A 288358-nucleotide genomic window follows, 5' to 3' on the forward strand; every position below is an offset into this window, starting at 1 on the left:
CTGTTAGTAGTATCGTCATGGGCAAGACTTGGTTCCATAATGTCTCCTGGGCTCAGCTGTGGTTTCTTCAAGGTAATGCTAGTCATGAAGATTAAAACAAGATAGGAGGGGGGTGAGGGGAGAAGAATTATGCATTTTTTAAATCACCAATGGCCAATTTCACTTAGTAAGACAATGATATCAATTTGAAGGAGAAAATACATTAGGAATTTGGTGTACAACGTGTTTAGGCACTATTTCTCATTTCTTCTATTTTTTAAAAACCTGATTTGCACTGTTCCGTGAATCCCCATACTCTTTTCTGAAATGAATCTTCCACCTGGACTAGTGTGTTTCTTTGTCCTAACACATGTTACTTAAATAGAATCCATCAATAAACTTGAATAATAACTAAAACAGGGAATTGGACACTTGCGTTATGCAAAAATGAGTCATTATCTGGCTATGGTTGACAATGTGGGGGCTGCTTATAGTGTAGAATTTAGTCCAGCACAATAGAAGAATGCCTTAAATTAATTAGTGCTCTCAGAAATGTAACAAAGGTAAGGATCAAAAAGCTTTTCTTCCAGTGAATGGCAGGAACACGTTTCTATCTGTTTATCGTGGAATCACTTGCTTAAAGAGAACCAGCTTAGAAATCACTACCTTTTACAGAGAGCATGTTAGCCTATGGTTAGAAAAAAAAAGGGAGGGATATTACTACACCCAAAGATGAGGAATATTTTTATGTGGCTGATCCCACCACAAAAGGTAAAACAAATGACCTAAAACTCCAAATAAAATGCATTTTCCTTCTGTCTAGTACAAAGAGAACCCTCAAAGTGTTAGCCTGACTTTTAACATCCAATTCAGAGTCAATATTGTTTCTGACATCTCATTCATTTCTACCTAACTGCACTGTCAGGCTAGGAACACTCCTTTCCTAAAAGATGCTGCACTTGGCGGAGGAGGCAGCCCTGCTGCAGAAGACCGAGAGCCTGGAGCTCTTACTAGTGACCCACGTCACGTGGCCTGCCTTCTAAGCCTGCTGCTGTATGTCCTTGAACGAGCCTTTCATCTCCTTTAGATCCCACTACCCTCACCCAGAAAATGAGGAGCTAAACCAAGTCACCCCTAAGGAGACTTCCAGCTCTCATGAGTCAGGATGAGATGCTGTCTCCCTTGTCTGAATGCCTGTGACATTGGTGATCTGCATTTAACACACTGATAACTGTTATTTATCAATGGTCTGATTGCCACTTGTTTTCAGCTATGTAGGCTCCACCTCCCTTCCTGGAGTTACTCCATTCATTTAATTACCTTCAACAACTCCTGACTAAGCAGCTGATGTGCACCAGATGTGGTTGTAGGTGCTGGGTGGACAGCACAAAGTGCCTGCTCATCTAGATTTTACAGTCTTCTTGGGGTGGCAGGTTGGGGGAGAGAGAGACAGCAAACAGGTGGAAAAGACAATATATCATGCTGTGACGGTTGTGGTAGGTGCTACGAACTAAAATATAACAGGGCAAAGGGACGGACGGGGAGTGACCATAACTGGGGACTCGAGTGCAGTGGTGCAATCACAGTTCACAGCAGCCTCGACCTCCTGGGCTCAGGCCATCCTGTAGTCCCAGCTACCGAGTAGCTGGGACTACAGGCTTGCACCACCAAGCTCGACTACATTTAAAAAATTTTTTTTTTGTAGAGATGAGGTCTTGCTTTGTTGCTCCGGCTGGTCTCGAATTCCGGGCTCAAGCAATCTTCCTGCCTCAGCCTCCCAAAGTGCTGGGATTTCAGATATAAGCCACTGTACCTGGCCCGTTTTTCTATTTTTATTTATTTATTTATTTAGAGATGGAGTCTCATGCTGTCACCCAGGCTAGAGTGCAGTGGCACAATCTCAGCTCACTGCACCCTCCGCATCCCAGGGTCAAGTGATTCTCCTGCCTCAGCCTCCCGAGTAGCTGGGACTACAGGTGCCCACTACCCTGCCCGGCGAATTTTTGTATTTTTAGTAGAGATAGGGTTTCAACATGTTGGCCAAGCTGGTCTCAAACTCCTGACCTCAAGTGATTCACCTCCTTCAGCCTCCCAAACTGCTGGGATTACAGGTATGACCCACCATACCCAGCCCCATTTTTCTATTTTTTAAATTGAAGTGTAACTGACCTACCATATGATGCACAGTTAAGTGTTCAGTTGACAAGCTGTGACAATTTTACAGACCTGTGGTAGTTTTAAAACATGTCTGAAAATTCTATGACACTGTTCCCATCTTTCCCACTATTCTCATCCCATTCCTTGATTTTATTTTATTTTTATTTTTTTGAGATGGGGTCTTGCTGTGTCACCCAGGCTGGAGTGCAGTGGCACAATCTTGGCTCACTGCATCCTCTGTCGCCCAGGTTCAAGCAATTCTCCTGCCTCAGTCTCCAGAGTAGCTGGGATTACAGGCGCACACCACCATGCCTGGCTAATTTTTTTGTATTTTTAGTAGAGATGGTGTTTCACCATATTGGTCAGGCTGGTCTTGAACTCCTGACCTCAGGTGATCTGCCCGCCTCGGCCTCCCATAGTGCTGGGATTAAGGCATGAGTCACCATACCTGGCCCCATCCCTTGATTTTAGACTGGCCTTGGTGACTTGACATCAATGCATACAATGTACGTTATATGATTTCTGAGACTGGGTTAGACAAGCAAGACAGCTTCCACTTGGCACATGCTTGCCTGTGCTTCCTCTCTCTCTCTCTCTCCATCCACCCACCCCACCCCCTGCCCACACCACCACCAACCTCATGCTTATCCTCAGAACCCACTCAATTGCACTGTGAGGGAGCCAAGTGGCCCCGGACAGGCCATGTGTAAGTAGGTGTTCTGGCCACAGCTGAGGTCAGCTGACAGCCGACACCAACCACCAAATATGGGAATAAATGAGCCTTTGGATAATCGCAGCTCGTAGCCTTCAAGTTTTCCAGCTAAGGACCCAGACATCACAGAACACTCTGTCCGCACTGTGCCCTGTCCAAGTTCCTATACTGCCGAAATCCCAAGAGGTAAAAAATAATGGTTTTCTTCAACTAAGTTTGGGAGAAATTTGTTACGCAGCAATAGACAACAGAAAAAAATCCGTGTAATTGCCACCCAAAATAAAATGTAGAACATTTTCATTACCCCAGAAAGTTCCCTCAGGCCCCTTCCAGGCAATTTCTCCTCCACCCAGAGACACCACATTCTTCTCCTACTAGCATTAATTAGTTTTGCTTATTCTAGAGAGGAAAGGCCCTTTGGATGAAATGCTCTTTGATTAGACGCCTGTGGGAAGTAAGGAAGTGATTATGCCTGCCAAGGTCCATGGAATTCAGGCAGAGGAAACAGCCACTGCCAGGGCCTCCAGACAGGAATGTGAATGGCGAGGTTGGGAAATAGTGGAGACTAACGTGGACTGCATGGAGGAAGCAGGAGAGAGGGGCCAGGAGAAGGGGCAAGAGTCAGATTAAGTTGTCTAATTAGCCAGGAGAGGAGAAGCTGTTGATGAGCTCTAAGATTTATGTTTTATTTTTGTAGGTTTTTTTTTTTCTTGAGATAGGGTCTTGCTCTGTCGCCCAGGCTGCAGTGGAGTAGTGTGATCAGAGTTCACTGCAGTCTCAAACTCCTGGGCTCAAGTGATCCTCCTGCCTCAGTCTCCAGAGTAGCTGGCATAATAGGTGTACACCACCATGCCTGGCTAATTAAAAAAAAACCTGTAGAAATGGGATCTCACTATGTTGCCTAGGCTGGTCTCAAACTTCCAGGCTCAAATGGTCATCCTGCCTTGGTCTACCCACGTGCTGGGATTAGATTACAGGCATGAGCCACCACACCTGGCCAGGGATTTATCATTTTAAAAGGAGGTGTCTAAAAGTTATGTGGGGTAATGGTAGAAGCAGAGAGACCTGTGTGGTGGACTAATGATGACCACAAATTCTTTGCCTCTTTCCATTGAAAGCTGGATACTATTTCTCACTACTTAACTTTGGACAGATTCTGTGACTGCTTTGACTAAAGGAATGTACAGAAGTGGTTCCCTAGTCTGTGATTTAAGAAATATGCAGTTTCCCTTTCAGTGCCTGGAATGCTCCCACTTAGAACCTAGCCACCATGCTGTGAGGAAGCCCAAGCAGTTATGTGGAAAGGTTACACCCAGGTGGAGAAGAATCAAGGTCCCTGGCCAACAGCTATAGCTGAGCTTCCACTGGATAGTCATCCTCAAATCCCAGCCATGAGAGTGAGGCCATACTCATCCTTCCAGCCATCCTAGTACCCCAAATGACATCACGTCAAGCTGTGTAACTACCTGATCAACCCACAGAATCATGGGAAATAATAAATGAAGTGCTGTTGCTTTGAGCCACTGAATTTCAAGTTGTTACACAGAAATAGCAAACTGAGACAACCTGTGAGGAGACTTTTAGTCTGGATGGGAGATAATGGTGGCTTGGACTAGGTAAGTAGGGGTGGAGGCAGTGAGGAAAAAGATGACAGGATTTGTAACTGTGGAGTACAAAAAAAAAAAGAAAAAGGGATGAAACCAACAATTTAGGCCTTGATACTTGGAGGAAGGAAGTTGTCATTTACTAAGACATGAAGAATGACAGAGGGACAGGCTTGGGGGAGAAATCAGGGATTCAAAATGGGACTTGTTAAATTTGATATTTAAATTAAACTTCCAACTGGAGATGCTGAGTAGGTAGGTGGGTCTGTGAATCTGAAATCCATAGGAGGAATCTGGGCTGGACACTTAAATTTGGAAGTCAGCAGCATATAGGTGGATTTAAAGCCACAAATATGGACGCAATTACTTTGGTTTCACGTTAAAAAGGAAGAGAAGAGTTCTGGAGACTGAGCCCCAAGGTACTCCAGTATTGTGAACGCTAAAGGATAAGGAGAGGCAGGGCACGGTGGCTCACGCCTGTCATCCCAGCACTTTGGGAGGCTGAGGTGGGTGGGTCACGAGGTCAAGAGATCCAGACCATCCTGGCTAACATGGTGAAACCCCATCTCTACTAAAAATATAAAAATTAGCTGCACGTGGTGGCGCCGCCTGTAGTCCCAGCTACTTGGGAGGCTGAGGCAGGAGAATCACTTGAACCCGGGAGGCGGAGGTTGCAGTGAGCCGAGATCCCGCCACTGCACTCTAGCCTGGTGACAGAGCGAGACTCCGTCTCAGAAAAATAATGATTATTGTTATGTTTATTATTATTACAGATGAGAAAATGGAAACACAGCAGGGTCGAGTATCATACCCAAGGTCACTCAGCTGATAAATGTCAGAGCTAGTGTGGGAACCAGAAGGACTTAATTTTTATGCTCGTATGCTTTCATTCTTTTGTGATCAGTTTTCCTTCCTAGATTTTAAAAAGATCTTTTTCTTGATAGTGTAAACTTTCATTATTAGGTACCTAGGTATAGATGTTATTTTAAATTCAGATTCATTTTGATCAGTACATGGCTCACTCTTTGAGTCTGGAGTCTTAGGTCGGGAGTTCGAGACTAGCCTGACCAACATGGAGAAATCCTGTCTCTACTAAAAATGCGAAATGAGCCGGGCATGGTGGCCCATGCCTATTAATCCCAGCTGCTCAGGAGGCTGAGGCAGGAGAATTGCTTGAATCTGGGAGGCAGAGGTTGCAGTGAGCCGAGATCGCGCCATTGCACTCCAGCCTGGGCAACAAGAGCGAAACTCTATCTCAAAAAAAAAAAAAAAGGATAAGGAGAGATCTCAGAGGAGATAAAGAAGGATAGCCTGTGAGATGGGAGGGAAATCAAGAGCTTGTCCTGGAGGCCAAGAGAAGAACATGTTTCAAGAAGAGAGTAGGCTGGATGTGGTAGCTCATGTCTGTAATCCCAGGACTTTTGGAGGTCAAGGCAGGAGGATCACCTGAGGTCAGGAATTCAAGACCAGCATGGGCAATATAGGGAGACCCAGTTTCTATTAAAAAAATTTAAAAATAGGCCGGGCACGGTGGCTCACGCCTGTAATCCCAGCACTTTGGGAGGCCAAGGCAGGCGGATCACCTGAGGTCAGGAGTTCAAGACCAGCCTGGCCAACGTGGTGAAACCCTGTCTCTACTAAAAATACAAAAAAAAAAAAAAAAAAAATTAGCTGGGCACTGTGGCACATGCCTGTAATCCCAGCTACTTGGGATGCTGAGGCAGGAGAATCGCTTGAAATCAGGAAACAGGTTGTGGTGAGCCGAGATTGTGCCACTGCTCTCCAGCTCAGGGGCAACAGAACAAGACTCTATCTAAATAAATAAATAAATATTAAAAAATAAAAATTAGCCAGGCTTCACAAAACAGGGATGCCTTCTCTCACCACTCCTATTCAACATAATGTTGGAAGTTCTGGCCAGGGCAATCAGGCAGGAGAAATAAATAAAGGGTATTCAATTAGGGAAAGAGGAAGTCAAATTGTCCCTATTTGCAGATGACATGATTGTATATTTAGAAAACCCCATCGTCTCAGCCCAAAATCTCCTTAAGCTGATAAGCAACTTCAGCACAGTCTCAGGATACAAAATCAATGTGCAAAAATCACAAGCATTCCTATACAGACAAACAGAGAGCCAAATCACGAGTGAACTCCCATTCACAATTGCTTCAAAGAGAAATACCTGGGAATCCAACTTACAAGGGATGTGAAGGACCTCTTCAAGGAGAACTACAAACCACTGCTCAATGAAATAAAAGAGGACACAAACAAATGGAAAAACATTCTATGCTCATGGATAGGAAGAATCAATATCGTGAAAATGGCTATACTGCCCAAGGTAATTTTTAGATTCAGTGCCATCCCCATCAAGATACCAATGACTTTCTTCACAGAATTGGAAAAAACTACTTTAAAGTTCATATGGAACCAAAAAAGGGCTCGCATTGCCAAGACAATCCTAAGCCAAAAGAACAAAGCTGCAGGCATCACGCTGCCTGACTTCAAACTATACTACAAGGCTACAGTAACCAAAACAGCATGGTACTGGTACCAAAACAGAGATCTAGACCAATGGAACAGAACAGAGCCCTCAGAAATAATACCACACATCTACCACCATCTGATCTTTGACAAACCTGACAAAAACAACAAATGGAGAAAGGATTCCCTATTTAATAAATGGTGCTGGGAAAACTGGCTAGCCATATGTAGAAAGCTGAAACTGGATCCCTTCCTTACACCTTATACAAACATCAATTCAAGATGGATTAAAGACTTAAATGTTAGACCGAAAACCATAAAAACCCTAGAAGAAAACCTAGGCAATACCATTCAGGCCATAGGCATGCGCAAGGACTTCATGTCTAAAACACCAAAAGTAATGGCAACAAAAGCCAAAATTGACAAATGGGATCTAATTAAACTAAAGAGCTTCTGCACATCAAAAGAAACTACCATCAGAGTGAACAGGCAACCTACAGAATGGGAGAAAATTTTTGCAATCTACCCATTTGACAAAGGGCTAATTTGCAGAATCTACAAAGAACTTAAACAAATTTACAAGAAAAAATTTAAAAACCCCATCAAAAAGTGGGCAAAGGATATGAACAGATACTTCTCAAAAGAAGACATTTATGTAGCCAACAGACACATGAGAAAATGCTCATCATCACTGTCCATCAGAGAAGTGCAAATCAAAACCACAATGAGATACCATCTCCCACCAGTTAGAATGGTGATCATTAAAAAGTCAGGAAACAACAGGTGCTGGAGAGGATGTGGAGAAATAGGAACACTTTTACACTGTTGTTGGGACTGTAAACCAGTTCAACCATTGTGGAAGAGAGTGTGGTGATTCCTCAAGGATCTAGAACTAGAAATACCATTTGACCCAGCCATCCCATTACTGGGTATATACCCAGAGGATTATAAATCATGCTGCTATAAAGACACATGCACACGTATGTTTATTGTGGCACTATTCACAATAGCAAAGACTTGGAACCAACCCAAATGTCCATCAGTGATAGACTGGATTAAGAAAATGTGGCACATATATACCATGGAATACTATGCAGCCATAAAAAAGGATGAGTTCATGTCCTTTGTAGGGACATGGATGAAGCTGGAAACCATCATTCTCAGCAAACTATCACAAGGACAGAAAACCAACCACCATAAGTTCTCACTCACAGGTAGGAATTGAACAATGAGAACACTTGGACACAGGAAGGGGAACATCACACACAGGGGCCTGTTGTGGGGTGGGGGGAGGGGGGAGGGATAGCATTAGGAGATATACCTAATGTAAATGATGAGTTAATGAGTTAATGGGTGCAGCACACCAACATGGCACATGTATACATATGTAACAAACCTGCACATTGTGCACATGTACCCTAGAACTTAAAGTATAATTAAAAAAAAAAATTAGCCAGGCTTGGTGGTGTGTACCTGTAATCCTAGCTACTCAGGGAGGCTGAGGTGGGAGGATCACTTGAGCCCAGGAGTTCCAAGGCTGCAGTGAGCTTTGATTGCACCCACTGTGCTCCAGCCTGGGCAACAGAATAAAACTCCATCTCAAAAAAAAAAAAAAAAAAAAAAAAAGGAGGAATGGTTAGGTCAACATGGTGTGTTAATATGGAAATACTCTAGCAGTTTTTAAAGACCAAAGTAGATCTACAGATAGTAATATTTTGTAATTTGTAGCACTTTTGTAACAAACCATGAAACTTTAAATTCCTAAATGTAAGCATATGTTTGTAAATGCACACCAAAACATCTCTAAGGATACTTAGCTATTTATCATTTCAATATTATAGAACAAGAATCTGCTCATCTAATATGTGAACACTTAAAGTGAAATTTGGTAGAGAAACTAGAAGAAAATGAAGCCCAATCTTTATAGCGCCTGCTTGGAAAGGTAAGACTTTTGTGTTCATTTTTCCCTGTGTTTTTATTTTTCCACTGAGTACATTTTCAGAAGGATTATCTGTATGGGAAAAAGACAGTGGTGAAATAACAATGGGTCAAGAAACAAGACCACCAAAAAAAAAAAAAAAGTTGTGCTCATTAAAGGAGGTGAAATTGCGCAGTGAGAGTTCCTGAGCATGTTTTAGACTCTTCTCCTCATTAAGTATAAATCTTTCCCAGAGAGTTTGTATATGGCAGCAGGGGTGGAAAAGGGTCTAGGGGGCCTCTGAAATCATTGTTCTTTGTGGACCCAAAATTGGAACAGTGGCCTAATATGGCCAGGTGGTAGGAACATCTCCGTGGGACCAGTTGTCTTGATCCAGAGAGAAAACAGGTTCCACAGACAACAAACTGTGTAGCTAGGACCAGCCTTGCTTCAGTGCAAAGCTGTTGGCCACAGGGAGGACTGATCAACACCACCTCATTGTGGGTGGATGGAGTTGCACCTCCGCCCACTGCCAGGCTGCTAAGGTTTCCCTTCCTTCTCCCTCTGCTTCTACTCCTGCCTGTCTGCTCGACAGGCAGGGTTGCTATGCAAGCCAGTGAACTGCCTGCCCCTGCACAGGGATGACATGCTCTGTCCCTCTCTGTTCCCTTCTTGTAATGCTCATCTTCTGAGATAAGGAGAAGTAAAGCCATATCCTCCCTTGAGCGAGGGCTGCCCACTTTTTCACTAGCACTAGTTTGAGGTCCAGGCCTCCACATTCCCATCTCTAGTTTCCTCATCCTCTGGATTCTAATGGTCCTGGTTACACATTAATTGACCAATGGCCTTGGACCCTGGTAGCGCTCAAAGGTGAGAGTGCAAGACTATGGGGTGTGTCTGGACAGTGTAAATGGAAAGTGAGATCTAAGCATTAACACCCATTTCTTAAGACCTGGTTTCCAATCCAAGCCAAAGATCCTGGATGGGACCAAAAGAAAGAAATCCTGAATTAAAAAAGAGCTTGCACTCAACGCTAGAAAGATTCAAGGTGGAAGGAGCACAAACAGTGCTCCTTTGCCTCCCTAGGGGGAGGCAAAGAAATTGCTTTGCCATCTGAATAAAATAGTTTGCATACTGATTTTATTTGGGAGTGAGGAGATACTGACAGTGACCTCTGAGCACAAAAGAGGGTTAGTGGTGTCCCACATCAGGAAAAAAGAAAACCTGTGCTTTGAAAAACTTGTTTATTTTGAAATAATTTCAGACTCCCAGAAAAATTGCAAGAATGGTGCACAGAATGCCCATACACTCTTTATTCAGTCTGATGACGTGTAAACACTTTGCCACATTTGTTTTGTCATTCTCTCTCTCACACACACACATACACATATTTTCTGAACCATTTGAGTAAAGTTAGTGCTATAGTTTGGATGTTTTTCTCTCCAAACTTCATGTTAAAATTTGATCCCCAGTGTTGGAGGTGGGACTAAACAGGAGGTGTTTGGGTCATGCACGAGGGAGAATCCCTCATGAATAGATTAACGTCCTGGGAGCGGGGTGAGTGAGTTCTCATTGTTAGTTTCCACAAGCACTGGTTGCTAAAAAGAGCTGGTCTCTCCCCTTCTCACTCTCTCTTGCTTCTTTCCTACCAGGTGATCTTTACACAGCCAGCTCCCCTTTGCCTTCTGCCATGAGCGGAAGCAGCTTGAGATCCTCCCAGAAGGTGAGCAGATGCTGATGCCATGCTTCTTCTACAGCCGGCAGAACACAGTCAAATAAACCCTTTTTCTTTGTAAGTGACCCAGCCTTGGTCAGGTGCAGTAGCTCACACCTGTAATCCTAGCACTTTGGTAGGCTGAGGTGGGTGATTGCTTGAGCTCAGGAGTTTGAGACCAGCCTGGGCAACATGGTAAGACTCTGTCGCTACTATAAATACAAAAAAAAAAAAATTAGCCCGGTGTGGTGGCACACACCTGTAGTCCCAGCTACTCGGGAGACTGAGGTGGGAGGATCACTTGAGCCCAGGAGGCAGAGGTTGCAGTGAGCTGAAATTGCAACATCCTGGGTGACAGAGTGAGACCCCATCTCAAAAAAATTACCTGGCCTCAAATATTCCTTTATAGCAACTCTAAACTCCTGACCTCAAGTGATCCACCTGCCTTGGCCTCCTAAAGAGCTGGAATTACAGGCTTGAGGCACTGCACCCGGCCAGAAGGGAAAGCTCTTCATAGGAGAATGCCAACTAATAATGTATAACTGCTATATACAAATATATGCGCATATATACATATTCATAATATACTGAAATAACACACATATACATATTCATAATATACAGATTCAGAATATATTAAAATATGAATTTAGTATATTCATAATATACTAAAATATGTTATGCTATGTAGTATAATACTATACACACATATAATATACTAAAAATGTATATATTTACCATTTATTATAGAATACATTATACTATGTAGTATAATGCAGTATGTTAATGTATACTACTATACACAAATAATATACACAATATACTAATAATGTATATGTATGTATACTCTATATATACTTGTTATTAGTTGCCATATATATATACACACACACACACACACGAAGAGTGTATGTGTGTATAATAACCAGGGACAGATGGATTCTTCTTTTATTTATGGGTTATAGCCCTTTGCTGTCATTGTTCATGTTTTTTTGTTTGGTTTTTTTTTTTAAATAGAGACAGGGTCTCCTTCTGCCATCCAGGCTGGAGTGCAGTGGCGCAGTCATAGCTCATTGCAGTCTCCAACTCCTGAGCTCAAGAGATCTTCCCACCTCAGCCTCCTGAGTAGCTGGGACTATAGGCATGCACCACCATGCCCAGCTAATTAAAAAACTTTTTCTTTTGTAGAGATGGGGTCTATGTTGCCCAGGCTGATCTCAAACTCCTGGTCTTAAGGGATCCTCCCACCTCAGCTTCTCAAAGTACTGGGATTATAGGCATGACCCACTGAGCCCGGCCTTATCTTGGCTTCTGTTAATGTTCATATTGTCTCAAATGTGGTCAGTGGAAGCCCCTTCAAATTAGCTCCTGCATCCTTTTGATGTTTCCAACCTTTTTAGAGTTTGCCCTTTTCTTATGGCACAATAAGATGTTCCAGGCTCATCTTGAACTTTCCCTGTGCCAGCTCTGGAATCAGCCATTTCTCCAAGTTGCCCTAGAAGTCTACATGTTCAGAAATGAAATTAGTCCCTGTCTAAAGCTCTCAAAAGTGTGCTGGCTGCTCTGGTGGGATACCCACTAAGCTCCCCACTAACATACCGTATCAAATTAAATTTTATCTCATTTAATTTTATTTTATCTTAATTATTTGTAATATGACACATTGTAAAATGATTGTTTTTTAAAAGAGAAACTTTTTTCTTTTTTTGAGGTGGAGTCTCGCTCTGTCACCTAGGCTAGAGTGCAATGGCGCAATCTTGGCTCACTGCAACCTGCGTCTCCTGTGTTCAAGCGATTCTCCTGCCTCAGCCTCAAGAGTAGCTGGGATTACAGGCATCTACCACCATGTCCAGCTAATTTTTTGTTTTTTGTACTTTTAGTAGAGAAGGTGTTTCACCATATTGGTCAGGCTGGTCACGAACTCCCAACCTCAGGTGATCCACCTGCCTCGGCCTCCCAAAGTGCTAGGATTACAGGTGTGAGCCACCATGCCCGGCCTAGAAGGTAAACTTTTGATTTACTCTATATGTTTAAACATCTTATGAAAGTTAGAATAAAATTTAGTTTCCTACTTTTTGTTTTTGTGCAAAATTAGTAATTGCAGCCATGTTATGGGGTGACTAAGCTTTTGTGAACTGATCTAAACATTCCATTAGCCATCAGGTAGAACCCTGATTGCATGAGATGAGTTCTGAGCATGAAACAACCAATTTATAAATGGACTTTGGGAGATGGGATATTTACAAGATGGGTTCACAGGTAGTTAAACTAGACAGTGAAATTTAAATTCTCCTTCATTCCTAAAATTCTTTTTTTTTTTTTTTGAAACATAGTCTTGCTCTGTTTTGCAGTGGTGTGATATTGGCTCACTGCAATCTCTGCCTCCCACGTTCAAGTGATTCTCCTGCCTCACCTTCCCAAGCAGCTGGAATTACAGGCATGCACCACCACTCTTGGCTAGTTTTGTATTTTTAGTAGAGATGGGTTTTCACCATTTTGGCCAGGCTGGTCCTGACCTCAAGTGATCTGCCTGCCTTGGCTTCTCAAAGTGCTGGGATTATAGGTGTGAGCCACCACGCCCAGCCATAAAATTCTTTTTTTTTTTTTTTTTTTGAGACGGAGTCTCGCTCTGTCATCCAGGCTGGAGTGCAGTGGCGTCATCTCGGCTCACTGCAAGCTCTGCCTCCCAGGTTTACTTACATCATTCTCCTGCCTCAGTCTCCCTAGTAGCGGGGACTACAGGCGCCCGCCACCACATCCGGGTAATTTTTTTGTATTTTTAGTAGAGACAGGGTTTCACCGTGTTAGCCAGGATGGTCTCAATCTCCTGACCTCATGATCTGCCCGCCTCGGCCTCCCAAAGTGCTGGGATTACAGGCGTGAGCCACTGCGCCTAGCCTATAAAATTCTTTTGCTCCCATTCATCTATGATTTACCTTTGACCAGAAACCAATTCAAAGCTCAACTCCTGCGGTTGGTGGCAAGTGTTATTTTAGCCCACAACTCAGCACTTGTATTCCTTTCCACGTTCCACCAGGAGTCAATTCAGAAAATACCTGTGAAATGAACTCTGGAGAGAAAAGAGTCCCATGGTTTGGGATCATAGTTTGCTCACAGTGTGAGGATGTGCTCAGAAAACAAGAAGACAGAGGGTAATTACTCAATGCCACAGAGATCTAAGGCAGTGGTTGTCAAAGTGTGGTCCCTGGTCCAGCATTAGTATTTCCTGGGAAGTTGTAGGAAATATTCATATTCTCAGGCCCCAAACCTGACTTCTGGATTGGGATCTCTGGGGTGGGTCCCAGGGATCCAGGTTTTAATATGCTCTCCAGGAGATCCCAATGTCACTCAAGTTTGGGAATTGCTGCTCAAAAAGGTGTGGCAGAGTCAGGGCTGCACCCTCTAACAAGCCGGCCGGCGTCCCAGCAAGCAGCCAGCCAGGGATCTGGAAAGGGAAGCATCTTCTACCATGGGGACGGGGACTGTTCCTGCTTCAGGTCTTGGCCACTCCCAGGTTTGCCCAGAACCAAGTGTTCTGGTGACCCAGGATCTGCAGGAGAAATCACCAAGAAGAGGTTATGTGCACAGAAAATTCACACTGGATGGGGCGAGCCAAGAAGCGTGACTATCTGCTCTCTCCAGTGGTTCCCCATGCTACACCTGATTCCGTTTTCAGAGCCATCTTCTTGGGATATTGATTCTTCGCCTGATTATGTCTCATCTGACAGGCGAGGAGGCAGGGAATTCAAAGCAAGCAACTATGCAAAGCCCCGCAGAACATCCTTAAGGGGAGAGGGTCAGGGGCTCAGGGATAATGGGTGGGGGCAAAGAGGGAGGAGCTTCTCCTGGACCCCCACCCCACAGTGGGAATGTGGCCACCTCAGAACTTATGTTTATAACCACTAAGATGGTCATGATCCCAAACTGCAGCTATAATAATATTTGACATCTATTTTGAAATCTCAGAACAAAGCTTTGGCTGCCCTAGAAAAGGGACTGGCTGTGTTCAGCAGACGGAGGCAGAGTTAGCGTGGAGGGGTTAGGAGTGGTCACAGACAAGCCTTGTGATCAAGCTATGCAAATAGGCACCCATGTGCTATTCTGGACTCAGGGCCAACGTCATTTCCCATTTTCTGAAAAGAGAGCCTTGAAGTGACTTTCACGTTAGCTCTTTAGGAAATTAAAGCCTGGAGCTGTGACGAATGCCTTTCTGACCAGGGCAGCACGGGCAGCGTAAAGATCTACGCGCTTCTTATTTAATGATGAGCTCAGGCCAAGATCAGCCTTCAAGGGGAAACCACTGCGTCTCCTTTCTGCTCACTCCAGAGCAGGGCTTGAGAGTCCTACTGGGCTGAGAGGCTCTTCAACGATCTCAAGTTTACCCAGCAGAGATGATATTGACCTTCCGTTTTTAATCAATGGTTCGTCCCCCGAGGCCATACAGAAGATGGAGACTGCAATCTGTCCTTTCGCCTTCTTTTCTCTAAGTCCTTTCCCAATTCTGACAATGCCGTTTCCTTGGGAAAAAATAGGTAAACATTTACATCAGAATCCCAAGGTCCTAGTTATAGCCAGTGGGGTCCCACAGCCTTCTGTTTTCTTATGGTTTCCTGGGGGAGAGCATGGAGGAGGGGAGCCATCTAAACCAAGGGTCATAGTTCCTTTCCCTCCTTAGAGGACTGGCAGAATGGGGACTCACAACATAAAAGGATTGAGATCACCAGTCAACCTTTGCATATCTTTGTGAACAGTTTAACGTTTATTACAGTAAAATAATGACTTCCACACCATGTAAAGGCAGTATAAACTCACCAGTAACCTTCAGCATCCTCCCCTGCGATGTCAATAAGAAGCTTGTAAATTTACTTAGCTTGGGAGCAGATAATGCACAAACCAAGGAGAATTAGTGTGTGTATGCCCGGTTCTTCAGGCAAACAAAAAATTGATTTCAATGCCATGACTAGTGTTTCTAGACTCATGTATCCTGGACTCCTCTGGGTTTCTGGAAATGTCCTACTGCCTCTTCCACCAACAGAGGCAGGAAAGCCTTGTGTTGAGTTACTATCCCTCTCTCCTGATACTGCACTGCAAAAACTGTTTTACCTTCCTCTTCCCTTCTCCCACTCCAGGTCTCACTCCTTCTAAGCAACACCCTGCAGAGTGATGCATCTCTACCCAGAAAAGGTCCACTGAAGGAACCAGATGTTTCCATAGGAGAAAGGCACAACATGGAATTACTTTACAGAGAAATACATGAGCCATCAAGAAATAAAGTGAGAATGTGGATGAGGCCCATGAAGAAGCCAATATTCCAAACAGTGAGCATACCAGGTGTGCATGTGTGACCAGAAATGAAAACGGTTTCTGTGAAAGCACATTTTAAAATAGACAAGAACAGTTACAATAGTGTTTGCCACAAGTAAATGACTTTTACTGAAACTTATAACCTGAGAAATAGGTAGAACAGGTGGTGTTCCCAGTTCAGAAAGGAGCAAAGAGTTGCCCAGGTAATAATCACACCATGAGACAAGGTCTGGCTCTGTCACCCCGGCTGGAGTGCAGTGGCACTATCACAGCCACTGCAGCCTCAACCTCCTGGGCCCATGCAATCCTCCCACTTCAGCCTCATGAGTAGCTGGGATTACAGGCACATGACACCATGCCTGGCTAATTTTTGTATTTGTAGTAGAGATGGGGTTTCACCATGTTGGCCACACTGGTCTGAAACTCCTGGGCTCAAGCAGTCCTCCCACTTCTGCCTGCTAAAGTGCTGAAATTACAGGTATGAGTCACTACTCCCAGCTGACTTCTAGTGAGGATCTTTTTTCTTTAGTGAAATAAATGGTTTTCGGGAATTCTTCACATTCATGAAAGCCAAATGCAATGAGGAAGCCTTAAGTAGCTCCTTGAGTTAAAAAAAATATGCTAGAATAGAAGATGTTTGTACAAACTGGGAAATGTGAATGGAGTGTATATTGGATGGCATTCTTGAATTAGTGTCAATGGTCTTCATGCGATGATAGTGTTGTGACTAGGGAGGGGCCATCCTTGTTCTTTGGAGATGCTGGCTGGGGGACTTAGGCCGTAAGGAAAGAAGTGACCACAGAGGAAAGGAGAGTGAAGGCATCAGGGGACCTGGCTGGTCTGCTCAGGACTCCACTCAGCCAGATGGAAAGCACAGTTCTGAATATCTATTGTTGTGTAATAGACCAGCCCAGAACATGGAGCACGAAAAACAACAATTGCTTCTTTGCTCCGAGCCTGCACTTCGGGCAGGTGCTCCTCTCTGGTCCTGTGGCATCACCTCTGGTGCTCCAGTGCTGGGGGCTGAAAGGAGTCACTTACTGTTGCCTGGGTTCCTGGGTTCTCTCCACGTGTCCTCTCTATGTGGTGAGCTTGTGCTTCCTCACAGCATGGTGGTCTCGGAGTAGTTGGACTTCTTACGTGACAGCTGGCTTCCCCTAAAGTGCAAAAATAGAAGCTGCTAGAACTTCACAGGGCTTAGGCCTAGAACCAGCACTATGTCACTTCTGCCACAGTCACAGAGCCGAGCCAGCTTCAAAGGAATTAGATATAAGGAGAGGCTTATGGGGTTGGGGGTCACTAAACAGTTTACCACACATAGGGATGAGGAGCTATGGTTAGTGGAAATTTACCGTAGGCCACCATCCACAGGAACAGGGTACTTGATAAGACCGTGTCTCAAAATTATTTGCTCATTGGCCATATCAAGGCACCTCAGTTGAATGCAGTGATCAAACCGTTCAACGAAAAATGGGGAAAACAAGAGTTTCCTTATTACAGGACTACTCCAAGAACTTAAGAAGCTCACACACATTGGGGGTATAATAAAGAAAGGACTTCCTATTCAATAAATAATGCTGGGATAACAGGCTGGCCATATGCAGAAGACTGAAACTGGATTCCTTCCTTACACCATAAACAAAAATCAACTCAAGATGGATTAAAGAGTTAAATGTAAAACCTAAATCTATAAACACTCTGGAAGATATCCTAGAAAATATCACTGTGAACACAGGCCCCGGCAAAAATTTCCTGATGAAAACGCCAAAAGCAATTGCAACAAAAACAAAAATTGACAACTGGGACTTAATTAAACTAAAGAGCATCTGCACAACAAAAAGAACTATCAACAGAGTAAACAGACAGCCTACAGAATGGGAGACAGTATTTGCAAACTATGCATCCAACAAAAGCCTATTATCCAGCATCTATAGGGAACTTATTAACAAACAGAAAACAAAGAACCCCATCAAAAACTGGGCAAAGGACATGAACACGTTTCAAAAGAAGATGTACATGCAGACAACAAGCATATGAAAAATGCTCTACACCACTAATCATTAGAGAAATTCAAATCAAAACCACAATGTGATACCATCTCACACCAGTCAAAATGACGATTATTAGAAAGTCAAAAAATGGAGAGGTTGTGGAGAAAAGGGAACAGTTAGACACTGCTGGTGGAAATGTCAATTAGTTCAGCCATGTGGAAAGCAGTGTGGCAATTTCTCAAAGAACTTAGAACCGCCATTCGACCCAGCAATCCCATTATTGGATATATACCCAAAGGAATATAAAGCATTCTACCATAAAGACACATGAACACGTATGTTCATCGCAGCACTATTGACAATAGCAAAGAATGAGATCATGTCCTTTGAAGCAATGTGGATGGAGCTGGAAGCCATTATGCCAAAAAAACAAATGCAGGAACAGAAAACCAAATACTGCATGTTCTCACTTATAAGTGGGAGCTAAATGTTGAGTACACATGGTAACAAAGAAGGGAACAGCAGATACTAGGGCCTACTTGATGGTGGAGGGTGGGAGGAGGGAGAGGATTGAAAAACTACCTGTTGGGTACTATGCTTATTACCTTGGTGACAAAATAATCTGTACACCAAACCCCTAGGACATGCAATTTACCTATATACAAGCCTGCCCATGTATTTTAATTCTAAAATAAAATATCTTAATTCTAAAATAAAAGTTAAAAAAATAAAGCATTTGCCAAACCTATCTGACTGCAGTGCACACTTTTTAAAAAAGACTGTCATTTGAGACATTAGGATTATAAAGACTCCAGTTTGGATTCTTATCCTCCAAGACATGGAGGATGAGTTTCTCATTAGATCATAGTCTTGGGTTTTCTACTGTCTGTCCTCAGTTTCACCACGTTCCTGTTCACTGATTCTCATGATGTATGTTGATAGTCTCTCTTCTCTCTCATCCTCCCAAGGGGATTTGCTGAGGTTCAATGTTATTACGGGGTGAGAATGTGAACCTCAGGAGCCTAATATGAGCTCCCTTGGTATGAGAAAATTCTCACTGCTCACAGGTAAAAATAATATCCTGGTCACACACTTCCCTTGGCACACCCATGCCCAGAATGACTGAATCCCCAATTGTGCGTGCGCTGAACTCTTACTGGACCTCCGAGACTCAGCCCAAAGCTTACTTCCTTATCTAAGCCTGACAGGAACCACTCACAGGCAATCTATCCAATCCAAATGCATTTCTATGGAATAGTAAATAACAACGCTGTCAGCTAATAATTGTTGGGTACTTACTATGTATATGACACTGTGCCGAGTACTGGGATTTGAATGTAGATTAGTCCAACTCCTGAACCAGACTGTTTAACCATTGCACGGTCTGGCCTCTCCTGAGCTGTTCCCCTGTCAGTATTTAGCACATAGCGTTGTGTGACAAAGACTGCCAGTTTTCCACCAAAATTCACACTGCTCTTCTTCCTGAGAATATGGCTGCCCAAGTGGTGAATGTTTCCTGACCTATCCCATGGCTAGGTGTGGCCAAGTAGCCAAGCATTCACCAATGGAACTGGAGAAATTCCCACGGCCCTCCTTAAAAGGACATCTCTTTCCTAGGACTTCCACTCTCTCCCTTCTCCAGTACCTGGAACTCGCTTGGCCATGCAGACTGGGATGGTCCCCTGGGGTTGGTGGAGGGATGAAATGGAATGAAATGGAAGGGCTTCAGAATGTGCGGAGCAGAAGCACCTGCCAAACTGGAAGCTGTTAATGAATGAGAGCAAAATGAACTTCCCTGTTCTCTGAGCCACTATATTTCGGGGCCTGTTTGTCACAGCAGCTGAGACACTGCCCTAAACAATTCACCTTGAGATGATCTGGTTTTTCCCTACAAGGCAATGAAGTCCTTGAAGTCAGGGATCATGCCAAACTCATTTCTCCATGTATCCAGCCTGGCATAGTGCCTGGGGCACAGCAAGCGTTCCCCAGTGATGCTCCTGTTGAATGTGTGAATAAATAAAGTGCTACTTCTTATATTGCTGCAAAAATGCCAATGAGAAACGTGTGTGCATTGAGACTAGATGCAGGTATATCTGAACAGAAAGAAAGACTGGTCCTCGGTGAGAATTGGGACCAGGAGGCAAGACTGACAGCATTCCCAGGGGACTGGAGGGAGAGATGCATCCGATTTCGGTTGATTTCATACAGTGGCAGTGAGTGTGCTCGTAAATGCCAGGAAGGCTTGGCCAGTGGCACCCTGTGAACACCATTTCATGAGCTCCTGTGGTGATTAAACCACAGGGTGCTCCAGAGAGGCTTTCTAGCTTTTTTCCCTGGCACATCCCCTCGCTTGAGTAATGCCAGGCTTTAAATTTGGGAAGGCAGAAGATGGCAGTTGGGCTGTCTGTCAGTGTCATCATCTGTCACCATCTTCGGGCTGCCGGTGGGACAGCTGGGGAAGAGCAGGATCAAGTTGACTGGCAGAAGGTTTTACATCTAATGAGTTTGTGTGCAGTAATAGTATAATAAATAAGGCTCTGGAGGAACTCGGCTATCACTCGCATTCCAAAAGTGAGATATGGCCTCCCCAGAAGCTCACGGAACCATCTGTCACCAAATATTAGTCTGTGTCAGTGGCTGGACTGGCCTGAGGACATGGAAGATGTCAGTGGAAGGAGGCAATTGACAACACCATGTCATTCAAAAAGATTTAAAGGGAGCTGCCTTAAGGAGCTGGAGATTTCCAGGTGATTTTTGAAATACACATATGAAACCACCACCAAAAGCAGTCAGACTTGAAATCTCGGCTGCTGAATGCTAAAGAGTCTTTCCTTAGGAGGAGCTCAGTTTCTGTCACTTAGGGTAAGTTCTTGAGTCATATCATCCTTATCTGCTTGGATTTGGGGCTGGAATTAATGCAATCTTCTTTAATGTGTTTTTGCCGGTGTGATCCATCAAGATCTGATTGTCGTTGAAGAAGTCCTCCGATGACACAGCCATTAGTGACAGGAATATCGAGAGTGGACAAAAGCTTGAGTATTGGATAAAAGCTGTCAGGATTGGTAGCTGTTTGGTTTCCTTGTTTTTTTTTGCTGAGGAAAAGGAGGAGGAGGCTTACAAGCTGTTACAAATAAAGAACTGGGGCCTGAATAAATCTTGTGTTGGTAACACAAGTACATGCTGAACTATAAAACCACATGGTAATGAGGAAAGTCAGGGGGACAGAGGGGCATGGTGACCCTTTAAAAAGGAGGCAAAATTAGGAAAACAATTCCTTGTGCTCACTTGAGCAGCACATATAACACATTTAGAAAAGCAATTCATTGAAATGAAAAGTTCAAGGATAGCCAAGTCCCAGTGGTAGCAAATGGAGGAGATTTTATGGGCCTTATCTGTGTAAGGTAAGGTAAACCCACTGAGATTTGCCTTGGTGCGTTTATGCCTGCAGAAAGTGTGCTTTCCCATGTTAATTGAAGACCCTGGATTGGCCTCTGCTGGGGAGTTGAAGGGATGGGTCCCTAAGGACAGGATTCAGTGAGGTCGATTTTAGTGCTTCAAACTCACAGAGTTTACCCCTCATTCTCTGTCAAGAACAATCCTTCTCAAGTGTATTCCAGGACTAGTACTGTAGATTTCTGTGGTGGATATGGTAGAATGGTACTCCACATCCATTTCAGCCCCTTCTGGTATGTCTAGCTATACTGCAGAGCATGGAAAGCAAATCACTACATTTCCTAGACTCCCTTGCAGCTAGGGTTCTGGTGTGCTCTAGGTAGGTCCTACTAATCAGATGTGCTTGTAAGAGATTTGGAGAGTGGGAAGCAGGCAGAGCCGTGCCGCTGCTCCTGGGGATGCAAGCTTGCTTGTGGCAGTGTCAGTGGAGGACCCAGGGCATTGAATCAGAGCGCACAACATCCGTTTTGCCCTGGACAGCTGTGACAGTGATGCTCAATGGCTCACCTCAGGTCACCCTGGCACAGGAAGCCCAGTAGTGTGGGCGGGACTGTGGCTTTGGTTGTAGCCCTCACACACCAGAGCTTCGGACCTGAACCCTCCACTTACCCATGTGCATCTCAAGCCTGACTTGAGACTCCGTATTCAGTCTCTCCTTTCACTGGGGCCCACATGGAGTCATCCTTGTGCTCAGCTTGGTCCCCTCCCCAGGTTGCCTCCCATCAACCCGGTGCCAAGCCATTCTCCCAGAACCAGCCCAGTGAGGCCTCACCTCAGCACCCCCTCCAGGCCAATCTTGCCATCTCTCACACGCTTCAGCAACTTTATCCTGTCATGTCACCTGGTGCATTTGGTCACTTGTGTATGTTTACATGTGCATGTATCTTGTCTCTCCAAAGACCCTGGGGGAGCCTGCCCCAGCCTTGTTCCGAAGCTCCTGGCACGGAGCTAGGTTGCTGACAAAGGCTCAGCTTGCTCTTACTTGGATTCATGTTGGACCTGAAGCCCTGGGGCATCAACACTGGGATCTGATCAGGAAAACCAGCTGGTGTTTCCTCCGGGCATGAGTGGTCTGGTGAAAGATGAGGTGGGAGCTCCGGCCAAAGGCCTTCCCACACTGAGCACTGGCTGCAGCGATGGGGTTTCTCCCCACCATGTGTCCCCTGGGGCACCAGGCGGTCGGTCAGAGCTGCAGGTGAAAGCCTTGCTGCATTCAGAGCACTCATAGGGCCTCTTGCCTGTGTGGCTCCTCTGGTGCATCAGGAGGCAAGAGCTGTCTGTGGCTGAGGTCTTGCTGCACTCAGGGCACATGGATGGCTTCACGCTGTGTGCACACCTGGTGCACAGTGAGGCTGGAACCCTGACTGAAGGCCTTGCTGCATGTGCTGCAGATGAAGGGCTCCTCCCCCGTGTGCACCCCCTGGTGCCACCTTCGGCACGTGCATAGAGATTCCTGCTGCGGAGGCCAGGCTGGGGCTGTGGCCAACAACTTCCCCGAGCTCCAGACGGTTCTTGCCTCTCTCCTGGGAGACATTTCTTTTCTTTTGCTGGGGCCTGCCTGATGTCTTTTCTTTTCTCCCCATTTGCTCCCCTGCAGGCTATTCCAACAGCTCTGCTCCTCTGTTCCCTGCTTCTGGGGCTTCCCCAAATGCACAGGCCTCTGGAATCTCACCCTGGAGTCTTCCAGAGAATTCTTCTTTCCGATTTGTTTATTCCAGAATCGAATCCTCCTTTTCAACTCCAGTCTCAATATCCAGCCTGGCTGAGGCCTCTCTACTCAGCCTTGGCAGAACGTCCCCAACAGTAGCCCTCAGGGCAGGGAACAGATGGGTCCCAGGCAGCAGGTGGCCTCAGAGGGCTGAAGTCAGAGGAAGCCCAGGCCCTGCTCTCATTGTGGCTTTCTCATCCAGAGCTCATGCTGCTGTCACCAGACCAGTTCTGAGACTTTCTGCTGTGGCACACCAAGTTCCTGTGGGAAATGCCCACCCTGCTTCGGTGGGGGAGCTGACCCCTTTAAGTCAACTTCATAGAGGCACAATTTACACATCATAAAATGCTCCATGTTAAGTGTACAGTTTTGATAAATGCATACACCCATGTGATCACCACCACAATTAAGAACAGTGGTGAGGCCCGGGGCTCCTCCTTCAGGCTCACAGGGCTCTCCCCATTTGTATGCACCTCGTTCACATCTGACCCCAAGTGACTGGAGAGAGGAAACCCTGATGTGTTCTATGGGATCAGCGAGTGTCACCTGAGCAAGCCTGGCAGAGCCTGAACCCCATATCCTTAGCGTCTGTTCACTGCTCTGTCCAAAAAATCTTTAAGCCATTTTATGGCCTATTGTTGTAGAGAATCTCCAAATACAGCTCCGTGATAGTTTCTGTTGTATACACATGCAACTCTACCTATTAAGAGGTGAGGTCTCATATGTCTCCCCTTGCTGGTCCCAGTCACTTGCTTGACCTGCAGAATGCAGCGGAAGTGACTTTCAAGGCCCGATCATAAGAAGCATTGCAGCTCTGGTTGGGCCTCTTGGAATTCTCGCTCTTGGAAGACTGAGCTACCACAAGGAAAGTCTTGCTGCCTTGAAGCCACCATGCTTCGAGGAAGTCCAAGATGGCCATAAGGGAAGCCAACCACACTCAGGAGATAACTTGCCAAGCAAGAACGGAGCAACGGGAATGAGTGGGTGGCATTTCTGTAATGGCCTTGTGCATTCCTCCCCACTAAACCTAATATCCATGCCAAATGAATCTATTTTATACACTGGCTGGGGATATGGAGAAGACACATTACAAATACTTGCTTGTTAGGCTCATCTTTTTTTTTTTTTTCAGCTCTTAAAGGTAGCGCGGACCCAAAGAGTGAGCAGCAGCAAGATTTATTGTGAAGGGCGAAAGAACAAAGCTTCCACAGCATGGAAGGGGACCCAAGCGGGTTGCCCTAAGCTCCTCTTTTTAAGAGCCTATGCTGACTGTTCTTAATTGTGGTGGTGATCGCATGGGTGTATGCATTTATCAAAATTGTACACTTAACATGGAGCATTTTATTACATGTAAATTGTGCCTCTTTGAAGTTGCCTTCAAGTTGTCAGCTATCTCTCTGGAGGCCAAGTCATGCCACAGGTCTTGAAGGTGGTGGGGTGTGTGGTGACGTCTACAGATGTCTTTGATACCTGGCTTCATGGAACCCAAATATTGTAAATTATCAGAGATCTTTAGGGAAAAAACATCTCTTGAGCTACAAGTGTCTAATGTATTAGGTTGGAGCAAAAGTAATTGTGGTTTTTGCCATTTTTATTGCAAAAAACCACAATTACTTTTACACTAACCTAATAAGATTATATACTGTACTCCTTGTGTAATTCATTCAATGAATTCTTTGGGAATGAAGTCAATGTATAAGTAAACTTTCTCCCTTAAAAACTAGGGGAAAACTTCACAATGCAGACCCGGCAGAGCTTGGATTTAGAATGGATGACAACTCCTATTTGCCCTATCTTGCTAAATTCAGAGCACTGAATTTAGGTAACAGGCTCTCCTAAAACAAATGATAAATGGGGAGGTTTTGTCTATTCCAGCCTTAGTCCCCTGCTTTGTCTGGTTCCTTTTCTTCCTCTAAGGTTGATGCTTCCTTCACTTCAGATATCCAAGAAACCCTAGTCTCTTCTTGGGACCCTGTCTTAGATTGAAGTTGAGAAAGATATAAAGTTCACTATTATATTTATGCCTTCTTCTCCTTCTTCTTCTTCTCCTCCTTCTCTTCTCCTCCTTCTCCTCCTCCTTCTCCTCCTTCTCTTCTCCTCCTTCTCCTCCTTCCTCCTCTTCCTCTTCCTTCCCCTCCCCCCTCCTCCCTCCTCCTCCTCCTCCTTCTTCTTCCTCTTCCTTTTCTTCTTCCTCTTCTTTTTTATTTTTATTTGAGACGGAGTCTTGCTCTGTTGTGAAGACTGGAGTGCCGTGGTTGCAGCCTTAACCTCCCGGGTCCAAGTGATCCTCCTACCTCAGCCTCCCTAGTAGCTGGGACCACGACATCGAGCTAATTTATTTTTGTAGAGGCAGAGTCTCACTATTTTGCCCAGGCTGGTCTCAAACTCCGGGGCTCAAGTGAACCTCCCACCGCAGACTCCCAAAGTGTTGGGATTACAGGCGTGAGCCATCGTGCCTAGCCTATTTATACTTCTTGATTCATTGTTTATATTTTAGCTTGTGTTTCAGTCCAGGAATTTGGCAGCTATTGTTAAGTTTGCCAACTCAACCCACATTCCTATTTCAATCCCTATAGGATTTGCCTGCCTATGTCATAGAGGTGAGAGTATGTAATATGATCTTTTCTAGACTCCTATGCAGCTATGATGCAAACATGTGACCTCGAACCTCCCAATCATATGCACCCCTGTAAGACCTGGATGTAGAAGCAAACTACAGGACGATCCCTCTGTAGAAGAACTGGGCCTTCCAGCAAGCACAGCGGCAGAGGAGTCAGGTCTTCCCAAGCAGTCAAGGCCGAGTTTGTGACATCACAGTTGGCAGGCAGTGGAGGCAGCAGCGTTTTCACTAGAATGGGAACTAGGCATTTTTTTTCTGGTTTCATTGTAGTGACTATATGAACATACAGCCTAGTTGGCTAGTTCTCCTGGAGATTCTGGTGTTGTCAAATATTTTTCAATAAATCCCTTTCTGCCTAATCTAAGCTAGAGTGGACACTGTTGTCTGCAAGTAAGGACTCTGACCCTTGTAAGTGATGACGGTGACCAGGCAATTGTATTCTAAGTGTTATCTCTTATCATGAACCAAGAACCTTTTTATTCAGTGAAAGAAATTTCAGGCAACTGTGACAAAGGAGTAGAAAAATATAGGGGGTCAGTCTAACAATTTTCTGCAATAACAATAGGCTAGGGCTGGGCATGGTGGCTCATGCCTGTAATCCCAGCACTTTGGGAGACTGAGGCAGGTGGATCACTTGAGGTCAGAAGACCAGCCTGGTGAAAACTCGTCTCTACTAAAAATACAAAAATTAGCTGGGTGTGGTGGCACACACCTGTAATCCCAGCTACTTGGGAGGCTGAGCCAGGAGAATCGCTTGAACCCGGGAGGCAGAGGTTGTAGTGAGCTGAGATGGTGCCACTGCACTCCAGCCTGGGTAACAGTAAGACTCTGTCTCAAAAAAAAAAAAAAAAGAAAGAAAAACAAAAAACAACAACAAAAAAAGAGTCTAGGTCTACTAGATATAATTTGACTATTTGGGGTGAAAAGTGAAGAATCAATGGGGACTGTACGTGGTCTTCTTTCACTAAAGAGGTAGTGAACCCTCTCCTTCTTTTCCTATGAAGGATGATAGAATTTTAAAAAATCTTCAGAGCAAATGCATACTGATGCACTGTCTCCTTTTTGCTTCAGTTTTTGACATTATCCCAAACTTCTACTTGCTGAAGTGAAATTATAACTGTTTATTCCTACCTAAATTTCAACTATTCTAATTCATTTGATGCCATATTTGGATTCAAAATAATTTCTTATTTAAATGTATTTTAAGTCTTACATTCTTATGTGTTCAACATTCTTTCATTTATATAAATATTTAAAAATTATTTCAGTCCATTTGACAATAGTTCATTAAATCATCCTCTCATTATAACCATTATTTAATTGAATCTAAAATGCTATTAATGGCCAGGCATGGTGGTTCACGCCTGTAATCCCAGCACTTTGGGAGGCTCAGGTGGACAGATCACTTGAGGTCAGGAGTTCAAGACTGGCCGGGCCAACATGGTGAAACCCCATCTCTACTAAAAATACAAAAATTAGCCAGGCGTGGTAGCACGTGCCTGTAGTCCCAGCTACTAGGGAGGCTGAGGCAGGAGACTTGCTTGAATCTGGGAGGTGGAGGTTGCAGCGAGCTGAGATCACGCCACTGCACTCCAGCCTGGGCGACAGAGCGAGACTCCATCTCAAAAAATAATAAAATAAAATAAAATAAGATAAAATAAAATAAAATAAAATAAAATAAAATAAAATAAAATAAAATAAAATAAAATAAAATGCTATTAATTGTAAGGTTTAATGTTATTTTATGTACCACTAAGAAGGAAAAAAAAAACCTTCCACTTAACCTGTGATATAATGCTTCCTTTTCTCTTAGAATATTTGTTTTATATTTGTTGAAAACACTCTTTTAGGCTTAAACATAGATTTAAAAAATCATTCTACAAAAATCCAAACATCTTGATTTAAAAAACGGGCAAAAGACTTGAATAAACATTTCTCCAAAGAGGATATACAAATGACCAATAAGCACATGAAAAAATATTCAACATCATTAACCATTAAGGAAATGTAAATCAAAACCACAATGAAATATCACCTCATGCCCATTAAGATAATAATATGGTTTGGCTGTGTCCCCACCCAAATCTCACCTGGAATTATAATAATCCCCAGGTGTCAAGGGTGCGACCAGGTGGAGATAACAGAATCATGGGGGCAGTTTCTTCCATACTGTTCTGGTGGTAGTGAATAAGTCTCATGAGATTCGATGGTTTTATAAATGGGAGTTTCCCTGCACAAGCTCTCTTGCCTGCTGCCATGTAAGACATGACTTTGTTCCCCATTCTCCTTCTGCCATTATTGTGAGGCCTCCTCAGCCATGTGGAACTGTGAGTCCATTAAACCTCTTTCCTTTATTAATTACCCACTCTCTGGTATGTCTTTATTAGCAATGTGAGAACAGACTAATACAGATGGATACTATTGTTTTTAAAAAAAGAAAAAAGTGTTGGTGAAGATATGGAGAAATTGGGATCTGTGCACTGTTGGGAGGAATGTAAAATGGCACAGCCATGATGAAAAACAGTCTGACAGTTTCTCAAAAATTAAAAATAGATAGGATTCATATGATCCTGCAATTCCACTTCTGGGTATATACCCAAAAGAATTGAAACCAGGGTCTCAAAGAGGTATTTGTACACCCATATTCATAGCAGCATTATTCACAAGAGCCAAAAGGCAGAAGCAAACCCAGGTGTTTATTCATGGGTAAATGGATAAGCAAAATGTGGTACATACATTCAAGTATTTTTCAGCCTTACAAAGGAAAGAAATTCTGACACATGCTACAGTGTAGATGAACCTTGAGAACATGATGCTCAGTGAAATAAGACAGGCATAGAGGAACAGGTATTGTATGATTCCACCTAACTGAGGTACCTAAAGTAGGCAAATTCATAGAGACACAAAGTCAGGGGACCGGGTGCAGTGGCTCACACCTGTAATATCAGCACTTTGGGAGGCCGAGGCGGGCAGATCACACTGAGGTCAGGAGTCCGAGACCAGCCTGGCCAACATGGTGAAACCCCGTCTTTACTAAAAATATTTTTTAAAAATTGACCAGGTATGGTGGTGGGTGCCTGTAATCCCAGCTACTAGGGAGGCTGAGGCAGGAGAATTGCTTGAACTCAGGAGATGAAGGTTGCAGTGAGCTGACACAGTGTCATTGCACTCCAGCCTGGGCAATAGAGTGAGACTCTGTCTCAAAGGAAAAAAAAAAGGAAAGTTAGAATGTGGTTGCCAGGGACTGGAAGAAGAGGGGAATGGGCAGTTATTGTTTAATGGTTACAGAGGTTTAGTTTTACAAGATGAGAAAGATCTGGAGCTGGATGGTGTTGATGGTTACACAACAGTGTGACTATACTTAATGCCACTGAACTGTACGCTTGGTAATGGTTAAGATGGTCCATTTTATGTGTATTTTACCATAATTTTAAAAAATTAAGAAAAAATTTTTCACTCTTATGCATGTATATAAAAGAAAATACAGGCCAACCAAATGAGTTAATGCTTTTCCAAACTTCACGTGTCAAACTTGCCTCTTCCAAATCACTTTTTGATTCTGAGTGGCAGGTGTCACTTTCCCCATGTGATGTCATCCACGGTGCCATGAAGCACACTGGTGATGCAGCATGTCAGAGTTCTCCACTATTGTCCCCAGGACTTCTATCGAAGCAGCTGACACCCATTCTGCAATGACAACAATGCCACGACTGTTGTGTGGCCAACGAGATGCATTCCAATTTCAGAATTGTTAAAATGTGAAAAAAAAGTGTGCCAGAAGCAATAAAATATGGTGATTTCTGTTCTTGACTTTTATTAGCTGGTGGACTTGATGAGCCTAAAATGAGACTGTCAGAATACAAATGCTCTCTCAACATGGAAATCTCATCCCCTGTTTAAAATTCTTCAATGGCTTCCAAATATTGGCCAACAGAATAAAGTTCAAATTCCTTAGCATCAATATAGCACTCTTCGTGACCTGTTTTTTTTTTTAATTATGAACTATTTTAAACACACAAAAAGTCAGAGAAATACATAACAAATAACATGTAGCCACCACCCATGTTTGACAAATATTTGATAAATGTTGATGCTTTGCCATATTTGCCTGGACCATATAGTTTTTTTTTGCTATGTAAACACAAGGAACATTTACAACACTAGGTTTCAAAAAGTCAGGGTAAGTGATAAGTAAACATATTAAAACTGTTTCAAAAAATATACATTGGAAAAAAGCCTAAAATAAACCACAATTACAGGGTGAATAATATATATACCATTTTACATTTTTATAGCAAGCAATCATTGGAAAATTGTTTAAAAATTAGTGGTTATCAATGATATAACTGAATATCTATGTCTTATGTCTTTCTACGCACAAGTACATGAAGTTGAGAGAGCATTTGGGTTTTTGTTGTTGTTGTTGTTGTCTTTGAGACAGGGTCTCATTCTACTGCCCAGGCCAGAATGTAGTGGCGCGATGTCGCCTCACTGCAACCTCTGCTTCCCAGACTCAAACGATCCTCCCACCTCAGTCGCTGGAGTAGCTGGGACTACAGGCCTGTGCCACCATGCCTGGCTAGTTTTTGTATTTTTTTTTTTTTTTGTAGAGACTGGGTTTTGGCATGTTTGCCAGGCTGCTCTTGAACTCCTGGGCTCAAGGGATCTGCCTGAGTCAGCTTCCCAAAGTGCTGAGATTACAGGTGTGAGCCACTGTGCCCGACCGAGTTGCTTAAAAAAATAAGCCACTACTGATGCATTGAAGTTCTCTATGTACCACCCACCCTAATCTTTTTTCTTCCCCAGAGCTAATAACTTTCTTGAAGCGCTCACAAATCCCTTCCATCCATGTTTTTATACTTTTATTCTATATAAGTCCTTTCCTCTCTATCTTTAAGTGACTCATTAAATTACTTTGTTTTTAATTGTACACATTATTTTTGTTTTTCTCTTTTCACTTTTACATATGTTTCATTAGCTGTATAAATCCTCTAGCAATGTGTTTCTTACCATTTTCCTGTCCGTGGGCCCAAATGCTTCCAACTTTTTCCTATTTCAAACAATCCACAATTAAATTTTGGACATGTCTTTGTGTACAATGGCCAGAATTCTCTATAGCAGCTTCAGCCAATAGAAATATAATAAAACCACAAATGCAAATCACATATGTAATTTTAAATTTTCCAGTAGCTACATTAGAAAATGCAAAAAGAGGCCGAGTGTGGTGGCTCACGTCTGTAATCCCAGTACTTTGGGAGGCCGAGACGGGCGCATCACCTGAAGTCGGGAGTTCAAGACCAGCCTGACCAACATGGAGAAACCCCGTCTCTACTAAAAATACAAAATTAGCTGGTGTGGTGGTGCATGTCTGTAATCCCAGCTACTCGGGAGGCTGAGGCAGGAGAATCGTTTGAACCCAGGAGGCGTAGGTTGCAGTGAGCCGAGATGGCGCCATTGCACTCCAGCCTGAGCAACAAGAATGAAACTCTGTCTCAAAAAATAATAATAATAAAATAAATAAATAAATAAATAAATAAATAAATAAATAAAAGCCAAAAGAAACTGGTAAAAAAAGAAACTGTTGAAATTAATTTTGATGCTATATTATTTAACCCAATATATCTAATATATCCATTTCAAGATATGAACAATATAAAAATTAATAAAATAGTTTACATTATTTCTTGCAGACCAAGTCTTCAAATCCAGTGTGTGTCTCATAATTTGGACTGGCCATGTTTCAAGTGCTCAAGTTATATGTGGCTGGTGATGACTGTGCTGGGTAGCCTGGCTCTAGAGTATACATTTAGAAATGGAGTTGCTGCGTCAGGACATGCCAGTCTATAACTTCACTTGATGTTACAAACGGGCTCTTTACATTATGTCAAAGTCCCTCTTCCCTGAAGTCCTTCCCAATTGTCAGTGTGATCTGCCTCTCACTCTCTGCCAGTCTGTTGGGTAGGGAATGGCACCTTATCCTATGTCACTTTCACAGTTTATGCTAGTGAGTTCAAGAACCTTTTACATTTACTGATCATCTGGATTTCATTTTCTATTAGCTTCTCATTCCGATCCTTTGTGTTTTTCTACTGAGTTATATTTTTCTCAATATGTATTTCTTTCTTTTTTTTTTTTAGACAGAGTCTTGCTCTGTCGCCCAGGCTGGAGTGCAGTGGTGTGATCTCGGCTCACTGCAAGCTCCGCCTCCCGGGTTCACGCCATTCTCCTGCCTCAGCCTCCCGAGTAGCTGGGACTACAGGCGCCCACCACCATGCCCGGCTACTTTTTTGTATTTTTAGTAGAGACGGGGTTTCACCATGTTAGCCAGGATGGTCTCAATCTCCTTACCTTGTGATCTGCCTGCCTCGGCATCCCAAAGTGCTGCGATTACAGGCGTGAGCCACCACCCGGCCCTCAATATGTGTTTCTTTATGTATTCCAGATACAGGTCTTTGATGGATATATATCCTAGAAATGTCACTTTCCAGCCAATGATTTGTCTTTTTTTGTTGGTATTTTTGTTGTTTAAAAACTTTCTTTCTTTCTCTCTTTTTTTTTCTTCTTTCTTTTTCTTTCTCTTCTTTTCTTTTTTCCCCTCCCTCCCTCCCTCCCTCCCTCCCTTCCTTCCTTCCTTCCTCCCTCCCTCCCTCCCTCCCTCCTTCCTTCCTCTTTTCTTCATTCTCTCTTTTTTTTTTTTTGGTCACCCAGGATGGTAGACAGTGATCTCACCTCACTGCAGCCTTGACCTCCCAGGCTCAATCGATCCTCCTGCCTCAGACTCCCTAGTAGCTGGGACTACAGGAACACACCACCATGCCCGACTAGTTTTTCTATTTTTGGTAGAGATGGGGTTCGTCATGTTGCCTAGGCTGGTGTCAAACTCCTGGGCTCAAGCCATCTACCTGCCTCAGCCTCCCAAAGTGCTGGGATTATATGCATAAGCCACTGTGCTCAGCCACAGAAGTTTTAAATTTTCATGTTGTGATATTTATCAATATTTTTATGAGTTTTTGCTTCTTCTGTCTTGGCTAAGAAATTCTTCCTTGCTTCAAAGTCATAAAGATACTTATTTTTTTCTTTAAAAGTTTTAAAGTTTTCTTTTTCTTATTTAGTTGTTTATTCCAGCACACATTTCTTTCGTGTTAGGGATGAAGTCGAAATTTAATTTTCTGTTTTGCCATGTGGCTTGCCAGTTGGTCCAGCCCTGATTGAGAAGGTGGTGATCACCTCACTGACTTCTAATACTACGTTGGTCCCACACTCAGTTCTCATGCCTGGGAATATTTCTAGAGCCTGTATTCTGCTCCATGTTTCTATCCCTGAGCCAACACCACATGGTCTAATTCCTGCTCTTTATAATAAATCTTAATTTCTGCTATAGCAAGGCTCCTTCTCTTTATTCTTCAAAATTGCCTTCAACATTTTGGCCTTTTAAATTCCTTCTGAGTTTTATGACCAGCTTGTTAAGTACCTGGAAGACCTGTTGGGATTTTGACTGAAATCGCATTGGCTTTCGGATCAATTAGGAGGTAACTATGATTTTTTTTTTTTTTTTTTTGAGATGGATTCTTGCTCTGTCGCCCAGGCTGGAGTGCAGTGGCGCAATCTCGGCTCACTGCAAGCTCCGTCTCCCAGGTTCAAGCGATTCTCCTGCCTCAGCCTCCCGAGTAGCTGGGATTACTTACAGGCAACTATCATTACAAAACCACCCTAACACTCCCTTATATCTACCCATCTTGCCGACCTCTCACTGGTCCTAAGGCTTAGCGCTCAAAGTCTCTTGGTTTTCTTTAACAACCATATCATCTGTGAATAATGAATACTCTGTCTCCGCCCTTCCAATCTGCACTTACTCCTTTCTCAGTTACTTCCACCTACCTTCATGGACTCAGCCCTCCCCTTGCTGCACATGTTCCCTATGCTGCTACATGCGACAACTAATCATGTTTAATTTACACATACTCTTTTGTGCCACTGAGCCTTGCAGGTGCCATTTCTCTGCCTATGTCCCCTTATGCCTCCAGGTTCACCCCGTCTTGTATAAATGAGAAATTACTATTCACTCCTCTCAGCTTTGGGGACATATACAGATGGTCCCTGACTTACAATGGTTTGATTTAAAAATTTTGACCTCATGATGGGTTTACTTAATGCCTTTCAACTTAACACTATTTTTGACTTATGACAAGGTTGTCAGGATGCATCCCATTGTAAGTCGGGGGTATCTTTCCCACCATCATGTACATAACGCACCATGCTTCAGGCTTTTTCTCCTTTCTTGGAGTGTGAGTATCCCGAGGTCAGTGACTGTGCTACATCCATTTCTGCATTCTAAGTGACTAGCATAACAAGGCCCCACACACAAGGAGTGTCAGAAAAGGGCTGAGGATTTATAATACTTTGGGTATATATCCAGTAATGAGATTGCTGGGTCAAATGGTATTTCTAGTTCTAGATCCTTGAGGAATTGCCACACTGTCTGCTATAAAGACACATGCACACGTTATGTTTATTGTGACATGATTCACAATAGCAAAGACTTGGAACCAACCCAAATGTCCATCAATGATAGACTGGATAAAGAAAATGTGACACATATACACCATGGAATACTATGCAGCCATAAAAAATGAGTTCATGTCGTTTGCAGGGACATGGATGAGGCTGGAAACCATCATTCTCAGCGAACTAACACAGGAACAGAAAACCAAACACCGCATGTTCTCATTCATAAGTGGGAGTTGAACAATGGGAACACATGGACACAGGGAGGGGAACATCACACAACGGGGCCTGTTGGTGGGTGGGGGACTGGGGAGGGAGAGCATTAGGAGAAATACCTAATGTAGATGACAGGTTGATGGGTGCAGCAAACCACCATGGCACGTGTATATCTATGTAACAAAACTGCACATTCTGCACACGTACCCCAGAATCTAAAGTATAATTAAAAAACAAAACAAAACAAAACAAAAATCTCCTTTACTTGGGGCGGGGGGGAATGACTGCAGAATGACCAGATAATAAAGCTGTATCTGAACTTCAGTCGGGAGTTGGTGGGGAGTGGCTACCCCAGATCTAGAGCTGAGTCCTTAACTCTGTGAGTTCTGGTGCTTGTTGTCACCATTCACAGGATCCACATGTTAATCAAACTCACAAAAATTTGATTTATAAATGGGAAGATCGGGTTATTAACTTATGCTGTGATAGTGATAGTGCTTTCACCTGGAAACAGGACTAGCCATGGGCCCCATGTGTGACCTCCCCATGAAGCCTGATCCTCTGGAAACCCCAAAATACATCAGAGGAGGTATTTGGTGAGGGTAACAGAGCAACTTGCCCCTCCTTCCACTTGGCCATGCCCTCCTAGCCCTTGTTCTATTTTTTTTTTTTAAGCTTATTTTTGAAGGTCAATTTACTTTTTCCCTAAAATGTATTTTAAACGGGAACTTTATATCACTGCTATCCATTTTATTTTATTTATTTTTATTTTGTCAGGGCCTCATTCTGTTGCTTAGGCTGGAGTGCAGTGGCACGATCACGGCTCACTGCAGCCTCGACCTCCCTGGACTCAGTGATCCTTCCACCTCAGCCTCCTGTGTAGCTGGAATTACAGGCATGAGCCACTGTGCCTGGCCACTTCTATACATTTTAAACCAGTGCCATTTGAGATAAATAGAAAGTAACTAAAAAGAAAAAAAAGGTTAAATTTTAGCTGGAAAATTTTGCTTGCTACTAGTGTGGGCCCCTAGGCCTACTCTATTGCTACAAAGTAAGAAAATGGTTAGCAAAGTTCTAAAGACCAGCACCAAACCTAGGCTTTCTTCTGCACTATCATCAGTGCAGCATGTGATCTCTAGGTAAAAGATGTTAAGATGTAGGACTCTGTATACCCCATCAGCATTGCTGACAAATAGCAAGTTAGTGCCCAGGTTGAAGGCCTGTTTTGTTTTCTTAGTGGGTATCAATCTTTTAAGCCTGGTAAGATTTAGATTAAAAATAGAAACGTTTAAGAGAATGAAAAAAACATATGTGCATAGAAAAAGTGTGAAAGGGTATCACCCAAGTGTCAATAACATTTATTGGTGGAGGTTAGTTTATGTGGAATAATTTTGGATTTGTTGCAAATATAATGCAGAGTTCTTATATACCCCTAGCCCAGTTTCAGTTGCCCTTAATATTATCATCTTACATTGCTGTGACACATTTGTCAAAACTAAGAAGCCAACAAGGTACATTAATATTAAACTCCAGACTTTACTCACATTTCACCAGATTTTCCATGAATGTCCTTTTTTTGGTTCGAGGATCCCACCAGGGCCCCACAATGCATTTTAGTTGTCATGTCTCTTTCTCCTCTGGTCTGTGAAAGTTTCTTAGTCTTTCCTTGCTTTTCATGACACTGTCTGTTTTGAGGAGTAATGGTTGGGTATTTTGTCAAATGTCCCAAGGTTATCTGATACTTTTCATGATTAGGCTGTGGTTAAGATTTTTCAGAAAGAACACTGTAGAGGAGAAGTGCCCGTCTCCTGGCAGCATGGCAGGGTTCCAGATATCCACACGAGTCCTGACTCCTGGGTGTTAACCTTCATCACGTAAGATGGTGTCAGGCAGGTTTCTCCACTGTACCATTACTATTTCCCCCTTTCCATCTCTATTCTGTGGAAGTGAGTCACTAAGTCCAGCCCACATTAGAAATGGGGGGAGGAGGGAGAATTCAGTTTTACCTCTTGGGTCAGATGGTTGGAGGAACCCAGTTCATTTGCTATTTTCCAGTGGAGATACATACAAATACCCAGAGAAATGCTCCAGATGCTGTGCCTGCTTTCCAGAGACCACAGAGGGCTTCCCCGCAGGCTGTGGTTTCTGGAGGTTTTCCTGTCAACAGGCTCCCATTTATTGGCTACCAGAGCTCAGTTCTAAATATGTCCCCCAATCCCTGCCCCAAGGTGTGCAACTTGTTCCTCACCTTCTCCAACTGTAATTGTTACAACTTCATTTAGAAATAGTCTAACCACAGATACTTGAGGTTCTCAACTGGAAAAAGGAAAAAAGATGTTCTTTATTCAGAATCAAATTTTCTTTAAAAAAATCTCAAAGGTGTAATGTTTATCCAGTGAGCATTTAGGAAACCTTGCAAGTCTCACCACTCCAAAATTAAATTACACGTGGCCTAATCAGGATATATATAAATGGCTAGGCGTGGTGGCTCATGCCTGTAATCCCAGCATTTTGGGACGCAGAGGCGGGCAGATCACTTGAGGTCAGGAGTTCGAGAATAGCTTGGCCAACATGGTGAAACCCTCTCTACTAAAAATACATAAATTAGTCAGGTACGGTGGCGCATGCCTGTGATCCCAGCTACTCGGGAGGCTGAGGTGGGAGAATCGCTTGGGAGGTGGAGGTTGCAGTGAGCTGAGACCCTGCCACTGCACTCCAGCCTGGGCCACTGAGTGAGACTCTGTCTCACAAAAAAAAAAAAAAAAAAAAAAGAGTATACGTAAATGGTACGTAAATGGAAGAATAGTATATTGGTCAGGATAGGCCAGAATTTTCCTGTGGTAACAACCTGCCAATTTCAGTGGTGCAAACATGATTAGCAGGGGAGGTCTGCTCTTCCTAGTTACTGAGGCAGCCAGGCTGATAGAGGCTCCACGTGTCCCATGCTGCCATGGCTGCTGACACAGGAAACAGGACACAGAGAATCACACATAGCACTAAAGCTTCTAATCAAAAGTGGCATTGGTTACTTGTGTTCACATTGCATTGGCCAAAGGAAGCCACATTTTTCCATTTAACATCAATCCTTGCCAGGCACGCTTCTCTTTCCTTGTCTTCTTAGTGTCTACTGACAAGTTAGTATCTATATTGCTCTTCACTTCGCTGCCATATTTATGTATCACTTTTGACCAAGTTTTCTAAAATGAGTTTTGATGAATAATGTCCTTTTTGACTCTAAAATTCAAAGACCATGTGATCGCTAAAAGCTTTTCCAGTCCTAAAATAGCATGATTCTAAATCTTTCCATCGTATGCTTTGAGCCATAATGTACCCCCTTTATTTATGTGGAGAATTACCATTAGAGTCAACTCCCATTATTTAATAATTGTGGATAGGGAAGAAAGAATATAGAAAAATAATGCTGTAGTATAAAGCTTAAAAGTTTTAAAAACCAAAGAATGAAATATTTTCTTATTAAAACAAACAACTAAGCCAGAACAACATAATGAAGAAAAACAAAAAACAAAACAAAACAAACAACAAAAAAAAACCAAACAGCCAACATTCCTTGCCTCCCATCAAATGGATAAAAACATGGATTTCAGAGTTGGATTTATTTCCTCATAGTAGATACTTGTCTTTCTAGAACAGTGATTCCCACAGGGGTGCCTGCTAAAAATGCAGATTCCTAGTCTCTACATCAGCTCTGAGTTGGTTTCTGTGCTGAGCAAGCAAAGTGTCTGGGATATAATAGGGTGCTCAATAAATAGCAGCTATTTTATTATTAGCAAATTAATAATTACCCAAGTTATACCTTTTTAAGAAGAAAGAAAAAGGAAACCCATGGCAGGATTTTCCTTAGTTGCCAAGGGCAGTATCAAGACACCTGCTGTAGAAACTCAGGTGTGAAGGCTCAGATGGGGATGGTGATGATGGCAGGGAAGAGATAGGAAAGGCCTTGGTAATTTGAGTGAAAAGGAATAAAGGAGTGAATCAAAGACAACTCCCAAGTTCTTGAGCAGGGTAAGTGACAAGCAGGAGGTGATTGAAAAACAAAATACACACAATGCTTTAAAAATCATTTCAGTTTCAGAGATTCTGAGGGCTCAAAGGAAGCCAGAGTAGTCACATGACCCACCATGAGCCCCAGGCTCCTGAGTTGCACAATTAACTTCTGACGTTGACTAAAGCAACCATTTAAAAGTGAGAAAATGTTGCACCAAGAGTTGCCTGTAGTCACTGGAGTCACTAGACCCCAAGATGTATGAATTACCAATTTCCTTTTTCTAAACTGTATTGACATGCAATTTACGTAGCATATAATTCACCTATTTAAAGTGTACAATTCAACGGTTTTCAGTGTATCCACAGAATTATACAATCATCAGCACAGTGAATTTTATGACATTTTCATTATCCCTGCCAAAATCCCTCATATCAGCAGTCACTCCTCTCCCGACCCCAGGCCTAGACAACCATTCATCTGTCTATGGATTTTCCTATCCTAGACACTGCATGGAAATGAATCTGACATTATGTGGTCTTTGTGAGTGACTTCTTTCACTTAATGTTTTCAAGGTTCACCCATGCTGTAGCATGGATTAGTACTCCACGCCTTTTTATTGAGGAATGATAGTCTATTCTATGGATATTCTATTTATCCATTTATAAGTGATGGACATTTGGGTTGTTTACACTCTTTGGCTCTTATGAATAATTCTTCTATAAACATTCTTGTACAAGTTTTTGTGTAGATATGTCTTCATTTCTCTTGGAGTAGAATCATTAGGTCATAATCCCTCTATGTTTAACCTTTTCAGGAACTACTAGAGTGTTTATCAAAGTTGATGCACCATTTTACATCCCTGCCAGCGATTTCTTCATCTCCTCACCACTTCTGTTACCTGACTTTTTGATTCCAGTCATGCTAGAGGGCATGAAGGGGTACCTCACTGTGGTTTTGATTTGCATTTCCTTGAAGACCAATGATGCCATGCATCTTATTGGCCATTTGTATATCTTCTTTGGAGAAATATCTATTCAGATCCTTTGACCATTTTAAAAACTGGGTTTTTTTTATTGAGTCATAAGAGTTATTTATGTATTTCTGGATACAAGTCCATTTTTAGATGTATAATTTGCAAATATTTTCTCATTCTATAGATTGTCTTTTCACTTTTTTTTTGAAATGGAGTCTCACTCTGTCACCCAGGCTGGAGCGCAGTGGTGCTCTCTTGGCTCACTGCAACCTCCGCCTCCTGGGTTCAAGTGATTCTCCTGCCTCAGCCTCCTGAGTTGCTGGGACTACAGGTGTGTGCCACCATGCCTGGCTTTTTGTATTTTTAGTACAGATGGGGTTTCACCATGTTGGCCAAGCTGGTCTCGAACTCCTGACCTCAAATGATCCACCCACCTTGACCACCCAAAGTGCTGGGATTACAGGCATGAGCCACTGCACCTGGCCTTAACTTTCCTGGTGGTATCTTTTGCAACCACATCTAAGGCTTTGCGGTCGTATCTAAGAAACTGTTGCCTAATCCAAGGTTAGAGAAATTTACATCTATGTTTACTTCTTTTTTTTTTTTTGGAGACCAAGTCTTGTTCTTGTTGCCCACGCTGGAGTGCAATGGTGCGATCTTGACTCACTACAACCTCCATCTCCCAGGTTTACCCAGGTTGGAGTGCAATGGTGCAATCTTAACTCACTACAACCTCCGTCTCCCAGGCTCAACTGATTCTCCTGCCTCAGCCTCTCAAGTAGCTGGAATTACAGGTGCCTGCCACCATGCCTGGCTAATTTTTGTATTTTTAGTAGAGACAGGGTTTCACCATGTTGGCCAGGCTGGTCTCGAACTCCTGACCTCAGGCAATCTGCCTGCCTCAGCCTCCCAAAGTGCTGGGATTACAGGCATGAGCCACCGTGCCTGGCCACCTATGTTAACTTCTAACAGTTTTATAGTTTTAGTTCTTACATTTAGGTTCTTGATCCATTTTGGTTAATTTTTGTATATACTGTGAGGTAGGGATCCAAGATCATTCTTTTGCCATGTGGCTATCCATTTGTCCCAGCATCATTTGTTGAAAAGGCTATTCTTCACCCCATTGAGTAGCAGAAATTGTCACCCTCGTCAAAAATTAATTGACCTAAATGTGACAGCGTTTTTGTATTCTCAATTCTAGATACATATGAATCAACATAGTCAATATTCCATTGATTTCTGTTTATCTAGTACCACAGTATCTCAATTACTGTAGCTTTTCAGTAAGTTTTGAAATAAGGAAATGTGAGAAATCCAACTCTTTTTTTTTTTTTTGAGAAGGAGTCTTGCTCTGTCACCCAGGATGGAGTGCTGTGGTGTGATCTCGGCTCATTGCAACCTCTGCCTCCCGGGTTCAGGCAATTCTCCTGCCTCAGGCTCCCGAGCAGCTGGGATTACAGGTGCATGCCACCATGCCTCACTAATTTTTGTATTTTTAGTAGAGATGGGGTTTCACGACGTTGGCCAGGCTGGTCTTGAACTCCTGACCTCAAGTGATCCACCCGCCTCGGCCTCCCAAGTGTATTTCTTTTTCAAGATTGTTTTGGCTATTCTGGGTCTCTTGAATTTCCATATGAATTTAAGATCAGCTGGCTAATTCCTAACATAGAAACCGCCTTGAATTTTGATGGGCATTGCATTCATCACTTTGCTTCATGATGACACTTAAAAATGAATATGCAAGTTCACATTTCTGTCATAAAATTTCACTTGAATAGCAATGTAGTCCTAAGTTTTCCTATAAAACAATGAGAAAACTTAAAAGAACATATTTATTTTGGACATCACATATGAACACAGGGTTTCAGTTTGTTTAAAGACTATTTGCAACAGACGTCATAGCATGTTAGTCATAAAAATCATCAGAATCATCGGTGTTATGGTTTCTAGGGCGTAAAGCAGCCTCAATTTCTGAGTTACTGTCGTCAGACTCATCCCAGAGGGCTGGAAAATAAAACCAGATAGTCATTTAACATTTTTGCACTCTGGTTAAGAGCTTACAAAACAGCACAACACGGAAGGACTGGTTAAGCGGAGTGTCGGTCTGCAAAATGCCTAACAGGGACACCACATGATGTACCTGACCAGACACACCCAAATGTGCATGTCATACTGCACAAATTACACATTTCAAAGTGTGTCCTCTGCACTGTTATGGAAAACAATTTGCAGAATACTTCCTTTTCCCTTCTGTTGTGCCCAATTCTTTATTATAGGATAGGAATTTAAGGTCAGGGTTACATGGAAGCAGGGTTCCCTGGGGTGTTGTATCAGCCTGATGCCGACCCACCTCAGCTGCCCCTCCACTTTCATCTCCCACTCTTCTTTATGAGAGCAGAGAGGAGATGGGAAAGACGTGGCAGAGGAATAAGCAGAGATGTTTACCCTGACACAGGACTTTGGTCCACATCGTTTACTTGAGAGGTGATCCCAGGAACCATGGGGACAGTGACACAAGGAAGACAGGAAGCCAATGAAGGGTATGATGACGAGTGGGTGCCTGGCAGTGAGTGGACAGGGAAGGCTCAGCCTGCTGGGGCCCCCTGAGAGACTGCAGAACTCTCACCAGATTGTCCCAGTAAAGAGCAAGGGAGCGGGGTTACTGATCCACCAACTTGCCTCTGTTGGTTGAGGGTGGCTCTCAACCCAGGGCATCAACTCCCTGGTACTTTGGGCTGCCTTGTGAGGGCTGAGCACGCTCCCGCAGCCAGAGAAAGCCCTCAGGCAGAGAGACACAGCTGCTTGGTGCAGGAAGCTGTAGGTCCGTCTGTGAACTGGAGCTGAGGTACCCTGCAGGTGGTCTGGTAAGATGTGGTGAAGCGGACCACGTCTACTACATCAACAATCCCTTAACTCTGCTGACATCTGCATGGCACCACATGTCAGCTCTGTGCGGACTTCTCATACGCGACCCCATCTCATCCTCACACCAGCCTGGCAAGGTAAGTATTAATGTATCCATTTCACTGAGCAAACAAACGGACGCTGAAGGGGATTAAGAAATTGGCCACAATCACAATGCCAGTGAGTGGCCAAGCTGGGAGTCCCACCCAAGTCATCTGACTCAAGCCCATACTCTCCATCACAACCCACTGGGTACTTCTCTCCCCCACAGTAGGTAGCTGTCCTTCTAGAAGAGTGATTCACACTGTGGTGCTTGCTTAAAAGGCAGATTCCTAGGCCTAGGTTCTACAGCAGCTCTGAATTAGTTTCCACGCTGGGTTAGCAAAGTGGGACATACTGGGGCTAAATAAATAGCAGATTTTTTGTTATTGTCAGTAAAACTATTAATCAAATTATACCTTTAATTTAAGGTATAAGGGGTTTAAGGAGACAGGAGCTGAGAGAGCCCAAGCTGGGCAGGGGATACGCCACAGTGTTCTGGTAGGAGGGCTAGATTTTTCCTGTGAGCTGGGTGTTGAAGGATGAATAGGAACTCACTGGGCTGAGGAGAAGGAAACGGAACTCCCTACAGAAGGAACAACATGGGCAAAGGTACAGAGGCACAGGTGTGCTACAGCTGAAAAAAGCTGACTGTGGCTTGACCCAAAGAGGCGACCTTGAGAGGAATAAGCTGGAGAGCAGGGCTGGGGCCTCCCAGGAATGGAGAAAGCTCAGACTCTACCCTGCAGGCACGGGGAGGCCCTGGCCGTCCTTCCACAGGAAGGTCGGGGGAAGCCAGGGTTTGGAGGCTGGTGGCCAGGTGGAGGACGGTCAGGAGCTGGGAGGAACTGGGTATGAGGAAACCAGTTAGTTACTCCAAGAGCCTGTCCGGTCATGAGCGATGGGTGCTTCTGAGGATGAGGAGAGAGGCAAGAAACATTTCATTGGTAAAATACACAGTGCTGATAATTAATTAGACATGGAGGCCAGGATCCCCTGCAAATTCATACTTTCAAATTACAATGCTCTGCCCCTGTGGTCCATGGCACCTGTGTGGTCCTGTCTGTGAAGAACTGAGCCTCCAGAAGCCCTCAGTTCCACCCTGTGAGCATGCCCGCTTCAGGACTCACATGAGGGTGTTAACAACAAATGCATGTCACAGAATTTTTTGGTTAAAACATAAAAAGAAAATCTGGTGTCCGATTATCTCTCTTACCATTAGATTTTAAATTGATCACGGGTTTCTTTTTGTTTTCATGCCTGCAAAATAAAGAAACAGTCTAAGTTCTGAAAAAGAAAAGACAACGAGGCTGATATTTTCATAATGAACGCATTAGAGAAGAAGCACTTTGATTCACTGGAGGCCAGAACTTTACACTTACTTCCCAGAGTTTAAAAGTAAAGGGAAAATATTGGGATGCAGCGTGGCCTTGTTGGGAGGGTCGCTACTCAACAGCATCGCTCCCGTCCTGCGTGTGTCCCCTCGGCAGGTCTGCATGGCCCACCCCGCCCTACTGAGCTGTGCCTGTGTGGGGCCATGTGTTCTTGGGGGAGGACGATCGCATGGGCCCCTGAGGCAGAGGACCGGTTTCCCTCAACAGTCTTCTGGAAGACAGTGATGGTGAAACTTCAGTGCTTTCAGGCAAGCTAAAAATGAAACACTTGCAGTAGGGAATTCAAGATGTTGGTAAGGAAGTTAAAATACTTAGTGAAACCAGTGGCAGCAATACTAACAGCTTAAGAAAAGAGTTCAAAACAAACACCTGGTAGGGGCCCTGCAAGTGTCATATAAATGCTAGTGTCCGTGGCATCCAGGACTGTCTCGACTGAGGCCAATATGGCAAGAAAACTGGCCCAGGGGATGTGATTTCTCTGTGTGCCTTGTCAGGACCTTTGCAATTTTAATGAATTTAAAAGTTTCCCCAGGGGCGTCACTCGAATGTTTTATGATGCTGAGATTCTTTCAGAATTGCCTGAATGGTCACAGGAGATGTTGGGAGAGAAACCATTCTTGGTGCGTGGCTCGACACTTTGCCCTACCCCATGCACCACCACCGCCCTTCTCACGGCCAGGGCCTTGCTCTTCTGGACACAGGAAACCCTGCAAATATATCTTTTCCTTCCCTTTGGGCCAAGTCTGGTTGACTTTTGGCTTAAAAATCTACGTTTTGCTATAATTTACTTTTTTTTTTTTTTTTCAGAAAAACATGCTCCACTAAGGTATGGTTTTCTAGGCTATCTTTCAGTGTTCCCTGTAAATTTAGTGCCTGTTTCTTTAATTGCCATGACAGAGTCGTGCTCACACCCATTTCTCCATGAAGCATGGAAGACTCCTACGAGCATCTGGAAAGGCCAGCAGCTGACTGACAGTCCTGGAGCTGCCAGGATTGTGGGGACCTGCCAGTGAGGTGAGCCTGCAAGAACCCATTTTACAGAAAGTGACACACACATCACACACACACTAAATGCAATTGCAGGGATGTCTATTATTTCCCCACCTCCCCCTACCTGAGGACACTGGGCTAGGTGCTGCAGGGGAGGGTGGATTTTAAAAATGCTAGGAGGGGTGGAAAGAGGCTAATTTGCCAGCCACGGTCCACACAAGAAGAGCCACAGGGGGAGCAGGAGAGATCTTTGCCAGCTGGGAGGATGGAGAGCACTGTGGCAGGTGATCGCGGGAGCTGCAGGACCACAGAGGAAGCCAGGCACCTCCAAAGGCAGAGGCCTTCACAGGCCAGGACTGAGGAACAAGGTGTGGCGGGGTGGGGCAGCAGGGAGCCCCGACACAGGAGAAAGGACACAGTGGCAGGTGAGCTCAGCTCCTCCCGTCTCAGCAAATGGCACCCCCGACCCACTAGTCTCCCCAAGCCCCTCTCCAGTCTCCACTCCTCTTTCCTTCACACCCAGTCTGGCCCTCGGTCCTGCCAATTCCACCCCTCCACCCCCACCCACAATACTTCCTGCAGTCCTCACCAGTTCCCTGGGCACTGCCAGCACACTGGTCAACAAAACTATCAGTTCTTGCTTCTGTCTCTGCAACAACCTCCTAACTGGTGACACACACTCATCTTGTCCCCTACTATCCATTTTCCACTAGGCAATGATAGTGAGCTTTCTGAAGTGCAAATCTGGTCACTCCACTTCCTCGCTTAAAATTCTTCAATGCCTTTCCATTGATTTCTGCACAAAGACCTAAATACCAAGCAGTGCCTCCAAGGTGGATCCCCCAGGAGTGTTGTGCTGTCCTGCTGGAGCCTTCCCACTTCTGACTCCCTATCTTTACCACTGAGTCCTCGTCAAGTTGCTGTTTCACATCCACTTGTGCAGCCAACTGATGTGCCACTCCTCCCCCTCTGAACTGCAAGATCCATGCGGGTAGTGACCACACCTGTTTCAGCTCACCTGGGTAACTCGGTGCACAGCACTTAACAGGTGCTTAATGAGTACGTTCACTTGGAATGAACAAGTGAACTTCACTAAGCTTAGGGCCCTGCTTAAAGGCATTTGATCAATATTCAATTATACAATACTTGATTTACATATTTCTATTAAATACTGCACTTCAGAATCAAGTTCAAGTTTCTTTGGCTTCCCTGCTGGCAAAGAAAAAAAAAAAAAACCAGAAAAGCTGAAGGGGAAAAAAAAAAAAGAAAGTCATGCACAAGGCTGTAAACACAGACACATGAGAACATCTATGCAAGTGTGTGTTAGTCGTCACTTAACTCATCAAAAGCAATCAGCCAGGAACGCTGAGTCCCACCACGGAGGTGACCCATGAGCATTTCAGGGACCTCACTTCTGCATATGGCACTCTAGGAAAAAATGATTTCCTGAAGCCATGTCTCTATGAGGCCACTTGAACTTGTTTTTTCTGTTTGTCCTGTGGTTACGCAGTGTGGCTTTGAGAACATTTAAGCCACAGGGAGCCAGTAAACATCCCAGTGAAATGTGAATTAATTGTGTAATGGTTCTTAATTGTCTGTGTGATTGGTTTTCTCACAGGAAACAGGTTTCAGAGCTAAACGTGCGTGGTGCGTGGTCCACCCACTGGGAAGGGCAGGGCGTGCTTTCCAGGGTTTTCTTCTCCACTCGCATACCTAAGGGGCAATTATTTTTCCTTTTGGGAAAATTTCTGAAAGTCAATGTAACCCTGCAATTCATAGTTGATTTTTTATTATACAGAATTCTTAGGGCCAACATTTTTTTCTCTAGGTCATACCTAATATGTAAAGCTAAGGCAAGGCTGATGGAGAAGCCTGAGAACTTTCTATGGTGTGCTGGATAGAGCCAACTACTTTGGCTACTAGAGTAGATGAAAGAAAAACAAAACTGCGTTTCAGAAAGTAAAAGAAATCAAAGAGTTAAGGTTGTAGACCATGGGACATGGTCACCATGTGGTCTTATGTGCTCAGAATTTAACTGTGTAATCTTTGCTGAGAGTGTAGAAGTAATGTTTCTATCTTGTAAGGCAGACGTTGGCAAAGGTTTTCTGTAAAGAACCAGAGAGTAAATAGCTCAGGCTTTGTGGGCCATATGGTCTGCCGCAACTATTCAACTGTGTTTGTAGCACAAAAACAGCCATGGACAATTTGTAAAGTAAAAGATGTGGCTGTATTCCAATTAAACTTCATGTATAGACACTGAAATTTGAATTTCATATAACTTTCAGGTGTCATGAAACATTATCCTTTTAATTTTCTTCCAACCATTTAAAAATGTGAAAACCACTCTTAGCTTGCAGGCTGTATGGACCCAGGCAGTGGCCTGGGCATGGCCCAAGGGCCACTACTGTTGTAAAGAAGTGCCTCACATGAGGCCCATGCTGCAAGCCAGAGAGCCTGCCTTTCCCCTGCACCGTGGCTCAGGGGTGACTCTTGGAACCCCAGAGGGCAGACTTGGTATTTTTTCTGGAGGTCCTACTTCAAAATAAGCCATTTTCAGGCAAGACACTGCAGATGATTAACTGAGTAAATTAAAATATAACCATGTTCCGCTGGTCTCATTTGAATGGGACAATCGGCTGGGTGTGGTGGCGTAAGCCCAGCACTTTGGGAGGCTGAGGCGGGTGATCACCTGAGGTCAGGAGTTCGAGATCAGCCTGGCCAACATGGTGAAACTCTGTCTCTACTAATAATACAAAAATTAGCCAGGCATGGTGGTACGTGCCTGTAATCCCAGGTACTCGGGAGGCTGAGGCATAAGAATCGCTTGAACCTGGGAGGCGGAGGTTACAGTGAGCTGAGATTGCACCATTGCAGTCCAGCCTGGGTGACAGAGCAAGACACTGTCTCAAAAAAAAAAAAGTTAATTAATTACTTTTAATTAATTAAAAAATAATGGGACAATTATCTCTGCAGAATTTCCCAGTAGCTTTGGTAATTTTTTCTCCCAGCTGTACCAGGAATGTCCCATTCCCATTAGGGAGATGCTCACTTGTTACCATTCTGCTGTACTGACTTCATCACATCTCTCCCCTCTGCCTAGTCATTAAGCCATCTTATTTTGGATGCATTTTGGTAACTGCTTATAAATGCCCCTGCTATTGATAAATCAGATTAGGACAATGCTAATCAAAGTCACTTTTGTTCTCAAGCTTGTTAAACTTAAAAAGTTAGGGCCAGCCAGGACTTCAACAGAATAGGTTTTATCTGAGAGCAGCCCTGGCACACAACGAACGCTCTGCACATGGAGTCAGGATGACACAGTGCGCTATGGAAAACAGTAACAATTACGTGTCAGCTGCTCATTTTATATGAACAAAAGGCTAACGTAGTTAGAATTGGTCTACACAGTCAACATCAATATAAAGTTAGATAGTAAGGATTACTGACAATAGGTTTTGCCTTGTGGAGCCAAGAAGTAAAGACAAAAATGAGACACAGAATACCCAAGGCCAAGAAACCCACTATTCAATTAGAACACAGCATTCACAGATTATCAATCCAGAGCCTTCACTGTACAGTGGTTGAGCCCAGAGAGGTTGAGAGATGTGTCCTAAGACACACAGAGCGAGCCAGCAGTAGAGCAGAAGTGGAACAAAATGCTCCTCCTGGGACACTCCTGCAAATGCACACGTTGTAGACACCCATCCCACAGGGCCTCCTGAGAAGCAGTAAAACAGTAGGGCAGGGAGAACCCTGCCACAGCATGTGCCTGGCTATATGAGCTGCTTTCAGAAGCTGAGACAGAATCAGCTCTGGGGCCAGACAGACTCTGCTCACTGCGTGATCCTGGGCAAGTTCTCTCCCTCTCCAAGCACCAGTTTTCTTGTCTGTAGAATGGGGACAGTAATGCCTTCCTGGAAGTGTTCTGATAAATTTACAGACAATCCTGTGTGAGAGCCTGCAGACAGTAGACTTCAGTAAGCAGTGCCACTGCACTGTCAGCACATTTGGATCAACAAAAGCATGTGCTCAGTTTGCTGATGTGCAGCCGTAGGTTCTAAGTGGAGATGATGAGTACTTAGGCACAGGGGCCAAGGAATGGGTGGTTTGGGGACAGACAGAGAGAAGGCAGGCCTGAGATGCGTGAAGTTTCTTCTTCGAGGGACCTGATGCGGGGGGGCCCTTGAAATGGGAAGAGACAGGGAAACTGCCTCAGCCAGGCCTTCCAAGAGCAGGGGCAGAGCAAGGCATCGGACTCTGTGCTGGGGCTGCAGCAGCAAACAAGACAGACTCGCTCAATGCCCTTGAGGTGCTCATGCTCCGGTAAGGAGACTGACACCAGAATAAACATCATGAAATTGGCTGAAAAGGCAACAGTGGGGTTGGCTGAGAATTGATGACAGTGGAATTGGGGGATGACGTTCCAGGCCTCCAGCATGTGCCAAGAGCTCTCATCAAGGTCAGGGCCCGAAGCCAGACACCTTTCCATCAGCAGACGAGACAGCAGCCAGGAAATAACCCCAGTGAGGCTCTCTCCAAGTGTGTTCACCCAGGTCCTGCTTCCTGAAACTGGGGATGCATGAGCAGAGGGCATATTCACAGTCATCACCAGTCTCCCTTTGAAAATGTATGTGTCCGCACACACACACATTCACACACACACACTCTCACACACTCACACCCTCTCTCACACACACACTCTCTCTCTCTCACACACACTTATGCAGATAACTGTATGAAATGCATGATTCCCTGCAGCTCAAGTACATGATGCCATACAGAAGTGAGGGAACTTGTACAAAACTGACTTTTATAAAAAAAAAACAAAAAAACTGGAGTGAACGGTGGAGCTATACATCCATGCTTACTCACTCAGGAAGTGCAATGACTATCCAGCACTGGCGATTAAGAAACCTGCTGCTGGGCACGGTGGCTCGCCTATAATCCCAGCACTTTGGGAGGCCGAAGAGAGTGGATCATCTGAGCTCAGGAGTTCAAGACCAGCCTGGGCAACAAGGCGAAATGTCGTCTCTACCAAAAACACAAAAAATTAGCCGGGCATGGTGGCATGTGCCTGTGGTCTCAGCTACTTGGGAGGCTGAGGTGGGAGGGTTGCTTGAGCCTGGGAGGCAAAGGTTGCAGTGAGCGGAGATCGTGTCACTGTACTCCAGCCTGGGTGATAGAGCGAGACCCCTGTCTCTAAATAAATAAATAAATGAAACGAAGCCTGCCCCACTGTGGGAGGGAGGGTACTGGGAAATGGCTTCTATCCCTGACTACAGATGATAACAGAAATAGCTAGGGGGACCACAGGAGGGGCAGGCTGTGCAGCCAGGTCTCTGCTTAGGAAACGTTCAGAAGGTTAAGCCTTGAAAAATCTAGAAGGCCTTAACCAGGTAAAAGAGTGGGGCAGGAGCATTCCAATAAAATCCAGGGACGTAAAATAGTGGGTCATATGTGGGCATGACATGCGGTCTGGTTTTTAACTGTTCTTGAGCAGGGAGACAAGGGGAGCTGGCTGGGAAGGCTGTGCAGTGTGTAGACTACCCGTGCTTGACAGGGGTGCAGGCAACAAGGGTCTCCTGAGAGATTTGTGGCAGCAGAGGTTGGTGTCAGATACTCATTCCTGGCCCAGGGCGGGAGCGGGGGGTGGAACTTGGAGAAAAGAACAGAGGGAAAGCCTAATGTTAGTAACACATTGACTCAATTTCATGGTCAATATCTATTTTTTTTTTTTCTTTTTGAGACAGAGTTTTGCTCTGTCACCCAGGCTGGAGTATAGTGGCACAATCTCGATGCACTGCAACCTCTGCCTCCTGGGTTCAAACGATTCTCCTGCCTCAGCCTCCCGAGTGGCTGGGATTATAGGCGCCTGCCACCATGTCTGGCTAATTTTTGTATTTTAATAGGTTTTGCCATGTTGGCCATGCTGGTCTCGAACTTCTGACCTCAGGCGGTCCACCCGCCTTGGCCTCCCAAAGTGCTGGGATTACAGGTGTGAGCCATTGCACCCAGCCATCATTTTTTTTTTTTTTTTTGAAACAGAGTCTTGCTCCATTGCCCATATGAGTGCAGTGGTGCAATTTCGGCTCACTGCAAGTTCTGCCTCCCAGGTTCATGCGATTCTCCTGCCTCAGCCTCCCAAGTAGCTGGGATTACAGGTGCACACCACCACACCAGGCTAATTTTTTTTTGTATTTTTAGTAAAGATAGGGATTCACCATGTTGGCCAGGCTGGTCTCGAACTCCTGACCTCAAGTGATCTGCCTGCCTCGGCCTCCCAAAGTGCTGGGATTACAGGTGTGAGCCACTGCGCCTGGCCTGTCATATCATTTTTTTTTTAAAAAAAGAAAAAATAGCCATGGCCCATTAACAAATATACCCGAATTGTTGTGACTTTGAGGCCTCACCAATTGAGTGTGGCAATGAGACTCAGAGGGTCCTGCCAGGAGCACTGTCTATGATGTCCAGGATAAGGAGGAATGGCTCCCAGCAGGAAGTGTCCTTCCAGTTCTGGAGTCTTATTAGAAGGCTGGGCCGGGCGCGGTGGCTCACGCTTGTAATCCCAGCACTTTGGGAGGCCGAGGCGGGCGGATCACGAGGTCAGGAGATCGAGACCACGGTGAAACCCCGTCTCTACTAAAAATACAAAAAAAAAAATTAGCCGGGCGTAGTGGCGGGCGCCTGTAGTCCCAGCTACTCGGAGAGGCTGAGGCAGGAGAATGGCGTGAACCCGGGAGGCGGAGCTTGCAGTGAGCCGAGATGGCGCCACTGCACTCCAGCCTGGGCGACAGAGCAAGACTCCGTCTCAAAAAAAAAAAAAAAAAAAAAAAAAGAAGGCTGAAAATAGCTAATTTATTAGAAGACATGGTCTTTAGACTCCAAATTCTAAAATTTGTAATAATTTTTTACTGCTAGTGGAAATCAGTATTACAATTTCTAAAGGAGCAATTTCAGCTGGAACGTTCCTCAAAACAGACATATGTTTCTGAAAAACAGAAGGCAAAAAATAATCCAGAAAGAAAAAAATCCCAATGACTATGCCAACAAATCTCTGTAAACATGAATTTTAGGTTTTAAAGGCCTACCAGTAATTTAACAAAGTCTGAGCGCCCCCTGATGGTTAATCAGGGGTCCTACAGAAGATGCCACTTTCAGCTGCCTGAGGTCAACTTGTTAACTTTTTCTCTTCAAATAATCAAGCGATTGTTCTTATTTGCTTTGTGCAGAAAAAACAACGTATTAGGCTTGTGATAAGAAACGTGACATATTTAGGAAGCTGCTAATTCAGTGCAATTTAAGAACGGAGATGTGCCAAACCCAAGACAGAGAAGAGTGCTTTTATATAAGAACCTAAAGGACTTTCAGGAAAAACTCATTTTTGTTTCACTGGACTATTGGTTCCTTATAATCTTTATGTTATCCTGGGGGAAATGGCACAGTGACCAGGCAAAGACAGAAAATGACACCGCCCCCATCAGAGCATCAGCTGCAGGCTGGCGCCCTCCACTGGCCGCTCTGGTGGCTGCAAGGCTGGCACAGAATGCCACCCATGGTGGCCCTGCCAGGGTACAGTGGCTGGGTGACTTCTGCTACCTTTCCCCCAGGCAATTATGTTGCAAGCGCCCACCCTTTCCTTTTGGTAAAACATTATCTGGTCCAACCAGTAAGCTGAAGTTACAAGGCAGGAACCAGTAAGCTAAGGGCAGGCTGTTAAAATACACTCTCCATTGAACAAATGGATCTGGGAGAGTGAAAACCGCTTGCTGGGGAAGGTAAAGCAAGACAATGTTTGCAGAGAAGAGGAAGCTCTGGCATGCACCCCTGAACAAAAGGGAACAAGTGGTCTTTACTTGGAGAACGGCTTCCTATTAGGACTCACTCCTTCGTACATTATGCCTTTCATCCCCACTCAACCACAAAATGATTTTGCTGAAGCAAATACAATGGTAGAAAAAGATTTACACTGAAAGAATCTTTAATAATAAACTGTTGCCAATCTGCCTACTTGCCCGTGATTTATAATACAATAAACATCGGATTCTATTACGGCTCATGCACTGAAGCTGCTGCTCTGAAAAACGGAATATGAAAGCACCCGAACCCCACCACCATCACAATGAAATGAGCATGTATAAATGTGCTAAGAGTATCTCTTTGCATCTTTTATAGCTTGTGTGTATTAATCTGTAACGCTTATTAAGAAAGTCATTGCTATGCAAAGCAGCACCCAATCCCTTTCTCTGGCTTTTCAACAGGAGTGCACTGTTTAGCCAATAGGACGGACCCTCTGGCCCTAATTCTGCATTCATCACAGGCAACATTTGCACAATGTATCTCTCAAAGGCGGCTGAAAAGAAGGCCTTAATACTCATGTAAACAACTGCAAACCAATTACTTAATGAATCAGGCCCACACATAATGAGGTGCAGACAAAGAGCTATAAATGCATTTTTGCGCCCAAGCCGCTGCTTTAAAGTAAAATCCCTCAGCTGTAGTTTGGGCTTAACTAGCACATCATAATTATTGTCTCTAGGACATCAGAGGAAGCCATTTTTTTTTTTTAAGGTCCAGGGGGGTTTTTTTTTTTTTTTTTGAGGTTGCTCATCAGCTCACTGACAAAATAGAGCAAAGAAGAATTTTAAAAGTGCTACAGCAGCACTGCACTGTTATGTTTATTCTCAAGTACCGGGTTTCGAGACCACTTGTAAAAGCAATAAAGCACAAGGAGTGACTGCAGTAAGTGGGATCCTTAAATGTAAGCCTCTAAGAAATTTCAGTGAATCCAGCACAAACGGCAAAACTGGAGCTCTCCAAAGCCCAGGGTGGCGTATGAACACCACCAAGCCCAGCACAAGAACCAAACCGTGACAAACAGCACACCAAACCCACGCACTCTGGGCCCAGACCTTTTCATCACTGGATTATCATCAAGTGCCTAGAACCAAGAGTTCCTTCAAGGCCTTTTTGTGGTTTTTTTTTTTGTTTTCTTAAAGGGGATGATGAGATTATTTGTAATTTATTAGGAAATTAATTTCATACAGAAACAATACTAATAACAAAAGGCCCCTGCCTCAATTTGAAGGAGGAAAATGTTTGATTTTAGTTTAGTAAAATATAGACAAGTTGTGAAATTATTAGACTGAGAAATGTTCTGCAAAATCCAATTGCTTTCTCAATGTCTTTAAAAATTTCCCAAAGAACCTATGTAAAGACTGTTTAGGAAGAACTGGGTTTTTAAGTGCCTCTATATATTATTAAGCCAAATGGTAACATTCGGCCCTGAAAACTATCTGTAGAATTTATTGTTCTTTTAAAATTTCTTTTAGGAGACCTAGAACTTGAATTTATAATATAATCATAATGACATAATACTTTAACACTCTTCCTGTCCCGTTTACCTCCCACTTCCTTCAAAAATATGGATGAAAACTCAGGCATTAAAAATAATAACTTCTGAAAATTAAATGAGTTATTTCCCTAAAACTGAACTTGTCAAGTTTCTAAAACCCATAATTTTAGAAATTCAATCTCATTTTAATATACTCCAGGTTCTAAAAACATTGTATTGTTTATAAAATATGAATAAAAATAGGATTTTTTTCATTTAAAAAATTCAACATTTCTGGCTCAAATCATTTTCTCTTATGGAACATTATATGTTATACTAGAAATGTAAAGTTCCTGTTCTAAAATTTCATCAGAGACAAGCAGTTAATTCAAATGGAATATAATCATCTGAAGGACACCTTTCTACTGAGCAACGCTGTTCCAAAAGGAAAGTTGCTATGCCATTTTAAACAATATTTAGCTCAAAGCAAGAGTAGGGTATTTCATCAGATGATGGCTTATATTCCCGTCTATAAATTCTAAGTGACCTGAAGCTACTGTAATTAGTATTTTATGTTAATGACAAATTCAGCACACAACTCTCTTATCACTGCTCAAAAAACTTACAAGAAGCGAGTGCTACAGTTTGACAAATGTGAAAAGATAAATTTTGTTCTTTATGGAAAATAAGCAAGAAAGTATTAGAAAAGGAAAGAATAATCTAGCCTAAACACTTGGTTAAAAAAAAAAGAGGAAAATAAAAATGAATATCCAGCAATTACTAGTTTATATATTAGCCATCACAAAAAGAAGAAACATGCCACTTTATTTCTTTTAAGGCCTGATGTTTTCTCTCTGCCCTTTTTCTGACAACCTCCATTGTGTGGTCTCTAAGCAGTCCTACTGCGAGCAGCTGTAGACGCTAATTTGTGGTTCACTGAGGTGTCAATTGAGTCTTAAACCAAGGAAACAACAGCTGCAAAACAATACTTGGCTCTGGTGCAAATATTTTCAAAGGTAGACTAAAGTTTCAACTGTTATTTTAGATAAACAAAAACCCAAACCATAACCCTCCAAGTCATACAACAAAATAATATGCAGCCAGAGTTTAATTCATTGCGTTGTGACATTTCTCATCTTGTTGCTGCTATTCAGAAAGGCTTTCACAACTTTACCTTGACAAAGGACTTCCTTCACTAGATGAAAAACTAGCTTCCGAAGCAATTTTGTTAGCTGTCTTTGTCTCGAATGCACCGCTGCCATTATTCAAACCTGTGATAAGCGTAAACATGGAGAGTGAGGGTTAGCTGTCATGCAGCCATGGGACAAAATGAATAAAGTGGCCTCACAGTAAGTTTGGTGAAACAAACGCCAACAGAGGAAGATGCTGTTCAAGCCACAGAAGGCAAGGGAGCTTCTGAGGCAGAGAATGAAATGCTGGTAGAATACTGAAAGGGAGTGGGGCGCTTTCCTGTGATACCGAAACAGAAGCCACAAAAGTGAAAACTGAAATCATCCAAAGAGTTCAATTTTAAATGACTAAGATGCACAGAGTAGGCATATGGATCTCTACTGTGTCACAAAGCACTGGATAATTCCCATTGTTACAACACACGGGCAGCAAACCAGGGCTCAGAAATAATTAAGACTCGTGGATAACAGTTACCCTATCCACTCTTAAGCCCCTCTGTAAAATCCTCTATTTTCCATCCCACAGAGGAGAAAGAATCTCCACTGAAAATCATCAAGGCCACTCTTTACCAGCCTCTAAAGGTTGAGGAGGAGTATGCACACTCCACCTCTTTCTTTGGAGCCAGAGACTTGGACATTCCCACAATGCCCCCAGTTTGCAGGGCAACCCCTGATCATTGCCTCCTGGGAGTTCTCAGCCTCGGATGTTTTCTGCTACAGGTCTGCTTCTTAACTGGCAGTCAAAATCACAGATACAGCATGCATGGCATCTTTGCAAAAAGCATGTGCTGAGTTTCTAACCTGTAACCTGCCTGCTTGCACGTACACTCTGCAGCAAAGTGATTATTTTAAAAATGTGTCCACATTCAGCCCAAAAAGGGTGTCCACATGCTTACCAGGAAGAGGTCTTTTCAGACATGAAAACTAAGGCTCAAGGTTTATTTAAGTGGCTTTCCTTCAGGTCCAAAGACTCAGAAGTAAGTGAAACATGCACTGCTTCTTCATTAGTTAGATGTGGGGTGGGCTCCTTGAGCACAGAGTGCACCACCACCTCCCATCCCTGCTACTTCTAACAACACTGTGAAGCTGCCCTACACCCTCCCGGCCCACTTTCTGCTTTTCTTTGGGGCTCAGATAAGTCCTTAGGATCGAATGAGAGTAAGGGTAAAAGACAAAACACAGCCAAAGGATCTGACTACAATGACAGTGACAGCAAACATAGGCAGGAGCACTTCCATGATTCTACTGCCAGAAAATTTGGAATCTTGCAAAACACGTAGTGTAATTTTGAGTATGGAGCAAGAGAAATGAATTTAGGGGTGCTTGACTATACAACCTAGAGTGTCATTTCACTTATGAATAAATTAATAAAAATGCATTAAGTATAAGGTTATTAATAGTACCATAATCCATAATTTCTGATACACATCGAAGGGACTACAACTTATATGTCAAATTTACTCATCTTTTTGTTTGTTTGTTTTTTGAGACAAGGTCTGGCCCTGTCACCCAGGCTGGAGTGCAGTGGCGTGATCTCAGCTCACTGCAACCTCTGCCTCCCGGGTTCAAGCCATTCTCCTGCCTCAGCCTCCTGAGTAGCTGAGGCGCCTGTCACCATGTCTGGCTAATTTTTGTATTTTTAGTAGAGATGGGGTTTCACCATGCTGGCCAGGCTGGTCTTAAACTCCTGACCTCAGGTGATCCGCCTCCCTTGGCCTCCCAAAGCGCTGGGATTACAGGTGTGAGCCACAGTGCCCGGCCAAATTTACTCATCTTTTGCACCTGTCCAATTAACTACTGAAAATAACACTTACCAGAAACAGATGTGTGGAGTCACTTTCCAAAGTATGTGTGTCAGCTATCCAGCTGAAAGGCTCTGAGCAAGGTGTTACTCTCCTGGGGCCTCATTTGTAAAATGGGAGTGTTGAATACATTCTTTCTAATATCCCTCTGGATTCAAATTCCATGACTCAAATGTGAAGAAGGTCATGGAAAGCAAACAGTTAAGAGTTTGCAACTGATGACAACCTCCATCAGGACAGAGGCCCTGTTTTATAACTCAATAAACTACAACGTCTTATGTTTGCCGAGTTCAAATCACCACTAACACCACAACGGCCAGCTCTCCCAGGGGGCTTTTCACTATCAGGCACTGTGCTGGGCACTTAATGTGCATTGGTCACCAAATCCTCAATACCACCAAAATAACTGCATTTTGCCGCAACTGACTTTAACCACTAATTATTATCTAGGAAACAGCTCTCCAAACACAGCTAAGTCTGATGTACTGTAAGTATGTCCCTCGAAAATATCTGTCTGAAAAAGACATTTTTTGTTTTCCTTTTTAGATAGCGTCTTGCTCTGTTGCCCAGTGCAGTGGTGTGATCATAGCTTGCTGCAGCCTCAAACTTCTGGGCTCAAGTGATCCTCCCACCTTAGCCTCTTAAGTAGCTGGTAGTATAGGAAGATGCTAACATGTGTGGCTAATTTTTAAATTTTTTGTAAAAACAGTGTCTTGCTATATTGCCCAGTCTGGTCTCGCACTCCTGGCCTCAAGCAGCTCTCTCACCTTGGCCTCCCAAATGCTGGGATTACAGGCATGAGCCACTGTGCCTGGCTGAAGAAGACATCCTTGAGACAACTGGGAAATCTGAATATGGACTGGGAATTACATGCTATTTAGAAATCACTGTTCATTCTGCTAGATGAAATTATGGCATGGTGGCTAAGAAAGTCATTAATGTGGATTTCCTTCTGTATTAATCCATTTACTCTCACAAAGGAAACTGAGGTAACTTATACTCTAAAAACTGGTGCAATGAAAGGAAAACCACTGAAAATAATAGATGTACAATAACAAAGTATAAAAAAACAAAATTACAATTAAAACAAAATCTTAGATTGAAGGAACTATAATTAAGCTTAAAATTTAGCTTTCCTCACTGGGCATGGTGGCTCACACCTGTAATCCCAGCACTTTGGGAGACCAAGGCAGGCGGATCGCTTGAGTCCAGGAGTTCGAGACCAGCCTGAGCAACATGGCAAAACCCTATCTCTACAAAAAAATACAAAAATTAGCCGAGTGTGGTGGTGCACACCTGTAGTCCCAGCTGCTTGGGAGGCTGAGGTGGGAAGATTGCTTGAGATTGGTAGGTTGAGGCTTCAGTAAGCCATCATGCCATTGCACTCCAGCCTGGGAGACAGAGCAAGACCCTGTCTCGAAATTAAAATAAAATAAAATAAAATAAAATAAAATAAAATAAAATAAAACAAAACAATACAATGCAATACAATAAATACAATAAAATAAATACAATACAATAAATAAAATTTAGCATTCCTGGGATTTATAATCCTTTCAGTAAAAGAACTCAAAATCCCCCAACATTCTGGTGAGGGAATGCAGCCCAGTACAACACTGCCCATTGAATGACTAAGACACTAGTAGCCGTGGGGAAGAGAAGGAATTTGGGTGTGTCTTCTCAGGGTCAGTGGTGACAAGCCACTATCATGACATGCTTGGCAGAATCCAGGGCCTGGGAGGGCCATTGCCATGCTGGCCAGCACATGTCTAGGACCAACAAAAGGGCTTTTCCACACGTCCGTTTGCTAAGGATAAAAAAGTACTAGCTCATTCTTTCCTGGTGACAGCTCATTACAGAGCAAACTCCAGAAACCTTCATAAAGAATAACCACCCTTCCCCGAACACAGCCCTGCCTGCCACTTTGGGCCCCTGGACACTGCCATCTGTTCTTACTTACCTGACAAGTGTGACATAGAAGCATCTGCCTTTTGAAACCTGTTTTCAGTTTGATTTGTATTATCCTGAAGGGTGGCCTTCTTCAGCAACTGGTAGGCTTCTGTTTCTATTGATTAAAGAAAAACACAGAAATACTACATTTTTTACTGCCCAGAAAGAAGCTTTTTAAATTCTTCCTATGAGATTTAACACTTCTCAAATGCATGCAAATTATTATTTTTTGAACTGTCACTTTTTAGACATTCTGAAAACAAACAAAAAACAATTCAGTTGAACCCAGGTTTCAAGACTCAGACAAGTTGTATGAGTTTATTTGAGGCAGCCAAATTGTAGTCATTGTTTCGAGTGGGTCTGTGGATAGGTTCCCCATCACAGCAAAACAATTTCACTTCCCTCTGGGCCTTGTAGAGGCAGCTGCGGGAATGAACCGGAAGAGAAAGCAAGTCTTCCTAGGTGGTCAGGTCACGCAGAAACTCTCTTTCTCTGGCTCTTGGGCTCTCACACTCGAGTGCAGGGGCTCTGGGACAGGGCTGGGGGAATGGGGAGAGGGTCAGGAAGGGTGGTGACAGCTGGATGAGTCCCACAGCTGAGGAAATCTAACCAAGTCTTGCCATGGGGAAGGAGCGAGAATGGGTTTGTAGAGAGCAAAGCCAGGCGTCCACAGAGATCAGTGGCAGCCTGCACCTGCTCATGTTCATAGGATGCTCTTGGCCATGCAGGGCTTCTAATGGCATCTGCTATAAGTGAAATTGGGGAAGACTGTTGGGAAAAACAGTAAACAAAAATACGTAAAGAAACTGAGTGACACAACCTTCCCCATTACTCTAAGTTTCAAGGGCACCCAGATGAAATGCAGGATGAAGAATCAGAGTTTCAGCACAGACATGACAAAACAGCATCCATGTCTACATCTTCAACGTAACACAAAAGGAGTCCCACTGTCAATGCTAGGGGCTGGCAACAGGTTGGATTCCTGCTTTTGCTGGCTTCATTTAAGAACTTAACCATGAGACCCTATTACTGGATTAAAACTACCATCACACTGAAGAATAAAAATACAACTTACCTTGCCCTACTGAAAATCAGTCAAGATAAAAATGAATACTTAAAATGAACATTATACTTTGGAATATTAAATAGTATATAATTAAAATATATACAGATCAGGGATTCTTTGAAGATAATAAATTCTAAGGCAACACTTTTTAAACATTGCTGGAGTGTGAAATCAGTTTAGGTTGCTGAAACTAGTATTTTGAAAAATGTAATAAAGAAAACATCAGACACAGTGCATACAGAGGGGAAAGTAGTTTTGTGTAACGTGTGTATGTGTGGGGGGCGCTGGGACGAAAGTGTTTCCTGATGAGGCTGGTCGCATTGTCCTAGGATGGCTCCAACAGGATGGTGTTGTGATGCCCTCCGGCTAATCCTAACATCCGTGTTACTTCAAATATACTGTAAGGTAACTGTGAAAGAGGGATAATATTAATAAAATCAAAGACAGAGTGTCCGAATTCTAAAGGTAAGGAGTCAGTGTAAGAGGTAAAAATGCCGTTTTGTTTTGTTTTTATTTTATAAAAATCAACCAAAAAGTTTTTCAGCTCTCAAGATACAAGTCCAGATCTTAATGACCACATGTTATTTCTGCATTCAATTAAACTTATTTCATCAAGGAAGATAGCAAAGATGGAAATTTGAAAAAAAGGAGCAGCTTCTTGATAAACAAAGCCTCCTGGCCACTGGAAGCTGGAGCTGCGTGCTGCAAATTCATTTCTCCATTGTCTGAAGGTAAATCACTTGACTCCAGTGAGACGGCTCTCCTGCTTCTCAGAAACCAGGAAAACGTGTCACTGGCAATCAGAAGGGGATTTCTGTGAGAAATATCAAGCTAGTAGTCCTGAGGTAATTTCAGATTTGGGGGGCGATTAAGCATTCTGCCCAAACGAAGAAGGGCTGACAGTATTACTGGTTTGAGGTTAGCAAGGGAGGAAATTACCAATGTGAAGTGAAATCACTTCTAGCAACAAGGGACCATTTTGATACTCTGGAAAAGATGAGCCCTTTCTATGCTCCACACTTTCCATTCTGGTCCCCCTCCCTTCCTTCCTGAAGAGTGTGGGCTCAGGAGCTTTTGGCTAACCACCCATCCTGAGATGGCTCACTCTCCTGCCCCACTCAACCAGAGCCCACCACTTCCCAATCACCTCACTGGTGTTTCATCCTTAAGCCTCTGTGGCCCTTCTCCAAATAGAGTCACCAAAGCCCACCTGGGCAGTTTTTATTTGGGATGCAGCTGCCCTGACCTGAGTCATAAAGGGCTGGCAAGATCAGGCTGAGGACTGCTGTGCACATCTCTCATCCCCAATCCCAGTGCGCATTCCCTCCAATGGTCTAAAGGCAAAGTGGAGTTTAAAAGGTACAAAGATGAAGTGCATTCACCTAGAGGAATGACACTCACTGAGGCAGGACCACAGACGTCAAAGCAGCGGGAGAGGGCAGAGCGCCTAGCACTGCTGCCGCCCAACTGTGGATCAGATGCATGGGAGATGGAGTCGCTCTCCCTATGCATCACCCCCCTATTTAGTCAGAATTGTTGCACAAAACTATTTATGAAAGACTGAGAGATGATCTACATAGGAAAAACAAAATTAATAAGGGTTGGCTAAAACAAATTAGAAGTGATTAAAGAATACATAGTCTGCATAGAACAAGGTTGGAGAAGGGAAGTTCAGGTATTGCAAACAGACTGGACAGGGTGGGCATTGTGGATGCAGATGCCTCTGGGGCCAAGCAAGTACTTCCAATAAGTGACTATGGCCAGGCAGGAGCAGCAGGAAGGGCCTGCCCTGTAGCCGGCAAGGAGGCACATGACTTGTCTATAGAGCACAGCTGCTCCTTGGCTCCAGCCAATTGCTGCCTGGTGGGAAAGTGGGCCTGGTCTTGCCAGACTTCTGCCTTTTCTTTCTTCTTTTCAAAAATAAAACACAGCACAGACAAAACAGAACATATTTGTGGCCTCGAAACTAGATGGTAGTGAGCAACTTTTTGTGTTCACTGAAAGTGGTACAAGAACACTGAGGCAAAAACTGCAGCCAAAGAATACAAGCTAGATGTTAGGAAAAGCTTTCTTGTTGAAAGGGTTGTTGGAACATGTTATCCAGGGAGGACGCATCAGCTGTATGAAGATTTTTAAGGGGCTGTCTGTATCAATCAGACCAGGGTTCAGACTGGAGGCAGAGTGTACTTTTTCTCGGAGTTCTCAAACAAATCAGACATCCTCATGAAACAGCCCAGAAGACTTGGCCAGGATGCTAGTTTCATGAAGCAAGAGTGTAAAGTTACAGACATGAGGTGTGTGGCAATTCAGGCCCAGGATTTTTTTAGAAGGAAGAAAGACAGTGATGAACCAAGCAGTTAAAAGCTCCACTTTGTTGCTGCTCTGCAAATTCATAGTTATTAAATTAATGAACAAATAGAAGGAGCAAAAGTAATGACTCTAAAAGTTCAAGTTAGTCTGTTACAAACAAGGTAGGGACAAAGTCGATATATGTCCAAGGGGAAAAGAATTTAGTTTTCTCAGCTGCAAGTAAACTGTAAGTCTGAAAATTTGAGGATTGGGTGGTTGCTTTAAAGGTTTCACTTTCTAGCCTGACTTAGAAATCCAGGGAAACACTTCCTCCCATTAGTAAAGTTAAACTCTCAGAAAATACTGAGTAGTGAAAATGTTTAGATAAAACAAACATTTCTAAAGAATACAATCATTTTCGGTTGGAATGTTCTGATACACACAGAAACAAACACACACACATGCTCAAGGTTTCAATTCTGAATCTTTTGTTCAAGCACTGATTATATACTCAAATCTGTGTCAAGATTTAGTTTAAAAAGTAGAAAATACTGTAGTTTAAAATGTAAGGCAAGGCAAGGGGGGCCATCCCATGCAGTCTACAGCACCAGAAGGTGAAAATCTATCCTTGTCTATTAACTCCTGACTGATGACATGAGATGAATGTATTTTCCCTTACTTTGTTACATAGGCTGCCTGAACCCAATCATCTATCTTTCTGCAAAGTGCTGAAGGATTGCTGAGACTGTTTTTTTTTTCTTTTTGATATGCGTTTCGTGTATAGAAAATAGAAACAGCTACAGAAAGAAAGTGAAAACATGCTGAATAAAGAGGTGGGAGAGAGATGACGTTGAGGAGAGGAGAAAGAAAAAGCCTCGACTTCTTATCTTTTTTCTCTTTTATATGCAAATGTACACCTGCTAAAATACTTCTAAATCTACAAATAAAAAGAAAATATCTGACGAACAAGTGCTTTTAACACCCCATTACAAGAGCCAGACAAACACGTGGTTCACCAGTCTCTAAGGGGTGTCTTGGAGGCAGGGAATCTGCCCATTGCTTTTGCAGAAATCCTTAATGAAAAAAAGAAGAGTTGGGCTCAGAAAAAAAACAACAAAGGGAGATGCAAACAATACTATCACTATGGCTAAAAAACCGACCTTGAACCGACAGAGAACTGGGCATGTTTGAGTAAGGAAGGATAATTGCTATTTCTATATGAAGTTAAAATGAAATCTGAAAAATATTCTGTCCATTGAGTTTCTCAGCATTGTTACTTTTCACATATTTCTACACCTAAGTGTTTTTTCAAATTGTACTAGGTGTGTTGCTGACACTGCAAACTTGGTCATTTTTGCAAAATAAAATAAAAATTGTGAGATATATATATTTTTTTTTTTTTTTTTTGAGACGGAGTCTCGCTCTGTCGCCCAGGCTGGAATGCAGTGGTGCAATCTCGGCTCACTGCAAGCTCCGCCTCCCAGGTTCACGTCATTCTCCTGCCTCAGCCCCTCTGAGTAGCTGGGACTACAGGCGCCCGCCACCACACCCGGCTAATTTTTTGTATTTTTTTAGTAGAGACGGGGTTTCATCGTGGTCTCGATCTCCTGACATCGTGATCCGCCCGCCTCGGCCTCCCAAAGTGCTGGGATTACAAGCGTGAGCCACCGCGCCCGGCCGAGATGTATTTTTTAAGTTACTTCAAAAGATAAATATTATCACTGAGAATCCAGAAATCATTTGCCTAGTAATCTGCTTAAATAAAAATAAGGGCCGGGCGGGGTGACTCACGCCTGTAATCCCAGCACTTACGGAGGCTGAGGCGGGAGGATCACCTGAGGTCCGGAGTTCGAGACCAGCCTGACCAAAATGGAGAAACTCTGTACTTACACCACTGCGTGGTGGCGCATGCCTGTAGTCCCAGCTACTTGGGAGGCTGAGGCAGGAGAATCGCTTGAACCTGGGAGGCGGAGGTTCAGTGAGCCGAGATCATGCCGTTGCACTCCAGCCTGGGCAACAAGAATAAAACTCTGTCTCAAAAAAATAAATAAAAAATAAGGAAATAGGGCCGGGGGCAGTGGCTCATGCCTGTAATCCCAACACTCTGGGAGGCTAAGGTGGGTGGATCACTTGAGGTCAGGAGTTTAAGACCAGCCTGACCAACATGGTGAAACCCCGTCTCTACTATAAACACAAAAATACAAAAATTAGCTGGGCATGGTGGCGGGCGCCTGTAATCCTAGCTACTCAGGCGGCTGAGGCACGAGAATCACTTGAACCTGGGAAGTGGAGATTGCAGTGAGCTGAGATCACATCACTGCACTCCAGCCTGGGTGAGAGAGCAAGACTCCGTCTCTGAAAAAAAAAAAAGAGAGAGAGAGAGAGAGAGAAAACAGGATACGGCTGCTTTTGCAATTCTGAAAATACAAAAAAATCATCAAATATATTTAGGAATTTTTTTTTTTTAAAGGCAGGAAGATACACAAGTTTGGGCCCGTAACCAGAATCACTTTTCATATCCATACTTTCTGCAATAAACTCCACTCCACCTGTAGACCTGGGCCTGCAAAGTCCATTGTCAAGGTCGCTCTCTGCACTCTCAGGAAGATGGCTGATGCATGAGAAGAGACCCGCCTAATTCACATGAGTTGTCTGGGGCTGCTTCAGAAAATAGAGATTTATATCATAGTCTTCATTTCTATGGGGCAACTCAACAATTAAACCTGAAAACAAATTCCAGGCTTGAAACTGACCTTTAACCAACATTCCCAAAACGAGCTGAAACACTTTTGCTTGCCATTTAACACTGTTCAGTCGTGAGAGGTGAATTTTCAACTTTCAACCTCATGAAACCTTTAACTTTTCAAAGCTTGAGTAATCTTAATCAGAAAGCTGTATTTTATTGATTTAAGTAGCTTTTTAAAAAACAGTATATTTTAGCCATTTGTACTCTTATTTAATGAGAGAAATTAGAAATGGCAATATTATCTTTACCATTATTTATAGTAGGTTCAGGAATAATTACTTTAGAAGATTAACTGGATGCTAAAAATGTAAAATATGAAGAAGTCCTTCCTCATTCCCTGTAGTTGGTTGAATAATGTTGTTCCCCTCAACCCGACAAACTCATGTCCTCCCATAACCTCAGAACGTTACCTTATTTGGAAATAGGTTCTTTACAGATATATTAGTTAAGGTTCCCTAGATGAAATCATTCTGCATTTACAGTGGGCCCTAAATCCAATTTCTGATGTTCTTCCAAGAAGAAGAGCAGACACAGAGACACAGAAGAGAAAGCCAAGTGAAGACAGAGGCAGAGACGGGGCTTATACTCCCACAAGCCAGGAGCCACCAGCTAGCGCCTTCACAGGCAAGGGCCCTGCTGATGCCTGGATTTCAGACTTCTAGCTCTCAGAACTGTGAGAGAATGCATTTCTGTTGTTTTACGTTTGTGATACTTTGTTACAACAGCCCTAGGAAAATAATACACTCCAACCCCTCATTTTATTCATTTAAAGCCCGATTTCGTCTCTCTCTCAGTCTCCTGTGTAAAATGAGGGTGCTTCAAAACAGGGCCTATAAGGGCTCTTTTGAACTAAGACCCCGGCTCCACAGTTCTCGAACCTAAGAAGTTACCTGGATGTGTTATAAAGTACTTATGCCTGGGTGCCACTCCCAGAGCTTCAGAAATAATTGCACAAGGGTTTGGCTGGGGCATGGGTATGTTCTAAAACTCTACATGGGATTCTACCATGAACCGCTGGGGAGAATTTCTCTCGGCATTTATGAGTTCATCTCTTTGAACGTAGAAGCATCCAGTCCAGAAGACCCTTCAGAAAGGTACCTTTTATCCTTTAATGACCATGTTAAATAAACAGCACTGCCCTGCAATATAATGAGGACTGTTTTGCTACCGCAAGTAGCAGGCAGCAGGCTCCATGGGTGAAGCCCCAGCAGGCTGACCCCTGGCACAGAGACAGGGCCACGTGGACTTTCAATGGACAATCCAGCAACATACAGTGGTTCCCCTGGTTTTGCACAAGCTGGGGGTTTCCTGTTCCAGGCACAACAGGTAACATGTCTTGACTGATTCTTGTCAGGAAAATGCTTCTGGGACAGGACAGGTGAAGCACATTCTCGGTAAAGCCTCAGTACTAGTGGTGTTATGCCACTGTGCTTTGGGAACTCAAAGTCATCACTACAGTCTTTCCTCCCAGGATAAATCCAGTCACCAGTGACAACCTAGCCACTGTATCTTTCCAGCCCTTTTCTGAATTGATGTAAAACTCAAGCAATCATGTTTTGGGAAGCACTGCTTAGAACTCCAAGTGGCACCCTCCAAATCTATACTAACCTCCTGGAAAGACTCTAATTGGATATCTTAGTATTACCTTGCATATTTCAGCTTGCCAAAGAATATCCACGAGGAATGGCACAGTCAGGCAACCACTTTCAACACAGCTTGACCAAGAGAATTGGTGTCAAAAGAATGAGAGGCTGAATGGACATTCTTAGAGGCTTAATCCTCTTGAGATAAAAGCTGAGAGCCCTTTTCACATGGAGCTTAAGGAGCCTAGTTTTGCCAGGATGGGCACGTGGGGTGGGAAAAGTATTGGTGGAGTGCATGACTGAGAGAGATAGTATTCTGTCCTGAATCATCAAGCATTTAAGAAAATTCCTTAACATCCCCATTTTTATTCATTTGACAAATTAAGTGCCCACTCTGTGCCAGATACTGTGCTAGGTGCTGTATTTTTATGACACTTAGCATAGCTGCATCATCTGCTAAAGCTAAAACTCACTTAATGCTGAAAGGTAAATTTAGTGTGAATACAAATAAAATTGTCAATGTGGGAAATTTTCACTTTGCGGATATAAGTAGTTCAAAAGGCAGACTTTCTCTCCCAATCTAGATAAGCATCACTTTCCTCATGGCCTGAGTGTTTGAGGCACACTGACCTATATATTAGGTCAGGAAGTGTTTCAGGGAAACCGACCTCCCAGCAGCCCAGCTGGGCTCAGGTTTGCCCCACTTTATAAAAGGCCTACCTCTTGGGATGAGCTGCATTTGAAAATCCTTGCATGCTGCCCACCTCTCCAGGCCTAACCCAAGAGAAAGGAAAGGAAAGCTTTGTTTATCATTGCTCTCAGAAGCAGCCTTGCAAGGCCCATCTTCTGTTATGATGTATACTGATGTTTAATTGATCCGGACATCCTGATGCAGTTGTCTTTTTGGTAAAATAAAAAAGGCAGGGTAGGCCGGGCATGGCGGCTCACGCCTGTAATCCCAGCACTTTGGGAGGCCAAGGTGGGTGGGTATCTTTAGGCCAGGATTCGAGTACAGCCTGGCAAACGGGGCAAAATCGTCTCTATTAAGAACACAAAATTAGCCAGACTTGGTAGAACATGCCTGTAATCCCAGCTACTCAGGAGGCTGTGGCACGAGAATTGCTTGAACTCGGGAAGCAGAGGTTGCACTGAGCCGAGATCGTGCCACCGCACTCCAGCCTGGGTGACGGAGTGAGACTCTGTCTCAAAAATAAATAAATAAATAATAAAAAAACAAAACAAATAAAAGAGGCAGGGCAGTGAAATGGAAGGAGTTCAAGGGCCCAAATCCTAAAGTCTGAGTTCAATTCAAGATGTAACACACCAGCTACATGGTCTTGAGCAGGACACCTTTCTAAGTTTCTGTTTGACCACTTGTAGGGTGAGTACTAATGTTTACCCTATAGGACTGTTGTAAAAGTTAGAGATGAGAGAGGCTTAGTGAGGGCAGGGATACCATCTTTTGTGGTTCCTGGTATCCCAGGATTCAGCCCACGTAAAAATATTAATTTTATTAACTAATATAATTAAGGATTTTATATATAATCTATAATTATATATGATATATAATAATCTATAATTATATATGATATATAATAATCTATAATTATATATGATATATAATATATAACTAATATATATTGTATCAATACATCTAATTATATACTTATTATATACAGAAAACCATACATTTATAGATATAAAAATTCATCTTTGATTTCCACCTGGATTCTTTTTTTTTTTTTTTTGAGACAGAGTCTCGCTCTGTCGTCCAGGCTGGAGTGCAGTGGCGGGATCTCGGCTCACTGCAAGCTCCGCCTCCCGGGTTCACGCCATTCTCCTGCCTCAGCCTCTCCAAGTAGCTGGGGCTACAGGCGCCCGCCACCACGCCCGGCTAATTTTTTTTGTATTTTTAGTAGAGACGGGGTTTCACCGTGGTCTCTATCTCCTGACCTCGTGATCCGCCTGCCTCGGCCTCCCAAAGTGCTGGGATTACAAGCGTGAGCCACTGCGCCCAGCTCCACCTGGATTCTTTAGTGAACAACTATACTAATAAAAGGGGTAGATTATATTCACAACAACAGATCATACAGGCTATGGAATACTGACTCTGGGTTTGTGGGTGGGGCATCAGTGTGTGCCCAGGAGGGTTTCTATGTAAACCTAAACACAGAAAACTCACATGCTCCATAGTAATGATTAGCAAAGCAGATGCCTTCAAAGTGATAGCAGACTCTTTAAGGAGGAGCCCCAGCCAAGAAGACCTCCGTTTTGGGGTGATAAGCAAATGAGAAAGGGAAATGAAGAGATGAGAATGCTGGCACGCTGGATTCCATTAGCATAGAGGAAGAAGCACAGTCCCTTGGCATTAGAAGGAATGTCAGGGGTCACAGAAGAAATAATTCCTTCCACGATGCCTCTTTTAGAGAGCCACAGGGCCAGGCAAGGTGGCTCATGCCTATAATCCCAGAACTCTGGGAGGCCAAAGTGGGCAGACTGCTTGAGCTCGGGAGTTGGAGACCAGCCTGGGCAACATGGTGAAACCCCATCTCTATAACAAATTCAAAAATTAGCCAAGCATGGTGGTGCATGCCTGTAGTCCCAGCTACTTGGGAGGCTGAGGAAGGAAGATCACTTGGGCCCAGGAGATAGAGGCTGCAATAAGCTGTGATCACAACAATGCACTCCCGCCTGGGTGACAGAGCAAGACCCTGACCCTGTTTCAAAAGAAAAAAAAAAAGTCATGGTTCCTGCCATGGTTCAAGCACTCACACCTGGAAGATACTGAATTTGGTTTTGCTGAAATGAAGAGCTAGAAAGTTGTTTTGTTACTGAGCTACACTCTATAATTAAGCTCGATAAATATTCTACCTGGTATATGGCAGCTCCTCAACTATTTAAAGAGCTACTGTGCCCTTCTCAGGTTAAACATCCCCAGGATCCCCTCATTCTGATAAAGGTATGACTTCACAGCTTCCCACCCCCAACCTCCTGTGACTTCCCAGATTTCACCTCAGCCATGTCTTCTCTTATACTTCTTCTGAAATGGCTGAAAAGCAAATAAAGACACACAGAAGGATCCCACATTGAAGAAGAGCACTTCTGGATGCCTAAAGTTACTATTGTAACCTTCCTGTCAATTCAAGGAACAGCTGTAACAAGCAGCTGTCAGTCATAACATCTGGGTGTAGTTACAGTAAGGTAGCCCAAAATCTCATTATAAAGCAATCTCATGCACAAGGGAGCTTCCCATAAAATGAAACCACAGAAAAATGCTGAAGATAATTTTAGCGTATTGAGGAAACTTGTGCCCCCATTGGACTCACTGCTTTCAAAAGTGTTCCACATATATGTGTGTATGTTTCACAAAGCATGTTCCACAGAACATTAATTCTGTTGGCTGTTAACAGGAAGAATTACATTTTCAAATACATGATAAGTTATCTGAAACTCTAGGTTCAAAGCAATTCCTTTGCTGAAAGTCTTCTCCAAGTCTTCACTATGCTTCTATGCATTATGCATACTGCAGAGAGAGAGAAGGATCACACAGGGCTGTGCAACAAAATATATATTAATTGATGTCTTTTCTGGGTGGAGCATTGCAAATAACACATTTTGGAAAATGCTGCATTAGCTCATCAATACTTGTGGGGCAGCACACACATCAGGAGAGGTCTGCCGCCTGGTGATCAGGTACCCTGCAACATCTACCACTGTGAGCAAGTAAGGGTTACTAAGGGCACATAGGCACCCCGAGACAGAGATGTCTGGGCCTTGACCAATGAGATCTTCAGGAGTACTTCAGCAGCTTTTTCGGATTTTTCTCTGCGGATTTCCTCAAGGGACTAAGTGGAAATTGGAAAAGTATCATCAAACTCTTCTTGAGATTCCTTTTTGGTAAGGTAACTATCCTTCTGGATTTGAATCTCAATTGGGTTCTCAAGTGGCAATGTCTTGCAGAAACTAACGTAGCAGTACTATCGGGAAGCACTGTCTTCCAGGTACTGCAGCAGTATTGTGCTTGTGTGGGTCTTGGTCCCAAGTGGCTACCACAACTTAAGAAAGGTATGCAGGTCCACAAGAACAGACTGAAACTGTCCACTCTTCCGGGGGTTCATCTCACAATGGCACTTTCTGTGATGCTGCATCCCCATTCTCTCTACTTCTGTTCTTCTTTGAGTTTGCTTTGTGAGGCTCCTCATAGCTGGTTTGGAAATGCTGGGGATTGTGGGGGCCAGCACAGAAGACCAAGAACACTAATAATGTTCACATGAATATTATTATACATCACAGATAAAATTGAGTGCCTAGTATCTGCTTGGCACTTTCACAAATGATTTCATTTAAACTTTAAGACAATCCTATTGGGCAGTATGTCTGCTTTCCCAATACAGAGGCTCAGAGAGGGTAGAGAAACAGAGCAAGGAGTAAAAGAGCTGACATTGATGGCTGGTTCCAAAGCCCCAGCCCAACTGCTACATTTCCTCAAAATTCAGGGGACAGCCTCTGGAATATTTCTTTTCTTTGGAATATTCTAGAAGGAATGTAGCCCAAACACAACCAGCATGCACCCAAACAGGACACCCCAACAGAACTATTATAAAGAGGCAGACAGACTCTATCTTAAACTAAACTACATATTTGCTTTACTCTACCAAAAGTGAAATCTCCAAATAGTTATGCCAAAGTCACAAACACTTAATAAAGGGATGATGGTCAAGAACTTAGAGATCAAAGTAGCTGCAATGATGGACAAAGCAACAGTTTTAGTAGTGCCAAGGTGCGTGAGGCCCTCAAACATGAATTTCATGGGAGGTCCCTGGGTGGGGAGAGTACACTGGCAAGGACAGAACAGTAACACCTTAACGATGTATATGGCTTTGCTAAGTTTTAAAAAAATTTCCAAAGTTTTTTTTTTTAATGTCTAATATTTTGGCACAAAATAGGCACAAGGCATTTTTTTTTAACTGCCAACTATAGATGGATCAATGTCAGGTTGTTGGAATTACAATTTCTTTTAAAATCTTAATGGCAAATAGCCCAGGTTGCTTCTAGTCATATTGCACTTCTGCATAAGGAGGGATTTGAAATCCTGGTACTTAATTATCCATTTTCTTATAAAGAAAGTATATGAGAAAATACATTTGCATTAACTTTGGGGAGAGTCAACTACTCCCAGCAAGGGATGATTGTAAAGAATACTGAAAAGAGAAGAAAGAATGAACAAGGTCATTTCCTGGTTTCTCCTCAATAATCCTTTATAATTTTAACTGAAATAAATTCAGAGGCCATTAGATACTTCTGCATCCAAAAGTAAATGCAAGAGAAAAGTATCCAAATGACTTCATGGTTATCTGTAGTTTGGGATCATCTACATTTCTATTAATAAAAATAACAGAGAGCCATACCAGAGTTTGCAGAAAATGCAGAGTAAAAACACAATAAACATATCATTGGGGAAAATGTTTAAAATAAAAAAACTCTGCATTTTAGAGTGAAATATTATCTGAATGCATAATATATACAATAATTGCTCTACCATAAACTCCTTTTTCAAAACCAGAGTTCATCACAGAAACATGAGTTTAAAAAATTAATCATGCCAGGAATTGCATTGCCATAAAAGTAAGCCATTCTTTTCTGCTTATAAACAACAAAACTACCACATATGCAGATGCATGCCTCAGTACCTTGGTGCAATGGTATATTTACTTGTATAAATATTTAAAGTCAGACCTTTGAATTTATAATGAAGTAGTACACCACTTTACAAAATAAGGTACTAGTTAATTCAGATGTATGACAAATAGAACTCTGTACAGAATACTAATTGCTGCTGTTCCTATTCTAAAAAGAAAAAAATAATGATATCGTTTAGATTCCACCTAAACAAGCCTAATACATGTGCAGAAATCTTAATAGGTCTTGATGAAGCCTGACTGGTACAATTTTTAAATTATCAGACAGGCTTTGTAACTGAGGCAAATGCAAGCTTCCTATCTGGTATTTTTTTATTATCTGCTTATTTTAACATACATATTCAATTACTACAGGAAAGAAAAGAGTAAAATCAGAAACATCTATAGTTTGCTATGTAATGACTGGGTATTCCCCAAGGAGATGGACCTTTCCACAGAGACGCAGGTGCTGAAAGGGTACATGATGGAGGATGTTACAGGTGTAAATATATAACATGGTGATGAAGAATTCAATAGACACAGTGATTTTCCACCTTAGTTTATGTTAACATAAGTATATACATTCTGCTCTTGGGATTAATCTCCTGCTCCAGCATGCAGTAGCTCAATACACATGCTCTTAGTGGGGTCCACAAACCACTGACCCAAAATGTTCTGATTATATAATAATGCTAAATCTTGTGTCCGAAACTCTTAGGCAACCATAGCTTTACCTGTGATTGGGATATCTGCAGCCATGTTTTCTTTCTTGCTCTTGTCTCCACAGCCACTTGAAACTTCTAAAAATTGAATGCATAATAAAAAAAAGTATTTCAAAGTTAAGGAATAGATCCTTTGGGTGTTTGTCATTCATATTCCCTTTTTTTTTTTTTTTTTGGTTAATGTACTTCTTGTCTGAAACAATACTGTTCCTAAAAGGAAACCTATTCTAAAATTAAGGTATCTCATAAATAAAAATTTAAAAATAAAATTAAATTAAAATACCACTATGTTGCTTTCATGCAAAATAATTGGGCCTGACATCTATCAAATTTGGGTGGGACATAAAATAAGTGAGTCTCACATCCTGCACATGTACATCAACTCAAGCAATTCCTGAGGAATTCATAGCTGTCTTGGAAAACCATTAAAGCAGTTAAATGGCATGTCTTAGCAGTAACGCTAAAATAATCACAGTTTCTGGGTGCTCAAAATTGGTTATTAAATTTGGGGGGCATAAATTCATTGATTCTTAATCAACTGTTTAGACACTGGTAAGGTTCTATTATAATTAAAAGGAATGTTTACAATTATGAGTAGATTCTATTAAGTGATATCAAAAACTTCACAGTACTTTATGGAATCATCTTCATCTTTGTGGGATCAAAATTATCTACTGCCAAGTGATTAGTTTTGTTAAGACTTCGTAACTTCTTCAGACTTATTTTATTAGAAATAAATTCACTAGAACTACAGACTTACAGTTAGATTTCCCATTCCTGTTAGACTAAAGGAGAACATATATATTTATTGGAAGGTGGTATAAAACAAATACTATATTATGCATATTAAAATCAAAGGCATTCACTAGTCAGTGATATTCTATAGGTATACCTCGAGAAAGATGATGATGACCCTGAATGCCTTTTTGCTGTGGACACACACTTTAACAACAGTTACCTTGTTCCCTTGTAGGAACACTGTTGAGCCATACAGCAGGTTTGGCTTCCTTTATTCCACTATTGTCATTCAGAATAGATGGCAAGCTGCAAGATGATTCACTTCTGTGAATAGCTGACCTATGGCCACACTCTTCTGTAAGGGCTTTTCTCAATAATGCTGTTGCCTACAGTGTTTCAAAAAAAGCACAAAGAAATAAAAACAAACTGTAGCCACATTCCTCTTGGTCTCAAAGACATAGCCTTCAAATATAATTTTAAGTTAAGCTTTACTTAGGATTTAATTTGTTTCCTACATTTAAATGAAATTAAAATGTCAAGATAAAATAACACCTGGTTATTTTCTACTATAATCTAATTCTTTACAAGTTACCCTCACAATAATACACTTTTTGAGGGCTGAATCTTACGTAATGCAGAAATGTTCTTCTGCTTGTTAAGTATGTATATGAAACGTGACCACCTCTGTTAATCTGGGCAGGTTTATCCTCCCTTCGATATATACAAAAGGCAGAGCCTCAGAGCTTTCTGAAGGAAAAATTTATTCTTTCATTACATGAATCCTATTTTCTAGGCATGTCAGACAGAATTACTTTGAACTGAGATAAAGATCTGGAAAGATGTGACCTTGCCATATCCCCATCCTCCTAAAAATGACCCATGAACTTCCCCTAAACAGGAAGATTGCAGAAAAATTTGTGGCTGAAGAGGATGCACTAAGAAGAAAGATAACTGCCCTTATTCTAAATCCCAATCTTCAATCAAGTACTAAGATGGTCTGCACTTTGCCTGTAAGTCGTCTGGGGATCTGGGGAAACTCACCCACCACACTATCTTTTTTCAAAGGCATTGTCTTACTTACATGCCTCGTGTGTCCTGAGCAAGGAGGAGGACACAGGTTTTTATCAGAGCCAACCTTAGAGGTGGAGAAAAAGGGGCAATTCACACGACCTGGGTTAGTAGCCATGTCTCTTGATTTTCAGGTCAGTACTTTCCCCTAAGAAATACAAATATGCTGGTAATAAGAGTTAAACTTTTAGTAGATAACCACTGGTCACATTATCCCACTGCCAGAGTGTATGTTTCTCTCATTTCCTACTGACAGGTGGCGATTTCCTTAGGTAGCTGGAGAGGAAACCTCGGTGGTGGTGGTGACCCACAGGTAGCTGACAATGACAGTAAATACTGGGTAGTATCCAACCCAATTGTGGGAAATGCACATGAGAGTTTAAAATTAATATGAAGAGCAGAAGTGGACAAATGTTCATAGGTCATCATTAGCCAAGAGTGAAGGGTTAACAATCCAGTGAACAAGGTGGAAAAAATAACCTTCCTTGTGATTAACATGAAACAAGGTGAAGACACTCCGACAGGGAGAGTCATTAAAGCAGAGCATGGAAGGTCCGGGCGGAAGGCCCAGATGGAAGATCTGGACGGAAGGTCTGGTCTTGCATGTTTGGCATTTCAGACACTTCAAGGCAACTGCCTTTAGTCCTGACGTCCCTGCAGAGTTCTTGCCTTCTTCCCTCCCTAGTACTGGCTGACCTCCTGGACCCATGGTCTACCCGAGGAGCTGGAGTAGCTGATTAGGGGGATTTAAGGAGTTCTAGTCCCCTTGGCCAAAGAACTTGGTGTCAAGTTAGCCTTGGAGCCAGGACCTTTCTGTGGTGCAGTTCTAGTGACCACGGGCTTTTCCTCTATTTCTAGAAACTAGTCCCTGGATTTCACTCCACTGTGATAACACTGTTGGGATGACTTGCTCAGTATTCCCATTTCTGCAGTCTAGGGGAAGGCATAGGGTCCTGCCCTTGAAGGCCAGGCCAAGGCTGGTTCCCATCACTGCCCCCATCCCAACTGCCTACACAGACCACTGCACTGCACCTGCTTCTGGAATCTACTACAAACACCTTTCTAATGAGTCCTTGTATGCTTGACAAGAATACTGCCATTGCCAACAGTTCTGCGCTGAGCTCTCTTTTCCACGGTGAGGTAAATAATGTGGTGGGCATACTGCACTGCTAGTTTAATTTACTTTGTACCCAGATGCTCCTTGAGTTTATGAAGGAGTTACATCCAATAAACCCACAAGTTGAAAAAACTGTTAAGTCAGAAATGTATTTAACACACCTAACCTACTGAACATCATAGTTTAGCTTTGCCTACCTTAAACTGCTCAGAACACTTACTAATGTAAGCCTACAGATGGGTAAAATCATTTAACACAAAGCCTATTTTATAATAAAATGTTGATTTTCACATGTAATTTATTGGATACTGTACTATTTGCAGTATGGTTTCCACTGAATGCCTAACACTTTCACACCACTGTAAAACCAAAAAATCGTAAGTTGAACCATTGGAAGTCAGGGACTATCTGTATTTTATCCCATTTATCTTCACTACTCAATACTTATCTCCAGGATTTGTTACTTTTTTGATATAAATGTTTATAAAAGAACTTATCTTTTAAGATAATTCCACAGATAATTTCTCAAAGATGATAAGCAGGGATGAAGACAAAAGTTAGCCTCAGACAAGGATAGACAATAGGTCATAGATTTCTAGTCAAAAACAACTTCTTTTTGAGACAGAGTCTCACTCTCTTGCCCAGGCTGGAGTGCAGTGGCGGGATCTTGGCTCACTGCAACCTCCACCTCCCAGGTTCAAGTGATTCTCATGCCTCAGCCTCCCAAGTAGCTGGGATTACAGGTGTGTGTCACCACCTCGGCCTAATTTTTGTATTTTTAGTAGAGACGGGTTTCACCATGTTGGCCAGGCTGGTCTTGAACTCCTGTCCTCAGGTGATCTGCGTTCCTTGGCCTCCCAAAGTGCTGGGATTATAGGCGTGAGCCACCGTGCCTGGCAAAAACAACTTCTGCAGTCAGGAAAACATCTGTAATACATTCTCAAGATGTACTGTTTGCAGATGTTCCAGAAAAGTGTATTTCTAAGGAAACCTCCAATCTGAAGAAGTTTGCAGTCTGAGACTGATGACACTAACACAGAGAGAAGCTCAGAGAACAGTTAACAGGTTGCTTTATTACATCCCATGCTGGGACTAAATGGGTTCTGCAAATTGGAACTAATTCTCTGAAAAAAAAATGTCATTAGACAACAATTTTACCACAGGCTTTCTGACAGTGCTTATGAATGAACTATGCATGGGTTTCAACTTACCTGTTATTAATAAAGGCTCTCTTTTTGGAGCCCAGAAGAGAAAACTAGAGATTGTTCCATTGGTCTCAGATGTCTGAAGGCTAAGTCAGTACCAATAAACCACCCCCTCACTTTTCAGCCTTCCCAGGAGCCAGGAGAAAGGGCTTGGAAATTAAACACCAGGGCACAAACTATTTGTGGAACGACTGATGTTGACACCTCCATATTTCAGACATTATGGCAGATAAATCGTTCTATAAATTACACCTACAGTACTATTCCTTTAATTATTAGCCCAGTTCTACTAGAATTTTCCTCCATGTTCAGTTTAAATATTAATCTTGCTCTATCTAGAACCCCAAGAATCATCTAGGCTGACTCTTAAATTATATCCAAAAACTTACGGTTGTGATATTCAAATATATAAACAGACAGATGTAAGATATTAATAGAAAAGACATTGTATCCAAAACACCATTAAGAAAATTAAAAAACAAAAATTAAACTGCTAAAAAGATTGCAACAAAATGTCCAAATTTATATTTAAAAAGTTTTTGCAAGTCAATAAGAAAAAATATTACTAACCTAATAGAAAAATGAGCAAAGAACATGAGCTGGCAGATTATGAAAAAAGAAATACAAATAGCTAATAAATAGGTAGAGAAAAGTTTGACCTCAATTGTAATAAAAAGGTTAAATGAAACAAAAAAAAATTGGATGTCATTTTCATCTCTCAAATTGGTGCCCCTAATAAAAAAAGTTGATAGTATCTAGTTTCATAAAGAACTCAGAGAAATGTTATTTTCATCCATTACTGGTAACTCTGATGACCCTTCCAGAGTGAGATCTGGCCATGCATAGCAAAAGCCTGAAAGATATACCCACCTTTTGACCTAGTAATTCTACATCTAGGAATTCATTCTAAGAAAATATTATAGATATTTGTAAAATCTGAATTGCACAGATATTCTTTGGAACTTTTTTACTGGAGGAAAAATTAGAAACAAATGTTGAACAACAGTAAATGACTGAAGTGACAGTGGACAGGGGACCTCTGTAAAGCCATTTGAAATGATGTAAATAGAACATGTAATGGTATGAAAGAGTTCACTTTGCAGCAAATGGGGGTAAAAAAAAACAAGGTTATGTATTTATGTATACAAATAATGCAACTTATGTTTTTCAATATATTAATTATTATTATTATTATTATTATTATTAAAGACAGAGTCTTGCTCTGTCACCCAGGCTGGAGTGCAGTGGCACGATCTCAGCTCACTGCACCCTCTGCCTCCCAGGTTCAAGCAATTCTTGTGCCTAAGCCTCCCAAGTAGCTGGGATTACAGGTGTGTGCCATTACACCTGGCTAGTTTTTCTATTTTTAGTAAAGACGGGGTTTTACCACATTGGCCAGACTGGTCTTGAACTACTGACCTCAGGTGATCCACCAACCTCGGCCTTCCATATCAATATATTAAATATTTTAAAAACATACACCATAATGTTAACACGGTTATATATAAATAGTAGAACAGTAAGATAATGGCCAGTTTTCTTTTTGTTTATCTTACTATTTCAAGATTTTTAATGCTTGTTTTTAAAAGAAAATATATGCTAGCTCTAAAGAAATCCAATTTCTGCTATCAGTGGTGCCAATACAAAGAGAAAATGAATGTAAATGCATCTGATAAAATTAAATTCCCTTCTATATGCAAACCAGTGCTACTAATACAGACACAGAAAAGCAAGATAATTAAAAATAATGGATGTGGACAGCAGATGATATTTTCCCTTAATATGCAGATTTAATTGACTCTTCCTCAAGGTTCAAGAATACTCCTCTTGGACACTGGAAGTAATTTCTTGGTGTTTAAAGAGAAATGCAAGCATCAACACTTAAGTTCTACGTTAAAGGGAATGAAGGGATTTTACCTGTGTAGCAATTTTTTTTTAAATGGGAAGATATTCATATGACCCAGCAAATGAGCATTCAGGAGATAAGAACAAGAAAACAGTCCAGCATTTGGGGAAAGCATCTTCCTGGTGAATAAAACTGGTCTGTGTGTATGGTGGGGGCAGGACCCGATCTACTCTATGAGTATCACCAGCAAATTGCTCTGCTGTGACAAAAGTTCTCCAGGGCAGAAACAGATATCACTTGGGAGAAAAGTAATATTAAGGCATCTTGTATTTTAATGAAGCACCCAACTCATTTTTTTTTCCACAAAAAGTCATTACAAATTTTTCCGATTTAAAAGCAGGCAGCTCAATTATGTAATTGCCTAATAGGTTATGTGGGCACTGCAGACCTTATCTGGTCTCCAGGGAATGTAATCTGAGTTTCTGTGGCTTTGATGATGTATTTACTCAAGAGAAGGGATTGACTCGGGCTGACAGCACAGGGACCCACAGGTAAACATCATTTACATGCGGCTTTTTAATTAGCCATTTACCCAAGAGATCAAAGTAAATATTTCTGAGCTTCATTAGACTCTTAACCAAGCAGTTTCTAGTAGAGCTTTTCTAAATTTTGAAAATCACTTACTTTTAAGATTTTATCTAAAGAGAAAGATTTAACCCGTAGTATTTACTAAATGTGTAAACGGTTTCAATACACAGAAACAACTGAAAGACACTTTATTTTACTAATCGGAAAAGGATGACATGTAAACCAAAACAGTTCTAGGACTCACAAAAGCATTTTGTCCTTCAGTTCACAAGGCTTGCCCTGCCTGCATCATTTTGGTAATATTGTTCTTTGGGGCTGTGCATTTCTTCAGTCACAACCTAACTGGATGAGAAATTACCTGTTTACTTCCTTTTTTTTTTTTTTTTGAGATGGAGTCTCGCTCTGTCACCCAGGCTGGAGTGCAGTGGCACAATCTCGGCTCACTGCAAGCTCCGCCTCCCGGGTTCAGGCCATTCTCCTGCCTCAGCCTCCCAAGTAGCTGGGACTACAGGCATCCGCCACCACACCTGGCTAATTTTTTGTATTTTTAGTAGAGATGGGGTTTCACCATGTTAGCCAAGATAGTCTCGATCTCCTGACCTTGTGATCTGCCCGCCTCGGCCTCCCAAAGTGCTGGGATTACAGGCGTGAGCCACCGCGTCTGGCCTACTTCCATTTTTAAGGATAGATTTTGCCATTAATCTATTGGTAATTTTTACGATTATCACTAAAATGAGATCAGAATGATTTAAAAAGGAACAAAGATCTATTAGGGGAAGCAGAATGTAATTTGATTCACTAGATACTAGTTGGATAGCACCCCCTCCCATTATTGGAAAAATTGAGTAGATTGGTTGTTTGGGACTTGGACCATGTTTTCTAATATAAACAATATCATTAAAAAAATATTAGATAGCAAAGGACAGTCGATCAACACTTATTTCACCCTTAAAATGCCTGAGATGTGATGTACTTGCAGTGAACAAGCATGGGAAATAATGTTGTTACAAGACAGTGCTAACTCAAAGGGACAATAAAACCCAAACAGTATCTTTCTCAAGATCTATGTTCATCGGCTGGGTGTGGTGGCTCACATCTGCAATCCCAGCACTTTGGGAGGCTGATGGGGGGGCGGATCACCCGAGGTCAGGAGTTCGAGACCAGCCTGGCCAACACGGTGAAACTCTGTCTCTACTAAAAATACAAAAAAATCAGCCGGGCATGGTGGCACAGGCCTGTAGTCCCAGCTACTTGGGAGGCTGAGGCAGGAGAATCACTTGAACCCAGGAGGCAGTGAGCCTCGGTTGCAGTGAGCCGAGATTGCACCACTGCACTCCAGCCTGGGCAACAGAACGAGACTCCATCTCGAAAAAACAAACAAACAAACAAACAAAAAAGATCTATGTTCATCAGCAAAGAAGGAATGGATCTAGGTTATCTTTGAAAAGGGGCATGAAATCTGTGAGAGGCATACAGGGGGCTGTATCTATGTTTGTAATAATTTATTTCTTCCCCCTAAAGGAAAGGGGGAGGGAAGGAAGTTTGAGGAGAAGAGGGAGAAGACAGAAAGAGCAGAAGAGAGAGAAGGTGGGTGAAGTGGGGGGAGGAAAGAAGGAGGGGGAAGGGAGGTGGGTACGGAGATGGGAGAAAGAAGGAAGATGAGGAGGAGGGGGTCTGAAACAAATACGGTGCAATGGTAACAACACATGTGAATTTGGGTTGTGGGCATGGGATCAGTGGGTCCGTCCTATCACTGAATATATGTACGTTTGAAATGCTATAAAAAAAAAAAAGTCCTGCTACTCTCTTAATTAGAGCGGCAAGGAAAGAGGGGTCTGAGGAGGACTAAAGGTGCTCTGGAAGGCTGGAGGGGCAATGCCAGAGGCTCTGGATGGCACAGCCACTTGGGCGTGTGACTTCAAGACAGAGGCAAGGCTTGACTCCAGAAGGTGCAGATATATAATCCTTGCACTATGAGCATGATAATAATAATTTTAAAAACACCTTAAAAAGAATCAAAGCCAGAAAATCCTATATTATATATAAAGATGAAAAAACATGCTTTGAAACAAGACACATTCCCAAGATGTTCAACCTAGGAGAAGAAAGGCTGTTTCCCTGAATGTGGCTTTTCTAGGGAATGAGGAAGGAATATGCCAATGGACGTGCTCTAAACTTGGGCTTCTGGTTCCTCCCCTCGTGATTTCCTTGGGAACTTGCTCCATCCGTTTCCATGTTCTGTTTAGCATTTTCGAATTCTCTCTTGGCACCAGCTCCCAAATCAGGCCCCTCCTTCCTCTTGCCTGAACCACTGCAGGGCTCCTTCCTTCAATGTCTCAGTCCCAAACCAAACATGAAATTCCCTAAGGCACTGCAGAAATCCTATCACAGCTCTGTTCAAAAAGCTCCAGTGGCTTTTCAAAAGCTACGAAACTAAACACATTCTCCCTGGCCTGGCGTCGGATGCTGCACACCATGGCCAGCAACTACTTCTTGTGCTCCTTCTCACCATCCCCAGACTTGAGCCCATGCTTCAGCCCCAGGATGGCTCTGTTGCCTGAATATGTGTTGGGTTTCCCAGTGTGCTCTTTGGCTCATAGCAGCCATTTCTTGTCGCCTCTGCCCCCTCCCCCAACTCGTACCATCAAAAGTCTGTCTTTTAAAGATCACCTCTCATGCCCCTGTACTCCCTCCATCATGTCCTCTGCCTTCCTTGCTTCTCCAGGAGTCTTGGCTTGACTCTGTTTCCTGAAAGCCCACATTTTTGACATTTTCTTATTACATGCATCCTATGATGTCACACCCCAGAAGGAGAGGGTCACATTTTATTTGTCTCTTTCCCTCCAACGGATCTGGGCTGATATCTGTGTACAGTAATGGATCGACAGGCATTTGCTGAATTGACATGAATGACTATAAAGTATTTCTAAAGTACGTAGTGGAGACAGAAAACCATGTTATAAGATGCTTCGAAATTTCTTGGAAAACGAATTCCTACATAAAACATTATGCAAAAGGCCTGAGGTCAGAAAGTTAAAAACCAACCAACCACAAAACCTCACTTACTACTTTTCTTATCGTTATTTTTTTCAAATACATAACATTTTCTCAAATGAATAATTTGCACATCTTAATAATTTTTTTTTTGAGATGGTGTCTCGCTCTGTCGCCAGGCTGGGGTGCAGTGGCGTGATCTCGGCTCACTGCAACCTCTGCATCCTGGGTTCAAGCAATTCTCCTGCCTCAGCCTCCCAAGTTGCTAGGACTACAGGCACACACCACCACATCCAGCTAATTTTTGTACTTTTAGTAGAGGCGGGGTTTCATCATGTTGGCCAGAATGGTCTCAATCTCTTGACCTCGTGATCTGCCCGCCTCAGCATCCCAAAGTGCTGGGATTACAGGCGTGAGCCACGGCGCCTCGCCAAAACTTTTTTTTTTTTTTTTTAATAAAAATTACTAACCTTGCCCTGTGGTCCACATTTGTGATTGGGAAAACTTCAGACAGTTTAGCTACCTACCTCTTCTTTGACAGAATTATCATGTTCTTTCAAGGTGGCAACATGCTGACCCATCTGTGCCCTCGGTACACCTGAGTCTGGTGCTTGTCCAGGTCTATGAAACAGAAACAGGACACTCACTGTAGATTTGTAATATTATAAGATTCCCACATTTTTAAAGGCCTCAATTACGTTAATAGAAGATGGTTTATCCAGAAGTCTGGAACTCAACATCTTCTGGTCTAAGGGAGTTTTGAGTCCAAGTATCCTTTTTTTTAAACTTTTAAAAACTGTGGTTATTTCATTGCTAAATGAGTATCCTCAACTTTCGCTGCACACAGAACAACCTGGGGAGCTATGCACAATCTGGATGCCTGGGGCCACCTCTACAGAGTCCAGGAAAAATGGTCTGGGGTGTGGCTTGGCCAGTGGGCTTTTAAAAAATTTTACTTTAAAATTTTAATCTATTTATTTATTTAGAGACTGGGTCATGAGACTGGCTTTCGTCATGTTGCCCAGGCTGGTCGTAAACTCCTGGGCTCAAATAATCCACCTGCCTCGGCCTCCTGAAGTGCTGAGATTATAGGCGTGAGCCACCATGCCTGGTCTGGTCAGTGGGATTTTTAAGGCTCACAGAGTGATTCTAAAGCACAACAATGGTTTTGAATCACTGCATAGATGGTCAGTCTCCCACATGTAGTGAAGAGAAAAAGATCGCATTTTCATCTCAACAGCAGATGTTTTGTTGTTGTTGTTTTGTTATACTCTTACCATGGTCTACTTACAGTTTTTTAAAAATTAAGATATTAGGAAAGAGTTAAAAAATAAGCCTATACTGCTGCTCAGGCTGTGGTATTTATATATTAAAAGGAACCAAAGTTCATTAAAGAAATGCCCTATTCAGGTCTGGGGCAGGAAACGCACAAGATGAACCTGAAACATCTTGTTGTACCAGAAAGTAAGGAAGATCTCAAAGTTGTATCAGAAGAACTGAAGGGCGGGAGGGGATATCTTGAGGAAGCTCCCACTGTCAAAGATGGGACAATTTAAGCACCAAAAGGATACTGACTGCAATGGACTGAAACACAGGGAATACATGAAAATCCTTGAGTTCATCTAAAAATAAATAAATAAATAAAATTTAAAAAATAAAAATAAAAACCGTTGGATTCAGCCTTAAAAGGAAGGAAATCCTGTCACATACTACGACACAGATGAATCTTAAGGGCATTGTGCTAAGTGAAATAAGCCAGTCAGAAAAGGACAAATACTGTATGATCCCACTTAAATGAGGTACCTAGAACAGTCAAATTCATAAAGACAGAAGTTGAATGGTGGGTGCTGGGGCCTGGGGGGAAGGGAAAATGGGGAGTTGTTTAATGGGTATAGATTTTCCATTTTGTGAGATGAAAATGTTCCAGAGATCTGTCGTACAACAAAGTAAAGATATTTAACACTACTGAACTGTACAGTTCAAAATGGTTAAGATGGCTAATTTTATGTTTTTTTTTAATCCACAGTAAGGACAAAATAAAAATAAATTTTAAAACCTTTGGAGGCTGGTACGGCAACAATTCATTATTCTGCAAATTGGTAAATAAAGAAATAGAATAAAGCATTTATCCTGCTTTTGTGGTCAAAAAATACATTTCAGAGTCACCAAGTAGCTGATAAGGAAAAGTTCTTCCAATAAATGCAGAAGAAATGATCAAATTAGAAAAGTCACCATTTTGTAAGTCCAAATTAATGAATGTATCTAGGAAATGGTCGTAATTTTGTGAAAATTACGTAATAGTAAACTTCTGTCCTGGAGTCATCAGCCTTTCGACATTTGAACCCACAGATCGGTCTTAGTATCACGAACCATGGCGTAACGAAACATCATGTGCTGCCCGGTTTTAAGTACCAGCACCACCCATGACATTTTCTTGCTAAAATAACTGGCCAGGAACTTAATCACATATTTGGATCTAACCACCAGTTTACAGGTAATAAAGAATAAAGAGGAACTGGTTAAACATACCAACCAAATACAGCATGTAAATTCTCCACGATAAGTGACCCAATTCCTCCAACGAATCAATAGTATAAAAAAAGGACGGAGGGAATGTCACAAAATTAAAAGAGGTTTCAGAGACATAGCCAATTGTAATATGTGGACCTTATTTGAACTCTGATTCAAACGAAACAAATGTAGAAAAACATTTTTTCAGATAAGCAAGGCAAACTGACAAGGACTAGGTATTAGATAAACTGAAGAATTTTGTTGATAATGTTAAATGATGGTATTTTAAATCCTTATAAGTATTGAGGTATAAGTATTTGTGAGTGAAATGATATGTTGTCTGTTTTAAACTACTCAAGAAAAAAAGGGTTAGGGAGAGAGATAAAACAAGACTGATGAAATGTGAGCAGCTGGTGGATCTGAGTAGTGGGTATATGAGACTTCGAATGTTTAAAAATGTCAAGGTAGAAAGTTAAATGTATATTAGTGTCTGCAACTTACTTAGAAACGTATAAAAATAAAGGACTGATGGAAGGATGGATAAACAAATATGAGAGTGCAATAAAATGTCAGGAGTACAATCTGGGTGGTGTGTATATGCATGTCCACCGTATGATTCCTTTTACTTTTCTGTATGTTTGAAAATTTTCATAATAAAATCTCTGGAAAAGAAAGTAAGTCTAGGTACAGTTCAGAACCTTCCTTAATAAATCTTAATTGTTATTACTTGTGCCTGACCTAACCCTATTTTTTTCCAGGACTTGAATAAAGTGAGATGAGTCATTGGAATCCTTTGATTCTAAGGCTTCTGACTAGTTTGATAGAAAGACCTTTCAGCAACTTGCTTTCTTGGTTACCACCGTACCGCAATGATGTCATTAAACTACCCAATTCCTTTGTTTTGACCTTTGCATCTATATTTGGTTTCTTAACAGACTGCCCTGCTGGGAAAATGCACTGACCAGTCATCAGCAAATTCTAGCCCATTCAGCAGGTATATTTCTTATAAGTAAGTAAGTCAACTATGCTTTTGGCTTGAAAGCAAGTTTAATTAGGATGAATTAAATTAGTTAAATAGCTAAGTGAGTCAAATTGTCAAAGAACAGTCCCTCTGGTGGCTAATACACATGATTTTCTGCAGAAGCAAAATGAAGGCAAGACTCTTGTTACTAATACACCACCCAATTGCATCTACCCTTTGGGTCCTAGCATGAAAAACTAGCTAAGGTTTCCTATAATTATTATACTTATTTCCCACAAAAGGACAAAATTGATTAATTGACCTGCACAAGTCAAATGGAAAATGAGCTGTTGAAGGAGGTATAGCACCTAGGGTTTGTGACTTCTGAACAACTAAGGCAACTCTTAAAGCACAAAAGAAAGCTGACTTGCAGATTTCTTTTGGGATAGATCAGGCAAGAAGGGCAAGAGCCATGGCTTCCTTAAATGGAGCTTCGCCCATAGCTCTACAAAAACATACCACATCAGAAAATGTGCAAAGTGGTACAAAGGATTTAAAGGAGATTTTTCTGTTTTGTCTACTTTACATTGGAAAATTTATAATACTGATGACACATAAAAAAACAAAGTTTAATGTCAGGTAATTCTTTAATTAAAAATGTAATAAAGGAATATAGTTTAAATTGTCTATAATTAATTTCATGTCCTTGAAAGGGCTTCCAATCAGAAAAGTGAAATTTAAACAAATGTATCCGTATTTCCTAACTTTAAATGCAGAATAATAAATACCCTGAATTTAATTCTGAACGCAGGCAGACTAAAATAGAGATTTTTATATACTATAATCCAAACAACACAAAGCTGACTCAATTTTTCAGTATAAGCATGAGAACACAATTTGGAAATGTATCTGAAAGTAGCCACTAATATAGAGAATTAGTTGCACCTGGAAAAAAATAAATAGATAGTCTCATTATGTTTCTCATAAAATACTTATTAATCCTTTTTATATTAAAATGTTTTCCAGAAGACAATAATGAGCAATTTTTAAATCAATTTCTCTAAATAATATGAATCATATTTTTATAATTCATAATTGTCAAAAACAATAGCTTGGTCTTCCACATGATAATAGTAAACTTTGCATATGACCTTTTTTTTTTTTTTTGAGGCAGCATCTTGCTGTGTCACCCTCCTGAGTAGCTGAGACTATAGGTGTGCACCACCACACTTTGCTCATTTTTTTGTATTTTTTGTAGAGATGGGGTTTCGCCATGTTGCCCAGGCTGGTCTCGAACTCCTGAGCTCAAGCAATCCACCTGCCTCAGCCTCCCAAAGTGCTGTTATTACAGGCGTTAGCCACCTGGCCCATATGAAGGTCTTAATCCTTGATATAACATAAATCAATAATGATGACAAGAGTGGTTTGTTCTTTTTTTCTCTTAAGACGCTTCATTTTGTGAGCAGGAATTCAGAAATCTTCACATTATCTTCTAGAGCAGGGGTCCCAATGCCTGGGCCACGGACTGGTACTGATATGTGGTCTGCTAGGAACTGGGCCACAAAGCAGGAGGTGAGTGGCAGGAGGGCGGAGCATTAGCTCCACCTGAGCTCCGCCTCCTGTCAGATCAGGGGGAGCATTAGATTCTTATAGGAGCACGAACCCTATTGTGAACTGTGCATGCAAGGCAGCTAGGTTGCATGTTCCTTATGAGAATCTAATGCCTGATGATCTGTCACTGTCTCCCATCACTCCCAAACGGGACCGTCTAGTTGCAGGAAAACAAGCTCAAGGCTCCCACTAATTTTCCATTATGGTGAATTGTATAATTATTTTATTATATATTAAAATGTAATAATAATAGAAATAAAGTACACAATAAACATAACGTACTTGAATCATCCTGAAACCACGCCCCTGCCCACACCTCCCTAACCCCGGTCCGTGGAAAAACTGTCTTAAATGAAACCGGTCCCTGGTGCCAAAAAGGTTGGGGACTGCTGCTCTAGAGTATGCTATGGGGGCAGGTGTCTCATTTTACAGATCAAGATTAAAGAGACAGATGTGAGCTGCTGCTACACCAAACACTCTTTTAAGGATTTTGTAACCAGTCAAAGCCTTTCCTGCCTGGATTAGAATTCTATGACACCAGGCCAGTGTGATGGCTCATGCCTGTAATCCCAGCACTTTGAGAGGCAGAGGTGGGCGGATCACTTGAGGCCAGGAGTTCAAGACTAGCCTGGCCAACATGGTAAAACCCCATCTTCTGCCAAAAATACAAAAAATTAGCAGGGTGCGGCAGTGCACACCTGTAATCCCAGCTACTCAGGAGGGTGAGGCACAAGAATCTCTTGAGCTCAGGAGGCAGAGGTTGCAGTGAGCCAAGATCACTCCACGGCACTCCAGCCTGGGCAACAGAGCAAGATTCTGTTTTAAAAAGAAGAAAAAAGAATTATATGACATAAGAGTTATTAACCATTAAAGAACAAGAATAAATCATTCTCTCCAAACCAGTGTTTCTGCAATGGTTGATCAAACTGGCCAGGTGATAATTACAAAGCAGACAGGTCTATTTCACTTAGACTTGGAGTTCCCAGCAGGGACTTCTGGGTGCTAAGGGGCACAAGAGGAAGCTAGAGCAAGGAGGGCAGCGGGGCAGCCTGGTGACTAAAATCCATCAGGAAGAATCTGTGTTTAAAGACCTGACTGCTGTCTCTCAAAGGTCACAAACACTTGGCACTTTTTTCAAGGCTAGAGAGTGAACCAGCGATAATCAGTGTGTGTTAAACAGCATCCCCAGTCACTGCAATTCTAACTGTAGCAGAACATAATGCTGACAGCAGAAAACATTCTTGACTTCTTTATCTGGCTCTAAAAAATGATTGTGGTAAAGAAACAGTTTTGAAGACTCCAGATATTAATTTTAAAATTTGTGGTGGTCATAAAGAAGGATCATTTCTTATGGAAGACTGATTTACACATAACTGTAGATCAATAGTCATGTAAAACACAACCTTTCATAATGGAAATCAATGTTCTATTATGAATGCTGAGAAACTCTAACAATCGTTAGTCTAGTGGGTGCAGACATCATGGCTTATCACCCATAATCACAGTTTGGCAGCCTAGGTTAAGAGAGTCACAAAATGAATCATTTAGTTTAACAACTCAGTTTGCACAGATAATTATAAATGCATATATCCTTTCCATGCTACACACCACAACTGTGGTTTATGCCAAATAGTATATAAACAGATACAAAAGGCAGTGAGAAAGAAACGTGAGATTAGTTAAAGAGCCTTCTAACACACAATCACCAAATGACCTAGAGAGCGCAGAAGGACTCCTCCCAACCCAGCTTCTTCCACCACGTTGTAAAGGATTATTTTAAGACCGTGGTTTTTATTCTGCATGATAAAAACTGAAAGAGGGTTTTCTGGCATTGCCCTTTACTGCCTTAGGTTGAAAAGCTACTGACCAGGAAGGTCATTTCCAGCACTTCCCATAGCTTCAAGATTACTAGTACAGACGCAGAAGGTAATGTAAAACAAAGCCACTTAATCCGGTGAAGTTTTCTTGTGACAAGGTCCCTTTAAAGACTATTATCCTGATTTCCATCCACCCTTTGATAGAATCCAATGTGTACTAGATTTAAGCTGAATCCTCTAAATATCCTCCCTATTTATATCTTTAACATAAAACAGCCTAGGTGGCACATGACAGGCGAGGAAGACGGCACTATGTAGTAGGCTATGCAGACCCAAAGCCACTCACTCACTCGGCCAGCCAAACAAGGTCCCTTCAGAGGGGCTTTCACAGACATGCATCTACTGACCACTCCTGAGTAACAATCTATTCTCTGCTAGTAAACAGTGCAGATGTATTTTAATAAGAGGACTGCGGCCGGGCGCGGTGGCTCACGCCTATAATTCCAGCACTTTGGGAGGCCGAGGTGGGCGGATCATGAGGTCAGGAGATTGAGATCATCCTGGCTAACACGGTGAAACCCCGTCTCTACTAAAAATACAAAAAATTAGCCGGGCTGGTGGCGGGTGCCTGTAGTCCCAGCTACTCGAGAGGCTGAGGCAGGAGAATGGCCTGAACCCAGGAGGCGGAGCTCGCAGTGAGCTGCGATCACGCCACTGCACTGCAGCCTGGGCAACAGAGCAAGACTCTATCTCAAAAAATAAAAAATAAATAAGAGGATTGCAATTTTGTGATCTTTTTGATTTTGGAGCATTTGGGAACAAGAATGGCCATCCCACCATGACAGCAATGTCAAGCCAGTAAGACTTGACTTGTTTTTCATAGCTGCCACCCCCAGGTAGGAGTCCTGGGAGCTGGTGAAGGACAGCTGCTCTGTGAGCTTCAAGGTCTTCTTTCAGAATGTCACTGTGATCACAGAGCCTATAAAATAAAAAAGGTGCTGCAGGAGATGCTTATTTAAGCACAGATCGCCAGCTTCTAGAATCTATGGTGGTTCCTCATGGTTTACTGAAACATATCTGTAATATAATCTGGACATTAAAATGCAGCAACTATACTGTCTCTCAACAAAGATAAAAAATGGGGCAGTTTGAAAAACTTGTTTGCGTGTATGCGGCAATTTTAAATCCATCAGAGGAAGTAACTTTTAACCCTTTGTTGACTTTAATGATGTTCAAATCCACAGCTGGGCAATCTCATTCCACATTCCACCTGAATGATAGGTATGCTAGATAATCTTAACAGCAGAAAAGGCTAATTTTATATTGTCAATCATAACAAAGTTAGATCCCCACAACTCGTATGAAATTTACTTAAATTGTCACTGCTAAGAAATTGAAAACTTCTGGCTGAAGTATAGGTTACATCCTCTATTTCTGAATGTAGAAAAATGACTATCAGTTTTCCATTCAGATCCTACTGCAGTCAAATTTTCTTTATTCTTAATCAGAATAGGAAGGTATGGAAAGAGGGATTTATCTTTTATTATCTATATCCACTCTATTGAGTAAGTGACAAGAGTCTAAAAATCTGGTCACTGTTTTAGGTTAGGTCTATCACTGTATCACAGTAGCCTTCAAACAGATTAGTTACTGTCTTTAAAAAAATGTCTATTTTGAGGGATGCATGACTCTAAAAAGCTATAGGAGAAGATATCAAAAACAAAACAGTGTTTCTACTTCAAAGGAGCTGTTCACGTTTGTAGCTGGGAATATTCAACACATACCCCAAAAAGAAAATGAAGATTAGTTACAAAGCAACTTATAAAGCAATATGTTAATTTGCAAAGTACTAATTTGTAAATAGCACTACAGTTGGTGAAGTTACTGGACCTAGTTGATGGCTATGTGCCTGATGTGATAAGGATGAAGGAGACGTGGTCCATCTATTGGAGGGTGAGTGACAACTGCAGACTCAGGCTTACCCCTACTCTGAAGTGTACCTTTATGCTGGGAAGGAATAATAACAGGCACACAGGATTCAAGTGCTATTCCTGACTCTTATCTGCACTGTTGGTGCTCCAGCTCCTTGCCAATTCCCAGGCTTCTGTCTAAACTCTAAGCCTGGATTCTTAGTTCTTATAGGTCAGACCCTGAGTTGGGTCCTTCACTCCTGGGTTCTGCTGCCCCAAAGCTTCCAGACTTCAGGCCTATCTGACTTACAGTACCTATGAATACCTCTTATTGCCTAGGCAAAATCTGGATCCTAAGTCTTCCTGGAAGCCTTTATCTTGTCATCACTCAATTTCCAGAATAACACCTGCCCTTAAGAGGTCCCACCAATGGTGAGCCAATTTCAGGGTAGTAAAAGAGAGCCTGTAATCAACGGTGAGAGGTATAGGGCAGGCCATCAGACAATCAGGAATTATGAAGCAGTAAAGACACAGAGAGATCACTGGAGTCTCAGGGGCTTCACTAAGGAGGAAGAACTTGAGCCAGGCAGGTTTCAGGGAGAAGGGGAGATGACATTTGAAACTAAGGAGAGACACAGGCAAAGGTGATGGGAAATGACAGGGTAAGAGTGGTGTGGGGACCAGCAAAGGAGACAAGTTTGGCTGGGTAGGGGTTGCTGTTGGTCATAGTAGGATAGCAATGGAAAATTAAATTCAATATGAAACTCTGGAAAGAATACAGCAATAAGCTTGTGGATTTCTGAGCCATTGCTGGTTTCTCAAAAGCAGTGTTTTTCAGAGGGTTAGCCTGGCAGCCTCGCAAGGCTGGAGTTGGTGACGAGACCTGAGGCCCAGAGACCAGTCAGGAGACTGACCTTGTGCTGTAGGTGGCAGAGGAAGAGCAGGTAAGTAGGTGAGGCAAGGGAGGAAGAAATAGTCCTTCACTGCTCACCTGGGGAGCACTCAGATGACTACAGGGAAGGTAACTGAGACCATGCTGGCTGTTGGTGGGGTGGGGCTGTGGAGAGCTGGGGCCAGTGCCTCCATCAAAAGTTCCCCCTGAGGAGTGTGTGTCCCAGTGAACCTAGATCTTCTCAGCTTTTAAGAGAAGCTGGAAGTTTATAATTGCAAGTTTTGTTTTTATTTAACAGCTCCCAATTTTTAAAATGTGGTGACTAATTCAAAAGGTTGCCTACCCACTGACAGGACAAAGAGAACCTATCTGCAGCCCAAGGTAGGCCTGCAGGCCACCAGCTTATGATCTCCAAGCTTAGATTCCCTTTAGTCCCACTTCCCAAAGGATGCAAACCTGGAGCAAGGACCATGGCTTAATGTTTTTGGATATCCTCTAAAAGGTTAGTACTGTGCAGTACTGGAAACTGGCTGGACACTCCATGGTGCTGGTGGATGCTGCAGTGGGAGCAGGTTCCCTCCATGGGAAGGTGTATTTTATCTTTGCCATCCTTAGGAATGGTGACAACAGAAGGCAGACTGACTTTTAGTGGTCTCATTATTGTTTTTAAATTCTTCCATAGAATGCACCTACTTATTACCTGCATCTGCACTCCTCCAACATCCCCTCACTACCACCACGGCATGCATGCCAGTGCTCAGTAATGCTTGGTTGTCCTGCCAGGACAAATGCCAGATAACCTTTGTTCTTTGCCGATCTTATCAATCTAAGTGTCAGGCTTACTTAGACTAGCTCATCTCACGACCCTCTAGAAGCTTCCCTGACTACCTTACTCATAGGGATCTTTCTTATCCCTGAATTCTTTAGCACAAAAGAGACACCATCTTACCTTCTTACCTTGTGCTATTCCATAGTTAAGTCACCTCTGCCGAGTCTTCTCAACAAGAGCAAAAGCCTGGTGAGAATAGCAACTGCACTTCTGCATTTTTTACTTTTATTTCTCATAGCATTCAGCACAATGCTGAGCATACAACTTAATAATACTACATGTCGAACGACAAGCTGAAACTTAAACCCAGATAAAAGAAATTCATATGACACACTTATCTTTATAGTATTTTTTTTTTTTATAAAAATGAAATGGGGTCTTGGTTTATTGCCCTGGCTGGTCTCAAACTCCTGAGCTCAAGCAATCCTCCCACCTCGACCTCCCAAAGTTCTGGGATTACAGACATGAGCCACCACACCTGGCTGACAGTATTTTTATAATGGTTGTTGTTACACCAGTCCAGGGTTTCCCCCTTGGTATTGGGGGATCAATCAGCTGGCCACAAGCACTATGCACAGAGCTTATGATCTACTCTAACTTGGAACTTTCTCTGACTAAAAGATGAGCTGGTTTATGCTGAGGATTTCTAACAGTGCTCTTCCCAGATAGCAGACTTTAGTTTATAAAATATTCATCAGTTCTTTTGCTGAAAAGAACTCAACTAAAGAATTCAAACGCTGTATGGAATTAAATATTAAAGACTATGTGTTATAAAAACACGTAACTATTTTAGAACTCAAGACCTCAATTCCTTTTTCTATGTGCATTCCTGCCAAAATCATTCCAGCTAGAAGGGCACTGGCCTGAGGAACCTGTGTCCAGTCTCCGGCACCAACATGCTAGCCCTACCATCACCTTGTTCTCTGTGAGTTCTGGCAGGTGGAGGAACCTGCTGAATGACAAGTAACTTGTGGACACAAATGGCACTTTAAAGATGCATAGCTTATCTTATCCAACAACAGTTAAAGCATATAATAAATGTAAAAAATTTGGCCAAATTAAAAATAATTGTTTTCTAGCTTCATTTTCAGTCACACAGGATTTAGGAGACAGCTCCACTCCAGGCTATTGGGAACACTGAAATTAAGGTACAGGGATTTTTAAAGTGAGTAAGAGAGAAAAAGTGCTGTGCTCAGAATTGCAAACTGAGAATTACTTCTTGGCAAAAATGACCCTGTATGAGGGCTACAGAAAATAAACTTTTCCTTAACCCTACCAGATAACTTTTACATATTCCTGCCAGTGTTATCTTTTTGGTGAGTTAAATTTTTGTGTTTCAGTTATGGCACAATAGGCTTGATTTGCAGATTTTATTTTCTCCAAGGAATAGCAATCTCAAAATGGTGTGATCTCTGATCATAAATAGTAACAAGTTTGCCAACATTGGGGCTCAGAAGCTGATATCCAAAATACAGCATTTTGAAATGCTGGGCTGAAGCTGAGATGCAAGGTCTCTCTGACCTTCCCTCCCCCGCCCCCCTCCTGTCTCTCAAAGCACAGGATGCAATTGTTCTCTGAAGTTCCCTTATCTGCCTAAGTCTGGACCTGCTGGAAGAAGAAAACAATCACCTATGGTCCCTTCTCTGAATTTTTATTAACTCAACTTACACTTCAGAAAGAAGAACTAAGACTGTCAACACGCCTGGACAGATTTCCTCACAAACCACTGTCTCCTTTGCAGGCCACACAGACTTTGTCCCAGGCCACTGTATGTTCTTCAAGTCCATTCGTTTTCCCCTAAAAATCATTTACTATGCCCCAAATTGCCAGCTTTCCCCATCTCCCCTCCCCTATGAAGAAGGGTAAAAAAGTATCCATACCCCAATGGGTTATTGGGTAATCATTCTCCTGCAATTTCCCTGTGCTGTGCATATCAAAACAAATTTTCCAAGTCTTTTCTCCTATTAATCTGCCTTTTGTCAGTTCATTTTTCAGGGAAACTTACACTTACGTAATTTACATACTACTTTTTAGAAGTTTTATAAAATGTTGTCACTATATTTTTAGCGAGACTGAAAGTCACAGAGCACTGTAGTTGATCACATCCAGAATAAAATTTTAGGGAAGGAAATTGTTATTTCAAAAGAAGCAAGCCAGGCACAGTGGCTCCAGCCTGCAGTCCCAGCTATTCAGAAGGGTGAGGTAGGAGGATCGCTAGAGCCCAGGAGTTGGAGTCTAGCCTGGGCAACATAGTATAACCCAGTCGCTAATAATCAAACAAAATAACACCCTCCCCCGCAAAAAAAAAAATCCTGAAATGAACAACAAAATGGTATCATTTGGAGAGGTGGTCCCTAAGTGATGAACATGTAATTCAGGAATACCCTGTATTCAGAAAGGTGGGGAAGAGGCAAGGCAGCCAACCTTTGTTTCAAATTCCAATCGTTTTCCAGTGACGTAGAAAAACTGGCTAGGAAACTCAACTTCTGTCTTTTCATGGGGTTGGCCCTACCTTCCGTCCTGATCCTGCTCCTTGCAGCCCTGGTTTCCCTTCTTCCAATCCCAGTGCACCCCTCCCTGCCAGCAGAAGGTGGGGTTGGACAGTTCCCAACAAAGAGGGTTTGTGAGTAGAATAAACTAAAACATTCTCGATAAGGGAGCTCCGGGCTGCTTTACTGCCTTCTCTCACTAAACTCCTTTTGCTGTTATACTGGTAGCAGTCTGGGGCTGCTTTTTTTCTTTCTTTCTTTCTTTTAAACAACCCCCACCTCCTCTCCAAAAAACAAAACAAACTTGTTGGTTAACCTCATATACTAAAAATTCTTCTCAGGTACAAATCAACTAAGGTAAGTTCCTTTCTGGATGCTTCCCCCCTCTGTTCTCTTTTAGCATGTGTACAAAGACACATCAAAGCAAAATGAACAGGCTTCCTTATTTCAGTTATTTTAATTTTTAAACCATGATGATTTCTTTAGCCTCTGTGAGGATCAATGAGCATCCAGTCACTGCCTCAATATTTTCCAAAGTTAAAAAACTAAAAATAATTTACTTGTGGTTGCTTTCTTGGAATACCAAAGCCTTTGCTGTGGCTCACCTCCCCAGGAATGGCTGGCCTGGCTTTCCCCATAGGCTCAAAACAACCTTTCCTGGGGAGTTCCCCAAAAGCCCTTCCACCCAGTGCATTCAATTTCTTTAATGTTTCTTAAAAGGGCAATATTTATTTATAAGCAGTTGTGTCTACTTTCCTTCTGCCTGGCATGTCTATTACATGGAAAACTTGCAGGCTGCAAAGTCTGTTTAAATTATATTTACCATCCTGACTACTTGCAGCAACCAAGACAATTCTTTTTACTCCACGTGCAGTAATCACTAAATTCAGTGGCTAACACCATGCGTGAGATGGATACCTAGTAACTATTTGTTGAATAAATGAACAAATGCTTTACGAGGGAAAAATGGTGGAACTGGTGATAAGGTGGTCATTAAAATGTCCCAAGCTTTGTTTTCATTCCAACCAAGCATTCCAAACTCCCTCAATTTTCATCCATTTAATGTAGTTTAATACCCTCTCTTCCTGCCATGCTCCTGACCTGTTAGTTTCCCTCCCTGTCCACCTCCCTCCTCCTCCATCTTACAATTAGAACTCACTCAGGCCTAGGCTGAGCATCTGAAACTGATGTGTAGTTCCAGCTTTACATTATGAAAAGACAATTTCATCTATTGTCTATTGACAGGGCAATTCTAAACATAAAAAGGCTTTGATCTTTAAAAACATATGGTCTGGATAGAAAAAGATTACTTTTAAAACTATCATGTTCTGGTTTTTGTTTTTGAGTATAATTCCCAAGGAAATTTGTTGCTTACAAATAACAACATTTAAAATCCTCCTAAGACCCATGAAAATTTTTACTTGAAACAGATGTAGAAGAATGCATCCAAGTACCAAATACTCAAGGACCACAACTGCTATAAAATATAACTAATGAACCAAAGCAGACTATTGTCTGTCAATTGGAACCTGAGAGGCTAATTCAATATTTGTGGCATACCAGTTATCCCGAAGCAATTTAGCACCCTCATCAATAAGAGAAATCTCTAGTGATTCTCCCATCCACAGGTACATAAATTCAACTGGGAACCAGAGAGGTCTGTAGAAGCTCTACCCCCATAACGATGCAAATTAAGATTTAAACAGTGTAACAACTGGCTAGCGCTAATCCTTTTACAGAGGTGTAAATGGCTATTGAGAACTGAATTCCGGGCTGCTAGCTTTTGTTAAGCAGCATTACAGGCAAATTTCACCCAGGAGCAATGCCCAGCCGTCAACTCTGAGGACTACTGATAAAATAGTTTAATAAAGCCAGTGCAATTTGCTTGTTTTGATATCACATTTCTTGGCCATAAATCTAAGCATGTAACTAGAAACCACATCAAGAATTAGTGTCCTGGGAAAATAAACTGGAAGCAACTATCTCAAGCCTGACACCGATGGCTGGAACAGCTGTATGTGAGGCCACAGTGAAGCTTGCATACAGGGTTTTGTTTGCCACACAAAACAGTTGTAGAAAGGACAAACACATACATAGTTAAACAGTATTTTTCTTTTAAAAGGCTGTCTTACAAAACCTGTGTTTTGGTGGCTACCTCAATCTCCATTGTGCAGCCCCCTGGGTGGTCCCTTCCAGAGGGCCACTTGAAGGGAGCACAATGCCAAAAAGGAGGGAAGGAGAGGACAGCAACACAAAGGCCAGCACAGCGAGGCGACCATGGCAGGCTGTGGACCAGGGGTCAGCAAACAACGCTCCTTCTCTTTACCCAAGAAACAAGGGCTCCTTCTCTTTACCTGGAAACAGTGTGATGAAGCTGACAGCTTGAATTATGGGCTACATTTGGTAGGGCACCATCCATCTGTACTAAGGTCCTCTTCATTGTAGCACAGGCTGCACAAGCAAAACCCTTGCCTTTTCCCCACTTTGGCCTCTGAACAGACCTCATCATTCTGTTTCATTTTAATTTTCAGAACGAACCCTCTCTCATATGACTTTTTAAAAAAGTTTCTTAATGAAGAGCTGGAAGGCTTGGGAGAATTTTTAATAGGTATTTCCGCCCACCCTTAAAGAGAGAACCCATCACGCATTTTTTCCTCCACCCTTAAACCGCCTGAACCCATCACCCATTTTTAATAGCCAAGAATCATTTGTAATGGTGGCAGACATCCTTTATGAAATGAATAGCACTCTCTCTTTGATAATTCTATGGATCCCAAACTTAACCCTTTATCAGAACAGGGGTTCAGTTTTTTTTCAGGTTGAAAAAAATCCTCCTGACTGGGCAGGTAAAGACTGGGAAAATTTACTCTTGCTTCCCTGGGTTTCTTCCAAATCAGCACCCATAGAAGGGTGTAGTCATTAGGGTGCTGGCTGAGTTCTCCAACTGAGATGCATAAACAGCATGCAGGATGGTGGCTCATGCCTGTCATCCCAGCACTTTGGGAAGCCAATGTGGGAGGACTGCTTGAACCCAGGAGTTTGAGACCAGCCTGGGCAACATAGCAAGACTCCGTCTCTTAAAATAAAATACAAAACAGGCTGGGCGTGGTGGCTCACGCCTGTAATCCCAGCACTTTAGGAGGCCGAGGCAGGTGGATCACAAGGTCAGGAGATCGAGACCATCCTGGCTGACACAGTGAAACCCTGTCTCTACCAAAAATACAAAAAAAAAAAAAAAAAATTAGCTGGGTGTGGTGGTGGGAGCCTGTAGTCCTAGCTACTTGGGAGGCTGAGGCAGGAGAATGGTGTGAACCCGGGAGGCAGAGCCTGCAGTGAGCTGAGATCGTGCCACTGCACTCCAGCCTGGGTGACAGGGCGAGACTCCATCTCAAAAATAAATAAATAAATAAAATAAAATACAAAACAGATCTCCAGGGCTTATTATGGAGCCAGCTACCTAAAGTGACTGCTTTAAATATCTACTAAAAAAAAAAAAAAAAAAAGAATGTGGAGGGTGTAGGGTCAGAAGGAGTGATCCCTTTCCTCCTCATCATAAGGGTCACAGTCAACACAACAAACAGGTTAACAAAAGAAAACACAACAAATTTTATTTGATCATTGTTTTCTGTGACATGGCAGCCTTCAGATTGAAGACCTAAGGATATTGGGAAAACTTTCCATTTTTATGCTGAAGTTCAGTGAAGAACAGACAACCATGTAGAACTGTGCTTGGCCAAGAAGGTATGTATGATGGAATGCTAACAGACTGAGTGGGGAAACTCTGCCAGGCCTGTCTGTTCATTCTTCTTGGCGTCTCTGTGCAGTGTTCCTTCCTCCCTGGTATGGGGCAGGACCCTTTCTGAAATGGGGAATCTTACGACTCACAATCAAACAGGGTAGGTTAAAGAATTTCTTTATGGCCAACTCTGCCACAGAAATACAGGAGGGAAATTCGAGTAATATTTTTAGGTTTTATGGCTGGCTTTGGGGAAAATAGGTTCAGGTTTTTATGATTCACTTTGAGGAAAAGGAATTCTAGTTTCTATAGCTTACCTCTGAGAAAATGAGGCTGAGGTACAGGAGAGTGGGAGAAGATCAGAGAGAAACTTACTTCTGGGGCCTTCCCTTTGGGGTGTCATTTTCTGAGGCCCAATGAGGGTAAATGTCTTATTATCATACAACTTTATGCCTTCCCCAAATTTAATACGATTAGGCTCTGTATTTTCAAAAAGTTTTAAAATACTACAAACATATCAAAAAGAATTTACTAGACACTATAATCAGTTCTATCATTAAACTCTAGAGGGTAAATGATGATGATGAAAAGGTATCTGGTATTGTCACGGTAGAATTATCTTTGTGAGGATTAAAGGCTGATGCAGAACCATAAAACAAAACATCAGACTTTGCTGTGTTGTTCCATGTCTGTCTGTCTATCTGTTTCTATCCATATATACACATGTGTGTTTAACAGAGGAGACAAGGAGGCTCAGACTGGGCTGGTGAGGGTTACACTAGGTGAGCGGATTCAGGGAGAGGGGAAACCAGAGGGCATGATGTGATGGTGGATAGGCTTACTGAATTTTGGCTCAATGTTGAGACCCTGAAATAAGCTGCCGTGTCACTTCTCTAGGACAAGTGAGTCTCCACAGAAGCAAATTTAGTCTGATGAATGGGAATGGGTCTAGTACAGCATTATCCTCCACTGAGGGGGCACTCAGATGAGTAGGGCAGGTCCCATCCTGGGTTCTGACTCTGCTCGGGGTCTACTTCCATGATAACAGTGAAATGCCTGGCTTATGAATATCATGCCTCCTGCTCTCTGAGCATGGTAGATATCATATACAGGATGGCTGAAAGGATTGGGCTAGTTTGCTGTTGAACCCTTAGAGGATCAATATAGGTTGAGTATCCTTTATCTGAAATGGTTGGGAATTTGGATTTTGAATTTTTTCAGATTTTGAATTGTGTTTTTTTAAATTTTTATTTTTTGATTTTGGAATATGAGTATCCCAAATCTGAAATGATCCAATAAACATTCATCATGTTGGCACTCAAAAAGTTTCAGATTTTGGAGCATTTCGGACTTCGTATTTGGGGATGTGGGATGCTCAACCTGCCATGTATTAAACTGAAGATGCTGAATCAATTTATTATTCAAGTGATTGTTTGTCTAAGAAGCTGCTAAGAGGAAGCCAAAGACAAAAAGAAGAAATAAGAAACATGAAAGTGGACAAGAACAAGTATTATGAATGGACAAATGGATTAAGTGTGGAAGAAGGGAAGGCGGGATGTAAGCAAGAAAACAACAAAAGCTAACTGGCCCTCCTAGGACAGTCTGTTAGATTTGTGTTTGTTTTCTTTACTGTAGTGATTCTCAGATATATTTTAGTAGAATTATTCTACATTTGAGTAAAGTGATCTTTTCTAAGTTCTTAGGAAAATTAATCTTTGTAATTTTGAGAACCTTCCCAAAATTGGTTTACTAAAGCTGGCATCTGCTATCTAGTTTTCCTACTAGAAGATAATAAAATGAATGAGAGTACCGAATGAAAAATAATGGAAAGTATGGAAGTAGCTGGGAACCAGATGCAATGACCTTTTTTGTCAGTGTCAGAGTTTAGGGGATGCCAGACAAGCATGTCCCAATTCTGGGTAAGTGGACTTTTCGAAACAGAAGAAACGGATTCCAAGTGTACTCATGATTACAGATGCCAGTGATGCTCCTAAAACAACCATGCCCAGTCCAGTCCATCACATAGACATCATATGTCCATGTGATGTGTGACACAGCTGATCAGTAACGATCATCAGTCTCATGACCAGAAATTCTTTTAGGGATTTGGTTATACTGGAAATTAGTGCTTTTCAATGTTTAAGGTGGCAGAACACCTGAAATTCACAAAAATTTTTGCTATGAAGTATTGATATATTCCATTTATCACACAAATTAGAACATTTTTTACTAGTAAACAATAAATATTTGTACACAATATAAAAATCAAACCATTAACACATATGTCCATGATTTAAGAATCTGTCGAGATCAGCAACTTCCATATTTTCCATTATTTTTCATTTGGTACTCTTTCATTTTATTATCTTCTAGTAGGCAAACTATATAGCAGGTGCTAAAGTTTCAGTAAACCAATTTTGAGACGGTTCTCAAAATTCAAAGATTAATTTTCCTATGAACTTAGAAAAGACCACTTTACTCAAATGTAGAATAATTCCAGCAGGGCATGGTGGCACACGTCTGTAGTTCCAATTACTCGGGAGGCTGAGGCAGGAGAATTGCTTGAACCCGGGAGGCAGAGGTCACAGTGAGCCGAGATTGTGCCACTGCATTCCAGCCTGGGTGATAGAGTGAGAATCCGTCTCAAAAAAAAAAAAAAAAAAAAAGGTAGAATAATTTTACTAAAATATATCTGAGAATCACTACAGTAAAGAAAACAAATTTGAAACTAGTACTGTTTTCAGATTTAAAAACACATCTCCAGTCCATCAAAATGACAAGCAAATCAAAATGAATTTACACTGACAAAGGAAAACCGTCAGAAAAAAAGTGAGAAAAATAGTTGAAAGCCCTAAAAGATAGGGGACTCAGAACTATTCCTCACGTCTCTCTTGTAGGTTAAGGTAATATTCTAAAGCTTCCAACCCAAACTCAAAATAGATGCAGTATAAAAGTATAAAAAGCACGTGCACGTGCATACACACACATAAACACACAATTATTTTTTTCCTTTCCTTGAGACAGGGTCTTGCTCTGTTGCCGAGGCTGGAATGCAGTGATGCAATCATAGATCACTGTATTTCCCAACTCCTGGGCTCAAGCAAGCCTCCCACCTCAATTTCCTGAGTAGCTAGGATTACAGGTGTGTACCATCATGCCTGACTAATTTATTTTTATTTTTATTTTTATAGAGCCAAGGTCTTGCTATGTTGCTCAGGCTGGTCTCAATCTCCTGGCCTCAAGCAATCCTCCCACCTCGGCCTCCCAAAGTGCTGGGATAACAGGCATGCCACGACACGAGGCCCCAGGAAACATTAAAGTCTTATTTCCTGCTTAACTTTCAAGTTTTAGGGTGTCTCATTCACCTGGCCTATCTACAGACACTTTTCCCTCACTGAAGGGAAGCTTTCCTACTCAGTTATCAAGCTTGAAGGTTCTTTGTCAAATCCCACCTTAAAACAAACTTGGTTTTTCTAAAAGTCTGTAATTAGAAGTTCAACTGCCATTCTTCAAAGGTGAGAACTATAAGTTAAAGAGAATTAAAGGGAAAGTATGCCACAAAGAACTAACGAATGAAGAATGAAATGGGCAACAACAGGTAGAAATGAAGTCAGGGGACCGGGCGTGGTGGCTCACGCCTGTAATCCCAGCCCTTTGGGAGGCCGAGCAGGTGGATCGCCTGAGGTCACGAGTTCAAGACCAGCCTGGCTAACACAGTGAAACCCCGTCTCTACTAAAAATACAGAAAATTAGCTGGGCACGGTGGTGGGAACCTGTAATCCCAGCTCTGCTTGGGAGGCTGAGGCAGGAGAATCACTTGTACCCAGGAGGCAGAGGTTGCAGTGATCTGAGATCGCACCATTGCACTCCAGCCTGGGCAACAAGAGCGAGACTCTGACTCAAAAAAAAAAAAAAAATGAAGTCAGGGATGCAGAGAAGGAAAGTGTTGGGTCTGCCACCTGGCAACCATTAACCGAACCCAGTTTCACTCTGATGAACCACTACTCCCCTATCCTAACCCATACACCTTGAGTAAGCATGAGATCCAGGTAAAAGCCAATGGACTCTGCCCTTGCTTCAGTGATTGTGTAGGGGATGGGCATATGATGTGGTCAGAGCCAATGACAGCCTCTGATTCAGCATGCCAGGGAAAAGTTCTCCAGCTGCAAGGCCTAAGAACTGAGCTGATCCGGAGGGAGTGGATCAGAGGGAAAACAGAGAAGTCAGAGCCCAGTGGTACCATCGGAGGCTTGGGTAAAGCCAGCCTGAAGACTGCCTACCACTGGGCTGCATTGACATATGCAGTGAATGAGTCCTACTGCATAAAAAGAGAAAATACACTTTAAAAAGAGATAAAAAGGACAAAAAAAAATCCTGTAATTTACTGTTTCTGTATCAGTTTTATTTTTATTGTAAGCATGCTAATTCTTTGATCATAAAATGTAAAATATTTTGCATGGCCTGAAAAATATTTAGCATATATGTAAAAAGAAATGGTCATTAAAAGCATTCCCATTATGGGAAGATTTCCAAGGCCATCCGTGAAAGCCATGAAGCTAGCCACGCAGCCAAAGGCGCCCTTGCCTCTAAACAGCAAGCACCACAGAGCTGTTGGAATTCAAGAGTTTTTTTTTTTAACTGCTCTACTGAGATATGACTCACATATCATAAAATTCACTAACTTAAAATGTACACTTCAATGGTTTTTATTAGTATACTCAGAGTTGTACAACCATCACACAATCGAATTTTAGAACATTTCTGAAAGACGGTTTTAATTTTTTTTCTGATTATGAAAGCAACACCTATTCATCACAGACAACTTGCCTGTGGCATTCCCATTTTAACCCACCAGTCACAGGACAAACACCTTGCTGGGGTAGAGTTCTGTCTCCAGATTCAGTCCCTTTGGCTGTTTTCTGCATCTACTAACCTTTCTTTGGACCAAATTTAGCAATCATGCAGTTGCCTACTCAGTGCCCATCTCCCTTCTTCCTTTTTGTGGGACCCCAATTTTGTTTAGTAATCAACCTCTCCCTTGTATAACTCATGCGGCAATAACCCCTTGCCTCATTCCAGAGTAGACTGTGATTAATCTAACCCAGGGGTGACCAAATCCAGCCACAGCCTGCTGTTGTATAGCTCTTGAGCACATATTTTTTTTTTTTTTTTTTGAGATGGAGTCTCGCTCTGTCGCCCAGGCTGGAGTGCAGTGGCGCAATCTTGGCTCACTGCAACCTCTGCCTCCTGGGTTCAAGTGATTCTCATGCCTCAGCCTCCCAAGTAGCTGAGATTACAGGTGCACACCAACACGCCCAGCTAATTATTGGTATTTTTAGTAGAGACAGGGTTTCGCCATGTTGCCTAGGTTGGTCTTGAACTCCTGAGCTCAGGCAATCCGCCCACCTCAGCTTCCCAAAGTGCTAGGATTACAGGGGTGAGCCACTACACCTGGCCTATTTGGTCATTCACAGAAAAGGCTTCCTTAGTCTAGGACAATTATAATAACCATTGCCAGTGATTAGCTTAGGAATGGGTCTGTGAACAAATTTTAGTCAACGAGATGCAAGGGGAAGTCTATTGAATACTTTCCTTGCTTCTAACAGAGACCCAAGAAGAGAGAGTCTCTTTCTGTGTTTGGAAGCTATATAAGGCTGTGGTGTCTAGATGGGGTCCTTGGTATTTATCCACCTTCTGACTCCTCACTGTGTCCTCAGATGGTGGGGGAGAGACAGAGCTCTCTTGTGTCTCTTCTTACAAGCGCATTTAATTCTATCATGACAGCCCTACCTTCCTGACCTCATCTAACCCAAATTACCTCCCAAAGGTCCCTTCTCCAAATATCACACTGAGGGTTACGGCTTTAACATATGAATTTTAGAGGGACACAAACATTCAGTCCATAATAGCACTGCTGCTGCCACTTTGCTCCTGGCTGTAGGAAGAGGTCAACACTGAGGATGTCAGAGCAGGGAAATGGAAAGGATCCAGGTCTTTGACAACAAAAGTGAAGGGCAGTACCAACCAACTCCATGGCCTGCTCTACCTCTGGACTTCCAGAAATGAGACAGAATAAATGCATTTCTTGTTTAAGCATCTGTGTTTCAGACAGTGTTCCTGTTATTGGCAACCAACAGCATCCTGATATATCAAGATAATAGCTGAATGTTCAACAATGCCAGAAAACTAAGTTTTAAAAAAGAACTCAGAAGCCAGGTGCGGTGGCTCACATCTGTAGTCCCAGCACTTTGGGAGGCCAAGGAGGGTGGCTCACTTGAGGTCAGAAGTTCAAGACCAGCCTGGGCAACATAGTAAAACCACGTCTCTACTAAAAATACAAAAATTAGCCAGGCGTGGTGGCGCATGCCTGTGATTGCAGCTACAAGGGAAGCTGAGGCATGAGAAACGCTTGAACCTGGGAAGTGGAGGTTGCAGTGAGCCAAGATCATGCCACTGCACTTAGGTATGGATGACAGAGTGAGACCCTATCTAAAAAAAAAAAAAACAAAAAACTCTGATAGATGGCTTTTCAGTAATTCAAATTTGTGTTTCATTGAAAAGAATTTAAGGAGATATTTTAAAATGACAAATGTGCATCCTGCCCCTAACATGTCTCCTCTTTGTCCTTTTAAAAAATCTGAGTTAACAATAGAACCCTTGCCTTTGGTGTGGCTGGGCCAGCATGAGGCAAGACCAGGTGGCTGCTCTTGTGTGGGGACTGGAGAGATGAGGAAAAGACACTTTGCAGACCCTGACTGCATCCCCTGGGCCTACAGTGGTGCTATTTGCTGGCATGTGAGCCACTCCTTCAGTTGGAGAAACAATAGTTCCCAGATACGGGCCATGCTTGCTTATCTCCAGGCCTCTGTTCACGCTGCAGCCGTCAAAATCTGGAATGATCTCCTTCAACTAGCCAAACCAGTTATCATGGCTATTCTGGTTATCTACTGCTGTATAATAAAATACTACCCAAATGTAGTGGTATAAACCAACAACCAACAACTTTTTATAATGCTCATGGCTTCTGTGGTTCAGTAATCTGGACATGGGTAGGGCACAGTGCAGGTGGCTTGTCTCTGCTCCATGATGTCTGGGGCCTCAGCTTGAACATCTGAGGGTGACTTGGAATAAAGGGACTGGAATTATTTGGTGATTCCTAAACTCACATCTGGAGCTTGGGCTGGAATTACTGGGCTCAGCTGGGACTACTGACTGGAGTACCTATACCTGGCCTGTCACTGAGGCTTGAATGCTATTGGGCTCATTTTCTTGGAAACCTGCCTATGTTCTGCTTTCTCCTGCCTTATTTGGGTCTTGAACAACCAGGGCTTGACTCTCAGAGTCTCCTCTCTAACTTCTGAAACCATGGGTAAGCCTGTTCCACCAGAACAAACTACTCTTAGATCTCAAATCTGTATTGAAAGAAGTTTAGTTTTGCTATACGCGTAGTAGGATTTGGCTTGACTGTTGGTTCCCTTCCCAACAGAGGCTGAAGTCGACTCCATGCTCTCAGTAGCCTTCCTGACTTTTCTTCCCCTTGCACCCCTCTCTTCTTTCCTCGCCCCACCCCCTACCACTTATTTGGCTCCAGGAGAGTGGAGGTAGGGCACCTTAACACTTACTTGGGAGACTGCCCCAAAATGTTGTAATTTACTTAAATATAAAATGGTGAAAACAATTCTAGGAAAAGAGTTGTCACCATCATCATCTTTTTAAAAAACTGCCTGAATTTCCTTATTAAAAAAAAAAAAAGAGAGCAAAGAGCAAACCAAAAACTCACAGATTTTTGAGTTTGAAAATGAGGTGAAATACATAGCAATATAATACTGGTGGAAGACTTCAGTATTCCATTTTCAATAATAAATAGAACAACCAGACAAAATCAACAAAGAAACAACAAACTTGAACAACAGTACTGGCCAAATGGACCTAACAAACATATACAGAACACTCCACCCAAAAGCAATAGCATTCTTCTCAAGTGCTGACAAAACATTCTCTAGAACAGATCATGTGTTAGGTTACAAAACAAGTCTTACAAATTTAAAAAGACTGAATCATACAAAGTGTTTTCTCTGACGAAATGGAATGAAATGAGAAACCAATAGCAGAAGCAAAATTGTAAAATTCACAAACGTGGAAATTAAACAACACACTAACAACCAATGGATCACAAAATAAATCAAAAGGGAAATTAGAAAACATCTAAGACAAATGAAAACAAAAATACAACATACTGAAACTTACAAGATGCAGCAAAAGCAGTACTAATAGAAGTTTATAGCAATAAAAACTTACATTTAAAAAGAAGAAAAGCTTAAATCAACAACCTAACTTCACACCTTAAGTAGAAAAACAGAACAAACCAAGCACAAAGTTAGTAGACAGAAGGAAATAATAATGATTAGAGAAAAATGAAAAAGAGAATACAAAAAATAGGAAAAAAAATCAATAAAACTAAGAGATTTTTGAAAAAATAAGCAAAATTGACAAACCGTTAGCTAAACTACTTAAGAAAAAAAAGAGGAAACCCAAATACATAAAATCAGAAATGAAAAGAGGAAACACTGCAACTGATATCACACAGATTAAAAAAGATCACAAGAAATTATTATAAACAATTATAAACCAACAAACTGGATAACCTGGAAGAAATAAATAAATTCCTAAAAACATACACATACCAAGACTAAATAATAAAGAAATAGTCTGAACAGACCTAAAACTAGTAAGGAGACTGAATCAGTAATCAAAAACCTCCCATCAAAAAAAAAAAAAAACGCCAGGACCAGACAGCTTCACTGGTGAATTCTACCAGACATTTAAAGAATTAATGCCAATACTTCTCAAACTCTTCCAAAAAAACTGAAAAAAAAGGGAATACTTCCAAACTTATTTTATTAGGCCCGCATTACCTTGATGCCAAAGCCAGGCAAAGATACCACAAAAAAGAAAACTACAGACCAATATGCCTAATGAATATAGACACAAATATTGTCAACAAAATACTAACAAACCAAATTCAACAGTGCATTAAAAGAATCATAAATCATGACCAAGTGAGATGTTTATCCCTGGGATGCAAGAATGAATCAACATATAAAAATCAATGTGATACACCACAGTAACAGAATGAAAGATAAAACTCACATGACCATCTTAATAGACACAGAATAAATGTTTGACAAAATTCAACACCCTTTCCCAATAAAAAAACTCTCAATAAACTACACATAGAATGAAATTACCTCAACTTAATAAAGGTCACATATAAAAAGTTCACAGCTAATATCATACTCAATGGTGAAAGCTGAAAGCTTTTCCTTTGACATCACAAACAAGACAAGGATGCCCACTCTTGCCACTTCTGTGTAATACAGTACTGAAAGCCCTAGCCAGAATAATTAGGCAAGGAAAAGAAATAAAAGCTATTCAAATCCAAGTAAAATTGCCCCTGTTGCAGATGACGTGATATATAGAAAACTCTAAAGATCACATACACACACAGATGCATACTGTTAGAATTAACACATGAATTCAGTAAAGTTGTAGGATACAAAATCAACATACAAAAATCAGTTGTGTTTCTATACACTAACAACAAACTGTCTGAATATGAAATTAGAAAAATATTCCCATTTACAATCGCACCAATAAGAATAAAATACTTAGAAATAAACTTAATTAAGGTAAAAGACTTCCATGCAAAAAACTACAAAACATTGATGACAGAAATTAAAGAAGATACAAGCAAATGGAAAGAATTCTATGTTCATGGATTAGAAGATTTAATATTGTTAAAGTGTCCATACTACCAAAGCAATCTCCAGATTCTATGAAATCGCTATCAAAATTTCAATGCCATTTTTTTTCAGAAATAAACAAGACTAAAATTCATGTGGAATCACAAAAGACCCCGAACAGCTAAGACAATCTTGAGAAAGAAGAAAAAGCTGAGGGCATCACACGTCCTGATTTCAAAATATATTACAAAGCTACCATAATCAAAACAGTATGGTATTGGCATAAAGACAGACATATAGACCAATGGAACATTCAGAATAGAGAGCCCATAAATCAATCCATGCATATGCAGTCAACTGATCTTTGACAAGGGTGTCAAGAATATATGATGAGGAAAGGACAGTCTTTTAAACATATGGTATTGGGAGAAACTGGAAATCCATATGCAAAAGAATGAAACTGGACTCTTATACCACACAGAAAAATCAACTCAAAATGAATTAAGAATTTAAATATAAGACCTGAAGCTTTAAAACTGGAAGAAAACATAGTGAAAAAGCTTCATAACATTGGCCTTGGCAAAGATTTCATGGATACGACACCAAAAGCACAGGCAACAAAAGCAAAAATAGACAAGTGGGACTACATCAAACTAAAAAGTTTCTGCACAGCAAAGGAAGCAACTAACAGAGCAAAAAGGCAATCTACTGAATGAGAGAAAATATTTGCAAAACACATATAAGGGGTTAATTTCCAAAACACGTAAGGAACTCCAACAGTTCAATAGCAAAAAAACTAATAACCTGATTAAAATATGGGCTAAAGACCTGAATAAACATTTCTCCAATGTCTCCATAAAACATATAAATGGCTAACAGGTATATGAAGAGATGCTCATCACTAATCATCAGGGAAATGCAAATCAAAACCACAGAAAAATATCAGTTCATACGACTATTCACAAAAAGAACAAAATATAACAAGCACTGGCAAAGATGCAGAGAAACTGGAACTCTAGCACCCTGTTGGTGGGAGTGTAAAATAGAAAACAGTACAGAGATTCCTCAAAAAATTAAAACTAGAACTACCATTTGATTCAACAATCTCACTTTTGGGTATTTATCCAAAATAATTGAAATAAGGCTCTCAAAGAAGTATTAGCACTCCAGTGTTCATCACAGCACTATTCACAATAGCGAAGATCTAGAAACCACCAAAATGTTCATCAATGGATGAATGGACAAAGAAAATACATGTACAATGAGATATTATTCTGCCTTAAAAAGGAAGGAAATTTTGACGCATCATAACATGGATGAATTCTGAAGACAACATGCTAAGTGAAATAAGCTAGACATCATTTCTCTACCAAGTCCAATCTACTGATAAGCCCATCAAAGGCATTCTTTATTTCTGTTAGAGTTTCTTTAATTCTAGCATTACTTTTTTATTCTTTATTATAATTTCCATCTTTCTGTTTACATTACCTATCCTTTCTTGCACATTGTCCTCTTTTTCCTTTACAGCCCAAGAGTCCTAGCATATTAATCAGTTATTTTAAATTCCTAGTCCAAAAAATCCAACATCTGCCATATCTGAGTCTGGCTCTGATGCTTGCTCTGTCTATTCAAACTGTATTTTTTTTTTTTTTTTTGCCTTTTTTGTGCCGTGTAATGTTTTTTGTTGAAAGCTAGGCATGATGTACTAGGTAAATACTCCTTTAGGGTGAATAGGTACACAGGCCTTCAAGCTGAGGTTTTATGTTCATCTGGTTAGAAGTTAAGCTGTGTTTATTGTCTGTTGTAGCTGCAAATGTAGGTATCAGAGGCTAAACTTTCCTTGGGTGCCCTTGTTTTTGTCTCCTTCCCCTGTCTTCAGCTTTCCTGATTGATTGATTGATTGACTAATTTGAGAGAGTCTCACTCTGTCACTGAGAATAGGGTGCAGTGGAGCAATCTTGGCTCACTGCAACCTCTGCCTCCCGGGTTCGAGCAATTCTTGTGCCTCAGCCTCTCAAGTAGCTGGAATTACAGGCACCCGCCACCACACCCAGCTAATTTTTGTATTTTTAGTACAGACAGGGTTTTGCGCTGTTGGCCAGGCTGGTCTTGAACTCCTGACCTCAGGTGATCCACTTGTCTTGGCCTCCCAAAGTGCTGAGATTATAGGCGTGAGCCACCATGCCCAGCCTGGAGTGCAGTGGTGCCATCTCGGCTCACAGCAACCTCCACCTCCTGGGTTTAAGGGATTCTCCCACCTCAGCCTCCTGAGTAGCTGGGAGTACAGGCGTGTGCCACCACGACTGGCTAATTTTTGTATTTTTTGGTAGAGACCAGCTTTCACCATATTGGCCAGGCTGGTCTCAAACTCCTGACCACAAGTGATACGCCTGCCTCGGCCTCCCAAAGTGTTGGGGATTACAGGCATGAGCGAGCCACCATGCCTGGCCTCCTAGAGACTTAACTAAGGTCTAAGACATGTGGTTCATTCAGTTGTATAATCGTTTCCTGCTACTATACAGGATCCCTATTGATGTGGTGGCAAGGTATGGGGGAGGGGAAGCCTTTTATGGTCCTTGGATTAGGTTTCAGTCTTCTAGTGACCTGTGCAGTGACCTGGGCTGTGACCTTCACAAGTGCTTCTCAGTTCCTATCTAACTCCTGCCTTTGCTTCATGTCACTCATGTTCTTCTGCCTGAGGCTAAAAGCCTATATGGTGAGATGGCTGGCAAAGGATGGAGACCTGGGTTCATTCCTGTTGGCCAATGGAGACTTCTTTTAATATCTCCTATACACCAAGTGACAATGGCTGTGACTATGATTATTGCCTACTTTGCTGAGGATCGGGTCTCAGGACTATTCCCTTCTTAGTAGGTTTGGATTTTTACAAATTTAAACCAAAATAAGGATAATGAAAGTCTTAGATTTTTCAGAAACTAGGTGTGCTAACAGGAAAAGCACAGGCAAGATAAGAATGAAGTGACAGGTAGAAAACAAAGGGAATACCCTAACGGCCACATCTACTGGCACTGGGTTATTTTTCCAGAAGTATAATGCATAGCCTTACTTTGGGAACAAAGGACAGAATCTGTGTGGTGGCAAGAAAAGGCTCAGGGGCCACCGGTGTTGAGGTGCCAAAGGTCGTGTTCAAGAGAAATAGGCAACTGTGCTGATGAAAACAGACAGCTGAGAACAGACATCTGAAGGCATCATTACATCTGAAGGAATGCTGAATTTCTAAGTATGCTTCCAGCTCCTTATAAAATGAATTCTGGGTAAATTCTAAATGAACATAGTTCAAACCTATTATTCCAGGCACATGACTTTCAGCAACAAATTTTTCTCAGATGCAATAACTTCTTTCCTACATTTAACTTTGAAGAGGAGCTAAATTAAAATCACTGGATCGGATTCAATCTGTGTGATCACATTTTTATGACCTTGAGAAACCAAGGCTTTCATTTGACTTAGTTTAAAAGGCAGCATTACCTTCTGTTTTCAGTCACACTCCAGGAGGAGAGAGAACAAAGCAACTTTGCAAGTACTTTCTTCAAGCCTGAATAAAGGCACATAGCACTTCATTGGCCTATTTGAGGCTGGAAAGCACAAAAATCAATATGGATGGAGCAAGAGGTCAAATTGCCACTACTTAGTTTTCTTTTCTTTTTTCTAATTAAAGAATCTAATTTGCTTTTTGAGCTTCCTATTTAACCTTATAAAATATTATCTTTGATGATACTCCAACTATCTAGGTAGTAAAGATTCACTGGGAGACAGCATAGGGTATCAGTTAACTCTGGTCACAGAGGTCCAGTTTGGAGCACACACAGCTGTTTTATGACTTTCGATGTTACACAACTCCCTGTGCCTCAGTTTTCTCATCTGTAAAATGATGATGATAATAGAATTAAATGATTATAAATAAAGGTGTTAAAACAGTGCCTGGCATGGAGTCAGTACTATTGAAGGGCATATCACCATTTTGGTTGTGATTTGGGTGGTAGAAAACAGAAATTAAGAGCATGCATTCTGGCATCAGACTGTTAGTTTAGACCCTAGCTGCATCTCTGTGACCTGGGCAGGTTATTTAAGCTTTCTAAACCTCATGTGAAACATTCCACTTGGCACCTGCAGCACAACACCCTCCTGGTTCTCCTCGTTCTTCCCTGCAGCATCTTCTGAGACTCCTTTGCTGGTTCCTTCTGATTTTCCCGACCCTGAATGTGGAGTCATGCCCTGGGCCACTTTCCTATTTATATTCACTCTCTAGTGTTCTTCTTAGGCCCATGGCTTTAAAATGTATGTATACCCTGATGATTTACAAATGTATTTATCTAGCCCTGACCTCTCTCTGAATTCCAAGTTCATGAAATCCATCTGCCTACTCAGTATCTCCCTGTGAATGTCAAAAAGGCATCTCAAATCCAACATACCCAAAACTTCCGTCTTGATTTTCTTTCCCTCAAGTCTGTGCCTCCTACATGTTCCTTATCTCAATAAATAACTCACTCTGTCCCCAAACCCTGGAGTCATCCTTCTACTCCCTTTTGCTTATAACCCACACCCAATCCATAAAGAATCCAGCTGGTTCTTCGTTTTTTTTGTTGTTGTTTTTTTTTTTTAAGACGGGGTCTCCCTCTGTTGCCCAGGCTGGAGTCTAGTGGCATGATCTCGGCTCACTGCAACCTCCACTTCCCGGGTTCAAGCAATTCTCCTGGAAGAAGAACATCACACACCAGGGCCTGTTGTGAGGTGGGGGAGGGGGGAGGGATAGCATTTGGAGATATACCTAATGTTAAATGACGAGTTACTGGGTGAAGCACATCAACATAGCACATGTATACATACGTAACTAACCTGCACGTTGTGCACATGTACCCTAAAACTTAAAGTATAATAAAAAAAAAAACTACTTTTTAATGATACTTTAAAGGTGGATACATATCATTATGCATTGATATCTAAAACAAAGCAGGCCAGGTGCAGTGGCTCACGTCTGTAATCCCAGCACTCTGAAGGCAGGCAAATCTCCTGAGGTTAGGAGTTCGAGAACAGCCTGGCCAACATGGTAAAACCCCATCTCTATTAAAAATACAAAATTAGTTGGATGTGCTGGCACACGCCTGTAATCCCAGCTACTTGGGAGACTGAAGCATGAGAATAGTTTGCACCCAGGAGGTGGAGGTTGCAGTGAGCTGAGATCGTGCCATTGCACTCTAGCCTGGGCGACAAGAGCGAAACTCCATCTCAAAAAAAAAAAAAAAAAAAAAAAGTGAAACAAACAAAAAACCCACTAGCATGAGAAACTGCTTGTTGGTTAATGCAGATAGGCACACCCACTTTTAGAGTTCCTAGCAGTCTATAATGTTCCACTACTGCTTACCTGAGTGTGAAAATGCACTTGCTCAGATGGTGAGGGTACAAGGGGAGGGGAAACACAGGTTACCTTGGCTGCTGAATCACTCACTCAGCTACTTTGTTACCATGTGTTCCCACAAGGAACCCTGAACATGTCCAATTCAGCCTGTTCCCAGTCATTATGGGTAGACACTTCTATCCATGCAATCCTTGCTTCCAATTCTTCAACTGAGTTGTATTAATTTTCTTATTGCTGTATCACAAATTGTCACAAATGTATTATTCCATGAGACAGGAGTCTGGATCTGGGTTAGTGGGGTCATCTGCTCAAGCTCTCACCAGGCTGAAATTAACGTGTCTGCTGGAGATGCAATCTCATCTAAGGCTCAGGGACTTCTTCCATGCTCACTGGTTATTGGCAGAATCAATTTCCTTGTGGCTGCAGGACTGAGGCCCTCAGCCCCTAGAGGCTGCATGCCATTTCCTGTCATGTGGTCTTTCCCACAAGATGACAGTTTGCTTCTTCACGCAAACAGGAGAGTATCTTAGCTGCTTTAAATATCTCTGGCTTCAGGCTGGGCGCAGTGGCTCACACCTCTAATCCCAGCACTTTGGGAGGACAAGGTGGGCAAATCACTTGAGGTCAGCAGTTCAAGACCAGCCTGGCCAACATAGTGAAACCGGGTCTCTACTAAAAATACAAAAATTGGCCAGGTGTGGTGGCTCGTGCCTGTAATCCCAACACTTTGGGAGGCTGAGGCGGGCAGATCACCTGAGGTAGGGAGTACAAGACCAGCCTGACCAACATGGAGAAACCAAGTCTCTCCAAAAAGAAAAAATACAAAATGCAAAAATTAGCCAGGCATGGCGGCACATGCCTGTAATCTCAGCTACTCAGGAGGCTGAAGCAGGAGAATCGCTTGAACCCAGGAGGCGGAGGTTGCAGTGAGCCGAGGTTGCGCCCCTGCACTCCAGCCTGGGCAACGAGAACAAAACTCCATCTCAAAACAAAAACAAAAACAAAATTAGCCAGGCCTGATGGCGGGCACCTGTAATCCCAGCTATTTGTAAGGCTGAGGCAGAATAGCTTGAACTCAGGAGGCAAAGGTTGTGGTGAGCTGAGGTTGTGCCACTGGCTTCAGTAAGGGCCAGTCTCCTTTAAAGTCTCATCTGATTAGGTCAGGTCCACCTTGGATAATTTTCATTTGACTAGCTGAAGGGCAACTGATTTGGGACCTTCATTATATCTGCAAAATCCTTCATCTTTGTCACATGACAGCTTCATCACAGGAGTAAAATCCATCAGACTCCCAATCCTGCCCACTCTCAAGGCAAGGGGATTACCCAGGGCACAGACAACAGGGAGTGGGAATCTCAGGGCCGTCTACACTTCTGCCTATCACACAGATGATTAATCCTAATGAACTAATGCTGTCAGGTTAATCCTCCTAAAATCAAGCCTCATCACACTGTCCTTCTCCTAAAATAACCTTCAACAGCTCTGCAAAGCACAGAGTGAACTCTAAATTCATTAACCTGATATTCCAGGCCTTTCTCAACCTTACCCTAGGTGACATTTTGAACCTTAACTCCAAAAGGCTCTCCTCACCCATGGGGTCCTTTGCTCTGCCCCTCCCATGTCCTCTGTGTTCTCTGCTCCGCATTCCTTCTTGCATTTTCCTCCAGACCCTATTTGCTCTTTCCCTCCTCTTTCTCCTTCAAAGCCTATACAGACTTCAAGATGTTGCACAGATTCTACATTCTGGATCATATGCTCCTATGTGTCCTCCTTTGTCCCATTTATGCATCTTTGCTAATTAAATTCATTCAAGTGATTTTTCTCCAGGCCCCCAACAGACCCTAAAGTCAACTGAAATATTGAACTGTTGGAGTTATAGGGTTAGCTCTATAAATACGATGCTATGCTATGGTCTCAGACCAATAATTAATCCTCAGAGCAAAGGAGAAGAGCTCCAGTTAAACAATAAATTAAGAAAATGTGGGGCCTCAAATGCAGTGGTGATGTCAGCAAGTTAACTAGCATCATTTAAACCCACCTTCTATTCCTGGAGAATATTTTTACCCAGAAAATCCGTAGGCTCAAATTTGATAATGCAGACACAGAAGCAACCACTGCTGACTGACATTTTCATTCTGGGGGCATTTTATTAAGAGAAATACTCAAAATTCCCCACATGCCCATATTTTCCAATAAATACTGGAAAACTATATGCCAAAACTCCAAAGAGCTTGACTTCATGCCTCCAAGATCAATAAAAAAAAAAAAAAGTCATTCAAATGGAGACAGAATGAACATCCTTGACTCTTAGAGAAATGTTTAGTAGGAATTCCATACACATACTCAATTTTTTTCACCTCAGAAAAAGACTGAGTCCTGGGTAAGTATATTAGTCCCCTTGTTAGCCTGCCAAAGTACTAACTTGTCCACCATGCCATAAAAATAAGCCCACAAACACAAAACTAGAGATAGATATCATTCCATCTCCAGTAATAAAGTTTCTGATGATGTAATATGTATTACCTGTGCCTCTTTGATGAGGGAAGTATTATTACTAGAAAAATCCATTTGGCTTTCCTCTCCAATAAATCAAATTTCCCAATGACAGGAACCATGTCGGTTCTTCCATCCATAGTGCAAGAACTTTGTACTTGGATATGCTCTTAATAAATATTTCCTGAACATCAGTTTGGATACAATCTATAAATTAAAGCCTATTAATAAACTTTTCACCATAAGTAGAAAATGAATGGTAAGAGGCAATATATTAAAAGGTACAACGGTGTTCTAAAGAGAACATATGCCCTCATATACAAAAATGCCCACTTGGATTTCACTGCTGCCAGCTTTGTGGAAATGAAAGGGTGACCACCATTACGGTGTAACAGAAAATTCTGGGGGTGGGGAAGTGGTGTGACATTCAGGCAGACAGGCTGTGGGGTGTTCTGCCCCAGCAGATCTAGTAGACCTATGTGACACCACTCTGACCTGGCCTTCGTTTCCTCATTTGTAAAAGGTGAGATCTACCTTAGGTTGTTTACTTAGGTTCCCTCTACCCCTAAAAGAGATTTGATGTTATTAATGTCATTTTTCAGCACAAAATCAGTTTTCAACAGTTAACAAGTTTTCTACATAGTAGATACACAAGAACTTTCTACAAAGTTTTCTTCTAGCATCTCCAACCAGTAGGACAAAAACATAATACAAATTTTTATCAGTCGGATAATATAAGTTCTCAAAATGTATAACGCTGATGTTCCCATTTAACATTAGAGATGTTCCAATGTTTCCTATTTAGATTCAAAAAAGGAAATCTGGCTTATGTCTACAATTAGAAGAACTTATTAACTCATATTTAAACAGATGACAAAAATGATACTATGGCAAGGAATATAAGGATTAAGCAAATTAATTAGACATAAAGTTCTCAGACTCAAACGCTGCATTCCTAGTAAGTTTAACTGTCACCTTCTGTGGTACCAAAACTTCAAAACAGATTTATTTTCTGAAAGGCTGGAGAGTAGGGGGTTGGGGAATGACTTATAAGTTAACCAGGGATTATGTGTATATAATTATAAGCAGCAATCACCATGATTCAATGATATTCAAACTTTTAAAGTTTTTTTTGTTAAAGAAAGAAGGAAGGGAGGAAGGAAAGAAAGAAGAAAGAAGGACAGAAAGAAAATTAGGTCTCGCCTAAAAGATTACTTACGAGACTTAAGGAATTTACACATTCATGGCTGAGTGCTCAATAATACATTCCCAGTGGAATGGTCTCTAGAAATGTCTACAATTAAAAACAGAACAGTAGAAAAAAAATTGAATGGCTTACTCTCTTGTTGGTGCGTTAGTGGAGGATTCCTTTTCTGAATCAGGAGAGCTTAGGGTTTGCAAAATACAATTTTTTTCAGTGAATAGGGAAACTCTTTCTTGCTCAGCATGGATTAATTTTAAGGCCTCTATTCCATCTTCTCCCTCCATCTTGCCACCTGGATTTGGCTGTGGTTCTGGGCTCTCTAAAATCAGATCATCTTCACTTATTGAAATGGTGAGGTCACTGCTGGTGCTCCAACTTTCCTCCTCCTTCTCTTCCTGCATTTTTCTGAAGGGCTTTTGTGACTTTGGGTCCCCGTGAGCAAGATGATCTGCAGGTGGGGACATGAATTGATTACCAATCACTGACTTCAGGGGGAAGCAAGTTAACACACAGCAGAATTACTCATAAGTTAAAAACATGGAGAAGCAACCCACACACAATTCATTACGGAACTTAAAAGCTTAAACATATTTTCAAATGTTTTAAAAAATCACAGTGGGTTTAAAAATCGGCAAATTCATTTGCATGTACATATTTAAGAGTTCATTAGAATGGAATTTGTTGGCAAAGATACTATTTTATGACAGAGAGATAATTAGAGAGTATATTTTGTCCTTACATAAGATCACTACCACCCAGAAAAATCAGCAACCAAACTCAGCCTCTCATCCCACCTGAAACACCTTCCCAAGGAGAATGCTTCTCTTGAGACCACTTATTTTCAGATTCACAGTATTCTGAAACTGATATCGGAGAGACTGGCGGGCTGGCTCTTTTTTCCTCAACTTCAATATGTTCCTGTGTCAGTATTTCTCCCTCTGATCCCTCTGATCTGCTGGAACTGTCACACTTTACATCAGTGGTTCTGTTCTCTGGACTTAATCTTTCCTGTAACGGGGAATTGAGTTCAGCAGACTTTTTGCCTTCAGATAAATTACTCTTGCCATGACGTGTGTTACTTCCTATCTCCAAGCAATGAGTTTGTTCCTCCTCAGACAATACACTGGCTGTGACTGGCGTTTTCTCACCAATCTGAAGAGATGCCTTTCCATCTATGTTGTCAGACTTATTTAAGCACTGTGTGTCATTACTAGTTTGTACTACACAGCTGTCTGTCACATTACTGCTCTGGGCTGTCTGTCGGTGTGAATGTGGGTCAGGAATTGAAAAGTTCTTTGTGGGTTGGGGAGATTTGTGCTCTGTACTGAAATCTCCCATGCTTGAGACGGCTGACATTTGGCGGCCCATAAAGATTGTTGCTGGTTGATACAATCCTCTTGACATGGCTGTTCCTGAGTTAATTCCCTCCTGTACTGCAACCTGCAACACCAAAAGAGATGTGAGTTAAACATACTGTGTATAAACAATTAGGTGGGTTTTTTTTTTTTTTCCAGAAATGAAAGGAGGTCAAACAAAGCATGATTATTGAAATCAGCACCTACCATGTTTTATTAAACTCATGGCTTCCTACATAATGAATGAGCAAAAAGCAGTAAAGTCCATAGGATTTAATTTTAATAACAATGATAGTTCCCAAAACAAATATAGTAAAGAAAGTAAGCCGGGTGTGGTGGCTCACGCCTGTAAACCCAGCACTTTGGGAGGCCAAGGTGGGCAGATCACCTGAGGTAAGGAGTTTGAGACCAGCCTGGCTGACATGGTGAAACCCCATCTCTGCTAAAAATACAAAAATTAGCTGGACACGGTGGCGGGTGCCTGTGATCCTAGCTATTCAGGAAGCTGAGGCAGGAGAATCACTTGAACCCGGGCAGCAGAGGTTGCACTGAGCCAAGATCGTGCCACTGCACTCCAGCCTGGAGACTCCATCTCAAAAAAAAGAGTATAGAATATATGTTTTTGAAGAAAGAAATACATGCTTTGAAAAGACATCATCAGGAAAGTGAAAATATAACCCACACAATGGGAGAAAATATTGTAATTTATGTATCTGATAAGGGTCTAGTACCCAAAATACATAAATAAGTCATATAACTATATAATAAAAAGACAAACAGCCCTTAAAAGTGGGAAAAGGATTTGGATAGACATTTCTCCAAAGAAGATATATGAATGGCCAATAAACACATAAAACGATGCTGATTATCATTATTCATTAGGGAAACATAATTCAAAAGCACAATAAGATATCACTTTACCCACTACGATGGCTGTCTTGGTCTGTTCAGGCTGCTATAACAATACCATAAACTAAACAGTGCATAAAGAACAGAAATTTGTTTCTGATAGTTCTGGAGGCTGGGAAGTCCAAGATCAAGGCAGGCGCCAGCAGACTCTGGGTCTGGTAAGGAACTGCTTTCTCTCAGACAGCATCTTTCTGCTGTGTGCTCGCAGGGTGGAAGGGGCAGGCAAATTTCCACAGGCCTCTTTTATAAAGAAACTAATCCCACCCATGAAGGCTCTGCCCCCTTGATTTAATCACTTCCCAAAGTCCTCACCCTCAAAAACCATCACCTTGGGGATTAGAATTTCAACAAATGAATTTTGTGGGGAACACAAATATTCAGCCCATATCAATGGCTATACTAAGAATGATAGGTGTTTTCATTTAGGATCTTTTTTTTTTTTTTTTTTTTTGAGACAGAGTCTCGCTCTATCGCCCAGGCCGGAGTGCAGTGGTGCAATCTCGGCTCACTGCAAGCTCCGCTTCCTGGGTTCACGCCATTCTCCTGCCTCAGCCTCTCCGAGTAGCTGGGACTACAGGCGCCCGCCACCACACCCGGCTAACTTTTTGTATTTTTAGTAGAGATGGGGTTTCACTGTGGTCTCGATCTCCTGACCTCGTGATCCGCCTGCCTCGGCCTCCCAAAGTGCTGGGATTACAAGCATGAGCCACCGCGCCCGGCCTTAATTTAGGATCTTTAAGATGGAGAGTACCCCTCCAATAATTAGAAGAAATATGAGATGGAAATAAAGACATTATCACTTACAGGTTCTGGGGAGTACACGGCACACCTGGAGGCCACACAAACGTCAGGGAGTGCAGGCAGAGAGAGAGAGAGAAAAGGGACCCGTGTCCTCACATGGTAGAAGCAGGGGTTGAGGGGAAGGACACATGAGCCAACGTCTTTACTGAGTCCCAGGTGTTATCCAAACAGGTTTCCCACAGGCAGCCTGGGGAGTTTTAACTGGTGAGTTTAAAGCAAGCAGGCATGAGTTCTGGGAGGTTACCCAGTGACTGAGAGGTAGTCACTGTGGCATATGGTCCACGGGGGATGCGAAGGTCAGAAGGGCCTGTCAAACAGGCTGCATCCAGCTGTCCCATAGGTAAGTGGTCACCAGAGAGCAGCTGTGTAAGGCAGGTTATCTGGACTGACCACACTGAGGAACTGGAGAGGAGGGTGGAACTGCCAACTGTGTCAGGGGTGACTGAGTCCTGCTTCTGGTATGAGAAGGTTCAACTTAGATTTAAAATGGATGCTGAGGCAACACGAAATTTTAAGAATTCACTACAACAGGCAATGACAAGTGTTGTCCAGGATGTGGAGGAATTAGAATCATACACTGCTGATGGGAATATAAAACAGTGAACCCACTTTAGAAGAGTTTGGCAGCTCCTGAAAAAGTTAAACAGAGTTACCATCTGATCAGCAATTCCATATCTAGGCAGAGGTATGGAGAGTATAAACATATGACTACACAAAATCTTGTACAAGGATGTGCACAGCAACATTATTTATGATAGCCAAAAGTGGAGATAACTCCAATGGCCAACATTAGATGACTAGATAAAATGTAATACATTCATACAAGAGAATAATTTTCAGCCATGAAAAGAAATGAATTACTGATACCTGTTACATCATGGATGAACTTCGAAAATATCATGCTAAATGAGAAGCCAGTCACCAAAGACCATATACTGTAAGATTTCATTTATAGAAAATGTTCAGAATAGGCAAATTCTTAGAGACAGGAAGTAGTTAACTGTTTGCCCCAGGCTGGGGACTGAAGGGCTGGGGTGGGTCATGGGGAGTAGAAGGAATCAGGGGAGGTAAAGAGTGATTCCTAACAGGTATGGGGTTTCCTTTTCAGGAATGAAAGTATGCTCACATTGATTGTGATTATGGCTGCGAAACTCTGAATATAATAAAAACTATAAAGCTGTCAAAAAAAAGAAAATGAACAAACGAATAAAAAATCCTTAGAAAAGAAATTAAGTTATGCAGCTAATCTGAGATTAGGAAGAGTTCCCGGCCCTGAGGCTGAGGTGGGAGGATTGCTTGAGCCCAGGAACTTGAGACCAGCCTTGGCAACATAGTGAGACTCCATCTTTACAAAATAAAAAATAAAAAAATTTTTTTTAATTAAAAAATATTTGGGCACCTGTAATCCTAGCTACTCAGGGGGCTGAGGCAGGAGAATCGCTTAAACCCAGGAGGCAGAGGTTGCAGTGAGCCAAGATCTTGCCACTGCACTCCAGCCTGGGTGACAAGAGCAAAACTCCATAAAAAATAATAATAATAATAATAAATATATATATATATATATGTATTTTATTAGCTGGGCATGGTGGCACACACCTGTGGTCCCAGCTACTTGGAGACTGAGGCAGAAGAATTGCTTGGGCCCAGGAAGTCAACGCTGCAGTGAGCTATGATCGCACCACTGCACTCCAGCCTGGGCTACGGAGTGAGGCCCTGTCTCAAAAAAAAATTAGGAAAAGTACATCTCTCCCATCTCTCCCCATAGAGGGAGGAGAAGCAGGAAGATCCAGCAGGATAGAAAAGTATAGAGGAAAAAGGAAGTTCTACCTCCATGATCCTTTAGTCCTCTAGCTGTACTCCCCAAAGAAAGCAACTCTAAGTTTCTTGCAGAAAGGACCTGGATACACTAGTAGGTATGTGCATAAAGGGTGACATACTTTGCATTATATAATTATAGTTTTTATTATATTCAATTTTAACAGCTGCATATTATCCTATTCTATAGATGTACCATAATTCATGTAAACAGTCTGCTATTGAAGGGCATTGGTTTGTTTCCCACCATCTTCCACTCCAAATCATGCTGCAGTGATTATCCCTGAGTGTATGTCTCTCTGCACACAGGCGAGTGTATCAGTAGGATACTTTTCTAGAACTGAAATTGCTGGGTCAAGCCTGCCTTATAGAATACTGTCATTTCACCATCCAAAGAGGCCATTATGTCATTTTAAAGAATTTTCCATTATACCATATGGTTTAAATAGCAAAATGATATTAATCAACATTCTGACTCACCAATATGAATAGTATTCGTAATATACTGTGTCTTCTATTCCTTTTGTAATAAAAAAGCTGATATATATTATACTGATATAATAACAAAGACAAATTTTAAAACAGGAAAAATTATCTATTACCACTACTATAATCTAACAACTACTTTCATTTTTCCTGTTATAAAAAAACTAGTTGTGTAAATAGATGGCTCTGAGGGATGGGCTACTATGGAGACTTTAGCAGGGCTAAAAGGGCTGAGGCCTCAGAGTGGCTGTGCAATAGCAGTCACTTGGTGGAGACATGAAGCAAATCAGTGATCAGACTTAGAAGTCTGAGAAGCCTTTAATTTTTCAAGACGAGTTTATGAAGTGTTAATGCACCAACACCAGAGCAATGACTAACCCAGTACAGGCAGGACACGGCAGGCCTAAGCACCTTCCTCTTTTGATCTGCTAAAGGCCAAGCCAAAGCACAAAAGAAGGCACATTTCAGATATGAGAAAGACACCTGAGGAGGGCCAAAGGAAGTGCCCCTGAGTTACCGCTCTCAACTAGTAATCCTCAAATGTCTCCAACCCCCTAAGAGAGGCAAAACTGAACAACAAATCCAGAGCCAAGAACTGGAGAGAAACAACAATCAGATTGGTAATCTGCACAGTCAGGAAAAGTAGCAGGGAAGCATGATGTAGTTACAGTAAATGCTTCAGAACTATAGAAAGTGAAAATAAGGACCCAATTCAAGAGACAACACTATTAGCAGAGGTTTATTTCCCAAAAAGAGGAGCATTTACCACTCTCTGTGACAGCAAGTAGTTATTAACTGTTTTGCAATTTTGCCAAGCATTGCCAGACTTCTTGGAATACTGAACTCTGGGTCCTCAACAAACTCTCTTAATATACTAATTAATAAGTACATGGCATGTTAGTGGCCTGTAACAACTTAGCAGTTATAAAAAAGTGGCCCTTAATTATGTGTAAAAATAAAAGTCTGTGGACGATGCATCATTCATCCAAGGGCCCAAAAAAGGCAACGTGTACTTGAGGATCTGCTTCAACTCAAAAGGAAGGTTGTCTTCCCGCGCTATTTCTAGTTGTTGCCAGTATTATTTATAGAGAGCAGTAACTTTTTATTTTGACATAATTTAAACAATTTTTTTTATTTATAGAGATGTGGTCTATGTTGCCCAGGGTGGACTCGAACTCCTGGACTCAAGTGACCCTCCTGCCTCAGCCTCCCAAGTAGCTGGGACTGCAGGTGTGCATCAGCATGCGTGGCTTTATTTTGATATAATTTTACACTTACAGAAACATTGCAAAAATAATACAAAACATTCCCCTAACAGTGTTTAGCCAGATTTACCAAATGTTTACATTTTATCCCATTTATCATTTTCTCTCCCTCTACATATATGTGTTTGTCTCTGTATGTGTATACTTAAATATATGCATATGATTTTTTTCCGAACCATTTGAGGGTAAGTTGGGACACCCTGCCTATCTACCACTAAGCACTTCAGTGAGCATTTCCAAAAGCACAGGGACATGCTCGTTCTTGAGCAAAGTTCATGATCAGAATCAGAAAATTTAACATTGATATAATCTTGTTTTCTATTCCACAACCCATAATCCAATTTTGTCAATTGGACCAATAATAAGCCAGTAACAAAGTCATTTATTATTATTACCACCAAGTATTATATACTATACATAATTGTTTCTGCTATACTTTTATACAACTGGCAGCACAGTAGGTTTGTTGACACCAGCATCACCACAAACATGTCAGGAATGCATTACACTACAATGTTAAGTCATTAGGCAATAGGAATTTTTTCAGCTCCATTATAACCCTATGTCTAAGACTGATAACAATGTAATACCATTCTATAAACATTATATTGAATTTTTAAAAATTAAAATTATAACAATCCTGGATTGGGTCCTGGAACAACAAAAAAAGAAGACATTAATGGAAAAACTGGCAATATCTGAATCAAGTCTAGAGTTTAGTTAACAGTAATGTATCCGTGTTGGTTTCCTAGATTTGCCAAGTGTGGTATGGTAATGTAAGATGGTAACAATGGTGGAAACTAGGTGAGGGATCCAAGGGGACACTTTGTACTATCTCTGCAACTTTTCTGCAAATCTAAAATTATTGTAAAATAAAGATGATTTTTAAAAATTATAACCCCCCAGTACTGAGGAAGGTTAGGTGAAATAGAAGCTGTCACACCGTTGGTGGCTGAATAAATGGGCAGAATCCTCATAGGAAAGAATCTGGCATCAAAAGTCCTAATCATGCTTGTTACTTTGATTCAGTAATTCTATATGGAAATCCATCATAATAAGGAAATAAAGCTAATAGAAAAAAACAGCTATGTGGACAAACAAGTTCACTTAGAGCATTATTTCAAATCATAAAAAGTTGGAAGCAACTTATACGACTATAAAATAGGGAAAGGTCATGAAGTCATAAAAATGAGGCAAATAAAGGCTATGTCATAACAAAAATACTTAGATATGGTAAATTTAAAAAATTACATACTCAGTATGCTTATACCTATATAAAATAAATCTAAACACAGGAAAAAGATATTTACCAAAATGCGTTTATATAGAATTATGTCAAGAATATTAACATTGCTATTCTCTTTTCTTTTTTCTGGCTTAATAAATTCAACTTGATTTAAACTTTTGAAAACCATTTTACTGAGATATAATTCACATACCATAAAACTCATCCTTTTAAAAGCATACAATTCAGTGGATTTTTAGTATATTCGCAGAGTTGTGCAACCATCACCACCATCAATTTTGGAACATTTTTTCATCACTCCAACAAGAAACCCCATACCTTTTAGCGTAACTCCCCATCCTCCCCAGTCAGTCCCCAGCCCTAGGCAGCCACTAATCTACTTTCTGTTTGTAAAAATCCGCTTATTCTGCACATTTTATTAATATGTAAGTGGAATCGTATAATATGTTGTCTTTTTTAATTGGTTTCTTTCACTTAGCACAATGTTTTCAAGGTTTATCCATTTTGTGGCATTTATCAGTATTTTATTCCTTTTCATGGTTGAATAATATTCTGTTTTAAGGATACACTGTAGTTTGTTTATCCATTCATCAGATGAGAACATGTAAATTGTGTCCACTTTTTGGCTACTATGAATAATGCTGCTATAAACTTTTGTCCACTTTTTGTGTCCAATCTTCTACACAGCAAGCTGCTATGCTTGAATGCTATGCTATGAATGAAACTGTTGCCTCGAATGGTAACTCTATGTTTAACTTTTTCAGGAACTGCCAAACTGTTTTCCAAAGTGTTTGCACCATTTTACACTCCCACCAGCAATTATATAAACTTTTATAACAAAAAATGAGAAACTTGCAAAAATTAACTGCTGCTCACTATAAGGCAATGCTGCATTTGAACTAGCTCCACACTTGCAAAGTAAAATACTGGCTCCAGTGAAATGCACGCTGAGTTTCTGTAGGCTGGCAGGTTTCCCATTTGCTGAGATCAGGCTCTAGGACAGGTGTCTCTTTTCTTTTTTAAAAGTCTGTCATTTTATTAGCTTAGCAACAGGAAACAGAGTACTCTTTAATCTTAAATTCTGAACATTATTATGTGTCTTCTCAAAGCAGTTTCTGAGCCAGGGAAGCTGAAAAGAGAATGCCATGTTTCACATTATTGTTGACACAGGAATAATATTAGGAATTCAAAAGTTTTTGAGAGACAGATGTTATTGCCAAAAGCAGCAGCATGTATCAGTATTTAAGGATCTGACATAATGACCAACTTTTCCACACCTTCCTATTACTTCCTGTAGTTGAGTGCTAGAGATAAATCTATAATCCAAGATTTTAGTTCAGTTCTTCTTCTCTTCTTGTCACAGTTATTCATCTGCAGTCTCAAAAAATGTTGGGAGTTGTGGGAAGCAATAGCAAAGCACATGAACATGACTGAAAATATTTACTAGTGAACTGAAGATAACTTTTAAAAATCAGGAATTCATCTTTACTGGGGGAAAGAAGAGGAGTGAACATAAGAAGAGATCAACAAGTTTAGAATTGTAATGATGTCTTAATCATTATGAACTACAGTATTTAAAGGTAGACCTTAACCACTAATATACTTTGAAAAAAAAGTTATACTTCATGTTTTGCAAAATGCTAAGGAAATTTTTATTTTTTCTTCTTATTATTATCTTCACAGACAAGGGAATGAGAAGCAGCAAGTTAAATGCAGAATGGAAATGAAGCCGTTAGACCAAATTTTCACCTTTTCACATGGTACAATTATTGTTTTTAATTTCTATGTAAGCAAGTTCTTAAGTCACATTGAGAAGATGTTTAAAAATCCATTAACAATAATTTACATGCAACAATCCTGAAGTTATATTTTATTATAAAATTATTGTACATATTTTACATGATACACATATCACACACTGAACTGTGTCCAATTCATATGTTGAAGTCCCAATCCCCAATGTGGCTTAAAGGATAGGGCCTTAAAGGAGGTAATGAAGGTTAAATTAGGTCATAATGGTGGGACCTGAATCCAATAGAATTGGTGTCCTTATAAGAGGAAGAGATACCAATGATCTCTCAGTTCACGCACATAGAAAAAAGAGCACATGAGGACACAGTGAGAAGGCCCCTTCTATGACTCAAGGAAAAAGGCCTCATCAGAAAGCGACCCTGTTGGCACCTTGATCTTGGACTTCCAGCCTCCAGAACTTCAAAAAATACATTTCTGTTGTTTAAGCCACCCAGTTAGTGGTATTTTGTTATGGCAGCCCTAGCAAACTAATACAGTATGCCATTGTGATTTTTAAGTCTTCTTCTTACATGTTGCCACCATGATAAATGTAGTCATCACCAAAATCTCACAACTTAGGCCACCAAGAGATATCTCTGGCCATGAAATTCAACAGTTATTGGAACTATCTAAATTTTAAGATGTATCTGTTAAATTAGGCTTTAATGGTGTATTCTGTAAATTATCTTGCACAAAATCAATCTTTATGAGTTGTCACCATCAAGTGGTATTACCTCCTATTTCTTCAATTCATAGATAGTCTCCCTACCCCCACACCAACCTCTTCACTATCTTAAATAAGTGGCAAGAATCCAGGATCAAAGTAAGGCTACCCTAGTGGAGAACAACAATGGCAATGATGGTGGTGATGGTGGCATCAAGAGCAGGGAACATTTATCAAGCATGTACGAGGTGAAAAGCAGGAGCTAAGAGATTTATATTATGAAAACAACCATTATTATTAGCCCTACTCTTATGAGACTTAGCCAGGTTGAGCAACTTGTCCATGTTCACAGAGCCAGGATTCAAACCCAGATGCCAGGACTCCAATGCAAACCTCTTATGCTACAATATTCAAAACTGAGTCAGTCAAACTCAAATTGCATTACTGAACCACAGCTTTTAAAAACAAACATAAAAATCCCTAATAATGAATCTGAAGCCTGTGCCTAATTTCTAACTTCAAATAACTCAAAATCTGATCTCACCTGAATAGAACTTGTATACGATAAATAAAACCTAGTCTATGTGGGGTAAATGGAAGAGTAAGAGAAAAGCAGGTATGAGCTTCAAGAGAAATTTGGCATTCCAACACAGTGACAGCAGGTAACTTACACAAAATAAACAGAACACCCCCAAACCACTGTTTCACATCCGTAGGCCTAAGCAACTGTCTTGGTCAAAGTAATACAAAGTTAAGTTATGGTTTTCAAGTAACACTTCCTAAGAGGCTTAACAAATACCTAAAAATGACAAGGTAACAGCCCTTTCTTTTTATAATACAATTCAATATCCCCTGTATATGCTCCACCATCCCCAAGTAGGGTAACTCAGGATAAAACTCTCTTAGAGATCCCCATTCACAAAAGAAATAAGCAGAACTACATCAGAGGGATAGAAAGGCACCTCCAATTTCTATAATTCTGAGGGATTTGAGTAAGGACGTAAGCAACTCACACTCCCCCACAATTAAAAGAACAGTCTCAACCACAAGCAGGCTCCTTCTTCCTAAAATGAACTAACCACCTGCTCATCCCTTCTTCATAGGTTTCATTTTTAAAATTGTATAAAAATTATTAAATTATAGAAATGAGACATAAGGCAAAGGGATGTAAAGAACAAGTTACTTATTTTCCCCAGCTCATTGCCTCCCTCTCCCCTCCACGAGGTAACTGAAGCAAACCAGTTAGGATGCCTATTCACACCTTCCTTCAAACCCATGACAACTAATTCCTTGCTGGTAAGGTTTGGCCACTTGTACAAAGTGAGGGCGTGTTGTAAGCAACTCTCCGCAACCTGCTTTTCTCTCTTAATAATATTCCTTGGACACTGCCCAGATCATGAGGAATGCACTGGATTCTGGGCGCCATATGCAGAGTACTTGATCATGAGGGTGCTCTCCCTCCCTAGCACAGCCTCTCCTCTGCAGCCGCTCATTCAGGCTGCTTCTGTGTTTTTGCTACTACAAATAATGTTGCAACACACGGACTATATTTTTGCCGTTTTGAACAAAAGATTTTCTTTCTAGGGCACAGATTACCAAAAGTGGGACTGCTGGCACAAAGCATATGTGTGTATTCATCGTGACTGTTACTACCAGATTCTTTTCCAAGAAAGTTCTAGGCACTAACTTTTTTTTTTAAGACTGCATGAAGTATATCTTTTTCTAATAATACAGTATTTCATGGACTATAAGTATATGAATTTGGAAAGTCTTCTAAAGAACAAGAACTCAATACTCGTTCTCCTGGGGAGCTTCTATAAACCCTTTTCTACTATCAAAAGGAAAAAAGAAACAGTGTTTCCCCACAAAATTTATCTTCTTCTTGTTAAATTGACTATATTTCTTTTCCCCTTCTCATCCACTTTTTTTCTCTTCCCCCTCATTCCACCACACGATAGGCACCTGTATCTGTGAATACAATTTTCTCACTTGTTAGAGCCTCTGCCACATAATACACTTGCCACGGAGTCCTGCCACAGAGAAGAGCAAAGGAAGACAGCTGGCTAGCCAAATGTCCCCACAAAAGGTAAGTTTTAAAAATACTGTTTTTCTTTCCCTCTTGACTATGAGAGAGTAGCTAATCCCTTAAAAAAAAGGCCCTCTCCCACCATTTTCCTAAGTAAATCCTTTCTTCCAGTAACTGAAAAGCAGACTGATATATTTATTAAGACTCCAGACCAGTATGCCACTTACTAGCTGTGTGACTAAGAAATTAAGTTACTTAATTTATTTGAGTTCCCATTTCCTAATCTGTAAAATGGGTATTAAAATAGTTCTTATTTTGTAAGGTTGCTGTAACCAACGTATATTTCTATACACCTATATTATATAAAGTCCTTAGAATAGTGCCTGAAAGACCTATGGGGGAGCTGTCCATCAGAGCCACACTCCCCACCAGCTCCTTGGAAGGCACCCCCAAAAGCAGGAGTGGAGAGTCCAAATGTCATCTGCCCTCAAACACCACATGAAATGGGGAGTACCCTTCACTCAGAGAGCAGCCCACCCCTCTTCCTCCTTTCAGGTCAGCAGGTTACCATCATTCACCAGGTGCAGGGTGCTGTGGGGTGGTGTGGCAGGCAAGAAGGGGCCGGGCCCTGCCATGTGGAAGCTTACTGTCGAGTGAGCTGGGAGAGAAGAGCATGTTCTACCCTCCCCTGAAAAAAGGTCTGCAGATCTGCAGATGTAGTTTTAGGGCCAGGACTTGAAATACAAGTTGTGTAATTCGGGTTAATTTCTAATTGTTTTCTGAATACAAACACATATAAGTAAGAAATCAGTGAATATAAAAAGGTCCAGCTGAACACAGAGAGGCTACTTTTTGACTTGTCATGGCTCTGTCTAAATCAAGTACAGCCATAACTTTGAGAATGGCAGAACTGAGGGCCACATTCCCCGTGAAGGCAACTGCTCAGAGCCCCCGTCTAGGGAGATTTTTGTGTTGTTTATAGTTGAGCAGTGATTCAAGGAGGCTGCTGGTGAAGGCGGCACTGTGGGCTAATAAGGATAAGAAATCGGGCTTATACAGAGAATCTAAGGAATAACTTCTACTTCCTCCACCCACTGTTATTTCCCTTAGCAGGTGTGAGAGGGCGGGCCCATATCCCTGGGCCCTCACCATTCCAGTACCTGCCCAGTGTCCTCCTGTAAGCACCTGTGCCTCTTGGCCCGAGTGTTTCTCTCAGCTGCTGTGCAGCACCAGAAGAGGAGCCAGGCGTGGCACTCTGGCAGTGACAGACCTGGAGGGCAAACACCTCCCTTTCCTACTCCTTGAATGGGATATCCCTGAGGCATGCCCTACACAGTCATCCAAGATTCCCCAATGGGACCGAGAACCAGGTGCTATGAGTGATAACCCACTCAATCACACATTCTTACAGCCCACTTTCCCTTCCCCATGCCATCTTCCTCCCTTTTCTATCTGTGCTTCCTGGGACCACCTCCCAAATAAACTACTTACACTCAAATCCTTGTGTTAGGGTCCTTCCCAGGGGATTCCAACCTAAGTCACTTGCTCTTTCAATAGAGACACTTCAGTATAGTTTTAGGATTCCTTTCCCCCTTGCTGCAATATTTATTTCAATCAAGTTTCCCCCATACAAGGTATCTGGTCCCTTTACTCCTTAGAGATAAGCCAGGCCCTACAGTGGCTGCCTTGGTCTTATGAATGGTGCTCAGATCCTGGGAACACATCTAGAATGGAAGAATCCTTTCCATCATCTCATACTGGGGTGTTGTCTTCCCTGTCCTGTGCCTCTCCTGCAGTGGCACTGCTCCTGGGAGCACCTCGGACACATGCTCAGATCCGTGGCTAAAGCCACTGCAGAGCTTATCCCTGCATACCAGGCACACAGCCGCCTCCTGTGGCCGTGCAGGCTTTCTCCCTTCAAGTTCTTCTTCAGTCGAGCTGTAAGGCATTTCTTCTGCCCAACAAAGCCAACAGAAATGGATGCTTCTTTTATTGCAAACATGGGCAGTTTAGGGGGCGGGTCCTCAGCCTGCCATGGCTCACCTGATTCAGCTCAAATACTACAGCACCAAGGAAGACCATTTCCTCCCTCAAGTCTAGGTAAAAATGTAGTATTTAAAGTTGTTTTTATTTCACCAGGAATTTCTCCAACTTTTGAAGAGCTACCCAAACTGTCTTTTACCCATACTACCTTAGAGGGCATTGTTGCAAGGTGGTTAACAGCATGGATGCTAAGGTCCAATGGTCTGGGTTTGAATACTGGCTCTGCCTGGTTGTGTAGTTTTCGGCAAGTTAACTAAATTTTCTGAGCCTTACTATAAAATGGGGGCAACAATATCCTCTACCTCCAGGGTTGTTGAGAAGATTAAATGAGTTGATACACATAAAGTGTTAATACAGCACCTGGCAAAGTAAAGTGCAGTGATTATTGCCCATTGTTACTACCAGTATTAAAAGTGGGAATAACACCTTTATAACCATTCTCCCACCTGATCCTTGCAGGGAGGGTTACCACAGCGGAAGTGACGCTCCTCAACAAGCCTTCAGTTCTGTGATGAAATTCCCTGGTCCTCCACACCTATCCATCCCTGACAGAGTGTAATCTGTTTGCTTCTACTTCTAGTAGAATATATTTCACAGCATAATAGTTCAAAGAAACCTTACAACACCTATCCCTAAATGTATACTCTCATTCAAAAACGCCATCTCAATCTTTCTTGAGGACATACATTTTTATGTGTTTTTATGTATATTCTCTAGTCACTGTTCTTCAACCAGAAGAATATGTCTGGAAACAAAGTTTGCCCCCAAAATAAAAAATAACAATATATATATAATAGAGGTGAAGAATTACTATAGTAAAATTTGTGAGGATTTGAGTGGGGCTTGAAATGTGCCTTTTTGGTAAGACACATTTTTTGTAAGCTGACTAAGTAAATTAATAGTGGAAACAAGCATGGCAGATGAACAGACTAACTATTAATCCTTCTAAGCGAATATATGATTCTAAAGAGCAACCACTGGATGCAAGCAAACAATAGATGTCCTACACCAAAACTGAGCCAGAGTTTTATATTTAAAAAATGGACACACACCACTTGATGACTTTTCTTGGCATCCAAGTTACTGCCTGTGGTTGAAAGCTGTACAGCCACTTAAAAAAATACCTTTTTATAATTCAGAATGATCACCAATTTGATAGATCCTCTCCTCTTTATTAGTGTTTTCCACCTCAATGGCCATCCCCAATACAGGCCCTCCATTCTGTTAATTCCTCCTGTCTGAATGGAGCCTGATTTCCTCAGTTCCACATACTCCTCCCCAGGCTCATCCTGCACAGCACTGCCAGCCTCATCTTCCTGCAGCTGCACACATGGGATGTAACTGCTCTGCTCACAAGTCCTTCCTTCATCTGCCCCAATACACACACACACACACACACACACACACACACAAATTCAAGGAGGAAATCTCAGTTTTTAGCCTGGTCCCATAGTTCCAGGTACCAAATCTCGCAAGGTAGCTCTCCAAGCTCATTTTCTACCACTGACTGGCATCCTGCCCATCCTTCTATGCCAGCTCACACACCACCTCCTCCACCAGGGCTGGGGTTACTCAATTCACAGGAAGCAGAACCTTCTTTCTTCTCATTGCTCATGCTTGTCCCATGTGACTGGCACTTTATCACACACTATTCTGTGCCTTAGAAAGAACACTGCTTTGTGAGAAGCACTTTGAAAGTAAGAAAATTGTGGCCTTCATAGAGGGGCCTACTGTGGCTTCTCAAACAGAACAGATGCTTAACAACTATTTATTGATTCAACCAGTGACTGTACTATGCTTCAGGAAAGGCCCTGGAGGTCAATGACCAAGACCAATTCATATGACTGCCCAAAGAAGAGAAGCTTGGATTTCCACTAAACAATAAGACATAACTCATATGATAAGGAATGGTTCAGGAATTAGTATAAGGATCAACTAAAACATGATTTTGCTGAAATGTATTTACCTTTTAATTGGTTGAACATCAATGGAAAATTAGAAAAGGCAAAATATAAATTTCTCGAAGTGTTACCTAATCGATTCTTACACAGCCAATAGTCAAAGCTTTTAAGGAAATGACACCTTTCCATATAAATGAAAAGACTTCTAATTATTATACGTAACATTTTAAGGGGTTGTCAACTGTATGTCTCTTGCCCTAATTTTAAATATGTCCTAAAAGGAGACTCCACAACTACATGCAAGGTAAAGAATCAGCGGGTAAATAAAAAAAAAAAGCTTCCGTTTTCCTGAAGTACCATTGACACTGCCGTGCTAAGAATATGTCTATCAAGAATGGCATAGAAAGAACTAACTGGCTTCTAGATTAAAACACATCAATTATTTCATGACCGAATGTCAAACAGAAAAACCGCCTGAATGCTTTAAAAGTCTATCACATCATACCACATTTGGCCTACATCGAATGGCACAGACATCATTTATCATTAAAGGCCTTTTTATATAGGTCAAGGTTGCTGGGGCTTGGTGTTTTGTATCTTACAGTTTAAAGAATGCTCTAAATTCTAGGAGTTTTTTAAACTTTTTAATCTATGAGGAAGGAAAACGAAAACTTCCTATAAACTCAGATTAATGCCTGCTAATGCACGGAAGAAAGAAAAACTAAAACCTTCCTCCTACTATAAAAACAAAATAGTGTGGCCTCTGTTTCTTTTCTGATAAGAGTCTTAAATACCAAACAGTTAACTGCATAATAACATTTACTGGCAGCCAGGCAGCCTGCTTAGCAGATATATAAAGCAGGTAAAAGGAGAAAAAGTTAATTTCTTGGCTGAATGATTCCATCGGTAGCTATAGGGCAAACCTGAAAGTCTTTTAGTAAAGTAGCAGTTGATTCTTCTATCAATCTGTAGCACACACACTCTTCCAAGGAAAGCATTAAATATGAAAATCATATCCCGTTATCATCTGTTTCCAGCTTTCAGCCCAGTAAGCTTTTCTTAATGAATGCTGCAGCCTAAGGAACAAGCACGCTGTTGGCTTTTCTGAATAATGGAGTGATGCTACCATTTTTGCTTATTACAATATCGACTGGCTGAGGGGGTTTCACACATAGTCACAAGTGACTACTCTTGCCAGCATGCTCCAAGTTATTACAAGATGTTTTTAGACATTTCATCTAAAAGAGCTTTACTGCTTTTAGTGAAGAAAACATCTATGGTCTTGAACAGAATCATTTATATGGAGATAGGCGGGAGGATTAGAAGCCTGCATTACAGCAGATACATAGCAGAATTTATTTAAGTATTCCTTGCCGATCTTTTTGTCTATTGCTTAGATATGCAATCTTTTCTTTCCACTTTTTCTGTGCAAAGGTTAAAATGTACAAAATTATAATATAGTCACACAAATAAAATAATCAAAATGCCGTATTTTGTTTACTTTCCATTTAAAACACTTCTCAAACTAAGAAAAGAGCAGCTACAAGGCATGATTTAGAAAAACAACTTTACCTACTGACAACACTGAGGTTTTCTTTAGAGTCTATCCTTTCTTCCCAAAGTAACTCCCTTTCAGCAAACTTAATTAGACATTAAAGCAATATTCTGTAAGCAAAAATCTTTAAATAATCACTTAAGGTTTAATCAAAGGGATGTTTCTAATAAGATGATTTTATTTAAAACAATATCTTAAAATATAAACACTCCAGAACTCCTCTGTTAACAGAAAGGTTATCAATTTAGTTTATTACCTTTTCTCTGTCTTCATCTGTCAGTTCACCTTTTAGTCCCAGGCTATCTTTTGAGAGTAGCATCTTCTTAATTTGAGTCTCATATTCGAGCTAAATATAAACAAAGTTTGATTTTGTGATAAATATTTTTACAACTAGCACCTGCCTGTATACTGCAGTCTTTACAACATACAGGGAGCATTGAAGTAGAAAGTAAAAGCTGATGTTGCCAAGAAATTCACCTTATCTTAGAAAATGAACAATTTTGCAAATGACACATATCAAAAGTTGAATTTTACAAAATGCTACAATTTTTAAATAAAATAAGATTTGATGGATTTTTACTTTCATCAACTTAGGGAATAAAATCTTTATATATACACACATGTACATGTGTATATATATGTGTGTGTGTATATATACAGTTTGATACTTTATCACAAAAATACAATTCCTTTATTATGAAATTAGCACATTAGACAGTGTTTCCTTTTAGAAGTTTTGCCCCAAACAAAAAAAAAATCAATCCTACTGATTTCTTATCTATATGATATCTACAAAATATCATGATTCTGATCATCACAGCAATTGAGTATACTTGCTAGATCATCAACTTAAAACAAATTCCATTTTCTATGAATAAAAATATACTGCAGACATCAATGATCAGAATCCAGTTTGCTCTGGCACTAATAACTACATAAAGATGTCTGCATCATCACCACACTATAATTGGTGAAACTGATTCAATCTTAAAATGACTTTTTCTTAAAAGCAAGGCATAAAAAAGCACTTTGATTCAGTACACTAGTAATTAAAGCCTTAAAAAAGTCATGGATTGTGGTCCATCACAGATAAGTATCAGAACATTTTCTAAATTAGGCAGGTATGCACTGTAATTAGAAACACACCTATGAGATGATGAAATTAGAAAGCTGTTTCCTTAGTTCTCTGATTGAACATAAAATAGGCCCGAGCTTTGTTTTGACACACAAAAAACAAATGGGCAATAATAACCAAACTGATTTGTTTCCCTCAAAATATTTTGAAAGGTATTATTAATATATGCTGTCTCATTTTTAGTAACAGGTATGGATTTTTTTTTCTCCAGCAGAGTACTATATGATAGATGGCAGTAATTCTCTAAATAGATACCCAATTAAATGAAAATTTTATCAGGCCAGTACAAATGATAAAATAATAAACTAGGAATAGATAAAGCAATAACAAAGATACAATTTACATCTCTCTGTTCCATATCTATTCCTCTGAACTTAGAGATGTTTACATTTTAGCCCCAAGAGCTTTAAACAGGCATCCTTTACAGATTCCAAGGGATAGTATCCCAAAAAAGAAATGGGGGATGAATTACAATATAAACATACAATTACAGGTTAAACAAAAATTCTTTTTTCCTGTGACTACAAATGTTTTCTTACGCTCTTTGAGATCAATGAGCATTGTACCTGATTTCCTCATTATAGGATCATTTCAGAGCCATACCTTCCAAAGACAGAGCACTTTCTCATAGAAATATGAGAGTTTTACTCATTTTGCTGAAGGAAAAAGGAAGTGATAACTGCATAAAGTCTTCCTAAAGAACAGAAAGAAGTATCTTTAAGAGCCCAATTTAGATTGCTCTCAATGCAACTGAAAAAGTCACTGAACTGTAGATACTCTTTATCCAAATTAATAATGCAAATAGAAATGGCACAATGAAGTTGGAGAGATACGATGTTAATGATATAGACTGTAAGTCTATATCCCCTGGGACCATGGATTTCCATCAAAAAATGCTTTGTTCTCTTTATTTTTCCTTTTTATTTTTGCATACTACACTTGGTCATTATCCACGTCCTGAACACTGGAGAGCAGGAGTTTTCCACAGCGCTCTCCAGAGCCTACTCATGCCCCAGTAACATCTCCTGGTCTGGAGCCCCTCTAGGGATAAATAATTCCCTTATCTCCCCCGCCCCAACCCAAGAAATCTGTTTTAATAAACCCAAGAGCACTGAGTTAATCCATCAGGTAACTTGTTCTGTCTGTCACTGTATTGCTTCACAGCATTGGCTTGATGCTGCCCACCTAAATTTAGCAGGACCTTCCCATTTACTTCCTCAGTATGCACAAGTAATTTATTTCAGCTGAATTATCGAAATCTGTTAATGACTGGGGGTTGATGGAGGTTCTCGCAGAAGTTTCAGGCCTCTAGGATTTCTCTCTATGCTCACAAACGTTCTCCATCATGTTACTTTCTGTATTCTCACTTCCGTCAATTTCCCCTCCATCACTTTACTGTTTGCCTGAAAGTGCCATCACTACCTTTTTTTGCTACAGATTTCCTTTTTCATTGTTTTTCAGGGTTGCACAGCTAATTCTCAAGTTACAGAATAAGTGAATAATTGAACTGAATCGACATTTAAAATCTGCTGGCCCTGTCTCCTCATATTAGAGTTGAGGAAATGGGTACAGAGAGTTACATAATGGGCTGATTTGATCCTCAGGTCAGTATGAGAGATGCGACTAAGATTCATAGTCTTTTGTTTTCTCTTCTCCTATTTTTTTCCAATATCTGTGCTTCCTCTTAGATCATGAACTTTTACCAAAGATTTGGGGGAACGTTCATTTGTTCAACTAATGCATATTAACAGTCAAGACACTTTGGTTGATAAAAAATGATATTCGCTACACACTTTGTCCTCCAGGGGCATGAAGGTTGTGCCCTGCTCAGAATGTCTATCACAATCCTTACAGAAATTAAATCAGAGTTCAAAAGACTTGTTCTCAAATATTAGCCCCTTATAGGCATACATAACCTAATGACTGAGTTTTCAAGGAGAAACACATCTATTTTACTTTACTTATTTATTTATTTATTTTTTGAGACAAGGTCTTACTCTGTCACCCAGGCTGGAGGGCAGAGCCATGATCACAGCTCACTGCCCTTCAACCTCCCGGGCTTAATCAATCCTCCTACCTCAGCCTCGCGAATAGCTGGGACTAGAGCACATGCCACAATATCCAGCTAATTTTTTCTATTTTTTTGTAGAGACAGGCTCTCATCATGTTGTCCAGGCCTGGAGAATCACATCTTTAAATAAAAACATTATATATTCAGAATACCTCTGCTATTAAACAGAAATGCTAACTGGGAAGGTATAATAAAGAGTATCATCAATACCACATTAGTTCCCAAATAGTAGTTCATGGTCCATAACAGAATGAGACAAAAAATATGGAAGAATTAATTTCAGTCAAGGGGGAAGTCTCAATGCTTACTGAGTGCTTATTATGTGCCATATTCTGGGTCAGATACTGACAGCATTGAAATAATAAGACAAGGAGCTCACAGTGAAGTGGGAAAACAGACATGTAAACAATTATAATACCATGAAGGAAGTGCTTACTGAGATAATTATGACACAGACCTAAGGCAGGGCAGGGGTAAAAAGGCCTTCTAATTGAAGGAGGGATGAGATAATGTGGTGCTTTCAAGGAAATGCAAATTGTTCAGCATGCTTAAACTACTGCGGGTGCATGTAAGAGAGTGTGTGTGTGTGTGTGTGTGTGAGAGCGAGACAGTGTGTGTGTGTACGTGTGCGGGAGATAAAGATGAGAGAGACAGTGGGAAGATTTGGGGGTGGAAGAGTTAGAGGATCTGGAGGAGACAGATTTAGGGGTAAGAAGAGGCAAGGAGACAGGAATAGGAGAGTGGGGAGAGATAAGAGAGAAATGGGGATGGCAGGAGAAGGTGGAGGGGGGAAATTAGGGAGAGATGAAGAGAAAAAATGTGCACATCTGTGTATTTGTGTGAGAGAGACAGACACACACACACAGAGAGAGAGAGAGAGAGACAGAGTGTGTGTGTGTGTGTGTGTGTGTGTGTGTGTGTGTGTGTGTGTGTGTGTGTGTGTGTGTGTGTGTGTGTGTGTGTGTGTGTGTGTGTGTGTGTTGGGAGGAGTAATACAAGGGTGAGGCTGCTCTGTGCAGGCAGAGACCAGCATCTGGGCTTTGTCCTCAAAATCCTGGGCCAGCATTTCAGGCCAAGGACAGACCTAACCAGATGAAGACTCTTGTGCCTGCCATGGGGATCCTCCCTGAATGCCCTGACATGTCAGCCCCATGCCTAGCAATACTGCCATGAGGGGGGCTAAGACAGATGCTGGCAATGTTCTACACATGTCCCTGGGACCTTTCTGGGCACTCCTAAGTTCTGGAATCTGGGGCTCCGTGCCTAAGGCTTCTCAGAACCTGGGAAGGCTGCTCTGGAGAGCGTTTGGTTAATTCCCTACCACCTACAACCTTGCCCATCACTCCTCAATCAATGCTGCTTAGGAGCTGCTGGACACATATCCCAAATGTGCAAAACACTTGCCAGAAGTTCCCTGTAGGATTTGGCGCCAGGCTGACTATGGTAGCTGGCTTAATAATACACCCAGTGCCCTCCCTGCCTCCCTTCCCCCGTTTCCTACTGATATTCCTTATCTCCCAAATCAACCACTTACCGTCAAATCCCTGTTCTCCAGGTTTGCTTCAGGGAGAACCCAACCTGAGACAAGGATAATGGGCACCTGAGTGAAATTGCTTTAAGTTAGGACCAACTGGGGCCCCTTCTACAAAAACAGCTAATACAGGGAGCAAGGGGGCAGAATGAGGGAGAGGAGGGCACACTCCTCACAGCATTAATACTAATATTTACATTCTTGGGTTTTTAAAATTTATTTTATTATTATTAATAATTTTTTTTTGGAGAGCCAGGGTCTTGCTCTGTCGCCAGGGCTAGACTGCAGTGCCACCATCATAGCTCACTATAGCCTCAACCTCCTGGGCGCAAATGATCCTCCCCCCATCTCAGATTCCTGAGCAGCTGAGACTACTGGTGCACATCCCTAGAGCTGGCTAATTTTTAAATTTAGTTTTTAAAATTTTTGTACAGATGGGGTCTCACTATGTTGCCCAGGCTGGTCTCAAATTCCTGGCCTCAAGTGATCCTCCCACCTCAGCCTCCTAAAGCACTGGGATTACAGGCATGAGCCACCATGCCCAGACCTAATATTTATATTTTTGAACTGTGTTTATTCAGCCCCTTTATCCAACTGACAAGTAGCAGCATGGATATAACACTGTATTTTCAAAACTACATAACATGTCAATATCCTTTAAAAGCCCTGAAAATTATTATAGGCCTCCAAATAAAGCATTATGAGTCCTAAAATCAGTTGACAGTGTTTTCAGTATTTAGCTCATTTTAGGAGATTTCAGCATTATATAATGAACTGGGCCCAGCCCACCTCTACAAAGTGGGAGAAAGTCACTTGGTATCAGTTTGGGCAAAACCCCCACTTCTCTCACACTGCTTCGCTTGGTTGCACTTTCTGGAATTCTACCAATTTGAAGTTCATTTGTATTAACTGTAGTCTGTTCAAGGTGCAATACCTGTGGCATTTTGGGGTGTGTGGGCAATGCACTGTGAACACCTTTCTCCCAAGACTTATGTGAGGTCAGTCAAGAAAGGAGGTAAAGATCTGATACCTGGATGGGCAGCATTAACAGGAGACAAGTGGTTCTGGCATACCTGGGCCACCACTGGACTCTGGCCCAAAAGGAAGAAGCAGAAAGAAATGGGAAAATACCAGAGACAAACATCCCATATGTTGAACCTCAGCTCACTGCACAGCCTGCTGAAGAAGATGGGATCACTGGAGGGGTCACCGACATTGCTGTCTGGGTTCGTAGGCACACAACAAACATTCATTGGCTTTGGACCTAGGGTGACGGCCAAAGTCTAGTTCATGGAACTCACATCCTTCCTGAGTGTAGTGCCACGATTTGGTCTTTTATGCTACTAGAAGAATTTTTTTTAAAGGCATTCCTTATCCAAAATTCAAAAAAGGAACATCTACATAATTTTTGAACCATGTTTATTAATAAAGCTTTTCATATTCCTATCTAGTTTGTAATGTTAAAATGGTCTCCCATGTTGATAGTCTTAGGCAGCTCATACAAGTTTTTTTTATAACACATCCTATTTTATATAATGAATGCTCTCAATATAAAAAAAATTACAAAAGATGATTCTTCCCTTCAAATTCCTTCCTCTCAAATTTGGTTATAATAAGAAATCAACAATTAAATGAAGCCTCAATATGAAAATAAGCAGAAATGTTCTACTATTTCCTTTATTGGGAAGACAAAATTCCCTCCTTTGCCCATCACTTTCATTTTCTCCATGAAATCTTTGAAAAGTGGTTTACAACATCAATAACGACAACTTTTTTTGAACTTTAAACATTTTTCATGAATATTAAAAGAAAAAATTGGGGAGCTAAAACTTGCTATTGCTTGAGCACATTTAACCATATATCTTGATTTCTAAATACCCCTCTCCATTAAAAAGAACCACAGCTCCTTGGATAGGAGGCTAATTCCATATCTGAGGGAGAAAAAATGTGAGGTAAACCTGGAATATCTTGTTATGCCCCAGATCAAAGAAGGCTCAGAATTAACGGGGTTATGTCAAAAGGAAACAGGAGCCAATCTGGAGAGACTCCAATTGGCCAAATATAAGACAATAAAACAACAAAAAGAATAATTACTGTAATTGATAACATACTAGTAAATAGAAATTCACAAATCCGGCCAGGCGAGGTGGCTCACGCCTGTAATCCCAGCACTTTGGGAGGCCGAGGCGGGCGAATCATGAGGTCAGGAGATCGAGACCACGGTGAAACCCCGTCTCTACCAAAAATACAAAAAATTAGCCAGGCACGGTGGCGGGCACCTGTAATCCCAGCTACTCCGGAGGCTGAGGCAGGAGAATGGCGTGAACCCAGGAGGCGGAGCTTGCAGTGAGCCAAGATTGCGCCACTGCACTCCAGCCTGGGCGAAAGAGCGAGACTCCGTCTCAAAAAAAAAAAAAAAGAAATTCACAAGTCCATCATAACATTAAAAAAAAAAAAGTGTCTATGGCCATACCACCCTGAACATGCTTGCTCTCATCTGATCTTGAAGGCTAAGCAGGGTTGGGCCTGTTTCATACTTGGATGGGAGACTTCCTGGGAATACCAGGTGCTGTTGTAGGCTTTAAAAAAAAAAGGGGGTTGAAAGAAAGAAAAGGGGGAAAACGCTCTTCATTATAGAGAAAAGCCAGCTAACAGAAGATACAATAAAACAGAAAATCACCACTTTTCATAACCTCCACTAGCAACAACTGGTTCAGGCAAGGCTCATCTATAGGTCCTAAAACCATTAGGTAAAAGGATATTGAGGAACACAATATTCCCATGATGCCAACCCATCACTCTATAGATTAGTTACTAATATGCAAAGGGGAAAAAAATGTACCTTACAATAGAGACATCTAGAGATCATCATCTTAACCAAGGGGTCAAAGTCAGCCTCACCCAGGGGCCACCTGACATCATGGGCCTCCTGATGGGATGCAGTTGGAAGTACAACCTCAGGTGTAACTATTTAAATTAAAATTAATTAAAATTGACAAAATTAAAAATACAGTCTTCAGTGTCACAAGCCACATTTTAAGTGCTCAATAGCCATATATGAGCAGTAGCTGTATTAGATAGCATCAGCATAGATACAGAACACTGCCATCACTGCAGAAAATTCTACTGGACAGTGTTTGTTTAGACCACATTTCCAGTTCACAGGAAATATAGGGGATGCTGTGCAAGTTAAATGATGCCTTAGATTCAGAATGAGGATCATTCTACAAGCAGATGGACTGTCTTTTTCAAAATAGCCAATGACATGGGGAAAAAAAAGGAGGACTGGTAGGAGACTAAATTAGATTAAAAGAGACAAAAAAGCACAATAATCAATAACACAAAAAACAATACATGAGCCCCAGTTGGCTCCTGGTCTGGAAAAATAAGTTACTTTTCGGGAGAAGTGCGGAAACCTGAATACGAGCTGAAAATTAAATAATATTATGTCTGGGTGCAGTGGCTCAAACCTGTAATTCCAGCACTCTGGGAAGCCAAGTTAGGAGAATTTCTTGAGACTGGGAGTTCGAGACCAGCCTGGGCAACATGGTGAGACCTCATCTCTACAAAAAAATAAAAAATTAGCCAGGCATAGTGGTGCATGCCTATAGTCCCAGCTTGAGGCTGAGGAGGGAGGCTCGCTTGAGCCCAGAAGGTTGAGGCTACCATAAGCCATGATCATGCCACTGCACTTCAGCCTGGATGCCAGGGTAAGGCCCTGTCTCAAAAAGCAAATTGTAGAATCATTTTTAATCTTCTTAGATGTGATAATGGTATGATTATGTAGAAGACTGCCTCTGCATTTAGGAGATCCATGCTCAAGTGCTTAGGAAAGAAGTGTCATGATGCCTGCAGCAGACTTTCAATGGCTCAGAGAAAAAAAAAATACACATATGAAGCAATAACAAGACATTTACAACTATTGCATCTAAGTGGAGAATTATGAGTGTTCATCATAATAATTATGCTAACTCTTCTGTGTATTTGAAAATTTTACAATAAAAGGCTGAAGAAAAACTGCAGGGCGAAAAAAAAAAAGGTAGCGGGGCTCAGTAGCAGGCTAGCAGGCAGAATACTGAATTCAACTCCTCCTGTGACCAGTGTTAAGATGGGTTAAATTGCACAACATCTGACCAGTGCAAATGGTGAGGATAAAGGCCTAGCTCCTGGCCCTCCATACTTGGCATAATTTGTAGAGCAGCCGGCAGCCAAGCACCTGCACTTCAAGGGGAAAAAGGTGCCAGAACCAGAGAGGGCTGCAAGGGCAGTCACTCTGGGTCACACAGACCAGGAGCACGATGGCAAACTCCTTGGGGACAGTTCTACCCTTACTACTCTCCCAATGCACTGTTTGCCAGAGAAGAGGGGCCCAGACCAGAGAAGAAGAACCCTTTCAAGACAGAATCAGTTTCTAGAGGGAACCCCAGTGCTGCTCAAATTCAGTCATTCAGCCAACAAATACCATGTGTTACACTGTGCCAGGTACTGGCTAGTGATCTTGCCTGTGTTAGAGATATCCCATTGATTCCTCAACTAAAAAAGAATCTTGGAAAACGCAGTTTCAAGTTCTCTGAAAAATTTAGCCATATGGTAATTCACAGAAAAAGCTGATACTTAATCCTAAGTATGAACAACGAAACATTAGTGACTACCACTGATCTGAAACTTAGTACTATTTCTCATTTTAGCAAAAAAAAAGATTAAAAACAAAACATAAACCTGGGGTGTGCATCTGTAATCCCAGCTACTCAGCAGGTACACAGCTACACGGGGTGTGCACCTGTAATCCCAGCTACTCAGGAGGCTGAGACAGGAGGACTGCTTGAGCCCAGGTGTTCAAGTCTAGCCTGGGTAATACAGTGAGGTCTCATCTTGAAAAAAAAAAAAAAAAAAAAACCACAACAACAAATAAAATAAAACATAGTAAAAAACAGGAAGTCACCTTCAGTTTTTGAAGCTTCTCTGTATTTGTGGTGAAGTGTACAACATGAGCTTGGACACGCTCAAATCGCTTTAAATATTCTTGGTTTCGAGTATGAGCCTTCTTTTCAGATTCACATATTTCCTTCAGATAATTCTTTAGTTTTACGTATTTCAGCTTAACTCTAGAAAATTAAAAGCAGTTTTAAAACAACGGACTAGACTTGGACGAATCTAAGAAAGAGAATTTTCTTTACCAAAATTGTTAATGAGACAATGTATTCTAAGGTATTTTATCCAAACCATTGAAACCCAAAGGACAAAATGTATATACACATTTTTGGAGAGAGAAAGTTAATGCAGTACCACTGAGGTATCATATCAGTTTCCTCTAAGCATAACTCCCCTGAGAAATACATATATAAGACCACATTCTAACATTCACATAGTAAAGATTTCTATGGGTTTATTTCTCAAAATTAAATGTGATTTCAAGGGTAGTGTCTATGTGGACATGTTCGACGAATGGCTCACTAACATTCTTATATATGACAATTTCAAAAATAACTGCTCATATGGAATTAAATCAAACTACAAATCACAATCCACAAAATTAAGAAATTAAAAAGAAATTTAAAAATGTAAAATACCAAAAGCTCTCATTTAGATAATATAAACATACTTGTTAGAAATTGCTACAATATAATTCACTATTAAAATATTTTATAATAATATATGGACTGTAACTACTCCAACTGTGAAAAAAACTTTAAGACTCTTATCCAAAGTATAATAGCAAAAACATACTCTGCATTCCAATTTTTCTGTACATAAAAAAACATACTGGATAGTTCAAGTTGTGCAGTCGACTTTTCTCATGGCACCAACGCTGTTAATCCTCTCTTCTTCCCTGTTATACAGCATTTCAATTGTCGGCTCAATAAATTATTCAACATTCTTTCATCAAACAAAAATAAATTTTAAAATGACAAAAATATTCATCCTCAAAACAAAGATTTGCAAAGATGCTAGAGATGTCCAAAGTTGTTTAACAACAGATCTTAAACTTCCAATCCTAGGCCAACAATTTTCAAGAAACTCTTTATCGTGTTAATAATTCTGCGCTTTGACCATGGTTGGCTGTCTTCATTTTTCTTTCTGAATAAAAACTGAAGGCTGGTCTTATTGCTGCCCATGTCTCTGCATTTTTGACGCAAGTAACTGTAATAGAGGTAGAACCTAACATACTGTCGTTCACACTCAGGCACTCAGTAAAGCTGCTGCTGGTGGTGTCTACCTGGAGTGGGTACAATTGTACCATGCCTTCTCCATCCAAATTCTAGTTCCATTCCAGCTATCACATTAACCTTCAAAGCTGACCACATGAGTGAGTAACTCATCTACCCATGCAATCATCCATATATTCAGCACTCTAAAGATCAAAGTCTTTCAGCTAAGGTCAACAAAGGAAACAATGAAATAAGTAAATATGTGATTAATGCTATGAGGGAAACTAAAAAGGACTTCTGCACACTGGGCAGCCTGACCTAGCTGAAAGGGCCAGGGAGGCCTTCCCAGCGGAAATAATTTTCAGCTAAGACCTGAAAGATGGGTCGAGCACGGGGGCTCACGCCTGTAATCCCAGCATTTTTGGGAGGCCGAGGTGGGTGGATCACCTGAGGTCTGGAGTTCGAGACCAGCCTGGCCAGAATGGTGAAACACCGCCTCTACTAAAAATACAAAAATTAGCCGGGTGTGGTGGTGTGTGTCCGTAATCCCAGCTACTCAGGAGGCTGAGGCAGGAGAATTGCTTGAACCCGGGAGGCAGAGGCTACAGTGAGCCGAGATCACACCACTGCACTCCAGCCTAGGCAACAGAGCAAGACCCTGTCTTGGAAAAAAAAAAAAAAAAAAGACCTGAAAGATGAATCAGAGTTAATCAAAATTGATGAAGTCAAAAATGAAAAGATGAGGGGAAAACATTCCAGGCAGGAGAAACAGCATGTCAGAAAGCTCAAAGGCAAAAAATAGGAAAAAGAATGTTGATAAAATTGTAATAAATAATAATTGGCTCTAGGTCAGACACTGCTTTAAGGCTTTGTATGAATCTTATTGAGTTCTCACAGCTGTCATTATTCCATTTGACAGAAGAAGAAATGGAGGCACCGAATGTTGGAGTAATTGCCCCAAGGTCACTGGCTCAGAGCTGTTGAGGCTCAGATGGAACTGAAGCACCTAACCACAGAGCATAGAAGTTTATACCACATTACAAAAGATCCCGTCATGCTTAAGAGCCTGACGTTTCAGTCTGTGTCGAATCTTAGGGAGAGGCTGGAGAGAGATGGTGATAATGTAAATTAAAAAGGGTGCAGATAATGGCGTGTCTGGTGGGCTGCTGGATGAGACACCTCTTGTGCCCACCTCACACCTCCTGGCCGGACCTTTTTTCTACCATCCACGGTCACCACAGTCACCACAGCCGCCACAGCCTGCTGCATGTGGTATAACCTGAGAGCATCTGCCTCTGCCTCAGCTGCACTTGGCATTTCAGGGCCGCCGTTCTGAGTCTGCAGCATGGAAAAGCCTCTATGTGTAAAGGAGGTAACTCCACCTGGGGCTGCCCTTACCAGTGGGGGTCAGGAACTGGTAGGAATACAGCCCCCTCTCCTTTCGCAGGAGGAGACACTGTGCAGAGCAGAAGCTACACTGCTCCTCTGAAGGTCTGGAGGGACTGAGCCCCAGGTGCTCACTGCAGTGAACAGCTCTTATTTTGGTCTGCCCAGCCCTGCTCTCCAATTTTAGGTGACTACCTTGTCAAATAAATTACCACCTATACACAGACCCTCGTCTCAGACTCTGCCTTCTGACAGGTACTAGGTGGAGGCAGCCTCGTTTGGATTTTCTTCTACAGGCAATCTAAGCAAGCCTATTTTTAGCAAATCATATCCTCTGTCTTCCAGGAAACAGTAAAAGGCTGGGAGAGAAGCAGCAGCTCAGTGAACTGACAGCTTGGTAAAAGTGCCCATCCTTTTCTCACACTTGCCCCTCCCACCACCAGAAGGCCAGGAGGCTTCCCAAGAACAGACTGCATGAAACGTCTACACACAATCTTCTGCCCTTTATCCATGGGCTAGAAAAATGGCAGCTGCCAAGGATCCCCTCAGACTTGGGCCCACTCTTGAGGCCACAGCATCCACAATGCTGGCTATTTCTTCCACACACAAAACAACTGATTTCTTGTCTCTTTCAGAGTTACTAGAGTCATATGGCTGTCTACCTCAACTGGGAGCTTTTGAAGTACACTAAATCTTAAAACCAAAGAATAATTTTGAAGACAAGGGAAAGAACTGACCTAATAGGTAATTTGACTTTAAAGGATTCTTGGCCTCTCTCTCTTCTGGATGAGATCTTTTCATTTCTCACTCATAGTGTGACATGGATAAATTACAAACTTAATGCTATCAAAGCCAGAAGTTCTTCATATGAATAATATAAGAGGTAATGCCATACTTTTGGCTTAAGGATAAAGTTCAGTTTTTATAAAATAGAAATTAAAATATTTAAAATCTCCTCTTAATAGTGGAGGAAGAAACCTAAAAAGGATAATACGTACAATATATTATTCACTGCTTATAATTTTAATAGTCATTCTCATATATCCATGAACAAATGAGATACCAGGTAACCCTGCCTACAGTAGTACATTGAAAGATCAACTACAGTAATTATGTCTTAATCATCACACGAGCTCAATGTGTTTAAATTGCAACCAAAAAGTTAAGGCTATGTCTTATTTTAAGATTTTTAAGCAAAACGGATTCTTGAAATAAAACAAATATGAAATAATGAAAATATTTTTATCTCATACCGATTTTAACCAAATTTATTTGATAGTAATTATATTAAACTGCACCGTTTATTTCAAATTATTACACACTAAAAATAAGAGAATGGTAAGAGTACTCCAACTAGGCTGGGCACGGTGGCTCACTGCTGTAATCCCAGCATTTTGGGAGACAGAAGCGTGGGAATCACTTGAGGTCAGGAGTTCGAGACCAGCCTGGCCAGCATGGTGAAACCCAGTCTCTACTAAAAATAGAAAAATTAGCCAGCATGGTGGCACGCACCTGTAATCCCAGGTATCCCAGCTACTTGTGAGGCTAAGGTAGGAGAATTGCTTGAACCTGGGAGGCAGAGGTTACAATGAGCCGAGATCACGCCACTGCACTCCAGCCTGAGTGAAAGAGCAAGACTCCATCTCAAAAAAACAAAACAAAACAAAACCAAAAACCCAGTACTCTAACTACAATATTTATGACATAACATTAGGGTTAATTTTTGATTAATATATGAAACCTAGCTTGAAACTGTTCCCACTGTCGTCTCTTACCTGCATGTATCAGACTGATTATATTCATAGAGTTTCTTTTCCAGGTCCAATCTCTTCTTTTCACTATAATAAAAAACATTTTATAAATAATCATATGATAAGTAACAGGGAGTTGGATTTAGACCATGCTCTTCTTCGAAATCATGCCTTTGTTGCAAGGTGTTGATTAGAGGTCAAAAAAACCCCAAATACCAAATCACATCTTTGTGAGCATGCTTCTCTGGTCTAAGAAGCAGAAAATGCCAGATGCATCTAAAAGAAAAGACACAGAAGTATGCAGCAGTCACCAGGGAAATCTAAAAAACAAAACGAACACCAATAGGAGACAAAAGAATAAAATCCACAAAGAAAATGGGGAAATGCAATAGGAAAAGTCTAGGAAGCAGGTGCCTTCATTTAGCAAGTATTTCCTGAGTGCCTATGATGACCCAGGCACTGTTCTAGGCCTGGAGACTAATATGGTGAACTAGCCAGCCAAGACTCCTGCCCTCAGAGAGTTGACATTCTAGGGAGAAGGACAGACAATAATAAACAAGATAAGTATATAAAATGTAACGTGGCCAGACTCCTCCGAGTCGCTGGCATTTCGGTGATGGGGTCCCATCAGATCTTGTGTACAGATTGAAGACTGGTGGCTTGCTCTGTTTTCAACCAGACAAGCCTGGGCACAGCCAAGTGGATGAGCTAGAGAAAGGCCTCTGAAAAGTAAGCCTGGCCTCACTTACATCTGATAAAGACCAGGCCTTCTAAGACTATCATTTCAAATTTGGAGGGATTTCTTTTTATAACTCTGTAATGGTGCCATTATTTGTCAGAGGTTGCTGTTTTCCTGGAGCTACTACCAGTAAAGACTGAACCTGTGCTGTTCAGGTGAGTGCTAGCAGTAAGCTAAGGAGAAAACCTGTCTTACCCCACAACCAGCCTGGGCAAGGGCGAGGGGGAACTGGGCAGCAGAGGCAGCCAAAACCAGGGGGCTGGGGGGTAAAACTGATGAAGCCATTCAGTCCCAAGAAGAGTGCCTGGGAGGACTAGCCACAGAGGGTTCCATCTGAGCACCACTATTTGTTTCAATCCCACCTAACTGAAGCTAAATTGCTCATCTAAATTAACATTAAGTAAAGGCCAAAAAAGAAACCACATAATATTCTATCCAAGCAAAGAATCCTAAACAAAAGGCTGTGAAATAAAGATAAGGACTCCAATAGAGGTGATCTCAGGTTGGCTTCCTGAGGGAAAGGGGCTGGCCCCATGCTCCATTTGTGAGCTCTTCATTATCAGTTTCTATATATCTTCAGATAGTTTTTTTCCTTTAAAAAAAAGATCATCCCAAAAGTCACTGTTAGCTACATTACAGGTTACATAACTTTCTTTCCTTTGCATAATGTTAAATGGAAACTACTATTTAACCAAAATTCACTTAATGGGAATATGGGGTCCAAAATCCAAACACAGAATCTTTACTTGGGGAACACAACCCATGGGTTGGGGTATGCCTATGTTAAAAAGAAAAAAAAAAAAGATTAAAAGGAAAAAAATTACAAAAACACACATTTTTAACTAATAGCATCACAAATCTTTACCTTCTCACTAGTAAGAGTGAACTTAGAAGTGAAGGAAATATAGCACAATTGCTTCTACATTAGAAATTTTTATTAGTTACCATTCCCCACCTAGAGTTTCATGATTAATTGGGTACTTGGTTCATGCAGAATGAATGACTGGATAGTGTGAGCAACTTGTCATTGAATTACAAGGACAGGAAGACCTCTAAATACATCTATGACCCCATGCCTTGAGGTAGTGCTTCATTTCTGTTGTATTCCTAAGAAAGCTTGACTGCAGTCTGGTAATGAGACACCATCAGACAGACTCAGCTTGAGGGTCACCCTCTAGAATGAAAGCTGTACTCTATGAACTTGTCAGGAACATGAAAGACAGGGAAAGACTGAGGAATCGTTCCAGATGTAGGGAGACCGAAGAGACACGGCAGCCAAATGCAACCCCGGTTCGCAGGTGAGCCACTGGACCAGGGGGAAAAAAAGGAGCATTGTTAAGATAGCTAGTGAAATCTGATGGGGTCTGCGGACTGGTTTCACCACTAGGAAGGCTGTATGGTGTGATCATGTGCAAGAACATCCTTGGTTTTTGGAAACACACATTGAAGATTTTAGGAGTGATGAGGCATCACATATGCACTTCTCAAACAGATCAGAAAAGGCTAATGGTTTTAGATAGACAGATTTAAATAGATACTCAACTGATACCTCAGTGTCAAAAAATCTAATAAAATGTTAATAGTTGAGGGATCTGAGTGACAGGAACACTGGAGGTCTTTGTCCTACATTTGCAACTTTTTTGTAAGCTAGAACTTACTTAAAAAAAATATATATATATATATATATATACATACACACTGTTTTTTTTGAGATGGAGTCTTGCTCTGTTGCCCAAGCTGGAGTACAGTGGCACAATCTCAGCTCACTGCAACCTCTCCCTCCCGGGTTTAAGGGATTCTGCTTCAGTTTCCCAAGTAGCTAGGATTACAGGCATGTGCCACTACACCCAGCTAATTTTTGTATTTTTAGTAGAGACGGGGTTTTGCCGTGTTGGCCAGGCTGGTCTCAAACTCCTGACCTCAGGTGATCTGCCTGCCTCTGCCTCTCAAAGTGCTGAGATTACAGGTGTGAGCCACCACGCCCAGCCACTTTAAAATAATTTCTAAAATTCACCTATGACTTCTAGTGAAAAAGGACCACAGTCACTTTGGAAATCCACCACCTCCCAAGCAGCAAGTTCTTCTTAGTAATGAATGTAAAATTTATTTGTAAAACATCTTCAGCAGATGCAGACATCTGCTGCTCAAACTTCTCTATCATAACACTTCATACCCTGACAATCAAACTCCTCTTGGCTTTCTCTCCCAGGCAAAACGGTGCTAATCTTGTTAACTCTTCTTCGCAGGCCTATTTTCTAGCCCCTCATCCACACTGCAGCACCTCAGAATGCTGAGCCCTCCATGTCTTTTTAAAATTTAATACTAAAAACCAGATATTTGCCTCAATGAAAAGCCTTTCCATGGCTTGCAATTCTTACATATTAAATCTCTATTTCAGAATCTTTGAAATACCCATCCCTGGGATGCTTACCCATAGTTCATGTTTTCAGTCACCCCTCACTTGGACCTTTCAGTTTTACACAGCTAAGTGGTCCTTATCTTGCTGAGTTTTCTACTTTTAAGCCACTTGTTATTCTGTTTTTGTCTCGATACCACAATTCTATACCATCTTCAGCTTACTCTACTAATATCTCAGTGTCAGTTTCTAGACTATTATATCTTACTCTGAATCAATATAGGCACTGAAAAAACTGCGGCTGGCTAATGGGCCCTTTTAAAAGGATGTTTTTATATAACTGTAAGAGCCAATTCCACTTATAAGTTTCTACCATGCTTGTGGGTGCTATACACACTGTAACAAGTCACTCCATTAGACTCTTTTAGATTCAATTATTGACTTTCACCACAATGCAGAAAAAACACTGTACACACATAGGAAAACATTCAGACGATAAAATTACATCTACGTGTAACTACAGCTAAGATGACTTGGGCTAGAAATATGTTGGTTATTTGACCAGCTAACATTGCAATGACCGCCTCTAAAAGGGCTGAGAAAGAGGGAGTTTTTTTTTTGTCTCCCACTTCCCAGAAGTTTCTGGATTGATAAAGCAGCTGTAACTACCCAGGGATGCACCCTATGAAATGACTCAGGAATTTTAGGAGACAGTGGTATCTGTGATCAGTGGGATGGTTTGTGTGTGTTTGTTTGTTTAAAAAGGTACAACCAAGGCTGCGTGCGGTGGCTTACACCTGTAATCCCAACACTTTGGAAGGCAGAGGCAGGCAGATCACCTGAGGTCAGAGGTTCGAGATCAGCCTGGCAAACATGGTGAAACCCCATCTCCACTAAAAATACAAAAATTAGCTGGGGTTGGTGGTGGGCGCCTGTAATTCCAGCTACTAGGGAGGCTGAGGCAGGACAATTGCTTGAACCCGGGAGGCGGGGGTTGCAGTGAGCTGAGATCATGCCATTGCACTCCAGCCTGGGCAACAGAGTGAGACTATGTTTCAAACAAACAAACAAACAAACAAAAAGGTACATCCAAACACTCAAATTGGATACAGACAATAATATTCTTTACACATTGCTTTGCAAAACTACAGCTTTCAGCTTTTTTTTCTTTTTTTACTTTAAGGCCCATTATTCTAGCAAAGAGAAAAAGAAAAAAATCTGTGGCCTTACTTTGCATATTAGTCAAGCCCCCTCATTCCTGGTAAAGAACCAAGGTCCAAAGAGGTGGAACAACCTGCTCAAGGTCACACAATTGTTCGTGGACTAGAATCCAGGTTTATGATGTTTCTACTGCAGCCTTTTCTGTATCTAGAATTATCTGCCTCTATAACTGTGTCCAATGTGCATTAATTTTAGTTATAAATTCTTAAAATGAAAAATGAACACACACAGCAACAGATTTGTACTGACTTAAAAATAAAACAAACCTTGAAATGCAGAACCGTGAACAGGCTATAAAATTTGATTCAAATTCCTTATATATTTTCGACAGCCTCACCTTGTTTAATAATTAAAGGAATAAGTGTTAATCATAAAGTACATAATCATTATACAGTTATTGTGCCATAAGGACTATAAACAGCCAGGTGTTCCTAGCACAGGAAACAAAAATAACTTACAATTAATAGTTCAAAAAGAATGCCATTTAAGAGTGCTGTAAGAATGCCAAGAGTCACAAAAGTTAGGGAATGGGTTGAAACAGGGAAGGCTCTGCAGGAAGAGATTTCTTTTTAAAGTTAGAAATTAAGAGGTCACTGATATGGGTGAGCGGTGATATGTCAGAAAGAAAATAGGATGTAGAAAAGGAGTACAAGGTAAAAAAATGCTAAGGACAATTAAGGAAGCCTGTTGTAGATGCTCTATAAATATCTCACAAGAATTAAATCTAGCATAAGATAAATGTAATTCCATTTCAAAATCATTTACTTCTGCCTTTATTTTCCATGTAATTATTGTTATCATTTTAGCACTGTCACACACACAGCTCTCCTGTTCACTAGAATGATTTTGTAACTTTTAACACTCATTAAATGTTGTGTTTATCAAGAGATCCAAAAATCTATTTCCTTTCTTGTCAACTAATGAGATTTACAACTCCAATTAACTTAGCAGCTAAATAAGAGGTACAGCAATTTATCTTTTAGGTGGTTATTCATAGTACATTGCGGTATAATTTTCTCTCTATATGCACTCTTAGATCTAGCTGTTATCAGTGGTTCCCATCTTTCATATCTTAATCAAAGGCATCGTGAACCCTCTGGAAGCTGGACTTCTCTAGCTGGAAATTTCATCCCTTCGCTGGAAATCTAGCCAGCCCTCGCTCCCCATAAAAGTCTCCCGAGTTTAAACGGGGGCACATGTTTGACGTACACACACACAACCGTCTGCGTTCCAGGACCTGTCATCATTGATGCAGTGCAGCTGTCAAGGCGGGATGGCAATTCGAAGAGAGAGTGAGCAGGGGCGTGTAAAAGGGGACAAGAGAAACTCACAAGGCTCGATGGAGAGTGACAGGCTGAAGAACTCCCACTTTCACTTCTGGGCAAATTCTGTGACGCGGCCGCATCCTCAAGCCGGAGACCAGGCTTTAGCTGCTACTGAGGGGCCGGGGGGCGGTCTCTCACCTCTCTCCGCTCCCACCCCCAATACAGGGGGTGGCTCTAGTAAACGTTGTCCTCCAGGCCCCACTGGGAGCCTGAGGGGCGTTGCGCGCAGGCCTGGGCCCCGAGGAACCTCGGGCGGGGGAGCGGGAAGGAAAATGGGGCAGGGCACGCGGAAGACCCTCGGCGCGGGCCGACTCCCCACCCCCGCCCCAGTGCCCTTACCTGTCCCGCAGCCCGTGCTGGAGTTGGCCCAGCCTCTCGTAGTAGTCGGGACTCGACAGGGGCACGGCCGATGCGACGGTCCGGCTCATGTTGCTGCCGCTGCGCCAGCTCAGCACAGCCTCTGGGCAGCCGTTCGGCCGGGGTTGCAGAAGGAGACCGCCCCACCATGCACCGCGGGTAAACACCGCGCCAGGCCGCCTGCAGGAGGCGGGGCAAGACGCCGTGGGGGCGGGGCGCCGCTGAGGGACGGGGCGGAGGCCGGCTTTGTGGGGGGCGGGACGAATACCTGCATGGGGCGGGGAAGAGGCGTGGCAGAGGCGGGGCGTCGTGAGGCAGAGGCGGGGCGTCGTGAGGCAGAGGCGGGGCGTCGTGAGGCCAAGGCGGACGACGTCGGAGGGGCGGGCTCTCGGTGCCTTGGCGCCTGGTCTCCCCCTTGGCGCCTTGTCTCCTTTCCCCTCACCTTCCAGAATTCGCACAAGCTACGTTAATGTTACAAGGCGCATTCCCTCCCTTTCTTTCGTCTCTCCTCGCTTGCTTCTTTTCCTCGGCCTCCTTTCTTGCCAGGATTTGTTGAGTGCCAAGCACTGTACTAAACTTGTTCTATTATATCAGCACTCAAAAGCGACACAAAGCACCACATAAAAAAAGACAAACCCTCAAATGCTAAACAGCTGTGCTCAGCCCCGACAGTGGACCAACCCCTTACTCGAAAATCTGTGCTGAATCTAAGGATTGTTCCAGGTGCCAGTATCGTTGGCGAGAGGGAAAAGTTGATAACTAGTTGCTTGAGAAGCAGACGTTTGTGCAGACAGCTCTAATGGACAATGCTCCTAATGTCCTGTAGGATCCTCTTGCAAGAGCCCAGGAGCCAGACTGCCTGGGTGTACATTCCCTATCCACGTCCCAGCTGCCAGGCCGTGTGCAAGTCACCCCAGGTTTCCTCATATGTAAAGTGGGAGGCTGTTAACACAGGATTAGTTTAGGATTCGATTGTTAATATGTGTTAGTGTTTGTAAGTGGGCCCAGCACATAGAAAGCATCAGGTTTTATTATCATCACCAACGTGGGGAAAAAGCTTCCTGAAGGAAGCCAACCATATTCCAAAACCCACTGGGCAGAAAAATTAAGCCTTAGCCTGCTTCTCTGCCTGCCTTCTTTTCCTAAATTTTTTTTTTTTTTTTTTTTTTGAGACGGAGTCTCACTCTGTTGCCCAGGCTGGAGTGCAGTGGCATGATCTCTGCCCACTGCAAGCTCCGCCTCCCGGGTTCAAGAGATTCTCGTGCCTCAGCCTCCTGAATAACTGGGATTACAGGTATGCGCTACCACACCCAGATAATTTTTTTTTGGTATTTTTTATATTTTAAGAAGAGGCGGGGTTTCACCATGTTGGCCAGGCTGGTCTCGAACTCCCAACCTCAGGTGATCCACCCACCTTGGCCTCCCAAAGTGTTAGGATTACTTGCATGAGCCACCGTGCCCGGCCTGTAGAGTTTCTTTAGTCTCTTACTGTTCACTTCTTTTGGTTTATTTTCTATGCCATTAATTTTACTTACACATACAAGGTGCAAGTTGTGACAAACTAAAATTGTAAGAGAGATGGAACACTCAAAGGCCAACAACACAAAACTATGATTTTACTCAGCCTTCCTTTCACATTTGCCAGGTCCAGGGCAAGAGTGTGAATGGAGGCCCTCATACCATCCGCCTAAATATTGAATTATACTTCAAGATAACGAACTGTAGGTAAAATTTGTGTTCTCCTCTCCACTTTGAACAATATGCCTTCTTAAGAACCTGGAAAACCAGGGTGGAATTTAGTTTGCCTGCCTCTCCAGCTCCCCGCAACCCCATTTCCCACCCCAGGCTCAGTTTTGCATTGTGAGGGGTCTCACACACAGGCAGGCATGTGTGTGCCCTGCCTCTTCTCCTCCTCTTCTCCAGCCAACAAGTCCCAACTCTGCCCACATCCCCACCTCAGCCTCCTCTTGGCCGGGCAGTGAGCATGCCAGTGATGGTCACCCTTGCAGGAAAGACCCAGCCAAGAGGTCTTTTAAAGCCTTAGACAGCAGCCTGGGCCCCTTTGAGCAGGGAAGGTAAGCGTGTTGGGTACTTAGAATGTGTTCTAGAAGAGCATGTGTGTGTATGTGTGTGAGCACCCCAGGTGGGCCTGTCATCTGGCACTGGGACTTCCTTGCCTTGCATGGAGCAGCATGGGCAGAGAAGAGCTAGAACAGACACTCTAATACACAGAAGCTGGGGCAGAGGCCTTCTTGCCCTGGTCTAAGGGTAGCACTGATGTGACTTTTATTTAGTTTTTATTCAGATTATATCCCATTGATTCAGTGGTAACGTGCAAAGGTTTATTTTAATGAGTTTAGTGTAACTTACATTTTACTACAACCCTGGTGAAAAAAAGAAAAGCATTAAATTTTTAGGATATTTTATTTAGGACCATGCCCCCAGGTTAGTTTTTTTATTTTTTTAAGAAAAAGAATCCCCAAACAATTAATATAACTATTTTCAGCAAGTAGCACAGAGTAAGAAGATGAGGCAGTCATTTAGCACCCCAAATTTTTATTAGGCCATTTTAGGAGAATCTAAAATTAAATGTAATTAAACAGTAAATAGATAATTCAAAATAATTATAATTTGCATCCTATGGTTGATTCATTAATGACGTATGACAAATCTAGATGTAGGACCTCCTTTATTAACAATAACACATAGCAAACAAAAGGAATATTTCTAGAGTATTTATGCTAAAATTATGCATTTTAAATGGTGACAGGCATTCAATAAATTCTGAGTTCTTCACTTTGAATATTTAATTTGCCAGAGCTCTCTATTTTAATATTTTTCTTCAAACTATTTAGCTGAGCTGATTTCTGTAAGCAGCCCTGCTTTTAGCTCACTGGACCAAGGGTCATCAAGTCTGCCTAGATCAAGGCTTCCTCTAAGTCCTAGAATGTCTTAGCTAGAACTGAGAGGGAGTCTAACCCCACCCCCTTGTTTTACAGGGGAAAAAGGTTTCAGGGCAGATAAGGGGCTTGGCCAAAGTCACATAGCTGGAAATCTATGTAATATTAACGAGTCTAGTTCAAAATATGAATTCCTAGTGGTCCCATTAAGCAAACAGCAAGGGAAGCCAGTGTCTCGGCCCAGAAGTCACATGAATCTTAGGGTGAACCAAATGAAATTGTTGTTTTTGTAGCTCAAAAACAAAATTGATTCTGGAAAATATATTGAAATTAGAATTGTACATATATTCTAATATTGGGAAATTCTAATTTCAACATATTTTCATATATATGTATATATACATTACATTTACTGGTTTATTATAAGAATATCACAAAAGATACAGATGAAAAGATTCACAGGGTGAGGTCTAGGGGAATGGGTGTAGAGGTTCCATGCCCTCCACGGTCACACCACCCTCCAGGAACCTCCTTCGCATGTTCAGCCAGCTCAGAAGCTTCCTGAACCCTGTCCCCTTGGGTCTTTTATGGGGACTTTATTGGATAGGCATGATCGACAGTTGTGTAGAAATGTGATTGGACAAAGGGGACATGATCTAATACTAATTGAGAGGGAAACCCAACAAGTCCTGTTCCGATTCCTCTTGGCCTCTCAATGCAGCAGCAATTTTTTTTTTTTTTTTTTGAGACGGAATTTCGCTCTTGTTGCCCAGGCTGGAGTGCAATGGCATGATCTCAGCTCACCGCAACCACTGCCTCCCTAGTTCAAGTGATTCTCCTGCCTCAGCCTCCTGAGTAGCTGGGATTATAGGCATGTGTCACCACGCCTGGCTAATTTTGTATTTTTAGTAGAGACAGGGTTTCTCCATGTTGGTCAGGCTGGTCTCGAACTCCCAACTTCAGGTGATCCACCCACCTTGGCCTCCCAAAGTGCTGGGATTATAGGCGTGAGCCACCGCGTCTGGCCTGCAGCAGCATTTTATATTTTAAAATGTATGCACTATGCTGCTTTTAATTAAATCATGTATATTTGAGTCAATAACTGCTTGGATATTGTATTAATTTGCTAGGGCTGCTGTAAGAAAGCACCACAAACTAGATGTCTTAACAGGATTTATTGTGTTTCAGGTCTGGAGGCTAGAAGTTGAAGATCAAGATATCTGCATGGCTCGTTCTTTCTGAGGGCTGTGGGGAAGAATCTGCCGCATGCCTCTCTCCTGGCTGCTGGTGGTTTGCAGGCAATCTTTGATGTTCCTTGGCTTGTAGACACATCATCTTGACCTCTGCTTTCACGTTCACATGGTGTTCTACCTGTGTATGTGTCTCCAAATTCTGCCTTTTTATGAAGGCACCGATCATATTGGATTAGACGCCCACCCTTCCCCAGTATGATCTCATCTTAACTACATCTGCATTGACCCTGTTTCCAAAGAAGACTGCATTTTGAGGTACTGAGAGTTAGAACCTCAACATATGTATTGTGCAGGGGACACATTTCAATCCATGATAGATATGAAAGTAGGAAAAGATTTCATTTTGCAGTCATTATGCAGAAATATAAGACATTGCTTCCTACCCCATTAGAAAAGTTGATCTAGAAGTAGAGATGAGACTGGGCAAAGTGGCTCACACCTATAATCCCAGCACTTCAGGAGGCCAAGGCAGGAAGATCACTTAATCCCAGGAGTTCAAGACCAACCTGGGCAACATAGTGAGATCCCCCCCTCTATAAAATTTTTTTTTAAATTAGCCAGCCATGATGGCACCCACCCATGATGGCACCCACCTGTAGTCCCAGCTACTCAGGAGGCTGAGGTGGAATGATCTCTTGAGCCCAGGAATTCAAGACTGTAGTGAGCTATGAGCCATTGTACTCCAGCCTGGGCAACAGCCAGCCTGGGCAAGACTCTACCAAAATAAAAAAGTAGAGAGAAATCAAATGTAGGAAGTGGGGGGAAAGCTGTGATGTCCCATGTATGAGTATGCCATTGAAGTGTACTCCTTCTGTCACTGACATGTACACTGGTGCAAGCATTTGTAGCCTCATTTAGATCTACAACAGTCCTTTGAGGGCACCACAAGTTGAGGCAACTAGCCCGAGATCACACTATCAGTGTGTTCTTGTCAAACCAATGGTAGTGGTAGGATTGAGAGTGGTAGGATTTGGACACAGGCCTGTTCCAATTCCAGAGTCCATCCTCTCTTATATATATATTATATATATATACCTCCTTTGCCTTGATCCTAATCATTTGAAGCTACCTATATTTTTTATTTTCCTTGTATGAGATGTGTAAAATATATACTATGTGACCCAGAAGGGTTTTTACAGATACATGGTTCATGTATTGGGAATAGCATGCATAGAATACATTTTTCTACATGCTGTGATAAAGCATGATGTGTTCACTATTCTGGTTAATTTCCTTCTTAGATCTCAGAAAGACTGCATTTATCATCCTTGCTAGCCGTTAGGTGGATCTACATGACCAAGTCTGACTAGTGAAATGTGGGCAAAAGTGATGCAGCCACTTCCAGGCCTGACCCCAAAACATCCTGCACAATCTTCCTGTTTCCATTAGTTGCCTGGCTAGGTGCAAAGAATCCATTGGAGAACTCTGAGGCCCTGGAAGAAAAGTGACTGACTGCAATAAGCACGGGACTGTGACTTGGGCAATAAATCAATCTTAATTGAGCAATAAATCAATAAATCAATCAATTAAAAACTGATATTTTAAGGTCTTTGTCTCAGCAGCTGGCATTGCTTATCCTGACTAATACACAAGCATTCCATGCAGAAATTGCACAAATGCATCAAAATATCTTTCCATAAAATTCTCAGTGAGGATTTATGTGACTATCTAGATGGTAATAAAAACCTGGAACAGTAATATTAAGAGCCAACACTCAAGGACAAAGTCCCAGATAATGAAGCCAAGGCTGTAATAAAGAACCAGTCAGAGAGACTCTGTCTAATAGGACTTTCTGCAATGATGGAAATATTCCATTTTGTGCTATCCAATCTGGTAGCCATTAGCCATGCATGGCTATTGGGCAATTGAATGTGGCTAGTGCAACTGAAAAATTGAATTTTTAATTGAATTTGTATTTATTTATTTATTTTGAGATGGAGTCTTACTCTGTTGCCAAGGCTGGAGTGCAGTTGTGCAATCTCAGCTCACTGCAACCTCTGCCTCCTGGGTTCAAGCGATTCTCCTGCCTCAGTGCCCTCTAATAACTGGGATTACAGGCATGCGCCACCACACCTGGCTAATTTTTGTATTTTTAGTAGAGACAGCGTTTTGCCATGTTGACCAGGCTGGTCTCGAACTCCTGACCTTAGGTGATCCACCCTCCTCAGCCTCCAAAAGTGCTGGGATTACAGGTGTGAGCCACTGGGCCCAGCCAAATTTAATTTTATTTTAATAATTAAAATTAAAATTTAAGAGGCTACATGTAGCTAGTAGCCACTGTGTTGAACCATGCAGATCTAGAGATGAGGTGGAAAGACAGATAAACATGGAACAGGGAGAGGGAGGATATAAATCACTGGGTAGTGGAAAGATAAGAATAGAAGGTAAGATGCCATCCTTGCTGGGAGGTTGATATGGTTTTGTTCTGTGTCTCCACCCAAATCTCGAACTGTAATACCCACGTGGAGGAAAGGACCTGGTGGGAGGTAATTGCTGTTCTTGTGGTAGTGAGGGAGTTCTTATGAGACCTGGTTGTTTGAAAGTGCCTGGCAGTTTCCACTGAGAGCTTGCTCTCTCTCTCTCTCTCTCTCTGTCTCTCTCTGTCTCTCTCTCTCTCTCTCGCCTGCTGCCATGTAAGACGTGCCTTGCTTCCCCTTCCACTATGATTGCAAGTTTCCTGAGGCTTCCCCAGCCATGCGGCAATTAAATGTCTTTTGTTTATAAATTACCCAGTCTCAGGTAGTATCTTTATAACAGTGTGAAATGGACTAATATAGAGGTGATGGTCATCAAGAGGAGAGGTGTGATGGTGAATTTATTTTATGTGTCAACTTGGCTAGGCCAAGTTGCTTTATCAAACACCAGCCTAGACATGACTGTGAAGATTTTTTTTTTAGATGTTGTTAATATTTGAAGCAGTAGGCTTTGAGGAAAGTAGATTACTCTCCAAAATGTTGATGGGCCTCATCCAGTCAGTTGAAGGCCTTAGGAGAAAAGAATGAAGTCCCTCACAATCTCATGAACCAATTCCTAAAAATAAATCTCTCTCTCCCCATATACGTATATATACACACATATATATACACACACGTGTGTGTGTGTGCATGTGTGTGTGTGTTCTACTGGTTCTGTTTCTCCGAAGAACCCTGATGAATACAGGAAGACATGAGGTTACTAACAGCACTTTGCTCAAAGGCATTTGTTTTTTTAATTAAATTAATTTGATTTTAAGACAAGGTCTCAGTCTGTCACCAGGCTGGAGTGCAGTGGCATGATCATAGCTCACTGCAGCCTTGAATTCCTGGGCTCAAGTGATCCTCCTGCCTCAGTCTCCCAAGGAGCTGGGACAACAGGCACGTGCCACCATGCCTGGCTAACAAAGACATATGTAATACCTAATTTGAAATAATAAGAATTGGGTGCAGATTCCAATAAATAAAATAAAAACATAGATTTCCTCATTTTATTTCATGTCACATAAACCAACAATTAATATGTGGGTCCTGGCTGGGCACAGTGGCTCACCCCTGTAATCCTAGCACTTTGGGAGGCGGGGGCTGGAGGATTACCTGAGCTCAGGATTTAAGACCAGCCTGGACAACATGGTGAAACCCTGTCTGTACTAAAAATACAAAAAATGAACTGGGTGTGGTGGCACATGCCTGTAAGCCCAGCTACTCAGGAGGCTGAGGCAAGAGAATCACTTGAACCCAGGAGGCGAAGGTTCAAGCCGAGATGACGCCACTGCACTCCAGCCTGAGTGACAGAGTGATACCCTGTCTAAAAAAAAAAAAAGAGTCTCTAAAATACTTGAGTTCTAGAAAAGCTAAATAACAGCCAAAAAAAAATGGAATAATAGAGTAGTTAATTGCCTCTAGCTAGAGACTCACTACTTAAACGAGATGGGCTCACTCTGTCTCACAGCTCTTATATGCCTATGATTTCCACTGAAGTCCTTGAATTGGGCTTCCATGAGGTCTCCAGGATTATCCCTTTGTAGACAAAGAGGAATCCTCAGAGGAGACAGACTTGAAACACCAAATCTTTGCACTCTTTTCTCCCTGCAGGACTGGCCTGTGGCGTGGTGTACCAGGCAGGAGCAGCTCTGCAGCCCTGCAGCCCTGGGTGCATGAGTGACAGGCTGTAGGTGCTGATGTCACATGTGAACAATCTTTGAATGCCAAGATTCTCCTCAAAAATCATTTGGTGAATTTCTTAATTGTTTGCCACTTGGATGCACTTCTCATCAGGGTTCAACAAGTACTCCTAACTACAAGGGTTGGAAACAAAGGGACGCTCTAGGCCTGTTCTTACAATTCGCAGGCAGGTTAAAACCAAAGGGTTTGCATAATAAATACCATTTATTTGATGACTATGTATTTATGTTTACAAGGTGGCAGGGCACCGCATGTAGAATGTTTCACTTCTCATTGTCTGCAATTATTCACAGTCTTTGTAGAAATGTTGGCTTCATTCATTGCTGGGGCACACCTCAATGATGACTGCTACACAAAACAACCTCCCTACACTTAATCATCAAACATTTGCCATTGTGTCCTTGAGAAGCAGTCAAATACAAGGATTGGGAATTTGGGCTCAGGTGCCCCCTCTGCATGGTATACTATCACTTCTCTTACAACCTGTGTGACCCTGGGCAGATTACTTACCCTTGCTCAGCCTCCAATTCCTCATCTGTGAAATGGTGATCCTAAGAGTGCCTTCCTCTCAGGGTCATTGAGAGCCTTAAATGTGGTGATCTGTGTGATGCACTTGGAATCATGCCTGGTAGAATTATCCCTCAACCAACACAAGCTAGCATTGCTTCTTAGGGAGACAAGAAAAATATCCCTTTGGGAGGTAAAGCAAGTCATCAGGGGTAATGGCCCAAATTCTGCATTTTATGACTTACCTCTGTCTCTCAGAGGCATTTCCTGAGCTTCCTCTCTGTCCTTTTCATCAATTCTACTGGTTCTGCAGTCACCTGCCCACGCAGGGTCAGGTTCTGGTCACCTGAATTCATCACTGATGACTCAGTAGGTGACATTCAGTTGGGAACCTCAACCTGGGATCCAGTTTTACTCCTTTTGTGTCAACCCTGGCAGTTGAGGAGATCTCAGCCCATCAGCCTCAGGGGTAGAAATCAATGACACGCAGGCAGCACCACGTTGTCTAAAGATCATGTGCTTCAGAATCAGTAGACTTGAGTTCCAGTCCCAGCTCTGCCTCTTAGTGACTGTGTGGCTCTAAGCACATCCCAACATTTTGAATGTCTCATTTTGATCATTTCTAAAATGAGGGCAATAACATTTTTATTTATCAAGTAATTGTAAGGAGTAAATGAAATAAATATTTAAGACGTTCTTAGCACGGGCCTGGCCCGTAGAAAACACTCAATAAACAAATGGTTCCAACCTCTCCCTGAGGACAAGGAAGCATTCTGAATTTCCTAGGACTTCTAAATGTAACCAAAGAGGAATGGCGACGGATTCATTTTGTTAGAGGTTGTACGTGTGTGGTCACGTGCATGTGTGTCAGTAAATACCATCTGAAAGCTAATATGATGGAGCTTCGCTTTGTGCCTGGCTCGTTACATGTATTGGCCCCATTTTCCAGATGAGAAATTTGGAGCATGTCAAAGTTAAGCCACTCCACCAGGGCCACATGGTTCGTCAAAGGAGGGGTGGAGTTATAACCCATACAATGTAGCACCAGAGCCCTAATTCTCAACCACTATATTCTGCTCCTTCTCACAATGGCAGGTGTTTGTTGGAGCAGCGAAACTGAGGCACGAGAGGCTGTGTCATATCCAAGGTGGGCCACTGCTGCAGGAATGGAAGCTGGGGTGGACCTGTGAAGGTGTTATGGGGACATTGCTTCTTCCCAGTGGTGGACTTTTTGGGAATGAATTTAAACTGGAATCTTTTTGCAAGTATTTTAAGGCCGTGTTCTATGACCGCAACTTGATTATAGGCCGTCTTCAGGAATAAAGGCTGCCATATATTTCTTCAGCATTCCTCAGCTGAGTTCTCGGACCAGAACCCAGGCCAGAAGACCACCCCAAAGATACTGGATGATGGTCGGGTGTAGCAACAAGAAGCTAACAAGATGTTTTTAAACATTGAGATATAGTTCACATTTGATGAAATTCATCCTTTGAAAGAGTAAAATTTAGTGATTTTTAGCATATTCACAAAGTTGTACAACCATCAACACTATTAATTCTAGAACATTTCATCGCCCCAAAAAGAAACCCTATACCTCTTAGCAGTCATTCCCCATTCCTCTGTATCCCCAGTCCCTGGCTACCACTAACCTACTTTCTATCTTTATGGGTTTATCTACTCAGGAAATTTCATATAAATAGAATTGTACAATAAGTGGCTTTGTATCTGAAGAAGCCATTATTTTTAATGCAATAAGGTGGTCAATATAGAAGCCAGCTTCCATCACGGCCCCCGTATTAGTTTGTAGGGCTACCATAATAAAGTACCACAAATTGAAAGGTGTAAACCACAGAAATAAATTTTCTCACAGTTCTGGAAGGTAGAAGTCTGCAATCAAGGCATCAGCAGGGTTGATTTCTTCTGAGCCCTCTCTCTTTGGCTTATAGATGGTGGTCTTCTCCCTGTGTCTACATGATGTCCCTCTGTGTCTGTGTCCCAATCTCCTCTTATAAGAACACAGGTCATATTGGGTTAGCACTCACCCCGATGACTTCATTTAGCCTTTGACATGATTTGGATCTATGCCCTCACCACCCCCCCAAATCTCATGTTAAGATGTAATCCCCAATATTGGAGGTGGAGTCTGGTGGGAGATGATTGGATCATGGGGGCAGATCCCTTATGGCTTGGGGCTGGATGCTGTCTTCATAATAGTGAATGAGTTCTCACAAGATGTGGTTGTTTAAAAGTATGCGGCACCTCCCTACCCTCTCTCTTGTTCTCGTTCTGGCCACATGACATCCTGCTCCCTCTTTGCCTCCCATGTGATTGTAAGTTTCCTGAGGCCTCCTGAGAAGTTGAGCCGATGCCAGCATTATGCTTCCTGTACAGCCTACAGAACCATAAGCCAGTTAAACCTCTTTTCCTTATAAATTACCCAGTCATAGGTATTTCTTTGTAGCAATGTAAGAACGGCTAATACAATCTTAATTACCACTGTAGAGAGCCTATCTCCAAACATAGTCACATTCCAAGGTACTGGGAGTTAGGACTTCAACATGAATTTTGAGGGTATACAACTCAGCCCATAATAGTCCTCCAATATTCCTTCCCCTGGAATTCATGCCTTTGTGTAGTCCCCTCCTGCATTGTATCAGGGCCAACCTGTGTGATGTTGTACCAGCCATGTGAGTGCTGGTAAGTCGGCAATTAGACTTAGCTGGAGTTAGACCCTCCAGCTTAGTCTAATTTTCAGATGACTACAGCTCTAGGCAAAATCTGACTGCACCGTCACAAGGGATCTCAAGAGAGAACTGAACAGCCAAGCTGCTCTTGAATTCTGACCCTAGAAACCATGAGATAACAAATTATCATATTCTTTTAAGTCATTAAGCTTGGGGATGATTTGGTAGGCAGCATTAGATAACTGATACAGTTGGGGTGGGATGGTGGTGATTCAAAAAGTCAATGATTATTATATACCCACTCTCTTTCAGCCATAGAATCATGTGTGGGAGTCTACTTCTTCAAGCCTCACAAGAGCTCTGCAAAATGTGTGTTATTATCCCTGTTTCATTGAGGCTCGGGGGGTTAAGGAACTTGCTGACTATTTAAATCTAGTCCAGCCTTTCTCCAAGATCTGTGGGTTTTCTACTGTATCATTGGGTCCCTATCATAGGAGACCACCACTCAGGGATGGTGGTGTTTACACAGTTAACTACTTGCTACCACTTAGCAGCAACAAGAGTCACTCAAAATGTTTCTCACACTTACTTTAGAATTCTACTTTGGAAAAGTCACCATTGTGTATTCAACTTTTTCTTCTCTCTTTCTCTCCTATTTTTCTTTCCTTTCTTTCTTCACGTGTGCATGTAGGTTTTAGTGTCTTTAAACCAAAATGACTTATTATATCACTTGAATCTGTGGGCCGACTGAGCTCATTTGGATGGCCTGGTTCACATTTTTTTTTAAATCCAATCTATTTAAAAATCGAATCTGCCAGCTTAGCGTTTTCCACCAACTTGGGGAGCTGAAACTTTCACAGCCTTCACAATCTTTTGCTTAGTTGCTGCCTTTGTAGGTGCCTTAGCAGCAGCCATTGCAGTCTTTTTAGGTGCTTGCTTAGCCTTTTTTTGCTTCCTTAGCAGCCCTGATAGCTTGTTCTCGTTGAGCCTTTCTAACTACAGGTTTCTGATCCCTCTTGGCCATTATATCAGCAAGAGATGCAGCAATAACGGCCCTCTGGAATTTGACTGCTCGGCGGGTTCTTTTCTTCTGAATTTCTTCTGACTGTCCCTTTTTGTGCTTCGTTCTGTAGAGGACAGTCCAGTTTATCTGCCGAAGATTACTCTTGGAAAGGAACGCCTACTCTCATTTTGAATTAAGAAACTGGAAAACCTTCCCTTCGGTCCTGGCGTAGCGCCTCCTGTATCCGGAGTAGATCTTGTATCCGCTGAAACTGCACAGCTCGATTTTCATGGTGGCGGCTCCACAGGAGGAGAAAAAAGATGGTAAAGAGAACGGTTCACATATTAAGCACATTCAACCAGGAGCTTTGCTGAGGCTGCAATGTCCAGGATGGCTTCACTCTTGTACTGCGGCCTTGGTATAGATGTTGGCTAGGCCTTTCTTTCCACATTATCCCGTGTCAGTCAGTGGTCTAGTCTCTTTCTCTGGTGGCTGGCTTCCAGGACAGTTCTCATATATTCTTTCATTACTATAATATTTTTGAAACAATACATCATAGGAAATTCAATTGTGAAAAAGAGACCAAAAAATGTCCCTCTCATTCCTGCCACAAGCCTTCCAGTTTCCTTTTCCAGAGGCAATGAGTTACCAGTATCTTACTTGGCCTTCCTGAGTTATTCTAAGCACATCTTTGTCTATCTGAGCACCTCTACATTTCCGAACCCAGCTACTATAGCATTTAAAATATGTAAATAGCAGCACTCTTTACACACTGTTCTGCATCTTGTGTTTTTGCTTAACATATCTTGGCGATCCTTCTGTATCAGGATATGGAAGCTATAGATCTGCCTCTTCCTTTCAAACAGTTATGTAGAGTTTTGTTTGTGGATCTTACATGACGCAATTTGTCTAGTCCTGTTTTGATGAGACTGTTTTCGTTTCATATACTATGATATTGACAGTGATGGCATTTAATATAGTAACTTGTATTTAACTTTTAAAATTGACTTAAAACGTCATGGGGTAGGCATCTTTCTAGTATATCACAGCACCCACACTATAGCACTACTAATAAGTCATTTGTCAAATGTGTACATATGCCTTGCTTATGGAAACATGTGGTTTAGTAAATGCTGCTGACCAGTACCTCTGGGCTTTTTAAAACTTGCATCATTAAGTCATACTTACAGCTGTGCACCACTACTGTAGGCTCCCTTCCCCCCATGAGATTTTAAAATATCCCATATCACTACTATTTCATTATCTTTAAAAAATTATCCCTTCTTGGCTTCAGTGACCCGCACCTCAGTCGCCACTTCATTTGCTGATTATGTTGCTACTTGAACCCACTCAGAAGAGTAATTCCTAATGCCAGCCTTAGGATACAAGCATGGCATGCAGAGCCAGTGCTGGGCTATTAGTGTCCAATTACATACTGCTGGATGCTGTGTTATCATTGTTTCAAGTGCATTACTCCCACATCTGGTAAGACTAAAGAACATAGTCTAGAACCGGAAGACCTGGGTTCTAATTCTAGTTCTGCTACTAACTACCTTGATCATTTGTCAAATGACCTATCTTGTTTTTGATTCTCCAAAGCAGATCCCAAGACAAGGTTTGGGGGCACAACTAGTTTATTTTGGAGGTTATCCCAGGAAGTGGTTGAGAGACACAGATCATGAGACAGAGAAGGGAAGGAAGCAGATTTAAGGGGCCTTAATGAGCAGGTTATCACTGAGGACAGCTGTGACTCAATTCAGCTGGGGACCTCTAAGGGACTATGTAAGGATGGAACAGAATCATCTTGACTGAGGGATGAGAAAGTAAGCTTTTGAATCTATCCACTCCCACCACTCACTGATGGAGGGTTGCCCCTTAGGTTACCTCCTGCTATGGTCTAAATGTTTGCAATACTCCAAAATACATACGTTGAAATTGAATACCCAGTGTTTTTTTTTTTTGAGATAGAGTCTTGCTCTGTTGCCCAGGCTGGAGTGCAGTGATGTGATCTCAGCTCACTGCAACCTCTGCCTCGCGGGTTCAAGTGAATCTCCTGCCTCAGCCTCTCGAATAGCTGGGATTACAGGCATGCACCACCATACCCAGCTAATTTTTCTATTTTTAATAGAGACAGAGTTTCACCATGTTGGCCAGGCTAGTCTTGAACTCCTGACCTCAAGTGATCCGCCTGCCTCAGCCTCCCAGAGTGCTGGGATTACAGGCGTGAGCTACCACACCTGGCCCCCAGTGTTTTGATATTAAGAAGTGGTGCTTTTGGGAGGCAGAGCCCTCATGAATGGGATTAGTGCTCTTGTAAAAGAGGCCTGAGGGAGGCTGTTTGCCCCTTTTGCCCTTCCACCATGTGAGGATGTAACAAGAAGATGCCATCAGTGAAGTAGCGAGTCCTTGCCAGACACCCAGTCTGCTGGTGCCTCAATCTTGAACTTCCCAGCCTCCAGAATTGTGAGCACTCTACTTTCCTGTTGTTTATAAGTTACCCAGTCTAACATATTTTGTTACAGCGACTTGAACTAAGACAACTCTAGTATTTCCAGTCTTGCTTGCAATCTCCCAAGGAGTCCCAGCACCAGAGAACACCCTCAAACAGAGAGGTGGAGGATGTCCTGGACTGTACAGACACTATGAAGGTAACCTGCAGGGTAAGAAAGGAGAAATAAACTCTGACAGCATCAGCTATTTAGAAACAGCGTGTGCATTAACTAAAAACATAGTTTTTAGTTCCTTAATGGAGCATATCATGATAGGCCAACAAGTGAGGATGTTTTGAACACTTGGACCTAAAGGGTATTTAGCACTTGGGAGCACAAAAGAAGTTTCCATGGAGAACTTAGAATATTAATCAAAGGACACTGACATATACTGAGTGCTATGATTCAGGCCTTGGCTGGGCTTTCAACATATAGATTCTTATTACTCCTAACTATAGCATGGCAAGGTGAGCATTATTATCCTGAGGCTTGGAGAGGTTGCTTCTCTTGTTCGAAGCCCGGCAGAAGACAGAGAAGTAGGCCGGGCGCGGTGGCTCACGCTTGTAATCCCAGCACTTTGGGAGGCTGAGACGGGCGGATCATGAGGTCAGGAGATCGAGACCATCCTGGCTAACACGGTGAAACCCCGTCTCTACTAAAAATACAAAAAATTAGCCGGGCGCAATGGCGGGCGCCTGTAGTCCCAGCTACTCAGAAGGCTGAGGCAGGAGAATGGCGTGAACCCGCGAGGCGGAGCTTGCAGTGAGCCGAGATCGCGTCACTGCACTCCAGCCTGGGTGAAAGAGTGAGACTCCGTCTCAAAAAAAAAAAAAAAACAGAAGACAGAGAAGTACAGGGCAACCCATGGTCATCTGCATGACAAATGTCCTCTTAGGATAATGGGGAGGAGGGAAACCAGGCTGTGTCATTCTGGTTTCTAGCCTTGCAGAGAACTAATAAGTGAGTTTAGCAAGGTTGTAGGATAAAAGATCAATATATAAAACTCAACTGTATTTCTGTATACCAGCAACAAACAATAGGAAATTGAAAAATTTAAAATACCATTTACAATAGCATCAAAAACCATGAAATATTTAAGGGCAAATCTGACAAAAGATGTGATAGAACTGCACACTGAAAACTGCAAATATTGCTAAGAGAAATGAAAGAAGATCTAAATCAATGGGGAGAAATATGAGTCAGAACACTCAATATTGTTATGTTGTCAATTCTCTCCAAATTGATTGATAAATTCTACAAACTCCCGATCAAAATCCCAGCAGGTCTTTTTTTTTTTTTTTTTAAGAAATTGACAAGCTGTTTCTAACAACCCAAACAACTCTATAAAGAAGAATTGTGGAAAGAACGTTGGAGGACTAAGACAGATTTCAAGACCTATTATAGGACTACTGGAATAGACTACCTTGCTTAAACGGAAACTGTTGAACTTCCTCTCCATGCTCTAGATTTGCATTGAAGAACTCAGTGGATACACTCAGAAGCTGTCAGATGGAGGGCTTTGGGCATGCACAGGAAGTCTCACCCTGAGCCTAAGTCTTGGGCCAGTTGGTTGCCTTGTGATACTAGTACTCTGGTGCCTTCAACAACAGACATACTTACTGGCTTTCTGGCCTTTGTTGCTGTAAAATCAGAGCAATGCTCTTTCCAGCTCTCTTTTATCCCCAAGCAGAACCTGAAGTCAGTGAGATGAATTTTAAATAGAAGGTAGAGGGGCCAGGCGCAGTGGCCTGTGCCTATAGTCTCAGCTACTTGGGAGAATTGCGGAGCCCAGGAGTTCAATGCTGCAGTGTGCTATGATCGTGCCTGTGAACAGCCCTTGCACTTCAGCCTGGCCAACATAGCGAGACCCTATCTCTTAAAAACAGAACAAACAAAAAAAATAGAGGGAATGAAATTGTGTCTAGAAGTGACAATATGAAATGAAGTGAGAGCCTCAGGCCAACTGGATATTGCAAGGTGTGTAGAGCAACAAAGATAGCAATAAGTTGAAATTTTCTACCACTTTGCACTCTAACACTCCATGGGATTCCTTCTCCAACATTCTTTAATTGCTTCCCTTTCTTAAGCTTCCTTGAATATTTCAGAGCTGAATTTCTCTATAGGAATAAATTTCTAATAAACACATTGAAATTGTCACATCATTATCTTTGGGCAATAAAAAAAAAAAAACAGAAAGAAAAGAGTTATCTGCTATGGGGAAGGAAAAGAAATACAAAGATTCCCATGACCCCTCAAATCTCAGAAAATGCACCTGGGCATTCCAAGAGTAGGAAAACAACTGGACCTCATGTTTTTTTCTCTATTACGATATTCAACCTGATTTCTAGAATATTTTGGTGACATCATTGATGAGGAGTGTTACCTCTTGTTCTGTAGAAAGCCCATAGACAAGGTCATTGCCATTATTTCACAAAAGCGCCAATAAAAACTCTCTCATCATAAAACCACAGAAATATTTCAGGTTTATTTAAGCAACATAATAAAGAAGAATAAAACCACTTTTTCCTTAACCTACCAACTATTTAATTAACTTTATAACCTCTTCAGTGCCACAATTTTTATAATTTAGTAATCTGTCCATCTTATCATATTATTTATTCTTTTTTTTCAGCTTGGTGTTAACAAAATATGTATTATCAATTTAATGACAGCAGAATAGTCCACCTCATTGATGAGTCTTGGGAATTTGAGAGCAAGAAAGTTCAAAAGAGCTAAAATGTCAATCTAGGACAAGATATTCACTACGGAGATGATGAAACTGAGGTACAGAGAAGCAGAGTGGACAATGTGACTTCCTGTTCTGATTATTCTCATTATCTACTGCTGTGTGGTAAACAATGGCTTTTTATTACTTTTATGGTTCTGTGGGTTTACTGGGCTCACCTGGGTGGTTCTTGGCTTGGATCCTTTTCAGCCAGCGTTCTCCAGAGAAAAAGAACCAATTAGAGACATAGGTGTATATATATATGTGTGTGTGTATGTGTATATATATGTATGTGTGTATACATATACCTTGTATATAGATATACCATATATATATACTTAAAGGAATTGGATCATGTAATTCCAGGGGTTGGCAAATCAGAAATCTGTAGCACAGGCTGGCAGGCTGGAGATGCAGGCAGGAGTTGATGTAACAGTCTTGAGGCAGAATTTCTTCTCCAGGAAACTTCCGTTTTTGCTCTTAAGGCCTTCGACTGATCAGATGAGGCCCATTCGCATTATGGAGGATAATCTCTAATACTCAAAGTCAACTGATTTTAGATATTAACTACATATATAAAATACCTTCACAGCAAGTTACTGGGTACCATAGCCTAGCCAAGTTGATACATAAACTAACCATTGCAGGATCTCTTCAGTGTTTTTAAGTCAGATGTAAGAGCTGCAGTCTTCTGAAGCCTCCACTGGGCTGGACATCCAAGATGACTCATTCTCATGGTCATTGCTCACTCCACATTGGTGGCTAATGCTGGCAGTCAGCTGGGAGCTTAGCTAGGGCTGTTGAACTGCACGTTGACCTGATCTGTCTCCAGCATGATGGCTGAGTTCTAAGAGGGAGTGTCTCAAGAGCCAGCATTCCAAGAAACAAGAAATGGAAGCTGCTTGGCCAGTTAACACCCACACCGGAATTAGTACAATGTCAATTTCACTGTGTTCTATTGGTCAAAACAGTCAGAGGGCCCATCCAGATTCAAAGGGTGGAAAACTAAGTCCCACTTCTTGATGGGAGAGTGGCAAAGTCAATTGCAAAAGAACACATGGGCTGGGAGATACAGACACAGCTGTTTTTGGAAAACACAATGGGACTCACCATTTCCATGCACATCGGCCCACCATCCAACTGCCAGCATCTATGACCCTTCACCTAGGGTCTTTCTTTGGCCAATGTCTTCTTCACCTCCTGTAAGGCAACTCTACAGTGTGGGCAAATAATGCCCAGCCTAGAAGTCCTCAACCAATAATTGGATGCTACAATTCCCTTGTCCCTCAAGCAGGCATCTACACTGCCTCCCAAGGTTTCTCTAGTAGTATTAAGTTCCAGTTGCAATAAAATGGTAACTTGCTTGGTAATTCACTCTACATTGCTCCCTCCCCTTCCCTGTTTCTTTTCCTTACTTCCCCTATTGTGTTGCTTCCTGAGATCACCTCCTGAAAAATCTATTTGCACTCATCTTTGGCTTAGGGCTGACTTCTAGGGGAACCCAACTAAAATAAGAGAATGACTTGTTCGAGGTCACAGAGCTATAACTAAGGGCTGAACTGACCCCTAGTCAAGAGTGCTTTCCAAATTTGCTACATTCTGACAAAGCTTCAGAGAATTAAAGTGTTCAGTCTTATTTGGTGATAGGGAGGGCCCATGAAAAAGAACAAATTAAATGTTTACGTTAGCTATTATTTGGAGAGAGCACTGGACTAGGAGTCAGGAAATGTGGGTTCTTGCTTTTGCTCTCGTAGTGAACAAGTTCCATAACTTGGGCCTCAGGAGTGGAGATAAATTCTAAGTTCCATAACTTGGGCCTCAGGAGTGGAGATAAATTCTAAGTTCCATAACTTGGGCCTCAGGAGTGGAGATAAATTCTTATCTCGAATTCACACTTTTAGCATTCCAGTGAGTATCAAATGGGTGATTGTGCAAAAACAGTACAATGAAGAAAATAGGCAAATGAATGAAAGGAATTATTTTTTCCCATTTTTGGTGACTCTACTCAATAAAACCTTGTGTTTTATTTTTTTTCAAAAGCTTCTCATGTAATCTTGAAGTACACGGATTGCCAAGTTCACCAAACCATGTTGTCTGGATAATTCAGGTTATGTTCAAAATCTCCAGTTTTAAAACAAAGTCTTCAGATACAATTTTTTAGCCAATGGCCCACTTTTACCAGAAAAACCTCCTGGCATTGAAAGCCACCTCTCAGTCCCTGACAACAAATGTCCTTGTCATTGCAGAGCATATGTAGGCATGAACTGCCTGGATAAAGATAGTCAATATATTTTTCACCATTGGCTTATGAAAAAATATCACATCCATATTATGGCATTTCCCCCTCTGCACTAGCTTCTTTAGGATGTATGAATTTCACCTAGCAGTATGTGTGTGTGTTGAGTTTTGATACCCATCTCTTTGTGTGTTAGTGGACAGGGTAGAAAAATGCAGACAACAGATTAATAGAAGAGAAAATAACTCATGAGCGGTCTTGGACACATTTAATATTATCAATGATATTCTGTGATAAAACATAAGCGGGGGTAGTATTTATGTACTTATTGGCTTACTAAATTGATCATATTTTCTGGTAGAAAAGTTAAATGCAATTTAGCTGCTGAGGATTTGGAACATGCCCCAGTTTGGTATTTGTTTATACTTTATATTTTAAAAAGGGAAAACAACTTGATTTAATCTCCGATTTGTGTAGAAAACTTGGCTTGCCAACTTATTGAAATTCACAGCTCTTGCCCAGAGGAACTGGTCTTCTGCTAAAAACTAGCCTTGGTTTATGCTAAGGTGGGAAGAGACTTAATTTGGGAATTACATTTCTTACAAAGACTAATTTCAAACTAGGTATATATTTTTTTAAGTTGGTTTGCAGATTCACATCTACACCACCTCTTCCAGAGTTGGGGATGTTTTCCCTCTTGTTTATCGTTTTGCTGGTGTGAATGCTGAGAATTAATTACTCTCCTTTGTGCCACTAAGACAACTTTTAATGAGCATCTGTTTCTTCTATTGTATGGAATGAAATCATAAGAAGTTTCATTTAATTGGTTTATTCATTTAAAGAGATTCCTTTAATTGAAATAGAGAAAAGGAAAAATAAAACCCTAGAAAATAAAACCAGGTTCTAACCACTTTGGGGCGAAACACGTAAATCATTTTAAAAATGAATACCCCAAATTAAGAATTTAATTTTTAAAATTCTTTATGCCTCTCTCTCCACATTTGTAGTATGTGAAAGGCAAGAGAGACCTTTTGAATCAGGGAAAAGTTATTCTTTGAAATGACTTCAGTGATCTGACTCCATCTGTATTTCAACAGCATTAACTTCACACCGTCCACACTGGGCAATGAAGATGCACAGAGTCAGGTCAAATTCACCCTCCTGAAAAACTACAAATTAAGATGCTGTTGATTACACATCACCGGCTGTCTTAATCATCGTGATCAAAATCCAAATATTAAGGAAAGTGGCCTGGGAGGGTTACGTTTGGGCTTTTGACAGACCGTCAACCAAACTCTGACGCCCAGCCTGCGAGTTTCCACATCTTTTTCCAAGCAAGAGGCTCCACCAGCCCGCGTGGGGCTCGCAGTGTTTCTCAAGAGTGGCTAGACATCCCCCAGCCCCCAAACCCAGACACACCCCGACCCCCGCAAATGGTTCTGGGCTGTCAAAACACGCGGCGGCGTGTTCAGTCCCAATAACTCGAGTGATGATTAATGAGCAGCTTGATAATTTAATATCGCGTGTGATTAAATTATAAGGCGTGGGGGAGGGGAGCTCTGCGCCGCCTCGGCAGCCCCGCCGACGCCGACCAGCTAACCGGACTGGGCTGCGCGCGGAGCCCGCTCTTCCCGTGCACAGTGCGGGGCGAGGCTTGGCGAGCGGTGGGTCTGCGCCTTCCCAAGGTCAGTGGGTCTGGAGAGGGGAGGACGGCGGGACTGGGGGTGGCGGAAGGGGTGTCTGGCAGAGAGGAGGAGAGGTGTGGGCTCAGGGTAGCTCTGGTCTGAGCCGAAGAGCAGGGCGAGTCATCGACTCTTTCTCCGGCAAAGGCGAGTGGAAGACTGGAAAATGGCCTCAGGCAAGGGAAGATTTGTTTTAAAAATTCCTCTTTTCTCCGCCACGGGGGCTTAGAGAGTCCCTAGGATTCGGAGACCCCTGGGGGGAAGGGACGTCCCTCTGGGTCTCTCTCTGGATCTCGCCCCCCCCGCGCCTTGACTTTGTGGGGTTTCCCCGCAGGCAGGGCCGAGGTGGCGGTCGGGTTGGGCCACCCCAAGCCCCTTCTTTTCCCCAGCCCGCAGATCCCGACCTTGCCTAGTGCTCGATGGGGTTCAGGCAGGTCCGGGGGAAGAGGGGGTGGATGAAGCCTGCAAGAGCCCGAAGCTGCGGGGAGGCAGAGAGACGCCCACAAAACTCTAGGCGCAGAGTCTCCGGGGTTTCCAGCCGGATTCCTAGGGGAGGCGCGAAAACCCGATCTCAACTGAGGCTAATGGAGGGACTCCTAGCCGGCACTCTTTTCTACTGAAGAGGTCGGGTAGAGGGGCTCAGGCGTGGCCACTCCTTCCCCTGGAAGAAGTGTGAGCGCAGGGCCCTCGCCGGGTGAGGGGACCGGCGGCGCTCGCACAGTCCCTGCCGCCGCGGCGCAGTCCTGCCCCGGGCCAGGTAGGCGGTTGCTTTTGCTGCTGTGCAGAGCCAGGTCTGCTCCGGGCCGGCAGCCTCAGAGGGGTACGTCGAGAAACCACTTGCGGGACACAGGGAGAGTCGCCTCTTATTCCATGACTGCGTCGAAGGGCTGAACTTTTAGCCCGTGGAGGGCAGGCCCTCGAGAGGTGGGGGTGTCCCCACAAGACCCTAGGAAACAACACCCTGGGTGGTGGGGGGGGGGGGGTTGTTCAGACCCAGAGCGGGAGGGTGAAAATTAAAGCGTCCTGACCAGGGCTCCAGAGGGCTCGGCGTCCAGGCTCTGCTGGCTGGATTTTCAGCTGGGAAATGGCATTCGAAAGGGGACCCGGCGGGCTGAACCCAGGCTGCCCGCTTTCCTTCAGCCAGAGAGGCCCTACAGAGCGCCGGAACGGCGCGCCTGGTGTCCGGTGCCTCGGGCTCCAGGTGCAGTGGTCAAACCTTCCTCCTAGACAAAGATGGGAGCTTCCTAGGTTGGGCTCCTTGGATATGCAGCCATGACCATTTCTCTCCCAGCTTCTCCAGATATTTGGAGGTAACACCAAGGAAGGGGAAAATCATGAACAACCAAATGGGCTTGTAAACAGAGGTCACAGTATAGAAAAAATTTATGAGTGTGCGTGTGTGTGTGCGCGCCTGTGTGTCTGTCTGTGTGTGTCCTCTCAAAACACCCAGAGAGAATATGTAAACAAAACCTGCCTAGCTAGAGCAGAAACAAGCCACAAATTGGTTCTAGGAGGCTCAGCCTGAAATGCCCCAAATTAGCAGAGGATGTAGGTTGTGACTGCAATTCCAGGATATTTGGAACACACAAAAAACCCTTCTTATGAAAAAAACAATAAGTCAGGGGTTGGGGGGTGGCGGGCAGAGGAGAAGCGCTCCGAAGCTGCCTCGCGTCCTGGGCCCCCAGCGGCTGCAGACCTGGTTGCATCTTTCTCCAGGGACCGCACCTCTGTGTCCTGGCCCACAGGCCCTGAAAGGAGGCCACTCCCCTCAAGGTGCGTTAGTGGTAACTAAAGAGGGTTTATGGACAAGGCTGTTGCTTGCGGCCGCCTCTGCAGCCGGAGTCATTTTAAGGAGAAGCAGCCTCTGATATTACCGCTGACGCTCCTCCTCGGGGTACTGACCTGACCAAAGGCCAACGCGCTGGTTCCGGCATGCCGCTTTTGTCCTTGTTATGAAAATCATTCCTTAAATTTGCTCCTCATCTGTGCTTCTCTCAGACACAAACTGACCCCCTTATATCTGGTTCCACCAAAAATAGTGGCTGGGCCCACGGAGAACAATTTAAAAGCCCAGGACCAACCTGTTTCTCCCAAAGGTGCCACACCTAGTTATAGCATTAATAATGTGCGCCTGGTGAACGCATTATATTTCCCAGGAGTTACATTTGTTTTCCAGCAGCTGGACTGGGAAGGTCCTAGACAGAAGTGAGTCCTTGGAAGAAAGGACTGAGCGTCTCAGTAATGACATGGAGGTGGGGAGGGGGTGGGATAAGGGACTCCAAACTGGGTTTTATTTCCCAGATTATCGTCAGTCTGCTGCGTGACTGATGCCAGGAGACTAACAATTCCCAAAGTTGCGAAAGGAAAAAGAGTTAGTCTTCTACTCCCGTCCACAAGATCACTCAAGTCTAATGATTTCGGACACCTGCAAGAGGAGTCGATCAGTAACGCGTGGGGTGGCATTGTTCGCTCTACGTGCCAGGACGCCAGCGGTGCTACCTTTTCCTGTCTCCTGAACGCGAGTTGGTGCACATTGATTTCACCCCTCTCTCTCCGTCCCGCTGCCGAACACCATTTAGGCCAAGATCGGGTATAATGGGAAACACCATCAGCAGACAATTACCCTTTCAGAGGATTCACTTCTCCTCACAGACACTGTTATTTGAGAAATAGGATCATTTGATTTCACATTGCACTAAATAACACCCAGCCGGTTCAAATTGCCAGCTTCTTAAAAACCGCCCATTGGAATAAATTGCAGCGGCCTCTTTTGCTTTTCAGGGCAATATGATGGGCACCGGGCAGAACTTGGAAAAATAACTACAAAGCCAGCCCCGAGCCGTGGCTATTGGTAGGAACAGCCCTGCCACCCCGCAGGCAAAGGCATCCAGCCACCTAGTTCCCTGCCACCGCCCCCGCCACCCTCCAACTTTGAGATGGTTCAACCTCTCGACTTCGGAATTAAAATGCACAGCCCCAGCCACCCCAAGGAAGCGCTTCGAGCCACAAGGCGCTTTCGTGTTGAGCAGAGAAAGATGGGCAGGTGTGCGAAATACACATGTATTTCGGTGTGCCCTGCCACATTGCTTGCAGCGTCGGCGCGTTTGGACAGCGCCGCGGGTTTGGGGCTCTGCGGCCAGGGAATGCACCCTCCAGCTTCGCGGGTCTGGGGTTCCCAGGGCCAGACCAGCCGCTACACTCTGCACACCAATGCGTCCTCCAGGCCTGCCGGCCGCGACGTCCTTCTCCGCTCTCAGCACAGGGGCCAAGCCGGGAGTCAGGGCTCCCGGGTCCATCTGCGGACAGAAGGAGGAGGGAGCCGCACTGGGGCTTCAGCACCGAGTCCAGAGGGAGAGAGAGGCGAGCGGGGTGAGCGGCGACCGGTGAGCTGGGGTTCGCTGCACACCCATCACCACAGACATTTCAAAAGGAATCAAGCCTTTTGAAGTCTGCCAGAGCTGCGGTTTGTTAATTGACACTGTTCAACTGAGTGACAATTGTTCCGCTCAGTGGGGGCCATCCACTCCCTTCCTCCCTCCCCTTCCTTTTTTTTTTTCCTTATAAAATAGGAGTTGACTCCTTGGTTCTCCGTTCTTCTGTGCCAAGGGGCAGGATTTGTTTAAGACGGCAAGGGCTTTGGCGATTCTGTGCGTTGAAGTCTTTCTTACATTTGTGTGAATGTACTTCAGGAAGGCCGTGTTAAAATTCTCTCTCTCCAGATCCCGGAGGCTCGCCGCTGCACCCCTGTTCCGGGCATGAGCTGGAAAGGCCCTCTTAGTGGGTCCCGTGACCTGGAGCGAGTTAGTCTGAGACTTTGGGGACAGGTTGGGAGTCTTTCCCCTTCCTTGACACTGGGAGGAGCCAGGAAGCAGGGCGTTGTGGGTATGCGGCTAGAGGGAAGGTTCCAGACACGTCGAGAGTGGGAAACTTAAATTCCCCTCTCTGGTATAGGCGCAGGCTTTAGCTCCAGGGTCTTTTCAGGGTAAGGAGTCGGTGCCCGCTTAAGATGGCTTGATAGATAGCAGGGGGCCTCAGTGTGTCCTCACTCTCCACTTGGCCTTGAAGTGGGGACGCTGAGCCGCGCGGCTCCTTGGCGATTCGCCAGGTCTCTGTTCGCAAACAGCTCAGTTGCGAGGCCCAAGTATACCTAAAGCAGAATCTCGGCCGCGGGCCTTCAGCACTGCCCTCCAGGCCTGGGAAAGATACCTCGATGCCCAACTGGCCACGCCGCCAGGTCTGGCCTTGCGTATCCGCCTCCAAGGATCCAAGGCCGGCCTGGGGCTGTACATTCGAGTCCGGGGAGAGCCCGGAGCTACTCCATCACCGCCCCTGCCCCAAGGCGGTCGCGCCCTCACCCCGCGCCGCACTCCGCCCCCAACCACCCCCGCGTGCCCCCCGCGAGCCTCTGGCCCCTGCACGCAGCTAGGGGGCTGTGTTCCAACTCCCATCTCCATCCCCACGGTGGCGCAGCCGAGGAAACCTTTCATGACTAAGGCCAAGCCCAAGCCCAATCGTGGCAGCTTTTCCAGGGGGCAGGCACTGGGAGGTTAAATTCGAAGGAGCGGGTAAATACGTCTCGCCCGGCTCCAAAGTTAGCTGCCTGCGCAAAAGGAAGCGCTGAGCTACCCGGTGGAACTGCCTAGCCGCTAGCGTGGCCGCTCCAACCTGGGGCCCGAGCCCCTGGAGCTGGCGGCCGCGGACTGCGTCCCTGGGGATACTGGAGGGGACTCCAGGGACAGCGTGGGTGGGCCTTTCCCCCCCGCACGCGCCTCTGTTACTCTCTTTCGGGGCCAGAGCCGGGGCAGCGCTTTAAATTAAGGTCGACCTCCAGCGCTGGGTGAAGTCTTGGGTCCGCCAGGTCCCGGCCCGGGAGCCCTAGGTGAGGGTGGTCGGGGTTTGGCGGGGGCTAGCGGGTCAGCCCCTATTTCCGCCACCACCCCTATTGCTTCTCGATGTCCGCCCCCGCGCTCCCTCCCTCGCCCGCCCTCCCTGCACGTCGCCGCGTTTACCAGCGCGTTTTGTTCCCCTGTCGGATTCCCGGCCGAGGGGCTGTAACCGTGTTCTCCTCCGACGGACGCTAATCAAGTAATTTCCCCATCCTAGCCCCATCAAATTGCTCTTTAGCTGTTGAACCGCGGAGTTTTGCTCGCCTTTTCACATGCTAATCACGCCCATTCAGCGGCTCTCGGTGGGGCTGTTTGTCGCGGGATAAATCTCCTTGTTTGCCCGCTGCATGATTAATTGATATTGTTGTCTGGCTTTTGTGGGGACCGCGAGGAGCTGAAAGGCGGCGCGTCGTGGCTGCGCCGGGGCCGCTGGCGACATCATCGGGCTGCCGAGGTCCCGGCGAGGTCGGGCCGGGGCTGATGACATTATGGGCCCGATTTGGTTTTCCTTATTAGAAACATGATGAAAGTAAGACTTGTAAGACTTGGAAACCTCCGGTCTTACAACCCACCAACTGGGTGCAGAAACCGCACGGCGTTTAAGCCACAAGCTCAGACAAAGCCCTGGTGTTTGCTCAATTCAGGGGAAAAAGTGGATGTCACTTCTCCACGCAGGAGACAATTAAATCTCATTTCGGCCCACCCGGGATTTCAACACAGTTGAACATGAACGCACAGCATAGTGGTTTGGTTTTACAAAGAACAAAAAGAAAAAAAATGTTTTTTGGGTTAGCGGTTGTAAAAGCAGGAACCTTCTAAGGTTAAAACCCCTAAAAAATAAGTAAATGGAAGCCAGAGCCTCCCTTGTAGGCAGCGGTGGAGGAAAGTTGCGCAGAGGAGCTTCCACGCCAGGCCCCTAGCCATGCAGTTTGCGGAAACGCGACTCCCTTCGAATCGTCGGCTTCGGCGAAACCCCGGGCTAACGCTGGCCTCGCGCGATTCCCAAGGCCCGCGTCCGCCTACAAGCCAATGTTTTATTTGACATCACTGGTCCCTGCCCGTGGCAGTATTTTGCCGCCGCCCGCAGGTGTACAGTCAAACCAACAAATTCCTCCGCCCCCTGTACCCCTCCCACCCTCTCCTCTGAGCACTGGGGTTTTATCCTCTACGGACATCCCTAAAAACTTGAAGATTCAATTAAATAATTTCAGTTACGAAGTGCTACTACCGCCTGCTTATTGCAAATATTTCCTTTTTCGAGTTCTTAAAAAAAAAAAAAAGCAAAGAGAAGAAAAGAAACTGTCGCTTTCGCTTTCACTGCGCGCGGGGTAATTGATAGGCGCCATCGGAGGTCAGAATTTGCATAAGAATTAACAGCAGTAAATTAATTTAATATTCCATGCACATCTCCAATTATTCCTGGAGACCTTTGTCTCTGCGGCTGCCAGAGAGGGGATTCAGCTGCTCTTCAGCCAAACAACATCTGTGCGGTTAATAATTTGATAAACAGCTCATACAAATAGTTTCTGAATTATCTGGCAGCCCAATGACTATTCAGTTTGGAAACGTTTTGGCAGGGTCTCCCGGAGTCCTCTGAGAGCCTCAGGCACCCGCCCTGACAAATGTCTTCTTATCTTTTAAACATCAGCAGACGACAATATGTAAAATAAGTAATTATCATTAAGTAATAACTCTAACCCTTATATATAAAAAAAAGAAGGGCGCCTGGGTCACCAGGGTGTCAGCAGGTCGTCTGTCAGGTACCCCAAGATGAAGAAATATGTTGGGGAGTGGGGATGGGTGAAGAATGACCTGAAGGGGAAGAGAAGACCTGGGTGCTGGGAGGGGCTGGATAGGGATGGGGAGCTGTGTTTTTAAAGATCTTGGATTGAAATTGAGTGACAATTTGCGCATGGAAATATCTGTAAGGAAGGCTCACAGTTGCCACTGGAAAGGAACCAAGGTAGGTGGGCTACAGGGAGACCAACTTTCCACTGTGCTGTTTCTTGAATCTTTCACTTTTCTCCCCACGTGCAGGTATTGTTTATTTCAAATATAAGTACATAAAAATATATTGTGTTTACCAGAAAGCAGGGTAAATTATTTTGGCTGGATATTGTCCTGCCTGGCTCGGGGCTATCCTCCTCCTGACCACTGTCCTTCCTTCCTATCTTCACCCTCAGCCAGTGCACCCGCATCCTGAAAGCAACTTCCCAGAAAGCACAGGTTTATCCAAAACCGTGGAGAGGGCACACATCCTGTCACAGACTCAGCCAAAGCACTGAGTTGGCCCAAACTGGAAAGGAGGCACTTGTAGAATGAGGCTGTTGTGTTGTTAAAACAGGCCTGAATTTAAACACTTACCCGTTGCTCTTCTTGTCTCTACACTAAAGATTTCATGGCTGCGATTATGTTCTTTTATCTTTCTGTTACCCAGAGCAGAGCCTGTTCCTGATAAAAAGTCTAGAAAGGAACCATTTGATCATGAATGAGACTCAGGATGCTCTAATTCGTGCAACCTGCACATTGCAGCTCTGTTTACTCCAAGCCTGTGTTTACCCTGGAATTGTTCTGCACCCTCTGCAATATAATAGGATGTTCGAGGAGGATCTTTATCTCTCTGTCTATACATTCCCACATGTTTGATGTATACACCTCACCCATTCAATATTCTACTTTCTATTTCCTATACTGCCAGCAATCTAAGTACTTGAAGCCACTGAAAACTACCTAGAAGTTCTGAGGAGTGTCAAAGCAGTAACATGCTAGAGCTTTGTCCTGGTACTCTAATGAGCCCAGGTAGCATTGAGCTTTAAATACAGGCAAACCCTTCAGACTACAGGTTTAAATATACAACTTTACAGTGAATTCAATGCTTGCCTGGCTCAATTGAAGAATTACTTTTCCAGAAAAGAAGTCATTGTGTCACAGATTATGACAATAGCATTTCTACCGGGCACATTCATTTCTATTTTTAACATTTTCTTCTTGCATTTCATTAGTTTTTTTCCCCATAGAACTATAGAAACTGCTGGGCCATGCAGGCTTTTATACATATAAAAATCATCTCTGCTATTTATGATTGGGGATCTCTGTCTGCATCCTATTATTAATTTCTGACTTTGATTCAGACTCCTCTAGTCAGCAGAGTGATTTGAAAACATTTCTTTTCTTAAATGGAACATTTTCAATCCTTTGGGGAACCATTCTAATTTTAAACACCAACATATTCAGTTTCTTAATCTGCAGCCACCGGTGTTGCTCATTTTTATATACAGAACCTATCCCCTTTGGCGCTAGTTCATCTATGCTTGATATTTATCTTCTTTACATTTGTTTGACTATTTTTCAAGGCAGTATATGGGCAGAAAATGACTACTAAACAAGAAGGCAGGGAGCTTGGATTATATTTTTGACTATGTCAGTAAAGCTACAGAACATGGAAATGCTGAGAATTTTTTTTTTAAACTAATGAGCCCTCTCCAGAAAAGCCGTCTGGATACCATTAAAGTTGATGAGTTTGGAAGGCTTATCCTGATAAATGCTTGGCTTTTTTGGTGATTAGACACATATTTTCAACAGAGTCTACTGAGACTGAGGTTTGCATTTGGAGAGAGGTTTGTTGAGCATAACAGGAAATTGTTGGGGGGAAAAATCCAAAATACCATCTTACTGTATAGGGTTCAAATCAGAGGTAACTGCTGCTCTTGTTCACTTGCACAGAAATATTAGAAATATAATAATGAGTTGTGTCCAATAACTTAAATGAAACAAACCTTGGTAATTTTCAACCTACATGTAAAAAAATATATACCTTATATCTTGGGAAAAGTTAAAGAATGGTTAAGGCAGAATAACGACTTTAAAATTTAGTGCAATCTCTATTGAGCATAAAGGATTTTTTTTTAAATTGACATAAAAGAACAGTGCAGAGCTATTAAACAAATTTTTCCAATAAACAATTCATTTGCTTTCATTGCCCCCTTTTTTAAAATGACCATTTGTACATTGGCCAACTTAACCCCAAATCCAGTCAAAAAGTGAATTTGAAAAATTCAGGTTAGCATGTAAAACTTATGAATAGGATCCGCTTAGATAAACCTGTCTCCTCTCATTTTCTTCTATTTTAATGTATAAATGAGCTGTGCTGGGTGGGCTTAACCTTCTAGCATTTCCATCTGTGATACTGAGTTCCAAAAGAAACAGCTTTGTCAGCCTGTGGATAATTGGAAGCTACAGAAACAAGTTCAGGTTCTTCAGAGATGACTGCAAAATATTTCTGATATCCATAGATTTCAGCTAGCCCCCTGGTTCTTTCCTCTCCCTCTCCTGGCCAGGATTCCAATCCGACAGGTTGAGTGTCACATAGGTGTGCCCTTCCCATCATTGTTGATTTGTGTGGTTTGTATGGTTTCTAAGACATTGTTTTGGTGTTTGTCAGTAAAGTAACAGGTGCATCTAAAAATCGGTACCATGGCGCTACACAGGCTAGGAGTGAGGCTGGCTGGCTCTGTTTGAAAGCATAGGGCCTCTATGCTATTTGCTTTGGCCACGAAGTCCAGTCTAGCAACCTCATGTAGGCTGAGCCTGAGAGGGCCTCCAACGGCTTATTCTGCTTTGCTGCTTCTGTGATGAGGGGAGATGAACCTTGCAGAATACCAGACTCTTCAACATGACGTTTGAGCCCTGTTGCAGTCTGGTTGGAATTCAAGTGAGGGGAGTAAGGAAAAAATAGTGTGCAGAAAGCCTTATAGTTCCACTTGTCCACTAACTAGCTATAGGCACTTTGGCAACAAACTAATCTTCCAGGGTCAGAGACTCCTGTCTGCCACTTGTCATCATTTATTCTATTCTTGCTGGGCACACGGCCGACCAGCTGAACTACGTTTCCCAGCCTCCCTTGCAGCGACACGAGGACCATGTGACAAAGCATTCGCCAGTGGCATGCAAGTAGAAGTGATGTGCGTAATTGTCATCTCATACTTGCACCTCCCTGTTCCTTCTTGCTGGCTAGGAATTACGCTAATGAGAGCCATCTACTGAGGAAGGCAACAGTTCCCCAATGGCCTGGGTCCCGAGATGACTTCCAGGAGCAGAATCTACCCTCCCATCCTGGACTGCTTATACGGCAATAATAAATTTCTGTTTTGTTTGAAGAACTGCAAATTTTGGTTCATTTTGTTACAGCACCCACTCAAAGTAATCCCCACCCTGGCTTTATTTTTCTTAACTGCAAAATGAAAGCATCTTAGTCTGGGTTACTCCAAAAGCAAGCAATGTATTACTGAAAGGTGATCTCTGGAAACACCAGTAAGGGAATGAAGTTGAGAGACAAAGGGAAGACAACCATTAAGGTGTATTATAAAGCAGGTTACCATTGTGGGCACCTGGAATTTAATTGTACTGTGAGCTCTGGGAAACGATGTAGCACACACTTGAGCTAGAATATTTATAGACAAGTTCCATCAGTCACTGGCTGAGGGCTACTCTGCTGGCATTATTTCCCCAGCACTTCTGGCCTGTTGCATAAGCAGAGTGAGCTTCAGGGGCCAAGAAAAAACTCACAGGCAATGAAACACAGGTGCTGGTGGTTGGTCATTGAGCTGGTACACACTGATGTAGACGGGTAAGGAGCTATCAACCCTGACAGCATCTCCTATGGAAGGCATCACAAGGACTGCCTTAAAGATCTCCTTCCCACAATAAAGCTCTTTGGGCCTGATTTATTCATCTATATTCTTCTAGTTGCTAACCTGAAATGCTTGCTCTAGCCAGGTTGGTTTATCCAGTTTAGGGCTCCCTAATACCATATGCGCTCATTCTCATTTTATTTATGCCACCTTCTCATGTGGAAAGCAGCTCATCACGCATGTACTCCTCTTTATCCTACTGTTTCACTTATCTGTTGCTGCTTAACGAATCACCCCAAAACTTAGTGACTTAAAACAATAACAGTTTATTTTTTTTCACAATTCCATTGGTCAGAATTTCTAGCAGGACTTGTTGGGCACTTCTCTAAGAAAGGTCAGCTGCGTTTATTTATGTGAAAAGTCCAAGACACTCTCTCACCTCCCAAGGCCTATCTCCACATGACCTCTAATCATTCTGTACCCTAGCATGGGTTTCTCTTCTGCATGGCATCTGGGCTCCAAGCGGGAGGCAGTGGAAGTTGCTAGTCCTTTTAAGGCCTATGCAACCAGAAGTCCCAGAATGTTACTCCCATCTCATTCTACTGGTCAAAGCAAGCCACAAGGTGCAGCCAGATTCAAGGGGAAGGGAAAAAGGCTCCTCCTCTTTTTATTTACTTATTTATTTATTTTTGAGACAGAGTCTCACTCCATCACCCAGGCTGGAGTGCAGTGGCACTATCTCTGCTCACTGCAACCTCACCTCCTGGGTTCAAGTGATGCTCTTGCCTCAGCCTCCTGAGTAGCTGGAATTACAGGCACGCACCACCATGCCCAGCGAATTTTTTGTATTCTTAGTAGAGATGGGGTTTTGCCACGTTGGCCAGGCTGGTCTCGAACTCCTGACAAGTGATCGGCCCACCTCGGCCTCCCAAAGTGCTGGAAATACAAGTGTTAGCCATTGTGCCCAGACTACTTATTTATTTATTTTTAACAGACAGGATCTGGCCATGTGGCCCAGGCTGGCATGCAGTAGTGAGATCATAGTTCACTGCAGCCTCCAACTAGGACTATGGTGTGAGCTGCCACTCTTCCTATTGATGGGAAGAGCTACATGGAATGGGAAAAACTGAAGGTGGTTATATTTGGATACTATCATGCTTACCCACCCCTCTTTCCACTTGTTCAAATCTCCAAGACACACTCTTATCCTATTTCATGTAGAAAGTCTTTCCCATCATGCTAGTCCATGGGGGTCTGCCACGCTCACCCCTTAACTCCTAGGGCACTTCTTATTATACACACTTATTATTTTGTTTTTAATCATTTACTGTGTTGTGACACTTTTTGTTGCCTCTTATTGTTGGCTCTTCAAGGGCAGAAAATGCAAGTTAGAGCTCCAAGAACACTCTGTACAGTTTGAGTACATGGTGGAGTCTCAACATGAGTGTCTGTGCAAAGCTGAAAGAAAGACCCAGAAGGGCTGGGTGGAGAGAGTGACCAGCATATATCTGCCCTTGGGTTAAGATTAGATCAGTAGAGCTCATTTCTAGTAGATTTCTCTAGAGTCTTCATCTGCTCATTCTGAAAATTAAATAATTCTGAAATCCTCCCAGCATAAGTGAAGCTTAGGTGATGTAAACATCTACATCAGGAATGGCCAAATTTGTTCCCACTGGAATGTATCACCTGGAAGGCTTCCCCTTCCCAAGTACCACACCTCCCCTCCATCCCCATCATAACACACCATTCCTTTGGGTCCAGCATTGCCCTGTTTTATGATACAAGTACTGCCTGTTGGAGATGGAAAGGGAAGGATAGGGTATACATTTGAATCTCTGGTGTCTTAGTGCAAATGAACTGGTAAGAGCAGTGTTTCTCTTTCTCTTACAGAAGAGACTGGGGCAGCATGAATGTGCTGGAAGATTAGAGGCTGCTGATGCTGAAGGAAGGAGAAATGAGGAGGAAGGGTCCCTGTGGACAAGTCATCTCCCTTCGTTTAAGCCAGGCCAGTAGTCCAGGAGACATTCTGAATGATGCATTATCCTAGGCACCAGAAAGTAGCTAACATTCTCATGGACAGCAGGGAAAAATGAGCACATGAGACAGGGTAAGATTCCAGCACCTGTGAACATGTTTGTGCAGGTTTCCAGTCAGTAGATGGATATCCCTCAAGCCTTTGAATCCAGTCTCCTGTGTTGCGATTGGACCGTTCGTCATTAGGTTTCCAATGGCAGAGTAACGCTATAGGAGAACTGGCTATGATGGCCACAGGAGGTGAATTAAGTATTGTTGTGTTTTTAGTAGAACCACTAAAGGAAGATCCGCAGGCAACTTGGATGAGTATAAGAGCCAAAGATTGACAAGACTTCCTCAGATGCTCCTACTGACCAGTGGGGGCACTTCTACAGCTCCCCAAATATGTTCTCCCTGCAACCCCCACTACTTTTTAATTAAATGGCCAAACTGCCTTTTTGTATCAAAACTTATTTTAGTCTATCAATCAAAGAAGGCTTCTATAGCCCACCTCACGATGAAGGATATCAGATATGTAAAAGATAATTGTTTTGACATATTTATTATCACAGCTAGTGACTCTTTCTGCATTCACGTTGGCTGGTATGCAGAAGAGGGTGCTTTACAGGATTCTTGGAAATGTGTAGTGGACGCTGGCTCTAGGGGAGGCAGAATAGAGTGTGGGCTCTGCCGTGGGTCACATCCGGGTTTTAATTCTGCCTCTGCCACATGACCTTGAGCACACTGGAAAACCCTGTTAGATGTGCAAGAAGGCCTCCTCATCTGTAAAGGGGGAATAGCAATACTTAAGTCACCCGGTTGTTGTGAGTAATACATAAGTTAATGTATGCTAACTTTCTAGAAAGTTTCCTGGCACAAAGTTGTATTTAATAAATGATTTTTAAGACAAGCTCTTTTTTGGGGGTTAGTTGCCATCTGATCATCTAATCATACCACTGTGCTTGTAGACTGTGTGTATGCATTTTCTATTTAGCATCAGAAAATATACATAGGAGCCTGCGACTCCTAAAGATCGGGAAGCAATCCAGAGGATCTACGATGACTGGCCATTCTGTTAACTGAAAAGAATCTTTTGGTGCCAATTTGAGGGATTCATAAAGAAGATGAGCCACTTAAGCCATAACAGAGAGGAATTCTCTTTAATCATTGAAATAACAGATGATCTGGTTATAACAATTGGCAGAAGCTCCTGGATGGGGCTCTCCCTTCTACCTTGGGCATTCAACCTCAAAGTGCCTATGGCCTGGGCATTCCCACTGCTACATCATTACAATCTCTTGTAAGTTTGTAAAGAAGCCTCTTTCCTTTTGGATGACTCCTAGTTATTGAGAGTTACCCTTTTTGTCCTTCTCTGAGTTCCAACCACACTGAGACTTGATCTTCAGATAGGAATGTTGGTAAACACTCCTTTTTGTTCCATCTTTATCCCTTGATCAAGTTTCTCATGCAATAATACCCCCTGAAATAAACCAAGAGTAATCCTTCCAATCATCTCTTTTCTCTTCCAAAGGGTATTTATTGGTTGATAATAGTACAGAATAGTACAGAATTAGCAGTGTCCTTAAACACTGGGTGGAGTAAACATCTCTTGATGGACTCTTTAATTGAGTTGAAGCACCCTGACGAGGGGGTCTTGATCAGCCTTTCCCAGTTATTAATAGTGATTTGTCAGAAAGCCAAAACTAAGGGATTTTGGAAAGAACCAAAAGAACTCAGTATCTTTACAAAACTCCTCTCTCAAAATTGGAAAGAGAAAAAAAAATACCTGGAAAAAATTAAAGAAAGACAAATACCAAAGAAATCTGGGAAATTGCTGGAAATGAATGTGCATACAGATGTCACTTTTCTGAAGGCAGTTAGATTCTTGAGTTTCAGTTCACTCATCGTATTAATATGTGCCCACTGCCAAGGATATATGCTTCCAAGAAAAATAAAGGCAAGTTTCTTGGCATCTGTGTCACTACATTCTGCTGTGGAAAACTCATTAAAGAGCCATTCTTGATGGCAACAGGAAATGTAAATGAAATGGCCCCCTTTTTAGTATTTGGTTGAGATGGTCCTAATGTTTGGTGGAGTCATTAAACCTTCTCCAAGCAATATTCGCAAAAATTAACAGAAGTTGTCAATTCTCAGCATCATTAAATTTACGTCAGTAGTCACCATTGGAGGAAAATGGAAGTCACATTTGCATTGCAGAGTGGCTTCAGTAAGAAACTAGGGCTGTAGCTCCACTTTTCGGGGGTGGGAGGGTTTGCACGATCTCTTTACTAAGTTTTTAATCAAGTTGCTAGTCCACTCTTTCTTTTATGGAGCCATAGAAGTGTCTGTAATGAAAGATTAAAATGGTCCTGTGCAGTGGTTTGCAGTAGCTATGCCCAAATAAAATATGACAGCTCTCTCGTAGGGCCTATATGTAAGCAGAGGGAGCCGATAAGCTGCATTATGCTCTCTGTTGTGCATACTGATTGCAAATTGTGTGGGTTACCCTGGATGCCATAAAAAAAGGTGTGTGTGTGTGTGAGTGTGAGTGAGAATTTCTTTCCCCCAAATGATTATGCACCTCATGAATAGCAAGCAATGGAGCATCGATGCTCAGATTTCCTGTAGCAGAGGTAACACACACACACGCACACACACATTTACACACTGACAGGCTAATGGCTACTTTCCCAAAGAGTGGTTAGAAAGAAGTAGTAAATGGGACTGTGTTGATGCCAGGAGAAGACCCGGGCAAAGATCAAGATACCCAGCAACATATCGGATAACACATAATTGGCGGGTCACAGCCAAATGAGTGTAGTCATGCATCTCCGGGCAGGCCTTTGCTGGCGATAAAGACACTTGTAAACAATTCAGTCCCAGAACATGGCAATAATATGTTGATCCGGCGTGTAATGAGGTGTTCCTGGAATCAATAAGCAGTCATGGAGAGCAGGGAGCAAGGGCAGCGGCTGTCTTTTTGATGACCTTTCCTCACCACCAAGGACCTCATCTCCCCTGAAGAGGACTTTTCTCATTTTGCAGCAAGCTCCGAGTGTCAGAACTTCCATTCGCAGCCGGCAAATGAACAGCCAGGCCCTGCATGCTAATGAAGTCCAGGCTATTTTGCACCTTTTCATCCGCACATTATGCTCTTGACTCTGGAGAAGGTGGGAATTAGGCCGGACCCCGGTGTCAGACTGCCTGATGGCTCGGCTCCGGAAAACTGGTAATTGAAGCTGATGACTGATGCGAGGGAGGCCTGAATTTGGAAATAAACAGTTTCAAGCACTGCATGTCATTTCTAGAGAGACTGCTGAGAGAATGGAAATGAGCTTCGTTTCTTGAATCTAATGCAGTTTCTCAGCAGGAAAAACACCGTCTTTTAGACAACAATGCCAGTCATTAAGATTTAAATGTTCTGGCGATAATAGAAGAACTGGCCTTCCTGTTCACAAACAGCACTTATGTAAATGTCTTTCAACACCCAGATCTTCATTTAATCCACGCCCAAGAAGATAACTGTGTCGGAAAGCGGAACCAAATGCGATTCGGAGTCTATAAATATCGTTCATAAGAAGAGAGAGGAAAACAGTAAAATTGTTTGCCAACATATCACATAGCATTGCCTGTCAGCGCAGGAGAAAACAGCAGCTCTTTGTTGAAACAATGGAAGGACATTCAGACGTCTACATAAAAACACACTGAAGCCACACTTTGACTGATTATTTTTGTATTGCTGTATTTCATTACAAATAATATGCTACCCTTTTAACGTGGAAATGGCATAAATTTCCTACCTTATATGCAGAACCCATATTTGGACAGTGAATCCTCATGTTTAATGTTGCAGGAGAAGCCCAAATCTAGACTCCTGCGCTTGTAATCTTTTAAAATAAGCTCTTTTATCAAGTATTTAATTTTCTCTTAACATCGCTAGGTTGTCACAAAACCACAGACTAAACATGGCAAATTGTCTTAGTCCCATCTCCCCAGTCGGCTGAGATTAATTGGACATTGTTTGCTGTATGCAAAAAGAATGACTCATAACCCAAACACAGGCTTTTGCATTTTAAGAGGCTTTAAAAATCATTTTTACTAGACATGCCTCCAGCCCAATTCTTCCTGTGCAGGTAAAACACCTTCAGGGAGAAAATTACGAGCCCAGCGAAGAGAAGAAACAGGCCACTCTTATTTAACAGGGCAGGCCGGGAGTGATTCATGAATAACCATCGGTTTGCTTTTTTCTCGCTTCCCTTCCCTACCAGAAGTGAGGTTTTGATATTTCAAGCCTTTTTCAATTTAATGGTGACATACAGGATTCTCACAGGCAGTCTCTGGTTTGTTAGAGACATCAAGGATATCAGCACAACTTGAGAGAAACCGAAGACGGCTTGGGTGTTATTGTCACTTCAGTTTAAAGGTAGCAAACCTATCTTGCAAAGGATCAACACTGAATTATTTCAACATTTCAAAAATATAGATAAGTAATACATTTCTAATAGCATACTTGTGGATACTAGATACATCAATGAATATTCAGCAATCCTTTGCATGAAATATATGAAACTCAATGAGAAAAAGGTTAAATCTTACACACACCTACATGCACGCACACATGCAGGCACACCTACTCCTCACTGTGACAATGTTGCTCTGACATTATTCCTGTGTCTCATGGGGTCTCCTATGACTTAATGGCTAAAAAAGAGGGAGAAAATTGGGGTCGCTGCAATCTGATAATAACCATAGGGGTCTCTATGCATGGGTTACACATACGCTAGGAATGCAGTATTCGTATAGTGATTCCTTCCAGGTTCAGAGCACCGAACATGTTGATTTTTTTTTGAAAAGCTTTTATGTATATTTCATCATTGGACTCTCATCACAAGCCCATGGTGGAAAGATCTATTTTATTAACATTGTAAGAAAAGGGAAACAGGCAGAAACTGTTATTTTTCTAAGGTCAACAGCAAATACAACAGTGAGGCCAGAATCAGAACTTTGTTTGTAATCATTTGTCACGTTGTTCTTTTCTATAAATCCACACTTCCCTGTGTAGATACTATCAATAAAGAAAGCTATGTTGTGTTAGGCTATTTCTACTTTTATCTTTCACAAGCACTACCTTTTCTATTGCTGTTATGAGGCTGAAATTATTCCTACTTCCAAGACTTGCAACAAAAATTAAAGTGAACAATAATGTTTCATTTTGACAAGGTCATGGGGAAATGGCACTTCCATAAGCTACCATTGAGATGTCCTGAGAAAGAATAGCTGGAGCAAGATTTCTCCAGTCTTTGTTGGCCACAGATGGTGACTTCTGTAGTAATAGCATAGCGTTTGTGTGGAGAGTGTTACCTGGACGAGAAGGAATGACTCAGCATAGCTTTGGTTCAAATCCTGGCTCCATCATTGTGCCAGTAATAACAGAAAAGCAGAGTGGGTTTGCTCACGTAACCAGAATTCTAGACGTAGGTAGTCTAGGGTGGAGAACAGGCCCCACGATGCTGTCAATGTCCCAGGTTGTTTTTATCTTTCTACGCCACGTTTATTCACGGTCCTCTCGTGGCTGCTGCAGTTTCAGTCATCTCATCTGAAGGAGGAAGGAGGAGGAAGGGAAAGGCAAAAGAACTATTCCTCCTTTCAAGGAGCCTTTTGGGAAACAGCTCCACCCTCAACTTGCAGCTGTAATGCACTGGTAACAATGTAATCACATGGCTATTTCTACCTACAGGGAAGGCTGGGAGGTATGAATTTGAAGCTGGACACGTTGCTGCTCCCCTTAAAGTTTGGATTATTTTACTAAAGAAGAAGAGAACAGATACTGTGTAATTAATTGGCAGGAGGAGTTTGCTGCCATAAACACTAGATGTGTGAATCCATGCTAGTTCCCTAGCTTCTAAGCCTCAGTTTACTCATCTGTCACCTGGGAAAAAATATTGGCTCGTTCCTCACTATTACATCAGGGATGAATTGTGAAGATAAAACGCAATAGTTCACGTAAAGTGCCCATTATAGTTCTGGACACATAAATGTTAAGAAATGGTAATTTAAGAATTAAGGCGTGAAAATATGTTCAGCTTTACTAGAGACTGGGGGAATGCAAACTAAAATGCCAACAAGATGTAATTTTTCTTTCCTTTCCAAATGACAAAAATTAAAGTGAGCAATAATGTTTCATTTTGGCAAGTTCATGGGGAAATGGCACTTCCATAAGCTACCATTGAGATGTAACTGGGATGATGTTTTTGGAGGGTAAATTTGACAGCAGTCCTTCTTCTTTGTCCTTCCTCAACCCACTCTAAGTAGATATTTGCACAAATTTATAGAGACCTGTCTGACAATGGTCACTGAAGCACTGTTTGCCATAAGAGAAAGAAAAACTGAACCCATTCAAAAGGGGGAATGTTTAATTAAACCATGGCATATCCATGCCATGGCTCTCTAGGCAGCAGATTAGAAGAAGGGAGATCTATTGGCATACAGTGGCAAGGAAAGAAGGAAAAGAAAAATGCCAAGATCCTGTTAAGTGAAAACAAGTTGCAAAATGACATGAAGAGAATGATGTCAAATTTTTAATTCATACTCCATACTGCCCCCAAATAACTTCTCTCTGTCTCTATCTCTGTTTCTGTCTCTCTCTCTCTCTCTGTATATATAGTGTGGGTGTATGTATATGTATATGTATATATATATATATACACACACACACACTATATACATATACACTATATATATACACTATATATGTTCTATATACTATATATGTACTATATATATAGTACATATATAGGTATCCATATATAGATATGTATCTCTATATATACAGATACATATCTATATGTATATAGATATAGATACTTGTGATTGTATAGCTAATAGTCTGGAAAGGTATGCACCAAACAAGTCATGATCACCTCTGGGACTTGGAGAAATGGAATATCAAACGAAGTTCCTTTTGGCCTCGTCTGTAATGATTTACCTAAATGACTTTGTAAATGTACATTTTGATTGCAATATTGTTGAGAGGCAGTTCTCTAGAGATCGCTCATGCTTCTGCAAGTCTTGTGAGCAAAGGCACTAACAGGTTTTGTTCTAGAATATCTTTTCAAATATGTTCATATAGTAATAGCCTTGGAAGATAGAGACAGGTCTCCCTCTGAGGGGGGCAGATTTGTTTGCTGTGCAGTATAATAAAAATAATGTCTCCTTCTGAGACAAAGTTTAATCAGCGTTTGCTTAGAGTCCCTTTACGAGACTGAGGTTTCCTAGGCTAAGACTGTCTGATGCAAATGCACTGCATGTGCAGCTTCCACCAGGGCTAATCTCCACGTCACCCCGTGGGTCTTGAGGGTTAAAGGGAACTGATACAAACATGAAGCTTAGGATTCCTGTGAATAATAAAGTCCTTTGTCTCTGACCTATGATCTTGAGTCTTCTACCAGTATCCATGAGATTGTGGCAGGCTAAAATCACAGACTCTTCAGAGTTTTCATAATGATAAAGTAAATATTGCAAAGTACACATACAGTAAGTATACAATTGATGAATCCTACAAAGTGAACTCACTCATGTAACCAGCACCAGATCAAGAAAAAAAACTGCAGCATCACAGAAGCCCCCCAAATGTCCCCTCCAGTCAATAGCCTCCCAAAGATAACCACACTCCTATCTAGCAGCGTGGGTTAATTTTGCCTGTTTTTGAACTTTGCATATATTAAATCATACAACATGTACTCTTTTGTGTCTGAGTTTTTTGGTACAACAGTACAAGATTCACTTGTATTATCTCATGTAGTTATGGTTTGTCATAATCATTGCTGTATAGTATTCCATCATGGCAATAAATTTATTGATGGACATTTGCATTGTTTCTAGTTTTTTACTATGCAATTATTTATTTTTTAAAGGTGAGCGTATTTACATTTTACTTATATAATTTTTATTATGGAATTTTCAATCATGAACATAAATAATAAGAATGGTATAATGATTCCCTAGACAACCATGGCCCAGCTGCAAGTATTAACTTCTGACATTTTGCTATGATGACATTGTAATTACAGTTTCATAATATTTAAAAAAGAATAGGCCAACTTTACTCTCCCCTGAATTACTTTTAAGATGAAAGTTTTTCATTCTCTCTTGTATCTTGAAATCTCTATAATGAAAGAATAACACCAACTCAGTCTCTTGGTGACCTTACCCTGTCTCGTAGCTTTAAATTCCATCTACATCTGGTTGACATCCACGTTTATTTTTCTAGCTGAAACAGCTCTCATGAGCTTGACATGTCTGCTTGGATATCATTTTGGATCTGGTTCCTCAGCAGCTGACCTTAGACGAGGGTTTGTGTACATGTGATCCATTAGGAGCTACTCTTAGGAGACTAGCACGGGGGTGTGTGACGCAGGACAGGACAGAGAAGGTGAGGAAACCAAGCAAAGTGTGATCTCAGGCAAAGTTCCATGGAGGGTGGCTTTAACCTTATCCCACAGGGCTGTTCACACCACAAGGTTGGTAGTTTGTCCCAGTGCAAAAAAAATGGGAGCCGGGCTATTATATTCCTGCATTTATCAGTCATTCTTCAGGCACTGCTCTGGGAAAACATAAACTCCTAGGCATGTCTAGCTTGGCAGCAGAGCACCAACAGTCTGCTACAGAGTCTATTAGACAATGCAAACTTAACATGTCCTAAACTTCTGGACCCTTTCCCTCACTCCCACTGCTCTCCCAAACCCATCCACTTACACTCGCTAGATGCTACATAAATGGTTGTACCTTGGAGTTATCCATGAGTCCTCTCTTTTTATCACACCCTTGTCAATACATCAGGGAATCAGGTTGGCTTCACCTTTGAAATGTATCTAGGATCTTCTCATCACCTCCACTGCCACCCCCTGACGTGAGCCACATCATCTCTTACTTGAATTATTGCCGGAGCCTCCTGGCAGGGAGAAGAGTCCTCTTAACATAGAAGTGATCATATTAGTCTGATCAAAATCTTTCAATAGCTTCCCATATTCTTCAGAGTAAAAGTCAAGATCCTTACACAGTGTCCTTCAAGGCCACGTGCAGTCTGCCCCTCCCCTCTGCCTCACCACCCTTCGCTCTTGACCTTCTCTCCTTCTGTACTTCCTGTCACTCCCTCCCTCCAGCTACACTGGTCTCCTTGCTGTCCCTCAAATATGCCAGGTCTGAGCCCGTTTTACCACCCCTGCATTACCGGTTCCCTCTGCTGGTATTCTTTCCTCCCACATAATTGCATGCTTCCTCCTTCAAGTCGTCTTCTCAAAGAGATCTACCTGGACAACCCATTTTAAAGTTGCAGCCATCCACCGTTCCTCAGTGTCCCTCATCTTTCTTATCTGTGCTCTTTTTCTTTTCATAGCATACCATATAATTTACTTTCTTTCTTTTCTTTTTTTTTTTGAGATGGAGTCTTACTCTGTCACTGAGGCTGGAGTACAGGTGGCTGTGGTCTTGGCTCACTGCAACCTCTGCCTCCTAAGTTTGAGTGACTCTCATGCCTCAGCCTCCTGAGTAGCTGGAATTACAGGTGCCCGCCCACCATGGCCGGCTAATTTTTGTATTTTTAGTAGAGACAGGGTTTCACCAAGTTGGCCAGGCTTGTCTTGAACTTCTGACCTCAAGTAATCCACCTGCCTTGGCCTCCCAAAGTGCTGGGATTACAGGCGTGAACCACTGCGCCGGCCATAATTTACTTTATTATGTATATTGTTTACTATATCTCCTTCCACTAGAATGTAAACTCCACAAGGTCAGGAATTCTTGTGTTTAGTTCACTGACATATATCAAGCTCCTGAAATAGTTTAGACCCATAGTCTATGCTTAATATTTGCTAAATGAATGAGTTTCTGTATATCTCAGTGCATTGATACTGTCTCAAAGGAATATGCTTAGGTTTGTAGTCTAGCAGCCTTTCAAGTTGTACCCTTGCAGTGAGTGATCATTGGATGTACATTGTCCTCAAAGGGGCGCTGAAGCTTGGGCCAGGCAGCTGCCATCAGCTAAGAGCTGTTTCTGGAGGGGGACCCAAAAGTAAGTCCTAAGGAAGCAAAATGCAGTCCACCTATGCAGTGCATGCACCTGTCCTGAAGCAGGAATCTGGGTAGTGTCGTAGTGTCCTCTATAGAATGGGCTTTGGGCCTCTCAGGTCTGCTTGCTGCATGTAAATTCAGCCTTCCATGTTTCTCAATGTTTTTTCCTGGGGAAACTTACAAGAGGAAATTTAGTGGGATGAACTATAGCTCCTAGTAATGTAGCTAACTTAGGACTGAAGCTGATACTCATCTTTTCCTTCCCCCATTCTTCATTCTAGATTTCCCTCAGACTCAGCCAGTACCTGTCCTGGTCTAGGAAACTTCCTTGTTGGGGTGACCCAGATCTTTGTCCCTGAGGAGTCCGAGACTCTGATCTCCACGCCTTTCTGTGACTGTGGCTGCTATACTTGTCCATTTACCATTACAACTGGGCAAGGGAACACCTAGAGGCACTCAGTGGATGCCGCACACATTCCTCCCTGCCCTCACTGCTTACCAGCAGCTCTGTCTGTTCGTGATGATCAGGGTTATTCGATGCTTTCCAAAATGGTGACTCCAGTCCTTGCTTGCTGGTCTCTTGACATGAGGAGCCCACAGTTGGCATTCACAGCTTAAAGTTTAATGATATACTTACATCCTCTGGTGGAAGTGTTCCCCCTCTGGGTAGCAGGATGTCTACACCCATGGAAACTAGGTTTGAAGAGAAGAGAAGCACATATTTCTAAATAAATCACTGGAAGTGATGATATGTGAGGCTACTCCTATATCCAGCCCTTGGTCTCAAAATCTATTTATTTCATCTAGTGGGGACACAGTACCATATAAGGGTCATTGATTTAGGGTGTGTGCCATATTCTGGAAACAGCCTCATCCTGGTAAGATGTTTATCTCTCAGCCAGCACATTGGCTTTGCCTTGAGCAGATGATGTAACTCGTCGATCAGGCTGGCAGCTTCCACTTGGTGTTGAATGCAGCAGGACTCGTAGACCCCATGGACGTGAAACAACTGCTGCATCACTTTTGCTGTAAAGTGGGCTGTCTTAGTCCATTTTTGTGTTGCTATAACAGAAAATCTAATGCTGGGTAATTTATAAAGGAAAAATATTTATTTAGCTCATGATTCTGGGGTTGGGAAGTCCAATATTAGGTGGCCACATCTGGTCAGTGTCTGCTGAGAGCCATGTGCCACATCATAACATGGTGAAGTGGAAACAGAAGTGTGTGCATGCAAAGAGGACAAAACGTGAGAGGCAACCACACTTATTTTTATTTTCTTCTTATTGTTTTTTGAGCAGAGTTTTGCTCTGTCACCCAGGCTGTAGTTCAGTGATGTGATCATGGCTCACTGCAGCCTCAAACTCCTGGGCTCAAGTGATCCTCCTGCTTCCCTGTCCTGAGTAGCTGGGACCAGAGGCATGCACCACCATGCCTGGCTAATTTTATTTTATTTTGTAGGAACTGCCTCTCACAATGTTGCCCAGGCTGGTCTCGAACTCCTGGGCTCAAGCGATTCTCCTGCCTTGGTCTCCCAAACTGCTGGAATTACAGGCATGAGCCACCATGCCTGACAACCTCACTTTTAACAACTTGCTCTTGCTGCCATCAATCCAGTCCCATGAGAGTGAAAACTCATTCACTCCTGAGAGGCTACATTTATCCCTTCATGAAGGTGGATTCCTCATGACCCAAATACCTTTAGGTTCCATCAACTCTCAATACGGTTACAACCATCACCACCATCCCTCTCCAGCACTCATTTTATCTTGCAAAATTGAAACTCTGCATCCACAAAAAATAACTGCCCATTTCCCTCTCCCTCTGGGTCCTGGCAACCACCATTGTACTTCCTGTCTCTATGAATTTGACTACTGTGAGTACCTCATATAAGAGTAATCATACAGTATTTGTCTTTTGTGTGACTGGTTTATTTCACTTAGCATAATGTCCTCAAGATTCATTCATATTGTAGTATGTACCAGAATTTTCAGTGTCTCAAGTTATGTTATTGTGGTCTTTAGTTACATTTCCCTGATGAGTAATTGTGTTGAACACCTATTCATATATTTATTATCCATTTGGATATATTATTTTGCAAGTACCTGTCCAAGTCTTTTGTCCATTTTAAGAATTGAGTTGTTTACTTTCTCTTCTTGATTTACAGGAGTTTTTGTAAATTATGTACGTGAATCTTTTGTTAGATACACAGGTTGAGAGTATTTTTTCCCAGTGCGTGGCTTGCCTTTTCACTATATTAATAGTGTTTTTTTTTTTTTCTCTCCAGGGAGGGTCTCACTGTTTTCCAGTCTGGCCTCAAACTCCTGGGCTCTAGAGATCCTCCCACCTCAGTCTCCTGAGTAGCTGAAACTACTGGTGTGCGCCACTGCACCTGGCTAATGATGTTTCTTTTTTATGAGTAAAATTTTACATTTTCATGAAGTCTAATTTATCAGATTTTTTCTCTAATGGTCTTTATAGTTTTGTGCCTTAAAAAATATTTCTCTACTCTAAGATCATGAAGATAGTCTCCTATATATTTTTAGGAACTTTATATGTTAACTTTCACATTTAGGTCTATGATTTATCTTAATTTTTTTTGTGTGAATGGTGTGAGGTAGGAGGTCAAGGTTCATTTTTAAGATATAAATTTCAAATTTCCCCATACTATTTATTGAAAATATTTTTCTTTCCCCTTTGAGTTGTTGAGCATCTTCACTGAAAATTAATTGAAGGCTGGGTGTGGTGGCTCACACCTGTAATCCCAGCACTTTGGGAGACCGAGGCAGGTGGATCACCTGAGGTCAGGAGTTCAAGACCAGCCTGACCAACATGGAGAAACCAAGTCTTTCCAAAAAAAAAAAAAAACAAAAAACCAAAATACAAAAATTAGCCAGGCATAGTGGCACATGCCTGTAATCCCAGCTACTCAGGAGGCAGAGGCATGAGGCATGAGGCATGAGAATCGCTTGAACCCAGGAGGTGGAGGTTGCAGTGAGCCGAGATTGCGCCATTATACTCCAGCCTTGGCAACAAGAGCAAAACGCTGTCTCAAAAAAAAAAAAATTAATTGACTTTATGGGTCTATTTTTTACCTCTAGTCTATTACTTTAATTGAGTTTATGGGTCTATTTTTTACCTCTAGTCTATTACTTTGATCTATCTATATGTCTTTGCACAGATACACTGCTTTGTTTTGTTTTTTCTTGGCATAGATGTGCTGTTTTAATTCATGCAGCTTTGTAATAAGTCTTAAACTCTGCTAGTAGTATAAGTCCTCCTGCTTTGTTTTTTTTCTCATGATTGTCTTTGCTAATCTAGTGCCTTTGCAGTTCCACATCAACTTGTTGATTTCTAAAATAAGGCTTGCTAGGGTTTTGATTAGAATCATGGTGATTTAATAGCTCAGTTTGGGGGTGAATTTCTATCTACAATATTGAGTTTGCCACTCCATGAAAATAGTATATCTCTCCATTTATTTAGATCTTTAGTTTTTTTCAGTAATACTTTATAGTAGTGTAAATGTCTTGCACATATTTTGTTACATTCATTCCTAGGCATTTGATGTTTTTGATACTATTGTAAATGGCATTTAAAAATAATTTTCCACCTGTTTGTCACTGATATACAGAATAAAATTAATTTTACATGTTGGCCTTGTATCCAACTGCTTTATTCTATTTATTCATTAGTTCTAGTAAATTTTTGTAGACTTTTTTGATTTTTAACATATACAATCATATCATTTGTGAATGAAGACGAACATTTCTTTTTTTCAGGTATTTGTTCTTTTGCTTCTTGAATTTGCCTCTTCTATTTTATGGTATTTATTTTTCTTAAATGCATGGTACTTCTTCAATGTCTTCTGTTTTACAGGTTTCCTATCTGTGAGTCCTATATGTTTTAATGTAGTTTGTCTCCAGTGTTTCATGAGTGAGATGCATAAATCTAGGATAACTTTCTAGTCTTTGGCTTAGGTAACAGGGTAGGACCTATTTACCAAAATAGCAAATGTAGAGTGAGAGCAGATTGGAGAAGAAAAGATGGAGACTTGAGATTTGGACAGATTGAATTTGAAGGGCCAGTCGTATCATCTGTAATGTTCACCAGGCTGTTGGTAGATAACTAATACTTTGGAGAAGACAGACTGGTTTAGTAGCCATCAACGTAGATGGGAGGTTACATACAGGGGTAAGGATGATATTTCTCACGGATAGTGAATAGAATGAAAAGAGAAAAGGAGAGAGGATAGGGCCTTGAGGAACACACTTGAATAGTGTCCCTTGGATTTGCTAATTGGGAGGTCATTCGAGAGAGCAGATTGAGTGGCATTATGAAAGTCTTCTGGTGGTGGCAAGGGAAGCATGGTGGGATGGAAAGAGGAAAAGAAAGAGGACGGGTGTTTTAGGCGAGGGTAGGGTAATGGGTTGGGGAATGTGAGGCGGATAACAGTGGGTGAGAAGTAAATGAGAGATGTAAATGCAGAGTTTAGATTGTTATTTCGCAAATGGAAAGATATTCTGAAAATAATACTTGTCTATGTATTAAAGAAAACCAGAGTGCCAAAGGTCATCCAATGAAAAGCAAAATCCCTTCAACAACTTTAAACTTTCTTTGATTCTCTGTTTTCCAGTAGTTGCCTCCATAACTCTAATTAACATGGCCTCCCACTAGTTCTTGATTTTGTTTCTTTCCACATTTTCTTCTGAACTTGTTATATCAGATGAGGACTTTATTCATGCACACCCTTTCTTCATCTTCCCTTCCCAAGTTTTGGTAAGTAAATCTTTCATATCTGTCTGCTGGCTATGTTTACCAATCTTTTTTTCTCTTGTATTGTCTAATGTAAGCCACTGTGCAATGTATTACTGCTACTACACACACTGAAAAACATTTGCCTTATCTATATGAAACCACACACTTACATGTTACTTTTCTGGCTGTAAATATTTTTTCCTTTTTTGGGTCTGAATGCGTTTTTCATGTTCGATTCAATCTGCATAACTTCAATTAAAGGACAAAAAGAAATAAAACCCACATGGGAATCTTTGTGTGTGTGAAATAGAAGCCTTATAAAATATTAAAACACACACACACACACACACACACACAAAACCAAACTCAACACCTGAGTCTTCCTTTTATCCAAGTAACAAGGGAGAGAGACTCTTTGAAATCCTCCCTGGATTCCATGTAAATGACCAAGATAGTTAGGTAGCAAATGATCTTCAAAGTAGGCATCTTCCAACAAATGTTTGCATTGATTTTGTTATTCTAAAGGCTGACTGATGCCAGAAAGAACAAAGTGATAAGGCAAAAACTGTCTCTTTGATCGTTCCCCTTGTCCCATATTTTAGAGTGATGACGTGACACTAGACTGATTCTCTGGTCATTTAGGGAATTTTAGATATTCCCTATCAGGGGCTAAGGGGGACTGGCAGGTGGGGAATAATGAACTGTGTCATGGGGTCAGGTGTCCAGAAGTTCCGTCTGCTGTTTGTTAGTTGTTCTTTATGACATTTGAGGATTAAGCTGCTTAAGAAAGGGTTAGAGAAAACCAACCAATTATTCTGACCTTGGATCTTTTACCTTGTTTGAATGTTTAACTTTTAATTCTTTACTTTTTAATGCTCTAATGTTCAGTAGAGTGATTTACAAAAATCACCCTCAAAGTCTTTTACAAAACCTTATAATTCAATTCCTACAGCCCCTCCAAACCCCTACTGTCCCACCACTGACTGTGTCAGGCCTATCTAAAAGTTGTACCATAACTAGAGACCCCATGGGCCTTCTTTGCTCTTCTATGCTATAGATGAAGAAATTAGAGTGAGTTTTCAGCATGTGTTAAATAGAAGAAAGAAAGGATATTAGATGCCTTTATTTATTTATTTGGAAACAGGGTCTGGTTCTATCGCCCAGACTGGAGCACAGTGGTGCAATCACAGCTTACTGCAGCCTCTAACTCATGGGCTCAAGTTATCCTCCTGCCTCAGCCTCTTGAGTAGACACCATGCTTGGCTAATTATTATTATTATTATTTTTTTCTTAGAAACAGGGTCTTGCTTTGTTGCCCAGGCTGGTCTTGAATTCCTGGCTCCAAGTGATCCTCCCTGCTTGGCCTCCCAAAGTGCTAGGATTACAGGTGTGAGCCGCTGGGCCCCATCAGATGTCAGACGCTTTGCTTAGGAATTTCCTAGCAACTGAGGCAGGAGGACAGAAAAAAAAATGGCAAGTAGGATGGGAAGACAAATTAAGCCAGGGCATTTTGGGAAAAAAAAAAAAAAAAAAAAAAGAAACCAGGGCACCAGCATAGAAGGATTAATTTATAAGAAAGAATCTTTTCATTACGTGGAAAATTATTTCTGATTCTTAAATATAGGTATGTTTAACAAGATTTTAATGTTGAAAATATTATTGAGAAAACTTACAAATATGGCAAGCAATGGGAGATTTAATAATATATTAGTATCCAAGAATAAATGGTTGGTTTCAGTTATCTTAATCTTTGTACAGAGGACACAAAAGAACCTGGAACTTTAATCTTTTTGGCAAAAGGAATTCATATTTTAGGGTATTTACTGACCCACTTTTGGTGAGCAATGAGCTAAAGCTCTAACCCAATGTTGTTCAATAGGAATATAGTGCAAACCAGACCTGTCATTTAAAAGCATCTAGTAGCCACATTATTAAAAAAAGAAAAGAAACAGGTGAAATTGAGTTTATTAATTTATTTAATTTAGTTCAACATATTGAAAATATTTTCATTTCAACATATAATCAATATACAAATTATTTTAAAAACTTTCGCTTTTTTTCATTCTAAGTCTTTGAATTCCAGTGTGTATTTTACATTTTTAGCACATCTCTATCCAGACACTAAATTTGTAATGATTGAAATTAAATGTATTTCTACCAACGCAATAAAGCTGTCTTCAGCAGAAAAGTAGTTTTACCTTTCTTTAGTTTTTAAATTTAAATTAGTTAAAATAAAAAATTAAAAAATTTGGTTTCTCACCACACGTCAGTGTTCAACAGTCACACTGGCTATTGAACATGGTAGCCACACGTAGCTGTTGGCTACCATTTTGGACAGTGTAGCCCCCCACCAAAGGACACCCTTAAGATGTTCATGTAGTCAAGCCCGTTGTCAGTCTTCCAGCAAGAACATCTTGGGTTAGAATATTTGTAGTTTGTAAACATTCTGCTGCTGTAGGCTTGTGTTCTCCTTTAAAATTATCTAGTAGCCACATTATTAAAAAAAGAAAAGAAACAGGTGAAATTGAGTTTATTAATATATTTAATTTAGCTCAACATATTAAAAATATTTTCATTTCAACATATAATCAATATACAAATTATTTAAAAAATTTCACTTTTTTCACTCTAAGTCTTTGAATTCCAGTGTGTATTTTACATTTTTAGCACATCTCCTGTAGATTTGTGTTCTCCCAAAATTCACAGGTCAAAGCCCAAGTCCCGGTACCTCGGAGTGTGACTGTATTTGGAAATAGGCCCTTTAAAGAGGTAATTAAGGCCAGGTGCAGTGGCTCAGATCTGTAGTCCCAGCACTTTGTGAGACCAAGGCGGGCGGATCGCTTGAAGCCAGGAGTTCAAGACCTGCCAAGCCAACAAGGCAAAACCCTGTCTCTGCTAAAAATATAAAATACCAAACACTGCGTGTTCTCACTCATAGGTGGGAATTGAACAATGAGAACACATGCACACAGGAAGGGGAACATCACACTCCAGGGACTGTTGTGGGGTGGGGGGAGGGGGGAGGGATAGCATTAGGAGACATACCTAATGCTAAATGACGAGTTAATGGGTGCAGCACACCAACATGGCGCATGTATACATATGTAACAAACCTGCACATTGTGCACATGTACCCTAAAACTTCAAGTATAATAAAAAAAAAAATCAGCTGGGCGTGGTGGCATGTGCCTGTAATTCCAGCTACTCAGGAGGCTGAGGCAGGAGAACTGCTTGAACCTGGGAGGCAGAGGTTGCAGTGAGCTGAGATCGTGCCATTGCACTCCAGCCTGGGTGACAGAGCGAAATCCTGTCTCAGAAATAAATCAATAAATAGATAATTAAGATAAAGTGAGTCATATGGGTGAGCCCTAATTCAGTCTTGACTATATCCTTATAAGAAAAGGAAACCCGGGGCCGGGCGAGGTGGCTCACGCTTGTAATCCCAGCACTTTGGGAGGCCGAGGCGGGCGGATCACGAGGTCAGGAGATCGAGACCACGGTGAAACCCCGTCTCTACTAAAAATACAAAAAATTAGCCGGGCGTGGTGGCGGGCGCCTGTAGTCCCAGCTACTCGGAGAGGCTGAGGCAGGAGAATGGCGTGAACCCGGGAGGCGGAGCTTGCAGTGAGCCGAGATGGCGCCACTGCACTCCAGCCTGGGTGACAGAGCGAGACTCCGTCTCAAAAAAAAAAAGAAAAGGAAACCCGGACACACAGAGAGACATCAGGGATGCCCTCGCACAGAGAAAAAGCCATGTGGAGACACAGCAAGAAGACGGCTACCTGCAAGCCAAGGAGAGAGGAGGCCTCAGGAGAAGCCAAACTTGCCTCTGACTTTCAGCCTGTGGATTGTGAGAAATAAACTTCTATTGTTTAGGCCATCCAACCTGTGATATTTTATTCGGGCAGCACCGGCAAACTAATATAGTGGCCCAACATACAGAGGGTTAAATAAAATTCAGATAATCTCTTTACCATTTCAGAGGTGTTTCTCCTATTTAGTCACCAGCTATATATTTAAATGTCCCACAGATTCTTAAAGCTTGGCTCTCTGAAAACCAATTTAAGAAAAATACAAATCCACAGTTTTTTTTTTTTTTTTAAACTGGCCCTGTGTGCAAGTTATTTATTGGCTGGGTGGCCAAGATGTTGCATGCAGTTTCCATTCAGAAGGTGAGGAGTGAGTGAGTCATACCAGAAAACCACAAACACAGTGCTCATGTTCAAAATGAAGTGTCTGTGCCCATCAAGCGGAGCCTCTTGCCTTTGTTCATCACAGGCATCGAGCCTCTTCATGGTCGCCAAAGTTCGTTAATAACGTTTGTGTCTATGCTAATACAATCAGAAAATTATGCAGACTGCCTATTTCTTCCCAGAGAGAACAGGGTGATCAGCCATTAGTGATTCACACTGATGAGCCTCCACTAATTGCACAGAATGTAATTAGTGATTATATAATATTTGAGCTCTTGCAACTGTCATTAATGTCCACGATTCATCAGAGATGGACCCTGCTGAATGGAGTATGATTGCCACATGCGAAATCTAGTTAATCCGAGGCATGTTAATCAGCACAGGATGCTCTTTAGGCAGTGGTTAAAAGCACTGGTGACCTCAGGAAAAAAAACCCTGCCATCCACCAAAGTCTGAATTGCATACAATACAGATCCCTTTCACAAGGGAAATTTAATAATTAAATGGCCTGGAAAACTTGAGGGCAGAGTTATCAGATGGTTTTAACATATTTAGATTTTTCTGTAGCAGATCTGGTGATCAAAATGTTGTATTGGTGCTGGCATTAATTTATGATACATTAGACTACTGGCTCAGGGTATACGATGTGTCAAAGTTATGATGGATTTGCCATGTGGATAAGGAGAACTGGATTAAAAAGTAGTTCTTTCTAAGAGGAAAGATGATTATATATAATTGCCCGGAACCCTATTAGATGGAGCACCGTTTTCAAGGTTCATTTCATGGAAAAAAGTTTTAAAAGTAATAATGTTACAAGGTATTCTGCTTCCTGTAATATAAGTTGGGTTCTAAAATGGATTCACATAATCGTACATTTCACCATGTTCTGAGTCACAGTACATTTTAAAAACATTTGTAGCAGATACTACAAATATGTATATATTTTTTGAGACAAGGTCTCGTTCTGTCACCCAGGCTGGAATACAGTGGTGCAATCATGGCTCACTGCAGCCTTGCCCTCCTGGGCTCAAGCAGTTCTCCCATCTCAGCCTCCCGAGTAGCTGGGACTACAGTGATGACAGGTGCATGCCACCACCTCAGCTAATTATTTGTTTGTTTGTTTTGTGGAAATGGGCTCCCACTATATTGCCCAGTTGGTCTTGAACTCCTGGGTTCAAGTGATCTTCCTGCCTTGGCCTCTCAAAGTGCTGGGATTACAGGTGTGAGCCGCTGCACCTGGCACCTTCCTTTCTTATCCTCCATCCTACCCAGCCCCTGTCATCCTAAGAGAAGGTAACCAGCTGCCAGGACTTCCGGCAGCCTCTTTATATGTGTGGCAAGCCCTGAGTAGTTCTCTCCTAGATATATAGTTTTTACCCGTAAATTTATATGAATTAAAATCTTTTACACCAACCATAATTTGTGTTTTAAGTGACAGTACATATAAACGGCTGTTTCCAATGCGGAATTGTACGGGTTTACAAATTTCCGAGGCCTGAGTAATTTAATATGGTCCAGTTTTTCATAAAATAATACGGTTGTTGTAGATTCTAAGGAAAACAGCAGCTTGTGATTTATGTGATTTCCTCCTGTTTATGTACTTTATATTAATGGTGAATACATTGGCATCTTTGTTTCATAAGGTGCTTTCTAGTGGTTGTTTAAGCAGCTCAAAGTCCTTTAGGTTTTGTTTGCCAGACACTGAGGAAAGTTCTGCTAAATAATAGGGGCCAACCGAGGTGGCTCACATTGGTAATCCCAGCACTTTGGGAGGCAGAGGCAGGAGAATTGCTTGAGGCAAGCAGTTCAAGACCAGCCTGGGCAACATAGTGAGACCCGGTTTCTACAAAGAGTAAAAATAAAAATTAGCTGGGTATGGTGGTGTGCGCCTGTAGTCCTACCTATTTTGGGAGGCTGAGGCATGAGGATGGCTTGAGCCCAGGAATTTGAGAATACAGTGAGCTGTGATTTCACTACTTTACTCTAGCCTGGTGACAGAGTGAGACCCTGTCTCTAAACAGCAACAAAAACAAGAACAACAACAACAACACAATAGTAATAATGACAGGAACTTCTGTGGCCACTTTCTCTACGCCAGGCACTAAGCCAAGCTTTCTGCTATAAGAACTAGTGTCATCTCCAGTTATAGATGAGGAAAATGTGGCTTAAAACGACAGGCGGATCACTTGAGGTGAGGAGCTCGAGACCAGCATGGCCAGCATGGTGAAATCCTGCCTCTGCTAAAAATACAAAAATTAGCCGGGTGCGGTGGCGGGTGCTTGTAATCCCAGCTACTTGGGAGGCTGAGGCAGGAGAATTGCTTGAACCCGGGAGGCAGAGGTTGCAGTGAGCCGAGATTGTGCCACTGCACTCCAGCCTGGGTGACGAAGTGAGACTCAGTCTGAAAAAACAAAACAAAACAAAACAAAACAAAACAAAACAGTTAAGTGATGTCCTGCCTATGATGTCATGATCTATACATGGTAGACAAGCGTCTGCATAGAGGTGCCTTGCTTTAAAGCCCATCATTGTTCTAAGGCTGAAAATGGAAGACATTAGAGAGCTTCCTTCAAATTCCTGATTCTCCTTCATTGGCTCGGACTGAGTTAGGAGCTGGGACACGGCAACAGACAAGGTTATGTCATCCAGGGCATTCCCATGCATATTAGCTCCCCAAAGCCGTTGCCTGCATCTCTCTGTCCACAGGCTGCCTTTAGGGTTCTTCACCTTTGATGCTCACCAGAAGTGCCTGGAATTTATGTCTCCTTAGGGGTCCCCCTTAACAACGCCAGATGGAGCAGGGCTATAAACACTGTAGTGTGCTTGCCCTGGTCTGGGCACAGTGAGGAAAGACCCGTGTTGGGTGGACTGAAGCAAATTCACTTTCCCTGGTGATGAGCTTGAAACTACACCTGGCTTGGCCTCCTTCCTGGTTCTGCTCCCCACTCTCCCGCCAGGTTTTCCTGGGATTGGGTCCTAGTAAGCCACATTCACATGAACCTTATCTCAGGGCCTGCTTCTGGAGAACCCAACCTAAGACAGAGCCTGTGAGAGGGCCACCAATGCTTGGGGTCAGAGGCATCCAGAAAGACAAACCTACAAGATGAGCTGGAATTAGAAACTATGAACAATGGACCGGGCACAGTGGCTCAGGCTTGTAATCCCTGCACTTTGGGAGGCCAAGGCGGGCGGATCACAAGGCCAGGAGATTGAGACCATCCTGGCTAACGTGGTGAAACCCCGTCTCTACTAAAAATACAAAAATTAGCCGGGCGTGGTGGTGGGCACCTGTAGTCCCAGCTACTAGGGAGGCTGAGACAAGACAATTGCTTGAACCCGGGAGGCGGAGGTTGCAGTGAGCTGAGATTGCGCCACTGCACTCCAGCCTGGGCAACAGAGCGAAACTCCATCTCAAAAAAAAAAAAAAAGAAACTATGAACAAGGTTCTTCACTGTTTGAACTAGAATATGATTGGAATACAGTTGGAAACAACTTGAATGTCCATCAGTAGTGGATTCATTAAATAAATTATGGAAAATTCACACAATGGAATAATATACAGTCATAAAAAGGAGTGGGGAAACTGTATTCTAAGTCAGCAGAAGTAAACTCAATCTATTTGATTGGAAGACAAAAAAAAAGGAAAGATAAGAAGGCAGACTAATTTCTAATATATTAGTAATTGTAGTAAATGTATTGGATTTAAAAATTCTATAATATATTGTACACGAGAGACACTCGTAAAATGGAAAGATAAAGGAAGTTTGGACATAAGATGAAAAAAGCGATAACAGGCAAATATGAACCCAAAGAAAGTTGGTGTAGCAATCTTAATTTAAAAAAAAAAATAACAGGCAAAAAGTTCATTTACAACAAAACAAAATGCTATGTAACTGCAAAAAGAACAATAGAACAAAAATATATATCCACCATAACTATATATGGCCTTTATATATCAAGCAACAATGGATGGAACTGCAAGAGAATTACATAAACCTTCAGTGGTTTTTGAGGATTTTAACACAGCCTTTTCAGAAACTATTAAATCAAGTAGATTAAAAATAAGCAGAGATACAAAAATTTGAACAGTATAATACCTGCTCGAGGTCATAGAACATATATAGAACTGAAAGAGTGAAAGAGAGAGAGAGAAACAGAAAGAGACAGAGACAGAGTCTTCTTACTCACACACACAGAACATTTATGAAAATCAACAATGGGCCAGGTGTGGTGGCTCATGCCTGTAATCCCAGCACTTTGCAGGGCTAAGGCGGGAGGATTGCTTGAGGCCAGCCATTTGAGACCAGCCTGGGCAACATGGCAAAACTCTGTCAATACAAAACAACAACAACAACAAAAAAGTACAAAAAATTAGCTGGGTGTGGTGGTGTGTGCCTGTAGCCCCAGCTACCTGGGAGGCTGAGGTGGGAGGATCACCTAAGCCTGGGAGATTGAGGCTGCAGTGAGCTGCGATCGCCCCACTGCACTCCAGCCTGGGGAACAGAGTGACATCTTGTTTCAAAAATAAAAAGGAAAATAAAAGAAAATCAACAATGTATTAGCCATAAAGGCAGTGTCAATACATTCCAAATAACCAATAGCTATATTTTCTCTATATGGCTACTTTCTCTGCCATAATGCAATCAGTAGAAATTAATAACAAGTGAAAGCGAAAGAGTCAATGTATTGTAAATTAAAAATGTATTACTAACTAAACCAAGTTCAAAAAGAAATCAATCAATAAGTGAAAGAATATTTAGGACTGAATGATAATGAAATCCTACTTTTCAAAAGTTGAAAGTAGTGATTCATTATTAAACATAGCACTTACGAGGATTTTCTTTAGCTTTTAAATACAATAATAAGGAAACCAGAAAGGTTAATAATAAATATAGTGACTGTTCAACTCACAACTTTTGAAAAGGCACAATAGGGCAAGTCCAAAAAAAATGAATAAAGGGCAGACGTTCATGATATAGTGACTTTTCAAACAAAAAACAAAAAACGAGTTCTTTGAAAAAAATTAGTAGTGTAGACTGACATCTGATCTCTGCAAATGAAGAATGAGAATGAGAAAGAGCAAATATCCACAGACACTCTAGGAATCTAAATAAAGTAAAATAATATTATATATGTATGCCAGTGGGAGAAAACTCTTACAGAAGTAATTAAGTTCCTAGAAAAGTATATAATATCCCCAAATTAGTGTAAGGACAAAGAGATAACTTGAAAGACCAATAGATATCAAATAAATTAAAACTGACCAAAGACTTATTTTTTCCCAAACCTCATGATGTGGTTTGGTTTTGTCCCCACCCAAATCTCATCTTGAATTGTAGTTCCCATAATCCCCACGTGTCATAGGAGGGACCCGGTAGGAAGAATTGAATCATGGGGGCATGCTATTCTCATGATAGCGGGCAAATTCTCATGAGAGCTGGTGGCTTTATAAGGGGCTTCCCCCTTCTCTGGGTTCCAATTCTTCTCCTTGGTGCTGCCATCTGAAGAAGGATATGTTTGCTTCCCCTTCCGCCATGATTGTAAGTTTTCTGAGGCCTCCCGAGCCGTGCTGAACTGTGAGTCAATTAAACAATTTTTTTTTTTTGAAACAGAGTCTCACTCTGTTGTCCAGGATGGAGTGAGTGGTGTGATCTCGGCTCACTGCAACCTTCACCTCCCGAGTTCAAGGGATTCTCCTGCCTCAGCTCCCCTGAGTAACTGGGATTACAGGCGCATGCCACCATGCCAGGCTAATTTTTGTACTTTTTAGTAGAGAGGGGGTTTCACCATGTTGGCCAGGCTGGTCTCGAACTCCTGACCTCGTGATCCATCCACCTCGGCATCCCAAAGTGCTAGAATTACAGGCGTGAGCCACAGCACTCGGCCAATTAAACTTCTCTTCCTTTGTAAATTACTCAGTCTTGTATATGTCTTTATTAGCAGTGTGAGAATGGACTAATAACCTCACATGCCTAGATGATTAACGTGAATTCTAAAAATAAAATTCCAAGGAGCAGCTAATTCCTCTTTTATATAAGGTGCTCCAGAAAATAGTGGAAAGAAAAAAAGCTGCCTGATCCATTTTATATCATCATTTTGGCTACACGACTTGACTGAGGACAATACAAAGAAAGATCATAGGCCCATTTCACGTATGAACATAGATGCAGGAATCCAAAAACAAAAACAAAAACAAAAACAAAACCAGTCAACTGAATCCAACAGTATATAAAATATTTCAGAATCAAGTAGGGTTTATTCCAGGAAAGTAAGAGTGGTAGATTTGCCATAATAATAAAATAGAGAAAATCATATGATTTGTTGATGCAGAAAAAGCACTTGTTCAGTCTCAATACCCATTTATGATAACTTTAGGAAGTTAAGAACAGAAGAGAACATCTATTGGCAGATAGAAGTTTTATACCCAAAGTTGCAGCAATCATTATACTTAGCAGAGATATTTTAAACTCATTACCTTTAATATAAAGACATTGTGGAATAAGTAAAACAGGGGGTTATCAGACTGGAAGATGCCAGCTACAATTAATACAATAAGACCATAATGAACACACCAGGATTAATCTATCAAATGCTTAAATGAATGCTACATGCTGAGATTCCCGTTCTTTTGAAGCCTCTCAGAAAGCTAGAAGTCAAATCTTCACCCTCCAGGTCGAAGACTGGAAGATGCCATTCCTGGAAATCTGAGCAGCACAAAAAGAAAAACCCAAAGATGCAAATATGGAAGGTTTGTCAACAGAGAACCTACCCGGATCACTTAGGAGTGAGGCTGAAAGTCAGCAAGCTCCATATCAAAACACCAAGGATATACAGGACACAGTGAACGTATGAATTTGGAGTCCCAGAGAGGAGGAGAAAAGAATGGAGCAGAGCCAATATTTGAAGAGACTGACTAAGAATAGTCCAAAGCTGATCAATGATATTGAGCCACAGATTTAAAAAGCACTATAAACCTCAGACAGGATGAATACAAAGAAACCATACCTAAGGATAGCATGCTGGAACGGATGGAAACTGAAGACCAAGAGAAAATCTTAAAAATAGCTGAGGAGGTTGCTGGTGGTGGTGGATTAACAGTTTCATAATTTCTGTTGAAAAATTATAAGTCTAATTGGTGCTTTTTTGAAGGTAAAGCACTGAAAGGAAATAACTGCAAATCAGAATTCTATACCTAATGAAAATATCCTTAAGAATGAACATGAAAAGACAGTGTTTTAAGGCACATTTCACTGTTATTCGGTTCATAGTATTTTCCAATGCCCATTGTGATTTCTTCTTTAAACTATGGGTTATTTAGAAGAACAAGAAGAACACTGCTTAATTTCCAATAGAGATTTTCCTAATTATCTTTTGTTATTGATTTTTAGCTTAGTTCCACTGAAGTCAGAGAATATGCTCCCTATGTTTTTAATATCGTGAAATAAAACTTGATTTACGACCCTAACTTATCATCATTTTTGTTAAATGTTACATATAATATACCTGAAAAGTATGTCTATCTCCAATTTTTGTTTGAAATATTCTACATATGTTATTAAGTCCATGTTGGTTGTCCAAATCTAGAATTTTACTGATTTTTCTTTCTCTTTGTTCTATCATTACTGAGTTTTAAAAATTTTGTAACTATGATTATGATGTCTTTTTTTTGTCCTATCACTTTACATAGTTTGAAACTGGATTATTAACTACATACAAATTTAAGATTGTTATGTCTTCCTGTTGGATTAAACATTTTATCGTTGTGGAAGTTTCCCCTTTATCTCGAATAATTCCTCCTCCTTGAAGTCTTGTGACTTTATGTTTTGTTGAATATTAACACAGCTGGACCAAATGGTATTTCTGGTTCTAAATCTTTGAGGAATCACCACACTGTCTTCCACAAGGGTTGACGTAATTTACACTCCCACCAACAGTGTGTAAAAGCATTTCCTTTTCTCTGCAACCTCACCAGCATCTGTTGTTTCTTGACTTTTTAATAATCACCATTCTGATTGGCATAAGATGCCATCACATCCTGTACATGTACCCCAGAACTTAAAATAAATAAAATTTAAGTTAAGTTAATTAAAAAATATAGCTATACCAGCTCTCTTTTTGTTAGTGTTTGCATGATATATTTGTCAGAATTTTATTTTCAGACTTTCTGTGTCCTAATATTACAGCTGTGTCTTATTTAAGCAGCACAGCACTGAATTTTTGATGCACTATGACAATATTAATTTTTAATTAAAACATTTAGTCTGTTTGTATTTAATGTATACGTTAATATATTTGGGTTTAAGGCCAGCATATGACTATTTGTTTTCTCACATTGGGTTGATGTGAGAAATTCAAGCTTGGTTGAATATTTGAAAATCAACTGAGGTCATTTACTATGTTAACAGAGATAAATGAGAAAAATATCAAAAGATTATCTCAATAAAAGCAAAAAAAGGCATTAATTTAAATTCATCATTAAATAACTCACAGCATACTAGGAATATATGAGAATGCAGAAGGACAGGTCCCTGGAAGACCTTGGCCAACTGAGCTTATCCCCCTCTTGCCTGCAATTCTTAGGCAGAATGAACTGAAAATGCAACATCTTGAGATAAGGAGGAGGTGTCCACAACAGTCCAGGCTATGTCATGATTCCTCCTAGAATAGGATGTCCTGCAATGCTTGTGCTCAGTGAGCCAAGTGGTGCCCAGGGTGTGGAAACTCAGGGTGGAGCGCTTTTGGTTTCCTTCAGTTGCAGTGCAATGTGGATTATGTGCGGATGAGACTCCATCCATCCTGGGCAGCTTTCCTGAGCCTTAGAGAACTGGCTGGCCATGGAGCCTAGGCTTCTGTTTGCTCTTGGTGCCTATCTGAGTAATAACACTGTTCTGCCTGGCTTGTCCTGTGAGTGTTTTGTCTGGATTCATGAAATTGGTAGAGAACCTTTACAGAGAACTTCTAATGTAATATTATGTATTTGTGTAAGCCCCACAGAAAACATCACAGTTAATGGTGAATTATTAAAAGCTTTCCCCTGGTGATTGAGGGAAAAAGAAGGATGTTGCTAGCATCCCATTTATGCAACATAATACTGGTGGTTCTGGTCAGTGAAAATTGGGAAGAAAAAGAAAGAAAACTTATGAATGCTGAGAAGGAAGAGAGGAAGAAAAAAAGGAAGAAATAAAAACAGATGACATGTACATAAAAAAGTTAAAGTAATCTACAGATAAATAAGTGGATAAATAAATGGACTTAGCAAGGCTGCAGAATATAATAACAAAATAGCAAAATCAGTCAATTTCTATATGTTAGCAATAATTAGAATATCAAATTTTATAAAACGATGATTTCTGATAGCATTAAAAATGAAATATTTAGGAATATGGATGTGCAAGAGATTGACACAGAGAGCTACACAATGTTACTGAAATATATGAATGAAAGGCTTAACATTATACAGCTGCTAATTTTTAAAAAATTAATCAATACAATCAACGCAATCATAATAAAAACCAGCAGGGTTTTTGTGTATGTGTGCAAATCTTTAAGTTGATTCTAAAATGCATATGAAAACGCAAAGGACCAGAAATAGCCAAGGCACTTGTGAAGAAGAACCAAGATGATGGATTCATTTAATTACTGGTGCCTTATAAGAAGACAGTATGGAACAGATGCGAGAGAGACAAATAGACCAGTGAAATCAAGGGTCTAGAAGCAGATTCATAAACATTCAGTCTCTTAATTGTATTTCAAAAGTGTCACGAGAGCACAGTAGGGGAAGGGTGATTTTTTCAATAAATGATTCTACTTACATCATACACAAAAACAAATTCCAAGGGATTGTGCATCTAAATATTAAAGGTAAACGCATTTAGAAGGTAATAGCAAAATATCTTCATGGCCTTTGGAAGGCTAACGTTTCTTTTTTTTTTTTTTTTGAGACGGAGTGTTGCTCAGCCACCCAGGCTGGAGTGCAGTGGCACAATCTCGGCTCACTGCAACCTCCACTTCCCGGGTTCAAGCAATTCTCCTACCTCAGCCTCCCGAGTAGCTGGGATTACAAGCATGCGCCACCACGCCTGGCTAATTTTTGTATTTTTAGTGGAGACAGAGTTTCACCATGTTGCCCAGGCTGGTCTCGAACTCTTGAGCTCAAAGTGATCTGCCCGCCTCGGCCTCCCAAAGTGCTGGGATTACAGGTGTGAAGTCACCACACCCCGCCTAATATTTCCTAAATGGATGCAATAATCACTAACCATAAAAGAATAAAGTGAAAAGTCAAGCCACAGATTGGGAGAAGATATTTGTAGTAATATGTATTACCGGATAATGATACATTGAATATGAAAAATATTCTACAAGTCAGTTAGAAAAGACCACACAATTCAAAAAAATGGATAAAAGGCTTTTAAAGACGTGAAGAGCTTCTCGACTTCATTAAACAGCAGGGAAATGCAAATTAAAATCTCAGTGAATTACCATTACATACCTACCAGATGCCTACAAGTTAAAAAAGAAAAAGGACAATACCAAGGGTTGTTGAGGATGTAGAGCAATTGGAACTCTTTCTCTTCTTTTCTTTTTTTTTGAGTGGAGTTTTACTCTTTTTGCCCAGGCTGGAGTGCAATGGCATGATCTTGGCTCACTGCAACCTCCACCTCCCAGGTTCAAGTGATTCTCCTGCCTCAGTTTCCTGAGTAGCTGGGATTACAGGCATGCACCACCACACCCAGCTAATTTTGGATTTTTACTGGAGATGGGGTTTCACTGTTGGCCAGGCTGGTCTCGAACTCCTGACCTCAGGTGAGCCGCCCACCTCGGCCTCCCAAAGTGCTGGGATTACAAGCATGAGCCACTGTGCTCGGCCTACAACAGGAACTCTTATATACTGATTATGGGAGTGTAAATTTTTACCACCAGTTTTGAAATCCATGTTAACATCTACTATAGAGGAATATACACACACCTTATTGAGTTAGGAGGTGGGAGTTGACTCCAGAAGCAAGGCTTGGACACTGGACCAAATTGAGGACTAACTAAAACAAGAATGTGGCTGGAGCACTATAAAACATGCCTACCAGTGTGCCATGCTGGTTTACCATTGCCATGGCAACACCAGAAAGTTACTGCCCCTTTCCATGGCAGCAAACTGATAACCTGGAAGTTACCACCCTTTTTTGGAAATTTTCTGCACAATCCACATGTACATAAACAAGTTAAAGCAATCTACAGATAAATAAGTAGGATAAATTTATACCCATTTTCAAAATGGGTATAAATATGACTGCAAAACTGCCTTTGAGCTGCTACTCTTAGCGCACAATGCCTGTGGGGTGGCCCTGCTCCGCAGGAAGAGTCACGGAGCTGTAACATTGCCAACTCAATACAGCTGTTTTCTTCTACTACTGGCTTGCTCTTGAATTCTTTGCTGAGCAAAGACAAGAACCTTCCCGGGCTAAGCCCCAATTTGGGTCTTGCCTGCCCTGCCATCATGACCTAAGAGTTCCACTCCTATATAGACAACAAAAATGTGTACTCATGTGCTCAAAAGGCTTGTACAAGATTGCTGATAGCCGCATTATTCAAATATTTCAAACTAGAAATAACTCAACAGTCTATTAACAATAGAAGGAGTAAGTAAATTTTGACATAATAATATACTGGGATGCAGCAATAAAAATATTTATGAAATTAAAAATAAAATTCAATAAGATACAGCAAAAAAATGAAGAAACTATTTCTATATGCAAAAACATAGATAAATCTCACCAACTAATGTTGAACAAAAGAAGCCAATAAAAAGCTTTCTTAGAAAAGAATCTTTGTAAAATTTCAAACATTAAATGTATGATAGCAGAAATAAAAATAGAAGGCTTGGAAAATAAAGTTGAGGAAATATACTTGATCACAGAGCAAGGAAATGGAGAACAGTAGAAAAAGAAAATTAGAGGACCAGTTCAGAGATTCAACATCCAAATAATACAATTCTAGAAATCAAGGGAAGGAAAAAAATTGAAACAATTTAAGAAAAAAAATAACAGAGGGAAGAAGTTACCAGACTGAATGTTCCCACCAATTATTAGTGCAGTGGAATTTCATCATTGTGAAATACCAGGGATGATGAGAAGCTACTAGAGAATAAAAACCAGGTGTTATACAAATGAATGGGAATAAAAATGACAATGGAGTAATGCTTTTGACATTAAAACAAAAAGCTTTTCAACCTAAAACTCTTTAACAGTGAAACTATCAAATAAGCATGAAGGTAGAATAAAGACATATTAAGAAAGGAAATTTACATTCCAAATAACTTTTCTCAGAAAAGCTACTAGAGGGTGTGCTCCACCAAAATTGGGGAGTAAACAAAGAAAGAAGACATAGATGCTGAAAACATGGATGCTGGCTTCTTTTGTTCAACATTAGTTGGTGAGATTTATCTATGTTTTCGCATGTAGAAATAGTTTCTTCATTTTATTGCTGTATCTTACTGAATTTTATTTTTAATTTCATAAATATTTTTATTGCTGCATCCCACTATATTATAAGAGGACCATCATAAGAGGAAGTCTCCAGAAGGATGGAGAACAAGGATCCCAGGGTGATGGCTGTGTGCCAAACACAGAGAGAAACTAGTACAGATAGCTCAGAATGACTCGAGTCAACTTGTAACAGAACATCAAGATAGTCACTGCCATTGTATAATTTGTATTTTAATGTGAAGACAGAACATCTAGGTGAGCCTAGCCCAAATTTCGATCAGCCTTTGGTTCACACTGATCATGTACTGAAGAAGTTCCTGCTCTGCAGCCTTGCAGCCTGGGCTGAGAGCACTCATTTCAGCTCACAGGGTCTTCTGCTTGGACCTACGCCTGAAAGACCAAGGAAGGGCATGGTGAATTTAGAAATAGAAAATATAAAGTGACCCATGCTCATTGACCATATTCTGGGAAGGCATTCAGTACTGGTCCCATTGAATTCCTTCCGGACACCCTCATTGTACAAAGCTTCAAGTTTTCTAGGTTTTTATTCGAAGTCTTGCCCTCTGATTTTTTTCAAAAGGGACTGTTGTAAACTGCATGGATAGCTGATGACAAACTATATCCCAGAAGATCTCTTCAGTTTATTTCCTCTAGAAGCCTTCATTTCACGGTGATAATAGTATCCTTCCTTCACACACAGAAACGTGTACTTCCTACCTAGTTAAAAAATGTGGCAATATATTGTTTAGGAATACAGACTCAGGTCTTAGATGTATTTAAGTGAAAAATCAAAAAATAACTAATACAGAAGTTCTGTTGTTTGTCTCTGGGGAGAGATGAGAAAGGGAAGCTAAGAAGATATGAACTGTACACAGTTTATTCAATTTCTTAATCTGGGTAGTAGGTATGTGGATGTTTATTTTTCTTTGAACTGTATGTTTTAAACTTTCTGTTTATATCATACATTTTATAATAAAATATTATCTTAAAAAGATATCTGTCAATGCGTGTTATGACCAAAAGGATGGGAACCAGACATTATGTGCTTCCTGGTGGAAATACCCACTCTACTATAAAATAGTTTTACCAAGAAAAAAAACAAAACAGCAACTTGTATACGCAACTTTAATTTTTTTCCCCAGGAAATACAGAGGACTGAGGAACTTTATAGACTATACAATGGAGATGAATCCAGCAAAATCCAGCTTATATGAAGTAATATGGGCCAATCGACCTACTTTCTTCAACAAATAAATTACAAAGAAAGGAGAGATGTGAGTGGAAATCCTACAAAATAAAATAGATCTGACAGAACAATCAAATGCATCGCATGGCTCTATTTAAATAAACACACTTTAAAGAAACAAAGTAAAAAATTATGACATTTATGAAACAACTGGAAACTTGAACATCAATGGTTATTTGATGATATTAAGGGATAATTGATCTCTGTAAGACGGTAAATTTGAAGGTCAGATTCTAAGTTCAATTTATTTCAGTTCTTACTTTTAATGTCTCAAAAAAAGAAACCTCACAAAGTTTTATATATCCAAATGGAAGAAGTGCATCAATGGCTGGGCTAAGTGACAAAACACATTTGTAATCACATCCTTCAATTTTCAAAAATTTTTATTCGAATTTGGCTAAGTAAACTATAGCTTCCTTGATATCAGTCTTACAAAATGATTGAAAAGAATGGCAATTTTATGTTTTCAAAAATCTGCCCAGAATGAAGAAAAATTCTGTGTTTAGAAGACCTTATAACAAGTTAAAAATTCTGTTTGTGAGGGTGCAAATATGGGAACTTTGGGTAATAAGTATATTTGTGTGACAACAGAAATGTTTCCAAACACACACTGTTCAAAATGCCTCATTATGGGATATATTTTCTTTTAAAAGCAGCTACTTTTCACTCCTTGGTAAATAAAGAGAACTTCCTTTCTCTTTTACCCTATAGTAATAGATTGTGTGCTTGCTTACTTGAAAAATATGTGTGAGGTCACATAGTAGTGACAGCTACTTGTCATCCCAGAAAAGTCCAGAAATCTGGAACCCTTTTAGTTTCCCTGTTCTTTTAGGTACATTGTCCAAAGGACAGTCTGTGTGGTCCAAAGATTTCTTAGGGTCATTTCTACTCTCATTATAAAATGTGTTAAAGATTCTATCATATTTGGCAAGTCTCGTTTTTATAAATTTAACCTCATAGGTGACATCTGTTGTTTTCTTCATCTTGCTTCCCTATTTGCTAAGAACGACGCAGTAAATGGATTTGATGGTTGTGCTTTCTTTGTTACCTTTACTGTAATTTTTTTCTTAAAAAACAAACAATAATTCAGCCATTCCACCACTAGTGATTACACTTACACATTTCCACCCTAAACACTTTTTCAGTCATTTACTATTGAGACTATAATGGTTTAGTGGCTCATAAAAAAAATGGCTTTTGGTGTATTTCATTATTGAAATGGAATCTAGCAAACACCACAAAGCGAGACATGTTGGAAATATCTGTACTTTCATTTAATTCTCTGGCAAGCCTCGGTAAAGCATAATTTGTTCTAATGTGTGTATCTTTAAATCTTCAGCATTGTTTGCTATGCATTTCCAACCGCGTTGCTAATAAAGGCAGGCATTTTAACTGGCCACCGTATTGTTGTATCTGTATTATTGCAGCCATTTTTACTGGGGCATAAAGAGAAGGGTTTACTTAATGGTAGGTAGCTTTTTTGTTTTTCTTTATTTAAAAACTTCAATATTTTTCAGTAATCTGTGTGAAACTTTGATAAAATACTGAACTGAGTATCTCACAATTGTAAACATTGCTTAAAAGTCTCATAGATATTTCCTTCTGCACACCAAATGCTTACTATATGTAGGTCTTGGTTATCACTGTGACTTTCCATCACCTTCACCTCAAATCTTCAAACCACCACACACATGTGGAATTCATTCTCCATAATAATGGTTGGATATGCTCATTATCAGTAGTCTTCATTATAAGGTCAATATTTTGGGCTGAATTCTTCTCATACTAATTAGATTATTATAATTTTTACCTTGTAATGAGGCTAATGGGAGCTATTGGGAATGGAAGGGTCAGTTCTACCATTTATTTTCATCCTTTCTGCTTGTGATATTAGGATTATCTTCAATCCATTGTTTCTTGTCTAGAATATTTTTAAGCCACTTTCCCAAGTTGAGAAAATTATTTAGTTAAAGCTGGATTCATATAATCTGTGCATTCATTTAATGAGGCTCACAGAAGCCACCAAGCGGACGTGCCACTCTCAGCTGGAGTGGTGGAATTCCCATATTCCCTTAGGGGGACCTCTGGTACCAGTTCTACAAGACTCCAACACACAGACCCAGGAAGGGCACTATTGACAATCAGTATAATGTATTTCAGTAAAACTTAATCACTTTGCCATTTCTACGTAAAACTTACAAATAGATGTCCTGATATTTTCTTTTTTACCCAATGGATTGTCATGCACCCCCCATGTGGAGACCGTGGCTTAAGGTTGTATGTGTGTGTCTGTGTGTGTAGCTGTCTAGTAAGAGAAGTTAATTAATATTTAAAGACTATCTTCTAGTGCCAAGTACTGTATTATGTGAGTTCCTTAATAATATAACAGCAGGTCACGCCTGATTATCATGGGTGCCACCAGGCTTTGCACACATACTCTGTGGCAACCCTGTGAGTTAGGTATCATTACTTACCTATTGTTCAGGTGAGAGAGGCCAGGTATTTCCTTTGTTCATTTGGAGACCTGCTATGGGGAAGGGATATCTTTCAAAGCCTGGAAACACACAATCTTGCTCACTCCTCAGAATCCTTCAACATCTTTGCTTTTGATCCTTCTGATTTTTAACTATTAAAATCCTTTCAGTTTTTAACTAAAATTTCTGTTGTCGTTGTTTGCTTTTTGTAGAGACAAGGTCTAGCTTTGTAGGTCAGTCTCAAACTCCTGGTTTCAAGTGATCCTCCTGCCTTGGCCTCCCAAAGTGTTGGGATTACAGGCATGAACGATTGTGTCAGTCAACTAATATCTTTTAAAAAATAGTAGTCATCCATGCACAATATGAAGTCTGTCACCTATCCCCTGTGGCCAAGACTGGTAACCTCAAGGGGGCAGGAGCCCAGCTAGCTGTCTTTAGCACAGTTATATCATTAGTGTCTAGAAGAGTGTCTAGCAAAGTAATCATGCAAATCTTTGTTGAACAAATATGTGACTTGAAAGTTTTACTTCTGAAAGACAGTAAACATAAAAGCCTATCTAAAATATGGGATAACTTTCGTTTTTCACTATATCTCTTTTATAAGCATCCTTTAAAATGTTTTCTCAATTAAAACATATCTTCATGTAATCCTGAAAATGATAGTATCCTTCTCTGTATTTGACTAATTTTATTTGATGTTGTCTTGAGGGAGGCTTCTCTTCATAACTTTGCAATTTCCAAATAGGGGATTACAATACCAGCTGAAGCACCAGGCTTTGCATCCTGGAAAAATTAAATCTCAGCTTTAGGATACGTATTAATCATATAGACGTGAGCAAACAGTTGGTTAACATTGGGAAAACTGGATATTTTTCTGAGCATTCATTTAGGATTTTAAATGGACTTCTCGCTTGTGTTTGTGAGAGGCTTTGCAAAAATGCCCCCAATCTTTTCTGAACTGAGGCTCAGCTTATTTTTCTTTCTTCACTATAAATGCAATGCCATTGGGTCATTTCTGGAGTTTCTCTACCTGTTAGCTGGAGAGGCTGTTAATTTCAGCAATATTGCATGATTTTCTACCAAATTGAGTTGGCTTAACTGACTCAAATTCACTCAAGAAGTTTTATGGGTAAAGTTCTTAAGGGGTTCCTTTCAAAGTGAGCTGAGACTAGAAGTATCACTTTGTGGCATACACACACTCTTGTTCCTTAAGTTCTCCTTTTCTTTGGAAGAGATCCCGTGTGAAGCCTCCCTGTAGAATCACAGAGGGCTCCATTTCATGACCCCCACAGCTGCAGCACTTCTTTATTTATAAATCAGATGGATCCCTGGGGAGAGTGTTTTCCCCTCAGCTGGCCTAGGTTTTTACCACATATGAGCTATAGCTGAATCTAAAACTATGAATAAACTGATAACAAGCAGAAACATATATTTTTGGCATAGCATCTTCAAGAATGGAGGAATGCCATGTAACATGGGAACGAATGTGTTAAAATCCTTCCTACCAGATGAGGGTCCCCTGGCCAGGGAGCTCTGCCAGCAAGAATCTTTCCTTTGTCTCAGCATGCCCCCAGCTGGCAGATGGGGCTCACAATTTGCTTTCCAATATCTCAGCCTGGCTATAGGATCTGGTGTTAAAAGGAAAAGGGGTACACGAAGATTTCCCCAGCCTGCAATGCTCTGGGCAAATAATAGCCTTTGCGGGGTGATCTTGGGCTGTTGCAACACGCGAGGATTAACTATTCAAATAAAGTTCCTTCTCTGCTAGAGAACAAGCCATTCATTCAAGCATGGTTTATCTGCTCCAGGCCATGGGTTTTTGCATTTTTGCATCAACATTTTCCCACTCTCTCTACCCCTCCCCCAACATCTGCAGTGACAGAGGAGGGAACATAAATAATAGTCAGGGTCTCACTGGCTGCTCTATTCTAATCTGTATGGTTTAGTCAGTGGGCCTACTGGGGGCAGGGGAAACTCTTAACTTTGGGACTAGGGAATGTAGCAGGTGCTGTCGGTAGCCTGCCACCACTCACTTAACCCACTGGGGAGGTGTCCTGCTGACACTCCCTCCCAGGTCGGTTTCCTGCATCTCTCTGTCCGAGGGTGTTGTCTGTGGACTGTGCTCATCCATGGGGCAAACCAGAAGCACCAGGGAGTTAACACCCCTGGAGCGACCCTCCATCATGACGGGTGGGAATTAATGGAAAACATGCAGCATCCTCACTTCTCAGAGGGACAATTCCCTACAGCCTCCCAGAGGCATCCCTACAGCCTACAGCGTCCCTGGGATTTCGTCCTGGGCGCCCACTGCAGTCACCCACTCACTTACCCACACCGGGTTCCCTCCTGCCTGACTCTCCCCACTTCCTCACAGGGCTGCCTGGGGTTCAGCCCCCAAACAAACCACTGGAACGCAAATCTTCATCTCAGGCCCTGCTTTGGGGGAACCCATGCTAAGTCAGGCACCCCTGGGAGATGCAACTGGGCAGGCCAGCTAGGCCTGCCTAAAGCACCCAGCCCAGTGCTGGGGTGGGCTATAGCTTTCCTCTTAATTTTGATGTGGTTCTGGTCTCTCATTGGCCGTCAGCACAGTCACAGCAGGACAATCTCTGGCAGGCTCCTGAATACACACATGCGGTGTCCACTCATGACAGTGACCAGCGGAGGCTGATGCCCTGCCCTGCCAGGCCTGTCCACCACACCCTGAGCCAGGCATGGGGCTCAGTCAGCAGAGGAAGGGGAGCTTTTTGTGAATTGGTCCATCACAGGGGGCACCAGTCGTCTCCCCAGAGTGGTGACTTTTCTGATTTGCCCACAGGTGCTTTCAGTGCAGCAGCCTTGGCCAATGGAGGCTCACCATTTGAGTTGCTGCTTGTGACCTCTTCTCTGCTTTCTGTCTTCTTGAGGAAGGTGTTAGATCCTGCCCTGGGTGACCTCCCAAGTCAACCTGAGGCCCTTTTCCCAGAGGACTCTGCCTCCTAGAGATCACCACCTCCATGGAACTTGTTGACCAGAAAGTCATAGAAAAACTTGTGAGAGCAAGGCCACCACCACTCACCATGAAAACATAAGAACAGTTGCAATTCAGGACAACCGATGACATTCAGGTGTGCAACTGGCTTTGATTAAATTGATTTGTATAAACTCATATCCACATGTTACTAAAAATAAATCGTGTGTATAAACTATTATGCAGTTTCTACTGAAACTAAATGTATGCATACCAGCAATTTCACTCCCAGGCATAGATTCAAGAGAAATGATTGAATATGTCTACAGAAAGACATGTTAAAACATGTTAACACTCATTTCAACATTCCAAAACTTACTAGAAAGCAACAGTAATCAAAACAGTGCAGTACTGGCAAAAGGATAGACATATAAACAATGGAATAGAATTGAGAGTCCAGATATAAAATCACGTGCCTATGGCCAACTGATTTTCAACAAGGGTGCCAAGACCATTCAGTGGAGAATAGTCTTTTCAGCAAAAGGTGAAGGGACAACTGGATAGCCATACCCATAAGACTGAAGTTGGACCTTACCTCATACCGTATACAAAAATTAACTCAAAATAGACCAAAACCCAAATGTAAGAGCTAAAATGATAAAACTATTAGAAGAAAATGTAAAGGTAAATTTTTATGACATCAGATTTTGCAATATATTTTTAGATATAACTCCAAAAGCACAAACAACGCAATGATTCTTCAGTGCAGGGCGTAAAGTCAGCTCCCTTGTTCCAACAGCTTGGAGGTCCTGATGGGATCACCTGATACCTCGAGACCTCATTCCAGTCCAGAGTCCAGCCTCAATCTGCTTCATTCACACCTCACAGGTGTTGATACTAAGAGCATTGCCTAAAAAAACTCAGCTTCTGCCTCCTGGGGAAATTGACCTGTAATAACGAAGTTCAAGCCAGCAAAACTACTTGGTGATGGCATTCAGAAAAGTAATTTCCTCGGGGTTGGGGGCAGGGGTGTGTAGCTATTGTCTGGATCTGGACATCCTGCCCCATCATCTTTGCTCCTCATGGGGCTGCACTACCTGGTCTGCTCATGGTCCACTCTGAGCTGCAGCTGTGTAGGCAACAGCCATTACATTCCCAGTGCTGGTGGGGCCACAGTACTGTGCTCACACTGCAGACAGCTCCCAGCCATGAGCCCATGAGCCCTGCTCCAAATGTGAACCACTCACCTGTAAAATGAGGGAGTCAAATGCGATGTTTTCTTCTTTTGATATGGCTTTTTTTTTTTTTTTGCAAAAAGTTGTATACTTTTATGAAAAAAGTTAAACTGTTCAGGAAAGCATAATGAAGAGAATAAAGAATCCTGCTTCTCAGGGATGACTGTCATCAACAGTTTGGTAAGTATCTTTCCTGACACTTCTCTATGTGGGTTGTATACCTCCTGTGCCCTCTTCACAGCCCCTTGACCCACCTTTTAACTCCAGTTGTTGCCATGGCCACCAGCTGTGCAGGTATAACTCCAGCTCCCCTGTCTAAATCTTGCTGTATGCCTCAGGGCACCCCTGCCACTGCAGGATGGAGCACTGACCACCATTCCAGTGCAGGTGATCACTGGAAGGGAAAAGGAATGAACACCTCATAGGGCAACTCTCGACCAATGGGGCCTATATCTAGTGGATAAAAATGCCCCTGTCCTGTTCCTCAAGCGAACGATTCTAAGGCTCTCTACATAGTGCTCCAGAGAGTCCCAAACAGGCCTAGGCCCAGATGTTCACAGTAGTGATGGTCCCTCTTTCTCTGTCTCTTTCTTCTCTAGCCTCCCTCTCCCGTTTCTGTGGTCTCTTTCCAAAATACACTGACCATGTACATGTAAGTCCTTGTCTCAGCCTGATCTGGGAGGAACCACAATCACTAAGACACTGTGTGTGTGTGTGTGTGTGTGTGTGTGTGTGTGTGTGTGTGTAAATCAATCAATGTAAAATAAAGGGGCCACGCTATTCACATGGCTCTACAGCCTGAATTTGCACTTTCTATGCCAGGAGATATCTACATCCATATCCAGATTTCCACCATCTGTGTAGTACTTTATTGTTGTATGTGCCATGCTTTACCTAACTTATTGGGTGGTTTCTAGGTGTTTAGTGTCTCGCACAGGATTCCACCCTTGATGAAAATGGGTTGGTTAATTTCTAAAGTATTATCTAGTTGGAACTGAGCAGCCTATGGAGAGTAGGCCTCAAAAACCCCTCCCTGCTGGGTAACTGGAAATGTCATTTCTACTTCATCAGTTAATGCTATGCAGAGCTATGATCTGTGCCTGGGATTTAGCTCCAGCCCCCTGGGGAGCTCTGAAGTGTGAGTTGCACTGTGGAGTTCATGTCTCTTGAGGCATCTACGAGCCCTGTAAGGTGTGGTCATTGGGCTCTGGCAGCGCATGGGATGGGCTCGTAACCTCCTGGGTGAGTAGCTTCCCTTTTGGCCTGAGGCCAATTCTGCAGTGAGGGAGGCAGCTGAGATCTCTAGCAGCCAACACTCCCAGCAGCTGGTAAGGGGCTCTGGGCGAGGCTCTGCAGCTCCCATGCTGGGCAGTACCTTAGTGAGAATTACATAGCACGTTCTCTTTACACTATGTGTGGATTACCAGTTTTCAGCCCACACTCTTTCTATATACTCAGTGGGGCTGCCTTGCCCGTTCCATTTCCAAATGTTCTGATGAAGATGTATTGGGATAAATTTCAATTAAGTGACAGCAAAATCAACCCTTAAGACGGCATGCACCATTAGGCATATCAGAATAACTAATAGTCCTTAATGAGCCACAGTCTCTCAAAGTTCCAGAAAAACCAGGTCCCAAAGACACAGGAGGTCCCTGAGGACTCTCGTACCTCACCTGGACCATGGCAATTTGCCTCACTTCCCAGTCCCCTCTGGCCACTGCACCAGCAATCCAATCTCCCTCCACCCTCCCAGTGCCTTTTGTGCCCGCCTCATTCCCCTCTGCTCACTTCTGCCCTCTAGTGGGCGCTCTGATGGGCTCTGATGGGCCTGCCCTCTGGGAAGCTCACAGGGTATCCCTAACCTGGAACTCTTGAGCTCTTCTGGAGCCTCTGGGGACTAGTGAAGGAAATATTTTCTCTGCTTTCACCTCTGGGCATTCTAAGGACTGCTGTTGCTGTTCTCTGAGCAACCTAGCTCTCCTGCCTGTTTCTCCTCCCCATCGTGATCCGAGCTGGTTTGCACCTTTATGAGTTGAGGAGAGACCCAGGGAGAGCAGTCTATTAAGAGAAACAACTGCAGACCCTCCCAGTTCCATTCCTCTTTGCCTCTCTGAGATAACTGCAGGACCGGAGGAACAGCAGGGCTGACCTCGTTAGGCTGTGATATGGCTTCATGGAGCTAACATCCAGAAGGTTCCCAGGGCAGTGCCTGGTCTGTAGTAGGGACTTAATAAATGTGTGCTATTATTGGTATAAGGTCACCAACCACTATGTCTTCCTGCTTCTTATCCAGTTTCATGGTATAAACGGATTTTCCCTGCATTTTCCTATTTTATATTGAATTAAAAGTATCTGAGTTGACAAGGTCAGCTTTGATGTGTGCTGGAATAAGTCTATCTTGGTCCTGATACAGCCAGGAAATAAGATGCAGGCAGGATGCAGCTGAGCTGAATGCAAGCATGTGGGTTTTAGAGCTGGATAGAACCAGGTTGGAATTCTGGCTAAACCACTTGAGTCTCAGTTATTTCATGCAATATGTCCATCTAGGGCCATCGTAAGGTTTAAATGAGGAAATAGAGCCTGGTGGTGGAGAGTGTAATAGGTTCTAGAGCCGGACTGCCTGGCCTGGAGTCCCAGTTTTCCACCACCTATCAATTGTGTAACTGTGGGCAAGTTACTTAACCTCGCTGTGCCTCAGTTTTCCCCAATTACGAAATGAAATAATGGCAATATTTACTTTGTAGCAGATTGAGTTAACATCTCTGCTTGGCTCATGGTGTTTAAAAACATGATGCTGTTTACGAATTATTATGTGATAAGTGAATGGCAACATTAACTAATACATACTAGCTTTTAATTGTTAGGAGAATCATGAAGATGACAATTATGTCATAACGATATATTTTATGAGAATTCAGTATTATATACAATATTAGTTATTTTACATTTTTGCTGCAAATTTGAAATAATGCAAGTCTCCACGAAATAAAAATTAATCTAGAATTGGGTCATTTCAAAACTGATAGGTCGAGTGAACTGTATACTGGTTTATGATGCTGCCACATGGATGGTGATCAGAAATACCTCCTTCCTTGGGATTTATGTTGAATCATGCAGCTTTGTATTATGTGATTTCTTCGGGAACAATACCCTTTGCATAAAGTGCCACCACCTTGCATATAAAAGCCCTTGAACAGTGCCTGCCACAGAGGAGGCACTCCACGAATGGCAATTACCATGGAGGTGTCCTCTGCAGTCAGGTACCAAGCAAATAGCTTGGGTTCCCACAAGCTTGGCTGGTGAAGTCCTCTTCCACCAAGCACAGCGGCTCCCTAGGAATGGGAAGATGAGTGATATCGCTACCCTGATATTACCACTCAGCATGGAGATTGCTTCTCTGCAACCCTCTCACCAGAGTCGCTGTGAGCCATTTCTGTGGCATTGCTGTGAATACAGCTTGCTGCTTCCCTGACTGCATTCTTAGTGCTGTGACATTGGGGTGTGCCTTTTCTCTCATGATTGTTACTCTTGTCTCACAGAGCTCTAGGCATACAGTCAACATGTAATACATCCTTACCAACTTCAACATTTTTCAAAATTTGGAGCAAGAAAGGGGAACGGCTGTATGTGGCAAAATTACCCACTCAGCACATGTGCATGATTTGTCAATTGTGTTGATGTTCGCTTGTACAGCTTCCTGGTGCTAATAAATCTGAATGAGTGAGGGTGTTTATTCCCCTTCCGAATCTAGTTTCAGGTGGGGCACAGTGCAGGCTCCACTCTGAGCATCCCTTCCACTCTTCATGGGATCTGTGAGGAGCTGGCTGATCCAACTGCCCTTCAGCCTGGTTCCCCATTGTCTTAGTCTTCATTCCCTCTGGAGCTGCCCCTGAGGTGAGAATTTGGAAACAAATGTTGCCGGGAAGCACCAGTAGGGAGGAGGGCAGGCAGAGCAGCCCGTGATAGGTGTTAGCAAGTCAGGCTGCCGTGAGCAGCTGGGGAGAAGGTGTGGAACCTCTGTAGATGGTGTGAACATGCATCGGAGTTTTCCATCTGAGAGGTAAGAGTTGGGCTACTTATCTAGAAATTTCCATTTCCATTAATTAAGGGCTTCTCTGGAGGCAATAACTCCCTGGTACTTCATGTCTGCCCCTCACTGGCCACACGGGCTGAGCCAGGAAAGCCCTCAGGCAAAGAGTGACAGTAGCTTTCAGTACCAAGTTGACAGCTGGTATGGAAATGATGAATGTCAGGGGGCTGTAGACAGCACTGATAACATCTGCTGCATAGGTTAAGAGAAGGAACGTGTATAGAGAAATAGTCTAATCATACCCGGGCTCTAGGATGTAGTGTTCTGTTATGGATTGCTGTGCAACAGCATGCCAAAACTTACTGGCTTAATCTCCAACTACCATTTTATTCCTATTTATGGTTTCTGTGGGTCAGGAATTTGGGAAGTCTCTGCTGGGGTCTTCTTTCATGTGTTTGCCATCAGTAGGTGGCTGGAGCCGGCATAGCAGTTGGAGATGGCCAGGAATTTCTTTCTCTCTCCATGTGGTCATCTGCATGGGCTTGTTTGGGCTTCCTCACAACATGGTGGCCTCTGGGCCCTTAGGCTGCAGTGGCAGCTGAACTTTGTAAGAACAGGTATTCCAGCTCCTAAGGTGGAAACTGCATTACTTTTTATGACCTGGCCTTGGAAGTCACTTCTGCTGGACTCTGTTGTTTATGGGTGAGTCACAGGTCAGTCCAGATTCACGGGCAAGGGAATTAGACTCCACTTGTTGACAGGGAAGTTCTAGAAGATACTAGTGAAGTCACCTTTGGAAAATACAATCAGTTAAGTGTGTGCACTTGTGCATGTGTGTGTGTTACTAAATGCTGCCATCTTTCAATACCTATGAAATAAATAACATCCACAGAATAACAAATGAATGTGGATCAGCACAAAAGCCTTGACAAATAAGATGTGCAGAAATTTACAAATTTTGTAACTGTCTGAGGCTGTCTCCCCCACAGGCATTCTCAGCAGGTGTGTGTGTGTGTGTGTGTGTGTGTGTGTGCATATGCACACACATGCACGCTGTGCATTCTTAGACGGAGACAGTATTGGCTAATGATTATCAGCAACTGCGGAAATGAAGGAAATCAGTGACACAATAAAAACTCTAATTGCTTGGCAACAGTGTTTAGGCCTCATTAGGTAGATTTGTAACAGCTTCAAGAGAAATAAACTCCTGTGTCATTAGATAACAAGGCAAGAAATAGGTTATTTCCTTTTTGAAAGGTATGAAAGCTTCCAATTGCCTGATATATTCACTTAGTAGATTATTTTCTGTCATCTCAATTAATTGAATTTTATCCCTTGCTCTTAAAATGCTTTTCTTCAAAATAAGGTTATAAAGTTCAGAGAAGTCATATTTGAAATCATAGTCACAGAAGGAAGGAATCAACCTTATCTAGACACAGTGCTCCAGGAGAAAATAAAAAAACCCAAACCTTTAGAAGATCACCTTTCCCATATACTTGGATGATTTGGCATTGAAATAGTATTTTGTGGAATATATCTTTGTAATAGAGCACCCAATTAAAATTTTAAAATGAAAAGTAAAGATTATTTTTGGTTTCATCTAAACTCCTTCTATGGGAATTCCATCAAAGCTTTCAATGTTGAAAAGTTTTTTATTTTAGTTAAAAGGAACAAAAATCAGAATTCAGGTTTGGTTCCAACACAAATTTGACTTGCAATATATTTGGTAGTAGCACACTTTCAATCTGTCTATGACATATTTCATGCCTGCCCTCTCGGTCTTTATAAACTCTTGAGTCTTTCTTGATTATGCATAAGACACACACACACACACACCTCGACACTACACAGTTATAATGTGCTATAAAGCTCATTTTCCCTTTTAAGTGCTACAAAGTGGAGCAAATCAATGTAGCGAACATACAATATCTTACATCTGGATTTCCAAGGCTAAAATATCCCTGACCATACTGTTTATCACTTCATTCTTTCACTACGGGCTTTTAACTCCTCTCTCAGGAAAAAGAAATACGAGTATGCAATCCACTCCCTGCCTGCCTTGACTATGTCCCCTGGTTAGTTTCACCCGCCCGTCTGTCCCAGCCCCTCACAAGTTTAGAGATGCTGATGAGGGAGGCAAGCAGATGTTAGCGCCTTGGCAATCTACAGCGTGGACTTTGGACTCTTCGGTGCCAAACAACGTCTCATGCAGAGGGTGTCTAACCCTCTCTTTTCTCACAGGTGAACACCTGGAGGGGTCTAGGAGAAGAGAGATATTCTACCTCCAGTTCTCATAATTCCAAGCCCTTGGCCAGAGCAATTTTATTAGAATGATGGCTTTGTGAGAAGATGAAATGATTGTCAAATTTGAAGCCAAAACCACCTTCTGGAGACATATATCTGTGAAGCAAACACTGTCAGAACCCACCCATGTCCCCTCCCCCTCACCACCCTTGTACATGCCAGTGCCTGTGTCAGGTACAGAACCCGCACAGCATAAGCAAACAACAGGCCCAAAGTGCTCGGAAATGAATGCTACCGGGAGGAGCCCTGGACCATAGGCAGATAGGAGTAGGTGGATAAATAACGCAGCTTCCTCGGCCTTTGGGTGGGGCAACTCTGAAGCGTGTTCGACATAGTCACCCAGATGTCCCCACTGGGCTCCAGCCCATTACCCACAGTAGTGAAGCGCTCATTCGTCTGCCTCATAGGCATTTCCTTCTCTTCCCTGTCTCGCTTCCCCAGCTTGCCTCCCCATCCCCCCACCAGCCTTCCTGGAATCACCTCCCAAATAACCTACTTGCACCTAAATTTTTGTCTTAGCATCTGTTTTGGGGGAGCCCTGATTATTTTCATCTCTGAGGGCAATGAAGTCTAATATTGGATGATTTCACTTAACAAAGATGCAGGCTGATCTATGTGGAACAGATTTGGATTGGCTATGAACTCCTGGTCTCTTATTCCCCTGCACACCTGGTTCTATCTGGTTTTCCTGTGTGCAAAGAGTTCAGGCTCTGAGCTCAGACCATCCTGTGCTTGTTTCCAGGCTCAGTCACCAAGAACTGGACAACCCTGAGCAAGTTCCTTAACCTCTGTAATTTGTTTCCTAACCTGGACCTGAGAAAAATAATTCCTAGATCATGGGGTTGGTGTAAGGAATGAATGAGATAATGTTTGCGAGAGGCTTAGTATAGTGCTAATACACAGAAAGTGCTTAATACATGCTAAAATACTATTATTATTACTACTACTGTTGTTATTATTATGCCTAACTTCCTAAAATACATTTCCGAACATAACTGAGAAGTTTGCTATTTGTTTCTTTGGCGCAGAACCAAATTGGCAATGTGGGTTCAAATTGACAGTATGGTTCACACTGCTATAAAGATACTATCCAAGACTGAACAATTTATAAAGGAAAGAGGGCCGGGCATATTGGCTCATGCCCATAATCCCAGCACTCTGGAAAGCCGATGTAGGTGGATCACTTGAGGCCAGAATTTCGAGACCAGCCTGGCCAATATGGTGAAACCTTGTCTCTACCAAAAAATACAAAAATTAGCCGGGCATTGTGGCAGATGCCTGTAATCTCAGCTATGTGGGAGGCTGAGGCAGGAGAATTGCTTGAACCCTGGAGGCGGAGGCTGCAGTGAGCTGAGATTGTGCCATTGGACTCCAGCCTGGGCGACAGAGTGAGACTCCATCCAAAAAAAAAAAAGAAAAAAGAGGTTTCATTGACTCACAGTTACCCATGGCTGTGGAGGCCTCAGGAAACTTACAGTCATGGTGGAAGCTGAAGGGGAAGCAGGGCACGTCTTCACAAGGCAGCAGGTGCAGGAGAGAGAGAGAGAGAAAGAAGAAGCACCAGACACTTATCAAATGACCAGATCTTGTGAGAACTCTCCATCACAACAGCAAGGGGGAAATTCGCCCCCATGATCCAATCACCTCCACCAGGCCCCTCCCTCAACACATAGGGATTACAATTCGAGATGAGATTTGGGTGGGGGCAGAGTCAAACCATATCACAATGAATGAAATTTTGGTTCAGAATATTCCTATGGCATCAAATGTCTAAATTCTAAAGCTTGGCATTTGCAGATCTTAAACTGTATAGTGACAAGTCACTTAGTTCCTTGAAGAAAGTTTTATCTGACAAACTCTCTGGACCTTTTCTCCATATTTGCAACTGTATCTTCTGGGATATTTCTAATTGTGTTCACAGTTCAGCAGAAGTAGTCCGCCTGACTGCTTGAGCTGAAATATCAATCTTCTCTTGCCCTCAGTGCTCCTGGGTCTCAGGCTTTCAGACTCAGACTGGAATCTATACCGTTGGCTCTCCGGCTCTCAGGCCTTGGAACTGCACCACTGGCTTTCTGGGTCTCCAGCTTGCAAGTGGCAGACTATAGGACTTCTCAGCCTCCATGACTCCATAAATCAATATCTTATAATAAATTTCACGTCTTTCTCTCTCTCTATCATCTGTTTCTGCCTGCCTGCCTATCTATCTGTCTGTCTCTGGCTGACTGTCTATCTATCTATCTATCTATCTATCTATCTATCTATCTATCTATCTATCTATCTATATCTATCATCTGTCTATCTATCCATCCATCTATCTAATTTGTCTATCATCTCCTATAGGTACTGTTTCTCTGGAGAACCAGGAATAATACAATGGGTACCCTCTTTTCCTAGGGGTGCGGTGTGGGAGGGAGGAAGGAAGGTGTAGAGTGCGGAGGTAGTGTGATGAGAGATCACATCTCTAGAGGTGTAAATTGTGAATTTAAATCCAGTATTTCTCTCTCCTAGCATCATTTGCGTTTTAAGCTTCTATCAGAGGAATTTCAGGCATCACTGAGGTAGGGAGGAGGAAGCGGGGCCCAATGATATAAGCTTCCTCTGTCCTGGAGGTGTCAATAAAGGCCCAATAGTCAATAAAGGCCCAATAGTCAATAAAGGCCCATTTAGTGACTTACAAAGCCGTGGCTAAGGCTGTGAGCCTGGAAGTGGCTGGGAGGGTGAACAGATGAGCTCCCCTTATCTCAGCATCAGCTCATGTGGGAGCTGAATTGAAGGTCAATACCTTGGATTCTCCTGCAGTAAGCAGGTGTCTAGAGAGTATAGATTTTCTGCTGTGTAAGCTCAACTCTCCTCTTATTGTTGGCCTGCATCAGGCCAATTTCAAACCCGTCAAAACATATTATGGAGGGCCGGGCGCGGTGGCTCATGCTTGTAATCCCAGCACTTTGGGAGGCCGAGGCGGGCGGATCGTCAGGTCAGGAGATTGAGACCACGGTGAAACCCCGTCTCTACTAAAAATACAAAAAAAATTAGCTGGGCGTGGTGGCGGGCACCTGTAGTCCCAGCTACTCGGAGAGGCTGAGGCAGGAGAATGGCGTGAACCCGGGAGGCGGAGCTTGCAGTGAGCCGAGATTGCGCCACTGCACTCCAGCCTGGGCGACAGAGCGAGACTCCGTCTTAAAAAAAAAAAAAACATATTATGGAGAAGCCAGGCTTGAACAAAACCCTCCACATGGCGCTTCTGAAATTTAGGGCTGATATTGTGCAGGGCTGATATTGTTCTTTCTCTTCCCCTCTACCTCCATCCCCTCTCCCTTCATTTCCTGAGGACAACACATACTGACCATCAGCAGCGTAGCAAAGACGTCACACTCCAGAAAGAGTCACACCCTTTTTAATTCATCCATTGCTACAGCTGTTCTAGAAAATGACATGTGGTGGGTGAGCCACCTCTGCTCTGGGGACTCACTACATAGAGTGCATTAAGCACATTGGCCACATCAACATGACTGGGCTACTGGGTGCCCAGATATGTGGTCAAATATTGTTCTGAGTGTTTCTATGAGGGTGTTTTTGAATATAATTATTATTTTTTTTATTTTTTTGAGATAGAGTCTCACTCCATTGCCCAGGCTGGAGTGCAGTGGTGAGATATCAGCTCACTACAACCTCCGCCTCCCAGGTTCAAGTGATTCTCCGGCCTCGGCCTCACAGGTAACTGGGATTACAGGTGCCTGCTACCACGCCTGGCTAATTTTTATATTTTTAGTAGAGACGGCCAGGCTGGTCTTGAACTCCTGACCTCCAATGATCTTCCTGGGATGCAATTAATATTTAAGATGAGAGACAGAGTTTAACAGATTCCCTTCCCTAATGTGGGTGAGCCTCATCCAATCAGTTGAAGGCCTGAATAGAACAAAAAGCTGTACTTCCCTCAGTAAGAGAGAATGTTTCCTGTATGATGGCCTTCAAACAGGAACATTGGCTTTTTTTCCAGACTGTGGACTCAAACTGAAATATCAGTTCTTCCTGGGTCTTGAGCCTGCCAGCCTTAGGATTGGAACTGTACCATCAGCTATCATTAGTCCGAAAGCTAATGAGGGACCAACTTATCCACTTGGTGGGAGAAAGAGTTTGTCAAGGAGGTCATGGGGGTGTGTGTGTGTGGTGGTCCCTTCCTATTCACACCAATTTTAAATTTCAAAGAAAGCCTGGTGTTGTGAATTATGGAGAGAATTTCACCAGTGTTCACATGTTCCTTCCTTGCATGGCTTAAAATACAACTAATTAAAAATTGATTTTAGTGAACAGATATCCATCTGAGAACAGATAAAGGCTTCAGCAAGGCCATTCCCTATCAAGTGTGAGTGAGCGTAGCTGGCTTGTTTTCCTAGAGCCTCTCAGGAACCTAGCAACGGGGCTGGGGTTTTGTTAGGCCCTGAAGTGGCTGCAGGGCCTGGAGGTTGTGTGTTGAGACTGCAGGACACAGCAGGACTGGGCTGGGTGGGTGGAGGACTGTCTACACCCCAAGCGAAGATCAGGAGGTTGAGTGGCTGTCAGCATGTGTGTGCGTGCGTGTGTGTGTGTTGCGTGTGTCTATGGTGGTGCTGATGGGGGTGGAGGTATGGAATATGGGATGAATAGGTAAAAGTGAGACCAGGAAGCAGAAGTAAGGGAAGAAAAAAAAGAGAGGTGGCAAGAAACCCCATTTATTCAACATATTAATCACCCACTGTGTACAAAAGAGCATTCCAGGTCCTGTAGGGCTGCAGTTCTCAAACCTTTTTAAGTAAACAGATCTTGTTGGGTATGAAAATCCTATTATATAGAGGGCAAATGCATATATAATAATTCATGTTTTACTACTTCTTGACTAAAAAACAACATAATGTTCAAAAGTTAAAACACCCCTGGTTTAGACCCACAAGTTAGAAACACTTCATGGGTGGGGAGAAATTAATTAAATGCAAATGTTGTAATAATTGTAATAGGCAAAGTTTCTTAAACGTTTACTATGTTCCAGCCTCCTGCTAATTGCTTCATATGGATTGTCTCATTTAACCATCACAGTAGCCCCCTGAATAATACCTGAAGCTGGTATCATTTCTATGCCTATTTACAGACAAGGAAATTGAGGCTCAAAGATAAGTAACTTCCCCAGGTTTTCACAGTGAGGCAGAGACAGCTGTGTGATGGCTAAGGCCCATTTTTTTCTCCCTCTTAAGCATCTAGCTAGAATATATTTCCTCATTGTCTTTGCAGTTAGATGTGGCCACGTGACAGTTCTGACCAATGGACGATGTGCGGAAGTGGCTGTGAAAGCCTCCTCCACGATCCTCTACACGCTCTCCGCTGATATGGCAGTTGAGTGCAGAGGGCCCAACGAGGAGTCTGAGGCCCCGGGAATGGTGCAGCCATAAGATGCAAGGAAACTGGAGTCCTGAATGATCACGTGGAAAGCACCTCCCAACCAGAAACATACACTTTGGATTTTGTGTGAGCAAGAAATAAACTGTTCTAAAAACTTAATTAATTAATTAATTTTTATTTCATTAGCTTGTGGGGTACAAATGGCTTTTGGATACATGAATAATTCTATAGTGGTGATTTCTGAGATTTTTGTGCACGTGAGCAGTGTACACTGTTCCTAATATGCAGCCTTTTATTCCTCCCCTACTCCCGCCTCCCCCGCTCTGAGTCTCCAAAGTCCACTATGTCACTTTGTGTGTCTTTGTGTCCTCATAGCTTAGCTCCCACTTATAAGTGGGAACATACATATTTGGCTTTCCATTCCTGGGTTACTTCACTTAGAATAACGGCTTCCAGCTCCATCCAAGTTGCTGCGAAAGACACTATTTTGTTCCTTCTTATGACTGAGTAGTATTTCATGGTATATATACACACCACATTTTCTTTACGCACTTATTGGTCGATGGGGACTTATGTTGGTTCCACATCTTTCCAAATGTGACTTGTGCTGCTTTAAACATGCACGTGCGTGTGTCTTTTTCGTATGACTTCTTTTCCTCTGGGGTAGACACCCAGTAGTGGGATTGCTGGATCATATGGTAGATCTACTTTTAGTTATTTAAGAAATCTCCATACTGTTTTCCATGGAGGTTGTACCAATTTACATTCCCACCAGCAGTGTAAAAGTGTCCCCTTTTCACCACATCCACACCAACATCTATTGGTTTTTGACTTTCTAATTATGGACATTCGTGTATGAGTAAGGTGGTATCTCACTGTGGTTTTAATCTGCATTTCCCTGATGATTAGTGATGTTCAGCATTTTTTCATCTGTTTGTTGGCTGTTTGGACATCTTCTTCTGAGAATTGTCTATTCATGCCCTTTGCCCACTTTTTGATGGAATTATTTATTATTTTTGTTTCTGATTTGTTTGAGTTCCTTGTAGATTCCGAATACTAGTCCTTTGTCAGATGCATAGTTTGCAAATATTTTCTCCCTGTCTGTTGGTTGTCTGTTTACTCTGCTGATTATTTCTTTTACTGAGCAGAAGCTATTTAGTTTAATCAGGTCCCATTTATTTCTTTTTGTTTTTGTTGCATTTGCTTTTGGGGGCTTAGTCATGAATTCTTTGCCTAGGACAATGTCCAGAAGGGTTAAGAAATAAACCTCTATTGTGCTAGGCCGCTGAGATGTGAGGCTTTGTTTGTAATAGCAGCTGGTATTATACACCCTACCTATTTGTGTAGTTTGCAAACAGTGGAGCCAGGATTCACACAGGCAGTCTGTGAGCTGAACTACCATGGCATACTACACGTAGACAGTGACAATACAAAAAAGGAAGTAGATGTCTTTCTTAAATCTTCTTATTCCCATTCTTGGCACTTGTAAGAAATGGCCTCATCCCATTATTTTGGCCTTTAAAAGGATAGTCAATTGTACACATGAGCAGATGCAGGAAAGGGAGAGGATGGCACTGGGAATTTGGAAAGGGAAGTGGGGTGCACAAAGGGAACTGAGGTGAATCGTGGTCAAGAAAGGTGAAAAGAAGGTACATGATGGGGTGAGTTGCAGTTCAGTGTGACACCTGGTGGACCATGGGGCTGGGATAACTTTTTTTTTTGCTAAATGATTTCCATTCTTTATTGAGATTCCCTGTTTGTTTACAATTATGGTATTCAAAAAAATCCTTTGAAGATATTTGTAATAACAGCTTTAAGCCCTCACCTGCTAATTCTAACAATGCTGTCATCTCTGGGTCTGTTTCTATTGATTCATTTTTCTTCTGGTTATGGGTCACATTTCCCTACTTTGCTTGTCTACAATTTTTGGACTGTATGCCCTTGAGTTCTGGATCTTGGTGAGCATTGAGTATAGTTCTGGCAGGCAGTTAATTTCCTTGCCAATGAGTTTGATCCTTTGGAAGCTTGTTTTTTAAGCTTTGTTAGGGTGGGTCTGGAGTAGTCTTCACTTTAGACCTCTAGTTGAGTCCTACTCCCAAAGTATGGCTTTTTGGGAGTCTTGACTCAATGCCTGGGACATTCATTGATGTCTCTCCACTCTGACTGTTAGAACTCCAGCGTCTCTCCATCCTCTGTAAACTCCAGAATCCCCATCCAGCACATAGCTCCCCAGGGATTGTTCTCATGACTTTTTTCTTTGCACAGGTGCAATTTAGTCTTGAGCCAAAGGTTTAAGAGGATCTTTATGCAGATTCTGGAGCTCTTTTTGTGCACAACTTCATCCTTTTCAGTCTCCTGGCCTCATACTCCAGCGATGTCAGCAGATCCAAACTCTGATGTTTGACTCCTCCTCTCAATGCAGCCACCGTGGTCTGTTTGGTCTCCATCTCTCTGTACTGTGGTCTGGACAGTGTCTCCAGGTAGACACCTGGGCCATCATGGGTCCTACCTTGTGTGTTTCTCTTCCCCCAGGGCCACAGTCTTGTGTTGCCTTCCAATGTCTAAAAATAGTTTTGCTAGTGGCCTACAGTGGAAGAGCTAGTCTGGAACTTGGCATGCTCTCATGGCAGGAAGCAGAAATTATCTTCCCGTTGATCTGATATTCTTGGATTTGGAAAGAGTCAGTTGCCTCTTCTACCCTCTTCATACCTACTCAATATCCGTTTGCAAGCAGGGTGGAGGGTACTTAAATGGGGGTCTTGAGGGAGATGCCCTCTATGCTGTGGATGGGATCAGGACCTCAGAGGGGCAATGAGTATATATATCAAGGGGTTATGCCCTGTTGGCTGGAGTTTCTTGCTTAAGCCCCTGCACTTGGCAGGATGCAGGGAGCCTTTTTATTTTCCTTTTTTAAAACAGGGGAGTAGGAAAGAGCTAGGAGGAGTAGAAGGTCCAGACCAGGAGATCTGAGGACCATACACAGTCCCATCAGTTATACGCTGTGGGACACTGGAACAGCCATTTAGACTGTCTTGACTTTCATTTTCTCATCTGTGAAGTAGGAGAAATTGTCATAGTGCCATACAACATCAGGGAGCTCATGGGTATGAATGCATCTTATAAACCAGGAACCCTCATAAACATGAAGAGTTTTTTCTCTCAAGGAATCCAGGTGCAGTATGTAGTGTGTGATTTGCCCAGGGCCCCAGGATCCCTTTGGAGAAATCCAAGATTGTGGAAAGAAGCAACCTGGAGAAAGAGTAAGGGAGAAATTTCCTCTCCCATCAGCCCCCTTTGGACCTCATTGGTCCGTTTGTCCCTCAGGCCATAGTGAAATCACATGTGTCCCCTTGGGTGTGTGTGTAGTGGTGGTTATCGGCCCAGGAAATAAGCAGGCAGCCCTGAGGCCTGCGATTGCCTTGAAAGGCTTTCCGAGGTCTGCCTGGCCTGTGTCTGGATGCCAGGGCTGCTGGTCCCCCGGGCTCAGGCTGGGTGGCTTTGGGGACCTGCAGGAGAGGCAAACCCTTCTTTCTGTGAGGTTCTGACTTCTCTCCCATCCACCCACCCTACCCCACAGGCTGCTGCAGAAGGTCAGGTATACAACTGTCTGAGAGGCCAGGTTTGGTAATCTCCTGGGCTCTGAGGCTAAACAATGGGGACCACCAGGGAGGGGCGCCGGCATGGCCTCCAAGGCTGACCCCAAGGCTTTATCAGCAGGATAAGGCCATATGTCCGCGTTAATCCAACATTTGGGTCACAGGGTGAAGAAGCGTATAGAGCCTGGCTAATGCCATGTTTTAACTCCCCTCCCAAATTATAATTCTCAGTGGCAGGGGAAATTTAGTTATTAAGAGATGGTAGCAGGGAAGGCAGAAAACAAAGCGGATGTTGGAAAACAAACACATTTAATTTGCGTGTAGTGTTCTTGAGAGCATAATGGGTTAATTTTAACATCACCCTCCCTTGCCCCAAAATTAAACAAGAAAGAGAGGGTTGAGTGAGAGAGGACAGTTTCTTTATGGAACTTTAGACTGTGATGTGGGATTTTGTGGTTTTCTCATTAACCTTTCTGAACCCAGGTTACACCCACACCCCACTCCCAGATGCATTTTTTTGGTGGTTGTTTCAAAACTGAAATTTGAATCCAACTTAACATAATTGAACACCATTCCCAGTGTTCACAACGCAGCCCCAGAGCAGCTAGCTGGCACTCTTGGCTGGCCAAAAAATAAATAAACAAATAAAATCTGCCTTTGCAAATTAAAAAGATAATCAGGACATGAAAAGAATAAATAATTGAGTGGGGGTTTTCAGATCTTGTTATTTTGATTATGAAATCACTCTCCTAAAGTTCACTGATACATTTTCAAGTTCATTCTCCACAAAGTGGAAGTTCCACATTTCAGAACAAAAAAAAAAAGCACTTTCCTCCCTGCTTGACTTAACAGACAAAGGTGAACTGGCCAAAAACCAGTTGTTGTCCCCCCCACTCCCACCCCCACAAAGCCTGAGCTCTGTGAAATATTCTGACAGGTGCCATGCATGCACTAGCAAATGGCAGAGGTGGGAGGGTGGGGGCTTCGGGATGTGTGGGTGGCCCAGGGCCCCGGCCAGAGACATCTGAGTGTAAACAGATGCACGGTTTGCTGCGCCTTTCCTGAAGACACAAGAAGACAAGCTTTGAGCTACTTGTTAAGCAGGTAGAAAACCTAGGATTTCTACTTAATTATAACCAACATCCTTCCATTTTGGGAAAGATTCACCTTTGCTAACTTAGAGACTTGATTTGCAGAGTAGCCAGCAAGAGAATGAACAGGGACTGATGACTCTGCCACCCAAGCCTCCACCATCACGAGAGATGGCTCTGGAGTGGCAGCATCTCAGTCACTTTTTTTTTTTTTTGAGGCAGAGTCTCATGCTGTTGCCCATGCTGGAGTGCAGTGGCAAGATCTCAGCTCACTGCAACCTCTGCCTCTCATGTTCAAGTGATTCTCCTGCCTCAGCCTCCCAAGTAGCTGGGATTACAGGCACCCGCCACCACGCCTGCCTTATTTTGTATATTTTTTTTAGTAGAGATGGGGTTTCGTCATGTTGGCCATGCTGGTCTCAAACTCCTGACCTCAAGTGATCCACCTGCCTCGGCCTCCCAAAGTGTTGGGATTACGGGCATGAGCCACCACTCCTGGCCAGGATCTCAGTCACTTTTGAAAAGGCTGTTCCATTTTCTGCTTGACTGTCCACCAAGTGCATTAGAATAAATTGCACAGTATGTACTACATTGCTATAAATTTCCCAACAGTTTCAAATAGTTTCTTCCTGAGCCCTTTTGTCCTGGGCCAGTTGGGTGGAGCAACCCCAGGAAGCAAATGCTGTGGCAGAAGCGAGTGTAGCCTTCAGGCTCCCAGGTCCCTGCTGGCACACGTTGGTACAGCACTTTCCCGAGCTCTGCCTGTAACTGGTAAAGGGAAAAGTATTCAAAGGCTGAGAGTGACACTGCAACACAGAATTCCAGAGAAGCGAGTGGACATTGAGAAAAGACGTCTTGGCCAAAACTAAAACTTGCCCAATGAAAGGGGGAAGAGGGATAGCAGTGGCGCTTTGAAAACATCACCTCTGAGTACATGATGAATGTGAGTTCTTCTGTGTCCAGAATGTCAGCTTAGTTGCTTGGGATCCTTATTAAATAGTTCTGAGCCATAAGAAAGCTCATATACTATTGTGAAAATACTGACTAAAAGAATCGTGATGAAGCAGCCATAGAGCTAAGCAAATGTACCAATCACTTCATGAACTAGAATGAGGTGACCAGGGAGGGAGATTTAATCGGGAGAAGACTAGGTTGGGGTACAGCTCGGGGTCTGTCTCTGAGGAAGAACGCACCCACCCTATGACACGTCACCATGATTGGAAAGGTGACAGCAATAAATACAGGTTACCTTTAATTTGTCATTAACTTGTTTGCTTTCCTGAGGGTGTACTATGTGGCCTTAGGTACCGTGAAATTCCAAGATCAAAAACATGGCCTCTCGCCAGGTGCAGTGGCTCATGCTTGTAATTCCAGTGCTTTGCGAGGCTGAAGAGTGAGGATCGCTTGAGCCCAGGAGTTTGAGGCTACTGTGAATCATGATCAGGCCACTACACTCCAGCCTGGGTGACAGCAAGACCCTGTCATTTTTTTTTTTTTCAATTTAAACAATTTTGTTTGAGACGGAGTCTCGCTCTGTTGCCCAGGTTGGAGTGCAGTGGCACGATCTCTGCTCACTGCAAGCTCCGCCTCCCAGGTTCACACCATTCTCCTGCCTTAGCCTCCCGAGTAGCTGGGACTACAGGCGCCCGCCACCACACCTGGCTAATTTTTTGTATTTTTAGTAGAGACGGGGTTTCACCATGTTAGCCAGGATGGTCTCAATCTCCTGACCTCGTGATCTGCCCGCCTCGGCCTCCCAAAGTGCTGCGATTACAGGCATGAGCCACCGCGCCCAGCCCAATTTAAACAAATTCTTAAAAGACCCACATAGACCCTGATTGTTGGGACTCATAGTAAGGACAGAAAAATTCATCCTCATCATCCTCCTCCTTCATAAAAATTACCGAGCATTCATGTATGAGGCTTTATGTATTTGAACTCAATTGATTGCCACAGAAAGCCCCTGAAGTAGGCACTCTTCATATTCCCATTTTGTTTTAGAAATGTGGAAAATGAGGCTGAGAGAAGTACAGCGTTAGCAACTGCAGAGCCTGGATCTGCAGATACAAGTCCACAGATCACTAGGCAAGATGTGGTAGGGGCTGCTGGAGAGGTAGAAATCAGATGCACAGGTGGTTGAGAAGCGGGAGGTCAGTCACATTTGGGTAAGGAAAGGGCAGGCTTCAGGGAGGAGGTGGCAGTTCAGTGGGGGCTGGGAAAGGTAAGACGGATTTCATCAGGTGGGGACCAGGGTCTGGCAAAGGAGGACAACTGATGGTAGACACTTACGTGGGTGAACGCTCAGCCAGGCGCTGGTGCTCTGTTTCTGAGGACACTGTCCTAGCGCTAGGGAGGGAGGCCGGGCAGCCTTGCTGTCCGACGTGTCCTGTCCACATTCGGACTGACATTACCAGTGATCACATCATATCAAAAGGTGAGTTTCTGTAACTAAAACAAGTATTATTCAAGATAATATCTACAGGGAAGGAAAGGTAAGTGGAAGGTTCCCCAGATGGCAGTGTTGAGAGTATGTTTGGGGAAAGGGTGAATAAGGCTTCCTATGGGTGAATATTTGACAATAAAGATAGAAAAGGAAGAGATAATTAACTACAGTAAGAATTAACAGTTGGAGGCCTGTGGGGCAGAACTACGATGTACCCAGTATCTTTACATACCTTATGTCATTTTATCCTAAATAATATCTACAAGGTAGGGTAGAAAGGTAAAAAGTACAAGGTAGCTATTATTGCTGCCATTTTATTGATGTACAAATTAAATACCAAACGATGAAGTAACTCACTCAACACCATGTGGCAGTTTCAGTGCAGACGCCGGAGCATTGAGCCCAGGCCCCCCTCATTTCAAAGCCTGAACTCGTTCCATTACACCACTAAAGCCAACTCACAGCACATAGCGAATGCCAGGCAACTAACATTTTTTTCATTTTTATTTTATTGTGGTAAAACACACATGATATAAAATTTACCATCTTTCCTGTTTTTAAGTGTGCAGTTCAGTGGTATTAAGTGCTTTCCTATTGTTGTGCAATCATCAGCACTATCCATCTCCAGAACCCTTTTCCTCTTGCAAGACTGAAACCCTATACCCATTAAACAATGACTCCTATTCCCTCCACCCCCCAGCCCCTGGCAACCATTCTACCTTCTGTCTCTATGATTTTGACTATAAGTATCTCATATAAGTGGAATTGTACAATACAGATACCAAAATCCATGGATACTCTAAAGCCTCTTATATAAAATGGTGTTGTATTTGCACGTACGCTACATACATCCTCCTTAATACTTTAAATCATCTCTAGAAAACTTATAATACCGAATACAATGCAAATGCTATATAAATAGTTGTTAAACTGTTTTTTATTGGTATTATTGAAAATATTCAGGAAAAAACAATAAAAAATAATACAAATAAAAATAGTGAAATAAGCCAATTGCAAAAGGACAAGTAGAGTTGGCCCTCCGTATCTGCAGGTTCCATATCTGTGGATTCAACCAGAGGTGGTATTTCATTGTGTTTTGATTTGCATTTCCCTAATGATTAATGATGATGAGCATCTTTGGAGAAATGACTATTCAAGTCCTTTGCCTGTTTTTTTATCTGGTGATTTGGAGAGCTCTCATTTTTTAACCCACTTTCAAAGCCTGTATCCAAGAGGTCTGGGAAGGGACTCTGGTATCCGTAGATAGAAAAAGCATCACAGATGTTTCTGAAACAAGTAAAGTTTGAGAGCCGCTGTGTCACATGGCAAGAGTGTTGTCTCTGCCAACTTAATTAAACATGCACATATTCATATGAATGATCCAATGTTGTCCAATTCCTCTCTATGTCAAACAGAGTCGCTACGATTTGTTTTGGTCATGAATTATATAGGTCTCTTCTTTCATCTTTAGACAACCTCAAGGTTAATGCTGGTCACTAGTGGCTGAGGAGGGTAAGCAAAAAAGAGGGAGCTAATGTCTAACAAAGTAAAGAGCTTTAGTGAGGAAAAGGCTGATGCTGTTCTCCGCAGTGCAGTGAACTTCATGTTTTTATCCTTCTCGGGACCACATTGCATGAGTGGACAAAGAATAGACTTCAGGAAGCCCGAGGGGAAACACCATATCCAAGATATGACCGAGAAGGAGCAGTCAGTCTAGGTCTAATAGGTGGCTTCAGCAAGTGGATTTCAAATACGACCAAGAATGCTAGGAAACCAGGAATCCAGAGGTGTCAGTCAACCAGAGATCTGTTGGTTGCAAGTGACAGAAACATACCCCAAACTGACTTGGGACAAAAAGGCACATTGGTGTCTCATCTCATGGGGAAGGCCCATGACATATTCTCTTTTGGTCCCTTTTTTTCTCTGTCTCTCTGAATATCAGACTGGAAGGGAACACAGCTGCTGAGAGGTCCTTGTTGATAAGTCTAACCATCTGTCTCTCCTAGGTTTAGTTTGAAAATTCCAGGCCAGGATTCTGGTTGGTGTGATTTGGGTCACTTGCCTGTTGATGGATCAGTCACCTGTGGCTGGGTTAGGGGTGGACAAAGACTGTCAGTCCATGAGAGCCTTGTGGTTGGGTTGGGTGAGGAATAGTTTCTCCCACAGAAAGGAGGTCCTGGCTGCTGGAGTGAATGCACACACATAAACATGACAAGGACGTGTAGGGAATGGGGACAGAGCACAGACAGCATTTACTATACACAAACATGTACACACACACACACACACACACACACTCATTTAGTCCTCAAAATATTCAAAAGTGTCATTTCAAATACAGTTACCTGTATGGTTAAGAGCAGGCTTTGTCAGATGGTCTGATGTGATTGGTAGGCAATGAGGCACACCAGGAGAGTCATAAATATGCCATCCAGACTCCAAGGCACCTGTAACATGCTTACCACAATTTTGGTTGTTTAAGAGTATTAAAAAATTATTTCGGTGGTTCAATAATAAAAGGGAATTTTTAGGAAAATGGGCCTAAGTCTTAGACTCTGGGCATATTTGCCTACACCTTGAGTGTTATATTTAGCTCATGATTCTATAGGTTGTCTGGACAGCTCTTCTGGTCTGGGTTGGCCCGGCTGACTCCTGTTGGACTCTTGCCAACATACATCTGTGGGGTGTCTTGTGACTGGATGACCAAAGATGGCCTCATTCGCAAGTCTGATGGTTGGGCAGGTTGTTAGTTCTTATCCATGTGTCTCTCATCTTCCAGCAGGATAGCTCAGGCTTGTTCACATGGTGATCTCCAAATGCAGCAAGAGAGAAATGCTAAATGTTTTTCAAGTCTCTGCTTGTGTCATATGTGTTGATATCCACTGGCCAATCCACAAAGTCCCATGGACAATCTCAGAGTCAGGTCTGGAGGGCACTACCAGGGGTGGACTTGGGTTACTTCCTTATCATAGGTGGCCACGGCACATATTCAACAGCTCCTTTAATGGTCAGCCTTCCCTATATTTTCATTTGACTTTTAATTCAGTTATGGGATTAACCAATTTTGAGATTATAATATTTTGTTTCATTAATTTTTTTGAGATAAAAATCTCGTTCTGGTACCCAGGCTGCAGTGTAGTGGTGCAATCACAGCTCACTGTAGCTTCAACCTCCTGGACTCAAGTGATCCTCCCACTTAAGACCCACAAGTAGCTAGGACTACAGGTGCTCACCACCAATGCCCGACTAATTTTTTTAATTTTTTGTAGAGAGAGGGTCTCGCTATATTGCCCAGGCTGGTCTTGACCTCCCGGACTCAAGTGATCCTCCTGCCTTGGCCTACCAAAATGTATTTTTTTAATTAAAAAAATAAATAATAAGAGTAGCCTTTGGATCCCAACCAGATAAAGACTCTTTTCTCACCTGGCATTAGATCCCATCATTCTTCACTCAGAAGCGTTGTTTGTCAGGCATTTCCTTTTTCTGTGTGCCTTGGCTGAAGATGTATGAGGAGCTCACATCAATGTGGTTGTTGTTCTGTCAATGAACAGACCAGAATTTGCAAAACAAAATCATGTGGAAGCAAGGTCACTCAGGGTTGGTGAGTGATGCTTCACTCCCTTAGGTATGCCCTATGTCTTACCCATGATTACTCCTGAAAGTAAATTTTTTGATAAAAAAAAAATTGACACATTTTAACAAAACTGTAACCAGTAACATTCAACAGGAGGGGTAACCCAGATAAACTCTTTATGATGCCAGATGTAGACCCAGGTAGTAAGGGCCTTCTTTTTCTTTCTCCCTGATTAAGCACAAGTATATATATATATATTTTAAGTCTCTTCTTGAAGAGTAGCAATGTTCTGGTGCTTTCTGCACTCAGGAGGAGCAGTTTCTGTTTATGTGCCCTTGTCCAAAACTTGAGCATGTATTTTAAAAATGAGACACCCCCACCCCACCTCTCCCAAACACACCACCCTCAGACTTTACATTTCCTGTTTTCTCTATGTTGAGTCAATGTACTTACCAGTTGTGGAGCTGGTGTTCAGGAATGAATGATACACTGACTGTCCTCAGTCAGCTTTGAATCTGAAGTCTGGGTCAGCAGTTAGGATCAGAGCAGGGGGTGGACCCAGGTCACCTGCACACAATGACGTAGTTACTCAATGGTAAGCTGGTTTGGGCTATTACTAGAGCAAATGCCACCTGGTTCTGGAAACATGGCAGGTAGAAAAATCCCTGCCTACCTTTAAAGACTGGCTTGGGAAGTAGGGAAAAGACTGAAGCTTAGACAGGCCAGGCAACTGTCCACTCTATAGCCCTCAACTATCCTGGCAGAAATGAGCCAGTGAGCTCAAGACCTCAGTCTGTGACAGACAGCTCCTTATTTGTGAGTAGTTAATGTTTCTTAGCAAGCACTTCTAAAAGAAATTGGTATGTAATGACAGCACTCACTGGAAAACAGGCCGATTAGAAAATGCACTAACTTATCTGGTATTCATTTGAAAAGTAAATGGATGCACGGCAAGGTGAGAGTTCACTATCAATTCAAATATTTTCCCTTAACGGGCTCTAGCACTCCTGCTTTAATTCAAGCAGAAACACAAGTATGAATAATCAAACTAGATGACGCTCATCAAGAACGTTTGTGCCTTCCACCATTTCAAATGGTCATTGAAGCTTAATGGCAAAAAATTTACATTCTTCCTTTAATTTGTATTCTATTCCTTCCTTCTGAGTGATGTGATTGTGGCTTGCTGTTGCCTGCTGTATTATTTTGATGCAAATGCTATGTTGTGTGTGGCTGAGTCCAATTTCCTGGCTTTTGCTAGCAAGAGGAGTGACTGTGAAAATAGTTGAAAATCAGGGTTATTTAAAGAGTTTATAACTACTGCTCCTAATGAGTGAAACAATGCAATTGATGAGCCCACTGTTTGGAGACACCTTGATGGCCCTAGGTTAACAGATGCCCACAAAGGAAAATAAAATCAACAGGAAAAAAATCACTGTTTGCTTGTGTCTGTTTCCCCAGCCGGAATATTAGACTTTATTCTGGCTGCTGTCTACGAAAGAATTAAAAAATTTGTAATCCAAGCGAAACTCCCCTTCCTGCGACATACTCAACAGGGAAGGAATGCTTTATTGAGATACAGGGGGTTGCTCGCCAAAGACTGCAAACACAGGGCCCCAAGGGCGATCCTTGAACGTAATGTATGCACAAACTAATTTATGGTACTGTGACTAATTTCCATTTCTTGTGCTTAGAGTTGCCTGGCTAATTACAGGGATGTTTTCTTAACTTTAGTAATCACGCTCTGTGCTTTCGACAGGCAACGGAGCAAATGAGTGAGGGCGGATTGTGCAGTATTGGAGGCAGGCACGTCCAGGAGAGAGGGGAACGCTCGCGGTCCTCGCAGGGCCGGCAGCCCTGATCACAAGCCTCGCCAGCTTTGACCAGCGCCCGCAGGCTGCATCGGAAGCATCTGGAGAAATATTTGATGGAACACCTCGTAATTAGATGGACTGGCTTAATTAGGAGAAGTTTGCGGGCAGAGGGAAGCCGGGGGGTCTGTGCTGGGATCTGAAGGTTTGCAGCCTCATCCCAGGAGGCCCGGGGCACAAAGCTCTGCCCGCTGAGCGCGCACGCGCTAGTGTGTCTGCACATCCAAGGCGGCCCCGTGGGGTCTGCGAATCCAAGCGGGGGGCCAGGGGCCTGCCCCCCCACCCCGCCCCCGCAACAGCCTTGCCAAAACGACAGCAGCCACGCTGCAGCCACGCTGCATCATCCGATGCCCCCACCGCGCGTGTAGTCTAACAAGGCGGACAGGATGAAAACTCGATGCAGTCGCCCTGTGGAAGCCGGCTGTGGGAGGCATTTTTCTGAGATTGGGGAGAGGTGGGTAGTGGTGGTGGGGATCAAGGGACCGAGGTATTTCACTCATTATCTAAGGCCCCCTGCCCCAGCACGGAATTCAACATTCCAAGCAAGCACTTTGCTCTTTAGGAACCAAGGTCATAATTATCTAACACCATCAGTCAGGGCTTTCAAGCAAACTTAAACGCCAGGCGCTGCCCATAGAATCAGGCTCCCCAAGAGGGCAGAGAAAGGGGGCTGGGCAGGGGCTGTGGGCACATCTTGGAGATATCTACCCACTGTTTGGAAGCAGGTGTTTACTAAACACTTACAATGCTCAGGATTCTAGGTATTGTGGCTTGAGCACACACATTATGAGGGAAGAATCGGACGGAACGTTTCCACCATCTGGAACCACAGCAGCCAGAAGCAGAAAGGAGAAATAATTGTCACCAAAGAATCACAAACTCTCCATGTTTACTTACTCTGCTCACACTTCTGGAGACATCGTCTCTTCCTCCCACATGGAGGGACAGCAAGGGAAAAACTGAAGGTGCATGTGAGTGTGAGAGAGTGTGTGTGTGAGTGAGTGTGAGTGTGTGTGTGTGTGTGTGTGCGGCAGGGTAGAATTGTTTTCCCTCAGCTCAGAGATTTTTGCTTTCTGGAACATCAAGGCTATTTATTGCTAACATGCTATTAGAAAACATGAGAAGATATCAATAATTTGTTCCCCCTTTAGTAAATTAGAATGATTCTCCTGCCTTATGAAGATGAGGTGATTTTTGTACACCAGGCCATTCAAGATATAAAAAATGATCTGTCCCCTAAATATCTCATTAGATATAAACATTCGATGAAATGCACTTCAAGGCACTTGTGATATCAATTTTAAACTAAGCCAACCAGGAAACCTGCATCAAAACAGGCCACACCAAGCTCAAATCTGTTGTATTGTGAATGCACCATTGAAAAACATGAATGGACTTTATTCTGAAATTCTAAAAATGATTTTCAAATGCATTTGAACAAAATTCTTCACAAAATAATGAAACCTACATCTGAGCTACCACTAAGTCCCCTTTTAAAGTTTGGCTTCTGAGTTAAAGAATGAATGTTTCGGAGGACATCACCTTTAGTAAAGGAAAAATAACACAGTAGAGGGAATTTGCTAGTGGCAGGAGTATCTGCAACATTGCAGACATCATACGGGACATTCGCAGGGCAAATATTCCTGACAGTATGGCTTCCTAGTCACATGAGAAAGAAGAGACATAACCAAATCCACAATGTTGGCTAGAATTAGCTCATGCGGTGCCTAAAATCCCAGTCAGCCATGACGGAACGGAGGCCCTCTCACTGTTGGTCCTGTGTTCCTCTTAGAACAGCCCTCACTGAAAAAACGTCCTTCTTTCATCTGTTCAAGTGAGGCTGATGTGCTTGCTCATGTGATGTGGAAGAAAGGAAAGCAACAAGAAATGTAATTATTTTGACACATTCTTTAAAAAAAGGTTATTATTCCTACTTAATGCAAAGTGGTTTACACTGCCATTATGAAAGAGAGTCCACCGTCCTTGGTCTCTATACTGTGAGCACGCCGAAGATTCAATGCCAGACACAATCGGCAGTCACTAATAGTTTGCTGACAAACTGCGGGGAACGATCATCTCAGGGCTCTGAGAAGTGCGGAGGTTCCCTCCTCCTTCCAGCATTCTCTATGCCCTACATTTTACCCGCTTTTACAAGGAAAAGCTTATTTTTACCATGTGAGACGGAGCAAAGAATTTTGAGGGTCCCATCCCTCATGATTCTATTGTTTTCTCCCCAAGTGACTTATTTATCCTGGAACACCATCGCATGAGGCCTCGGTGGTGTGATTCTTTTGAAAGAAGTTCTGGATGAGAATTGCACCTTCAAGTTATCATGGCACTGTCCTGCCTGCTGCGAGAGCAGTTCTGGGTGCCTCTGAATCATTGTGTGTGAATAGTTTCTCCTTTAGGGAAGAAATAGGCTCGTTTCTGTCCCATCCCATTTTGTCCTGAAGACGGTTTAATGATAGGAGATGGACATCTTACAAACCCCAAACTCTGCTCAGCTTCGACCCACCCTGCAGCTACAGAGGGGGCTCAGATGTTCCACCACAAAATACCGTTTGCGAGCAGGAGATCAAAGCCACTCCGATAACTCACCCGTCTTATCACGCTCCTCGGGCATCCGGGGGAAGGAAAGGATCGAAGTCATAAATAGAGGCCATATCACTGATGAATAATTTACATGCACAGTAGGTGGGAGTGAGTTAGTACATAAAGGTCCCTTTGAAGAGGAGAAAAAAAATTGCTGCCTTTCCTAGCGAACACTGGCGTTGGCAGAAGCCCATGAGAGGGAACCTTTTCACGAAAGGATTTAGCTTTGCTCGGACCACGGCCACAATGCTCTGAGAGTCATATATGCACACTGGGGCAGGCCTAGCAGGCTCAGAGGGCTTTTAAACACTCATTTATTCATTCATTGCCCAAGTGGTGAGAGCGCTTAGACTCCATAGCTGAGTTAATAACTCCAGCCAGAAGCCTGCAATGAAGGAATTCCAGCATCCCTGGTTTTTCTCATCATGATAACTACTTTTCCCTACTGTGTCCACTCTCATCTCTAAGGGTTCTAATAAAGTTATTTTAAATTAAAGACAGGCTTAAAACTCCACCAAACCAAGAGATTCATACCAGATTTTCCCACAGAGTAATAATTATATTTGGAACAAAAGTGCTTTTAGGTATATGTGTATCTGGATTAAGTGAGGCTGCTGGTATTCTACTATAAATGGAAATTTCGTCTCTCTTTTCAGGATGTAGGCATAACAATCGGCTTTTGAAAGCAGTCAAATTCATGTTTCTGAAAAGAGAAAAAAAAGCAGAAAGAAATAAAGATGCATTTAGCTTTTTACTTAAGAGCAGGCACGTTGTTCTCCCAGTCTGCCTTAATTTTGGATGCTGACATCGTTCATGCATTTTAAATTATTAGATTGATAATCACTTCCTTAAAATAATTTCAGCAGTCAGCTACAATAAAATAGATTTCTTTCAAAGACTCCTTAGTTAAATGTGCTCAGTGCTACTTTCTGTATCATGCAGGTCAATTTAATTCAGCTCAGCTCCTCTACCCAGCTAAACAATTGCTTTTCAGTCTCTGGAGAGCGTGGTGAATACAGCCAAGAATACCCATCTAGAGACGGCCTTGGACACTTTTGCTCATAAAAACTTGACATCTGAAGTCCCACTCTTTATTAATCTCTTGTCAAAGAGTTAGTCAAGATTTCTGAAAAAAGTCAATGTCATATAAATCATTATTAATGATTCAATAATGAGTGAGATTAAAATGGAAGAATGCAACATTTTAAGAATGGCTGGTTAGGCGTCCTGTCTACAAGCAACTCCTCCCACGATGGCTCCACCTTGCCATCTGCAGCCTGCTTTTCTCTGTAGCTCCGGACTATGGGAAGTAGCCTCCCATTGCATCTGATGGTTTCCGTAAGACCAACATTGCAGGTATCTGCATCTGTGTGTCTCTCTATCCAGGCATTTTCCCCATGCCTCGTTTTTTCTCTCTTATTAACATGGCCTCACCACTTGCTTTTCTTGGGAGGCATCTTTGTCTGTGTTTCTCCAGAAGCAGACCCTCAGAAAGGTGTTGAGTGCAAGGTGTTGAGTGGTTTATTTGAGAGGTGACTGCAGAAAGTACAGGTGGAGGAGAGTGCAAGTGAGATAGGGAAGGGAAGGAATCAATATGTTTGCGTAAGGAGCAGGTTACAGGTGTGGGCAACTGAGGCTCAGTCCTGCTGGGGACCTCTGGGAGGTAATGTGGGACACGTCTCAGACTTGTCCTACCCAAGGGGTGTGGAAGCTGGGGTATGTACCCCCAGACTTTGTTTGTCTTTAGTTGAGAGGCCAAGTATACCTCTTCAGCCAGAGAAAGCTCTCTCTGAAGTTGCTGGCTCACACAAGAATAGTGAATGTCCAGAGGAAATGGAAGGGGCACCGACTGCCTCGGCCACACCAGACAGGCTGAACTCACACATACAAGATGCTCATACAAGATACTCACACCTGGCTCCATACCCAGCGTGTCACTAACAGGCTGTGTGTGACTTCTAGAAGTCATGTACCCTCCTTGGGCCTGTGGGGTATGAAATTGACTAAAGGATTCTTTGGAGCACTCCAAGCTCCCACAGGAGTCCATGGTGGGCTCCCACATCCTTAAAGTACTGCGCTAAGGACTCCCACCAAAGCTGCCCATCATGTGATTGCCCCACAGCCCTGCTGTCCATGAGGGTTGGGTCCTGGACCCATCTCCCATCCTAGAATACAGTTGGTTGGATGAGTGACCACCTTATCCTAGGAAACCAATCAGAAAGTGGGTCAGAAATATTTTGTGACTTGATTTGAAAAGATAAGCTGGGCCAGAGGGCCTCTTCCAAGGATCTGAGCTAAGAAACAGGGAAAATGTGCCCCTGAATGGTGGGAGCATCTGCTAGAAGTTCATAAAGTAAAGTAGAACTTTAGCTGAAAAGAGCATGATAGAATCAAGGTTGATGAGGTCAAGGATATTTGAATGATTGACACAATGCCCAATTGATTGATTTATCTTATTGACCCGATGCTGCAACCCCAGGGCTTAAAACAGCACCTAGCACACATTAGGTGCCAAGTAAGCATTTGTTGAATCAATGAATGAATTTGCTGTACAAGTCAAAGTAATGGGGGAGCAGTAACTCTGGGTCACTAAAGGAAGCCAGGTGGAGAGAGAAGAGTCAGCAGTGAAACTCATTCCTGGCAAGTCGTATAATAAATATATAAACAATTAACCCATCATATAAATGATCCTAGATGACAATTTCATGTAATATGTACTGGATTGTCCATTTTAACAGATAAGGAAGCAGAAGCATAGAGACACTAAATAACTTTTCCAGAACAACATTGTTAGTACCTGGTGGAGCCAGGCTTTGACAGGTGTCTGGCTCCAAAAGGGTGCTCTTAATACTGTGTTTCCCCTATATTAAAAGCCGCAGAACTCCCTGCATCCAGAACAGGTCCCAAAGTCAACTGCCAAGAGGTGCAACTCTATTTCCTATAGACACATTTCCATTTCTGGCCTTAGATTTGCTCTTGACTGCATCTCTCTTCTGTTCCAGAATATCCCTATGATAACTTTTTCCTTAAAAAGTTATTTTAAGGAATAACTTTTCCCAAAAGAAAGTTCCTGGAGACAGCCTCAGTGGATCCCATCTCTTGCAATCAAGGAACAATATTAAAACAGAACACAGACAGCATTGAGTATGCAGTCCCTGCAGCTCCGTCCCAAGTGTTTTGCATGTGGCTTGGCCTGGGTTCTTTGGGAACCACCCCAAATGGTGTAGTCCTGATGTCAGAGGGTGTTTGCTGAATAAATTCTGAGGTAGTCACCAGAACCTGAGTCTCTAAGTCAAGTACCTTAGGCACATTGTTGGATTTTTGCTGCTTAAATAAACCACTTCAAATTTTAGTGGCTCAAAACACCAGCACATTAATTTTGCACATGAGTCTGCAATGCGGGTGGAGGCTTGGCAGGTGTAACAGTCTGACTTGTGTCCCTTGAATAAATTCATGCTGAAGTCCTAACCTGCAGTGTGTCAGAATCTGTGTTTAGAGACAGAGGTGAGTTAGTGAAAACAAGGTCATTAATTAGGGTGAGCCCTAGTCCAATATTACTGGAATCCTTATAAGAAGAGAAAATTCAGACATAGGCAATGACAGAGGGTGACATAAAGACACACTGAGAGAAGACAGCCATCTCAAGCCAAGGAGAGACACCTGGAGCCAATCCTTCCCTTCTGGTCCCCAGAGAGGCCCAGCAGATACTTTGATCTTCAATTTCTGGCCTCCTGAACTGTGAGAAAATAAATTTCTGTTGTTTAAGCCACCCAATCTGTGGTTCTTTGTTATGGCAGCCCTAGCTGACTAGTACTGCAGAGGTAGCTCGTCTATGCTGTACGTGGTGTTAACTGCAGCAGCTCAGAGGCTGGGGGCTAAATTCATGAAAAGACTGCTTACTCACACCTCTGATGGTTGATGCTGGCTGTGGGCTGGACCTCAGCTGGGGCTGTTGTCTGGAACACCTGCCTGTGACCACTCCACTTGCCTGGGCTTCCTTACAACCTGGTGGCTGAGTTCTGAGAGTGGGGCCTGTCCTGTGGAAGCTGAACCTATTGTGACCTAGCTCAGAAGTCACTCAGAGACACTTCTGCTGCATTTTATTCATTAGAAGTGAGTCCAAAAGGCCAGTTCATATTTTATAGGGGGAGAATTAAACTCCACATTTTTCGAAGGAGTGAGTATCAAAAAATTTGCAGGCATGTTTTAAGATCACATTAGGCAAACAAAGCAATATCCTTGCTTAAGCAAGGGCCTCAAGATAGCATAATTCATGCTGTCTTGGACTCCTACCACGATTCTTTGTAATTTGTTCACATGAGTACAGTTTGAAGAAAGGATGCTCCAGATGTGTGCATAAGGGACATCATTGTCATGTGGTCAATGTCCACTGAACTGGACATTGCCAGATATTTAAAGCTAGTACAAACCACAGAAAGCGTGCAAACTCTAGCATTGTTAATTCATTGAATTGTGGCTACCTCAACCTCGTCTGTTGTAAAAGGGCATCCCCAGGTGATGTTTGAACTGACGGGTCACAGGAAATTTAGCCATTCAGAAATTGGCAGTGCCCTGACTCCAGCCCATGGAATTGGTTCTTTAAAACCAATCTGTCAGAACTTGATAATGAAATCAAAGATCAAGGTTGATGTGACATTTTACAGGCAATATAGACAAGTGAATTGCCCATGGATAATAACTGGTAATACTTTACTAAGGTTTTACACATTGAAGAAAAGGTGATGGGAAGCAGACAACATGCAGGGGCAGGAATTGGAATCTGGGTGCGTAAGGAAGCAAACTCGGAATGCTTTGGATGTGCGGCTTGTCCCTGGAATAGCTTCTGCCTCTGACTTCACAGCAAGAGGGAAGCTTCTGGGTCGGGGAGGAAAAAAGAGCTGTCTTCTATCAACCTGGGGGCATCAGCTACTCCTTCACCTTTTCTCCAGCCTCTCCCACAGCAGTATTTCAAGGCAGCAAACTGGATAGTTGGGGGCTACTGTATGGATATTCCCTCACCAAGCCAATTTCTCCTTTCCTGTGACAGGAAGACTGGAAGCTGCTATATCTTGAGAAATGAATGCTACTTATTCTTTTAGGGGCACCTGCCCATGGCTGCGAATCACCAGGACATCTGTGACTCTCAAGAAGCATAAACGTTCGTGGGTACTTGGCCTATGCCCTGGGGGTCAAATAACTCTTATTACAACAGAGACAAGATGCAGCTTGACAGTGGGAAACGTCATTAAGGAGGCATGTGGTGTGTGCATTAAGCAGTGTTCTTCACCATGGACATGGCTGGGAGGGCAAACTTGAGAAGTGAGAGCATCATAGGCATTCCGCTGGTTCCAGACCTGTAATCCCCAAAGCAAAAATCTCTTTCACCTGGGCCAAGTCTTTATACCTACTAGCAGTAGCATTGTAGCATCTTCGCTCTGCTCCTCTTTCAAACTCCGCCTACAGCAGCAAAAGGACAAAAGATAGAGGGAACATAATCCATCATCAATGAAGTAGAACCTGCCACAGCATCACACCACAAACTGCTACGTTCCTGGCAAACATAAGGAACTCTAGGCCGAGAGCACACATGCTGCCGCAAACCTGAGTAGTGTAAGTACCTCTCCAAAAGCATTTCTCCACATCAAGAAAAACATATCCAGGGATTCTTAAAGGGTCAAGATCTGGTTTCATGGGCGGACCAGGGGAGAGATGAGAATGTCCTTTGTCCACTGCTTATAGTGAGGTCAGGGATGAAGGGGGTGGCTAAAAAAGCAGTGACCATGTGGGTTGTCTGTTTCTATTGCCTGTGACCTGGTCTCCTAGTCAAGGAAAACTTCCAGAGAGGAAGCGAGGGGAGGGGTGGGGAAGGACAGCCAGAGCCTGCTCACAGCCCTGAAGGCGTGTACCCTGAAGAGCTTTGCTATGAGCAACAGTAGTCCAGGACACAAGACCTGAGGTAGGATATGTCCTTGCGATAAGGAAATTAAGGGATATGGGGGAATATACCTGAAGATAAAGTCAGCCTTGAGGTTATTGCGCAAAACGAGATGGTAAAGTCAACATAAACAACAATTGCAAAGAAGATGATAGATATGGAAGACAAAGGAGACCCTCATATCCATGATTACTGTTTCTGAAGAAGAGCACAGGAAAATGGAATGAACTACTCAAAGATCTAATATATGAGAACTTTACTAAAATAAGGAAACATTGCTAGAACAAAGTGCCCCAGAAAAAGATTATATACGATGATCAACAGTGAGATATATCTTGGGGAAGCCGTTGAACTCCAAGGTTAAAGAAAGAATCATAAGAACATCTAGGAAGAAATATTTTGTAAAAAAAAAATTTCAAATAAAGAAATATGTTTTAGAGACAGCATCTTGCTGTGTTGTCCAGGCTGGAGTGTAGTGGCGGGATCATAGCTCACTGCAACCTCGAACTCTTGGGCTCAAACAATCCTCCTGCCTCAGCTTCCTGAGTAGATGGAACCACAGGTGTGCACAGATGTTCCCTTCTAAGTAGAAACATTTCAACATTTAACAAATATTTTTGAGAGCCTACTAAATGCCAGGCACTGCACTAGGCTCAGAGGGTTCCATGATGAACAAGATAACTAAAGTTCCTGCCCTCATGGACTTTTCCAGTGTAGGGTTTGGGGTGGGAGGGCTGGAAAACAAAAAATAAACAAGTAAATGAATAGGATATTTAACATGATCTTTTCCCCCTGGTTGACTACCTATCTATATTTTGCTCATTTGAGTTGTGTGAGTCAAATACAGAGGTCCGGGATGGTGCTCACCAAATGCTGAAAATCATGAGTTCTAGTCAGAAAGGTTTTGCTCTTTTTCTTCGTACTTTTAGGCATCACTTGAATATTTCATAATGAGCATGTATTTAAAAAGTCAAGATAAAAACATTCTTCTAAAATCAATAAATAAAAGCATAGTGTCAGGGCCTATGGCATAATAAGAAACATACATTAGGTCTCTCCCCACTGGTTCCTGGCACAGAGCTTCTGAAACCTTTGTAAGTTCCTGAGTGGTTGGGATGATAGGAGCAACTTTTGTTATAATATTTGCTTTTTGTCCCCGAAAACAGAGCTTCTAAAATCCTTGGAATTTTCCGAATGAGTGGAGTGAGAGAAGTGTCCTTTTCATAACAAGCCCCTTTCAGCCATATATGAGTTTATGCTAATGGGGTGACTCTTGGTGGGGCCCTAGATGGCTTCAGGATGGGAGTCATTTTCAGAGGAACCCGTCATGTGATTAGAGGGCTGGAACTTTCAGTCCTATCCTTCAACCTCCACGGAAGGGAGAAGGGCTAGAGATTGAGTTTAATCACCAATAGTCAACAATTTAATCAAACATGCATGTGTAATGATGACTTCATAAGAAACATGAACACTGGGGTTTGGAGAGCTCCTGGGTTGGTGCCAGGAGGGTGATGCACCTGGAGAGGGCATGGAAGCCCTGAGCCCCTTCCCTATACTTTGCCTTATAGATCTCTTCATCTGGTTGTTCATTTATATCCTTTATGATAAACCAGTAAATATAAATAAAGTGTTTTCCTAAGTTATTTGAGCCATTACAGCAAGTCATCGAACCTGAGGAAGGAGTCATGGGAATCTTCAATTTGTAGCTAAGATGGACAGAACTGTGGGTAACCTGGGTATCAATTACTTGGAGTTGGCATCTGAAGTGGGGAGTAGTTTGGTGGAACTAGCTCTTCACTGTGGGGTTTGTGCTGACTCTGGGTCATTAGTGTCAGAATTAAATTGTGGGACACCCAGTTACTGTCTGCAGAGAATTGGCACACTGCTTGGTGTAGAAAACCCACATATTTGCTGTCAGAAGTGTTGTATGAGTAGAGAAAACAGTTTTCCCTTTTAGGGACAGTTGATTCCCTTTCTATCCCTGACCTGCTATTCCTCCTTATTGCAATACTCTACAGCTGGGATGGCTGAGGTGGTGGATAACTTACATGTCCAGGCTGAGGCGAAATCCCAACACTTTGGGAGGCCACGGCAGGGCCAGGGGGGAAGATCACCTGAGGTCAGGAGTTCGAGACCAGCCTGGCCAACATGGTGAAACCTCGTCTCTACAAAAAATACAAAAATTAGCTGGGCATGGAGGTGCACACCTGTAGTCTCAGCTACTTGGGAAGCTGAGGCAGAAGAATCACTTGAACTCGGGAGGCGGAGGTTGCAATGAGTCAAGATCACGCCACTGCACTCCAGCCTGGGAGATAGAGTGAGGCTCCATCTCAAAAAGCAAAAACAAAAAACAACAATCAAACAAACAACAACAAAAAAACCGTACATGTCTATAGATCAGCTGGACTGAGCTAGAGGTGAGGAAATGAGACATCATCTGGTGATGTTATTAATACAAGGGTCACTGGAATAATATGTTGTCTTGCCTTCTGGCTTTTAATTATTTACGAATAAAACCTTCAGGCCAATCTCTTTGTGCTAAGGATGGGGCCAGAATTCACATAGTAGGAATCACAACCCGTTGCTATTGCTGAGATCAGAAAACAAATGCTGCCTGTAGCAAGCCAGAGAGCAGGGAGGGCTTGTAGAAGACTGTCTTTTTCACAGTTCCTTAGACACATCATGGGCCTGGCTCTCCCAGGAAAGCACTAAGTGTTTTGATGATGCAGACAAGGTTGGTTTAAGGAGCAAATGGTCATTTTTTTTTTTTTTTTGATGGCCTACTATGTGGCAGGTGCATCGTTTCACTTCAGAATCTTACACTATTTTATAGCGGAGGAAAGTGAAATTCAGAGAGGGTGAGTAAGTTGCCCAAGGTCACACAGCTACTGAATGGCAGAGTCAAAAACTGAAACCAGGACTGTCTGAAAAACTAGTATCTCTTCTCACTGAAGGGCCTCCAGACAGGAGAGACTTCTGCCCACAGAGGGAAAGTTTGCGCGATGTCCAAATCCTTCTGATTTTATCGTCAAACCAATTTAAGAGGGCAGTGGGAAGAGCAAAGACTTTGGTTGGTGTTGCCAGAGTCCCTTATAAGTATCAGTCCACCAGTCTTGTGATACATAAGCCAATGGCTAAGGGGTTCCTTCATGGCTTGAACCATTTGGAGAGCCAGAGGACCACGAGGCAGGAAGACAGTGGACTGGTCTGGCATATGCCTGGCCACCTGTCTGCAGATGCCCGGGTTCAAATGCTCAGTGGGACATTCATTATTGTATTTTCATTTCATTATTATATTTGTAATAATGAAAACTGGAAGGAAGCATAAGTGTACATCCAAGAGGGAATGGTTAAATAAACTGCAGCCCTACCTAGGCAGGCAATCATAGATACGAATAATATCAAGCTCTATGTGCTCATGTAGAAAGATCTCCAAGCTATATTGGTAAGTAAGAAATCCTGGCTGGGCACTGCGATCATACCTGTAATTCCAGCACTTGGGAGGCTGAATTGGGAGGATTGCTTGAGGCCAGGAGTTCAAGACCAGCCTGGGAAACACAGTGAGACCCCATCTCTATAAAAAAATTAAAAATTAGCTGGGCATGGTGGTGAATACCTATAGTCCCAGCTACTTGGGAGGCTTAAGGCAGGAGGATCACTCGAGCCTAGGAGTTGGAGCCTGCAGTGAGCTATGATGGTGCCACTGCATTCTATCCTGAGAGATGGAGTGAGACCATCTCTCTAAAAACAAACAAAAAAACCCAAGATGCAGACCAGTTTATTTGTTATACTCTTATTTATTTAAAAATATTAGATTGATTGACATGACATTGCTACTTTTATAGATCAAACATGTTTCCACAGCAGCAATTTCATATGGTTCAATCGACTACACAGATGCTCCTCAACTTGAGATGATGTCCCCAAAAAACCCATGATTAATTGAAAATACCGCAAGTTGCAAATGCACTTGATACACCGAATCCAGCAAACATCGTAGTCTAATCTAGCCTAGACTACCTTAAATGTGCTCAGAACACTTACATTAGCCTACAATTGGGCAAAATCATCTAACACAAATCCTATTTTATAATAAGGTGTTGAATATCTCATGTAACTTATTGAATACTGTACTGAAAGTGAAGAACAGAGTAGTTGTATGGATACTCAAAGTATGGCTTCCGCTGAACGTGTATTGCTTTCACACCATTGTGAAGTCAAAAAATCATTAATTGGGGAATGTCCATATATGTGTAACACACATATACATATGTTTGTGTGTATAAGCATACAGAATATGAGAAACTGGTAATGGGGGTGCATATTGGGTAGGTGGCTGGAGATTAGAGCTCTGGGGTAAGAAGGACAGAGAATTTACTACTAGGAAATAGTATTATTTCTATGAAATAAAACTAATAATAATAAAAATAGATGTATTTGACACCTTTAATCTGTTCTTATGGGTTTCTCAATTTATTGCAGATTTATTGATCCAAATAATAAAAACAGTCATATTTTTCATTTCCTCAAATTCTGATGTAAGAAACAGAACACTTTTTAAATTTTATTTCAGAACACTTTTATTTCAGAACACTTTTATTTCAGAACACTTTATTTCAGAACACTTTTTTTTAAATTTCAGAACACTTTAAATAGGAAGGATTTATTTTATTTCAGAACACTTTAAATAGGAAAGATCATTAAACCAAAACAGGCCCCACTCCACTGGGGAGAACCTAGTATGGATTGGAGATGGGAGCAGATGTTTAAAAATGGAAGAGGGGGCCGGGTGCGGTGGCTCACGCCTGTAATCCCAGCACTTGGGAGGCTGAGGCAGGTAGATCACCTGAGGTCAGGAGTTTGAGACCAGCCTGGCCAAAATGGTGAAACCTCGTCTCTACTAAAAATACAAAACATTAGCAAGGCATGGTGGCACGGGCCTGTAATCCCAGCTACTTGGGAGGCTGAGACAGGAGAATCACTTGAACCTAGGAGGGGGAGGTTGCAGTTTGCCAAGATTGCACCATTGCACTCCAACCTGGGCAACAAGAGTGAAACTCCGTCACAAAAAAAAAAAAGAAGAGGGAAGCCAATCCAATTCTGCCCAGTTTTCCCTCTCCCTTAGTTTTCCCTCTCCAGTGGCACAAACCTCTTCCAACCCCTCTCAAATTTCTCAGGAGCAGAAGACATGATACAAGATGACCATCAGCAGAGGTAACACAAACCACAGTGGCCAATTAGATTTCCACCTGGCTGAGTCAGAGGAAAAAAAAATGATTTGGATTCTGTGGTTTTGTGGATTATAAAGATGGCCAACTGCTGCTAGAGTCATAACCGAGGCCCAATTATGTCGGTTACACAATGTAACATTCAACTCTTGAGAATGTTTGGGCATCAGAGAGGGAGGGCCTGGGATGTTAAGCAATCTCAGAAGAACTGTTATCTTCATATAGAATTATAGCCTCAGAAAGGATAATATCTCTGGTGGATTCATTACAGATGTGGTCCCAGCTTGTTCATTCCTCTCTATATACATGCCTTTTGGTAGTTGCCTCTTATGGAGACTCTAGGCTAGATCATGTAACTTGCTTTGGTCAACAGGACAGTAGCGAATGTGATGTGAGCAGAGACATGAAAAGCTCTTGAGCATTGGCCCTCTTCCTGCTTTTGAGGTCCTACTCAGCCACCATATCAATAAGCTTGTTGGAGGATGAGAGCCCCCATGGAGCAGAGACAAGCCATCCCAGCTGAGCCACCCTACACCAGGCAGTCTCCAGCCACCCTGGCAACTGACAGCAGAGCATGCCCAGCCAAGGCCAACTGTGTCTGGTCCAAATAGGCAGAATTGCCCAAATGAGCCCAGCCCAAATTGCCGTTCCTTAGGATAGTGACTAAATAAATGAGCATTGGTTTAAGCCATTATAGCAATGGCTTATTATAGCAATAGCTAAATGATACATCTTTGTTTTTTAATATCTGATTTCAAAGGTACTAAAAATAATGAACATTTTTGGTGTATACATACCCACATTTTGGTATATATTTTATACATAATATAAGTTATATATATTATATAAATATGTTATATAACTATATAAAATATATTATAAATTTATAATTTATATTAATTATATACTTATAACTATAAATATGTATTATAATATATAATATATGTATAATATATAATATACATATAATATATAATATACATATATGCATAATATATAATATACATATAATATATAATATACATAAATACACATATAATACACATATAATACATACATATAATAATATATGTATAATATACAATATACATATAATAATATATGTATAATATACAATATACATATAATAATATATGTATAATATACAATATACATATAATAATATATGTATAATATACAATATACATATAATAATATATGTATAATATACAATATACATATAATAATATATGTATAATATACAATATACATATAATAATATATGTATAATATACAATATACATATAATAATACATATAATAATATATGTATAATATACAATATAATAATATATGTATAATTATATGTATAATATACAATATACATATTATAATATATGTATAATATACAATATACATATAATAATATATGTATAATATACAATATACATATTATAATATGTATAATATACAATATACATATTATAATATATGCATAATATACAATATACATATAATAATATATGTATAATATACAATATACATATAATAATATATGTATAATATACAATATAATATACAATATATATAAATAATAATATATAATTACATAATTATTAATATATAATTATAATAATTTATATATTACATATATAAATTATATATTATAAACTTTACATATAATATAAAAATAAATAATTTTTATAAAAAGGAACTTTTTTATTAGCTCTCCAGAAGTGATATTTTACTAAATCCAGCCAACTCTTAAATTTTGGTATATATATATATGTGTATATACACACACATATATACCAAAAGTGTTCATTATTTTTAGTACCTTTGATATCAGATATTAAAAAGCTATGTATCTTTATCTAGAGAGAAAGAGAGCATGGAATACTACTCAGCCATAAAAAGAATGAAATTGTGTGTTTTGCAGCCAATGGATAAAACTGGAAGCCATTACCCTCAGTGAAATAACTCAAAAACAGAAAGTCTAATACTGCAAATTCTCACTTATAAGCAGGAGCTAAACAATGGCTACACTTGGGCATACAGAGTGACAAAATAGACGATGGGGGAAGGGTTAGGGGGTTGAGGGTTGAAAAACTACCTTTGTGATACAAAGCTCACTATTTGGGCGATGGGTTCACCAGAAGCCCAGACTTTTCCACAAGGCAATATATGCATGTAAGAAATCTGCATTTCTATGCCCTAAATATATAAAAATAAATAATTTTTATTAAAAAAAACCTTTTTTATTAGCTCTCCAGAAGTGACATTTTACTTAATGCGGCCAACTCTTGAATTTCTAGATAAATGCAGGACAGAGACATGATGAAAAAACAAACTTCAGAGGCAACCCAAATTCTCCAATCTGTTGAAAAAGTTCTGGAGGTGATGGTGGTGATGATCGCACAACAATGTGAAGGCACTGAATGCCACTGAACTGTACATTCAAAAAAGTTAAGATGGTAAAGCTTATGTTTTACATTTTACCACGATAAAAACATGAAAAACTTATATTCTCTGTTACTAGTTTAAACTTCATTCAGGCAGGCCTGAATCTATAGAAAAAAAAGAACTCCCGTAGTTCTGATCCCACCATTGTGCCTTTGCCATGGGTGCTAATGAGCAGTGAAAGGGAAAAAGGCGAGCAGCTGGTGGGGGTGGGAGGAGAAGCAGGAGATTTGGATCATCAGTTTCTGGTTAATGAGTCAACGAGCACCAGGGGTCTACTGGAGGTGAGCACTTTTCCCTCCTGCGTTCTTTTGATCAGCTTGAATCATAATCAGCTGAGACACACCGCGGCTCCTCCATTACACAAATCCAAGGTTCACTTCTTAAATACACTCCAGCGTAATATGTGACAAACCCTAATGAATGAATCTTGTTTTTGAAAAATAATGGGTACTCTGCCTACTTCTAAGAAAGAATTTGAGGTGGTGGAAAGTCTGCTATGGTAGAGACGGGAGAGGGATGTTTGTACTGGGAGCTGGTGGTTGAGATACTGTGAGTGCCCTGCCATATCTCCTTGGCTTGCCCAGGAGGTCTCCAGTAGATAGTCCTGTACGTGCCGATGGCTTTCTGTGTCTCTCTAGGTGGGGCAGCCCAGAAGTGCTATTAAGTGCTCCCAGGAGTGACCCCCAAACAGTGAAGGACAGGAAATGGTGGACAAGGACCCAAGCTTCCTTGACCACAGTGGGGCAGCCAGGCATGGCTCTACCGAATCCCAGGTTGCCCTGTGATAACCTGTTCATTAACACAGTTTATGTTAGCTTTTCACCCTTCCCTGCCTCCCTTCCCTGTTCCCTCATAGGGCTTTCTGGAAGCATTTGACGAATAAACCACTTGCCCCCAATTCCTCATTTTAGAGTCTGCTTTGGGTTGGGTGGGGGGACCCAAATCACAACAGAGTTACAACTGGTATCCAATATACTCTTAGCTTCCCAGCTAGCAAGAAAGGTTAAGAGAAACACAAATTCTACTATGCAGTGGCACCAAGTATAAACCATTAGTTATTAAAATAGTCTCCCTTTTCAATGAATCATCTTGGCCTTATAAGGGATAGCTTACTCCTTCAGGTCACTGTCTCAGAAGCCTTATCCTGCTAACTGGAAGGAGTCACCCCAGAGTTGGGTACCATCTTTGGCCCTAGAAAAGTTTCTCTGGGATGGAAAGTTTATAAGGGTTCTGAAGAGGAGACTAGCTCTCCCAGGAAGGATAATGTAGGAAGTCATCATGTGGAGGAATAAACAGTAGGACCCAAAAGTACCAGTTAGGTTGCTTGTGGTGGCTTAAAAACACATCTGAAAATTATTTGAAACTCCTCGCATCAAGAGGTGAAGTCTATATCCCCTCCCTTTGAAGGAAGGGCCCACCTTTGTAACTACATGATGAATAGAATTTGGGGAAAGTGAGACTGTGTGACTTCCAAGGCTGGGTTAGAAAAGGTCTTGCCTTTTCTTTGGGAACATTCTCTCTGGAGGCCTTTGGCTACCATGTAAGAGGTCCCAGCTGATTTCCCTGAGGCCACTAGATAGATAGACATAGATGGATAATAGATAGATAGGATACCTAGATGACAGATAGATGATAGGTGATTGATAGGTAGATAGAATAGATATATGTGATAGATAGGATAGACATGATAGACATATGGCAGATAGGATAGACATATATGATAGATAGATAGATGACGGGTAGGATAGAGACAGAGAGAGGTGACTGGGGAATCCCAGGTCCTCCTGCCCCCAGGTCTTCCTACCCTGAGCTGCTGAGCCTTCTCAGCCCAGGTGCCAGGCACATGAGTAAAAACACCTTCAAAATGACTCTATGCGCAGCCAGCATCTAACTGCAACCATATGAGAAACCCATGAAAGTATCACCCAGCTAAGCCATTCAACCACCAGATTCATGAGTAAAATAAATGCTTGTTTTTCTTTTAAGTCACAATTTTAGAACGGTTTGCTATACAGCAACAGATCTATCTGGTGGCAAGTGACGGAATATCCAACTAAAATGAAGTTGAGTTTTCTTTCCGACAGCAAGTCTGGAGGCAGGTTTTTCTGGGGTCCATTCATTCAGCTGCTCGCAGATGTCAGGGCCCTGAGTCAGCTCCTCTGTGGACATTTTTACTTTCTCGTCAGATAGCAAGACAGCTGCTGCAAACCCAAGCAGCATATTCTCATTCGAGATCCAAAGGCGGGGTGGCAGGGAGTGGGAGGCGGGGGAGTGGGGATGGTTAATGGGTACCAAAAAGAGTTAAAAAGAATATATGAGACCTAGTATTTGCTAGCACAACAGGGTGACTACAGTAAAAACAAATTTAATTGTACATTTAAAAATAACTAAGAGTATAATTGGATTGTTTGAAACACAAATGATAAATGCTTAAGGTGATGGATACCCCATTTACCCTGATGTGATTATAACACATTGCATGCAAGTATAAAAATATCCACATAACCCATAAATATATATCTACATAACCCATAAATAAATACACCTACTATCTACCCACAAAAAAATTAAAAAATCAAATAAAAGATCCAAAGGTGGGCACAACAGAGCATTTTGCCCTACATGGTGCCCTTTTTATGAAAAGCCTTTCCGAAAACCCCTTTTGCAGACTGCCCCTTGGGTTCCATTGGCCATGATCTAGCTACAAGGAGGCAGGGAAAGAGAATAGCTCATCATTATAGTCTCTTAAGTAGCAGGGCTCTGCCATCATGGAAAAGAGGGCTGGATAGCTGTTGAATGGACAACCAATAGTGTTCTCTAAAAATGAATTTCTAGATAATTGAAGCTACCTTAGGTGAAGTTTTATTTTAATGATTTATAATGAAAATCTTTCTAAGTTTTTTTTGTTTTATATTTACTTCTGTTTCCTTTAACGACCTGGAACCAGTTCTGTCCCCATCTGGGGCACGGAATCTACTCAACAGCATGAGGAATTTTTCCAGCCCCTCATGGGCTGCTTGGTTGTTGACTTTGCCATCTGTGCTGACCCCTGTATTTTCACCCTGGCCTAGTTCTGGACTTCCTTCTCAGTTTAATGTCTGGATCTGCCTGGACCCCAGCATTTGGTACCACCCACAGGTACACAGACTCATGCTTTGAAAACATGCTTCCTGCACTAGTTGTCTATTGCTGCATAACAGATTACTCCCAAACTTACTGACTTAAAACATCTACTATTTATTATCTCACATCTTTTCTGGGGGCCAGATATTTGAGAGTGGCTGAGCTGGATGGCTGTGGCTTAGGGTCTCTCTAGAGACTGCAGTCAAGATGTTGGCAGAGGCTGAGGTCTCCTGAAGGCTTGGTGGGGGCTGGACAATCTGTTTCCAACAGCTCACTCACACAGCTTTTGGTTGGTGGCCTCAGTTCCTCACCTTCCACAGGGCTGCCTGAGTTCTTTAACATGGCAGCAGGCCTCCCCCCAATCAAGCAATCCAGAAAAGAACAGTCAGAAGCCAATTTATCTTTTGGAACCTAGTCAGCAGAAGTGACACACCATCACCTCTGCCATATTCTATTGGCTACACAAACCAACCGTGATTCAATGTGGGAAAAGCCTACACAAGGGTGTGAATCCCAGGAGAGGAGGGTTGTGATGGTTAACACTGAGTGTCAACTTGATTGGATTGAACGGTGCAAAGTATTGAACCTGAGTGTGTCTGTGAGAGTGTTGCCAAAGGAGATTAACATTTGAGTCAGTGGGCTAAGGAAGACAGACCCACTCTTAATCTGGTGGGCACAAGCTAATCAGCTGCCAGCCAATATAAAGGAGGCAGAAAAACGTGAAAAGGTGAGATGGTCCTAGTCTCCCAGCCTACGTCTTTCTCCAATGCTGGATGCTTCCTGCCCTAAAACATTGGACTCCAAGTTCTTCAGTCTTGAGACTTTGACTGGCTCTCCTTGCTCTTCAAGCTTGCATACAGCCTATTATGGGACCTTGTGATTGTGTAAGTTAATACTTAATATACTCCCCTTTATATATCTATGTATCCTATTAGTTCTGTCCCTTTAGGGAACCCTGATTAATACAATGTTGTTTGGGGCCATGTTGGAGGCTGCCTCCCCGACTTCATGAGTCTAAAAATACTACCTGTCCCTTGTGATTTTTTGAGTTTTGTCCTGATTTTTGAAAAGCATATTTAATTGTTCCCCTCTTATACTTTCTCCCACTTTTTAATACTTTTTTCTTCTTTCTCCTTATGTCACATGCCCCTTAAAGTTTTCCACCATTAGAAGATGCTGCTAGCACTTTGCCTATATCCCCTCAGATACCTTTTCGCTTCTCTTGGGAGGGTCTTCCTCTGGCTTTGAGGTGCTTTGAATCTTTGCCTCAGGTTGAGATAACTGTGAGGTATGATCCAGGCTCTGGAGTTCCCCTGTGAGATGAGGCTCAGGTTATCCTCATGCAGGACTTTGCTTAAGACCACTCTCTTGCTTGGCTTTTTAAAATTTTCCTTTTAATATTTTCTTATCCCCTTCCTGTCTTCCCTAGGAGCGCTTCCATAAGAAAATACCTGTTTAGGAATACAGTCTCTGGGTCTGCTTCTGGGGAACCTGCCCCAATATAGCTGTTGTTCTTAGAGGAGAAAATGTCCTTGTTTTATAAGTTATGCATATGTGTTTGTAAACTTCCTCTGAAAAGGAACAAGAGAGAATTTCTTTGTAAGATTACTCAAGATTTCAAAATAAACCACAAAACTCATTTAAACTAGACATATCTGCGTATATTAAAATACAAAAAAGTATGCCCGAGTAACAGAAAAATGTGTTGTGCCTTTATGTATCTGCTGAAGCACTCCTCGGTGTCTTCTTTGCTCAAGCTCCGAGTATGCTGAACACCTAAAGAGAGTCAGAGAGTCAGGCATCGTGTGCTGATGACACATGAGTAGGGTCATTAACTTTTGAAGGGCATATGCTAACCTACTCTGCAGTAAGGAGCTATTAAGCTCACTTAACACCTTTCTCTAGGAGCCCTCTTGGCTGCTCCCAAGTCTCTGGAAATATGAAGAGGGCTATCAAAATTACTGCCTCCAAAAACAGACATGCATTTGGTTGATGGCTGAGAATCCTTGATCATCTGGCACATGTTTATTATTAAGATTCCAGCTTCTCATGCAATGCACAAGGTAAGGCTCTAAAGATGCCTTCATTAGCCTATGAACGGAGTAGAAGTGACCTATCTTGCTTTTAAGATACCTGCAATTTCTAACTTATCTACCATGTTCATGAATTGCTGGTGAACTTTTTTTAAGGAGTAGAAACCTTGTAGACACTCCGTTCACAGGAACCTGCTAACATGGCCATGCTAGTTGGTTTACAGCAGTCTCTACTCCGCAAAGACTTAGAACCTCACTCCTGTAGGCACCACTTTTGATGTTTGGGTGTGTATTTTCAATGTGCGGTTTGTCCTGGGAGCCATATTTTCTCCACATACCCTCAAGCTTCGTTTGGGACCCCGTTTGCAAACCCCATTGTGGGATACGTCACTTAGCAGTGAGACACATTCACCTTTGGAAGCATAAGCTTTTCCAAGGACACCGCTGACATTCTTCATTCCCAGCACAAATTCTTCTCTACAAAGGTTTCTGTGTGTGTAGAAGGCTGCAGACAACAGTCCTTTATCCAGACCTACTGGGGAACCCCTTTTTCCCCCTCAGGATGGGCTCTGTACTAGTCTCCTTCCTCTCCAAGAGCATATTTCCCACTTTTCATAGTAAGTGCCAAAATGACTCAGTCTTCACTAATACTCATTTTTGCTGTTTTGATTGTTTTAATGATATCTGGAAATTTAAGTTCCCATGAAGAACATCTTTTCTTTTTGTTTATTTCACCTCTTTTCTCTCTAAGATACATAATACTTTTTAAAATGTCTTGTTTAAACCAAATCTCTTTGAAGTTAACCCAATTGATGTTTTGTTTTCTTTAGGGGTTTCTTAAACCAAGATTATAGCTGGATCCAGGGACAATTTGTCCACCAAATAAATAAACTCACAGTTAATTCAATCAAACCAGGGCTCACTCTTTTCAATTTTTCATTTATTCCTTTGTCAAGTCAGACAAAATAATCAGGCTAGCATAGGGTTCTCTAAAGAACCTGAAACAGTCTCTCTCTGAATTTTTTGGAAATTTAAATGAAAGGCTGGCCATCATTACAAGCGATTATTTTATGTGTAAAGGGGTTGTAGCTGCAAGCAGTGCAGAACAGAAATAAACTGAAGGTACACAAATGTCCCCTGCCCTGCAGGAATTTCCCTTCCTCGCTATTCCATAGTCTGCACAAAGAGATAGCAGCTACATGTGCTCTGGCATTGGGGCACCATGATGCCTTGGGCTTAGCTCTGGTAGAAATCCATCATCTGTACCCATTTAACCATGACACATGTGGACTTACTAACGAAAGGAATTAGACACACCACACACATATGCACACATGCTGTCACTCCAGGGAGAGCTGCATTCAGAAAAAAATCCCACCACCATTTACTTATTCAAATTCACAAACTTGCTGCAAATTATTTTTCTTGGTTACTTACGTCTCAACCAGTGAGGCTGAGAACAGTCTCAAAAGGGAAGGAGAAGCCTGGCACATCATGGGAAGCTGGCCACACTGGGGCTCTGTGGTGCTGCTGCACACACAGCTAGCTGGGAGCTATCTTAGGGGGTTCTTTTATCGAAAGAGAAGGCATTCCTCAAGCTGGACAATAATCATGTTAGTATTATGTACAGGGAAAAATATCCTCACTTAAAGCTTCACCTTTACCCATTGGAGTTTGTCTTCATTCAGAAACAAGGGAGGCACAATCCATTCAACCAATATTTCTGAACTCCCACTTAGTTCCAGTATATGATAGGTGCTGTGGGAGAGTCCACGATGAAGCTGACTTTTCTAAATCTAGGAGCACACAGCGTCGTTGGGAGGAAAGTTCGTGCAGGTACATGTGTGTGCACACACACACATCCCCCAGTTGCTACAAATACAGTGCCTAGTAAGGTAGAGATCCTGAGGATCTGTGAGCATGGAGGAGGAAGATGTACTAACTAGGCTCGGCTGCTTCACCAAACTGCCATGTCAATGGTTTATGCAACAAAGGTGTGGATACCTGCTCCAGTAATCTGGGGCTGTCCTCCACTCACTCAGGGACCTGAGGTGATGGCGGCACAACCCTCTTGTAGCTGCCTCGTTGGAACCATGTGGCTCTTGAGGTTGCTGTAGCAGGAAGGAAAGAAGGGCTGAGCACGGGCTTTTCACGACCATATCCTGGAAGTGTTCACACGGTTTTTGCTCACATTTTATTGGTCAAAACAAGGGAGGCTGGGACACGCAGGGGACCATGCAGGTAACAGCAGAGTAGCTCTATTGATCTGCCACAAAACTCATGAGGTCCCACTGTGTGTCTGCTTCTCGGTACCTACCCAAGGGAGCAGAGGGTTTATGAAAGAAAGAGCTTCTTGACTGTGCCTTGAAGAAATCATAGGTTTTAAACTGGAAGAAATAGATGCAGGAACAGGAGGAAATTCCATCACAGATGCCTGTGGAAAAGGGGTGGAGACAGGGAGGGACAGAGCAGGTTTGGAAAATGGGGAGGGATCTGATCTATTACAGATCTCAGGACTGTGCATGGGATTCGATCACAAAGTGCTTTGACTGTCATAGTCAAGGGTGGGTTTTGTTTTCCAGGCAATGGAAGCCTGTTGCTCAAAGAAATAGCATCATAATCGTCAATGTTCTAGGAGCCACCATTTAGTCAGTGTGTCCAATATATACTAGGCTCCATTCTGAGCGCTTCACATGGATTATATCATTTTTATCCTCATAGTAACCCTTAGGGCAGGTACTTTTCTTTTTCCTATTATACAGATGAGGAAACGGAAGTTCAGAGAGTTAAAAGAACCTTCCGAAGATTACACTGCTAGCAGACAGTGGAGAAAACCCTATTTCCATGAAAATAATTTAGAATTGGGTAGATTCGTTGATATTATCATGCTTATTGGTATTATTAAAAACCAAAACAAAAGTATTGTTCTGGTTTCATGTTTTAAAAAGACGAAGAGCCTGCTAAGAGTCTTGTGTAATAAGATAAAAATGTGTGTGCTGTTGACTGTTTTTTCTTTTTGAGACGGAGTCTCGTTCTGTCGCCAAGTCTGGAGTGCAATGGCGTGATCTCGGCTCACTGCAACCTCCACCTCCCAGGTTCAAGCGATTCTCCTGTCTCAGCCTCCTGAGTAGCTGGGACTACAGGTGCATGCCACCACGACCGGTTAATTTTTGTATTTTAGTAGAGATGGGGTTTCACCATATTGGTCACGCTGGTCTCAAACTCCTGACCTCAGGTGATCCACCTGCCTTGGCCTTTCAAAGTGCTGGGATTACAGGCATGAGCCACCATGTCTGGGCTATGCTGTTGACTTTTATTTTTATTTTTTGAGACGGAGTCTTGCTCTGTCGCCCAGGCTGGAGTGCAGTGGCGCGATCTTGGCTCACTGAAAGCTCCACCTCCCGGGTTCATGCCATTCTCCTGCCTCAGCCTCCCCAGTAGCTGGGACTACAGGCGCCCACCACCACGCCCGGCTTCCTTTTTTGTATTTTTAGTAGAGACAGGGTTTCACTGTGTTAGCCAGGATGGTCTCGAGTGAACACTAACTTTAATAAACCCTATGTCTGGATAGATAAGATGAACAAAACAGACTGCCAGAAGGAACAGATGAAGGTAGAAAGTGAGTTTGAAGGCTAGTTGATCGTCCGGGGGCATCTCCATTTTGCTTTGGGAGCAAGCCAAGCAATTTACATTACAGAGTCAAGTCCAATTAGCACATGACTTTGTCCGATGAATGATGGCTTGTTTCTGCACACCTTTTTTCCCCACATTAACAGGGAGCTTGGGCGCTGCCCTTCTGGAAGGATCAGAGACTGTGAGTTGTATGTTCTGTGGGCTGCTGTCCCTCTGGGATGTGATTACCAGAGATAAAAATGCTTTCCTTGAGCTTTATTGTTCAGATAGGGAAGCTACATATAAGTAGTAATTCTGAAAGGGGGTCTTTTCATTCACGTGACTTGATTTGGCAAATGCATTAGAAAAGCTAGGATTTGAGGCAGGGCAGGAAGAATTTGTGAAATGTTTGTAGGAGTTTGGGAAGCAGCCCTGGGGCACCCGATTCTTCACCCCTATGGCAGTGGCATCTATAAGCAGAGCAGGCCACTAGTGACGTCCAGCTACGAAGTGATTTTTCTGTCCTTAGTCCCCTTGTACTGGTTTTTTTTTTTTTTAATTTCAACATTTATTTTAGATCCAGGGGGTACATATGCAGGCTTGTTACATGGGTATATTGTATGATGCTGAGGTGTGGTGTACTGATCCTGTCACCCAGGGAGTGAGCGTAGTACCCAATAGGTAGTTTTTCAGCCCACATCCCCTCCTTCTCTCCTGCCTCTGGCAGTCCACAGTGATGACTGTTCCCATGTGTATGGCCATGTGTGCTCAATGTTTAGCTCCCATCCCTTGTGCTATCAAGGCAGAGAGAACACACAGATGCCTCATATGTTGCCTTAAAAACATTAAATTAAAATCTTTTTAAAAAAAGTATAACGTACACACAGAAAAGAACATAAATCAGTAAATTTTTCAAAACCAAATACAATACTATAACCAGCACCTAGATCAAGGACAGAATATTTTACCAGCAGAACATTTTACCAGCCCCAAGAAGCTCCTCATGTGTTGTCTCCCAGTCCTTACCTCCACCAAGGGCAGTCACGATCCCAGCTTCTCACACCATAGAGCAGTTTTACCTGCCTCACAGTCCCTATTAATGGAATTCTTTTCTTTCTTTTTTTTTTTTTTTTTTTTTGAGATGGAGTTTCACTCTTGTTGCCCAGGCTGGAGTGCAATGGCATGATCTTTGTTCACTGCAGCTTCCGCCTCCTGGGTTCAAGTGATTCTCCTGACTCAGCCTTCTGAGTAGCTGGGATTACAGGCATGCGCCACCATGCCCAGCTAGGCTAATATTTTGTATTTTTAGTAGACACAGGGTTTCTTCATGTTGGTCAGGCTGGTCTTGAACTCCTGACCTCAGGCGATCCACCTGCCTCAGCCCCCCAAAGTGCTGGGATTACAGTCATGAGTCACCGTGCCCAGCCTGGAATTCTTTACATATGTACTCTGTCATGCTTGGTTTCTTTCATCCAACATCCTGTTTGTGAGATCCATCCACACAGTTGTAGTTCATTCATTCCGATGACTGTATGGTATTCCACCGAAAACCAACTCCTAACACATTCTACTGTTGATGGGCATTTGGATGAATTTCAGTTTGGCAGTGTCATGAAGGATGCTGCTATGAACATTCTAGTTCGTGTGTTTTGTCAAATACACACTTGCATCTCTGTTGGGCATCTACCTAGGAACAAAATTGCTGGTTTTGACATTCTATGCATGTAACAAATACTCACATGCACTTCATAAATATGTAAAATATTCTGTATCGTACAAAATTTGCTGGGTTTGTATACATCCGGCTTCAGTAGAGACCGCTGCTTTTCTGAGGTGGTTTTAGAAGTCAGCATCGGTAGTGGGCTCTGGTTGCTCCAGATCCTCACTGACACCTAGTGTTTTCCAAGTTATGTGTATTTTTTGGTTCTGCAGCAGTGTTATTCTCAAACAACCAGGAAAGATTAGGCCTGGTGTAAGAGTAATTTGATTCAGTTAATGTCCTGAAGAGGAAATCCACAATCCACACACCAAAAGCCCCAGCAAATGATGTTGGTAGTGTCACCACAATTGTTTATAAGCTCCAGCCACCCTGGCCTCCTTGAACAACACAGGTGTCCTGGGAAACCCCTCTAGAGGCAAATTTGTGCAGACAGCTAAGAGATTAGCCAATGGCTATGCTTCTGCAGCAGTGATCCCACCTTTCCCCCTCCCCATCCTTCTTCCCTCCTGCAAGGCCACCACCGAAGGCTCAAAATGAAGCCGACTTCTACGTCTAAATCCTAGTAATAACTCAGCATCTCCACTGCCTGCCCTACAGCCAGAGCCCGCTCTCCTGGCGTGCACAGTGCCTTGGTTTGCTTGCCAAGACAGAGCACGGTGAAGCTTCCACATAATCATTTCCAAACATTAAAATGGCCCCATTGTCATTACAGCAGGGAGATTGAATTCGCCTCATCAAAGCGGAGTGTGACAGGTGACTCAATAGGACAGTGCCAAGCGCAGAGGCAAGAAGATTAGCAGGGCACTGATATCATTATTTCCGCCTATCACAGATTCGGCAGGGAGGCAATTGTAATTTCTGGGCTTATTAGTCTACATTCGGAGGGAAAAACCGAGTGATAAAACTCACGGTGACAGCTAGGCATTTGTGCAGCAAGTGCTGTCACGGTGACACTTAGAAAATGCCAGTGTGGCTACGTCCTCATAATCCTCACTAATAGAGGTTAAAGCCGGGCACAAAGGCACCCTTATCAGTGATCAGTCCACTAATAACATTTGCATTTTTAAGTTAAATATAGTAAGTAAAGGAGTAAGTCATTCTTTGCAGTTGGGACAATTAATTTCACACTGGAATTAGAAAGCAAAGCCAAAAATTTCCAGCCGCTCCTATCTCTTGGATCTCTTGCAAGAATCCTCCGAGGAAAGAGATGAGTGAACGGTGTTAAGAATAATGTTACCCGCAGTATCTATTGCCTGTGAAACCGTCAGTAGGAGAACATCACTAAACTCCTGAAATTAGATTTCTGCCCCCCTCCAACCAACAGACAATGCGGCTCAAGGACTTAAAACTAACAAATGCAGCGGAAAATATCTTTGCATGCTTAACATATTCCTGTCTTAACGCTTCCTATTTTGCCAGCCGGAGGTATATTAAATCACATAATCCAAAATCCAAGAGCTGGGGTGGGAAAGGCAGTATAACTGTTGGCAACGGAGATAGATTGCTGCCTATTTTAAGGGCCACTTCCAGGAAAAGCCTTCCTAGCCCAGCTGATTTGCATAAATCTCTCTAATTAATATGTGTCTATATAGGCAGTTTTCACGGCATTGGCAATGAAAAAAAATTCAGAGATTTTTATTTTTGGAGATCATACGAGAATGATTATTTTCATGGCCAAACCTTTCCCTAGAATGGGGAAAAATATTAGAATTCTAATTTTATTTTGTTGGAAGCATATTACAGGTGGCAAGCCATTACTTTCTCACATTTAAATAAGACACCAATTAAGAAGACTATGTAATTCAATTCTTGAGTGAGTGCCACTGAATTCAATTTGTTTCAGGTCAATGAATGCAACGCAAAGTTATTAACGAAAAGGTCAGGGGCTGCGTAGAAAGCGTACACACAGGATACAACAGGGGTAATTAGTACACATTTCAAATGTGGTGTTGTGCAGGCATGTGGTGGAGAAAATCTTAACAGGATTAGATGCTAATAAATTTTTAAGTCTGTCTTTCCTCCCCATCCACTTCATGAAGAAGGCTTGAGTTGGCTCCTCCGTCTCTCCCTCCATCAACACTGTAGATTAAACACGCAGTAGTTGGTTCCAAAGGCCCCACCTATCCATGAGCAGCCATGGGAATCCCTGCTGCTCAGAGGAAGGTCTAAATTAGGAGTCTTGGACTCCATATTGAAGAGAGTTCTGATAAGGCAGGTGCCACCCACACCAGTCCCCATTCTGAGTTCAGAAATCCAATCTCCCAAATTTACCAGAGGAGGCCAATGGGAAAGGGCAGGGCATGCACGATTCAGAGCGTTATTTTGTGTGGGAAGGAGGAACGTGGACCAGGAAGATTTCTCCTTCCAAACTTTCCAGACACTGTTTAAAAGCCTCTGCAAGTAGAGCACGTGGAGAGACACAGGGCTACATCCTGAGGGAGCACCAAGCCCTCCCTGCAAGCACAGTGCCTGTGGCTCCCAAAAGGCGTGACTCACCTTCTGCAGGAAGAGGAGAGTGGCAAAGGCTGCCAGGGCCCCACACGATCCCCTGCAGGCCTCACTGCCACCTCTAACAACAAACAGGGCTGCGAGGAGTCTTGTGGATCAATTCCCCAGCGTGCCCGGTGGGCTACACGTGCCCCTGCTGGCTGGCATCCCTGGCCTGTCTCACTTCTCCGCTCCCCACCAGGTTTTCCTTGTCACCTCCTGCAGAAACGATCTGCACTCTCCTTCCCTCAGGGTCTATCTCTGGGGAAGTCCCATGACGGGATAAGCAGGAAACCCAGAGAAAGGAAGAGAGAAGCTGTGGCTGACCCTCAGCCCTGGTGTGGGAGCGGTCAACCAGCTGCTATGCCCAAGTACAGCATGTTATTAACGCAGATTGGCTCACTGGGAAGGGGCCTCTCCACTGGAAGCTCTAGGGCTCCAGCTGGCTTGATTCCTACTGCACCATGAATTGGCTCCTTCCTCTCCCTGCCTAAGTTCCCCTCTCCCCAACGGTGTTTCCTGGGATCACCTACCAAGTAAGCTACTTGCACTTTGCTGTGGACAGAATGCTTGTGCTCTCCCAAATTCACAGGTTGAAAGCTAATCCCTAATGCAATGGCATTTGGAGGTGGGGCCTTTCGCAGGTGATTAGGTCACAAGGGTTCCATCCTCATGAGTGGGATTGTATCTTCATCAAAGACACCCTGGAGAGCTCCCTCTCCCCTTCTGCCATGTGAGGATGCAGTGAGAACACGGTCTTCTATGACCCTCACCAGAACCAGAGTCTGCCCACACCTTAACTGTGGACTTTCCAGCCCCTAGACTGAGAAATAAATTTCTGTTGCTTATAAGCCATTCAGTCTTCGGTGTTCTGTTATGGCAGCCTGAGCTGACTGAGACACACCTGAATTCAGGTCTGCTCAGAACCTCCTTCTGGGAGAATCCAAATAAGGCAGTGGTCAAGGGTGGCCTCAAGAGCTCGAACACCCCACATCCCTCTCACAATCATGCCAGTATGTCATTTTAAAAGTAAAATCTCATGAAACAGCCTTTTAAATAGTTATAAAATATTTATCAGCCTCTGTGAGCGAATAATTAAAAAATCACAAACAACCTATTTCCCCTGCCTGAGATCACATAGGGAGCAAAGAAAAACATGTCCATTCAATTCTCCCCTTTGACAAGATGCTATCTATAAGGCCACTCTAGATACAAATGAATGAGAAATACGAAACCAGAATATAAGGCTAGTACCTGTTGCTGACACATGGCTGAGGTATTATCTAAAAAACAACTTGACTTTCATGTTTTTAGGTAGGAACCATTCAGCTAAATGCTTAGTGCTAATGTCATCCAATTTCCGGCTCTGATTAAGTGATATGTGCTCAACCTCCCTCTGCACCCACTGAAGGACATCAGTCTTGAGTCGGGGGAGGTAAAATGACTCTTCTCTATAGTTGAGTTGAAGACCTCAGTAGTGTGGCGATTAATGTGCTCGTATACATACCCAGGCACACACAGAAGGCTGGTAAACACTCTCCTGTAAGGCGGACTACCTAGAACCAAAAATGGAGAAAGGTGTGCTTGGCCTGTCCTTCTCAAAATCACGGAGATGTTTGTGACATTGAGCAAGGTAATTCGTGTCTCGGTTTTTGCATCTGTGAAATGGGCATAAAAGATCTAACTTTCAGGATCTGAAACAGCTATTGCATGCAAAATGCCTAGAACATGGTAAGCTCACATTGATGGGGTCATAGTTAACATTTAGGGGTTTGTGTCGAGAACTTGATTCTCAAGGCAAAGAAACTCTCCCCTCTTTAATATATATTTAATAACTTAAGAAATACATATTTAAAAATTAGAAATTACAAATAAGCAAAAAATTCCCATGCAATTCTATCATACCAAGAGGACAGCCCACAGTTTGATTTGCATTTTCTAGATTCCTTCCTGAGCCCATATTGCCATATGTATTTTAACAAATAGAAGATTGTACAATAATGCTGCATAGTAAAATGCATTTTAAAAAACTAATAGTCTTTGTATGTTAAAGCAGTTTTACCTGTACAGAAACATTGAGCAGAAAGTATAGAGTTCTCATGTGCCCCTTTCCCACAGTTTCTCCTATTATTAACATCTGGCATTAGCGTGGTACATTTGTCACAACTGATGAACCAATAACTAATATCAATACACTGTTAACTAAATTCTATAGATTACATTGAGGTTCAGTATTTGTGTTGTGCAGTTCTATGGGTTTGGCAAATGCACAATGTCATGAACCCACAAATACAATATCATACAGAATAGATTCACTGGCCTAAACTCTGTGTTCTACGTATTCAACCCTCCTCTTTCCCCCCAAAACCACCGGCAATCACTGATTTTTTAAAACTGTCTATAGTTCTGCCTTTCCCAGAATGTTGTTTAGTTGGGATTATACAGTGTGTAAGCTTTTCAGATTGGCATTTTTTCAATTAGCAATATGCATTTAAGCTTCTGCCATACCTTTTCATGGCTTGTTAGTTCATTTAAAATTTTTTTCTGAATAATATCCTATTGCGTGAATGTATGACAGTTTGTTTATCTGTTCACCGATTGAAGAACATTTTGGTTGCTTCTGAGTCTTGGCATTTATGAATAAACCTGCTATAAACATTTGTGCGCAGGTTTCTGGGTGGACGTAAGCTTTCAACTCATTTGGGTAAACACCAAGGAGCACGACTGCTGGATCATATGGTAAGACCATGTTTAGCTTTATCAGAAACTGCCAAGCTTTCTTCCAAAGTGGCTGTACCATCTTCCCATTCCTACCAGCAATGAATGCAGATTCCTTTCACTCTGCATCCTTGCCATCCTTTGGCGCTGTCGGTGTTTTGTATTTTAACCATTCTAAAAGATGTGTCGTAGTATGTCACTGTTGTTGTTGTTGTTGTTGTTGTTGTTGTTGTTGTTGTTGTTGTTTGAGATGGAGTCTTGCTCTGTTGCCCAGGCTGGAGTGTGGTGGCATGATCTCCACTCACTGCAAGCTCCGCTTCCCAGGTTCACGCCATTCTCCTGCCTCAGCCTCCCCAGTAGCTGGGACTACAGGCGCCCGCCACTACGCCCGGCTAATTTTTTGTATTTTTAGTAGAGATGGGGTTTCACCATATTAGCCAGGATGGTCTGGATCTCCTGACCTTGTGATCCTCCCGCCTCAGCCTCCCAAAGTGCTGGGATTACAGGCTTGAGCCACCGTGCCCGGCCGTCACTGTTGTTTTAATTTGCAGTTCCCTAATGACATATGATGTGGAGGATATTTTCATATACTTATTTGCCATCTGTATATTTTCTTTGGTGAGATGTCCATTCAGATTTTCTTCCCATTTTTAAATCGGGTTATTTGTTTTCTTATTGTTGAGTTTTAAGAGTTCTTCATATGTTTTAGATACAAGTCCTTTTTCAGGTAAGTATTTTGCAAATATTTTCTTCTGGTCTGTGGCTTTTTATTCTCTTTATGGTATTTTTCATGGAGTAGAAGTTTTTAATTTTAATGAAGTCCCACTTATCAATTTTTTCTTTCAGAGATTATGTTTTTGGTGTGGTATCTAAAAAGTCGCCAGGCCGGGCATGGTGGCTCACACCTGTAATCCCAACACTTTAGGAGGCCAAGGCAAGAGGATGGCTTGAGGCCAGGAGTTTGAAACCAGCCTGCACAACATAGTGAGACTCTGTCTCTACAAAAAATTTTCACATTAGCTAGGAGTGGTGACATGCACCTGTAGTCCTAGCTAGGGAGGCTGAGGCAAGAGGATTGCTTGAGCCCAGGAGTCTGGGCTGCAGTGAGCTATGATCACACCACTGCACTCCAGCCTGGGTGACAGAGCAAGACTCTATCTCATTAAAGAAAAACTCATCACCAAATCCAACGTTCTCCCATGTTCTCTTCATGTTCTCCCATGTTATCTTCTAGAAGTTTTCTTTTACATTGAGGCCTGGATCCATTCTGCGTTAATTTTTGTGAAAGATGTCAGGTGTACATTAGGTTTTTTTTTTTTTTTTTTTTTTTGGCATACAGCTGTCCAGTTGTTCTATCACCATTTGTTGAAAAGATTATCTTTCTCCATTGAATTGTCTTTGCTCCTTTGTCAGAGATCAGTTGGTTCTATTTGTGGAGGTCTGTTTCTGGGCTCTTTATTCAGTTTCTTGGATCTATTTATCTTTCCCTTCAACAATAACGCACTGTCTTGATCGCTGTGATTTTATGGTATGTGTTGAAATCTAGTAGCATCACTCCTCCAACCCTGTTCTTCTTCAAGATTATGTTGGCTATTCTGGGTCTTTTGCTTTTCCACATAAACTTGAGAATCAGTTTGTTAATATCCACAAAATAACTTGCTAGATTTTGATTGGAATTGCTTTGAATCCTTAGAGAGGAAACTGTATTTTACATATATTGACAAATTATAAATCATTTATCTTATTATTATAGAATCTCAAACATGATGAATTTTTAGGATTCAGTATATTTCATTATATATAAGGTGATCATATAATTTATCACTCAAACTGAGATACTTAGAGAGTAAAACAGGGGTGCTAATTCCAATTGCATGGGGACAGGAGGAGTAAACCGAGATGCAAGGCTATTCTACTGGCTGGGCTCCTCTTAACTAATCTACCCTATATGGTTGGACATTTTAGTGCAAACTTGACTGTTTACTATTGCAAACAATACGGTGAGGATGAGCATCCAGAAAAATGCAGTCACACACTTTTTTTGATGTTTTGGTTGGGATTAATTACTAAGTATGTAATTGTTTTGTCAAAAACGCATGAACAACTTTTAAAAAGACCAACTTAGAAAAATAAAACCTCACTTTATTTTAGAACAAATTAGTTCAAATGTACATAAAATAGGTTAATGAAGAAAAAGATCTTTCATATTTTTGACCTTTTAAAATACCTCTCATAGTAACCTACCATTTATTTAATAGCTACTGGAATGCTTAGAATAAAATTGCACTTTCTTGCTGTTGTTTAAGAAACATGCTGATGGTTTTGTTTTTTCTATTTTAAGATTAGATTGAACTTGATTATGTCACAAGTACAGTCAGAAAGAAAATAGAAATGTAAAAATATGATGTCATTCGGGATCACTTAAAAATGGCCAACTACCATTTTAAAATTTCTTTACAAATGTATATTTGAAAGGAAATAAAACTCTTGTTTAAAGCACTTTAAAGTAAGAACTTAAAAGCTTGGGGTTTGTTTTCTTTTCCTCCTCTGTTTCAAGTTCTTACTGTAGCTCATTTTTGTGTCAGTAGTTTGAAAGGTATGC

At 42.2% G+C, this 288358-nt stretch overlaps 1 protein-coding gene, 1 long non-coding RNA gene and 2 pseudogenes across 5 annotated transcripts; 1 reads left to right on the forward strand and 3 right to left on the reverse strand.

Annotated features, from left to right (window-relative positions):
* Positions 1-40606: 40606 nt before the first annotated feature.
* KIZ (kizuna centrosomal protein) lies at positions 40607-156207 on the reverse strand. 4 transcript variants are annotated; one of them, XM_032142101.2, is made up of 13 exons: positions 156015-156200; positions 150059-150121; positions 145691-145853; positions 136268-136357; positions 118949-119594; positions 118290-118602; positions 83109-83202; positions 73984-74149; positions 73038-73103; positions 58952-59056; positions 55174-55270; positions 43501-43544; positions 40607-41345 (listed from the first exon to the last, which is right to left on the reverse strand). In XM_032142101.2, exons 1-13 carry the CDS (start codon positions 156101-156103, stop codon positions 41248-41250), a joined length of 2034 nt encoding a protein of 677 aa, XP_031997992.1. In that variant the 5' UTR covers positions 156104-156200; the 3' UTR covers positions 40607-41247. The 4 variants fall into 4 exon arrangements, with proteins under 4 accessions (XP_031997992.1, XP_031997993.1, XP_031997997.1 ...); XM_032142102.2 differs by lacking the exon at positions 156015-156200 and adding an exon at positions 155682-155917; XM_032142106.2 differs by lacking the exon at positions 55174-55270 and having other exon boundaries at positions 156015-156201.
* Positions 143208-143329, forward strand: LOC116461536 (5S ribosomal RNA; annotated as a pseudogene).
* A 12145-nt stretch (positions 156208-168352) lies between the features above and the next one.
* On the reverse strand, positions 168353-168827 carry LOC116461302 (large ribosomal subunit protein eL24-like; annotated as a pseudogene).
* Positions 168828-251890: 83063 nt separating this feature from the next.
* LOC131382203 (uncharacterized) lies at positions 251891-260426 on the reverse strand. Its single transcript, XR_009211466.1, has 3 exons — positions 260364-260426; positions 252453-252566; positions 251891-251962 (listed from the first exon to the last, which is right to left on the reverse strand). It is a non-coding gene; the product is annotated as an uncharacterized LOC131382203 (long non-coding RNA).
* Between the last annotated feature and the right edge of the window lie 27932 nt (positions 260427-288358).

Source organism: Hylobates moloch, unplaced genomic scaffold (assembly GCF_009828535.3).
Source record: "Hylobates moloch isolate HMO894 unplaced genomic scaffold, HMol_V3 SCAFFOLD_21, whole genome shotgun sequence".
Lineage (NCBI taxonomy): Eukaryota > Metazoa > Chordata > Mammalia > Primates > Hylobatidae > Hylobates > Hylobates moloch.

Excerpts from the sequence above, each read along its gene's own strand:
- KIZ (XM_032142101.2), bottom strand. The coding sequence starts at position 156,103 with ATGAGCCGGACCGTCGCATCGGCCGTGCCCCTGTCGAGTCCCGACTAC. Across the intron at positions 136,358-145,690 it reads AGAAGCTTCAAAAACTGAAG|CTCGAATATGAGACTCAAAT; the intron begins GTGACTTCCTGT and ends GTTTATATTTAG. Across the intron at positions 59,057-73,037 it reads TGCAGATATCCCAATCACAG|AAACAGAAGCCTACCAGTTG; the intron begins GTAAAGCTATGG and ends TTTAATCAATAG.